This window comes from Callospermophilus lateralis, chromosome 14 (assembly GCF_048772815.1).
Source record: "Callospermophilus lateralis isolate mCalLat2 chromosome 14, mCalLat2.hap1, whole genome shotgun sequence".
Lineage (NCBI taxonomy): Eukaryota > Metazoa > Chordata > Mammalia > Rodentia > Sciuridae > Callospermophilus > Callospermophilus lateralis.
In genome coordinates, this window is record NC_135318.1 from 55,416,072 (window position 1) to 55,689,423 (window position 273,352).

General features: G+C 37.1%; 4 protein-coding genes across 7 annotated transcripts; 3 read left to right on the forward strand and 1 right to left on the reverse strand.

Annotated features, from left to right (window-relative positions):
- Positions 1 to 2,246: 2,246 nt before the first annotated feature.
- Plek (pleckstrin) lies at positions 2,247 to 31,473 on the forward strand. Its single transcript, XM_076833141.2, has 9 exons — positions 2,247 to 2,377; positions 15,480 to 15,635; positions 15,869 to 16,050; positions 18,285 to 18,376; positions 21,532 to 21,716; positions 23,288 to 23,392; positions 28,577 to 28,660; positions 29,480 to 29,549; positions 31,145 to 31,473. The coding sequence occupies exons 1-9, from the start codon at positions 2,336 to 2,338 to the stop codon at positions 31,279 to 31,281; spliced, it is 1,053 nt and encodes a 350-aa protein (XP_076689256.1). The 5' UTR covers positions 2,247 to 2,335; the 3' UTR covers positions 31,282 to 31,473.
- A 40,495-nt stretch (positions 31,474 to 71,968) lies between these two features.
- On the reverse strand, positions 71,969 to 74,765 carry Fbxo48 (F-box protein 48). Its single transcript, XM_076833951.1, has 3 exons — positions 74,704 to 74,765; positions 72,590 to 72,931; positions 71,969 to 72,130 (listed from the first exon to the last, which is right to left on the reverse strand). Exons 2-3 carry the CDS (start codon positions 72,893 to 72,895, stop codon positions 71,969 to 71,971), a joined length of 468 nt encoding a protein of 155 aa, XP_076690066.1. The 5' UTR covers positions 72,896 to 72,931; positions 74,704 to 74,765.
- Positions 74,766 to 74,908: 143 nt separating this feature from the next.
- Aplf (aprataxin and PNKP like factor) lies at positions 74,909 to 180,075 on the forward strand. 4 transcript variants are annotated; one of them, XM_076833059.1, is made up of 11 exons: positions 74,909 to 74,947; positions 75,147 to 75,331; positions 90,910 to 90,981; positions 106,387 to 106,559; positions 110,616 to 110,763; positions 111,081 to 111,213; positions 120,841 to 121,022; positions 134,486 to 134,841; positions 146,853 to 146,978; positions 167,719 to 167,765; positions 179,670 to 180,075. In XM_076833059.1, exons 2-11 carry the CDS (start codon positions 75,236 to 75,238, stop codon positions 179,858 to 179,860), a joined length of 1,524 nt encoding a protein of 507 aa, XP_076689174.1. In that variant the 5' UTR covers positions 74,909 to 74,947; positions 75,147 to 75,235; the 3' UTR covers positions 179,861 to 180,075. The 4 variants fall into 4 exon arrangements, with proteins under 4 accessions (XP_076689174.1, XP_076689175.1, XP_076689173.1 ...); XM_076833060.1 differs by lacking the exon at positions 74,909 to 74,947 and adding an exon at positions 74,973 to 74,997; XM_076833058.1 differs by lacking the exon at positions 74,909 to 74,947 and having other exon boundaries at positions 74,996 to 75,331.
- Positions 180,076 to 224,386: 44,311 nt separating this feature from the next.
- Positions 224,387 to 231,597, forward strand: Prokr1 (prokineticin receptor 1). The gene is made up of 2 exons (XM_076833928.2): positions 224,387 to 224,871; positions 230,901 to 231,597. The coding sequence occupies exons 1-2, from the start codon at positions 224,387 to 224,389 to the stop codon at positions 231,595 to 231,597; spliced, it is 1,182 nt and encodes a 393-aa protein (XP_076690043.1).
- The last annotated feature ends 41,755 nt before the right edge of the window (positions 231,598 to 273,352 follow it).

A 273,352-nucleotide genomic window follows, 5' to 3' on the forward strand; every position in this document is an offset into this window, starting at 1 on the left:
TTCAAGGACATCTGTTGGTTTTCCCCGTCTAGGGGCCTCTCACTCTTCTACTACTTCTGCATCTTCCTTTTATTTTGGGGGAAAACCCCTGCCCCCATGGTGCATGGCCTACTAGGGCCATCAGTCCACATGCTACCCCTTGAGATTCTGAGAGGGAAGCTTCAAGTTGAACCAGGCCACTCAGCGCCCTGACACCTGGAGATTGCCACAGGCCACAAAACCACCAGAATACTTTCACCTTGATGCCCCAAAGAGATGGGCTGTTGGTTTTTACTTTCTGGAATCCTGCAGTGCCCTGGTTCCTGTCCCTCCAGAGACCCAAGTCTTCACTTTTCCTTCATGTCTGTGAGCCATCCTATTCTCTTCCAGTAAATTCCTATGTGCCTTATAGAAGCCAACATTGGTTTTTGTCAATTACAGTCAAAGAACACTGACTGGTATAATAAGGAAAGGGAACTAGTTAGAAATCTAGTCCTATGATTACTTCCATAATCTCTGTTGAACTAATTATTGAAAAAGGCCAATTCTGGGATAATGGAAACTTGCCTTGAAGATGAGGGATAACTAACATTTATGGATACTTACTATGTTCCCAGACACTTCTGAAATTATGGGTATTGTTTCATTCAATCTTCAGAATGACCCCATTAGATAGGTGCTATCATCCCTATTTTATAGATGAGAAGACTGAGGCACAGAGTGATTAAATAACTTGCCCATCTTCAATGTTAGCTTTTCAAAAGCGCATTTGTTTTCTAGGGCTGCCATAACAAATCATCACATAGTGGGTGGTTGAAAACAGCATTATGTATTGTCTCAGGGTTCTGGAGGTTTCAATTCAGCAGAGCAATGTTCTCCATGACACTCAAAGAGAGAGCCGTTGCTTGCTTCTTCTAGCTTCTGGGGTTGCTGGCAATCATTGGCATTGCTTGAGTTTTAAATTCATCACTGTAACCCTGCCTCTATCATCACATGACTGTTTTCTCTCTGTGTGGCTCTTCTTTTCCTTTTCCAATATGAACAATCATATTGAATTAAGGGCCCCTCTGCTCCAGCATGACCTCATTTCAACTTAACTATTTACATCTACAGCCACCCTATTCCAAAAATGTCGCTTTCTGAAGTTCTTGAGGTTTCGACATCTTTTTTGGGGGAAGACACAATTCAATCCATAACCAAATTGTCTATAGGACTAGTTCGAAAAAGATTTCTGTAGTCAAGCAAGTTTGGGAAGCTCTTATGGCAATCATTGTGTGGTACTTGATGTTTAACTGGTTAATCTGAAAGATCATTCATCAAATTGGAACTATAATAAAGAGTTTCTCAAACATGTTTGATCGCAGACTTCTTTTTACAGGCCTGTTGTGGGGTGAGTGTCCACTGTGGGCACTGCTCTCATGCCTAGTGGGAGGCAGGGGCACCCTGGTGTGGTTCCTCTCTTCTGTTCTTGTTTCACCTCTTACCTGCTGAGTCATCTTGAGAAAACTGCTTTCTTTTTCCAAGCCTGAGTTTCCTTATTTCTAAGATAGGGGTAGCAATATACTTCCCCTCTGGGATTCTTTTTTTGGGGAGGGGGGTATTGGGGATTGAACTCAGGGGCACTTGACCACCGAGCTGCATCCCCAGCCCTATTTTGTATTTTATTTAGAGACAGGGTCTCAGTGATTTGCCTAGTACCTTTTGCTGAGGCTGGCTTTGAACTCACGATCCTCCTGCCTGCCTCCTGAGCCACTGGGATTACAGGTGTGCACCACCCTGCCTAGCTCCTATAGGGCTCCTAAGAAGACCAAATTAAATAAGATAGGCTGACAAACACCTGGTACAGGACCTGGGAGAGAAGTAGATGTTCACTTAACAGCAGGTACCTCAGTTATGCTAATCAGATGGCTCTGGATTTCTTGGTATTGTTATTAAACATTTTCAGGGTCTCAAGAACAATTCCTAAACAGGATAGTTTCTACCAATAAAGTTTTCTTGTTCATCTTCCTTTTCTTTTTATCATTTTTTTTTCTCTCTAGGAAAAAAATAAAAAAGATAATGCTTTTCTTTATGGTAATAAAAATTTATCTTGGCAAAGATTGCACCCAATTGTATTTTTAATGCTTCCAGTATGAGCAAAGCCTGGGTTGTTTGGCCCTATAGTTCCTTATTCTGCTCTTCCAGCCCACTGAGGGGAAGAGGATGTGATCATGCGATCACCAGCAGAAGGGAAATTGTGAAAGAGACCTCACTGTGAAAAAGACAGCCCACAACCACCGCCTGGGGTCTCAGAGGAAGGTGAGCTTCTGAGAGGACTTGTCCAAGAAGGGAACCGTCTGTCCTTCTATCCATCGGCATGGAACCGAAGCAGATCAGGGAGGGCTACCTTGTGAAAAAGGTAAGTAGAAGCACCACTTACAAGGCTGTCACTCAAGACAGGCTAGGGGAAGACTGGTGTCTAGCTTCGAACTCGACCCAATTCCTTTCCAGGAACGCGTTCTGCTGCACCTGTTGGGATGAAAACAGGAGCTCACTGCAGCACTGGGGAAGGCTGGGGTGGAGGAGTCAATAGGTATTCTACTGCCTTCTGTCTCTTAAAGGGAAATTGATCCAGCTCAGACTTTAGCATAGTTTAATCTTGGGGACCTGAGAATTCTGAGCAGCAGGATCTGGAAGGAGGGGCCTAGGTTAACTCCCTCACAATTTAGAATAAACTTTTTAAGAGTCACTCATGTGCGTCTGCCGAAAGAGCCAACTCTTCTACTACAGAGGTTACTCCGAGAGACTGTTTCTTTTTTTATTCAAATCTACCCTTAGGATATTTATTTGCTTGTTTTGGGGGGAGGGGTGATTAAAAATAAGTTGAAAAATGATATAGTAATTATAGTTTATTTCTTGGGCCATCTTCCTAAAATTGATGTCTAAAAAACCCATTATCTTTTAAAAATTGTACTGAAATCTCTTCACTCACAACTCTTAGTGAATTTGTTTAATAGGCCATCAAGGTGGCAGAAGCACAATTTTAAAGAGTAGGATATACAGATATACTTAAAAAATGCCTCGTCTCACTCGTTTGGTATCAGGAACACTAAATCTTGTTGAGGCCGTTCATCTTTCTTCTGATTCTGGCTGTGTGTTTTCTGAGTTGATGTGAAAAGCCCCCATGGTGAATTCACACATAGGGCTTATTGGCATCCTGTGGGCAACGCCTATACACACAAGCATGCTCACACTAACCCACGTGAAACCAGAGATTCAGAAGTGAACGGAATTTTAGTACATCCCTTCCGCTGCCATTCTGCTGAATGAACACGTAACAATGACCCTGTTTTAGGCTTTGTTTTACATGTTGGCCTAAAATGTTCTACTTCTAAGGGGACTGAACAGCATATATTGCTTCCTGCTCCCATTCTGAATTCAGTCTGAAACGGACCTGTAATCAGCTGGCCTCATCTCCTCATTTGCACAAGAGGAGACTGAGATCCATGGTCACATGGGTGTGACAGAGTTGGGACCAGAAACACACTCTGACTCCTGGCACTGACTCATGGCACTGAGCTCTGTTCAGAACCCCAGGATCTTGAAAAGCAAATTTAATCTAAGTGTTTGCAATGTATTTGTGTTGGGGAGTTATGAGTTGGTGCTGGAGGATAAATGTGCCCCTAGCTGGTATTGTCTCTGGCTAATTTGAAACATCCTTTGGAAGAGACACAGGTTTACACACAGAGGTGCATATAGTGTTCTTGTGATAGCAACTGGTGCTTCCTCTAAAATCAATAATAATCAATGTTGACTGATTTGCCTAATCCATTTGGGCTTCTTGAGAAAAGCAGGTGAATGGAAACATTTTCTGCATGGTTTTGTTTTCTGTTTGTTTGGTTTTTAGACAATGGAAAACATCTTGTAATGAAACTTGCTGTTATAAAGTTTGCATGCTTGTATTTAAACTTCTCTTAACTACAAAATATGTATTCACTCTATAATAACTGAGATTGTTTCATTAGGAAAGGAGGATAATAGAGTCAGGGTTATGAAGCATATGAACTTAAATTAGTAAATAACTTCTAATTAGTGAGAATCATTCTCTCAGATTATGGTCTGTAGATGCCCATTTAGAAAAGTGCCTAGAACATAGTAAAATTTCATACTGGTATTTTCACAATTTGTATCTTTAAAATTTTTGTTTTCAATTTACATCTTTCCTATGTTTTGCATTTTTTATGTGGGTGCCGCTTGAATACTCTCCATATAAATTTTCTAATTTGGCATTTTGTTTTTATTTTTAAAAAAATCTTATTTCAGGGCCTCATGCTCTACCACAAAGCTATGTCCTCTAACTTGACTTTTTTTGGGTGGGGTGCTTTAACACTGAGCCACAATCCCAGCCTCACCTTTTTTTTTTTGGTACCAAGGGTCTTAACTACTGAGCAATATCCCCAGCACTTTAAAAAAAAAAATTTCTTTTCTCTTTTTGAGACATGACCTCGCTATGTTACTGAGACTGGCCTTGAACTTTCGGTCCTCCTGACTCAGCCTCCTGCATATCTGGGATTACAGGAATGTACCACCATTTCTGGCTAATTTGACATTTTAAAGAAAAGTTTGGTTCATAAATATTCCCTTTGTCAGTTGTGGAACTAAACCTGGAGCCAGAGTTTCCCATAAGGTGTAAAAGTTCCTAATTTATTTAGATATTAAGTTTTTTCAGTATCTGGGTTGGTGGCCAAGTTAATCATGAAGAAAGAGCTATGAAAATCTTTCTCTGATGAGACTGTTAGGAGCCTTGACCGTGACTATTTGTGTTAAAACATGACAAGTAACAATAGCTGAATCTCTCTCTATTCTGAATCTCTCTCTATTCACCTTTTTCTCTTATGCACCTGGATAGTAATTAAGGACAACTTTATCTTTGGTCTTGTTTTATGAAATGCTTTCATTGGAGATATGATATTTTGGGTGGAAAAAATATAACATTCCTGCTCACAGAGGAATTTTGTCAAGTTAGAAATCTTGGTCTTGACAGCCAATGGGCTAGTAACTACAAAATGTTTCTGTTTTTCTTCTGTTGAGAGATAATATTTCACAATTTATGTTTCCTCTTTGGCCTCCTAAGATCTTAAATACATAATTTTCTTAAACTTATAATTATCTTGAACACATAATTCTGTCATTTTTCCAACCTTTTCATTCCAAACACCCAGATCTCCTTGCCTCAAAGTCTTGTCACTTTTTAAATTTTTTTTTCCAAGAAGCATTTATACTCAATTAGGTAGCAGCTGGCTGGTATACAAATGTGACCTCATTCAGTCTTTACCACTTTGTGATTCTCATCTTAGAGTTGAGAAAAATGAGGCTCAGGGAAAATAAGTGACTTGTTCCCTATCAAGCATTTGGTAAGAGGCTAACCTGGGATTCAGACCATCATCTCATGATGCCAGACAGGGTTCTGAAAGGCAGGCTATGCAAGCCGGCAAAAAAGAGGTCAGATGAACTCAGCAGAAGCAGTGTGGGGCCTGGACAAATTGTACTGTGGGCAAGACTGGGTTTAAGTAACCTCAGCCTCCTTTGCTCTCTGATTAGTTGTTTATTTTGCATGTGTTTGAATACATACTGCTGAAGGGAATATGTTCATATGCATGGCTTTAAAAAAGAGAAAGGAGCAAATGAATACAATGAGTAGACTAGACTCCTCCAAGTCATTTCCCTCATTCCTAGAGGTTTATGGAGCAGACCATGGTTTCCACGACAACCCTCCCAGCAACCAGTAGGTACAACAGGACTGATTCAGCGGCTTTGGGACTTGGATGTCCTGTGAGACTGGGAGAAAGCACAGGAATTAGGGTGTTGGGAAATAGAAGGATATGAGGCTGAGGCAGGAAAGAAAAGGGCTGCAGAAAACTGTGGGAGAAAGGGAGAATCTAGGACAAAAGAGAGAGGAGGAGAATCCTGGGTCCTCGCCCAGGAACGCTTTGCTACAGCTGGCTTGTCTTCTGGACAGATGAAATATCCCAGAGATTTGCAGCCATTGATTCGTCATCACGGTAATGACTAACACATGCAGTGTCTGCCAGGCAGCAGCAGGGACAGTTCTAAGCATCACATGCATCAGTCCCTTCATGTGACATACTTAGAACAACCCTACACAATGGGTACAATTATCCTGACTTTATAGATAAGGAAAGGCAGAGCCTCGCCCAAGATCCCCCAGATAAAAGTGGCACATCTGGTTTGGAACCCAGTAGTGTGGCCTCAGCTTTGCATAGAGCTGAGCTTAACCACTTTCTATCTGGCCATCTTGGGTTCATATTGCAGTGACTTTCTGTTCCAAAAGTACTCTTTGCTGTAATAGGAGGGACTCAGAAGAACCTCAAGCCAGAATAACTCCACCCTTGCCTACACCACTGTACTTGTTCCCCTCACCTCCCAGTACTGGGGATTGAACCTAGGTTCTATCACTGAGTCACATCCCCTGTCCTTTACACTTTTTAAAATAGGGTCTTGACAAGTTGCTGAGGCTGGCCTCAAATTTTTTTTTTAAACATTTATTTTTTTTAGAAGTAGTTGGACACAATACCTTTATTTTATTTATTTATTTTTATGTGGTGCTAAGGATCGAACCTAGGGCCTCGCACATGCTAGACAAGCACTCTACCACTGAGCCACAATCCCAGCCCCTGTCCTCAAATTTGTGATCCTCTCACCTCAACCTCCTGAGTCTCAGAGTCTGTAGGCATATATGATGGTGCCTGGATACATATTTTTCAAATCCCTGCTCCAAGCTAGTTATATCATCTCCTTTAACCTTTACAATGAGAAGTAGGTAATTTGTTATCTTCATTTTATAGATAAACACAAAAGTCCAGTTGCCCCAACTGTCAGCCATGGGTTGTAGCTTTTTTTTTTTTTTTTTTCTTCAGTTGCTGGGGATCAAACTTAGGGGTTATTACCTGCTAGGATAAAACTCTACCACTGAGTTCCACTTCTATCCCTTATTTTATTTAGAGTCAGGGTTTTGCTTAGTTGTCCAGGCTGGCCTTGAACTTGTGACTTTCCTGCCTCAGTCTCCTGAGTAGCTGGGGTCACAGGCATACAACACCCCTCAGCTGAGCTGTAGCTTCCTTCAGTGAAGCTGGACATACACAGGAATTAGATATTACTCTCTTCCCTGTTAAATTATAAACTGAGAACAGAGAGTGGATCTTGTTCATTTGTTATACCCAATACCAGGTGTGTCTGAAGCAGACTCTTTTATCATTAGTTGGATGCACTTGAAAGATATTTGCCTAAAATAGACTCACAGAGACCAAGGAATCAGGGTTCCATAGTATGGCAACTTTTTTTAAGTATTAAAAAAATAATTTCAGACAGGATGTTCATTTTTAGATGACATGTAAAATATGCTCCTAAGACTTATTGTTACTTTTTGCCTTGCTGGTGAGGCCCAAAGATTAGAAATAGGAATTATAGAAATAAAAAGATAAAAGGATATAGGGACAGCAGGCTCTTTGGGACAAATGCATAGAATCTCAGGGTAGAAAAGGATGTTAAATGTCCAATTGAACTTCTTCTCTGTAGCCTGCATTTCTTTTATTTTTCTATTAACAAGCATCTTGAATATTTCTTTTGTTAAGGAACTCACTAATTTAATTGTTTCCCTTTGAGTTGTGCATAAAACTGTATTTTGAAACCTCCATCTAGTGGAACTCCAGAATAAACTAAGTGTTTCACACCTTTAAAGACAATTCTCATCTGCTCTGCCTGTTCATAGACAGTTCCTTCAGCAATCTCCCAGGAGAGAAGGTGCCATCTTTGTATTCTGTTTTGAACTGGCTCCAATTTTATCTGAACCCAGGATAGTTCTCCAGGCACCTGATAAATATGGAATTAGAGGGAATAGGTAGTATTTAAAGAGTGCTCACTGTGTGCCACATATTGATTTCAGCATTTATGTGGATTGCTTTATTTAACCTCGCAACAACCCTGAGACATAGGTATTATTACTATCCTCGTTTGCCAGATGTAGAAATTTGCTTTAAAAAGTCACACTGCTAGAAAGTGCTGGGGTTGGGATTTGAGCAAGAGTCATCCAGTTCCAGGGCCCCTGGTCACTTCCTGGCTATGCCCACTTAAAGTTAGAATATTGCTTTCCTCTTTTAGATCCTATGCTATTTATACAACCCACAATGAGTGTAGTTTTTCTTTTTTTTTTTTTGACAGCCACATTAAACTGTTGAGTCATAGAGCTCTTCCCCGTCCCAAATGCCCTTTCCCCAAATCTTGGCCCATACATTTTACTTTAAAATATTTTTTAAAATCTTATTAAATAAAAGGACTGTGTCTTAATTTCAATTTGCATTTTTTGTTGCTGTTGAAGTCATCCATTTTTATTTTTGTTGGACTCACAGTAATTCTTCTTTTGAGAATTGCCTGTTTATATTATTTGCCCATTTGAAAACTGAGAGCATTTGTATATTTCTTATTGATTCTAGAATGTTTTAAAAAATACCTTAAGGTTCTCAACCTTTAATCATTTAGTTATATTGTAAATACCCAGGCATTAGCTTTTGCTTCCAGTTATTGCTTTATTTTTTAATGTACAGAGTTCATTTTTAAAATATGATCAGATGTCTCATTTTTTTTTTTTTTGATACCAGAGATTGAATTCAGGGGCACTCGACCACTGAGCCACATCCCCAACCCGATTTTGTATTTTATTTAGAGACAGGGTCTCACTGAGTTGCTTAGCACTTGGCTTTTGCTGAGACTGGCTTTGAACTTTCGATCCTCCTGCCTCAGCCTCCTGAGCCACTGGGATTACGGGCATTCGCCACTGAGCCTGGAAGATGTCTTATGCTTTTATGATTTCTTCTTTTGGTGTCATATAATGTCAGACTCTGATATACCAGTCCCATGATGATGAACATATATATTTACCAGGAAACTTTAAATCTGACTTAGCATCTAAAACTCACCATTGTGGGCATGTAATGGAATAGATTTTTGTTTGTAATGGAAGCAAACAGACATATGCTACACACACACACACACACACACACACACACACACACACGTGCGTACATGCAAACCATGCATACACAAACAAAATTGAACACCCTAATCCAAAAATAAAAAATCTTAAATGCTCTAAAACCTGAATCTTTTGAGCACTGGCTTGACACCACAAGTGGACAATTCCATACCATTTAACATGCACAAAATTATTTAATATATTGTATAAAATTACCCTTGGTTTTTTGTTTTGTTTTTGTTTTGTTTGGTACTAGGGATTGAACCCGAGGGTACTCTACCACTGAGCTACATCCCACCTCTTTTCATTTTTTAATTTGAGACAGGGTCTCACCAAATTACCCATACTGGCCTTGAACTTGCCATTCTCTTACCTTATCCTCCAGAGTTGCTGGAACCACAGGCATGTGCCACCATGCCTGATTACCTTTCCATAATGTGTGTGAGATAAAAATGAAACATAAAAATTTCATGCTTGGACTTGTGTTCCATTCCCAAGTTATATCATTATGTATATGCAGATATGCTAAAATCAGAAAAAAATCAAAATCTGAAACACATCTGGTTCCAAGCATCATTTTGGATAAGAAATATTCAACCTATATCTATCATATATCTGTCTATGTGTAATCTCCATTAAAGTGAAGTAGTTGGCTAAGTGTTATAAAAAAGAGATTGATCCAGATTTTAGAATTAGTTATCTAAGAACCAAAATGAAGATACCACCTGAGAGAAAGGGAAAGCACATAAAACTGGGAATCAAGAGAACTTGGTTCTAGTGACAGTTTCACATTAACTAGGCAGGTGTACAAGGCCTAGTCACCTAACAGGGGCCTCGGCTTTATCTCTATGGTAAAAGTGTTGATAGATGGTCCTAAATTCTTCTCTAGCTTGGTTAGACTATAATCACACTTCCAGGTTTGCTCTTGGGCGAGCACCAAGAAGGTTGAGGCCAGACAGGGAAAAATATAAGAATGGCCAATAAGATCTATTGTCAGGTTACCAGAGAATTCCATCATCCTAACCTACCTCACCACTATCAGGCCTGGAAGAGAGTACAAGCTTTATAAGTGGCCAGATTTCTCTTGATTTTTCAAGCATTAGGTTCCTCAATTTGCATAATGATCCCAAATCCCAAATGACACATCCCCCTAGGAGTTTGCTGACAGCCCCTAAAGCTATATTTGAATAAGGAAAACACACATTCACTTTGGACAGTTGTCTCTGGATGCTTTAATTGTCTGCAAAGGGAATGCAGTTCTGACAGATTTTTACCAATTTATTCCAATTCTAAGGTCAAAAGCCCTGAGTGATTATGGAAGGTATTATCCTAGATAGGCCTACAGTTGAATATTAAACTTAAGGTTTGAAAAGGATTTTAGCAGTCATCTAGTTGAAACTCTACTCTGAAAGTCTGTGGATACATCTTTCTTATTTCTAGTTATTTCAATTTTTATTGATCAGATTTGTCTATATATTTCAGTAAAATTATATTCCAAATTTTAATACATAGTAATGTCAAATGTTGTAAATTTATTTACTAACTTTCCCTAATTGTTTTAAAATATTCAAACCTATAGAAATTGAGAAAACTACTACCACTAACCATATACTTTTTACCTAGATTCATCCATTGGTAAGGAAAGGATGCATTTGCTTTTTCTTTTTTCCTTCTCGATATTTCTCTACAAATATACCCACATATAATTTTATGTCAAGAAATTTGAGAGTAATTTGCAAACATCATGCTAACTCACTCCACTACTTCAACACAAATCTAGTAAGAACAAGGATATTCTCCTATATAATCTCCTATGTAATCTTGAATGCCATTATTGCATCCAAGAAATTTAACCCTTCTACAATGCCATTGTAACTAACATAACTTTTTATATTCAACCAATTCCAAATGACTCAATAACATGCACAACTGCTTTTCATAACTTCATTATTCAATCAAGGGCCCCATGTTGCATGAATATGCAGTTTTTCCAGTGATCAAATGAGAAAGGTAACTAAAATAGAATAGTTCTCTTTCATAGGATCAACCTGGTCAGGTATGGAGGCGCTTGTCTATAACCCCAGTGATTCAGGAGGCTGAGGCAGGAAGATCACAAGTTAAAAGCCAGCCTGGGCAACTTAATGTTTGTTTGTTACATCCAATACCAGGTTGTGTCTGAAGCAGACTCTTTTATCATTAGTTGGATGATAAATCAAAATTAAAATTTGAAAGTGTTGGGTATGAAGCTCAGTGTTATAGCTCCTGGGTTCAATCCCCAGCACCACATAAAAAGCAACCTGAACATAGCCATATTACTATAATCATTGTGTATGCCCTTCATGGAATTAATTCTCAGGACCTGTATACAGCTAAACAGAACATTGCTTTTTAACTTGAAGGAAAACATATATACAAAAAAAACATGTAAGCTATGCCATAATTTTTACACACACACACACACACACACACACACACACACACACACACATAATGTACATCATACACAGAACAAGATGAGACATTGACAGTATCCCATAAAAATCATTGCTCTCCTTCCAACTCTATACTCCCATCATAGGTTACCATTAGTGTAACCTCTCACCAGTTATGCCTGATCTTGAACTTCACATAAATGGATTCATACTCTAAGTACATTTTTTGCCTGTTCTTTTTTCACTTGATATAACGTCTATGAAATTGAGCTGTGGTGTTGTAAGTACCAGTAGTTCACTTTTTTAAATCATTAAGTTGTATTCTGTTATGTGAATTCACTGTATTAATAATAAATTTATATGTTTTCACTGTACAGTTTACTTATCCATTCTCCTGTTGATGGCTATTTGAGTTATTCTCCATTTTTGGCTATTATGAATGATGTTGCCATGGATGCTATGTATATTCTAGTATCTAACCTTGTTGGCAGTATTGACTCATTTCTCTCAGATCTGTGACCAGGTGTGGAATTGCTGTTGCAAAGGGCACGTGTCTGTGTTTAGCTTTAGGGTAAAATTTCCAAATAGGATATAACATTTTGCATTTCTTCCAGCTATGTATAGAAATTTCAGTTATTGTTCTTTCTTGACAAGTCTTGCTCTTCTCTATCTTTATAAATGTTGGGTACTCTTGTGGATGTGTCGAGGTATCTCATCGTGGTTTGAATCCATGTTTCCCTGATAAATAATGATGATGAACACTTTTTCATATATCTTCTTTGATTTTATGCCTGTTTACCATTTTTTGGCCCGTGTAAAAATCATATTGTTTCTACTTTTCTTGTTGATTTTAAGGAGTTCTTTATGTTTTGAATATGAATCTAAGATGTAAAACAGGAAGGAATTTGATTAAAATTATTTATGTGTTGGCATTAGTGTCTGACCTTGTCCATTTTTTGAAAAGGGAAATAGTGTAGTGTTACTCTAGATTAATTATTCTTCCTGGGCAAAAAAGTGTATTTTGGTTAGGGGTGGGGGACAACTCTTTTAGAAGCCCAAACAAAGGAAATGTTTGGACAAGAAAAAGTAGTTATCTTCTTTGTATAGTCTTCCTTTTGGGCAACTAGACCTTTATATAGAAGCTCTTTGTATTTGAGATAAGCAGCAGGATCTGCTGGGAGCTGGATGATAATTTTAATTTGTGGTGGTCATGACAGGGTGATATTGTGGGTCAAGGAATAGAGGCAAAAGAATTTACTTTATTCCTTTTCCAAAGCCCTCCCCCAAATTAAACCAGAAAAAGATATTTTCTCAGACTAGTCAGAATGGTTAATTTGTTGCTAAAGGAGCAGTTGGCATTACTTCAAACTGAATCTTTGTAAGTATTAATTTTCCTGTGAGCCACATTGACTCTGATAGCATCACTCTTATTGTAGACTAATTCGCAAGTGATTTTCATAGAGCCTAGCCATGCCTGCACACAGGCTTTTGTCTGAGTTTCTTCTTGACATCCATATTTAGATAAAATCTGATTGAACCAAGGGATGGAAGCACTGCAGCACCTTAGGAGCTCTGTGAGCATGGACACAGCTGTTGGATCAAGATGCTTTTCCAGTTTGCCCAGATTCAGGCATATACTCCTATTTAGTTTAAGCTGGCACTTGAGATAGAATCTATTTACCTTCCTTGAGTTTAATTAAACACCATCAGCAGGCTTGGGAGCAGAAAGTAAACCACAGAAAGTCAGCCTGGAATGCGCATGAAGGAGAGTGGAGATCCAAATTGTACTCCCTTGGTCATGGCCCATTAGAGGCTTATAGGCTGATTATAGATGTGTGTGTGTGTGTGTGTGTGTGTGTGTGTGTGTGCGTGTATCTTAATTAAAAACTAATTCTATCCAGGCACAGTGGTGCATGCCTGTAATCCTAGCGGCTCAGGAGGCTGAGACAGGAGGATCTTGAGTTCAAAGCAAGTCTCAGAAACAGTGAAGTGCCAAGCAACTCAGTGAGACTTTGTCTCTAAATAAAAAAGAGGTGGGAGAGAAAGGGAGGGAGAATGGGAATTGCATGGAAGAGGGAAGGAGACCCCCTTCGTTATACAGAATACAGGTATGAGAATGTGAGGGAAAAAAAAAGGAGAAGAAGAAGAAGGGGTCACATTAGATTGGGTAGAGAGAAGTGATGGGAGGGGAGGGGAGGGGGGAATGGAAGGACAGCAGAATAGAATATATATTATTATTGCTGTGGGTATATACGTGACTGCATGACCAATGTAATTCTGCAATCTGTACATTCAGAAAAATGAGAAATTATATCCCATCTGATTCAAATGTATGATATGTCAAGATCACTGTACTGTCATGTGTAACTAATTAAAACAAATTTAAAAAACCCAAAGAAATAAAGAAAAAAAAATACAAGAAAGGGCTAGGAATGTGGCTCAGTAGTTAATTGGCCCTGAGTTCAATCCCATATCCACCCTTCCCGCCCCGCCCAAAAAAACCAATTCTAACAAAATGAAAGTCCCCTTCTCCAATGAAGGCTGCTTTCCTGAGCAACCTGATCATACAAATATGGATCACCTCCCTCTATATTGACCAAAGCTGTGCTATTTATTAAGTCCTACATGTGTCTGTAGAATAATTTCAGAAAACATCGTTATACTTTGTTTCTACTCTCGTGTTAATCATTTCTTCATATCTTCCTCATTTAGTCTTAAATACTCATTATCACATAATGTGATTTTAAACTACAACCATTCATGCCACAAAATATTTATTGAGGACCTGGTAATGTCATTCAGTGGTAGGTTCTTGACTTCCTGAAATTAACAGAGTTTGTTGGCAATTTTTAGCTGACAATGTTTTATATACTTTATGTTTTAAATGCACATATGAATACATATATACATATGTATGCATAATATATACATTGTATAATTCCTGTATATATGTAAGCATATATGTATTGTTCACATACATACATGTTTTATTCATTATGTAAACCTAATTAATACTTGCTAATATGATGTAAGAGAGAATTATTATCTTCTCTTTAAAAAAAACTGTGGCTCAGAAATTAAACACATTCCCCCTAGGATATGTACAACTAATAAACAGCACAAGGGTCAAATGCAGGTTTGAGGTCATTCTGTACTTTCAAGCACCCTAAATACACACATGCCATATGATGACCTAGGAGGCATGCAAGTCCAGGGACGACCCCAAACCTTAATCTACCAAAAAAGAAACCAAAGAGAGGTGACTTGTTTGCTCACAAATACATCCTCAAATCGACGTCAGCTTTCCCATTCATTATTCTACAGTGCACCTGGCTCAATGTTCCAGGGTCTTCCTCATTCACAAGATGATAGTGCTACCAGCTCATTACCACTGAGAGAGGATGAAAGAGTAGCTGTTTATTGTGCTAGAAACTCAAACAGGCATACAAACATGACCATCTTTTAAGATATTTAATAATACAACCTCCTGTTTATAACCACAGTTCAACTTAAAATGTCCTGTCCACATTATTTCCATTAATATGTGCTAGAGTCCTTTGAGGTAGTCATTGTCACCCCCATTTTAGTATTGGGAACTGAAGCTCAGAAAGGCTGCTCAAGTTTGAGTAGCAAGGACACAGCAGAGCTTGAACTGGGTCGTTTGATATTCAGCAATCACGGCAGCATGGTCTGGCCTTAAAAGTGGAGGCAGAATTGAGGTGGGACCAGATTTTATTTATAGCCATCTTCAGTGAATCAGATCAGGTGGCCTGAAGATCATATTTTGAAAAGCTCTAGGAAAATTGCTTCCTATATTTTGACTCTATAATTCTGATAAACACCCCCAGGAATTAAAATTTTCTCAAAATTAAAAACCTTTTGACAAAATACCAGTGGTTGTCATTTTTCTATTTTTTTTTCTCTTCTCAAAACAGGCAGTTAAAAACTGAAAAGTACATGAAGACAAAGAAATATGAGCTGTACTCAAAACTGTTTTCAAGGAACCCCGCCCATCTCAGATCTTTATGTTGTCCTTCTAGGGGAGCGTGTTTAACACCTGGAAAGCCATGTGGGTTGTATTGTTAGAAGATGGAATTGAATTCTACAAGAAGAAAAGTGACAACAGCCCCAAAGGGATGATCCCCCTGAAAGGAAGCACCCTGACGAGCTCTTGTCAGGACTTTGCCAAGAGGATGGTGAGTTGACATCCCGAGCTACAGATCTGGGTCAGGCACTGACCTTTAAGTCTGTGCATGGCCTGCAGTATAAGCAGTGCCCCCTGGACCAGCCTCATTCACTATCAACCACACTTCACCATGGCGTTTGGGTCTCTCTTGGGCGGAAAAGGTTTGGGGCAACTGTTCTCTTTAAGATGGGCCTCGGTGCCTTAAACATGGTCATTTCTAATGGGATGTGTTTTGATTTTCAGTTTGTGTTTAAGATTACTACGACCAAGCAGCAGGACCACTTCTTCCAGGCAAGCTTCCTGGAGGAGAGAGATGCTTGGGTTAAGGACATCAAGAGAGCCATTAAATGCATTGAAGGAGGCCAGAAGTTTGCAAGGAAATCCACAAGGAGGTCCATTCGTCTGCCAGAAACCATCGACTTAGGGTGATTTTCTGGGATTGCTTCTCTCTACCCTTCCTTTTTCTCTCTGCTTTCTGAGGGGAAGAGCACAACAGATCCTGCTCCAAGGCTTGCTTGGCCACCTCTGAAGTCTGTATCCACTCTGCCAAGCTGCACTGGCAATTGGTGGACCTAGATGTTTAACTGGGTCGGAGGCAAGAAGCTAATGGAATAGAAATGTATAATTTCCCTCACTGGGTAGCTTTGTGTATGTGGTGTATGTCTGTCGGGGTGGGGTAGGGAGAATGGATGACTCATCATTTCATTTATGAAGTAGCCATAATAAGTTATTTGTCTGGAAAGAAAGCATCAGGATCTCTAGGCAGCAAGGAAGAAGCAGGAATTAAGTATATAAGCAAGTGAGATTTCAAGTTTGAATTCATGCTTGATGAATGTCAGGAAGGGCCAGCCAGGGTGAACACCATCCTGCATGAAAGCCATTTGTTCCCTGCCCTGGTTTAATGGGCTGCGATACTGGCTAGCTTGGCATTGCAAGTGATAGTTATCATCTAAAGGGGGTCAGAGACCAACAGGAAAATATAGCCTCTTGGCAGAGATTGTGAATGGAGTTCTTTCCTGCATGCTTCATATCTTCTATGAGCACAGGAATCTCTTTCTTTCTTTCTGTTTTTTTCTTTTTCTTTTTTCTTTTCTTTTCTTTTTTTTTTTTTTTTTTTTTTTTTTTTTTGAGTACCAGGGATTGAACTCAGGGGCACTCGACCACGGAGCCACATCCCCAGCCCTATTTTGTATTTTGTTTAGAGACAGGGTCTCACTGAATTGCTTAGCACCTACCTCACTTTTCCTGAGGCTGGCTTTCAACTTGTGATTCTCCTGCCTCAGTGTCCTGAGCTGTTGGGATTACAGGCATGTGCCACCTCACCTGGCAGGAATATCTTTCTTTCTGGTAGTTTTGCTTTTAATTGAGCATACATTGAAACAGGAACCCTGTTGGGAGGAATATCAAGCTAGCTGCTTAAAATGTCCAACAAGAATTCTCTTTACAAGGGGTGGGTAAGAGATGGGACACATCTAAGAGGAGACACATCTGCATGATTAATACAAGACTCCTGTCACAGGAGTAATGTTTGGGCACTGAGCTTAGTAAGACTCAGCAGCTTCCCTCACCATGGGAGCTTTTTGATAAAGACCCAAGAGGAGACACCTAGCTTTGGCTGCAGCTGCTGGTTCGGGACATCAGGTGATCACATTCCTGAGTGATGTCAGGGAGGAAATGATGCTCAAACTACATGGAGCCACAATATACAAGAAAGTTGCCTATGTTGTGCCTTAGATTCTCCAATAAGGCTATTTTTGGTTTATTGTTCCAAAGACAAGAAAAGTGAGAACTTATATTTTGATTTATCTCATTATTTTTAGAATAAAAAATAAGCTTAGTGGGAATGTTTGGTTTCTTCAAGGCAATAGTCTACAAGATGGTCTCTTGAAGATCTTTAAATAATTGGGGGACTGTGTTAGCTTTCCATTACTATAACAGATACCTGAGATAATCAACTTACAAAGAAGAAAGGTTCAATTGAGCATACTCTGAAACAGGAACCCTATTGGCTTATAGTTTTGGAGGTTTCAGTCAATGGTAAGTTGGATCCATTTTGCTTTTAGGCCTTTGATGGTAGTGGCACATGAGGCAGGAGTGCATGGTAAAGCGAAACCATTCACCTCATTGTCGGGTTGTGAAAGAGAGAGAGTCTGGGGTACCACAGTTCCCTTTGAGGGCATATCCCCAATGACTGAAAGACCTCTCATGAGGACCCACCTCCTTAGTGTCCTCTACCTCTCAACAGGGCTAAGCTGGGAACTAAGCCTTTAACTCATGAGCCTTTTGGGGGGATATTCCAGGGATCTTAAAGATCTACAATGTGAGTGAAAAATTGGCCCTCGAAACCTTTAATCTTTGGAACCTAACTCAGGGCAATTTTCCACCTCAGGCACCAGGAATTAAATTTAAAAAGAGCTTAATGAATTTTAGAAACATTATGTATTTTTCTAGTGCATTTTGCTAAATGCTCTGCAGGCCACAGAATTATGTAAATATGAATATTTCTCTTACGGTCTGGTGGAGAGATAGGTTCAGGGGTTACTCAAAGTGGCAAGGGAAGCTTGTGCTCATGGCCAGCCTCTCCAGGGTGGCAACTCCCAGAGATAACCCACTATTCTGAAATGCTCCCTACTCACCATCTCTTTTGATCTCTTTGCAGTGCCTTACATTTGTCCATGAGAGACACTGAAAGGGGAATAAAAGAGCTGAATCTAGAAAAGGACAAGAAGGTTTTTAACCACTGTTTCACAGGTAAGAGGATGTGCATGCCTGAAATGGGGTGACAGGGGAGGGAATAGGGAGCTCTCCCTTTGCTGTCCCTCTGCTCTATGTGTCTGGTAGGGGCCTGGAGCATGAGGAATGAACAGTGTCACTAAATGCAGAGTGGTGAACATAAGAATTGACTTTCCCTCATGTGGAATCAGAAAGAAGGGTGAAGAAAACATCTTTGTACAAGATAATATTTCAGAAGTTCTAGCTGCATCAATTAAAGGATCTTTCTCCCCCAATAAATGGCATTATATAATTGTTAGCAATACATACTCAGTTAAATAAGATGCATATCTTATTATGATAAACAGGGGTGGAAACATATAATGTTAGAGTTAAGTGGTAATCTTAGGATGTCAGAGGCTGCACAGGGTAGGGTTTTAGGTGTCATGAACTTAGGTAGCATGATGTAGTGATTGAAACATGTTCATTGGAACCAGACTACCTTGGTTCAAATCCTCCTGGGTCTTTAACTTACTAGCTGTAAAAGCTCAGGCCAATAACTTAGTCTCTCTGTGCCTCACTTACCCTTAAAATGTGGGTGTCATAGCCTATGTACTTTATAGGCTTGCTGTTCTGTGTGTAGAACATTGTCTGACACACAGCAGGTGCTAGTGGGGCAAGCACTCTAGTGACTATTATGACTGAGGAGGTCACATGTCTGCCTAAGTGAGTTCAGAAGAGAGAAAGAGTTCAGAGGGTGTTGGGGGTAAATAGGAGGTGGTACCTAACTTTTACCCTGACATATGGGTATTATTCATGAGGAGGATGTCTGATGAGGAGGTTTGGCAAAGGACAATGAGAACAAAGTTATTGGGCAGAGATGCTCAATATGTGTCTAAGAAAAGTAATTGACTGGCCTGGTAGGACAGATAGTATTCATTATGGGGAGCAAATTGAGATATATAGTTTTGGACAAGATTTATCAGTTACCAGGCATGGGTTACTTATGATGACAAGAGGCATCAAAGGAAGTAAATTCTGAGAAAATATAAGAGATATTGAATCTGAGGTGTAAGATCAACAGATAATCTTTTTTTTTTTTTTTTTGGTACTGGGGATTGAACCCAGGGGCACTTAACCACTGAGTCACATTCCCAGCCCTTTTTAAAGATAATTTATTTAGAGACAGGGTCTCACTAAGTTGCTTAAGGGCCTTGCTAAATTGCTGAGGCTGCCTTTGAACTTGTGATCCTCCTGCCTCAGCCTCCCAAGCCACTGGGATTACATGCATGTGCCACTGTGCCCAGCTCAACAGATAATCTATGACAGTGGTCCAGGTCAGGGTCAGGAAGGAGAAGGGGAAGAATGTGAGCTGTAGTATCAGGGGAGTATTTCATAGGAATGAGTCTCAGGAAGTTCAGGCAGCAGCCCGTTAGCATCAGACAAGTAAAGGATGAGATTTGAGACCAAGATACCTAGCTGTGGTTGTTGGTGAGGGAAACTGACAAGAGCAAGACAGCGACCTAACTCTACAGGACTGTGGTCAGGTCTACAGAACAAAGGGCAAAGGCAACAGGAAGAGGTTCCAATGTAGATCTGGTCACAGGATCCAGCTGACACTCATGTCTTGTGTTTCTGTGCTCCTGAGTCCCAGGGTATTGGGCTACCACTTCTTACGTCTTTTCCATTGAAGGTCATGGTGGGTTCTAGAAATTTCCATGGGTAGAGGCTTCAGGGGAGTCAAGTAGTCTCAGCTGGGAGATGAAGACTGAGGCAGAGACTGGGACCCAGATGTGCTGATGTGTGATGAAGGACCTTGAATATCAGGTGACGGGGACACTAGAGTGAGCTTATCTTTCAGGCTTCAGCTCGCCTCGCTGAACAAGCATAAAATGTGAAGGCCCAGCGTTGGGCAACCTAGGCCTAAGGACACTTAAACTCTCTGAGTCTAAATTCTCTCATCCTTCAAATAAGGTCTGTAATTACTACCCTACCTCTTTTATAGGGTTGCTGCAGGGATTAAAAGCAGAGATTCAGTATTAATTGATCTATCCTTCTAGAAAAAGTGGACTAAACTTCTCATATATGAAATTCACAGAAGGCTTCCTTACCAAAAGCTCTCACTGCTGTTGCATGGGCGGCACACCCCACTGCCCTTGCTTGGATGACCCAGGCCTGGCAGGATTACATGGGCTCTGTCATTGTCATCTATAAAGAATGCACTGTTATGGATGCAGCTCTTTACTTTCACCTGTTAATAATCTAACCCTTGGGTCAATTTCATTTTATTCCCCTTGTTATCCTCTCTTGAGGCAAAAGTTTGATTAAATGACTTCTTGAAGGACCTGCAAGTTCCTGCAGAGGTGTGATGATAAACAAATAAGGTCATCAAATTTTAATTTAGGACACACATCCCATCATGATGATATTTGCTGCTTAAAAACTTGCAATGGCTCCTTAGTGCCAAATGACTTAACATGCCATCAAAGTTCTTCCCACTTATCTTGCATCTTCCTTCTCCTCCTCTCCTTTTGCCTGGTCTCACCACTCCTCCTCCTGCCCCTGCCCCCACTGCTGGGGCAGCTGCAGCTGGTGTGAATCTTCACACCCGCTGCTCGTCAGCCTGTGCTGAACCCTCTCAGCCCTGTCTTACATGTTTGCAAACACCTACTGCTTTTTTTAGGTCTCAGCCCAGTGTCAATTTCTCTATGAATATTTTCCCGGATAGTGCATGGCAGTCCCCTCCTCCTTCCCCTGCCCTTTCCACACCTTCAGATGTGACTCAGTAGATCTGCAGTATTGACTTGCTGGGTTCTAATACTTCTCATGCATCTCTCTCTTTTAGATTCCCTAAGTGAATCTGCCCAATACTCATCAGAGTACCTATTAGGTGCTCGATCTACTAGATGCTCAATAAATGTTAATTAATGAAAGAAATGAGTGGGCTCGGAAAAATGATGTCTTTGATGCAGATGTTGCTTCTTACACAGCATGTAGACATTTTAAAAAACTTCTTACATGATTCTTTTTGTTTTCAGGTCTCTATCCCACTAATTTTATTTTTTCCTTCTTGGAATAGCAGGGAGGATGAGACAGTTGGACATGCAGGTGTTCTGGAGCCAGTGCAAGAGTGATGGTCAGTGGCTTGCTCTTTGAGAAGGAGGATTAACATTCCCTCTATTGGTCCTCTCTAGGTAGCTGTGTCATTGACTGGTTGGTATCCAACAAATCTATTCGGAATCGCCAGGAAGGCCTCATGATTGCCTCATCACTGCTCAATGAAGGCTATCTGCAGCCTGCTGGAGACCTGTCCAAGAACGCAGCGGATGGGATTGCTGAGAACCCTTTCCTGGACAACCCGGATGCCTTCTACTACTTTGTAAGTGAGAAAAGCTATTCTTCCCATTGGGGGACTGCCCAGGGCAGAGTCTCTGTTGATTTCAGTTCTTAGCCACATATGCCAAAGAAAGTGCCCAGACCTACAGCGAGCTGTTAGCTGGGGTGGGGGGGAGGGTGAGGTCAACCGGGGAGAAAAAGGAACTACTCCAAGCCCCCAAGCCATGCAGCCTTGAGGCCCAGGAAGCTTCTACTACACCAGCAAGACCCAGACTTGACAGCTGTTCACTCCACAGCGCTGCCCCATCCCAGCGAAACAGTTTAAAGGAAATGGTGGACTACTTGAATAGTTTTCTTTAAACTGACTTTTTAAACTCTACTCTTTTCATTCTTATACTAAGCAGTAATTTACTTATATAAATTTATTAGGCTCTCCTACACAGCAAGCCCTTTCCTAGACAAAGGAGATAGAGCAGAAAAGAAAATGCAGGCACAGATGTACAAAAATCACAGAGCTGGTTGTATTTTTTTTTTCAAATATACATTAAAATAGGTGACTCTTCATACACAGTGTGTCTATGCATGTCACATCCTACACGTTGTGTACTACCCACGCCTAGTCTGCTTATTGCAGATTGGGAAATGCTGTATTACACAATGGGGACCCAGTCTTGGGCTGTGTGATAATTCTGGCAACCGTGGATTTCTGGGGAAATTTTTGTAGTTTTGTTTCTATTTTGGATCAGAATATAGAAGTTAGGAAACTACTTAAGAGAACCATCCTTCTTTCAAAAATGAAGTGAACATCCCAAATAGAGTTTCATTTCACTTTGGAGGAAGTTCCTCTGTCATTATTTTTTTTTCTTCAAACTTTTTATTATTTATAGCTATTTAAATGCAGGATCCTAAAAATACCCATCACAGTGACTGCTCTTCTGTATGATTTATCACTGAGCAATTTGTTACCGATTCCCTCTTGATCTGAGGAATTAGTGCTGGCCCCTTGCCCTTTGTTGTTCTTAAAGTTGGAGAAAGGGTTGAGTGGTAAAGGTCCTGAGGAAGATAGTGTTGTAAAGTGTTTTAATGTGAATCACCCTGGTTTCAAGGATGTGGCTATGAGGTCCCAGGAAAAGGAGGCTTCAAAGGAAGAAATACACAAGGTGAGGAAGATGGAGATAGACTTAGAATATAGTTTGGGAGGGGGGCTGGGTTGTAGCTCAGTGGTAGATTGCTTGCCTCCCACGCATGAGACCCTGGGTTCAAACCTCAGCACCACATAAAAAAAAATAAATAAAAATATTGTGTTCATCTACAACTAAAAATTTTTTTAAAAAAAGAATATAACTTATGGAATCTTAGAAAATGAAAGGATGTTGTCAAGATAACATTTAAGTGGAGCTGAGAAAGGAATGGCATGTAGAAGCAAGAAAATGGAGGAGAGGAGACTAGCTAACCAAGAACAGCCTTTAAAGTTCAGATGGGGATATGCCCAGTAGCTGGAAGGAAGAGGAGGAGCCTGTCTCACTAGCTGGAAGGGAGAGGGAGGTGGGCATGGTGCACAGAGCAATATGCCTAAAACTGGTGAAGTCACTTTGCTGATTGTTTTCCCAATAGCCAGACAGTGGGTTCTTCTGTGAAGAGAATTCCAGTGATGATGATGTGATTCTGAAAGAAGAATTCAGAGGGGTGATTATCAAGCAGGGATGTTTACTGAAGCAGGTGAGTGGCCTCCCCTATTTCCTCCTAGCCTTTCCCCTTAGCAATTTCCCCCAAAGTTTTCCCTAAACGACTCAATGGCATTTAGTTTATTTGACCAATACTGAACCAGAAAATGAAATCCAGAGAATAAAAGTGAGAGGATTAGCTAAGTCGATGATCAAATATTATCTTCCCAAACATTAGATTGGGAAGACTGAGGCAGGCAGGGCCCAAGAAGCCCCTACAATAGAAAAAGATCGCCTTTAACAATATCACAGGGAGAAAAAGTTTTAAGAAAATATTTCCCCTTTCATTCTGGAGGAAATAAATTGGCTAAGAGATGTCATCCAAAAGACAAAGATGTTTTATGCTAAAGTACTGCCATTTTGCCTCTCTTCTTCCTTTCAAAGTCACCAGGAGATAGGTATAGGCCACACCCAGGTAAGAACATCAGGCACTTTGTGGGCAAGGAGTACCATTCTAGATTGCGTGTAAGCATAGTGAAACCAAAAACTAGAACAAGCCCAAGGCCAGCTCCACAGAAACAGCAGGCAAAGGTCAAATCTAGTCTGAGGGCATGAACATAGCCCTGGGGGAAGTTATATGCAGTTACCAGGTGTCTACAAATATAGGACATCATCAATCTGGGAGGAAAGGACTGGGGTGAGCAGAATATCTCTAGTCAGTTTTTAGGGGCCAAGGCACATGATGCTATGAGGTAGGAGAATAGAAGGGCTGGGGGTGAACGAGGAAGCCAGAGCCAGCACTTAGCAGAGGGATAAGTAGCAGGAAGACATGGGAATATTCAGGGTGAAATGAACTGATACTAGCATAGGGTGGCAAAGAAGCCCAGGCCACTTCAGAGGACCAAAGTCTTGTCTTTCTGGCTGTACTGTGAGCTGTATTAATAGCACCATCCAGTTTCTTTATCCATTCATCTATTGAAGGGCACCTAGGTTGGTTCCACAGTTTGGCCTTTGTGAACTGGGCTGCTATAAACATTGAGGTGGCTGCGTCACTATAGTATGCTGTTTTTAAGTCCACTAAGGAGTGGGATAGTCAAATGGTGGCTCCATTCCAAGTTTTCTAAGGAATCTCCATACTGTTTTCCAGATAGGCTGCACCAATTTGCAGTCCCACCAGCAATATGTGAGTGTAGTACATATACACAATGGAATGTTACTCAGCATTAAGAGAGGATAAAATTATGGCATTTGTAGGTAAATGGGTGGAGTTAGAGAATATCATGCTAAGCAAAGTAAACCAATCCCCCAAAGACAAAGGCCGAATGTTTTCTAGGATAAGTGGATGCTAATCCATAATGCGGGGGGGGGGGCATAGGATGAGTGAAGGCCAAACTGTGGAGGGACCTGGAGGTAGGAAAAATGGTGGAATGAAACAGACATCATTACCTTAGGTACTCGTATGATTGTATGAATGTTATGACCATACTTTATGTATGACCAGAGAACTGAAAAATTGTGCTTCATTTGTGTACAATGAATTGAAGAGCTGTCTTGTATAACTAATGAGAATGAATGAATGAATGAATGAATGAATAATAAATAAATAAATAAATAAATGCAAGCACCACTCAGTATATAATAGAGAAAGCCTGGTTGATGTAAAGAAATTTCTGTGTACTACCTATAGGTTCCATGAGACTAAGAGATTTTACTTCATATTATAGTCCTTCGTGTTAGTGGTTAATGGAATGAACAAGGAGAAAAGAACCAATACAGAGTATATATTTTTATTTTAAAATATAAGTCTCATTGGCTTGTTGAGATTAGTTAATAAGGAGGATTTTGAATTATCCTGGGGAAGTGAAACATTAGTATTGAAAACTTGTCTTAGCTCCAAGTTTTAAAAGAACCAGGTCCTAAGAAATATACAGCAAGGATTTAGAAAGAACTCATGTCCTATTCTAATATCTTTTATGACAAGGTAAACAACTTGACTAGATTAAAGGAAAGGCAGTGGGGGCAGGGCCAATTTTACATAGGAAAGACTCAAGAGTTTGTCCCTCGTTGGCTTCCTCATTGATTCTAGAAAACATTCTTAGGTTCCAGGTTCTTTGATTTCAGATGCTGGAAGATGACTGTTAAGACAGGAGTAACTTGGAGGGAATTTCCTTTTTGAACCAAGGGCTTCTTATATGCTAGGCAAGCTTTCTACCACTGAGCTACATGGCCAGCCCCAGGACCTAATCTTGAGAGGAGTTCTTAGAAAGCTAAGCAAGAAGGTATATAAACATCTGGGCTGGACTGGAGCCATATCTAGGCGGAGCACTCAGTAGGAGATGGTCAAAAATTGGTTAAGGAATGGGTATCTGAATGTGTTTTGAAGATGATAGGGACTATGAGGAAATGGTGTGGGGTGGCAACTGTAGTAAACTTATATGTGTGGTTTTTTTTTTTACCTTTCTTTACCTAGCCTTTGATAGGTACAATTTAGTTGTAGCTAGCCCAGTTGATAAACAAATTTGACAGCTGAAGAGCTGTAAAAACTGTACCCTGGCTGATCAAACCAGTCTTTGGAATTTTGTGGCTTCCAAGTGATTCTGATGTGTAAGCCAGTGCTGAGAACCAATGAACTAGCCTTTTTAGTCTTAAAAGATAATTTATTCTATTTTCAAATACAACTATTTAAAATGTCATTCTATAAACTTCGTTTCTACTTAGAGAAAACAGGAATATGTGTGCATTCAGGAATTTGGTTCTTTTACACTATTCTTTCTTCCAAATTGTTTTTGGTGGGGGAGAGTAGGGAGAAAACCAAAGACCTCTTCTATTTGAATTGGCATTTTTCTTTAATGTTTCCAACCTCTTAGCCTCAGTGGTTAGTAACTGTGGTTCATGTCAGAATCACTTGAGGGAATTAAAAAAATTTTTTTTTAGTTCCTCAAAAAGTAAAGTACTTTTATATCCCTTGCTGGGAGCTAGCCAAGGCTAACCTGCCCACCAAGATTTTCATGAAAAAGGAACTGTGCTCCACACTTCAGAGGTGGGAAATAGCTTTGTCCAACTGGAAGACTGTGTCCCACTTTCACCTCAGAGGAAATAATTCTACTTTGCAAATGGAGAAAGTTTGAGGGTAAATTGTTGTGGATTAGATTCAGTATAATCCCTTCTTGTATAATTTCTTCTGTTAAAACAATGAATGAAATATGTAGTTGTTTAATTCCCAACCAGATTCTTTGAAGGAAAGGATGATGTGTTATACGTGCGTCTTGTTTCTGCTGTGAAGTTCAGTGTCCTTCTTGGTCCGTGATTGGCAGTAAACACTTGTGAAGTGAATTCAATTGAATATAATTAGATGACTTTGACAAGTTTAGCAATAATTCTTGGAAAGCTCAGGCCTGCGTACATTACTTAAAATCCCTCAGGAAACACTCCTAAAGTGAAAGATGACCAGACACCCCCAATTAACAGCAAACTCTGCAATATACCGCACTGATGTCAGTGAGGACTTCAAGGGAATGAGGTGACTAGTCAGGGAAGGCTGGTTTCACCTTCCTCTTTCCTGTTACCTTCCTCTTCCATCAGCTCATGACCTGGTGATCACTCAGTAATTTCGTAAGACAGCATGACAGATGTGTGTGCAGATGAAGAGGAAATGGTGTGGGGTGGCAACTGTAGTGTTTGCATCTCGTGGATGAGGTTAGTTAAGGGAAAGAGTAGAAATCCATACTTTTAGAAGCTGCTGCATTGCAAATGCCAATGATGATATAGCAGACAGAACTATTTCCTGCTCTTCCATGTGACTCTGTAGGGTTCCTGGCTCTATCCCTTCAGGCAAGTAAAAGATTCTTTGGAAATGAGGCGGTTTATTTATTTATTTTTTAAGGAGGCTCTGTCTGCTAAAACCACACATTATTCATTGTTTTGTACATCAGCAAAATGAAAAATGTTGGAAAATCCATCTATATATATATATATATATATATATATATATATATATGCCTGTTGATATGTGGTGCTTTAGATTATTCTTCATTTTGGGTACAGAGTATGTTATCTTCTAATTTAATACCATTTTAGGCTTCTGGAGGTATTTAAATCCTTTGAATTTTCTGTGGAAAAATCACAGAATCAGGTTGACTGTGATCATTAAACTTGCTCTTTAATGGCCATTACAAAGAGAGATGGAGCAGTTTCCATGTGCCAGACACTATGGTGGGCACTGGGGAACAAAGAGAAAGTTCCTGTTCTTAAAATTCACAGACTAGATGATGCCAAGGGTTTAGTTCTACTGAGGAAGACCAAGTTTTAATCTATTTTTATTATGTCTATTATAGCCAAATTCATTTCCATGGCTATTGCTGCTACCTAAAGTTAGTTCCTAATAATTTTATGTCTGGATTATTGAAATCATTCCCTAATGACCTCATTTTTACATTATTATCTTCTACCTGGCTTTCCTTTATTCTATCTAGCTGGTCCATTCTGTACTTTGTCACCATATTAATTTTCCCCAAATTGTAATCTTTTCCCTACTCAAAAGTCTTAGTAATCTTAGTAATCTCCCATCTTCCTTTTCAAAAGTCATTTTATTTTGACCAAGGTCTGTGACTTTTCCAGCTTTGCTTCTGCTACTCCTCATGCACAGTGCATCTTAGCCAGACTGGTCTCATTCATCAGCTTCTGCTCATGCCCTGTGCATTTCCACCCATTTTTTTGTGTTGTCAATTGCGCAGCAGTCAATAATCTTTATATCCATCTAAATCCTGTGTGTCCCAGGCCTTTATGAGGCTTTGCTTGACATCCAAAGCCCCTAATTACATATTCCTCACTTAATTCCTTTCAAATCCATTATCTATACAAATTATTTTAGTTTGGGCTTTGGTATTTTATATTTCCACATAGTTCATAAACTCTTTGAAGAGCAGGCCCACATCTTAAACTGCTAATATCCCTAACATAGCATATAGTACACAGCATCGCTTTACATGATAATGAAACTGCAAACCAAGCTTGGAAACAATCTAGTTCACCCATTTAATATAATAATAACAAGTTATTAATTGGCTTCAGTGCTATCCCCTGAGAATGTCCTGGGTCAGGGCCTTGTTCTCCTAAAGTTAATGTTTCATCTTCTTTTTTCTTTTATCCAATTCAGAAAAGACTTATGACCTAGGCACTGAACATATCGAGTGATGCTAGGAACTCATCATTTCTTTTCTTTTGTTGTTCCTGGATTTAGGGGCATAGGAGGAAAAACTGGAAAGTGAGAAAATTTGTTCTGCGAGAAGATCCTGCCTACCTTCACTACTATGACCCTGCTGGGGTGAGATTCTGTGGTCAATAAACCCATTCAAATGGAAACCTCCACTCCATTTATGGGCTGGGCTTCTTATTCTCTGTGTTGTTCATATTTCCATTTTCTTTTCACCCTCCCACTTTTTTTCACCCATCTTCCTTTACCTTTTCCTACCTGCTCACACTGCAACGATCTGAATCCCGATGCCTTAAAGGCCAGTATAAACTGAGGGATGGAATATAATATCACTGTATTTTAATTTATTTGGCTAGCTCAATGTAATTTTTTTGTTTGCCCTAATCTAATATTTTTGGGGAAACTCAATCAGTCCAACACTCTGCAAAAAAGTGATAATTCCTCTCTCAGGCCAACTTGGATGAATGCATTATTTAATTCCTGCAATTCAGGCTGTTGATTGTTGAAGAGAGCTTTTTCCTCAATAAAATGAGCCAACTCTGCAGAGTAAAAACCCATGTTAGGGTTGAGTCCTTGGTCTTTGTTTATGGTGCAGGGCTCTTTGATCTGCTCCTGGAGGGTGATACTACTGTGTCAGGTGCAGTTAACATGCATCTTTTCTTTAGAGGGGCATGGGGACCTCAGCATCTCCACTTATGCCACTTTCCTCCAGAGTTGAAGTCTAGCTTGACTTGCATATTCTCATGAAACCTCCCTGGCTCCATTGAAAGTGGAGAATGGAGGATCTGGAATGGATTTCCTTTAAGGTCCTTCTGCTATTATTTATTTTAATCTCCTAATACTTACCAGAGTGAGTCTATGAGAATTTTGCACCATTAAAATAAGATGTATCCATACAGTGTATGGATGAATGACTTCTCTTTCCTCTAGGGGGAAGATCCCCTGGGAGCAGTTCACTTGAGAGGTTGTGTGGTGACTTCAGTGGAGAGCAATACAGATGGTAAGAATGGATTTCTGTGAGAGATGTGTCTCCTTAAACTCTGTACTCCTGTACATCTGGTACCAACATAATCAATCAATCAATCAGGCATAAGCATGCATGAACTTGCTGTCTGAAAACCTTAGAGAAACCAAGAGCTATTCTTTTCCCTGAGCTGCCCCTGCTTTCCAGACCTGAGGAACTGGAGTGGCTTTGTGGATGTCTATAAGTCCTTGAGCAATGCTGAGAAAATACATCACTTCCAAATTGGCTTAGATAAAGAGCTTATTAGCACCTGATATGATGACATTCCTTAAAGGAAATATTTTACTTATCCAGATCAGGAAATTCCTCACAATAAAAGGAGCATTTGTGCAACAAGAATTGTGGTGAGTGGACGGAGCACCTGGGTTACTATTAGGTCTATGCTACTCATTCAGCCACATGACCCTCAGTGAACCACCCCACCATGGTGAATCTCAGTGCTTTCTCTCAAAACGAGGGGCTACACTTACAGGTACAAGCTTATGCTGGACATATAATTATGTGGCTGTACAGGTGCAAGCTTATGCTGGACATATAATTATGTGGCTGTGCATTGACTTCTGAGGTGCAATGGACAAATGGAATCACTGGGTGATGTGGTTTGGATAGCCCAACCCTGATTTTATTTTGCCATTTTGGGTTTACGATGTTATAAAGGTGACAGGAAAACCATATCAACAAAAGCCCAGATTTTTACTACCCTAGGTCTGCCATCTCTCTGCCACCTAGAGCGATGCTTTAGTTTTGGAGAGGATCATGTGGCTTTTTAATTTGGGATGGGTGTTTTAAGTGGCTCTAACTTAACCCTTGACAAAAATCAGTTCAAACTGTATGTAAAATATTGATGGTAGGATTGGTTTTGTTTTCATATGCATGTATAAACATATATGTATATACAAATGTGTATGCATATATATACATATGTGCGTGTATATATATATATACACACACACATATATATGAGACTATCAGCTCGTGATTTATATTATAACCAGAAAAAAATCAGTCATTAGATACCATTAGAAATTATTGCCAGGTGTGGTGGCACATGCCTGTAATCCCAGCAGTTTGGGAGGCTGAGACAGGAGGATGGCAAGTTCAAAGTCAACCTCAGCAATGATGAGGTGCTAAGCAGCTCAGTGAGACCCCGTCTCTAAATAAAATACAAAATCGGTCTGAGAATATGGCTCAGTGGTTGAGTCCCCTGAGTTCAATCCCTGGTCCTCCCCGCGCCTCCCCCCCCACCTCAAAAAAGAAATTATTTGTGAAATATTATTAGGTGAAAATTTTACTGACAAACTATGAAATAAAATGTTTCTCCTTGAGCATTTTACTTGTTTCTTACAAATATACACCTACATATAGGATCACACTATGTGCCCATCCATATGAATACAACATATATACTTATGTATAAATATACATAATCATACAATGTTTCTATGTTTGAAAACCACATACTTCCTCAGGATTTTTTTTAAAAAGTGTTTCATGACCTGTGAGCAGGAGGGCAGGTCAGGTGACTTTCTAGTGCTCGTGTGTGTGTGCTGCCATTTGCTCTCTCCTCACAGGCAGGAAGAGTGATGAAGAGAACCTTTTCGAGATCATCACGGCTGATGAAGTTCATTATTTCTTGCAAGCGGCCACCCCCAAGGAACGCACAGAGTGGATCAAAGCCATCCAGGTGGCCTCGCGGACTGGGAAATGAAGACATATCTGCAAGTCCTCATGCCCTCCAGAGAGAAACCCTTGTATAAGCTTGGTCCAGGACCTGTCCACTTCTGTGACAATTCTACTGGAAAGGGTCAGGGGTGGGAAGTTTTTGCCAGAATGTCGCTAGGCATGTGCTGCATAATGTTCACCTGCACTGCCTCTCTCCCTGCAGCCTCTGTCCCATTCCATGTCCTGGGTAGATTGTTTAACCTTTCCAGGCTTCAGGGCCTCTTTGGAAAAATGATGGAGGTAAACTAAGGTGTCTGAAGTCCTCCTTAGCTTAAAAAACAAAATAACAAAAACAAACAATAGAAATAACAACAAAAGCAATGCCCTGTGATTTTAATCCCCTTGAGAGTGAGAGTACTGCTAGCTATCCTGCTGGTGTCCTTCCTGGGCTGAGTCTTGGCCTCCGGTGGTCTTGAGATGAGCCAGAACCTGACAGCCCTTCCCTTCAAAACTGTTGCCAATTTGTACTGAGAGGACTAGGCGCTGACCTCTTCATTTTCTTTAGCTGCCTTCCACTTGTTTTTGCCTGTAAGAGCATGTCACAGAATGAAGGAGAGCACGCTTCTTTCTTCCTTCCCTTCCCCAACACTTCCTGAGAGCAGTGGTGGATTTTAGGATTAAGTCTTATATTGCTTTTTACCATTTGGGAGGTTTTATCTTCAGAGAGAAAAACCTGAGGTAGTCAGGAGCAGCTGAGGGTCCTTTCCAGGCCCTGAGGCCACACACAGCTCTATTCTACTCCCACTTGAGTCTGATCTGAAGGAGATCTCCTAGTGTTCCTTTCTGGAGCATTTCTCTACTACTTATTGTAATTAGAGGGGGCCCAAATATATGAATTTCTTTTGAGGATTAGTGGGGGAAAAAGGGCAGGTGGGTTCCCTGTATGAGTGAGGCCTGAGCAGCAGCCGGGCTAATGTGCCCCCATCTGTAGAGAGTGGAGGAGCTGGACCCCAGGCTAGCTGATTAGATAGTGGCATATAATTGTCATCTCTGAAAGGACTCAGACCCTCAGAGCTTGTGGTGGTGCCTGTCACCATTGTGTAGTGCCGTCAGTTCTCCAGTTCATGATTCCTGTGCTTGAGCCTTAAACACAAGCAGTAAGTAGCTGCTCTGATGGGCTCTGAGGGCTTCATGGCGCTGTCATTAGCCAGAGTGATCTGACCTAGGTCGAAATGGAAACCAGTTTAGTTTTTCATTCTGATCTCTAAATAGTTAATCTTCTCCCAAATTGAGAAAGATAGCTCCTACACAACCAGGTATGTATGTGAAGGTGTAGTTCATAGTTTTCCAACTCTAGGCTATTTTTAATTTTATGGCCCCAGGAAGAAAAGGCAAGTAGAAAATTCTTCATGATTTGATAAATTCCTCTTTTGCCTCCCCAATTCCCCTGCCTTATCCATGTGTTTGTGCACCTCTCCCAGATTGTTTTTATCAGTGGCCTAGAGGTGAAGGGCTATCTTTTTCTCTAATTCTTTAGCACCGTGTCATCATAGAATATGCACAATAGTTTTTTCTACTTTCAGTGTTAAACATATTTATTATTATGGAGTCAGCATTATGTTTTGAAATAAATCTGACTTTTGGGTGTGATGAGTCTGTTTTGCTTCTTATTAACCATTCTCCTTTTCTATAACTCATTTTCATTTACTGAGTAATAATAGCCATCTTTTAGCTCCAATATCATTTCCATGGTCTTATGGTTTTTAAAAAATTGTCAGTCTCTTGTTTTGGCAAGAATAGACCAAAGGTGAAGATAGGACTTAGAGAACAGAAAATACATGGACAGACTGTATCACTGATTTTTAACATATACCACCTTGATTATAATGTTCAGGCAAGCAAATGGATCCTCCAAGTATTTGCAAAAAAATTTTCCTTAATGGGAAAAAAGTTTCCAACTGAAGGGCTACTATGTATGGTTGAACTGGATGGTTTGGTCTAGGTGACTAATGCTCCCTAGGACTTGCATTACACAATTGTATATTTGTACACTGTGACCTGTGGGCATTCACAGCATCACTAAGTCTTCCTAACATAGGTATTGTTTCTTCCTGGTGGGAAGAAGGTGTCCCTTGACAAAGTGGACATATATAGAGAACAGATATAGATGATATGTCAGAACTTCTTTGATTTATAAAGCTCAGATCCTATTACATGCTACAATGGGCTAATCCACAAGGGTCTAAGCCCTGGTGTGATAGATAGTACCTTCAGTGACGTGGAAAAAGGAATGAACAAACTGTCAATTTCATTTGAAGAACATCTAAAGCCAGAAAGAAAAGGTGTCCAGCTTTGATTTGGGGTTCCAGTTTAGAATGATAAGAAAACAGATTGTTTAAGAATTTACTGTGGAAGGATTAAGAAAGGAGATGAAGACAGGTGTGGTGGCATATGCCTATTATTCCAGCAAATCTGGAGGCTAAGGCAGAAGGATTGCAAGTTCAAGGTTAGCCTGGGCAATTTAGTGAGACTCTGTTTTAAAAAAAAAAAAAAAATGGAGTGGGGGTTGGAGATGTAGCTAAGGGGCAAAGTACCCTGGAGTGGGGGGAAGGAGAAAGAAAGAAAAAGAAAAAAAAAGGGAGGATAATATCTTCTTGCTTTGTGTGACTGAGACTAAGTCAGAAAACAAAGTATCCAATTGGAAAAAATTAACACCCTTCAGAAGAAAAGAAGGAGACATGTTAGGTGAGGATCTTACACATAGGTATAGAACATACTAGTGATTTAAGAACAGATGCTGAGTTTCTCTTGTAAACACACACACACACACACACACACACACACACACACACACACACTCGTTTAAATTCTACCACAGAGAATGGCTTTCAAGAATAGAATGAGGAACTTGCTTAGATTAAGATAAACGGTTTTTTAGCCCTAGCTGGTAGCCATTAAAGAAAGTTAAGCAGAGAATCAACATCATTTCCTCTGGGTTTTGTGTGAAGCCTGATGTAGATATCCCTCAAAACCTGTAGGGTAAAAGGAAAATCACAAAAGTAATTTTTTATATTTTGGATTTTATGTTCTGAATAAAAAGCTTCAAAACTATGCCTGTATATTAAGAGATGTTGTGGAAGAAAGGGTAGTGAGAAAAGAAAGTTCTGAGAAAGTTAATTTAGTCTGCTTTAAAAAATAAACAGTGTGAAATTATAGCCCTCAGTGGTTTTTGGCCCAGTTTCAGAGCAAAGAGAAAATAAAATTTAGATGTCACTGGAGGCGAGAAAAGACGATGGGAGGAAACAACTTTTATGATACCACATTTGCTACTTAATTTAAGTTGTGGTAAGTTTCAAGCAGAGAATGCTCACAGATGTTTTTGGGAAGGTCCTTTGATATGGTGGGGAATCTGGTAGTCCTGGAGCTTGGAACCTGGGTTCAAATCCCTGGTCTATGACTGACTACATTTGCAACATCTCTAAATATCTCTTACTCTTAGCAAATCCTTGAGATGATCAACTTATATAGAAAAAAAGTTTTGGCTCATAGTTTTAGACATTTCAGTGTGTAATTAGTGGGCCCTGTTGCTTTGGGGCCTGTGATGAGGGAGCATATAATAGCAGGGAGCACATGGCAGAACATAGCTATTCACCTCATGGCTAGGAAGCAAAAAAAGAGGGAAAGGAGGGGGCTCTTTCAAGGTCACACTCCAATGACCAGAAGACCTCCCACTAGACCCTACCTCTTAAAGTTTCCACCACCTCCCGATAGAGACACACTGAGGACAAAGCATTTATCACATGGACTTTTGGGGGACATTCCCATGACAGCCATATACCATGTTGGCTGTCATCATCAACCATGTTTTCTGTTTTAGAGGTGTGTTCTTTGGTCATAAAGGTGTCCGTGCTTTACAGTTTTTTTGGTCTTTCCTAACAACTAGTTCAATGCTTATGCATAGGAGGTGCTCTATAAATAGCTAATAGAACAAAACAATTACTAGTTATAGTAAGTAGGTCTTGATATACCAACTGGAGCTTGGGAAGATTACTGCAGCTCTAATAGCAAACACTTTCTGTTTGCTATCACCATTCTAGGTAGTTTGCAAATAAGAATTCAGTGTTCAAAACAATCCTATGATATACCACATTATCCCTATTGAAAAATTGTGGCACAAAGGAAATTGTGGCACGGAAAGGTGAAATGGCAATTTGAAATTCAAGTTCACACAGCTAGGAATTTTCATAATCAGTGTTTTAGCCAAGTTTGGCTGGTCTCAAATTCACAATTCATGCTCTTAACCTTCTTGTTGAACTTCCTCTTCATAATACCAGAGTTTAATTAGAGCTGACTACAAGTGCCAGGAACTTTGCTACACACCACAGGATTTGATTTTCTTACTTAATTTGTATAACAATCAATGAGGAAGCTTTATCTGCATTTTGGAAATAAAGAAAACAAGGTTAATCAGCTTTCCTAAGAACCCTGAGCTAGTAGTTGAAGGAAATTCAAAACCTGGTCTGCCTGGCTTCTGGGTGTTCATTTAAGCATTTTGCTCTGTCATGGATGTACTTGGTTCTTACCACCTTTTCGCTATCTTGTTGCCTTGAGAAGCTACAGCTTACTGTGCCCACACCTCCTATCCTATCAGCTGCAACAACATTTCCTGTTACACCACAGGCCGTCATGACACTGGGTTTTAAGCTTTTCTTTGCTTAAAGGGAAACCTCTAGCATTAGATACAGCCAAGCAAGTAATTCTGCCCTGCTGATATTGGTTTTGAGGTTTCTGGGGATTGTATTCTCTATGATTATGTAACAAAACATTTTGGGGGTATGTATATTTGTGCACTTGTATATATACCTAAAACTTTTTTTAAAAATCCAATTCCACTGATGATAAGCACAGAGTACATGCACAGGAACAACCTATTGTATGATCAAAAATCATATTTTGCCAAAAATAAAAAAACAAAGAACATAATTTAAAAGGGGGGGAACTTTACCAAAGATATATAGATGGCAAATAAACACCTGAAAAGATGCTCAAAAATGGAAATGCAAATTAAAACTACAATGAGATTTCACCGCATATTTATTAGAATGTCCAAAATTATAAAGATTGACTGTGCCAATTGTCAATAAAGGTATGGGGATATAGAAACTCTCATATACTGTTGGTGGGAAAGTAAAATGGTACAACCACTTTGGAGAACAACTTGACAGTTACTTAAAAAGCCAGACATACACATGTACTCCACTTGCAGCTGTTATGTCCAAGAGAAATGAAAGCATATGTCCATACAAGACTCATACATGAATGTTCATCATAGCTTTATTTGTAATAGCCCAAACCAGGAAGTGACCCTAATATCCAACAAAAAGTCAGTAGAGAAACCAATTGTGTGTATTCATACAATAAAATATTAAGAAATAAAGTGAATCATTGTTATCTGTAATATGGATGAATCTCAAAATAACTATACTAAGTGGAAAAAGCCAGATATTAAAGAGTACATACTAGTTAATTCTATTCATATAAAATTTTAAAAATTATGCACTAATCTATGGTGACAGAAAACAGATGAGTGGATGCCTGAGGATGGGGAGGAGGGCCAAGAGGAATGTGTGGAAAAAATTACAAAGGAAAGAGGAGAGTTCTGAGAAGCATGCATTGGTTCATTTATCTGGATTCTGGCAATGGTTTCACAGGGAAAGAGGTATATCAAAACTTGCCACAGCATACACTTTAAATATATGCAATTTATTGTATGTCAGTTACACTTTGCAAGTAGGAGGCTATGTATCTGGTGTTTGGCAGACCCTAGTGCTTTGCAGTGTATCAGCCCTTGACTCTCTTTGCCAAGATCCCTGCTATGTTCTTGGGGAGCTGGTCCAGGAGTAGTCTGCAGGATTTAAAGCACCATCTCAAATGTCTAAGTGAGGTGAGCTGCATCTGAGAGTAAAATCTGTATTATCCCAAGATGTTTTAGGAATGTTATGTTTAGGTTAACTGAGATTTCTCATTGTTTGAATATTAAGCAGACATGTTCCTAAGATAAAATCTTCAGCTTGATAATCTCCCTAAAGTCTTAAGGCCAGGTTCCTGCCTTCTAAAGACCTGTCCCTTTAAAATCCCAATGACATTTTTCATAGAGCTAGAAAAAGCAATCATGAAATTCATTTGGAAAAATAAGGGATGAAGAATAGCCAAAGCAATCTTAAGCAAAAAGAGTGAAGCAGGAGGCATCACAACACCAGACCTTAAACTATACTACAGAGCCATAGTATGGCATAGTATGGCGTGGTATTGGCACCAAAACAGACATGTAGACTAATGGTACAGAATAGAAGATACAGAGACAGATTCACATAAATACAGTTATCTTACACTAGACAAAGGCTCCATAAACACTCATTGGAGAAAAGATAGCCTCTTCAACAAATGGTGCTGGGAAAACTGGAAGTCCATATATAGCAAAATGAAATTAAATGCCTATCTCTCACCATGCACAAAACTCAACTCAAATTGGATCAAAGACTTAGGCACTAGAACAGAAACCCTGCACCTAACAGAAGAAAAAGGAGGCCCAAATCTTCACCATGTCGCCTTAGGATCTGACTTCCTTAACAAGACTCCTAAAGCTCAAGAAGTAAAATCAAGAATCAATAAATGGAACAGCAAAGGAAACAGTCAAGAACACAAACAGAGAGCCCATGGAATGGGAGAAAATCTTTACCACAGGCACCTCAGATAGAGCATTAATCTCTAGGATATAAAAAAAACTCAAAAAACCCAACACCAAAAACCAAAACCAAAACCAAAACCAAAAAAACAAACACCCAAATAACCCAATCAATGAGTGGGCTAAGGAACTGAACAGATACTTCAAGGAAGAAGAAATACAATCGATCAACAAATATATGAGAAAAAAAAAGGTCAACATTTCCAGCAATTAGAGAAATGCAAATCAAAACCACTCTAAGATTTCATCTTGCTCCAGTCAGAATGGCAATTATCAAGAATATAAGCAACAATAAATGTTGGTGAGGATGTGGGGGAAAAGGGGAAAAGGTACACTCATGCACTTCTGGTGGCACTGTAAATTGGTGCAATAACTATGGAAAGTGGTATGAAGATTATTCAGGAAACTTGGAATGGAACCACCATTTGACCCAGCTCTCCTCTTCCTCGGCTTATACCCAAGGGACTTAAAATCAACATGCTATAGTGAAACAGCCACATCAATGTTTATAGCAGCTCAATCACAATAGCTAAAATATGGAACCAATCTAGATGCCCTTCAACAGAGAAATGTATAAAGAAAATGTAGTATATATACACAATCAAGTACACTACTCAGCCTTAAAGAAGAATGAAATTATGGCAATTGCAGGTAAATGGAGCTGGAGAATATAATGCTAAGTAAAATAAGCCAATCCCAAAGAACCAAAGGCCGAATGTTTTCTCTGATATGTGAATGCTAATTCACAATAAAGGGGTGGGGCTAGGAAAGAATAGAGGTACTTTGGACGAGGCAAAGGGGAGTGAAGGGAGGGAAAGGAGGTATGGAGGTGGAAAAGACAGTAGAATGAATCGAACATTATTATACTATGTTTATATATGATTACACGATCTGTGTGATTTTACATCATATACAATCAGAAGAATGAGAAGTTACACTCCATTTATGTATGATGTGTCAAAATGCATTCTATGTCACACATAACTAGTTAAAACAATAGCGAAGAAGACATTCACTCTTTGTCAGTGTTTCCCCAAAGTTGTTGTTTTCTTCTTGATTTTACCTATGACATTTTGATACATTAAATTTTGATACATTAACATTTTTGAGTCTGAAAAAAAAGAGCCATATGTAGCTGTCTGAGATTCTCTTTGTTGACTGAGGAGCTTGCTCTCTGGGAGACGATCTTTCTAATGGTATAGGGTGAACAGAGGAAATGAGAGAATGTGGGAGCAAGTGGGCTGCATCAGGGCAAAGTCAAGACACCACGAGGAAGTTATTTGCATCCTCAAGTCTCTCATGTTGGCCTGCATTGTTGTGGCTTGCCTCTTTATTTCAAAATCAGAATATGGACATAAGTTCCTATTACTTTTTAGAGTTCTGATTAGTTGGGTTTTGTTTAGTCTGAAGTTTTTTATAATTGGAGAAGTCCCCTCTGAATGACACAGGAAATAGACTCTGTGAGGTATGTAAATCCAGGCAGCTGAACAAGTTTGCCAAGAAAGGCTAGAATGATGTGCCGCTGGTGTGGGAGCTGGTGAGCTCACATGAAGATGAAGGTGTCTAGTTCCTCGGAACAAGGTATCTCTAACAGAAGACCAATTCCCTGAAATGAATAAGTCTAATGATTCTGGATTTTTCTACCCCTATTATGGAAGGAAATTCATAGCTCCTATAAGCAAATCAGTTGAATCTCTCTGAGCCTTGCACACACAACTATAATATAAAGATACTGACACCTACCTTGCACCAGTAACCTGAGATTAAATGAAATAATATAAGGAAGATGACAGACAATAGCATGGATGTTCAATGTATGGTAGTTCAACAAGGTAATAAAGTAAGATCATTCTTGTCTCTGATCTCCTGAAGCTCTCAAAAGGACCAGAACCAAAAGTAGCTGTCAAGTACACCCACATTAAAGCAATGTGAGACATGCTAAGGGGTGGCCAAAAACGAGTTCTGAGGTTTCTAGCTCTTCCCCCATCTGGAAGATCTAAAAAGACTGAAGAACTCAAAAGACCAGTAGAAAATTAGGGGGAAATTCTTTGGGTAAAACAATTGTAGTGTAGTAGACTTTTCCTTTCCCCTCCAAGGGCATGATGTAAGGGGTGGTTTCTTTTATCCCATGTAGACCAGAAGGGGCTCTAAGAAGCTTTTAACCTGTGTCTCTAGAATCTGTATAGCCCAGAGACTGGTGGCATGTCATGACCAGACTGAAAACAGAGGTTGTGGCTGACAGGTGTCCTGGAAGCAGAGGCAAGGAGAGTTGGCTATTCTGGAATCAGCCTGTGTGTCTACATTGTCAGGGCAAAGGATGCAGGAGTGAGTTTGGCAGCGTGGGCCACAAAGAAGTCTACCTGAACAGCAGGAGTATGATCTCCAAAAAGGGGATGACAAGGGATCCTCAGAGATTGAAGGATAAACCTCTAGTAAGGAAAACATAAAATTAAATTTATTACAAAGAAAAAAAAGAAAAGAAAATGTTGGCAAACCAGCCACAGAACACATATAACCTGACTCATGGGAACTATATCTTAATGTTCTTGGGGTGAGAGTGAGTGAACAATGACTTTGAAGATCCATGAGAGCACTCTGAAGAGGCAGCTTTGAACATTTGCAGGCCAAGAGGAGACCAGCACTGGGTTAGGTCCCTAGCAACTGCTACTTTCCTGCTCCTTGCCACTCCTCACCCGCCCCTTTCATTTCTGAAAGCACTAAAAAGAGGAATGGAGGCATGAGCAGGACACAGGAAGGCCCTTGCCACATCAGTCACCCTGACCACCACAGGCTTCTCAGGCCTTGCAGCCTAATGCATAGAAGACAGACTTCTCCACTCTAAATGAGGCTTGGAGCACTTTGGGAAAAGTTATATTTTAATTGCTGAGGTAAGATGGGTTTTTGACTTGAAGCAACTAAGAGGGCATTTTATTATCTAAAGGAGATTGGAAACTGTGATGAAATCTGCCTGAGAGTCCATGCTGGGGTGGGGAAAGGTTTAATAATAGAGAACTGATTTGAATGTGCTATGAGAAAAAAAAAAACATTAAATGCTTATTCTAGCTGTCTGCTATGAGTCTGGCTTGGTCAACATAGTGGTTATAGTGGCTATTCTTAGAACAGGAGATATTACTCATAAAGGCAAATGTGGCAGCCCTGAGGGCTGTCACTATGTATTCCCAGCTCTGTCTTCTGGGCACATGCTAGGGCTACACTTCTCAGCCCCTTGGATTTGGGTGTTGTCCTGTGACCAGTTCTGGGATGAGCATTTCAATGCTGGTATAGGACTCTGGAACTCTCTTTTCTCTACCAATGACAAGACCCATCCTGTAGTCTGAGTAGCCCCACGTAGCCACTGAGCTCTCAATTTAGTTATTCCAAATTGAGATGTGCTATAAGCATAGCCATATCAAATTTCAAAGACTTGGTACAAAAACGGCATCTAAAATCCCTCACAAATGATTTTGTATTTATTACTTGTTAAAAAATTATTTTGAATATAGTGGGTTAAATAAAATATCTTATTAAAATTTATTTCCACTACTTCTTTTGACTGTTTTAAATATGTCTATTAGAAAATTTAGAGTTATACACATGGCTCTCATTTGTGGTTGGCCTTATGTTTTTATTGGACAATGTAGTTCCCAGTAGTTATTTCTTTCTTGGACTGGTGGGTTCCTAAAGTATGGATATGGAAAGTGTGGAGCAGATCCCACGGCCAATCAACAATGGATGCAGAATGTGAGCAAGAAATGAAGGTTTTCTGTTTCATGTCATTGTGATTTGGGGTTGTTTGCTACTATTATATCACTAATACCCTCACTATCCTGATTTGTTCAGCTTGGAGGAGGAATGGCAGCAGAAGTGAACTTTCTAGCATATTCTCTGAAATCTCTATGAATGTCCTCATCTTCATGTCTGACCACTAGAAATAGAAGAATCTTCTAGGGTTTTCCTTGTTTTTCTTATTGGCTCTTTGTTTAGTAGTAATTCAGGAGGAGAATGGCAAATTCCGTATCACTCTGTGGATTTTTCTTTGATTATAAATTTCTCAATATACAAGGAAGATAACTTCTTGGTTGTCTTATCTGCGGGTTCCAAATAAAGTAACCTAAGACCAGAAGACTCTTGTTTCAGTTTGGTCATTGGCTTCCTGTCACAGTGAGTGATCTGGTTGGATACGCAGTGTACTTTTTCTGTTGGCCTCCTTGTCTGATTAGCCTTTCAGCATTGTAAGTTTCTAAGGATGTAAGGTTAACAGCAAATGTTAACTCCATCTGGGGAGATTCTGAGTCAAGAAATTTCCATCCTAATATTATATTTGAATTGGCTCATGTTTTCTTTGAGAACATTCACAGCTTTCTCTTGACTCTTAAGCCAATAGTGTTTCAAAAGGACAACAAACCACATTTGAAAGATACGAGGAATAGCAGCACATGACCTTCACTTTGCTGCTTGAGGCATTTGTTATGAACAGTTTTATAATTTTCAGACTCTATTTGAAAAATCTCTGGTGGGACAGTTATAGATGGGATGGTTGGGTTGTAGTCTCTGGTTTCATCTAAAGCTTGGCAACAGGAAAGTAGTACATTCTCCTATCACCATTAACCAGCTGGGTGATCTTGGACAAGTCTCTTGCTCTCTGGGTCTCTCCATTATTTATTCACACTAGGGCTTTATAAGCTCACTTCATGTTGTGGCAGTTGTTTGCAGCTGGGCATTCCTGAAAGAATAACAGCGGTCACTCTTGTTGTCATAACCCAAGTAAGAGATGATAAGGTTTCAATCTCAGCCACAAAGGTGAGACAGGTGGGAGTTAGGTTCAGTTGAAAGCTCCACAAATATTTAAAGAGGGTTCCTCAGATGTCAGCAACTGTGTTAAGATGGGAGATAAGTCAGCCTTACTCTATGCCCTCAAGGACCCCTCCTTCTTGGGGAGAGGAAAACTTCCAAGCTGAAGATTACAACATCCTGTGACTATTGAGTGCTGTGATGCATAAAAGAAGGAGAGATGGGCTGTTCAGATAAGAATTCTTCCTAGAATTGATGGATAAATAGGATATACCAGGCAAAAGAGCAGGAGACAGATCTGAAAGCTACTTAGGAAGAATAAACAAGACAGGAAAGGCACTAAGATGACTGCCAGTATATGACTTAGTGACCTGGAAGTAGTTCATTTCATTAATGAGTGTAAGAAATAAAAAAAGAATAGCCCAGTTGATGGAAGGAATGATGCATTTAGATAAGGAAATACTGAATTTAAAGTTCCAGTTGGGAATCGAGGAGTAAATACCTAATTACTACTAGGCAGCTAGGGATCTACAAGACTTGAGCAAAGGAGAAAGGCCAAAGCCAAGTTTTAAATTGAGGAGTTATGAGCATGTCTGTGGGTATTTGAAGATGTAAGATTGGATAAGAACATCCAGGGATGACAGGAAGTCAGGAAGGATCCATGTATTTATTCACTGACACATTCATTACTTACTGAGAGTCCACTATGTGGTGATTGAAGAAGGTGAGATCAACATGGTAAAGTGTACACTTCAAAGACAAACAGGCGTGTAGACTCTACTTTAAAGACACCTAATGGTTCAGAGAAGGAGATAAGTGGGCAATAACTAGATGAGATAGGAAACAAAGAACACAAAGAAAATTGCTGGAGTTGAAAACTTAGTTGGATTTCATCTACATTTAAAAAAACATTTTTTTTTTGCCAATGAGGGAAAATAACAAAAATTTCACTTGATTGTACCCATAACTTAATATTGTTAAATTATAATATTGTTAAAATTTATAGGAATTTCATCATATTTATTAATATAATAGTTTGAGTCTCCTCTCTATTGAATAATTCTTCTATTCTACAAGTGATAAATAATTATGCTTCAAAAGAAATTGATACAATGAACTTTAATTTTGAGTTAAGTGGTATTTATGTGCCCAAATTACCCAAACATGTCCTCTAGGACTTATATCTGCAGATAGAAATTAATGCCAGTGAATCATACAGATGAATACTGTAATGAGTTTATAGGTCCACCTCAAGAAAATTTAAAAATAGAAAATGGCCAGACATGGTGGCACACACCTTTAAACCTAGTGGCTTGGAGGCTGAGACAGAAGGATCACAAGTTCAAAGCCAGTATCAGAAGCTTAGTGAGGCCTAAGCAATTTAGTGAGACTCTGTCTCAAAATAAAAAAAACAAAAAGGTCTGAGGATGTGGGTGTGTGGTTGAGTGTCCCTGGGTTCAATCCCTGGTACTAAAAACAAAAACAAACAAACAAACAAAAGACTTAAGGAAGAGAATCTAGAGAACTGAACTGGCTTGGGGTTTTATTTATGCTAAGTAAATAACTAAAGATTTTGAGTTTTGCCCTTTCCTCTTGTAGGCAATGGAGAGCCATTTGTTAAAGGGAACAAGGTAGCTATCTTGGAGGAAGCTGGCTGAAGAGATGGGAAGATCAACTAGGGGACTATTGTGGTTCATCTGCATGGGAGGTAATACAAATGTCAACGGTAGAAATAAAGGTGAACAGTGAACTGTTTCATATGAAGAATCTACAGAGTAAATAAGATGGTGACTGAATAAGATGGTGAGAGTTAAGAAGTACTCTTGAACCATTGAGACAAGCAGTTCCTTAACAGAAAAAGAAAATCGGAATGAGATTGGGTTTGGGATATAAGTTTGAAAATAAGAAGAGAGTGAGGACGCAGGACAGGCTTAGACTCATGAACAAGGAAGTAAGAGCTGAAGTCCTAGGAGATGTGTTCATCAAAAGAGAATATGTAGAACTAAAAATCTGGTACAGCTCTCTGTCAGGACAATTGGGAGGACCCATAGATGGAAATCAGGATCAGGGAGAGGAGCCAGCAAAGGGTTGGTTGGTAGAAATATAATCAGGAGAAGAGTCTCAGAACCTGGGAAGAAGAGAGATTCTGCAAGAAAAGGGAAATGGTCAACAGTGTCAAATGCATAGAAATGAAGGAGGCTGAGACTTCAAAATGCTGTTGGGTTTGGTTGTGAAAGCATCATGGTGATCTTCAAGGCTTCAATTAAAGAAGATGGTAAGGGGAGAGGTCAGTGCACAGAAAGTGAGGAAGGGTGGGTAGGGAAGCAGAGGTTGTAGACTATTCATTCTCCATGTTTGTCATAGTGAATTATAGCATGAAGAATTGACTTGTGGCTTTCAGGAGTTGTAGGGTAACTCATTCATTTATTTGCTCAGTAGGCCCAGATTTATTAGAACCCACTGGTTACCTTTTCACTGCTTGGTAAATAAGGTAAGCAAGATCCCCACTACTATGAACCTTGCAATCTAATAGAGGAAAGATGGTTCTATAAACAGTGAAGCAATCTTAGATATTAAAAATGCTATGGTGAAAGTGAAACAGGGCACGAGATAAGCACATTCTAGATCCTGAGGCAAGACTGAGCGCTGAATGTTCCAGGAAGAAAAGAAGGCAAATGTGTCTAGTGCCTGGTAAAATGGGGAGAAAATGATGGGAGATATCAGAGAGGCTCAGGAGTGGGGTTTTATTCTAAGTGCAAGAGGGACCATGGGAGAGTTTTAAACAAAGAAGTCACATGATCAAATTCTCTTTGACTGCTTTGTGAAAAATGGAAGGCAAGAGTTGAAGCTGGAAATACAATGGGAAACTTCTAAAGAATGCATTCAAGAAATAATGTGTATGGTAAGAAGGGGGTCAATTTTGGGATATATTGGGATAGAATCCTCAATGGGATGAGCTAAATGATGTGGGAATGAGTCATAAGGCAAAAGACAAATGAATGTTGTCCTAGGTTTTGTTCCAAAGTGACTGGATAAATAGTGGAACTATTCACTGAGGTAGAAGACTGGGAAAGGTGCAGATGTGGGCTGTGATAGGAATAGGAGCCAGAGGTTTTGCTTTGCTTATCTATGACATGCTTAGCAAAGGCAGAGTAGAGGAGTGGTGAAAACCAAGTGAAAGATGCTTCTTCTAGTGGAGAACTGAACATTTATAGATTTTAGATTAATGGCAGGACTATGCTGAAGAGAAGATAAGAGAAAATGAGGAGTGCTTGGGAGGAGGTATAGAGGAATTGAATCAATGGCCCAGGCAGAAAGCTGACCATGGAGAGCAGCAGGGGGACACACTGATTTGAAAAAGGAAATAAAGACAGGTATAAAAATAGAGTTCTTTAGAAGTCAAGAGGAAGAAAGAGGATAGATATCCTCTGATATCTCCCCAAGAGATGAGGTCATCTGCTTAGGATGATTGGGGTGAGAGTAATTGTTTGGTGCTTGAGGAGAAAGGAATTTTGGAACAGACATTGTGGGAACTCAGTTGAGAGTAGAGAATAATGATCTCTATGCAGTACAAAGAGTAAGAAAAGCCCTTGATCTCTGTGTTAGTCTGTTTGTTGTTACCATAAATAAAATACTTGAGGAAGGCTACTTTGGAAGGAAAGAAGATTATTTAGCTCAAAGTTCTGGAGATTTAAGGGAATAGTACTAGTTCTGTTGAGGACCTCATGGCAGATCACCACGGCAAGATGAGTTTGAGAGGGAGGATCACGTGGCTAGGCAGGAAGCAAGAGAGATATTCAGGGGTCATGCTTATGATTTTATAATAGCTGGCTCTCTCAAGAGCTCTGGGGTCCCACAAGAACTACTTTAATCGTTTCTGAGAGCAGCACATCCAATGACTAAGGCCCCACCTCTTAAATGTTTCATACCATCTCCCCGAATCTTTGAGTACAATATCTAAACCACTGCAACCTCCTTCAGAAGTCCTTAGTGAAGAAAAGAGTGAGGAATTCATTGGGAATGACATCAGCGCCCAGGTGAATGTGAAGTCCCTAGTAGCAGGTTAAGAGTGTGTTGGAAGATTAGGTTAAGGGTATGTGCAACATCCAGGCAGGGAGTCTGGAGGAACCAGAAGGGCCTCAGCATATTGAATGGGGCTTAGGGGTGATGTTCCTAGGGAAGGCAGAATGCTAGGTGTGTTTGCTGCTGTGTAAACGGTATAGAAGTGCTGCTAAAATTGTCATCCACAAACCAGCAGCAGTAGCTGCTTCCCTGGGAGTCTGTTGGAAATGCAGAAGCAGGCTGGGGATATAACTCGGTGGTAGAGTGCTTGCCTAGTGGGCACTATGCCCTGGATTCAATCAATAGGACCTGGGTGGCAGGTGGGGGAGAAAAGAAATGTAGAGGCTGGGGTTCCCACCCAAATCTCAGTCAGACTGTGCATTTTAATCAGATGCCCTGATGATGTGCTATTTTGTGATATGCTGCTCTAGGGATTGAGGCTTTCAAAGTTTAAGTCCTTTTTGAAATAAGAACTGTATAGTTCTGCTGAAGAACAAATCTTGTGGAAATATTTGATAAATTTTACTTTCTAGTGTATCTTCATTTTTTTCTGATTAAAAAAATATCACTGTCAGTGTTTTAAAAGTGGAAGATAAAGACATGTATGAAGAAGAGACTAATTAATGTTTCACCACATTCTTAGGGTTTGCTACTAGAAGAACAGAACCATGATTGTGAGAGTCCTCAGAAGTTTAAACTCTACCAGGACATTGTCCCTGAAAAGCAATTTAGCCATAGAGTAACTCTTTCCTGCAGCCAGTTCCTTAACATATCTTCTGTTTATCAGCAAAATGGGTATTTAATAATAGTGCTTAGGGTTAATAAAAGGATGACATTTTATTCTTAAGTTATGTAAATGGATGACATTTACATTTCTTAAGTTATGTAAATAACTTAAGAAACTTCCTGGCACATAATGAATGGTCAAAAATTACTATGGTTATATATTAGGATTGTATCAAGGTAAGGAAGCTTTAAGCAAGGCAAACTTTTAATACAATATAACAGCTGTCCCTGCTCGTAGGTCTTTGGGCCACTTCAGGTATAGATTATTGTCTTGAAGGTGCGCACCAGCCAGGAGAGTTTAGGGGAAGAACACTGAAGTACTGCAGGGTCAAGATACAGCCCTGACTGGAAGTTGATGGTCAAGGAATGGAAGCCAAAGTCTAGGCAAAGGGGAACAAGACATGGAGACTTTGATGTGGATAATTAGAAGCAATAGGGCATAAGCCAGGTCCTGGGATGGAAGACAGTTCTCCTGGCACATGAATAGAGTGGCCACAATGGCAGAGATGGAGGCTATGCATTGTGCCAACAGCATTGACTCCCATTTTCCAAGGCTGATCTAACTACTGCCACCTTTGAATGTCCAACCTTTCAGCAATGAAGACCAATGCTGATCACCCAGAATGGCACCGTTCTTCAAGGAAACCAACCAACCTTTTGGCAAGTTGACTATATTCCACTCTGAAAAGGACAATGATTTCTTATCATAGGAATAGATGCTGATTCCAGGTATGGATTTCCCTTTCCTGTCCATAGAGTGCCAGCATCACCACCAATGGCTAACAGAGTGCTTACCTATAGACACAGATTCCACACAACACAGCATCCAATCACAGATACATTCCAGGCAGCAGGAGGAGATAGGAAGTGGACCTTCATTCTATGACTAATGTATCTCAATTATCTTTTCTCCTTTTTGAACCTCTCCTTACTCCTTCAACTACCAAGTTTTTAATAAATGTTGAAGCCATCCTTCTTTTTTCTGTCTCCACACTTTTGTGTTAAGATCTAAACCCCATAATTTCTTGCCTGAACTATTTCAAGAGCCTGGTTTTTCTGCCCCATGATTAGGCTGTAATCTACACACTTATTTAACTCTAAACTTCTCCACATGGGATGAAGAACACTTGTCTATTAAAAAAGAATCAATTCTGGATTCTCTTTTCATTTGATCCAAGTATTCAATATTCAGTAGTTCTGCCTGCTTCCTGGGATAATGTCCAATTGTGAGGGGTATGTGTGATGCTGGTGGAACATCACAGCAGGTGGGGAGAGGTTTTGGTCTGAACAGATATTTTAAGGAAACTTTTCTATATATATCAAACAATGTCCTTACATCTTACCCTTATATACTTTCTGTTAGTTAACTTTTTAAATTAATTCCAATGCTTCAGCTTTGGCTCAACTGAACCCAGAAGTCCTTTCTGCAATCAATATAATCTTTCATAAGTATTTCTAAAATGAACATTAAGAGATTATTACTATTACTATTACTATAATTTTTGAAGCTAGGTTCTGCCCATTTCTCTGCAGAGGCTAAAAGAGTGTAAGTGTAAAAATTGTATGGAATAAAAAGTACATCTGATCTCTTTCATATTACTATCTTAAATGGATTAATCACATTATCTTGGATGAAAAAACATACCCCAGAGAGTAATTACTATACAAGTAGCTACCATACAACACCATTTATGCAAAATTTAAAATCAGACAAAATTTATGAATGTTTACTAAAATCAGAAGTGGTTACTTTTAGGGGCTGTGATATTTGACATAATAAGAAACTTGTATTTGGTCTTCATTCTTGGTTTCTGGTACAGGGCTCCTAAAACCTTGAACCTTTTGAGTGACAGAGGTAAGAGGAGTGTCCTTCATTATTCATAGTACGCTCCTTTCAACCATACCTGAATTTATGCTACTGAGATGATTTTTGGAGGATGTGGGATGGTTATCTGAGGAACCAGTCATGTGGTTAGAGTTGGAACTTTCAGTTCTTCTCCATCTTCAAGAGTAGAGAAGCAGGAGATTGAGTTCACTCACCATTGGCTAATGCCTTCTTAAAAAATACTAAATGATGTGGTTTGGAGAACTTTCTGGTTGGGGATGCAAAGAGGTGGTAAGAGGGTGATACATGCAGAGAGGGTAGCCCCTTTCTCATATCTTCCCCTATGCATCTCTTTATTTGCCTGTTTTTGAGTGGTATCCTTTATAAACAAACAAACAAACAGGTAATTATAAGGACAGTGCTTTCCTGAGTTCTGCAAAACATTCCAGCAAATTATCAAACCTAAGGAGGAAATCATTGGAAAGTCATAGTCCATATCAAAGTCAAAGTCCATATCACAAATTGGAATTTGTAACTGGTGTCTTAAATGCCCCCAGCTTTGTAAGCATAGTGAGCCCTTAAATTACAGGATCTGCACTAACTTCGGAGAGCTGATGTTATAAATGAATTGTAGGATATCCAGTATATGTCTGAAGAATTGCTTAATGTGCAGGGAAGTCCTGAAGTATCAAGAGTGAGTGAATTTTTTTTTTTTCATTTTGGGGGTTGTAGAGCAGGAGCTGGGAATTTGCATGAGGGAATCTTATAGGATTCTAGAATGGTCTTTATGTATTAATATGTGAATACACTTAAAATTAGTGTATTTTTTTACATTTGCTTATATATATTCTCTATATAAAATTATCATATTGATTTCCTATTACTGTTATAACAAATTACCACAAATTTAATGGCTTAAAAGAACACATTTATTATCTTATAGTTCTGGAGGTTTTTTTTTTGGACAAAGGATTGAACCCAGGGCTTTGTACATGCTAGGCAATTATTCTACTACTGAGCTACATCCCCAGCCCAAGTCTGAAATGGTCTCAAGATGTGGACAGGTTGCATTTCTTAATGGACCTCTAGGGAAGAACCCATTTCTATACCTTTTTGAGCTTCTAGAGGCTGCCTACATTCTTTCCATTTCACAGTCAGAAATAGCCAGTTGAAAACATCTGTCTGGTCCTAAATCTTCTAACTCCTTTATCCCCACTTAAAAACACTTGTAATTAACAGTGGGCCCACCTGAATATCCAGGATAATCTCCCTATTTAAATCTACAAAGTAGGTACCCAAAAGTCCTTTCTCTGCTCTAGTAAAAAGAAAATCCTTTTATTTCTCCACTAATTTTACTTACTCATTTAATCTTTCAACAGCTTGTTATTGATTGCCTCCTCTCAGCAAGGTTGAGAAAACAAAAGAAAAGTGAATCACTAACAGGCTCACTTAATGACAGGGAGACATTCTGAGAAATCCATCTGTAAGTGACTTTGTCATTGTATGAACATTACACAGGGTACCTATACAAACTGAGATGGCTACAAGGTCACAAGGCAATATAATCTATGGGACTATTGTTATATATGAGGTCTATTGCTGACAAAAAATCATTATTTGGCAAACAACTATATGAGCTCTAAGCAAATCGACTTCCCTTCTGTTGTTCCCAAGCAAGTAAAAGACTAGGTTAGGTTTTCATTATAAGGAAGGCAAAAAAAAAAAAAAATAGAGCACATTCAAATTGTAACACTTTCTTGTTACTTGTACATTTTACCCACACTCATTTGATTATCATTATACATTCATGCATCTGTTCTAGTCATGCTCCCTCTAGACATGTTTTCTTAGGTCCTGCTGTTTTGTCAGAAATTGGAAAATACCTTCATGAACAATTCTCTCATTCTTTCCATCCCCTCTTCATTTACATTTGCCTATGAAATTCTTATTTTTGACAAATCAACAAAGTTACAAATGTCCCCTTGTTTGGCTTGGTTTATATTTTCCGAAGTCACACTGAAACAAAGGTGCCAGTGATGCTGTTCCAAAGTCCATGGTCTCTGTGCATATGGAATGCACATGTGAGGGTGTGTTGTTTATCTCCTCCAGGCCATCTGGCTACCTGCAGGATGGCCACAAATGCTACTTGGTCACGTGTACGCTCTTTCAAAGCCTAAGGGCTTTATAATACTGAAATGTCTAAAATCAATAAAAGAGTTAGTTTTAAAATGAAGCCAAAAATAAATGAGATATACAACTTTAGATGTGTGTGTGATTAACATAGACAAATTAAAATTTAAAATGGAAGAACATTTGTTTTATTTTTTGAGTAATGATGGGTCAAATCCAAGGCCTCATGCACGCAAGGGAAGTGCTCTACCATTGAGTCACATTTCCAACCCCCTAAAATGGAAGAAAACTTGAAGTATATAGGCATTATCATTAGCATGCAAAAAAATTTATACAGTACAAATATTTTAAATTCATTAAAGAAGAAGTTGGAAACTTCAGAAAGTTGTCACTGGAGAATCTTTAGAGAATAGGAAAAAAAAGGCAAGTATCTATGCTCCTGTTATAGTGAGTGCTAATTCTGGACTTGTTACAAAACTTAAATTGTAAGACAGAATATTTTGCAAAGATATAATATACACAAGTGCTTATCATAGAGTCACCAGGAATACTCTATCCTTAAAATTTTAAAAGTGGAAAATGCTATGGATGTATACTATAAACTAAATATGCCTCCAGTGCTTAATTCCGAGACAGTTCTACGCTCTGTTTATAGATTGGCTGCACAATTACTGGGATAGCAATTGAATGAATTAGTTGTGCAAAATGTTCAAGAGGCTTTTTGAAATGTTAATTTAAAAAAATCCAACTTGTTTTGTCATTAAAAAAAAAAAATCCTTGTGTTAGATAACTAGCAAAATTGAGCTAACGACCTGGTCTTATAATTGACATTTTAGTTTATCACAATTTAAATATATCCGCCTATGTGAGCATTCACAGGTAGTTACATAAACATGTTATGTAATCTACTTATTCCTAGTGAAATTGTGTCTCAGGGATACTCAACTGACAAATAATAATCTGACCTACTTTGCCACAGTGAAGTCAGATTCCAAAAATAGAAATCGTGGTATGAAGTATAAATGTGAAGCTAAGGACTAAATTTCAAAAAGTTCTCTGATTCCTAACTTCATGAAAATGAGCTTAGACTATTCTTTTCACCATCTAACTTGATAGTTTGGAAAAATTCCTATAAATAAAAGTACTATACTAAAGTACAACAAAATCATAAAAAAAAACCTTATGGCTATTTTGGAAGAGCAGAATTTTATAAATATCTTGGGTTGGTTAACCCAGATGTAAAAACCAATGTGCAAAGATCGTATCCATATTTGGAAACACCTATGTTCATAATCAGCTGTTTTCATTATGATCAAAAATAAATATCTATTCTACATAAAGCATTTAAAGCTAAATTATGTTGCAAACAATAACAAGAAATACAAGACCCGACAGTTACATATTAGCAAGAAAGAATGTGTGAGGGTTTTAGTTCCAAATTAAAGAAGTAGCAAATCAAAAAAGGAAATGCAATGTAACACTAAAGTGTTATTATGCCTTTACAAGTACAGATCACCTCCCTCAGCCTTGGGAGAGCTTTGAATCTGTTACGGAAGCTAGGTGAGAGTCAGAATAAGGTAATATTTCATTATTGACATTCTTTACACTGGCAACCAGACAATAGGTTTAAAATCCAGTTATGATAAGAGAGAGAGGGCCTATTATTTTTTAGGCCTGGAAACTCAGACCACAGAGCTACTATAAAGAAGATATTCCTTCTGCTGGGATGCCTGAGTGTTGGAGCTAGAGCACAGAGAAGGTGGGGGTGATTGAAACACACCTATTCAATTTCTGAGGTTGTGGGAGAGTCAGGAAGAAAGAATCAGGAGGGATAGGAGAGAAGAATTAGATAAAAGGAAGCAGAGTAAATTTTCTTGCTCATTTTGAGTTCATGAAGGAGGCTATATAGAGGCTCCCTGCCCATGTGAGATGAGCTGGCACAGCCAGGAAGAGAGTAGCTCTAATATAGCCTCCTAGCCTCTGTTTCATATTGGAAGCTAGAGGGTTTACCATCATGTCTACTAATGGTGGGAATAGATTGCCTCACAGCAGCGACTGGAGGGAGATTGCCTAGTTATGAAACTGCAGTGTCTTGGAAGAGATTTGGGTCCACAGCAAGCCATCACTAAGGATAGGCCTGATCAGCATGAGAGCTCTCTCCCATTCACCACTGCTGTGCCCCAGAGAAGAGGCCACACATACATCAGATGTAAGTCAGCAGCAGATGCCAGCAGAAAGTCCAGGGACAGATCAGTCAACTATGCTTCAGAAGGTAGCCTAAGACACTGTCGCCTAAGATAAAACTGTCAAACAACAGATGTTGCATGAGTTTTTCTGGCACAAAATCATGTGAGTCCTTCTGCCCCCAAGTGCCATTTTGAATGGGAGTAGGCAAGAAGGCAGTGGCAATACAAGAATTTTCCTCAAAGGCATGATATTTATAATGCTTTGTTACTGAATTTTATCAAAGGTTTGAAAGGAATTGAATATTAAATCTCCTTTTCTCTGCTAAAACCCAGAGGTTAGGCCTTAGGAAGAATGCCTGATAACTTATATCAACTAGCATTCCTTTCCTATGAATATTGAAGTTGCATAAGATAACCTATCATGGTATTCAGGATAATTATTGATATTTATATTTTTCAATTTATGTTTCAGTTCTTTTTCAAAATAAAATTTCCAAAGTTATACAAATGTATATGAGATTATATGCTTATGCCACAGTTCAGTAAAAATAAGGCAAATTTGGTATGTCTTTTATTAGGTAAATTTTCTTACAGTCAGCCCACTTCATTCCTCCTACAGTGCTGCCTTGACACCTGGAGGCATTTGGAGTTTATGCATTTCTGTATTTAAAGAATCAAATAACTCTTCAGGATACAGAGGAAGGAGAGAAAAGAAAAGTCACAAACTAAACTAATATACCTCTCAATTCTTGTACTTCTCACACGCATCCCATGTGGGATATGAAATTTGGGTTTCCTTTGTGTGAAATGTGCTAGCTGAGAAATACAGCAAAAAATCACACGACACAGAAATAATTTTGAAAAATGAGGGTGGGACGGCTCTGCGAACTTTAGGGGTCCTGCTTCCACACTGGAAGTAGAGAGAGAGCAGCCTGTGTTTTCTTTATTTATACAAGGGGGCTTCAAAGGATTTCAACGGAATGTTCTTTAGCCAAATAAGGTAGGAGGTGGACTGTCCAAGTCTAATGGGTAATGCCCAAGTTCGGAGCTACAGAGCAGCATCTCTAGCAGAGTGAAGACTGAGCTCATGTGTTTGTGTAATAAGCCACAAAATGACTTGTAATGCCAGACCACAATCTCCTTGGCTCCAAGGCTGAGTAGAGGTTATTCAGATAGCTCAGGGGTAGCCCTCCACAAACACCAAAAGGATGTTTTAAGTCATTAAAAAAAATGGACATGGATCTACTTAAAAAAATATGCAGAAGTAGTTTGTGAAAAATTTGTTTGCCTCATTCTGTGGGCGATTGTAGAAGGCTAAACAGGATACAGTTCTTCAAAAAATTAAGCTTGAGTGTTACTTTAAGGGTACTCCTTCTTCTTTCTTTTCTCTTCTTATTTCTTTCTTCTTTTTTTCAGTAAACTGGTGCCAGACCCAGTGCATATGACAAGCATGATGGCACCCCTGGGTGACACATTAGGGAAGGGGAAAAAGAAAAAAACAAGTAGATACACATAGCAAAATAATTGCAGAGTATAGAGGGTCCTCCCTATGAAGGCAAAGGGGTAGAAATGAGGAATAATAAGGGTTCCAGTGGGAAATCTGCTTGGATCTAGCAGGCAAGGAAAGCTTTGCTGAGGAAATGATACTTGAGCTAAGACTTGAAAGTAGATGATCCATTTGACCCAATTTTCTCAGGAACTTTCTTGGCTTTAAAACTCAAAGTCCTGCATCTCTGGAATCCTCATAGTCCCAGGCAAACCAAGATGGCTAGTCACCCTATTTGAAAGATTAGAAAGAGACAGCATTGCAAATGGAGGGCGGCTAGTACCCCAGAAAGAGAGGATGGCACATTCAAATGCTGTAAATGGGATAATTTGGCATAGTTGAATTCTCAGTCTAGAAGGATAGGATGAGCAAGGGGATGCAAGGACAAGATGAACCAAAAGACAAGCAGGGACCAAGTCACACAGTTGGAGGCTCCAATTAATTTGAGGTACACTGGAAAGCTATTGATGGGTTTTATGTAGGAGTGACATGATCTGATAATTTAAAAGATCTGTTGGTTTCTGGATAGAAAATGGATAGAAGGGTCAAGATTTGAAGCAAAGTTGGAATGACATGATAGTAACCCAAGAAAGTAGTGACATTTTTGAGAAGGGTGAAATGTAGGACACATTTTGGAGGTACAATGGACAGAAACTGCATGGCTATCTTGCATTGTCTAGTCTTGTGGACTACACAATTGACTACAATGGGGAAAACTGAAGGAAGAAGAGGTATTTTATGCCTAAATTTCGTCCTTCATGTAAACTAGTTATATATGAAAGGCCATTAGTTTTAGAACAATGTAACTCCTTGAAAAGAGACATTCATTCCAGTGCTATTTCAAACATGCTGCCTGCCTGCATAAGGAGAAAGCTCAGAGCCCTGGGAAGGGGTAGTCATTCTTGAGTCTCAGGCATAACCAGTTATGTCAATTAACATTTAGACAACCAGTGGACATTTCTTCTTTGAGAAAAACAGTGAAGGAGATGAATAATGTGCTAAGCAGAGTCATCAAGGCAAGGGCATAGATGAAAAAAAAACAAAAAACAAAAAAAACAAGGATCTAATGGACTTCAGCACAGCTATGCTACTTCTTGACACATAAATCCTGTCCACCATTATAGTGTGGGAGAAAAGAAGAAGGAGGTGGAAAATAAGAAGAAAATATTGTAAAAAGACACTGTGGACAAAAGAAAACATAATTTATAAGAAAAAATATGAACAGAAATTCAAAAGAATAAAAAGGGAACTGTAAATAATAGGAATTGAGATGAGAATGACTAAAAATTAAGTAATGGATTTGCTTAGAAATAGAAAATAAATAGGGACATGAACAAAAATTTAAAGAAACAGAGATTAAATTAAAAATTTGGGTTGAATTTAAAAGAAGGTAAAAAGGATACAATATGCAAGTCAAGAGCAGACAAAGTGAAAAGTAAAAACTCTAAAGCCCAACCTTAGAAAGCTAAAATCATCACAAAGCTAAGCTAAGCTGACGGATAAACATAGAGAACAAAAATAGAGAGGCGACAAAAGACTAAATAGGAAGTGCATAAAATTAAAATGTTAAAATTTGCTAAAATTTAACTCTAAATCCCCAAGCATTTATGGAATGAAGGTCTGGAAAGACAAGCTGCCATTATTTAAAAAGAAATAAAGCTGTCAAGCTAAATGGGTAACTAAAAGTGATCTCTGGGTTGGGCTCTCCCTTTGAGCTTCTTAGTGGCAAAGCTGGCCTGAAGTGCCAGGCTCTGAGATCTTTCATATGTCTTTTTAATGCCAGTAGCAGTCCTACTGGTTAGCAGCAAGGAATCATCCTGGAGCATCAATACTAACCAGAGTTGACACTGTTTCTATTGCCATATCTTTGTTTCTATTTGTCCCTGCATAAACCTGTGCAATACAGAAAATACCAGAGGGTAAATGATCGTTGAGTGTGAAAATATTGCTAATGACTTCTGCTAATTTAGTGACTAGAGATATACTCCAGGATGAGACTGGCAGGGAAGATAGCACAATCACTCAAAAGTATTTTCTTCTGGAACAGTGCTCTCCCTCTTCATTATGGAACACTCCTAAAGCCAAGCAAGATTAAAACAAAACAAACCTAATAACAACAAAAACAACCCTCTTGTGAGGCAGAATAGCTGAAACAATTTTAAAAAGAACAAATTTGGAAGACTCATCTTGCCCCATTTAAAACCTAAGACAGTGGAGTACTGACATAAGAATAGACATACAGATCAATGGAATAGATTTGAGAATCTAGAAATGAACCCCACACATCTATTGGTCAATTGAGTTTAATTTTTTATTTAATTTTTTTTTGTAATTATATATGGATAGCATGCTTTTATTCTGTTTACTTTTAGGTAGTACTGAGGATCAAACCCAGTGCCTCAAAATTGTGAGGGAAGTGCTCTGCCACTGAGCTATAGCCCCAGCCCTGATTAATTGGTTTTTGACAAGGATAGTAAGACCATTCAATGGGGAAAGAATCTTTTTTTCCAATAAGTTGTGTTTGGGACAAAAAAAATCCTATCTAACACCATATACAACAATTTCTTGGAATGAAATGAAATGAAATGTCCAGAACTGGCAAATCTATAGAACATCAGCAGTGAGTGAGGTGGTGGGACGGTGGGGCATGTGGAGATCGGGTATGATTGCTAATTCTCATGACAGTTCTAATAGTAGGATACGTTTGTTATCTTCATTTTACAGATGGAAATCTGAGGCACAGATAACTTAACCACATAGTTAATAGGGGGAAGTTGCAGAAATGCAATTCTTCTAAGGGTTATTGGGAGGAGAGCTTCTACATAGTAAGCACTCAACTCAGAGTTGCTATTATCACCTATGGCTATTAATCCTGAATGATGACTTTTGAACTACAAATATATGATTCTTTAGGCAGGGACAGGAAAGTAGAAACTAAAACTAAGAGTGAGATAAAATTATGTATTATAGTTGGGCACATTTTGCTTTCCATTTTGAGAAGTAGATATTAGTGTGTGTGTGTGTGTGTGTGTGTGTGTGTGTGTAAACTTACCTGTGATAACTTTTTTATTTTTATTTTTGTACTGGGCATCTAATGCAGGGGTGTTTTACCACTAAGTCACAACCCCAGTCCTTTTAATTTTTTTTTTTTTTTTTGAGGCAGGGTCTATCAAAATTGCTTAGGGCCTAAGTTGCTGAAGCTGACTTTGAATTTATGATCTTCCTGTCTCAGCCTCCTGAGTCTCTTGGATTATAGGTGTACGCCATCACGCCCAGAGATAAATATATTTTTAAATGAAATGGAATCTTGCACATGAATATTGATTACCTTGTTCAGTTCTCCCAAGGCCCTTGGCTTCTTCTGTCATATATATAAGTTCCAAAGGGAAAGAATAAAAACATAATTTTACAAGTGCTTCTACCTCTAGGTGAATTATTTTTATAATCCATATCATATATGAGATTATAATTTATTTACAATGTTGGTAAGTATGAGAAATTTCTTTGTACTTAAAGACTGTTAAACCAAAAACGCTTGATTCTAAGCCCTTAGAACCAATGATACCAAAGCTGACATCTGTTAAGTCAATGAAATTAACTCACCCTTACAGCCCAACTTCATAGAACTAAAAAATCAGTGGAGATAGTGGGCTGAAGTTTTAGGCACCCATGGAATACGAAATAATACCCCTGTGGAAAAATAACTGCACAGAAAAATGACAGATTTTTGTGTGTGTGTGTGTGGGGGGGGGGTATTAATTGTACCTTTGGAGATTAAAATAGAAAACTACTGGGTAGCTAGGCCAGGACTGAAGGGTGTAGTGGGATGAGAAATATCTTCATTGGGGTATTATGTCCCCTAGCATCTTAAATTTATAGCAATAGAGGCTGTTTTTCATTTTGGGGGGTCATAACCCTGTGTTCTCTTCAAAAAAAGACCCCACCCCATTATCAGTACAACCCTGCCATGTTGGATGGGCAAAACTGGTTTCAAGTATGTGATTTGGACAAATCTTGATTTCTGAAATTTTTCATCAGCAAACATGGCTGGAGGGAGGAACTCAAGTGCTTTCTTTGAATGGGTTTCAATAGAAATATTACTCCCTCTGCTGACAGGTGGTTAGCATTTACCACATCTCAAGGATGATGTGGAAAAAAGGGTCTTTCTCCTCCACCCACAAGCTATTTGACCTTGTTCAAGTTGCTTTACTTCTATGAATCTCCATTTTTGTATCTTTAAAACTTTAAAAACTACCTTTCAAAATGCCATTAAGACTATCTGATTTATAAACAAACACATAAAAGATATTTAATGGGAGATACTGTCATTGTAAATTATGGGGAAGAAAGCTAGCCTGTTTGTTAAGGTTATAAAATATGATATTCAGTATTATTTATTCTCTGAATTTGAGAAACTTGTGTGTGCACTGTGTTAACCAAGAATCTACTACTATGAAGCATGTAGTAATAATGTAATATTTGTAAAGTTATTGAGAATTCTCAAGAAATGTATAACTTAAGTCACAGATGCCCAAAAGCCTTTTTATAAAATTCAATACACATTCTTAATAAAAGTATTAGATAAAATAGAAGTTAATAAATATCCCCTTAATATGAAAGTTGAGAGGGGTGTACTTTTTAGGAAAAAATCTAGCATATCCAAGTCAATAAACAAACTACAAACAGGGAGAAATACAACTGCAACATATATCATAAAGAATCTCCTTAATTTACAAAGAACTCAAAATTGAGAAAAAAACAGAGACTCATACACACAAAACCCACAAGGGTTCCTTAAACATATTAACTTTATTCATGGCAAGAGAAACATGATGGGAAAGTTCATGTAACATCTGAAAAAGTTCATGGTAAATCACTGGGGAAAAACTAAGATTACAACTTCTTACTATCAGGTTGGTGTGCAATCAGAGCTTGAAAATACACTTTTCTGTGATCAATGGAGGGAATTTGAATTTGGCTGGATATTAGATGAAAGATAAATTTCTTTTTATGGTGTTATGGTAATAGGCAGTTGTTCATGTCCTTAAGAAATACATGCTTTGATATTCAGGGCTAAATTGCCAGGAGGTCTGTAACCCTTCTTTTAAATACTTCTACTCAAAGAAGTGTATAAGTGATGGTGGTGGTGGTGGTGTGTGTGTGCTTGTGTATGTGTGAAATGCAGATTACTAGTGGTTCTTTATGAGAGTGATTTTTTTCCCAAGGACAGTTGGCAAAGTCCAGAGATAATTTCGGTTGCTTTGGGAGGACGTGCTAATGGAAAGCAGTTGGGGTTGCTGCTTGACATTCTATAATGTTCAGAACAACCCCACAAACAAAGAATTATCCAGTCCAAAATGTCAGTAGGTGAAAGTTTAGAAGCTGGACATAGATAAGAATGAAGCCAATATGGCTAAAGTCAACAATTGTATATCAGGTGATTATACTGTCATGTTTTAAATAAAACATTTAGGGGAAAAGCAAGTGTAAAAAGAGTAAAAGGAGTCTAAGAGAAAGAAAAACTTCACTACAAAACAACAGGGAAAACAGTGATAAAAACAGTCTTTTTTTTTTTTTTTTTTTTTTTTAATTTTCTTCTTCTTTTTAAAACAGTGAGAATATTGAAATTGTGCCCAGTCTATTCCCTAGGTGGTGGCAACAACAACAACAACAACAACAACAACAACAAACAGCCACAGCATTAAGTTGAGAGATTTTCAAATGTAATTTTTAGAATGTTTCTTTTATAATTTTATGTATTTTCTACCAGGCTTCCACTGTGTAATGATCAGATTGTTTCATTTTTTCATATTAAAACTAAATCAAAATGAGCAAACTGGGAAACCATTAGCTGGTTCCTTCCCTGCAGGGCTCAGAAGACTTATAACTGAAAAATAGGCCTCAAAAATGGTTATTAAATTTTTTTTCCTTGACAAATTAATTTTTATTATAACCCAGTAAATCGGCATGGTTTGTAAAACTCTGGGTTTATCTTATTTTAGCATTCATCCTGACCCAACTGGGCAAGGACTAGAAGGTACTGGAAAATGCAGAATGAGTTTACTAAAAAAGTGGGGTTTATTTATGGTAGAAATGGATATAAAGATGCTGATCTCTTATCAGTAATGTGACTAGCAGGCCTTGCTTTGCTAATTGCCTTTTTAATCTTAGCCTCTGCTGTTTTTCAGTTCTTTTTCTTCCTTCCTCAGGATTATTTTATTGTGAAGAACAATAATAAAATAGATTGATATCTCTAAGTACTTTTCCACTGTATATTTCATCCCTAGTACTTCTTATTTTCCTGTAGCCTTCCACCTGTGAGTTTTGTGGGGCAGGTGGATACAAATAAACATGGAGTCAGAGCTCAGATTTGAATTTCTAAAGACTTAACCAAAACCCTAAAACCAAAACCAAACACACACACACACAAACAAAACAAAACATTCCACAAAAACAAAAAAACAAAAGCAGAGTAGAAACAGAAGAGTTCAGTCAGTCAGGCCACAAATACAAAGATCCCAGGCATTTGAAACAAGAAGAGGTTCTCCTTAATTGCAAATAATTCATATTAAATAATGTAGGGTATATATTTATTTAATTAATTATCAACAAATAGGAAATAGGAAAAAGATAAAATATGTCCAAAATCAGCATTCACACCCAGAGATTGAGATGTTTGCCAGATGAAAGAAGACAGTCATAGAAGAATAAAGGAGGGTTATCTGAGGCATCTCTGGAAGGGTCCAGTTAGAACCCCCCAGACACATTTGAGGATTTCATGGCAGACAGACTTCTGTTCCACATTTCTCCAGGAACTTGGGACAAGGAAGACCTATACCAATACATCAAACTGGAAATTGGGTATTTTGTGGTGTGTTTAGGCAGAATGGGTCTGAGGAGGGAAGGAATTACTTTACAAAGTCACTACTTGGTCAGCTCCCATCTTCTGTTCCCTGAGGAATGTGGAGTTGGTGGGGGTTGGGACACATTCTAAGATTTAATCTTGTCCCTGAAAAGAGCTCCTGCCATTTTTGTGTTAAATCAATGTCAGCACATCACTTGGTCTTTGGGGGTTAGGCTTGCCAGGTAAAATACAGATGCCCAGTTAAATGTGAATTTTGGATTTAAAAAAAGGAAAAAAATTTTAGTATAAATATGTCCTGTACAACATCTGGGACATACTCATATAGATAAAATGATTTCTGGCTGATCTGAAATTCCTGTATTTAATTGATAAACCTGTCCACCCTATTTGGAATTCTTCTCTCCTTTTTTTCCTTCATTTCCTAGCATTTAGGGAGAGCAAGAAGCTTAAGTCACAGCACACTATCAGGAGTGAGGGTGCTGTTTCCCATTCCAAATAGCCTTTCTGCACAGGCCTCTTTCCACTTTGGACAACAGTCTCTTCTCTCATTGTACTTTCTGTCTCTGTCATTTGCAGTCAGTTTTCAGCACAATTAGTGCTCAGGGAATGGCGGGGTCTTCCCACAGTTGTCTCTGGGCTACCGCAAATCTCTCTGATATTGCCATTGCTCGAAAGACCCTGCAGCATCCATGATTCGGCTCCTGGTTTAGTCGGTCAATCCCACAGCTTCTACTTTACCTTATTATTTGCCTGATTTCTCAGTTACTTCTATAGCCCTCTCATGAACCATGGGAACTTTTTGAGATACCCTCAGTGTCCCACTAAACTGAGGGAAATTTGAGAGCTACCTTTCTCTCTCCATGCCCTTTGGAACTCTAACATGAGTGTATCAAACCTTTATATTTGTTCCATAGTCTCTAAATCCTTTTTTCTTAAAATTGTTTTTTTTTTGTATGTGCTTTGGCCTAAGCATTTTTCTACTGTTCTATTTCTCAATTCACAAATGCTCTTTTTACAGTGTTCTAATCTGCTATCACACTTATATTATTTTGTTATTGTAGTTTTCAATTAGTTCCATTTAGTTCTTTTTAATTCTCTAGTTTTCTGGCAAAAGTCTCCGTTTTTAATCTACTTCATTTTTTCCTCCATTTGCATGGGCATACTAGTCATAGTTATTTTTAAATTGTGTATAGGCAATTTATAAACTCTACTATTCTTTTAAAAATTTTTTAAAATTTGTTTTAATTCGTTACACATGACAGTACATGATCTTGATATATCATACATTTGAATCAGATGGGGTATAATTTCTCATTTTTCGGAGTGTACAGGTTGCAGAATCACATTGGTCATACAGTCACATATATACATACAGCAATAATTATGTCTATTTTATTCTGCTGTCCTTCCTTTCCCCACTTCCCCTCCCCTCCCCTCCCATCACTTCGCTCTACCCAATCTAATGTGACACACTTATTTTTTTTTTCCTCACATCGTCATACATGTATTCTGTATAATGATGAGGGTCTCCTTCCATCTTCTGTGTAATTCCCCTTCTCCCTCCCTTTCCCTCCTACCCCTCTTCCCTATTTAGTGGTAATTTTCTTCTCATGCTCTTCCTCCCTACCCCGTTTTGAGTCACCCCTTTATATCAGAGAAGACATTCGGCATTTTAAACTCCACTATTCTTGAGACTTGGTTCTATGGTCTGGTTTTTGCTCATCTTATTTTTAATGACTCAGTACTGTATTTGCGCATGCCTGATATTTCTTATAAATTTAATATATACATTGCATATGGAAAACTAGAGACTCTAGGCCACATCATCTTCTTTGAGAGGATTCACCCTGTCCTCTGCTAGGCAGTGGGTTTTATTTACCCGAATCAAATCAGGGATCCAGTCAAATTGAGGATAGAGTCCTTTGAATGGAGTCCCCTAGGGGTTCTAACTGAAAACCTAGGTTGTTCACTAGATCCCTTGCCTCTACTGGGTTTTCAGTTGTAATCATTGTGTGTTCAGTATTATGAGACTGCAAAATCTCTATTTTGTTTCTCACAGGTTTAGCTCTTTAGCTTTCAATCCTGTAGAGACTGAGAACTTAGCAAATATCTTGGAGGAAACCAGTCATGTGTCAAGTAATGTCTACAAAGTACTTAGCACACAGATAGCCACAGGAGAGTATCTAGAAAGGGATTATTAAAAAAAGAAGCTGTGATTCTATGGACAAAAGTCTCTGAAGTGGAAAAATTTGGTTACTGCCTTAATCCAATGTCAGACTACCATCTCCTATAGTACAATTAGATGTTACATGCTTCTTAGGTGATGAAATAAGAAGTATATTACATTGCCTTTGTAGTCTAACTGCTAAATATATTTTACCTGAATCAAATCATGAAGAATCAGATGAATCAATTACAGAATATTCTATGAGATAATCAACTGTAGTTCTTAAAAGATTGTTAACATTTCGAAAAACAAAACCAAAGGCAGGAAGATGCTTCTGGTTAAAAGGGATTAATGAGACAAAAACAAAACAAAACAAACAATAAATCCAACCTCACCCAACCAAAACAAAATAAAAAACTCTACATACATATATAAATCTTGTTTGAATCTGTAAGACATTTTGAGGTCCACTGGTGAACTTAAAATGAACTCTAAATCATATAATATTGACACTAAAAACTTACAGATGTGTAAATGATACTACATATAGAAAACTATATTCAAGAGATGCATGCTGAAGTTTTTAGGGGTAAAATATTATCATGCCTACAATTTACTTTCAAATGTTTTAACAAAAGTAAATATTAAATAAAACAAATGTAGAAAAACGTTAGCAGGGCTGGGGATGTGGCTCAAGCGGTAGCACACTCGCCTGGCATGTGCGAGGCGCTGGGTTCGATCCTCAGCACCACATAAAAATAAATAAAAATGTTGTGTCCACCAAAAACTATAAAATAAATATTAAAGAATTCTTTCTCTCTCTCTGTCTTTAAAAAAAAAGAAACATGTTAGTAGCTGTTATATCTAGGTGGATATTGTTTGTCATATATTTTTACTTTTCTGTGGGTTTAAAATTTTTCAGAATAAAAACTTGTAGGAACATTCTTGACTTTTCCATTTGTTTTTCTTTCTCTTTCTTTTCCTTTTTTTTTCTTTTTGATACTGGAGACTGAACCCAGGGATGTTTTTCCATTGAGCTACATTCCCAGACCTTTTTATTTTTTATTTTGAGATAGGGCCTTGCTAAATTGCTGAGGCTGGCCTCAAACTTGTGATCCTCTGCCTTCCGCCTCCTCCAGAGTTGCTGGGGTTATAGGCAGGCCGCACCAGCTTGGCTTTTACATCTGAATTATTAGATACTCTAAGTTTTTACATTCATTCAGTAAACATTTATTGGGAACCTACTGTGTATTATATACTCTTACAGGTGCTGAGGAGTGGGAATGAACTAGATTTATAAGATCATTCTCTTTCAGGTTTCTTACCATAAAATAGACCATAAAAGATGACCCCCACATAATCATAGTGCTTTGCAGAGAGGAGGCACCCAATAAATTTTGGTTATTATAATTAATTAACTGTTGTTGATTTAATTTTATCCATTCCAGATAAAAATACATCATTTCCCATCTTATGTATTTTTCTCAAAATTCCCTGATGTTACTACTTATTTTTTGTTAATATTAGAGCATATGATGTCTTGGAGAAAAGATGATACAAAATCAAAGCAAAGATGAAATTAAAATGATTAGGAATGTTATATAATTCAAGTTAGGTTTTCAAATATGCAAGTATCCTAAGGTCTAAAGTTTATAAAGATTTTATTGATAATTATGTCCTGGTCTAAGATTGGGTCATAAATTAGAAGAAGTTTAAGAAAAGTTTCTAACCTAATGAAAGAGGTGGAAGACCTGTATAATGAAAACTACAGAACACTAAAGAAAGAAATCAAAGAAGACCTTAGAAGATGGAAAGATATACCTTGCTCTTGGATAGGCAGAATTAATGACCATACTACCAAAAGTACTATACAGATTTAATGCAATTCCAATCAAAATCCCAATGGCATTCCTCATAGAAATAGAAAAAGCAATAATGAAATTCATCTGGAAAAATAAGAGATCTAGAATAGCTAAAGCAATCCTTAGCAAGAACAGTGAAGCTGGTGGCATCACTATACCAGATCTTAAACTATACTATAGAGCAATAGTTAACAAAAACAGCATGGTATTGGCACTAAATAGACTGGTAGACCAATGGTACAGAATAGAGAATACAGAGACTAACCCCCATAATTACAGTTATCTTATATTAGACAAAGGCGCCAAAAACATACATTGGAGAAAAGATAGCCTCTTCAAGAAATGGTGCTAGGAAAACTGGAAATCCATATGCAACAAAATGAAATTAAACCCCTATTTCTCACCATGCACAAAACTCAAAATGGATCAAGGACCTAGGAATTAAACCAGAGACCCTGAAGAAAAAGTAGGGCCAAATCTCCATTATGTCGGATTAGGCCCATACTTCCTTAATAAGACTCCTATAGTGCAAGAAATAAAATTAAGATCAATAAATGGGATGAATTCAAACTAAAAAGCTTCTTCTCAGCAAAAGAAACAATCAATGAGGTGAATAGAGAGCCTACAGCTTGGGAGCAAATTTTTACCACTTGCACATCAAATAGAGCACTAATCTCTAGGGTATATAAAGAACTCAAAAAGCTAAACATCAAAAAACTCCAAATAATCCAATAAATAAACGGGCCAAGGAACTGAACAGACACTTCTCAGAAGATGATATATAATCAATCAAGTAATATATGAAAAAATGTTCAACATCTCTAGCAATTAGAGAAATGCAAATCAAAACTAAGATTTCATCTTGCTCTAGTCTGAATGGCAATTACCAAGAATATAAGCAACAATAAGTGTTGGTGAGGATGTGAGGGAAAAGGTACACTCATACATTGCTGGTGGACTGCAAATTGGTGCAGCCAATATGGAAAGCAGTATGGAGATTCCTTGGAAAACTGGGAACAGAACCATCATTTGATCCAGCTGTCCCACTCCTCGGCTTATACCCAAAGGACTTAAAAACAGCGTACTACAGGGACATAGCCACATTGATGTTTACAGCTGCACAATTCACAATGGCTAATGTGGAACCAGCCTAGATACCCTTCAGTAGATGGATGGATAAAGAAAATGTGGTATACACAATGGAATATTATTTAGCAATAAAAGAGAATAAAATCATGGCATTTGCAGGTAAGTGGATGAAGTTAGAGAATATACTGCTGAGTGAAGTTAGCCAATCCCCAAAAAAACAAATGCCAAATGGTTTCTCTGATATAAAGAGGCTGATTCATAGTGAGGTTGGAAGAGGGAGCATGGGAGGATTAGACGAACTCTAGATAGAGCAAAGGGGTGGGAGGAAAAGGGAGTGTGCATAGGGGTAGAAAATACGGTGGAATGATATGGACATCATTACCCTAAGTACATGTATGAAGACACAAATGGTGTGAATATACTTTGTGTACAGAGATATGAAAAACTGTGCTCCATATGTGTAATATGAATTGTAATGCATTCTGCTGTCATAACAAATTAGAATTAAAAAAATAAAATACTGGACTGGGGTTGTGGCTCAGTAGCAGAGCACTTGCCTCACACATGTGAGGCACTGGGTTCAATCAGCACCACATAAAAACAACAAAATAAAGATATTGTGTGCATGTATGACTAAAATAATATTAAAAAATACTAAATCTTTAACTGTAAAAATAAAAAAACACTCAAAATTCCTTAACAATCTTTCCAATAATCTTACTTCTTTTACACACTGGGTAAACTTAACACATGACTTTATCTATGAGTACAAGTGCACCTTCCTTGCATTCTGCTCCATCCACTCACATTCTCAGATGCCAGTGGCTTGCTCTGATAAATGCAGGGTTTAAGTCCATAACATACAATTAATCAACAAGTTCCAAAGTTTTCCTTTTGGTATAAACTGTGATCATAGCTTATAACTTATTATACGAATTGTTTTAATACAACAGTAGTATAAAAACCAAACTAAAGTTTATTCATTTAACTTGCAAAGTAATACATAAAATTGATTGAGGTGACCCAGTAACATAAAATAATAAGTGGTACTTTTGAGGCTCAGTTTATTTTCAAGTGTTTATTAAAAAAAAAAACACTTCTACTTTTCTCTTATATCTTTATAGAAGAGTAGAACACTTATTTCTTTGGTAGCATTAATATCAAACATCTCCTATGTCTTGAGCATTGTACTTGCAATTCAACGCAATCTTGTCCATTAACAATATAGTAAATTTGTTACTATAACAATGTAGATTTTAAATTACTTACAATAAATAATTTTATTATTATTTTGAATAGAATTAAAATAAATAAACTATAGAAATAATTTAACAAATCTATGGAGTACTACCATGTGGAATACAAAAGAATAAATTAAAAATGGTCCCTGCCATTAAGAAATTCACAGTCTAAAGACACAGAAAAAGAAAATATAAAATTTAGCATAGTATGACAGCTTTGAGTGTGGTATAAACAAAGAAGTACAGAAACCTTAAAAGGGTCACTTAATCCAGAATGGTAGTAGGTAGGATGGTTTCCAGGCTAAGGTGATGAGTTCTACAAAAGATTTTGCCAAGAAAAGAATTCATGGAGGATGAAAGGAAGAAGTTTATACATATATCAAACAGCCTGTGCAAAAGGCAGAAAATTGAGGGAATTTACATGTTCAGAGAACAACATAGCTTGATATCACTGAACCGAAAAGTTATAGGATGGAATAGTGGTGTGATAAGAGGCTAGATACAGGTCAGACCACATCATTAGAAACTGTACAAACTTTGCCAGGGAATTTTGACCTTTACCTGAATGCATTGAAGTGTTTAAGTTAGGTCATATGATAATTTGGGGACTTAGAAAGATTATACTGGTGAGGAAAGAACTGGAGGCAGGTACACCAGTTAAGAGGTTATTAAAGTAATCCCAACTTCAGATAAGGATCAGAATTAAATAATGAAGCAGAGATAAATATGCAGAAGGATTGAAATGCCTAGGTATTAGAATGATAATATCACTAAACCTTGACTTCTGCTTGAACATGGAGAATGTTGGAGAAGAGTAAAATATGATAACTACTGAACAAAGCCCATCATTCACTGAGGTCTGGGCTGAAGAACAATTATTTCTGTGAGAGAATGAGTTCTGATTCAGGTGTCTGGAGCCTACCGGGCAGATCTGATCTGTGTCCTGGGTGTGAACATCATCAGCACCAACATGGCCATGGTTGATGCTGGAGGAGTGGGTGGGATTAATCTAGAATGTTCCTTAAGAAACATCAACATGTAGTAAGTAGCAGAAAGAAAGTAAGTCTTTGAAAGAAACTCAAAAGACTGGTTAGAATAAGCAAAGAAAAAATCCAAGAGGTTCTAGCCCCAAACCTAGAAGTTATAAGAACTGAATGTTTATGGGTGTCACATATTTGAACAACCAAAATGCATTCAATGGATTCATCAATTAAGTCATTTGTAACTTGGATAACAACAGTTTTTGAGCAATGAATGACTGATGAGGAAGTAAGAGTCAAAGAAGTGTTTTCAGGACATAAAATTAGAAGCACTATGGACAAATCAAGGTTTGATATCTTAAAAACACAGACTTACGTAAACCACAAATATCATTCCCTAGACAAATAGACAAAGGAAATTACATCAGGTAGGGCTTTTAGTGCAAACGCCGAAACTCAATTTGTGTTAGTTTAGGTAAGCAGACAGGGAATGACTAAAACCAGGGTCCCAAATGCAAACAGACCTCTCCTGTAGCTGTTTCTCTTTCCTGTTGTCTCCATATTCTCTTATGATAATCTGTTTTTTTTTTGCGTGGCAGGGAACTGTTTCAACAGTAAAGAGGAAATGGATTTTCTCCTCTGACTCATGGAAGAGGATGGTTTGGGTCATGTTTCTATCCCTAGACTCACACAGAGGTAGGGGAGACAGGACACTGTAAATAACAGCATGGGGAAGAAGTGAGAAGGACAATTTCCCTAATTAGGGTGATCTCTATTAATAGAGGAAGGCAATAGATGGTGAAAGGGTTGGGCAAAGACAAGAGTTCACATCCATTACAAAAGATGATACTACTGTATATGTCCATATGCTATTGTACACAGATGCTATTCATAAAATGCTTTAAAGCTTTAATTTTTCCAATAATTTCAAAGTGCTTTTTTATTATCTCTTATTAAATAAAATTAGTAGGGTCTCTTCCTTTCCAATTACATTTTTGTTAAGAAGGCATGGGCAGAAGAGAACACTGCTGGGTCCAGGAATTATGCTCTATGAATAGCATAAGTTGTGGAGAAGACATATGAAGAGACAGGTTAGCAGTAGCAATCAAAGAATGATTGAACTAATATGCAAATATTACAGAGAGGTGGTCTTCAGTTCAATGAGGACAAACTGATATTGATCAGAGTTATCCTAGCATACAATAGGACGGTTCTGTCACATAGTGGGGATCCTATAAGAAGTATTTGAACTTGGGTTTGCTGACTGACAGGGTTTGAAGGAGGAAATTATTGTACAGCCCTGGAAACTGAACTGCCTGATTTTCAAGGCCTTTTCCAACTCTAAAAAGATAAGTGGAAGATTATCACTCATTTTCTGCTTGATCCAACAATGGCAATTTGTATAGAGTGTATAGGCTTCTTTCTTATAGTTGCCTACTGATTAAATTCTAGTTTTCTGGATTCTTATTTTTGTGCCATAGAGAACACTTAAAGAAGAAAACCCCATACCAACTAAAATGTTTTGTAAATACTTTTTAACATGGTGGTGACCTGATTCATAATGAACACTATGATGGAATATTATATCATCTGCTCTTGCGAAAAAGAGAAATAAAAGTTGAAATAAAGGTTCTTTGAAAGTTGTAAACTTTAACAAAGTCAAGTGTCAAGGATTCTTTAGGATAATTTTGATTTTCTTTTAAATATGGAGAAAACAAAAAGGAGCTGAAAGTCCTTTGTTTTTATACCAATGAATAATACACTAGATGGTGCTCTAAGGCCATCAGAAGTTTTACTAGACTATATTATATAGCAGTTCTGATGGTATTTGTGCTTGGAAACTTTTCACACATTTTCAGCCACTGAGAATAATCTCGGGTTTGTAGGAAAGTAATGGAAATCTTAATCTGATGAGCTTTAGCCCTAAAATCAGATTGATTTTAAACTAAACCACAGGTTTAACATTTAACAATTTGATAATTCAATTTGATTCCACTGGAATGGAAAATTTAAAGTTATTGAAATGTGAGTTTATTATTCATTTAAATATATTGCTATTATTTTCATGTAGTCCTCCCACGAGTTTATTTATGTCTATTGTTTAAGTTAGTTTTTTCAAGTTGCTTCCTAAATTTTTGAATTATCATTAAACAGAAAACATAAATACCAATCAAACTCTTTTCATTTAAAGTCTTACTAAATACCAACACAAGTACATTAAACAATACATTTGAAATCATTCTATCAATATATTATTTCTTACATAAAACAGTTCATGATTTTTTCACATTACAATAAAAGCAAAAAAATATTTTTTACTAAAGTGTAAAACAAAAATAAAGTTTTAATTTTAAATGTTAAATATTAAAAAGGTATATAAAAATATCAACAGAACTTTTATAAGTACAGACATTTTGAAATGTCAAAGTCACAAGATCTGACTGTAGTTTTTTTCTACTTATCTTTCCAGTTCTGCTTCTAGAATTTCTCCCCACGTATCTGCATCCATTGGGCACATAATTTTTTCTGGAAGGCTAATGGGAGAACGTATGTTGCTGTATCTGCCACTTAGCCATTCATGCTTTACTTTACTCTTCTGGTAATTCCTCAGTAGTATTACCTGAAAGGGGTAAACCATCGTCGTTCAAAAAAAATGTAGGAAGTGGTTGGTTAGTGAATTTGTTCAAACTAGAGAAGCTGACTCACAGGGCTGAGAATATTAGGTTCTTACATTGATATACACATGTTAATACATTCATGTATATGCACATGAATGTGTGCATGTGTTTATGTATATGTGTGTAGACAGAGACTGAGCCACAGAGTTTACTGGACGTTTTGGATAAGGGGACTGAAATGGCTAATAGGAAAGTTCCTGAATTTAGTATTTGAAAATATGAAAGGGTGAATGGGAGATAGTGTGGAGTCAGTGTATTTAGCAGAAAAATAATAATAACTCAACTTTAACTCATTTCCCAAAGTCCTCACACTCTGTACATTATTCTGCATATGTAATCCTACTATTTCCAAACCCACCACTGTGGTCCAAAGCACTGTGAACAGGAAAGGGTAAACTTACCCTCCAGGAATAACCACTTTCTAGGTCATCATCTATTTCTCTTTGGCACACAGTTCTTACAGTCAAGCAGTGGGGTTTCCATAAAGAGTCACTGTTTCTTATTGTGTAATTCCAGCTCCTACATGTCACAGAAGCTCTGCACAAACTCTGAATGTCCAGCTGACTGAAAATTTTAAAAGTGACTTCTAAAGGCAGCAGTTCAACAAAGTTATTTTGACTCTCGTTTATTGCCTTCTCAGCATCCACAGTATTCAATTCTATGTCAGAAACTCTCAAATTATTGTTTCTCTTGGAATTTTTCTGCATAGCGTGATGTTTTAATAAATTATCTTCATTTGTAACCTAAAAGGCAAAATTTAAACATATTCAGTCTCTTCAGATAAGACTACAAATCCTACTCAGAATGAGATACCTTTAGGGGTATGATTAAAGAATTTTAACTCTTCTTTACTTAAGCTTCTGAATCTGTAAAATAGGGCCAATGCTGCTTTTCATGTGGTTCACAAAGATTGACAGGGATAATTTATAAAATAGCCTCACATCTGAATTACACATGGGAGGCACTCAACATTTTGGTTACCTTCTTTATGGAATATTTTAAATAATGGGGTTGTTTCTAAATGTTTTGTTTTGTTTGTTTTTTGGTTTGTTGTTTTGTTCTCAAAGAACACTGTCCAAAAGGGAAATGATTCTCCTTGTCAGACCATATTTATTGAGTTTATAATTACTGAGAGAACACATTCAAGTGTTTACTAAAAGTACTTTTAAAAATGAGTATGAGTCAATTCTATCAAACCCAAGTAAGAATACTTGTTTGTAAGAACTGATGTCTTGCCATTAAGTTCTTCATCTATAATTTGTGACTTAATCATAAGAAAGATTCTTTTTAGTAATTCATATAAGAATTGTTTGTCTACTTGCACCTAGTGGGTAGGGGCTCAATTTGACACAAATACTAAAGGAAATGGACTAGAGAATGAGATCCTGGTCATAATGACACAAAGTCTCAAATATTTAATTCAAACTAGTGTTTTAGAGATGGCCTCTTAAAGATATCCTACTGGTATAGTTAATTATGAGCTAAGTATAATAGTATCTAAGGCATCAAGCAAGTGAGCAATAACTATAAACAATGTTTATAATTAGCTAGCTGGATTATGTGACTACAGATTTAAAGGTTCTGAAATCGCTATTCTTGAGCTACCTTCACATATAAAGACAGCTTGTATTTACTTAAAATCAGTTTAGAACGTTTTGAACTTCATTTTAAAATGGGCTTCAGGGTATAGTAGAAGGGGTTCAAGATACAACTGAATGCTTCTTTTAGCTCAACTAATAGCAATTGCCCTATTCAAGTGTGCTATACAGCAATGTTTCTGGACTTGCCCAGACCACAGTGGCTCCCATACTTTAGGTTTTTTATGATACAAATTACTTGTAGTGGTTAGAATTGTAACCCCTGTGTTCAGGAAAGGACTTCGTCTTGAGGTTTTGGGGAAGTAAGAAAACTGACAAAACAAGACGATGAGTCATGAGCAATGAATCTTCGCACATTCTCTCCTCCTACCATCCATACAAACCAAAGCCAAACCACCATGTTTTTGAAAAGAATCTCATATTAGGAAGATGTTACACTGCATTTAAATGTTCTCCAGAGGAATAAAACGCTTCCCCCCATCAGAAGAATTCCACTGGAGGAGGAGGAAGGTTTTTGAAATTGACAGTCCGGAGTGCCTTGACCAGGTTCCTCAAATCTCTCTATGAATCTTTCTTCAAGTTCAGTTTTGACTAGTTGCCTGGAAAACTACCTCTTTTCTGTCTTTCATGAATCAAGTTTTTCAGTTTGGAAGGACGTCGGGCTCAGACTAGCTCTCGGAGAGCCTCCATCCTTCTGGAACCTACGGTTTGGACCTCGGGTCTCATCCCAGTCACCCTCCTGTGTGCTCTGGGTGAGCTGCAGCTGCCCGAAACCCAAGAACACCTGGCACTGACAAATGAACAACTGTCAAAACTGTCACCTCGGTTCCAAGCCACTGAAGGAAGGCTGGGTTTGCGCATGGGTCGTGCCCCAGAGCGTGCAGGCCTATAGGTCCGCGAAGGGAAGACCCTCCTACCTACTGGGCCGCGGTGGATTCTCCTCCAGCAATTTAAATCCTCCGGGATTCGAATCCTTCCCCATCGTCCTTCACGTCCCGCCCACTCTAGCCCCGCCCTGCCGACTCAAATTCGCACAGGCGCAGAGGCGCGCGCATTGCCTCCTGGGATTGGTAGTTTTTCTATGTCGTGTCAGCTCTTGAACGAAGGCAAAGGAAGGCGCTAAGGACTACAAGGCCCGGCGTCCTCCAAACCCGGTGGGCGGTGAGAATGGATGGGGGTGTAGGAAAGCCGGGGTTTTTAAACAATAATTCGTAAGACCTAAAGGGGGAATCCCCGATTGCGTCACTCGTTCGGGTGGAGGGCGGGACTCCGGAAGTGGCGCTGGGGCCCCTGCCCCTCAAGGAGTGAGCTCTCCCGAGCTGAGTCTTTGCTCCCCCTCCCCTCCCCCTCTGTTTTCCAGCGGCCTAGGCATGCCCCGCGCGTGTCTGTGGAAGGCGGAAACGGCTGCAGGGGCCCGTGTTCTTGCGAAGGGACCTAACTAAGCCCGCCATGTCTGGGGGCTTCGAGCTGCAGCCGCTGGACGGCGGCCCCCGGGTGGCCCTGGCGCCCGGGGAGACGGTGATCGGTCGCGGGCCGCTGCTGGGAGTAAGTGTGGGCGGGGGCTTGGCGGACCTGGAGAGCCTTGTGAGGTTCTTGTTGGCTCTTGAGGCCTTAAGTCCTGGCTCCATTCCTCCCAAGTCCTGCCTGACTGGATTTTGGAAGTTTGAGGCAACATGTTTTTCAGTCAACTCACAAAAGCACGGACTGTATTAACCATCATTATCATTTTATCCAGGGGGTTGGCAAACTAGGACTGTGAGTTGTTGTATCGACCCATGAACTAAGAATAGTTTTTCAGTTTAAAAATGTGAAATTGGCGAATAGTTACTCCAAGGGTTGAGGATATTGTATCTTGGCTTGCAAAGCCTAAAATACTTACAGTAGAATCTGGCCCTAAAAAGGTTTGTCAACAGTGAAATTATCTCACCCGAGTTAATTTCTTTTCAGCTCTGGCTTTGTGGGTCTTTCTTTTATTATAATAACTTTTTTTTTTTAATTTTTTTTTTAGTAATCTCAATAGCTGATTCTTAAATAGTATGTGTAGTGTTCCAGCCATTGACCTACAGAAACTTTATTTTTAATTTTTTTTATTGATACTGGAGATTGAACCCAGCGGTGTGTAACCACTGAGCCACATCCCCAGCCCTTTTCTGTTTTTTTAATATTGAGACAGGGTCTCACTAAATTGCTTAGGGACTCACTAAGTTGCGGAAGCTGACTTTAAACTTGTGATCCTCCTGAGTCACTGGGATTACAGGATTGTGCCACCATGCCCGACTAGGAGACTTTATATATACCATTCGATTTAATCCTTTCAAGACCCTGTGAATCAGGTGGTTTTATTATCTTATTACGAAATTTGAACAATAAATTGGTTATTTAAAGGTGATACATATTGCCACTAAGATTTCTCTTTGTTACAATAAAGAGAAAAGCTTCAAATTACATTGTGGAATTCTATAAATGCCTTCCTGAGCATATATCTGACCCCTCCCCGCCCGCATCCAACACTTCTTGTGTATTGCCCAGTTTGTGTAGAGCATTTTGCAGACCTTAGTACTGCTAGGGCAAACAAAGCTAAGTGGGGCATGGGTCCCTGCCTTGTAGGAGTTCTCTCTTGTATTGATATGTGGCAGCCAATACCAGGAGTAAGGAATGTTGACTATTACCCTGGTTAACTTACAGTGTCTTAATGGACCATTGGTTACTTACAGCTCCTCTGGGAAAAAAAGGTTGTCTTGTGGAAGTTGGTTCCAACAGGGTGTGTGTGTGCTTGTGTGTGTGCATGTGTGTAATTGTAGTAAGGTTATTGAGTTCAGTACTATATATTTTTCCTGAGCAAGTAATTATTTAAATGTTACATAACACCTTGTTACTTTTCAACATAGTGTGTTAGCCTATTAAACATTTGAAGGTGGGACCTAGGAGTGTTTTTTGGCTTTGCTTGTTTCTTTTAAATATCAAGGTTAGAAACTCAATGTAGTATGTGCTTTTAGTAATCATACGTCTGGACTAACAAGTTTTTACCTTGCTTAAGGAGTTGTGTCACCAATACAGAGTACTGTGGGACTGGTTAAAAGATGGATGGATTTTTGGCTTGTGTTTTATAAATATGGCAGCAGGCTGCAGACCCTGGCACATTATAAGCCTTCAATACATGATCTCTTTATTTTTGTATCTCAGCTTCTTACTTTTTCTTGCCTTCAAAAAGAGTCCTAATGTGATACAGAATGTAAAAAGAATATCTTTGAATTTTGAAGTGAATTTGAACATTGTAAAGAAGCAGTGCTACCAATTACTAAAGCTTAAGTAGCACCATTTGTAATAATTATGTGTTAATTAGTTTTGCTGTTGTATTGATTAATAATTTGCTAAATTCAGAAAATAGTTGATAAGTATATTAGAAGGAGTATAGAAACAAAAAGAAGGTGAAATAAATCATTGCTGTCAAGAAATTTCTAGGTTAGAGGTATGATACATAAGCAGATAGGTAAGCGGGGTAAATCCTTAAGTGGGGACTGGAGCCAAGCATGCATTTTAAGTGAGTAAAGTGAGAAGAGTAAGAAAAGCAATATAGGAACAATAATAAATGATAACACCTTGCTCAGGGTTGAGGCCACAAAGAGAGGGATCTCATTGTAGTTCCTGCTTTTTTGTCCCAATCTGGTTATAGTGTGATATTGTTTTTACAGAGTAGGAAACCATCTGGATTTTAGATATTATCCCCCCTAATTTTAAAAAGATCACCTTTAATTAATTTTTTTCAAAATCAAACAGAATCAAACAGAATTATGTTACTCTGTACAGAGAAGTATAGAAGATGCTTGTGGTTAAGATGAAGGATCAGGGTAAGCTTCGTGAACTCAGTGACATACTGAGTTGGACTTTGAAGTGTTAGAACAGTTGTAATTTGGTGTGTAGCAAGTGGTGGTAGGGATGGAAGGGCCCATCAGCCTGACTGAATATATGAGTTAAAGCTCTAAGATTTGAAAGTGTATGGCATATTGGATAATTGAGTAAATACTGACTAGACTCTCAGTATGTCAATGATTCTGTTTAACAAACATTACTTTTTTAAAATATTAGTTTTAGAAAAGAACTTTTAAAAATTTTTTTAGTTGTAGGTGGACACGATATCTTTATTTCATTTTTATGTGGTGCTGTGAGGATTGAACCCAGTGCCTCGTGTGTACCAGTCCAGTGCACCCTACCACTGAGCCCCAGCCCCAGTTCTTAGAAAAGAACTTTTTATTGAATAGTTTTAGGTTCACAGCAAAACTGAATAAAAAGTACAGAATTCTCATATGGTCCCCCATCCTTTCCCTGCTATCAACAATCTCACACCAATGTAGTACATATTACAATTGTTCAATCTACAATGACACACCAGCATCTCCCAAAGTGCATAGTGTGCACTAGGATTTACTCTTGAGATTGTGTATTCGATGGGTTCTGACTAACGTGTAATGACATGTATTCATAATTGCAGTAATGAGTACAAGAGTTGCAGTGCCCTAAAAATCCTCTGTGTTTCTGCCTATTTATTCCTCCTTCCCCTGAACTCCTGGCATCCACTGAACTTTCTACTGCCTCTACTACAGTTTTGCTTTTTCTTGAATGTCATATTGTTAGAATTGTATAGTATGTAGCTTTTTCAGATTTCACTTAATTATATGTAGTTAAGTTTCCTCCATGTCTTTTTCAAAGCTTGATGACGCATTTCTTTTGAATGATGAATTATATTTTATTGTTTGAATGTATTACAGTTTATTCCTTCGCCTACCAAAGGACATCTTGGTTGCTTCTGAATTTTGCAATTAGGGATAAACCTGATATAAACATCCATGTAGAAGTTTTTGTATAGTCATGTTTTTAATTTATTTGGGTAGATACTAAAGAGCACAATTGCTAGATTATGTTCCTGGAGTGTATTAAGTTTTGTAAGGAATTGCTGAACTGTCTTTTTAAACTGGCTGTGTTGTTTGCATTCTTACCAGCAAAGAATGAGAGTTTCTATTGTTCCAGGTGTTTATGTTTTGGCCATTCTAACAGATGTATAAGGAATTCCTTTGCATAACATCAGTGACTCCAAATCTTCCCTTCCTGTTTCCTACTCACCTGGAATGTACTATCTGCTCACATGTCTCTATACTTTTGTATGAATTTCTTTCTCTGGAAATGTGATTTTGTAGATAGTGTCTTATGTCTGTATTTTTTAAAATTCTGAAGGTGATTCTGTTGCAAAGCTAGAGTTGAAAACTACTTCTAGACATGCTAAATAAAATGATTGACACAAATCTTTAAGAGGTCTCTGCTGAATTGAACTGAATAAGAAAAGTAATGTAACTTTTCAGAAGCATACATTTTCCTAAGCTCCACGTGGGGATTTAAATCCAATTTCATCTTCCTAAGCTCTACTTATGTTTTCACTTACTATCACAATGTATTAATGATGAGGATGATGTTCTTATACTTGTATGGCATTCACTATGCAGGTAGCATCGTAAGGTAAAGCAGGTTGGGTGAGTAAAAATTTAATGATATCAAGTCAGGCAGTTCTATTATATTGGCTAACAATTCAACAAGCTTGAAGTAGTGTATCTCAAAAAGCATTGGATTTTAGTTTTAAAAATCAAAATTATCCACATTTGGTCACTGTTGTGGATAAAATAATTGTTTATGAATTAGCCCGATAGACTGCCATTTACACCATTATTCTTATGGGAAAGTACGTTCACAAGTCCAAAGAATATTTCACATCTAGTATATTAGTAACCTTTCAAGAGAGCTTGTTAACACCTTTGAATCTTTTTATGGAAAGCTTCAGGCCAAAATTGAGTCCATTTCTTTAAACTTTCCCTATCTTAACATCTTAAGATGTTATCTTATATCGGGCTTTGGTACATTGTAAAAACAGTAATGTTAAACATAATCAACTAACTTGCTCTGCTGTGGAATAAGACCAACTTCTCATCAAATGTTATGGTAGAGTCTCAGTGGTAATGACTGAACTCTGGAGTGCATGCTGGGACTGACGCTGGGCAGCTTCATATATAAGAACATTGATTGGTATATAGAAAGATTTTTTTTGCAATAATTGGTCTGCATTCAATTTCAGTCTTAATTTTGCATTTTTATTGCTGGAGACACAATAAACACGAAAGTATTGAGAAAACATCTTATGAAAATTATGCCTAAAATAGATCCCATATTTCTCCCTTAGTTTATGAATTTTCCCATAATACTGGTTCAAATTCGATTTTAAATGATTTTTAGTTTACTATAAAAATTTGAATTTGCCTATTGTTAAATTTGTCTATTGTGGATAGATTAAACTTGATACCCTTAATTATAAAGTATTGTATAATATAATTTTTATTATCTTAGTCCTTAGTATATCATATGGTTCATACTGAAAAGAAACATATCTTGTCTATTTGGCTGTACTTATGTGTATAGGAACCATGCTAAATGGTAATGTTAGCTATTGGAATGGGCTTCTTTTGCTCAATTCAAGAAAGAAATAAAAAATGCAAAGTATAGCTTTTTTTGTACCAAGCTCATTTTGATGTTAACTAGCTCTTGGTATTAACACCTCCCTGCTCTTACTGTTACATACAGGCCCATCCTGGGGTTCTTTTGCTTAGCTTGAGACAGAAACCATGAAGAGGCAAACATGAACATAGCTTTGCTGGTGCTTATGCTCCATCACAAAGAAGACTGTGTCTCCAAACTGCTTGCTGAGAATATTAGCAGAAAAGTTTATATAGACAAAGAAAAAAGAAAAAAATACTGGCTTACACAAGCTAATAGCTGTTACACACAGTTACAGGATTTCTTTACACATCTAGTCAGTTCTTTGTTGGCTGCACCAGGGCTTGCACATGAACATGGCGATCAATGTGTGTGCCTTGGATTTGTCTGCACTTGCTTCTCAAAAGATGATATAGGTGTTTTCTACTGCTGCCCCAGGAAGATCAGATATTGGTCAAATTAAGGCATATTGTACATGTAGGGCTGCTGGAAAACTTTGGGAAGAAGTTAGCAGCTTGTGAACTTGGTCAATTGTGGAAACAATTCTTGGAGCTAGGGCTCTCCTTTCCCTGTCTCAGGAAATTGAAATCATGAAATATTTCTGCTTATGGTTTTTAGAAATTTTTCTAGGAAAACATTATAAGAAAAATGAACTGATGTTGGTTTTTTTGGTAAATATTATATTTATTTTCAGTAAATATTATATAAAATGAAATGAAAGTTACCATTGTGTTCTATTTCAGAATCTAGTAGTTTTCTGATTTTACTCCATCTAGGTTTGATTTTACTTTGAGAATTTTGAGATCAGTAGTTAAAACAGGTCAGAGATGTGATTCTGAATACTTAGGCATTTCTGTTAGTAGTATAAGAAAAATCTCCATTTTGTTTGACTTCATAAATGCTAAAAATAAATATTTGGCAACAACCAAATCACAATTCAATTTTTATGTTTTTATATTTTTATCTTTTCTTCTGGCACCATGTTTACATCTTATTAGATATCTAGATCATTATAACAGTTGTTAGAGTAATGTGTATTAATCACAATAGCTTTTGACTGCAAGTACCAGAGATGTGAGAAACAGAATTTAAGCAAACAAGATTGATTTTTCTTCTGTAATATATATGAGTGTATACGTACTTAAACAAAAATTTTTTTGTAGTTGTGTATGGACAGCATGCATTTATTTTATTTGTATGCGGTGCTGAGGATTGAACCCAGTGCCTCACACATGATTGGCAAGCACTCTGTCACTGAACTATAGCCACAGCGCTGCATACATGCTTTTATTTCTTTTGAACACAGTTGAAAGTACATTGCATACATGGTGGCACTTAATTGCTAATTACATCAACCTGTATCACTTAAGAATAAGGATATTTATAGATAACTATATATTGTAAGAATTTATTACTAAGCAGTACATTTTAATGTTTCATATTTAGTTCTGCCCAGTATTTCCAATAATATTCTTTTTAGCATTTCAAAAAATTCAAGATCCAGTTAAACAGTATGCCCTTTAATCTAGAATATTTCTTATTTCTCTTGCTTTTCTCCTTTTTAAAAATTTGTTCTTTTTAGTTATACATGACAATAGAATATATTTTGATATACGTACATGGAGTGTAACCATTCTTGTGGTTGTACATGATGTAGAGTTACACTGGTTGTGTATTTGTATATGTGAACATAAGAAAGTTGTATCTGATTCATTCTACTGTCTTTCCCATTCCAATTCCTCTTCCCTTCCCCCATTTCCCCCTATCCAATCTGGTGAACCTCCACTCCCAGCCTATTGTGAGCCGTCATCCACATAACAGAGAGAACATTCAGTGTTTGTTTTTTGGGGGGATTGACTTATTTCATTTAGCATGATAGTCTCCAGTTTACTGGCAGATGCTGTAATTACATTTTTTTTTTTTTATGGCTGAGTGATAGTCCATTGTGTACATGTACCAAATTTTCTTTATTCATTCATCTGTTGAAGGGTACCTAGGTTGGTTTCATAGCTTAACTATTGTGAATTGAGCTGCTATGAACACTGATGTGGCTGCATGACAATAGTATGCTGATTTTAAGTCCTTTGGGTATATGTCCAGGAGTTGGGTCAAATGGTGGTTCCATTCCAAGTTTTATGAGTAGTCCCCATACTGCTTTCCATAGTCGTTATACCATTTTTCAGTCTCACCAGCAATGTATGAGTGTACCTTTTCCCCCCACATCCTTGCCAACATTTATTGTTACTTGTATACTTGATAATTGCCATTCTCACTGGAACAAGATGAAATCTCAGTGTGGTTTTAATTTGCATTTCTCTAATTGCTAGTGATGTTGAATATTTTTTCACATATTTGTTGACCATTCCTATTTCTTCTTCTGTGAAGTATCCAGTTCCTTGCCTATTTATTGATTGTATTATTATTATTATTATTATTTTGCTACTAAGTTTTTAAAATTCTTTGTATATCCTGGAGATTAATGCTCTATCTGAGGTACAGGTGAAGGATTTTCTCCCATTCTGTAGTCTCTTGTTATGTTCTTGATTGTTTCCTTTGCTGTGAAGAAGTTTGAATCCATCCCATTTATTGACTCTTGATTTTAATTTTTGTGCTTTAGGAGTCTTGTTGAGGAATTTGGTACCTAAACCAACATGGTGGAGATTTGGGCCTACCTTTTCTTCTAGTAGGTGCAGGGTTTCTGTTCTAGTGCCTAAGTCCACTAGACTTGATCCACTCTTAAGTTGAATTTTGTGCAAGGTGAGAAATAGTGGTTTAATTTCATTTTGTTACATATGGATTTTTTCCAGCACCATTTGTTGAAGAGGCTATCTTTTCTCCAATGAATGTTTATGGTGCCTTTTTCTAGTATGAGATAACTGTATTTATGTGGGTTTGTGTCTGTGTCTTCTATTCTGTACCAGTAGTCTGCACGTTTGTTTTGGTGCTAATACCATGCTCTACTATGTCTCTGTTAGTATAGTTTAATTTCTGGTATTCTGATGCCTCCTGCTTTACTTTTCTTGCTAAGGATTGCTTTAGCTATTTTGGGTCTCTTATTTTTCCAAAGGAATTTCATGACTGCTTTTTCTACTTCTATGAAAAATGTCATCAGAAACTTAATAGGAATTGCATTAAATCTGTATAGCACTTTTGTTAGTATGGCCATTTTGATAATATTAATTCTGTCTATCCAAGAACATGGAAGATTTTGTCATCTTCTAATGTCTTCCTCAATTTCTTTCTTTAGTGTTCTGTAATTTTCATTGTAGAGGTCTTTTGCCTCTTTTGTTAGATTGATTCCCAAATATTTTATTTTCTTTGAGGCTATTGTGAATGGGATAGTTTTCAGTTGATTTATCACTGATATGCAATTTATTTATGAGTGTCAATCTTATATCCATAGACTTCGCTGAATTTATGTATGAGTTCCAGAAGTTTTCTGGTAGAGTTTTTGGGTCTTCTAAATTTAGAATCATGTCATCAGCAAAAAGGGATGGTTTAGAGTTCTTCTTTTCCTATTCATATCCCTTTAATTTCTTTCTTCTAATTGCTCTGGCTAGAGTTTCTAGGATTGAATAGAAGTGGTGAAAGAGGGCATCCCTGTCTTGTTCCAGTTTTTAGAGGGAATGTATTCAATTTTTCTCCATTTAGAATGATGTTGGCCTTGAGTTTATCATATACATCTTTTACAATGTTAAGGTATATTCCTGCTTTCCCTAGTTTTCTAGTGTTTTAACTGAATAGATGTGGATTTTGACAAATGCTTTTTTTTTGCATCTATTAGATAATAATGTGATTATTATCTTTAAAATCTATTGATGTGATGAATTATGTTTATTGATTTCCATATGTTGAACCAACCTTGCCTCCCTGAGATGAACCCCACTTGATTATGTTTAAATATGTTCTTGTATGTGATTTACCAGTATTTTATTAAGAATTTTTGCATCTATGTTCAGTAGAGATATTGGTCTGAAATTTTCTTTCCTTGGTGCATCCTGGTCTGGTTTTGGTATTAGAGTGATAATAGCTTTATAGAATGAGTTTGGCAGGTTTCTTTCCATTTATATTTTATGGAATAATTGGAGGAAGATTGGTGTTAGCTCTTCTTTGAAGGTCTAGTAGAACTCAATTGAGAGTCTGTCTGGTCCTGGATTTTTCTTTCTTGGTAAGCTTTTGATGGCATCTTCAATTTCATTGCTTAAAATTGATCTGTTTAAATTTTCTTTGTCTTCTTGATTCAATTTTGGTAGGTCATATGTGTCTAGAATTTGTCCATGTCTTCAAGATTTTCTATTTTATTAGAGTATAAATTTTCAAAATAGTTGGATTATCATCTGTATTTCAGTAGTGTCCCTTGTGATATTTCCTTTTGAAGGATATGGAAAATAGGCCCCAGGGAACTCCCCTTATCTGTAAGTGTTCCCCTGCCTACCCTTGTGTCATATGTATGGAGAGATATCTGTGGTAAATTGGAGCTTTTGTCATTGCAGTGTTATAAAATAGAAGCCTAGGCCTCAGCTAGAGGGAAGGAAGGAAGGGAAAATAGGGAAGGAGCACAGAAGGCACTTACACCTGATTTCCACCTATAGCTGAACCGGCCCCATGAAACTTTCCTTATAGCTGTTTGCCTGCCTGCGCTCCTGCCCTTCCCCGAATGAGCCTACCATCAAAATTCCTTCATCACCTGATCCTGCTAAACCCTATAAAACTCAGACCCTTGTTGTAACCATTTTCCCCTTGAAAATGAGGCCCTCCCTTGCTTAATAAAGCACCACTGATTCATAGAAGTCTGTCTTTGCCTCTTTTCTTTTGGTATTCTCTTTCATTTGCTTTCACCTTTTTTTTTTTTCATGAATTTTAGTAATTTGAGTCTTCTCTCTTTCTGTTTGTTAGGTTGGCTAAGGCTTATTAATTTTATTGATTTTTATTTCAAAGAAACCAACTTTCTGTTTTGTTGATTTTTTTGGATTGTTTCTTTTATTTCAATTTCATCTCTTTTAATTATTTCCTGTCTTCTGCTTTTCGTGTTGATTTCTTCTTTTTCTAGGGCTTTGAGAAGTACTATAAGATTATTTATTTGTTGACTTTCTATTCTTTTAATGAATGAGCTCAATGCAATGAAATTTCCTCTTAGAATTGCCTTCATAGTGTCCTAAAGATTTTGATATGTTGTATCGCTATTCTCATTTACCTCTAAGTCTTTTTTAATTTCATCCCTAATTTCTTCTGCTATCTATTTGTCATAAAATAGTATTTTATTTAGTCTCCAGTTAGAGTAGGTTCTATTTTTTATTTTATCATTGATTTCTAATTTCATTCCATTATGATCTGTTAGGATGCAAAGTATTATTATTTTTTGTATTTGATAAGAGTTTCTTTGTGGCCTAAGATATGGTCTGTTTTAGAGAAGGATCCATGTGCTGTTGAGAAAAAAGTGTATTCAGTCATTGGTGGATGAAATATTCTATATGTTTGTTAAGTCTAAATTATTAATTGTATTTTTTAGTTCTCTAGCTTCTTTATTTAGTTTTTGTTTGGAGGATCTATCCAGTGGTGAGAGAGGTGTAGTAAAGTCACCCAGTATTATTGTATTGTGATCTGTTTGCTTCATGAAATTGAGAAGGGTTTGTTTGATGTACATAGATGCTCTAGTGTTGGGGGCGTAATATTTACGATTGTTATGTCTATTTGATGTATAATACCCTCAAGCAGTATGAAATGTCCTTCTTTGTCTCTTCTGATTGACTTTGGCTTGGTGTCCACTTTATGTGATATGAGGATGGAAATCCCTGCTTGTTTATGAAATCTATGTGAATGATATGTTTTTTCCCATCCTTTTACCTTCAGTTTGTGGATGTCTTTGCATATGAGTCTCTTGGAGACAGCCTATTGTTGGGTCTCATTTTTTAATCCAGTCTGCCATTCTGTGTCTTTTGATTCATAAGTTTAGGTCATTTACATTCAATGTAATTGAGATACAATTAAAAAAATTTTTTTGTTGTAGTTGGACACAATACCTTTATTTATTTATTTAAAAATATTTTTTGTAGCTATAGATACAATATCTTAATTTTATTTATTTATCTTTATATGGTGCTGAGGATTGAACCCAGGGCCTCACATGTGCTAGTTTAAGTGCTGTACTACTGAGCTATAACCCTAGCTCCTTATTTATTTATTTTTATGTGGTGCTGAGGATCATGTGGCTTGCATGTGCTAGGCGAGTGCTCTATCGCTGAGCCACAACCCCAGTCCCCCCGAGATACAATTTTTATTCCTTGTCATTTTGATTTATTTCTAGTTTTTCATTTGAATTAGTTTTTCCTTTGATTGATTATTCTTCTAGTGTAGTTCTTCTCTTTGCTGGTTTTCACTTTTATTTTTTGTTTCTTCTTCATGAAGTATCTTAATGAGGCTGTTTTGTAGTGCAGATTTTCTAGTTCTGAATTCTTTTAACTTTTGTTTATCATGGAAGGTTTTTATTTCATTATCAATTCTGAAGCTTAATATTGCTGAGTATATTATATTTGGCTGGCATCCATTTTCTTTCTGAGCTTGTATATATTATTCCAAGACTTAATAGCTTTGGGGGTCTGGGCTGAGAGATCAGCTGACATCTGGATTTGTTTCCCTCTATATGTTACCTGTTGTTTTTCTATGGCAGTCTTTAAATTCTATCCTTATTCTGAATGTTATGCATTTTTATAATTAGTCTTGGTGTGGATCTGTTGTCATTTTGTATATTTGGGGTCCTGTAAGCCTCCTGTATTTTATTTTCCATTTTGTTCTTTAGGTTTGGGAAATTTTCTGATACTATTTCATTGAATAGATTGTGTAGTCCTTTTGTTTGTATCTCTGAGCCTTCATCGATTCCAATAAATCTTCTTTGTTTGGTACCAGGGATTAAACCCAGAGACATTTAGCCACTGAGCCACATCCCCAGCTCTTTTAAATATTTTATTTAGAGATATGGTCTCACTGAATTGCTTAGGGCCTCACTAAGTTGCTGGGGCTGGTTTGAACTCATGATCCTCCTACCTCAGCCTCCTGAGCTGCTGGGATTACAGGTGTGCATCGCTGCGCCTGGCTCTAATACATCTTAAATTTGTGCTTTTTAAGTTATCCCATATTTCTTGGAAGTTCTGTTCATGGTCTCTTAACATCTTTTGTCCATGGTCAACTTTGTTTTTATTGCCTAAAACTCAGTCTTCAAGTGATCTAGTCTGTTGTTGATGCTTTCAACTGAATTTTAAATTTAGTTTACTGATTCCTTTCTTTTTAGGATTTCTTCTTGGTTTTTCTTTTAAAATCTATCTCTTTATTGAAGTGATCTTTTACTTTCTATATTTTCTCTCTGATTCACTCTTTATATGGTCCTTTACTTCACAGATCAGTGATGTAATAAGTGTAACCACTTAGGTCTGGTGGTGTCTGTCAGATGTTACAGTAAAGATACAGTTTCTTTTTTAAGCAGTTTTACTGCTTACAAAAACAGGATGATGACCTGAGACTGGTAGTTAACATATAGTGATTTTTGTGTTCTATGATTTCTTCTACTTTATCTGACATTCTTTTATAAAGAAAAAGCTTTACTTCCCAGTCCCATGCCATTTCTTCAGTTTGTTAATGTGTCCTAATCTATTATTATCATTAGTCATTTTGATGGCTAAATTGTTCCAAATTTGTTCAGCGAGAGTCTTTTCACACTGCTGTGTCTGTCCTGTTGACATGTGCTCAAGGTCTATATTATACTTTCTTCTTTCCCCAGATATGGAATCAATCATTTTGCCAAAGAGTTCTGGTTTCTCTAAGTGGGGGATGGTATTTAAAAGTCAAGATCTGTGTAATTGGATGTATTCTTTCTTCCAGGAGTCCCCACTTCTTCCTGAGATGTTTCTCTTTCTGAGTTTGCTATATCTGGTTCAACATATGCCACCTTCTTTTTTGGGGTTCCCCAGTAGCTGGGCCTCTGAAATACTAGGTTTGAGATGTGTTTTCAGTATTCCCCACTTGAGATGTGACTTACTTTTTCTGGGAGAGATATTATCTATGTTCCTGGATCCCTAGTTCTCCACTTCCTTATCTCATTCTTCCTCCCAGTTGCCACCTGATTTTTTCTGCTACATCATAAGATCTGTAGCCTGATCTAGATTTGATATCTCTTTTTCCCTCTTAGATGTAAATTAAAGGATTTCCCAGTTATGCTTTAGATATGGAATACAATAGTGTTATTTGCTCTATTGATTTTTTTTTTTTTTTTACTTCTTGGATGGTGTGTGGTATGATTAGAGTTTAGGTGTCTATACTTATTCTACAGGAGCTAAAATGCCTCAATTTTAACTATTTTTATGCCTTCCTAAAATATGACATGTCTGGTTTTCAGCTGAAATTTTTAAGTGTGGTGATTTTTTGGTTAATCAGTAAGTAAACTTGGGTATACCTTCAGTGTATTTTGAAGTTTGTAATGACATTTGTTCCTACCCTAAATGGCCTCTAGCCATTGTACATTTGGGGGGGGGGGGAGGTACCAGGGATTGAACTCAGGGGCGCTTAACCACTGAGCCACATCCCTAGCCCTATTTTGTATTTTTTTAGAGACAGGATCTCACTGAGTTGCTTAGCGCCTTGCTAAATTGCTAATACTGGCTTTGAGCTCTCAATTCTCCTGCTTCCACCTCCTGAGCGCTGGGATTACACGCATATGCCACTGTGCCCGGCCTAGGATATTCTTTTGGAGTCCTTGGATTTCTTTGCTTTTTAATATTCTTTCTCTTTTCACTTGCAGACCAACATCAGACATTATTCTCCATTGTCAATGCTCTGACTCCTAAGCTTTATTTTATTATATGACATGAAAAGGGAATTAGGAATTTGGATGACATCTTTGGGTATGATATTAGAATAAACAGAATCAAATGGAAGCCTGAAGTTCTCTTGGAGCTTTATTTAGAGCCTGCATCTTCACAGTATATCTATTTGGTGATTAAGTAGCCATTATTTCCAGTTCTTTGCAATGTTCCAGTTTAGACAATAAACTGTGTAAATTGTTTTTAAAAATGAGATTTTATTTTATGTAATGATATTGAGGATATAAATAGTTTTATGTAATGATATTGAGGGTGAGTAGTTGCTTAATATCTCTGCCTTTCCATTTTCTCACCTATACAATGAAGATAATAATACCGTCTCCATAATTTTTGTGAACACTAAAAAAGATGATACATGATAAATATAGAATAGTGTCTTGGTCTTGATAAATAATTGCTATTATTTTTGGTATAGTAATGCATTGGATATGATGAGATCAAGGGATCTTTTAACTTATGTCCTCTTTTATTTGAAAGTTATATAGACTATTAGTTTATATCTACTTCTCTGAAATAGCCATTGGGGCTAATACTAGATATTTTTTAAATGGGCTACCTTTAATAAATTTTATTGTAGAAAGTATTTTAAAAATTAACTTTGGTTTTGTGGAAAATTCATTATGTGATACTCATTCTGTTGTGATACTTCGTTAATACTTGTATAAATCATAGCCTTAAGTATGGAATTGCTATCTGGTTTTGAAAAAATGAGTACTGATTCCTGGCATTTTCACATTTTGCAAGGTCTTGCAGAGATAATGGATTTAATTGTAATTATGTATTGTTGTAATAGTCTGCTTTTAAAGGTAATTTTGGTCCTGCTGTGGATAATGCCAGAGTTACAGTGCTAGATAGTAAGGTAACTAAGAGATGAGCAAGATAATTATGGTGTTAAGTGAAGTTGGGGTTTAAAATGTTTTAATTATGTATCAATCTCAAATAATAAAAAGAGTAGTCTTAATTATTGAGTTTACAGTGAAGTGAGAAAGATTATCATTTTTAAAGTTCAAACAATATTTGAACTTGAGTATGCAGAAATGATTATAAGCACATTTAGAACATTGTTGGATCTAAACAAGATATATATATATCTTGTTTAGATATATATATATATGCTTTTTTTAAAAAAAATGAAGATGTTAATTTCTTCTTCACTGTAAATACTTGGATTTTACTAGTCTCACTATTGCCTACCTGTTTTCTTAACTACTATGATGGCCCCAGATCTTAAATACAGGTCTGCCTAATCTGTATATTCCTGACCCCATAGCCTTTAATTATACCATTTACTAAACTGCCTCTTAAAATTTTTGTCATTATAACATAATATATATTTGTTGTATTTGAAATGATCCCTAATGAGTACATATTATATACATTTTGTTCTCATTTTATTAATTTTGTTGATAAGATTCCCTACTAGGTGACCATCATGAACAGAACTATCATGTAAAGTTCTGGGATCTTTTAGATTCCAAGCTGATCTTGGTCTCCATCATTTACTCTTCCGTGTCTTTGGGCAGGTCTCTTAATTTCTGACTTGTTTTGTTATCTGTTAAATGAGGATAATCATTTCAATTTAAAGTTTTTGGGTGAATGATATATTTCCTAGCTAGCCTACTGATTTCAGAAGCATTGCCAAGGGTTTTAATTGCTTAATTGTTTTGTGTTTTCTGAGGCATGTAGCTGTATTTGGACTTTTCATTTTTTCTCCTGTAGATAACTGACAAGAGAGTATCCAGAAGACATGCCATTCTTGAGGTAGTGGGTGGTCAGCTTCGAATCAAACCGGTAAATATGTCATTCACTATTTATTTTATAATTTTGTCCTTCACCCTTTCAGTGCCTGATTAGAAGTATTTATTTTCTGAGGTTACGGAAATAGGGAATTAATGTCAGAATATGTCCTTCTAATTGCCAGAAGTTCCTTGGGAGATTAAGATCTAAATTCTTAAACTATGATTTTTCTCATAGGACAAACCTACATTTTTATGGTTAGAATTTAATGAAAAAGTGACTGCCAGTTCATTTATATATTATGCTCTTGTTCATAACTGCATATTTCAAATAAGATTGTATAAGAAAGCCTGTAACTATGTAATGGTTGGTTTTTTGGGGTAGGAGTTGTATAGTCACAGGGTTGTATTTTAACAAATTTCTATACTTTATATAGAGTTGGATATTTCTAAAACTTTGAACTTATTCAACCTCAAGTTTTTGTTGTTGTTTGTTTGTTTGTTTTTTGCTGGGTCTTGAATTTAAGGCCTTTCTCGTGCTAGGCAAATGCTCCTCCTTTGAACTACATCCCTAGTCCCCTGAGATTTTAAAAATAATTTTTATTTGGAATTCCCTATTAAGGGTTCTAATTTTAATTATTTACTTTATAGTTTAAGCCCCAATGATTTGCAGGGTCAGCAATTCTGAGAGTATATTACGTGATTATTCTCTTTCATTTGTAGAATCTGTTGTGTAGGAGAATGAAGTATTATTTGTATGAGGGTCCATTTATTTTGGATGAGGTGTGCGATGATAAAATCATTATTATGGAATTTAATTAATTTATATTTTAAAACCAGTTTGTATTTTCATCTCTTATGTACAACTGCTTGTTGTTTCACTAGGTATTTCTTTTTACACAAGTGTTACTTTCTTTTATTCTTGTATTGAACTGTTTCTAAATTTGAAAAGTATCTTTTTTTAAATTAGAGCATTGTAGCTATATATAGTATTGGGGGTACATTGTGACAAAATCATATATGCATGGAATTTGATTTACCTCATTTCAGTACCTGTTCTCTACCTTTCCCTCCTCTCTTCCCTCTCCTCATTCTCCTTTTTCTACTCTATTGATCTTCCTTTCCCTTATTTATTTTTTATTGGTGCTTTCTACATATACATAAAGGTGAAATTCCCTGTGATATGTTTATATATGCATATGATGTGATTTTGTTAAATTAATTCCTCATTTTCTCCCCTTTTCCATCTGTCCTCCCTCCCTCTTGATCCTCCTTCTACCCCACTGATCTTATCTATATCTTTATGATACTCAACCCTCCCACCTTCCCTTATCTTGCCCTCACTTCCACATATGAGAGAAAATATCCAATCCTTGATTTTCTGAATCTGGCTTATTTCATTTAGCATTATGCTCTTCATTTCCTTCCATTTACTGGCAAATGCTATAATGACATTCTTTATGGCTGACTAAAACTTGATTGTGTCTGTGTGTGTGTGTGTGTGTGTGTGTGTGTGTATGTATCACATTTTCTTAATCCATGCATCTATTGATGGACATCTGATTCTTTAATTTGGCTAATATGAATTGTGCTGCTATAAACATGGAAGTGTATGTATCACAGTAGTATGCTGATATTAGATCTTTTGGATAAAAACCATTAAGAAGGATAGTCATATGGTGGTTCCATTCCTAGTTTTTAAAGAAATCTCCATACTACTATCCAGAGTAGTTGTACTGATTTGTAGTTCCACCAACAATGTACGAGTGAACTTTTACCCAAATTCTTGCCAGCATTTATTAAAATTTTTAGTCTTGATAATTGTCATTTAGATTTGCATTTCCCTAATTGCTAGAGATGTCGAACGTTTTTTCATATATTTGTTGGCCATTTGTGTTTCGTCTTCTGAGAAGTGTCTGTTAGTTCTTTTGACCATTTATTGATTGGGTTATTTATGTTTTTGGCATTGATTTTTTTGAGTTCTTTATATATTCTGGATATTAATCCCTGGTTAGAGGACTAGCTGGTAAAGCTCTTTCTGTAGAGTCTCTTAAACTCTCAGTCATTACTTTTGCTGTATAGAATCTTTTTAATTTGATGGCATCCCACTTATTGATTCTTTTTTTTTTTTTTCTTGAGTCTTAGGAGACTTGTTAAGGAAGTCACTTCACGCACCAGTGTGGTGAAATGTTGACCCTATGTTTTATTCTAGCAGTTGCAAAGTTTTGGTCCAATTTCTAAGACTTTGATCCATTTTAATTTTTGTTCAGGGTGAGAGATAATGATCTAATTTCTTCTTCTACATATTGATATCCAGTTTTCCCAGCACCATTTGTTAAGAAGGTTCTTTTCTGCAACATATATTTTTGGCACCTTTGTCAAGTATCAGATGGCTGTAAATATGAGGGTTTGTCTCTGCATCTTCTGTTCTATTCCATTGGTTTTCATATCTATTTTGATCCAATATCATGTTTGTTTGTTTTTTTCTGTAGTTCTGTAGTATAATTCAAGGTCAGGTATTGTGATGCCTCCTGCATGGCTCTTCTTGCTGAGGACTGCTTTGGCTATTATGGATTGTATTATTCCAAATGAATTTTAGTACTTTTTTTTCTAGTTCTGTGAAGAATGTCATTGGTATTTTGATGGGGATTACATTAAATCAATTGCTTTTATTAGAATGGCCATTTTTATAACATTAATTCTGCCTATCCAAGAACATGGGATTTCTTTGCATCTTCTAAGTTGTCTTCAATTTCCTTCTTCTGTGTTCTATGATTTTCATTATAGAGATCGTTCACCTGCTTGGTTAGATTAATTCCCAAGTATTTTATTTTATTTTTTTGAAGTTATTGTGAATGGAGTGGTTTCCCTGGTTTCTTTCTCAGTGGAATCACTATTGGAATATAGGAAAACTATTGATTTATAAGTATTGATCTTGTATTCTGCTACTTTGCTGAACTCATTTATCAGATATAGAAATCTTCTGGTAGAGGTTTTGGGTCTTCTGTATATATGAGATTAAGTCATCAGCAAACACAGATAGTTTGAATTCTTCTTTTCCTGTTTGTATCCCTTTAATTTACTTCTCTTGCTTGGTTGCTGTGGCTAGAGTTTAAAGAGCTAAATAGAGTAGAAATGGTGGGAATGGATATCTTTGTCTTGTTCCTGATTTTAAAGGAAAGCTTTCAGTTTTTCTGTGTTCACTATAATGTTGACTTTGAGTTTGTCATGTATAACCTTCATAATGCTGAGGTAAGTTTCTTTTATCCCTAGTTTCTTTAGTGTTTTTAACATGAATGAAGCCTGGATTTTTATCAAGGGCCTTTTCTGCATCTATTGAGATAATCATATGTTTCTTGTCCTCCATTTTATTTAAGTGGTGAGTTACATTTATTTATTTGCATATTTTGAACCAACCTTGCATCCCTAGGATGAAACCTATTCGATCATTCTATATTTCCTGTATTCCTTCCCTTAGTCAGCTTTATTAACAACAAAAAACTTTAAGCAGGGCAGTTCGTTACAAGGATGTTAGAAATTGGGGACTGGAAAACAACACAGTTTAAAAAAAAAATCAATAATGTCCCCAATTCCCGGAAATGTCATATATAGTTCTTACTACAGCACTTATTCTGCATTAAATAATATTAATTAAGTACTACTATGTTGTAGGTATTATGCTAAATACTAGGAATCATATATATAGGTATATTATCTTCTCCGTGGGTTTTTGAGTGTGGTTTGTTAATATTTTATTAAGAATTTTTAGAGAGAGGTGATGGGAGGGGAGCGGGGGGGAGGGGGGATAGAAAGGGCAGCAGAATACAACAGATACTAGTATTGCTGTATGTATAAACGTGGCTGTATAACTAATATGATCCTGCAATCTGTACATGTGGAAAAATAAGAATTCACACTCCATTTGAATCAAATGTATGATATGTCAAGATCATTGTATTGTCTTGAGCAACTAATAAAAAAAAGATTTTTTTGTGTCTGTGATCATCAGGAGTATTGGTCTGTAGTTTTCTTCCTTGATGTGACTTTTGTCTGATTTTGACATCAGGATTATACTGGATTCATAGAATATGTTTGGGTGTGTTTCCTCCTTTTCAACTTCATGGATTAATTTGAGAAAGATTGATGTTAGTTCTTCTTTAAAGGTCTGTTAGAAGTCAGCTGAGAATTTATCTGGTTCTGGACTTTTTTTTGGTGGAAGACTTTTAATTGCTGTTTTAATTTCATTACTCAATATTGATTTGTTTAGGGTTTCTATATCTTCCTTTTCAATTTGAGTAGGTTGTATACGTCTAAAAATTTGTCAGTGTCTTCTAGACTGAAAAGTATCTTTTTAATTCTTATACTGGGAAAATGTTTGAATAGAGCTGAATTTACCCTATCTTAACCTGAGTACATAATTTTAAAAAAGTTATATCTCATTCTACATTGTCTTAGTATTTCAGAAAAAGCATTAATATTTGTAGTCAGTATCCCTTGATAGCTCCATTAATCACCATCAATTATTCATCCCTTGATTCCTGTTCAGCTATCTATCTTAGATGAAACTTTCTGGATAATAAGCTCCTTTATGATAGGAATTCTGACTAATCTTTGGATTCCTAATATTTAGCATAATATCTATTTAGCATAATACTTACCACATAGTGCTGCAGTCTGGCTGGGCACAAATCACGAGCCACTTGAAGATTCAAGCAGGAACGAACTTTATTTTTAGAACCCACGAGCGTGCCGCCCACATGAACTCTCCAGAAACTCCCTGAGAGCTCCACCAGAACTTCGGGGGCTTTGTGAGCACTCAACCGAACTCAACCTGCGAACTCCACCTGCGAACTCCAACCACGCGAACTCTCTAGGACCTCCTCGAGAGTCCAACCGGAACTCAACCAACCCACGCAAACTCTCTAGGAACTCCATGAGAGCTCAAAAATAGCGGACACTGGAGGCAGCAGGAACTGCTTCTTCTGGCAAAATGCCAGGCACCATCTTGACCTAGCTGTGGCTCTCAATGTCACCCCCCTTTTGTTTAATGAAACAAGTATGTGGCTTAGGGACTGTGCCTGTCTTAGGTTGTCTAATACTACATATGGTCTTCAGCCGTCATCGGATGAGCTGACCTCAAGGCATCTGCCTCCTGTCTTAGGTTGGTACCATTGCAATTGGATCTTACCCGTCATTGACTACCGACCCAGCATTTAGCCACACTTGTGGATAGTGGTTTTTACACAAACACCATGAACAACCTGCTACAAGCAGAAAGGGGAGGATATAAAACGCCACAACACCAAGCCAATTGACGGCCCCTTTTGGAAAAATTGTACCACCGATGACATCATCAGCAAAGATACCCTGGCACTACTACAATTCACCGCACCAACAGATAGTTCACAATGCATACAAGTGATACATATAGTCCAGGCAAGTTCTGCAAGCAGTTCAAAGCAGAGGAATCCATCAATATGTCCTTTTCCTCCCAAAGTAAATTGACTCCTTGATTGAGCCTCACTTGTTGAGTTACATTATTCATTGATGCATCAGTTTATACAGTTTGTTGTGATAGCTATCGCAGAAGCTGTAGTTTGATTTTATCTTTGTCTTCACCAGCACTGGGATGAAGATAAGAATTCTGGCAGTGATGGCTAAAAAAAATTATGTAACATTCCAGCAGGCACTAAAAAAAAAGCAATTTTCTAAACAATTTAGTATCCTGAATAGAATTAGATATAATGAAAAGGAAAGGTGAAAGTAAACAAACAGATCTGTTAACCTCCTTTTTTTGTTCACATTTTAAAACAATCCTCAATAGCTGTTTACCCAATTTAAATTAAACCATTTAAATCACGTGAATAATAAAAAAAAATATTTGGATCCATTTTTTCATGAGCACTCCTCATATATGATATATGGACATACGCACATACAGACATGCGACACAAAACACAAGTGTGCACGCATAACACAATACATACATACATACAATAGTAAAGACCTTGTAGCTTTTTACAGGTGAAATCCCCATTGCAGTGCTCAGAAACTCCACAGTCAAAAAATAAAACTGATCAGAAAAACATTAACCTAGGTCTGTATGAGCTCAAAAAACAAAACAAAACTTCATGATGTGGGAAAGGGAAATAATAAAATAGATATTGAAAAAACCATCTGGTTACCACCTGGGTTTTTACTCTTCTTTTGATATCCCATCCTTTTTCCTGTAACTTGCATATGTGTCTGAAGGTATTCCCGTTAGCAAGCCCCAAGGTTTCTTACATTTGAAATAGGCCTTAATGGTGTTCCTTATTCATTAGCCTCCAGGTGTGGGAGAACCACTGTCGCATATGTAAGGATAGCCAAAACTGGAGTTCTGGATATCAGCTGTTATGGATTTAAGCCAAATCATCTTCTTTTTGGTCTGTAGAAATCGCTTTAGTTAGTCTCTCTGGAATCCAAATCGGCTGCTGTTCTCCCTGTGGAAACACAAACAGACCCCCGACTCCAGAGAGTCACTGGGTCAGGACCTTTCCATTGTCCTTTTAGAATATCCTTCCAAAGTACCTTGGGCTTATGTACATTTTTTGGACACATGTGCTTTTTCGCAGCACTAAGCCCTGATGAATCCAAATTTAAAAAGTTTAGAGTAAAAAGGGTTATTTTAAGTTTATCTTTGGGGGATATATACCCCTTCCCAATTCCCTCTTTTTGCTTTAATAAGTACATTTTAATAGTTTGATGAGCTCTTTCAACTATGCCTTGTCCCTGTGGATTATATGGGATTCCTGTTATATGAGTAATGCCAAATGATGAGCAAAATTGTTTAAAAGAGGTAGAAGTATAGCCAGGGCCATTATATGTTTTTAACTGTTTTGGAACACCCACAGTGGCAAAATTTTGTAAGCAATGAGCTATAATATCTTTAGTTTTATCTTCGGCATGAAGGGAGCCCATCAAAAATCCGGAAGAAGTATCAACTGTAACATGCAAATATTTTAATTTTCCAAATTCTGGCAAGTGTGTGACGTCCATCTGCCAAATATGGTTAGGTATCAGTCCTCTAGGATTGACTCCAAGATTAACTTGTGGTAAAAAGGTCACACAATTTTGACATTGTTTTATTATTTGTCTAGCTTATTCCTTAGTTATTTTAAAACACTTTTAAAAAGTATTTGCATTGACATGGAAGGATTTATGAAAATTTGTAGCTTCTTCTAGTGTAGAAAAAAATATGTATGTCATGTGTAGTTTTATCTGCTAAATCATTGCCCAAACTAAGGGCTCCAGGCAATCCTGATATGTGCCCTGATATGTTCTATAAAGAATGGATCTTTTCTGTCCCAGATTAGACTTTGTATAGTGGAAAACAAAGAGAAAACAGTAGAGGAAGGGGAAATCCTACCAGCATCTTCAAGGGATACTATAGCATTAACTAAATACTGACTATCGGAAAATAAATTAAAATACAGAAAACATCACAAAAGCTTGTAATACTGCATTAAGCTCTACCTTTTGAGCCGATTGTTTGGGTACTAAAAATGTAAAAGTTTGATCAGGGGTAACTACTGCTGCTGTACCATTATTTGACCCATCAGTGAATATATTTGGAGCATTCATGATAGGTGTTTTTCTTGTCACTTTTGGAAAAACTACAGGATGAGAAGACTAAAAAGACAACAAAGGATTAGATGATAAGTGGTTATCAAATGAAACATTAGATTTGCACATGATTATTGCCGAAGTGTTTAACTCATTAGCTAGCTCATCAATTTGATCCATTGTATATGGAGTAATAATTTTATTGGGAGAAATCCCAAACACTCCCTTTGCTGCTTTTATTCCTTTGAGTATTAATTGTCCTACAGCCTCAGGATACCTAGTAAGAATAGTGTTAGGAGAATAAGATAAATGTATCCTTAATAATGGACCTTCTTGCCAAAATACTCCTGTAGGAATATTTTTTGTTGGTAGTACAATAAATAATAAAGGCAAACTTATATCAATTCTATCCAAATGCATATTTTCCATATATGTTTCAATGATTTTTAATGTCTTTCTTGCTTCAGGCGTTAATATGCGGGGTGAATTTGGATCTGATGGACCTTTTAGGATATCAAAAAAAGGTCCCAACTCTCCTGTTGGTATGCCTAGATAAGGCCTTATCCAATTTATGTCTCCTAATAACTTTTGAAAGTCGTTAAGTGATTTGAGTTGATCTACTCATATTTGAAGTTTTGGTGGACGAACCATGGTCGAGGATAATAGAACTCCTAAATAATTAATTGGAAAATTTAATTGTACTTTATCTATTGCTATCTCTAGATTATAATTTTTTAATAAATTTGTAAGTGTGGCATAACATTCTAGCAACGTGTTTTTATCTTTGTGTGCCAATAATACATCATCCATATAGTGAAATATTTGTAGTCCTGGATTTTGATTTCTAAGTGGCTGGATTGCTTTGTTAACATAAATTTGACACATAGTTGGGCTGTTAGCCATCCCTTGAGGGAGTACTTTCCATTCATATCTCTGATCGGGACCTTCATGATTCAGTGCAGGGATAGTAAATGCAAAACGTGGACTATCCTCAGGATGAATTGGAATTGGAAAAAAACAACCTTCAATATCTATAACTAAAACATATCAGGTTTTTGGCAAAGCAGACAATTGGAGAATCCCCGATTGAGCAGGTCCCATAATAACCATCTCATTATTAATGGCTCTTAAATCTTGCAATAATCTCCATTTACCAGATTTCTTGGGAGTGTTATGGGGAGATATGGAAGGTTGTATATGTCCCTCCACTAATTGTTGTTTGACCAGGTCATGGGCAGTTTGTATCTTTTCTTTAGTCAGGGGCCACTGAGGAACCCATACTGGCCTTTCTGATTTCCTAGTAATTTTTATTGTCTCAGTGATCCCTCCTGAAAACCCAATCCATGTCTATCTGTTTTTTGATCTATTTGTATTGGTGCCACTATGCCTTGTCCTTGTTCTCCTAATCTTTTTTCTTTCTTAAAACCTTGTCTAGCCATAATAGTGGGTGCATTTGAATTGATGTTATTTGTTAATGTTAGACCTAATTGATCTTGAACAACTCGTCCCCATAAATTTATAGGAAGATGATTCAATACATATAGCTGTATAGTTCCTTCACATCCTTCAGGATCTTTCCAATCTAATACCATCACACTTCTATGGGGATTAGTTGCCACTCCTAGGCCTCGAAGCGTTTGAGTGGCTTGTTGTAATGGCCAATGTTTGGGCCATTCTTAAGGAGAGATAATGCTAAGGTCTGCACCTGTATCCAGTAGCCCATTAAATTCATGTCCTTGAATATTTAGTTTTAGCATTGGGCGAGAATCTAAATTTAAAGAAAGCATAGCCCAATCTAAACCTGTGGAGCCTAATCCCCTGGAACCTCTTTCTATAGTACGACTGGAAAATTTATCATGTAGGCTGGGTATTATTAATAACTGTGCTATTCTATCTCCTGGTGAAATTACTGATATACCCCCTTGGAAAACTGACTATAATTTTTATTTCACCTTCATAATCGGGATCAATTACCCCAGGACTTATCATAAGTCCTTTTAGGGTAGAAGAACTGCGTCCCAATAATAAGCCTACTGTTCCTTGGGGAAGAGGCCCTTTTGCCCCCGTGGGAATGATTTGAACTCCCATCTCTGGAGTTAGTACTGCTCTGGCAGAGGTCCAGATGTCCAATCCTGTGCTCCCTCAGGTTTGTCTAGTGAAAATGTTTGAATAGAGCTGAATTTACCCTATCTTAACCTGAGTACATAATTTTAAAAAAGTTATATCTCATTCTGCATTGTCTTAGTATTTCAGAAAAAGCGTAAATATTTGTACTCAGTATCACTTGATAGCTCCATTAATTACCATCAATTATTCATCCCTTGATTCCTGTTCAGCTATCTTAGATGAAACTTTCTGGATAATAAGCTCCTTTACGATAGGACTTCTGACTAATCTTTGGATTCCTAATATTTAGCATAATACCTATTTATAATTCCTAATATTTAGCATAATACCTACCACCTAGTAGTACTTGATTAATATTATTTAATGCATAATAAATGCTGTAGTAAGAACTATGTATGACATTTCTGGGAGTTGGGGACATTATAGATGTTTTAAAAAGTGTTTTGTTTTCCAATCCCGAATTTCTAACATCCTTGTAATGAACTGCCCTGCTTAAAATAAAGTTGTTTGTTGTTAATAAAGCCCACTAAGGGAAGGAATATAGGAATTTCTTAATTTATATTTTGCCTTTTCTGATAGAATTTATTATTAGTTTAGATTTACTTTTTTCAAAATAGCAATTATGGCTAATAATACAGCTGCTTCTCAAGTGAAAGATCCATATCTTAATGCTGACTTTCTACATGGTTTAGATTCACTCTTGTATAATTCATGTTAATGAAAGGAAGTTTTTATACTGAGTACTTTTTTGGATAGGTATTATGTCTTTAAAAAGTTATTATGGAACATTTATAACATAAAAGTATAAACATTTATAACATAAAAGTATAAAGAATAGTGATGCCAACTTACCAAACATTGGAAGACATAAAAAAATATTCATTTTTAAGAAAATATACAAGTTTAGTACTAGAATTTGAGTGCTGTTTTAGAAAAAAATATTAAGTTTTGAATTGTTTTTCAAGAATTTTGTATTCACTTTATTTTACTTGAAGGAAATTTGCATTTTAGCTTTGGCAATGTACTTATAGATCCTTTGTTGTATGTAATGCTTAATATAATATTAATTTGGTTTCAGTAAAATATCACCCTGAAATAGATTATTTATTTTTATAGCTAACCTTGCAAAGTGCAATATAGAGAAATTTTAGGAAGTCTAAAACTGACTAATTGTTAATAGAAGTTTTAAGATCTTACAAATAATGAAAACAAGATGAACAAGCCACTAATCCTTTATTCATTTTATCTGTGTTATATCTTATTTATTCTCTGTTCCCTAATCAGTCATAAATACTTTGACCATATAAGGCATATTATATATGCAACTGTAATAAAATGTTGAAGGATGTTTTAGTTAAAACTTTGTAGGGGCTGGGGCTGTGGCTCAGCGGTAGTGCACTTGCCTGGCATCTGTGAGGCACTGGGTTTAATTTTCAGCACCTCATATAAATAAATAAATAAAATAAGGATCTATCAACAATAAAAAAAAAAACACTTTGTAAATTCATAATAGCTAAACTGTGGGACCAACCTAGATGCCCTTCAGGAGATGAACATGGCATATATACACAATGAAATATTACTCAATAAAAGAGAATAAAATCATAGCATTTGTAAGTAAATGGATGGCGTTGGAGAAGATAATGCTAAGTGGAGTTGGCCAATACCAAAAAACCAAATGCCGAACGTTTTCTCTGATATAAGGTGACTGACTTATAGTTGGGTATGGAGGGGGGGAATGGGAGGAATAGACGAACTCTAGATAGGGCAGTGGGGTGGGAGGGCAAGAAAGGGATAGGGAGTTAGCAAGGATGATGGAATGTGATGGACATCATTATCCAAAGTACATGTATGAAGACACGAGAGCATACTTTATATACAACCAGAGATATGAAAAATTGTGCTCTATATGTGTAACAAGAATTGTGATGCATTCCACTATCATTTATTTAAAAAAAAGTTGTATAACTGAATATGGCAGATATTTTTTATTATGATGATACATTCTATATGTTGTATGAATATATGTTTAAATGATAAAATGCATTTTTACTTTCCTTTAATTTGAATGTCCAACTCCTCTACCAAATAAGAAATAGTTTTGACAATGCTGTTGCATGCAATAAAGGCAATTACTAGTTCAAACTTTTAAATTGGATGAATTTCTCCTTTTTTTTCCCCTGTGGTATTTCTCCTTTAAAATTTTTTTTGGCTTTCCAGCAGTTCTTGGAAATAGTGCATGAGATGATGTTAGCTCATGAGGAGATGATATTAGCTTTTTTTAAATGTCATTTAAATTTAATCTGCTGTCTAATATCAGCAGGGAGAAAATGCATTATAAAGGCAAACTGATGGTGTTCTCTGTAAATTATTGTATTACCAGTGGTTAGTATATTTTCAGGGTGAATTCATAGCTGTCAGTGTTTTATTTAATTTTAATAAAATCTTACTCATTTTGATTCTTGAATAGCTTAGGCAGTAGTTCTATAACTGTATATAAATTACAATTTTTTTTTTGCCTTTTGATGTTGATCCTCAGAACATATGTTTTTAGGTGATTGTGTTTTTTCTTTCACAAAATTCCTGAGTCATGATTGTTTTTCTCCCTAGTTCTGAATATACTGTAAAATATTTGTAAAATTCTGTACTAGCTTTTCCTTAATTCATATTGTTAAAAAAATAGACTTTCTAAATTAAAGGGAAAAAAAGCACTGAAAATAATAGAGCCTCTTTTTTGAGCAGTCTTTCTTTAATATTTAATGATAACTCCAAGATAAAGCTATAGAAAATTGATTTATATTTTAGTTCCATTTCTACAGGGTTAATGTATCCTTTGTAGCACTTTGTAAGTTATAGCATTATCTATTTAAATTTGCATTTATAATTTCTCAGATATGCTAAAAGGCATGCACCAACAATATCTCTCATATAGATAACTTGTATATTTTATTCACAGTGGGCTTGGGTTTGCTAATATTTTGTCTGCCCTTGTCTGCTTTTAGGATCAAAGTTAAATTCTTCTTACTGAAGGAATTGGGGATCCATTCATCTCTTTGGGCTTCAGGAAGAATTTGAAAATTCAGTGAAATCTTTAAATCTACTCGGTTCTGGTTTGGAGAGGGGTTGGAAAGCTTTTTTTCCCTTTGGTATTTATTTTTAGTTATAGTTGGACCCAATACTTTTATTTTATTATTTATTTTGATGTGGTTCTCAGGATCAAACCTGAGGCCTCATATGTGCTTGGTGAGTGCTCTACCACTGAGCCCTAGCCCCAGCCCAAGATTTTTATTTAATTTTGGTGGTGTTGGTGGTCAAACCCACGAACTCACCCATGCTAGATAAGTTCTTCATCTCTGATCTGTATCCACAACCCTAATTTTTGTGTTTTTAAAGTATTATAGATCCAATTCAATCTACTTTTCCTTTCATAATGAAATACTTTAAAATAACCCAGGCATACACACAAATGTACTTTTATTATTTTTAGTCAGTTTAAGATTCAACTTCAGCCTTACTAATTTATTGGCATAAAGTGTTTACAGTATTATTTTAAGTTTTGTCTTATATGTATTTATGTCGTTGTTTTTATTCCAGGCTTTTTTTGTGTGTATATGTGTTTTTCTTTTTCCTGTTTGGTTATTAATATTGTTAAATATTTGCCTACTTTATAACTTTTTAAAAACTGCCTTTTGGACCTCATGTTTGATGCCATTTTAGTTGGATTATAAATAGTTTGACAGATTTTTTTTTTTATCTGACTCTCAGTGAGTATTATGGATTTAGGTTTAAGTTAAAGGATCAGACATTATACTTTTTTGGAATATTATTTTTCCTCTTAATTCTGGGATCTCTAATTTAAGAGAAAGGAAATGATGATCATAGAACATTGGTTCATTTTCTTCATGGGATTTACTAACTGCCTAATGGTTAATTACCTATATTTTAAAAATAAAATGCTTTTAGCTGAGGAATATATTCAAACTTAATATTTCTTTGTCTTCAGGTTTGTGATAACTTTGTAAAGAAATATAGTTTCCTTTCTTAAGTGTTTGCCTTTTCTACTCCTACAACTTTATGCCTTTGTGTTTAATATCCTATTCTTTGTATGCATAGGACTTTGTTAATATTTAATGTTATTAGAGATTCATCTGAATTTTTATAATAGTTATGACTAAGATCATGGTTGTTTATAATAAGAAAGAAGCTCACTTAAAGAAGACGCAGGTTTCAAACAGAAGCTATATACATTCCTGCTCAGACTCCTGCCTTTTTCATGAACCTAGAGTTGCTAACTCTGCTGACCATAGTATTCTAAAGGAAAGGGAGCTTCACTTAATAGGGTGAGGAGTAAACAGGGAATAATTCCCAAGTCCAGCAGTGTATATAAGCTCAGAAACTGCTAATGTACCCTGTGCTTGTTACACCCCAAAACTCTATCTGCCATGAGGCAGAGGACCACTTCAACAGAAATTAGGCATGACTATTAACATAGTGAAAGGTTCTTAAATATTAAGTTTAAATTATATCTTGATTGTTAACAAATCAGCCACTCTGACTCTTTAGGAATACAGTGTTGCATGAAATACAGTGCATCTTATGCAGTCTTGTGTACATTTTTGTAAAAATGACTCTTATAATAAAGTGACTCAATGAAATAATGGCCTCCCAAATTGGTATTGCCTCTGTTTTAATTTTTTACCTCTATCTTTTATCTCCAAGTTTTATTTTACTGTTTCTTATAACACAGATTTAAAGGGTAAAAATGTATCTAATAGCAGATATACATAGGAATGGCATGTGACCAAATTCTCATGAAACTAAGTTGTCAGAATTAGGTAGATTATATTCATCTAACTTCAGTTATATCTATATTTTTGTTGTTTTTAAGCATATGTCCAATCCCAGGGTGGTAATTACTTTTCTCTACTGGAGATTGTTGATGTCTCCATAAAAAGTCTCATTTAAATTGATGAAGTTACTCTGTATAAAATTCTATCAAAATCAAAGATCTGTATTACTTTAGATTGCTTTGTCCAACACTAAAACTTATTTAAAAACCCAATGAAATTGTTGGCATAAAGCTATCTGACCTATGGAAATGGCCCAGTTAAACTTGACTGTAGTTGAGATTTTAAAAGTGCCTTTCAACATATTTTTTGTTGTTGTTGAGTCAACTCTCATTTTTGTTAACATGGAGATAATCAGTGGCAAAAATAATTTAAAATAGTAGATTATGTAATGGTTTTAACTGAGATATATTTACTACTTGTGATTTAAATATGGATGATAATCTTTATAATTGCAGTTCATTCAAACAAAATAAGATTCCTTTTCAAGGGAACTAGAAAGAAAACTGTATTGTTTGCTTGAGAGATTTGATAAAAATTTCCCTTTGCATAGTTTCTCGTTTCTAAATTGAATTAAGATGTTCATGTTTCTTGTCCCAATGTCCAATTGTCTCTGCTAAGAAAAACAGAAGATGTTTCTAATCAGTTAATTCATAACTTTGCTTTTTTATTTGATTTGTGGAGTAGTGGGAGGTAGTCTTTTTCTTACTTATGTAAAAATAATTATCATGGAACTTATGAGAGCCAAGTTTATTAAACTTTTAAGTATAAATTGATATGAAGTTGTTTTGATATCAAAATTCTCGATCACTTCATATTTAGTTGTATTTCTATTGTAGTTTCAAGTTACAAAATCTCTGTATTCTTTTTTTCTTTGATAGATACATACAAATCCATGTTTTTATCAGTCTTCTGAGAAAAGCCAACCCTTACCAATGAAGACAAATCTATGGCGCTGGTTGAATCCTGGAGATAGTTTTTCTTTGTTAGTTGACAAGTACATTTTTCGTGTTTTTGCTACACAATCGGAAACAGACATGGAATGCACATTGCGGTAAGACTGCGTGGTGAGATGAGAGTAATAATAGTTGTAATTCTCAGTTATTGCAGAAGCCATTCTATGCTCTGATTTAGAACTATAGTAGCTACATAATTTTGTGTGTGTGTGTGTGTGTGTGTGTGTGTGTGTGTGTGTATGCATGTGCATTTCTAGAAAACATTTGACTTTAGAAACTGAGGAACTCATTATACCTCAATAATGATTAATCTCATATGTGGTATCTTTCACCTTTATAATCAGAATGTATTTTCCATTCAGTAGTAACCAGGATAGTTAATTTGAAATTGACTATATTTTCCTTGTTTTTTTTTTTTTTAGCTTTCTAAAGTTTATTAATGTATTAACCTTTTAGACATAGTTGTATCTGTTTTTATAAAAATAACAGAAAATACAGAATAGGGAAATGAGGTATTAGAATAAACATACTGAAAGGGTAAAATTTCTAAGCCGCAAAGCCTGAGTTAAAATGTAAAAGACTGAGCATTGTAAAGTTTTTTAAGCTACAAGGCTTGGGTTAGAAAGTAAAAGACCAAGTATTGTTAAGTTCCCCTGCTACCCCCAAAACCTGTAATCCCTGTAGCTGTTAGGACAATACCCGAATTGCCCAGTAAATATTTCCACTGACTCCCAGGTTGCCTAATAACTTGGGACTCTGTGTAGTATGTCACGTAGGCATTGCAGGACCTAAACCAATCAGTTTGAATGTGTACCCCGCTTAGGAGTGACCAATCACCCCCATCCAATCTGTTCCCGCCAACGAATGTACTAATCATGTCTCAGAGTTGTTGTTCAATTTTCCTGCGCCTCATGATGATTTGTTCTGATGTATGCAAAGCCCCCACCCTCCCCAAAAAGTGTACTTAAGCACTGCTTGACCTCTGCTCTGGGCTCTGGGCTACTCTCCCTTCTTGAGTGAGCCTGCCTGGAGCCTCAGCGCGCTGAATCGGATCCTCAATAAACTCCCTCTTGCTTATTGCATAAAGTCAGTCTCTTGGTGGTCTCTTCCTCCGATGCTTCTCGGGACCCTTACAATACTGATAATCTGGTATAAAGTTAAAATTCAAACACTTGTGTTTTTGAGCCAGTCATTGGAAGATTATTTGATTTTATTTTAGCTTCTATGAGCTAAACTTTATAAGCTAAACTTGTATAAGCTAAACTTAGACCTGTAGAAGTAAATGGACAAAATTATACAGAGTATATTCTTTAATTGCAATCTTAACTCAGAAATCAATAAGATATATAAAAATCTTCACATATTTTAAAATTTGCATATTTCTAAATAATTCCTGATTAAAGAAATAAGTCACAAAGGAAATCATAAAACATTTTGAACAGTGATAACTGGAAACAGTGTAAAAACTTGTGAGATGCAGCTTAGTTCTTAGACAAAAAAGATATAAAACTTATACTTTAAAAAGATAGAAGGAGCAAATTAATCCCAAAGTAAGTAGAAAAAAAAGGAACTATACAAGATTGAAAGTCAATGCAATAGAAAATAGACAAAAAGAAGACCACCAAAATCATAAGTGAGTTATTTAAAAAATTAATAAAATTGGTAAACTCTTAGTAGGGCTTACTAAGAAAAAAAAGTGAGAAAACACAAATTATCAATATCAGGAATAGAAGAGTATCATTATTAATACTGTAGACCTTAAAAAAAAAGCAAAGAAATATTCAAAACTATGTCAATAAACTTGGCCATTTAAATGAATTGATATATTTCTTGAAAAATAAAACTTACCAAAATGGATACAGGAAGGAAAAAAATTCTGATAAATCCTAGACCATTAAAAAAATTAAATTGTTAATTTAAGGATTTCCCACAAGGAATATCAACAGCAAATTCTGTTAAACTTACAAGGAAGAAACAATGACAATATTACATCTTCCCCCGCCCCCCCCCAAAAATAGTTTACACACTTCCTAACTTGCTTTTTGGAGGTTCCCTAATTCTCATGCCAAAAACAAACAAGACTTTACAAAGAAATAAAGCAAGAACTAAAGGCCAACATTTCTCATAACAAAATATTTACAAACCAAATCCAGAAATAAGTAAAAAGAATGATACACTATGACCTAAATACAAGAGCTAACACTATATAAGTCCTAGGAAAAACATAGATATAAATCTTTGCAGCCTTGGTGTCTTAGATATAATACCAAAAAGCACAAGCTTGTAAGGAAAAAGTAGATAATTGGACTTCATCATATTTAAAAACTTCTATTTCTAAGGACACCATCAAGAAAGTAAAAGGCACCAAATGAATGAGAGGAAATAACTGTAAATCATGTCTCACAATTTATTTATACTCAGAATAGCTAATTTTTTTTTATAATTCAACAACACAAAGACAACCCAATATAAAAATGCATATCTGATTTGAACAGTATTTTTAAATAAGAACATGAAAAGATGTTCAATATCATGAGTTATAGGGTAATTCAATTAAAACCACAGTGAGATACTACTTCATATCTACTAGGAAGGCCTTACTCAAAAAGATATTAACAAATGTTAAGAATGTGGAAAAACTAGGAACTCATATATTGTGATGGGATTGCAAAATGGTACATCTTCCTTGGAACATATTTTTGATAGTTCCTCAGCATTTTAAACACAGAATAACCTGTTCTAGGTTTGTAACTAAAAGAATTGAAAACAAGTCTATTCAAAGACTTTACATGGATGTTCATAGCAACATTATGCATAATAATCAAAAAGTGGGTAAAAACCCACATGTCTGTCAGCTGTTGAATTGATTTCAAATGCAGAATATTCATAGAGTGGAATATTGTTTCTGCCATTAAATATGATTCCTGTCATTGAATATGATTCCTGCCATTGAAATTCAAGTCTGTCCAGTGGTGCATGCCTGTAATCCCAGCAACTCGGGAGGCTGAGGCAGGAGGATCACAAGTTCAAAGCCAGTCTCAGCAAATTAGTGAGGCCCTGTCTCAAAATAAAAAATTAAAAAAAAAAAAAAGGGCTGTGGATGTGATGTGACTCAGTGTTAAGTGCCCCTGGATTCAATCATCCCTGGTACCAAAAAAAAAAAAAAAAAAAAGCAACTCTGCTTTTAAAGATTATTCTTTTTGAAAGAAATACTAAAACAAACAAAACAAGCCAATTATTAACTGGATTCTTCTCAGCTAGACACATTTATAAAATCTTCCATCTTCATTTTTTTGGAGTTCACATTTATTGGTGCATAGTTTACATGCAGAATTGACTCTTTTAAAATGTACAAGTCAGTGAACTTTGGCAAATATATATAGTCATGTTAAGTACCACTGCAAAAAGATAACACTCTTGTTCTCCCAAAAGGTCCATTATGCTTCTTGATAGTCCTTTCACTCTACCTCCAGTCCCTGTCAACTGCTGATATGATTTGTGTACATGTAGCTTTATTTTATGATATCCTTTAAATTGAAGCATACAATATGCTTTTTTAATAATAATTCAACAACTGTGGATGATTCTAATACACTTTGCAGAGAATATGAATTAAGTAGTTCAGTGAGTATGTTCCCCAGGTGACTGTGGATACTCCTGTGTAAGGACATTTAGCTTCTAGTTGTACTATAAGTTTGAGGAGATTTCACAGGTGGTGATACTGGCCAGAATTCTGGTAGCAGTTGTGTAAACCTGAACTCAAGATTTTATTAATTATTTTTCAAGGAACCTATCTAGCTTAGCTGGTGGTCTTGCAGTTTACATTATCTCTGTAGATACAGGGTGGTGATCTTAACTTTTCTCTGGGAAAATACAAAGAAAAAATCAATAGCTCTTAAGCCTGGAGAGAGATGATTGGCACACATTTCATAAATCACTATGGTTTTAAGGCCCATGATTTGGAAAGAATAATTTATTTCATGGCAATATGGATGACAGAAGATAAAGAACATATTCTATGTATTTTATTCTATTGTATTATAATCATTTTTTTAAATTTTTGCTAAATTTGAGAAAAGGAGCACAACAATGACATGGTCTCTGGCAGAAGTGTTTTAAATGATTAATAAACAAATTTCTATTTTATTTTATAGAAACAGCCAAATGCTTGAGGAAGATAATATATTGAATGAAGCACCAAAATCTCCTGTGACTAGTTTGCCTGATAAGACAACTGGCACCTCACAGCTAGAAAGAAGAACAGAACTAGGCAAGACCCAGACTACTATCACTAAGAGTGTGGTAAGAAATTTCAAATAGCATCACTCATAATATGTTCTTTAAGTTATTTTGAGGAGACAAAAGACAACTAAAATTAGGCTTATTCTAACAGTCTTACTAGCATTGATTTGTTTTGCTGTTATATTAAGCTTTAGAGAATATCACACTATAATGACGTTTCTACTGATAGATATGATGAATTTCTGGAAGAAATTTAATGCAATCCACAGTTGTAGATGAATATTTTTATGGTAGTGTTTTTGCAAAGTAAATAATTTTACAAACTCTTAATGATGCATGATTGTCTTTAGGAGTTAATGGAATAGGTGTCTTTTTAGTCTTTCCTAGGTGAATGTAGAGACTTCAGTAAGCAACAGTCAAACCCTGCCCAGAGGAAAAGAGTTCTTCCAGCTTGGATGTTAGCAGAGAATTTAAGTGATCAAAACCTTTCAGCATCTGTCATCAGTGGAGGTAGGTTTTTGTTTCTGCTAATGCTGACTTTAAGGAAAATATCAAACATATTTAGAAAGTTTTTCTGAACAAATAGAGTAGTGGTTGTGTCAGTATAGCTTAACCTAAGAATCTTTTAGGTGTACATAGACTCTAATTTAAAACACAAGATATTATCTTATGCCATGTATCAAATATTATCCTAATGATTATTTATATTTCATCTAACAAGCAGTATTATGTGCCAGATTTAGGATATTAACATAGATTTTCAAATTAACTTATTGGTGTCACATCTAAGATAAAATGTGAATACAATAAAAAGTATTTAAAATTAGTGTCATTAATTTTTTTTTTTGTACCAGAGATTGAACCCAGTGTTGCTTAACCGCTGATCCACATTCCCAGCCTGTTTTTTATTTTTTATTTTGAGACAGGGTTTTGCTAAGTTGTTCAGGGCTTTGCGAAGAGACTGGCTTTGAATTTGTGATCCTCTGCCTCAGCCTCCCAAATTTCTGAGATTACATTAATTGAATTTTTAAAAAGCCAAATGCACAATGTCTTTGCCAGGAGATTTTAAAAAGGTGTGACCTCTCTTGTAGTATAGCTCATTGTCAAGGTAGGTATCACAATAATGTATGTTTTCTGCTGAGTATTCCCATTGCTCCAGTTCTGTCTGTTTACCAGGAAATGCTGTAAAGTCATTATTCTTCATGGCTGAGTAATACTCCATCATGTGAATATACCACATTTTCTTTATCCATTCATCTGTTGAAGGACACCTAGGTTGACTCCATAACTTGGCTGTTGTGAATTGAGCTGCTATAAACGTTGATGTGGCTGCATCACTGAAGTATGCTGATTTTAAATCTTTTGGATTTATACTGAAGAGTGAGATAGCCAGGTCATATGGTGGTTCCATTCAAGTTTTCTGAAAACCTGACTCAGTACAAAATGAAAACATGGGGCCTGTTCAACTGTTTTGGGGCTGGGTAGACTTAATGGTAGACTATATAGCCAAGTTTGATCTCCAGACCACAAAAAGAAAAAAAGGATTTATTTTCTTTTTATTGTTGCATAATAATTAAACATAGTAGTGGGATTTGTGGTTACATAGTTATACACGCACATAATACAATGGTATAGTTTGGTTAACGTCATTTCTCAGTAGTTCTCATTTCTCTCCACTTCTCCATGATCCCCTTTCTCTGTCATGTGGGCTCTCTTCTATTTTCATAAGATTCCTGCCCTACCTCAATATATGTGCACTTTTTTTTTTTTTTTTACCCTTCTTTCTCTCTAGCTTCACATATGAGAAAAAACATTTGACCCTTGACTTTTTGAGTCTGGCTTATTTCACTTAGCATGATTTACTCCAGTTCCATTCATTTCCCATAAATGACATACTTTCATTTTTCTTTATAGCTGAATAAAATTCTATTGTGCTTCATGACCCTAAGTTACTTAGAGAGATCCTGTGTTTAAATAAAAAAATTTAAAAAGGCTGGGGATCATCCCCAGTATCTCAGTGGTTAAGTGCCCTTAGATTTAATCCCTGGTATAAAAAAAATTCTATTGTGCATATATTCTTTATCTATTCTTCTGGTGATAGCTATTGTGCTGCTGTAAATATGGGTATGTATGGGTCACTATAGTATATTGACTTTAGGATAAGTACCAAGCAGCAGTATAGCTAGGTCACATGATGGTTCCATTCCTAGTCTTTGAAGAACATCCATACTGTTTCCAAGTGTTTGTACTGATTTACAATCATCTTTTATAATGTCTTGACCATATTTCTAATAACTACATTAAAGTGTGTGTCTTTGTGCAACTTTTTGGTTATCTCAGTGTCGCAGTCCGGCTGCAGCAAAATAACCGGGGGGTTACGAACAACTTGTGTACATTGATACAGCAGGAGTGGGAGCCGTTTATTGTAGGACCGGAGGGGTATATATACATTACACACAGCTTATCTTAATTAACATAAACTAGATACAGCAGTCAACCAATAAGGAATCTCCACACTCAATGGCTCGCTGGCATTACTTCACAAACCACTCCCTCTGCAAAATGCCAGGTGCCATCTTGACTTGTTTACAGACTCTAACATCTCAGGTTAATTTTCTATTGACTGCTTTTTAAATATTATATGGATCATATTTTTTTGTATATTCTGTAGCTAGTGATTTTCTGTTGGATATTGGTGATATGAATGATAGATTATCAAGGCTCTTGATTTCATTATGTTTTCCTAAGGAAGTAGTTCTAATAGGCAGTTAACTTGAATGGATTCAGATCTTAGTCTCTTGTTTCCCCTGATGTGGACAGCAACTATAGTCTCTCTACTTAGTTCTTTTGGTTTCCAACTGTGACTTTTTCCCTGGATTCCTGGGGTTTCTTCCATGAACATTATAGTATAATAGTCAGCAAAGGATTTGGGTCATTTTTATTTGTAGAATTTTGTTCTTCCTGTTGCCACCACTGCTGCTGCCTCCTCCTCCTCCTCCTCCCTCCTCTTCTTTCTCTCTCCTTCCATCTACTCCTTTCCCTCCTCCTTTGCCCTAGGGATTGAACCCATGGTACTGAGCTACATCTTGTCCTTGTTATTTTATTTTGAAACAGGGTCACATCCAGTCCTTGTTAATTTATTTCGAGGCAGTGTCTTGCGGGGTTGCTGAGACTGGCCTTGAACTTGCAATCCTCCTGCCTCAGCCTGCTGGGATTTTGGAGATGCACCATGCCCCTTCTGGGCTCCCTTTCTTCTGAGATTTTATTCCTCACTTTCTGTCTTTTCTACTAACCTCAAACCAGACTGAAGCTTTCTACATTACTTGTGAATTGGGAAATACCTTCAGGAAAACAGAAATTCATAAGCCTCAAAAGTTGTAGTTAATTTTTCAAAGTTAGATTCTTCTCTGCCTGTCTTTTTGTTCACTATCCAATGCCTTCATATAGTTGTTCCTTTTAATATTTTTGTCCTGAATTTATAATGTTTTATTTGATTTGATTAGTTCAATTAAGATATTCTGTCAATTTTATTTTGAACATTATCTTTTATAAATTATAGTAGAAGTGAGTACCTTTTTAAAGAGGGAATATTACTGTCCTTAATGATTCTCATATTCAGTAGAGAATTCTTTGAAAAATTTTGATCAAATGTACAATGTACAGAATATACCTTCTTCAATGCTAGTTGGATTAGAGTAGGATCATAAGAGTAGGTTATACATTGTATGTTGAAGGATATGTGGTTTAATCTGAAGAATTCTCAAAACTAAATCAAAGAGTTTTCTGATAAAGAGTTTTATTTTAATATAATGGTTATTATCCCCTCCATAGTCATTTTATGTGGAAAATATTTTTATCAGTAACATTACTTATTAAACATGACCCTCACTTTGTAGAAAGGAAAATGAGGGTTGGTAGTGGGAAGGAGCGGGTACTTTCCCTCAGTAGACCAATTTTTCTCCAATAGAAAGAGTAAGTTTTCTTAACCAAAAGTTATATCAACGCAAACTACCTTCCTGAGTACAAATCTTTTTATTTCAGAGTTGTTTGTACTATAATTGCTTTTATGTTATCACTTTTAGATTGCTTATAATAGTTCAAAATATTTTTTGCTTCAAATAACCAGCTATTATATTAACTTTCATTTGACAGATACACCATATAAAATATGAATTGCCTTTTTGGGCACTTCACCTTGAAAATACAAATGACAGTTATCTGACATTGATCAGGACTGGAATATTACATGGCACACAATGCACCAAAATGCTAAAGCTTCAAAATAAGATCTGAAAGTTTTTGGATTCAGGCCTATCTTCATATAAACTTAAATTTTGGTAAAAATACATACAAGAGCAAAGTTAGGTTCCTTAATACCTTTAATGGAGTTAAAAAGTATACAAATTTAGAAGAGGAAAAATTAAGAAGTATAAAACAGTTGTGTACTTGAATTCTGATAATTAAAAATTAATATAATTAATCATTTCTATTGCATAGCTTTTAAAATTGTTTTATTCAACTAAGTAACTAATGACCTGCATCAATAAACCATTGCTAGATATTTAAAAAATCATCTTCCAGGACATCTTTTAGGCTCATTAATATGTGTGCAACTTCTGTCTTTTGTACCTGTAGTACTGTTCCATGGACATTGACATTTACTTAGATTGTGTAAAACCAACTTGATATTTTGAAATCTTTTGAACACTTAGGATCAGGACAGCTAATGTTAACTGATGATTAATGACTTATCCAAGATCAAGTAATAAATGCCAGAGCTGTAACTGAGACCTAGCTCTTTCTGACTGTAAAGCCCATGTTCTAAACATGTCACTGTATAGCCACTTACGTTTACTTTCTGAATGTCCTGGTTTGGTTTGTTTATTTTTGATATGTTTTTTAACTCTTGGTTAGTATTGATTCTGATAGACACTCATGCTATTCTTAGGTTGTTTTTACTTTTTTTCATGAATAACTTCAATTTTTTTGAAAAAAAAATTTGGCATAGAAATAATGGTGCATTTTTCATGTGTTAATATAATTAATGTTTGTGGGCAGCCAATCTGAATGATTTTGCATTCTCTTTCCCTGAGCTGGAGAGGCTCTGTCACTACATCTCGTAGTGACCTGGACATTGCCCCGGTCCCGGAGATTGAGGACGTGTCTTCACACATAGGCGTGTTGCTCCATGGATAGAGCCATGCTCACCTGTTCCTTTGTGATATTACCCCTTTATTCTGTTTGGGTTAGAATGTTCCATGAAAACGCCCTGTGTGTATTTCCTTCTCTTGCTCTGCTTTTGAGTGTGGCCTTCCTAGATATCAGTCAACCTGCTGATAGCAGATATCTCAAAGCTAGACTCACCCCCTGAAACCTGACCTCTTGTCTCATTTGAATGGCTTCTCCTCAGTAAAAGGGTTCAGTACACGCTTGCTTGCTGTCTTTCTTTCTGTGGACCCTTAAGGTCAGAGGAGCCATCACAGGACACCCAAAGAAAAGGTATCTCTGTTTCTTCTGTCTCTTGTATGGTTATTTTGCACAGCCCAGTTCTCCTGGAGTGACCTTGAGTGTTTTTGTCACTAGGAACGCGACAAATGTTGTTGGTAGATTTCTTAGTATTATATCATGTCTATGTTTCCAGAGTAAATTCAACCTTGTCATGATGGCTTCTTATTTTTATACTCTGTTAGATTAAATTTGCTAATATCTGGTATAGGACATCTCTATATTTATAAATACATCAGTATTTTTCTTCATGCTATAAATGGCAAATTTTAACATTAGAGTCATGTCAGCTTTGTATAAAATGAATTAAGTTTTTTTTTTTGTATTTTTGTAGGGGCACTTTGAATACCTTTTCCTTGGAATTCCCCTATATTGCTATCTGGGCTGGATACCTGCTTTTAGTAATTGTTAGTTATGACATAGGAATAGAAGTTGGACCACTAGAAAGAATGAAACACTCAGAGACAAATCAAAATAGATACATTTAATATAAAAATCATCTGCTAAAACTGGTGAGGAAGGGATACATTAATCAATAAATGCTTGGGGGAAATATCTATTTGGGACAAAGTAATATTAGATCCCTACTTATACCATATTCAGAGATAGAGTCTATTGAATTAATAATGTCAACATAAAACTTAAAATTGTTAATGTATTTGATGTAAATATGGGAAATATTTTTAATAGTTCTGAAGACTTTCAGAAGATGATAGGGAACCTAGAACCATAAAGGAAAAATTGACAGATTTTCCTAGATAAATATTTTAAAAATATTTGCATGCAAAAACTTACTCAGAGGCATATAATGGACTGGTAAACAATATACTGGGAGATATTACCTGTCATACTTAGAAAAGATTGAAGATTAAAAAAATTGTCTATAATAAAAAATATTATATTCAATAGAAATTTTGCATATTGTATGTGATGTATTACAGAATAATAAATACTAATTGTTAATAAACATATGACTCTACTATTAGGTAAGTATAAAAAGAAACATACAATTGTAATTTCTTATTTATTAACTCATCAAAATCTATTGCTGGCAGAATGGGTATTATGGAACATTGTTGATAAAAGTGTAAATTAGTATAGACTTTTAACATCATCTGCCAGTATCTCTTTCAGTTTTTAATGTACCACACATTTTGACCCAGAAGTTGTAGTTCTAGGAATTTATATTACAAAAAGAACAGCACTTATACTTTTAGTCCTATATGTGTTTATATATTTGTATTTTTAAATATATTTGCTTAAACTTAGAAAAAAAGTTGAGAAGACTACTAATTACTAACAGGTTGTTATAACTGGTTTCTCTGGAGGGTAAGAGTGGATGGAAGTTTTTTTGGTACTGGGGATTGAACCTAGAGTCACTTAATCACTGAGCCACAACCCCAACCCTTTTTTTTTTTTTTTTTTTGAGATGGGGTCTTGTGAAGTTGTTCAGAGTCTTGCTAAGTTGCTGAGTCTAGCCTCAAACTTCCATCTTCCTGCCTCAGTCTCCTAAGTCACTGGAATTACAGGCGTGCACACTGTGCCCATCTCAGAAGAGATGTATTTTAATGGCATATATGCATCTAGTTGAGCTATCACTCATATAGCTCATAAGTATAATTAGTAACAGTTAAAAATAACTTCATTAATAGTTAATTTCTTTTATATTTCTGTCATTCAAATGAACTTATCCTGGACATAGAGTAGTATTTGCTTTACCAAATTGTTATACAATTGCTATAACCCAATTAAGCTATTTGTTTTATATACTCTTTTTGAAGAACATTTTTAACAATATTAAAATAACTCCTTCCCATATAAAAAGAAATTAGCTTTTGTTCTTAAAGAAATATTTATAATAGAGAATTTAGAATTTTAAATAACTGGCTATTTTAAATAGGTATATTTAATTTTAGAATTTTATGTACATGTGTAGCATGTGGAATGTGGTCCACTATCATTTTGGTAGAAAGTGTGTCTTAATTTACATTTGATAGTTCTCAGTATAGTAAGCAAAACTGCTATACTATTATTAGTTTATTTGGTTTTATGAATTCATAACTGCTGTTGCATATGTTGCACCAAGCTGTATAGTTCTATTAAATCTCATTCCTGATAGTTTCCTAAAATGCTAGGAAATGCTTCCTAATTTAGATTCATGATGAATATTTAAGTAATTTAGGCAAAGTTTAGTATTGACTAGTTTATGCATATGTTTTATTTAATAAATACAGTAGTTTCCCCCTTATCTGCAGGAGATTTATTCTGAGACCCCCAGTGGATACCTATAACCATTGATAGTACCAAAATCTATATGCTGTATTTCTTCCTATCCATCCACATCTATGATAAAGTTTAATTTCAAAGTTAGGCATGGTAAGAGATTAGCAATAATAAGTAATAATAAAATAGAACAATTTTGGTAATATACTATAATAATATAATAGTTATGTGAATATGATCTCTTTTTTATTCCTCTGAAAATATCTTTTATTATTAGGCAAGTTGATCCATAGTTATAATCCCCACAACTCAGGAGTCTGAAATAAAGATTGCATGTTTAAAGCCAGCCTTAGAAATTTTGTGAGACCTTGTCTCAAAGTAAAAATTTAAAAAAGAGATAGGAGTGTCCTCAGTAATTAGAATGCCTCTGGGTTCAATCCATAGTACTTAAAAGAAAAAAAAAATGTTTTGAACTTTAACCTTTTCACTTAAAGAACACATTTTATGTCTTATCTTTGGCATATCTGAGTTGCCAACATTATTATGCTTGTGCTTTAGGGCCATTATTAAGCAAAATAAGGGTTAATTTAATGTAAACACTGAGATACCACAACAATTGATCTGATAACCAGGACAGCTATTAAGTGACTAACAGTATACAGTGTGATGTTGCTGGACAAAAGAATGATTTATGTTCAGGTGGGAGAGTGCTGGAAGATACAAGATTTCATTATGCTACTCAGAATGGCATGCAATTTAAAATTTATGAATTGTTTATTTCTGGAAGTTTTCATGGGTGACATAGGTAAGTGAAACAGGAGAGTGAAACTATGGTTAAAGGGGGACTACTGTACATTATCTTTATAATGATTCAATTCATATTCCTATTTGATAATATGAACAGCATTCCATTGCCCTTTTTTCCCTGAATTCAAGGAATATTATTTCAGGCCACTTCAATATCCTTCAGAATAATGCTAAGCAAACTATAGGCCATTTTTTTTGCGAATAAAGTTTTATTGGAACACAACCATGATCATCCACATATGTCTTGTATGTGGCTGTTCTTTTGTTTCAAAAGTAAAGTAAAGTAGTTGTGACATACACTGTATGGCCTACAAAAGTTAAACTGCATTTTCTAGCTTTTTCCAGAATATAGAATAATGATTAAAGATCAAATATATCAGAATACCTATATTCTGGATCTCCAGGGAATTTTGGGGCAAATTCTGTTCATATTCACAATTCACTTAGTCAAAAATATTTATTGAGCACCAGCTTTGTACTAGGCCATTTGTAGGTACTGGAGACTCAAGGAAGAAATAAATAATTAACAAGGTGCATAAAGTCTTTTCCCTTTTGAAGGTATCATTCTATTATAAAGGAGACAATTACCCATGAAATTTTCTGGAGGGCCATATTGGGGATTGAACTCAGGGGCAAATCATCTTTCTTTTTTTTTTTTTTTTAAGAGAAAAAGAGAGACAGAATTTTTTTTAATATTTATTTTTTAGTTTTCGGCGGACACAATATCTTTGTTTGTATGTGGTGCTGAGGATCAAACCAGGCCGCACGCATGCGTGCTACCGCTTGAGCCACATCCCCAGCCCTATTTTGTGTTTTATTTAGAGACAGGGTCTCACTGAGTTGCTTAGTCCTCACTTTTGCTGAGGCTGGCTTTGAACTTATGATCCTTCTGTCTCAGCCTCCCAAGTCTCTGGGATTACAGGTGTGCACCATTGTGCCTGGCCGGCCATGAATATTTTTCTCTTAAAAACAAGTAGGTCTTTTTGATTTTGTATTAGATCATTTATGACATTTAAATAAAATATACTCACTTAGGCTTACCAACTATATTGAAATTACATAGGATAAGATGTCCATTGTTATTGAGTCTTAATATCTTCCTTGACAAAGTCTGTAGAGGTCATTCTCCTTTTGGGTTATTTTGGTTTCTTATCTCTGTTTAGGATAAATTGTATTCTTCACTGTGGATGTTAAATATTTAGTAAGCATATGTAAGGTTCATTGAGTTGCTCTATGCAGGTTTTCTTTTAGAGAAATTCAGTTCTGCAATGAAAAATATATATAACTAACATGTGTCAGGTGCTTTAGTAGATAGTTTACATATCAACACATTTACTTCTTCTGAAAACTCTGTGATTTATTAGAATTGCCTCTTTGCAGAGGAAAACAAAGTTCAGAGATAGAGGTAAGGTGAAACAGTTAAGGCACGGAGCTGCCTCTGGCACCTTGGCCTTGTGATTTGCAAATAAGTTTTTTTTTAAATTGGCTTTACTGTAAATGGGACTTTAATTTTATTTGCTCTTTTATTCTCTTTTTTTGTATGGAATATTGACATGTGAAATATGGAATATAATTTTCTTTGTCTTTATGTATGTGTGTAAGATAATAATATAATCCAAGAATGTGGAAAAGAAGGAATCTCCAAAGATAAAACCCAAGTAAACATGACCCAGCAAAGAAAGCGAGTAATTTCATCAGGAAATTCAGAAAGTATATCAGCAGAAGATGATGCAGGAAAAAAGTGCAAAAATGCTGATCAAGAAGAGTCTGTCATTTCATCCAAGGTGATTTTTTAAAAATGTATTATTTGACTATTTACTTTCTTATGCCTCTTAGTGGAGCCCCTTTTCCTTCTGGAAAAATGTATCCAGTCCCTATGGACTCAACTTTGCTTACTTATAGAGTCAAGTTTTATAAGTGAAAGCAAAATATATTATGGCTCATATATATTTGACATAAAAACTTATTAAAATTAAACTTTTCTTAGATAAACTTTGAGCCTTCACACATTCTACTCTTTGACCTCTGAACATATCAATTACCTTTGCCTTTTTTTTCAGAAGAGAAATTATTTTATTCAAAAGAACATCTACGGTATATATGTTTTACTTTGCTTATTCCAAGTCATAAAGTTTGATAACCATGAGAAAAACTTTATATCTTTTAAATTGATAAAGAATACTAAGCAAACCAAGATATTCGAGGTATTTTTGAAATTTTGATGACATCAAGGGAGTATTACAGACAAGTCCCAGAAAGAACTGAGCTCTGCTTGGCTAATTGTTCTTCCTCCTTTAAGGGTTCTGCAGGAGATTTACCTCTCCTTTATGCAGAGCTTTCTGGTATAGCTGGGCCAAAGAACATGACTGAGACTGAAGGCCTGAGTAGGGCCTTTCCAGAGCCCACCTGCATCTCTGCCCACTTTCTTTCAGCTGGTCCTGTAGAAATGGCTACATTGCAGAACAGGTGAGAGAGTGAAAAATGAGAGAAAACAATAGGTTGGGCTCACCTGTCTAGTCAGATGGAGGGCAGTTGCCAATTATTAAGAACTCAGAGAACAGTTTTGGTGAGGCCTTCAGAGCAGAAGTGGGATTGTTTACTTGGGAAAAAATGAATTATATTCTCTTAAAGAAAAATAGAAAGAAGGGATAGAAATCACCTCCCCCCTGCCAGTCCTTGTTCCTAAGATTCTTACTCATTTGTTCCGTGTGGTCTGTTTATTAGAATGTTAGTATTTTAATGTGCCCTCAAAGTTGAAAGCTACTGATAAACCACCATTCGGCATCACAGAGGAAACTGAGTCCCAAGATCACATTGCTAGAAACCCCAACTCTCAAATAGATCCTTTCATTTGGGATACAATGGATTTTTCTCCTATATAGATTAGATTGTGTGAAAGGGTTTGTGACTGTAATCACTGTGCTTCATGAATTAGTTCATATTTTTCACTTTGCTCTGAAGTAGTTCACATTTTTCATCAGTTCTTGTGTCTTTCTGAAACTCTTAACCAGTTATGTAATTGTCTATTTTAGAAGTGAAAATTAGAGTTCTTGAATTGATTAATGAAAAGAAAGGTTGCTATGGTTTGAATGTTTTTGTCCCCTCCAAAAATTTATGTTGAAACTTAATCCACAGTGCAACAGTTTTGGGGGTGGGTTTGCTCATGAGGTCCTTACCCTCATGAATGAATTAAAAATGCTGTAACAGGGGTTGGGTTTATGGCTCAGTGGTATATTGCTCGCCTAGCACAGGTGGGGTGCTGGGTTCAATCCTCAGCACCACATAAAAATAAAATAAAGTTATTGTGTCCAACTACAACTAAAACAAAAAAATATTTTTAAAATGCTATAACAAGGGTTTTTAAGAGTGGGTTTACCCTTTTTGCTTTTCCGTTACCTCAGAAGAAAACATTTGTTCTCTTTTGCCCTTCTATCTTCTACCCTATAAGGAGACTTCATCTTGGGCTTCCCAGACCCTAGAACTGGGAGAGAATAACTTTATTTTTTTATAAATTACTGCAGTATTCTGTTACAACAGCACAAAACAGATGAAAATAATGGTATTTTTTTAAAACATAATTTTACATAAATCATGAACTTTGTCAGAAGTAATACTAGGAAGCCTGATCCAGTTTAAAGCAAAATAGAATTGTAAGGTGTATCTGCTCTTTTTTGCTGTGAAATAAGCAACCCCAACACTTAGTGGCTCACTACAACAAAGATTTATTATTTCTTATAATTCCATGAGTTGGCTGGGTCAATTTGGACAATTTTTCTGTGGCATATTTTTAATGTCTGCTGGGCTACATTTTAACTAGGAGCTATGCTGAAGCTGGAGCATATGAGATGGCTCCAGGAACATCAGTGGTGCCTCATCAAGGGTGATGGATAACTAGGAACTGGCTGGGTCTCCCACCTTCCACTTACCGTTAATTAGTCTAGACTGAACATCTTTATTGACAGCTGGATACTAAGAAGGTCAAAGAAGCTGCCAGATCTTTTAAGATGTAGAGCTAGAACTGTTACTGTGCCATTTCTACCACATTCTTTTCATCAGAATAAGTCACCAGGTCCCAGGTAGATGGGATAGCTGGTAGAAGAGCAAAAGAAATTTAAATATAAGTTGAGAATCCCTAACCTAAAAATCCAAAATCTGAAATACCTTGAAATTTGAAACTTTTTTGCACTATAAAGAGCTCAAAAAGTTATGGATTTTTAAGTATTTCAGATTTGGGGTTTTCAGATTAGGGATGCTCAACCCAATAAAATCTACTCAAATATTCCCAAATCCAAAAAATTGAAATCTAAAACATTCTGGTCCTAAACATTTTGGTTAAGGGATACTCAACCTGTAGTAGGCGGGAAACTACTTTTCTTAGAAGTTTGATATAATGGATGGCAGCAATGTGAGGTGGGAACTTTTGCAGAGGGAGGGAGGACCTTGAAATGTTTTCATCCACAGAAATAACCCTTTTAGCTCTTTAGAGGAGAGTTTAAAAGAGAACAAGTTGAAAGTCTCAGAGAGGGAAGAGATTATGGCATTAAAACAGTCAGGAAATAAAGAGAATTAGAGGCAGGGCAGTGACTAAAAGGATAGTGAAGTGGCATTGGATTAGAAAAATATTTATGAAAGCAAAACTGCAGAACTTGTTGCTTAGATTTGGGGAAAGTACAGGAATAAAGGACTTCTAAATTTTTGGCAAGGATTAATGGATATGTTCTGTTGTCAGAAACTGGTAGAGAATACAGACAGGATTTCAGCTTTGGCATTTTGAGTTGAAGCGCATAGAATAATTGAGGCGGAAATGTTGAGCTAATGTTAGAATATATGAATTTGAAGCTTAGGAATGAGGTTATGGCCAGGAAGTTGGTTTTTTTCAGACATTAACATGTGTATACTAATGGAATCGATGTAGGACTTACAAGGCAACTAACTGGCACAGACATTCGTGCCAAGGAAAGCTTAGAAACAACAACAAATTATCTCATTGAATTCATTCTAGAAGGAAGTTCTTTTTCCTGTTCTTTGTAGTATATTAAACTTCAGATGGTTGAGGGACAGGAGAGGACTTCTTGGGCAATTTAATAGACTATTTTAATAGCTTTAACAGTACATTCCAGCCACCTGTAAGCACCAATATTGCCTTCTACCAGCTTCATGCTCTTTGTTCTCTGAAGTTTTAAACATGTATTTTCAGATTGTAGGGGATCTGGCCATTCTACCACGAATCTCCAGCTTTCTATACTTAATCCTTCACATTTGCATCAATTCTTAATAAATTAGCAATGTGAAATGCTTAGAAAAAAATGGAGCTCTCTGTTTTCCTCCTACCCTTCATATAGAGAGCCTTCCATCTTTTCTGTTCCCTCATTCACCAGTTGCTTTAGCTCATGACCTTTTAATTGGCATAGTACAGATTTATATCTCAGCAAACTTACAGAATACTTCAGGTAATGGATTTTGGGATCATTTATAAATAATTGAAACAATGTTAAATTCTTGAATGCCAAGGTTCTACTGTATATCAATATTTCATGGAGTTCCATAAAGAGCATTATGAATTCTAACTTTTGTACCTCTTAAAATATATTTGAGAATTCCTGATCCATAGTACTGCTATTCCTTTCTTTTTTAGAGAGTAAATTGGCATGTCAATTAAACATATTCCTTGTGAGGCCTTAGGTTTTTTAAATACAACAAATTCTTCTTTATATTTAATGAAATTAGAGAGTGTTGAACTATAATGCTATAGATTTCATTTCTTGTATTTCATTTTCTTTGGATTTTCAGGGTTTTTTTAATTTCTTGCAGACATCACAATAAAGGAGTGCATTACATTCATAATTTTTTTGCATTGCAATTCTTAATACACCTTTATACCACAATTTATCAAATCTCTATTTGTATATAAGGTATGTTGACACCAAATTCACATCTTCGTACATTAATTTGTATAATGATGACCATCTCCTTCCACTATCCTTGCTATTCCCATACTCCCTCCCTTTCCCTTCCACCCCTGTTCCCTAATGGGGTTGGGAGAAAGAGCAAAGGAGGAAGATTACCTCTGGATTTTCAGTTTTTATGTAGCAAAATACTATATGCTTTTTGTTAAAAGCAGATTTGGAAGCATGTGGATTAAACACTTTGATTTGCCTTATCCTTGGACCTACTTTATGTATTCGTTTTATGTATTCATTCAAGCTTTACATATTATTGGCATAAGTAAATACACATATAAATACATGGGAAGTTTTTTTTAAGCTAAAGAGTATTATAGTAGGGTTTTCGGAAGATGGCGGCGAAGGGAGTGCAGCACCCCCGTGTACCGCGTCACTGAGCAGGAAAATGACAAGGTAGAATGGCTAAAAGCTAGCTTGTTAGGAATTTCCAGCAAAATTGGGGTGCTCCGAAACCTAGAGGAAGGATTTCCATCACATAAGGACCAGCTACTGGGGCTCAAACGCGAGAGATTTGTCCGCACGGAGGGTCACGCTGCGTATTCAGCAAATCGCCCCGCGACCAGAGTCTGCAGCGCTCGCTGGGAAACGATGATGAGATAACAAACAAAGATACAGTGCTACGGATTCTGTAGGCTCCCGCCAGCTGTGCAAATACTGTACTCAGAGCTGAATTCTGGGCTTGAGATGGGGAAGGAAGCCATCCAATTCGGTTCTCAACATCGGTCTGACCACAGAGGAAGCCAGCGGCCACCATCTTGGAGAGCTGACGTCATCATCTCTGTTTTTGACTGATCACAGCTCTTTCAGCTATAGAACAGCTGGGAAAACTTAAGGGCCCCTCCCAGCTCTCCTGTGAGCGCGATAGCCAGACCGAGGGAATCAGGAGTGGCGCGGGAGCCGCAGCACCGCGGGACTCCCAGCTACCGCTCCCACCAGTGCTGACAACTGAGATCTCTTGCACCAGATACCGGGGGCGTGGCTACCAGAAGGTAAGCAAATTCACTGGGGGTTCTCAGCCCCAAGCTCTACAAACTTAGGGTCTGAGGGAGGCAAACACGGACAGTGTGCCCAGGCGCTAATGAAAACAGGGCTCCCAGGAGCATCAGACCTGGCGTGTAGCCAGTATTGTGGTGAGTGTCACAGGTGAGCAGGGCCTGGCTCGAGGAAACACAAGAGAAGGCCCTAGACACTCAGGATTGGAGACCCGCCCAGTCTGGGAGGAAGAGCTGTACAGTGACTGGTTCCCACCTATTGAGAGGAGAAGCTTGACCCAGTGGGCACAGCTCCACCTACTGGAAGAGAAGTAAATCGAACTCTATGACTGCATTTGTTATTACTATTATTATTATTATTGTTGTTGTTGTTGTTATTTTTTTTTAATTTGGTTTTTTTTTTCTCTTTTCTTTCATTTTCATTTTCTTTTTTGTGGTTGCTGTTCTTTAATTTTTTTATGTTATGTTTTTAATTTTTTTAACCTTTTTAAATATTTATGATTATTTTTTTTTAAATTTTAACTTTCATTTTTTTATTATCATTATTATCTTTTTTAAAAAATTTCTTTCTTCCCCTATTTTCTATTTTTTTTGTCCTTTCATCTCTTTACAATTTTCTTATTCCCCCTTTTTTGAGTTCTACTTGCCTACCCTCATTCTCTTTAGTGACTTCTTCCCTTCCCTTCTAATATCTTTCCTCCCAAGCATCAAATAAATTTATAAGAGTCAACAGTAACTCAGCAATCAAACAGAAAAAGAAGTAATATGAGCAGCATAAAAAAACAAGGAAGAAAGGGAGTACAAACAATGAAGGACAGCCTAAATATTCAGGAGGACCTAGAGTCACCAGAAAAATGGTCATATAAAGAACTCAAAGAACACCTTAGACAGATGGAATGGAACCTTAAAGAGGATACGAGACAGCAAATTCAAACAGGGAAAGAACACATTGAAAATGAATTACATAAACAGATAAAAGAAGAAGTAAAGCATCTTTATCAGGAGATAGAGATTATTAAAAAAAATCAAACAGTAATTCTAGAAATGAAGGAAACGATAAACCAAATTAGAAACTCAATTGAGAGTATTACTAACAGAGTGGAGCAAGTAGAAGCCAGAACGTCAGATAATGAAGACAAAATATATCATCTTGAAAAGAGTCTAGCCAACTCAGAAAGGCTGGTAGAAAATCATGAGAAAAACATCCAAGAGATATGGGATAACATTAAAAAACCAAACATACGAGTCATCGGGATAGAGGAAGGTACAGAGAATCGAACCAAGGGAATGAATAACCTTCTGAATGAAATAATAACAGAAAACTTTCCAGAAATAAAAAAGGAAACGGATATACAAATTGTAGATGCATACAGAACACCGAGCACACAAAATCACAGTAGACCAACGCCAAGACACATTGTTATGAAGATAGCCAATATACAGAACAAAGAGAAAATATTAAAAGCTACAAGAGAAAGGAGGCAGATTACATTCAGGGGTAAACCAATAAGGTTAACAACAGATTTTTCATCACAGATGCTGAAAGCGAGAAGATCCTGAAATAACATATTTCAAACACTGAAAGACAATGGATGCCAACCAAGAATTCTGTATCCAGCAAAATTAAGCTTCAGGTACGATAACGAAATAAAAATCTTTCATGATAAACAAAAGCTAAAAGAATTTGCAGCCAGAAAACCAGCATTGCAAAGCGTCTTGAGCAAAACACTACACAAGGAAGAAATGAAAAACGACAACCAAAACCATCAGTGGGAAGAGCCTCGGTAATGACAGAGGACAGCGGGTAAAGCTAATCATGGAGAAACAAACTAAATTAAAAAAAAAAAAAGATAATTAAACATGGCTGGCAGTACAAACCATATATCAATAGTAATTCTAAACGTTAATGGCTTAAACTCACCAATAAAGCGACATAGGCTGGTAACATGGATTAAAAAAACAAATCCAACAATATGTTGCCTCCAGGAGACACATCTGATTGGAAAAGACATACACAGACTGAAGGTGAAAGGGTGGGAAAAAATATACCACGCACACGGTCCTCGGAAGCAAGCAGGGGTGGCCATCCTCATATGGAATAAAATCAACTTCAAGACTAAGTTAATCAAAAGGGATAAGGAAGGACATTATATACTGTTAAAAGGAACCATTCACCAACAAGACATAACAATTATCAATATTTATGCACCAAATAATGGTGCTGCAACGTTCATAAAACAAATTCTCCTCAAGTTCAAGAATCAAATAGACCACAACACAATAATTATGGGTGACTTCAACACACCTCTCTCACCATTGGACAAATCCTCCAAACAAAAGTTGAATAAAGAGAGTATAGAGCTTAATATCTCAATCATTGACCTAGACTTAACTGACATATATAGAATATATCAACCATCATCAAGTGGATATACTTTTTTCTCAGCAGCACATGGATCCTTCTCAAAAATAGACCATATATTATGCCATAGGGCAACACTCAGTAAATATAAAGGGGTGGAGATAATACCATGTATTTTATCTGATCATAATGGAATGAAACTGGAAATCAATGATAAAAGAAGGAAGGAAAAATCCTACATCACATGGAAAATGAACAATATGTTACTGAATGATCAATGGGTTACAGAAGACATAAAGGAGGAAATCAAAAAATTCTTAGAGATAAATGAAAATACAGATACAACACATAGGAATCTATGGGACACAATGAAAGCAGTTTTAAGAGGGAAATTCATCGCCTGGAGGTCATTCCTCAAAAAAAGGAAAAACCAACAAATAAATGAGCTCACACTTCATCTCAAAGCCCTAGAAAAGGAAGAGCAAAACAATAGCAAATGTAGCAGAAGGCAAGAAATAATTAAAATCAGAGCGGAAATCAACGAAATTGAAACAAAAGAAACTATTGAAAAAATTGACAAAACTAAAAGTTGGTTCTTCGAAAAAATAAATAAGATCGACAGACCCTTAGCCATGCTAACGAAGAGAAGAAGAGAGAGAACTCAAATTACTAACATATGGGATGAAAAAGGCAAGATCACAACAGATGCTACAGAAATACAGAAGACAATTAGAAATTATTTTGAAAACCTATATTCCAATAAAATAGAAGAGAGTGAAGACATCGATAAATTTCTTAAATCCTATGATTTGCCCAGACTAAGTCAGGAGGATACACACAATTTGAACAGACCATATCAATGGATGAGATTGAAGAAGCAATCAAAAGATTACCAACCAAGAAAAGCCCAGGACCGGATGGGTATACAGCGGAGTTTTACAAAACCTTTAAAGAAGAATTAATACCAATACTTTTCAAGTTATTTCAGGAAATAGAAAAAGAGGGAGCTTTGCCAAATTCATTCTATGAGGCCAACATCACCCTGATTCCAAAACCAGACAAAGACACCTCAAAGAAAGAAAACTACAGACCAATATCTCTGATGAACCTAGATGCAAAAATCCTCAATAAAATTCTGGCGAATCGGATACAAAGGCACATCAAAAAAATTGTGCACCATGATCAAGTAGGATTCATCCCTGGGATGCAAGGATGGTTCAATATACGGAAGTCAATAAATGTTATTCACCACATAAATAGACTTAAAGATAAGAACCATATGATCATCTCGATAGACGCAGAAAAAGCATTCGACAAAGTACAGCATCCCTTTATGTTCAAAACATTAGAAAAACTAGGGATAACAGGAACTTTCCTCGACATTGTAAAAGCTATCTATGCTAAGCCTCAGGCTAGCATCATTCTGAATGGAGAAAAATTGAAGGCATTCCCTCTAAAATCAGGAACAAGACAGGGATGCCCTCTATCACCACTTCTATTCAATATAGTTCTTGAAACACTGGCCAGAGCAATTAGACAGACGAAAGAAATTAAAGGCATAAAAATAGGAAAAGAAGAACTTAAATTATCACTGTTTGCGGATGACATGATTCTATACCTAGAAGACCCAAAAGGGTCTACAAAAAAACTACTAGAACTAATAAATGAATTCAGCAAAGTGGCAGGATATAAAATCAACACACATAAATCAAAGGCATTTCTGTATATCAGCGACAAAACTTCTGAATCGGAAATGAGGAAAAACACTCCATTCACAATGTCCTCAAAAAAAATAAAATACTTGGGAATCAACCTAACAAAGAGGTGAAAGACTTATACAATGAAAACTACAGAACCCTAAAGAGAGAAATAGAAGAAGGTCTTAGAAGATGGAAAAATATACCCTGTTCATGGATAGGCAGAACTAACATCATCAAAATGGCGATATTACCAAAAGTTCTCTATAGATTTAATGCAATGCCAATCAAAATCCCAATGGCATTTCTTGTAGAAATAGAGAAAGCAGTCAGGAAATTCATATGGAAAAATAAAAGACCCAGAATAGCAAAAGCAATTCTAAGCAGGAAGTGTGAATCAGGCTGTATAGCGATACCAGATTTCAAACTATATTACAGAGCAATTGTAACAAAAACAACATGGTACTGGTACCAAAACAGGCAGGTGGACCAATGGTACAGAATAGAGGACACAGAGACTAATCCACAAAGCTACAACTATCTTATATTTGATAAAGGAGCTAAAAGCATGCAATGGAGGAAGGATAGCATCTTCAACAAATGGTGTTGGGAAAACTGGAAATCCATATGCAACAAAATGAAACTGAATCCCCTCCTCTCGCCATGCACAAAAGTTAACTCAAAGTGGATCAAGGAATTAGATATCAAATCAGAGACTCTGCGTCTGATAGAAGAAAAAGTTGGCTCCGATCTACATATTGTGGGGTCGGGCTCCAAATTCCTTAATAGGACACCCATAGCACAAGAGTTAATAACAAGAATCAACAAATGGGACTTACTTAAACTGAAAAGTTTTTTCTCAGCAAGAGAAACAATAAGAGAGGTAAATAGGGAGCCTACATCATGGGAACAAATTTTTACTCCTCACACTTCAGATAGAGCTCTAATATCCAGAGTATACAAAGAACTCAAAAAATTAGACAATAATATAACAAATAACCCAATCAATAAATGGGCCAAGGACCTGAACAGACACTTCTCTGAGGAGGACATGCAATCAATCAACAAGTACATGAAAAAATGCTCACCATCTCTAGCAGTCAGAGAAATGCAAATCAAAACCACCCTAAGATACCATCTCACTCTAGTAAGATTGGCAGCCATTATGAAGTCAAACAACAACAAGTGCTGGCGAGGATGTGGGGAAAAGGGTACTCTGGTACATTGCTGGTGGGACTGCAAACTGATGCTGCCAATTTGGAAAGCAGTATGGAGATTCCTGGGAAAGCTGGGAATGGAACCACCATTTGACCCAGCCATTGCCCTTCTCGGTCTATTCCCTGAAGACCTTAAAAGAGCATACTACAGAGATACTGCCACATCGATGTTCATAGCAGCACAATTCACAATTGCTAGACTGTGGAACCAACCCAGATGCCCTTCAATAGATGAATGGATAAAAAAATTGTGGCATTTATACACCATGGAGTATTACGCAGCACTAAAAATGACAAAATCATGGAATTTGCAGGGAAATGGATGGCATTAGAGCAGATTATGCTTAGTGAAGCTAGCCAATCCCTAAAAAACAAATACCAAATGTCTTCTTTGATATAATGAGAGCAACTAAGAACAGAGCACAGAGGAAGAGCAGGAAGAAAAGATTAACATTAATCAGAGACATGAGGTGGGAGGGAAAGGGAGAGAAAAGGGAATTTGCATGGAAATGGAGGGAGACCCTCAATGTTATACAAAATTACATATAAGAAGTTGTGAGGGGAAGGGGAAAATAAACAAGGAGGGAAATGAATTACAGTAGATGGGGTAGAGAGAGAAGATGGGAGGGTTAGGGGAGGGGAGGGAGGATAGTAGAGGATAGGAAAGGTAGCAGAATACAACAGTTACTAATAGGGCACTATGTAAAAATGTGGATGTGTAACCGATGTGATTCTGCAATCTGTATTTGGGGTAAAAATGGGAGTTCATAATCCACTTGAATCTAATATATGTAATATGAGATGTCAAGAGCTTTGTAATATTTTGAACAACCAATAAAAAAAAAAGAATATTCACATTGCTGTGCAATCAACCATCACCACCATCTGCCTCTAGAAAAGTCTTGTTTTTGAAATAAAGTTTTTGTGGATAAAATTTTTAAAAAAGTATTATAGTATACATATTGCTCTTGTTTAGTTAAAAACATCTTTAAATATGTCATTATTACTTTAATGTCCCATTCTATCCCCAGGCTTTACACAAAGAGAACCAAGATGCCAGAACCTTTTAAGGTCTAGGATAGTGCAGTGTTTGTGGGGAGAATTTACCTCCTTCCTTTCTAAAAGGCACTGTAAGATAATTAGTTATGGAGTTTAGAAATTCCAGCAGGAATGAGAGACTGACATTTTATTGGATATCTGCTTAGGTAATGGAATTGCTGATCTATCCCATGGCTGAAGGGGGAAAAAGAAAATTGGAAAGAGCTGGCCAAGTGTGGGGAGGTACGTCAGGATTGCCCCATTCCCGTCCTAGAGTTTCAGTTGCTGGTACGTTCCAGATGGTCCTGTAGTAGTGGTATGAGACTGGGATGGAGCAGCTTAGAAGCAATGTATGTTGTTAGAGATGTGACATGAATGCTACCAGCCAAGGCTAAGCTACAAGAGCTAGACAAATGATCGCTTTCCCCGTGGGTTATCTATTACTATACAGAACCACAGTAAGATCTAGGTTAGTTCCATTTGCAAGGTGAATAGTATTAAGTAGTATTTTGAAATTTATTGTATTTATTTGAAATATATGCCATATTTCTTAAAAAAGAAAGAAAAATATTAAGACACTTAAGTAAATTCTTCAGAAGAAGTCATATCAATAATAACTTAAGAAATTTTAACTATTGGATTCTAAGTAATATCAAACCAGCTTTTTCTATCTGGCAGTAATATATATGAGTTCCTTACTTATATATGGAGATGAGCATTTATGTGTAACTGTTATGTAGTCATCACATCGTATGAATGGTTACCAGGATGGCTTGTATGTATCTGAGCAATGCTTCTACTTCACAGGAAGGATAAGTTATTAAGAGATATTTAACAAGATAAGACTAGGATTATTCTTTGTGCTAGTGGTAAGTATAAATTTAAAAGCTTCTACAGTACTAATGAAAATGTTTATTTATTTCAAAACATCTTTAAATTGGTTAAACTTTTATATGGAAATGCTTTTTTTCTGAATTTGTCATTGCATACCTTCTTGCAGATTTTTTTTTTGATTGTGTGAGCTAGGAACAGTTTTACCATTCAGCTACAGAAAAACCATAATTATATTTAGAGGGTAGAAATAAAGTATTTCCGTAATTTTATAAGATAATAAGGACAGTATATGGGAACAGAATGACACATGTTTGAACAGACATTTAAGAGCTGTTTTTGAGAGATTATATTCAAATGAAATTAAATATCTTTATGTTTCATTTGTATTTTTCTGATTATTTTTCATTGAACGTCTGACATAATTATAAAGGTTTAGTGCAACTTTAAATTTATTTTCTAATAGTTGCAAATTGTTTTAAAGTTGCTAAACTAGAGATGTTGTGGAGGAGATTTGTCCTATCCTTGGTTCTTATGTCTTTGCTGAGAATTCAGAAACACACACACAAAACTTAGAAGTATGAAACAGCTTTAAAAGTCTCCACTTCCCAGATCCACCTACTATTGGATTGACAGTTATTTGTCTCATATTTTGCTTTCCCAGGGACTCAGGGTCTTGTGACAGTCACAAGTTCTATTTTTTTTCTGGTCAGCATTGTTTGTGTATCTTGTTTAAGATATTTCAGCAATTTGGCCCTTTTGAGCAAACATGTCCTTACCCCTGGTTTTTACCCCCTGAGTACATCTATCTTCCTCCTCTTATAAAAGGAGTAGTTTAGAGAGCTGAGATCAGGCCAGGGTCTGGGAAGGCTATCTTGTCAGACCTTGAGGTGCCACTGATGCAGGACTGTTGATTTACTGATTTGTTCTTCACTAAGTATTTCTTAAATCCCTGGCCCACTGCTCATGTCAAACTGCTACCTAACAGAGAAAGAAAATAGTGATTTTTTTTTAAGTAACTTTAAAATGTGAATCTTGAAAGTTTTAAAATTTTACAGATTACATGGATATTGTAGTTTCATGCTTCTGTGCTTAAATTTCTTTCAAAAACATTTCACTTATTTCAGATTTTTTTATTTTTTAATAGGAAATGCCAGAATCATTTTCTACAGTTACTCTGAGTAGTACAGATATAAATACTATGAAGACAAATACACAGAGAAATGAAATTCCAGTAGAGGAGCTTGGTAATGTTTCTGAACATAAAATCATAACTAAAGGAACACCAAATAAAGAGGACAAGGCAGTGAGCTATTCTGAAAGTTATCCGAGTGTTCCAGGCAAGTCATCCTGCGGTGAATCTCAAGGATCTCATCCCGAGTCTACCTCTGATTCCTTCAGTCCTGAAACTTTGCATTCAAAAACAAGTGATTCAGTTCCAGGAGGTTCCGAAGAAAACAAAGTCAAGAGAACATCCTGCATGTATGGGGCAAACTGCTACAGGTAAAATGAAATTAGAGGTAGAATATAATTTCAGTATTTTAACAGTACGTAGCTATATAGATATATGCTGTAGTATATCAAAAACCTAATAATACCCATTAGCCTAAAGTTAGGAGCTTTTCTACTGGTTTGCACTTTCTCTATATGCATTCTAGCAAATCCTGCCAGAAGCTCTTAAGATACAATGGGTCATTGAATGTTTTATATGTAGACATGCTGACTAATGCAGGAATCTGAATACTGGCGAATCCAGACTTGAAAATGGAATCACCCAGACTTAAATACCTGCCTATTTAATGTCTTAATATTCTAGAGATGGCTTCATAAATAGTTGTTGGGTATAGTCTATTATGATAATTTTTAATTATGTTTAGGCCTTGTATTGTGTATTTTTATTTATTTATTTTGGTACTATGGATTGAACCTAGGGCTAGATAAGCACTCTATCCATTGACCTAACACTCCCAGTCTTCTAAAACAACTGAATATATATTTCCTAGGTTAATTGATTGTTCCTGTATTTATATCACTTAATCACATTGTACTGTATTTTCTAACTTCATATTTTGTGAATTCAAATTATAAAATCTTAGTTTTAGACTGTAGTTTCATCTGAAATGTTTATAGTAGCACGTAAATAATTGTACAGTTAAATTTCAAAAGAATTTCTTTGAGTGCCAACTTGTCAAACTAAATATCATAGCAGTTCATTCCAGTAGAGTTTGTTGTCTTCTATGCAGATAGTATATTTACCCCATATATTCTGGTATTTTTACGTTTGTATTATTTCTTTTTAAAATTAGCATTCAAATAATTGTATTTTTCAATGTCAACAGTTCTAAGTTTTGCATTTATATACAATTTTGTCTATTTGCAGTGGCCTTATTGTATATCTAGAATGTAATATTAAAACTTATAGAGTACATAAGCCTGATCTTGCTCTGGGTTTTGAAGAATCCCATTTTGAATTTGTATTAGTTCCTTAGGCCTGCCATAACAAAATGCCACAGACTTAGTGACTTAAACAACAGAAATTTATATCTCAGAGTTCTGGAGACTAGAAGGCCTAAACCAAGGTGTTTGCAAATTTGGTTTTTTCTGAGACCTCTTCCCTTGGCTTAGAGATGGCCATTTTCTCATTTAGCCTTTTCACAGTACTGATACCTCTTTGGTGTTTCTTCCTCACTTCATAAAGATACCATTTATATTGGATTAGGGCCCTACTCTTATGACCTCATTTAACCTTAATTATCTCTTTCATAACCCTATCTACAAATACAGTCACATGGGGGACTAGGACTTAAACACAGGAATTTTGAGGGGCACACAATTCAGTCCAGAAGATGTATTCAGCACTATCATTGTCTTTGTTAAAAGGTGATTGAATGTTTTATCAAGACCATAATTCACTTATTCACATTTGATAATGATACAAGTTAGTTTTAAGTCTTACCTTTAGTTATTTCATTTTTCACTAATTTTGATATGTATATATAATTAATATGTAAAAATATTTAACATTCAAACCTTGAAAATAAAATGTTTATAATAGGGGAGAAAATGACATATATTGAGTTTTTGCTATATATGTGCATTGTAGAAATCAATTAAATGCAGCTATCTTTAGCTGCACGGATACTGCTTTGTTTCATACAATGTCTCTCTCTAGGACAATTGAATAATCTTCCTAAGTCTCCTTGCTTTCCCTCAAGATTATAAGAATAGAGTATACTGAATAGAATACTATTCTTAAATGTTAGTTTTACTCAATCCCTTGATGTCATGTTGTTGACTCCCAAATCTGTATCTCCCAAATAGATTTCTTTACTGAATTTTATTCCAGGAATATACCACTTACATCTGCAGGAACTTCAAATCCAGCATTTCTAAAACAATTAAATCTTATTTCAATCCTTTGAGAAACAAAACAACAACAGTAACATTTAACTTTATAGGAACTGTTGCTTCCAAAAAATCTTCTTTGAAGACTTTATTCCTTTGGGGTCATATAGTTTTTCTGTTTAATATCATGTGTTCCATGAATACATTACTTTTAAAAAATCAACCATAAATTGAGTTGTCTGTTATTAGCATATATGAAATTTATGTCTTAAGTATAATTTATAGCTTTTATCTATATAAACTCACATAAATCATTTAAGGTGATAGTATGTAACAATATTTTTACCTCTGGTAAATGTGAAGTAATCTTGTTGAAGACCAAACTTCCCATGAGACCAACTGGAAAAGCTAAACAGTAACATTTGAAACATCAGAGGCAGCCAAGACTTCGAGTCTCCTATTCTCCTTGTGAAAGCTGCCAAATTTTTAATGTTTCAGACTGAGGGTTGAGGGGCCAAGCAGAGTTTTGGGCAGTCTCTTGGGACAACAGTAATGGAGTTCAAGGTTTGCCAAGCAGGAGGGACCATGAATGTGGAAGCATAAATGTATTTCCTGGGAAGGAAAATATGAGTATAAGTATAAATGAATATTGACTATATAAAGAAATAATAATTTTTAAGATGTACAAAATATATTGAAGTGAATATAGCACTAAAGTGGTTGATGATTAAAGCAAGTAAAAGCATTCATAGCTTTGTAATAGCTCGTAAATTATAAGAGTAATAATTTGTATTAGATATAAGTTAAAAGTTAAATTTATAAATAACAATTATTTTTTAAAATTTATTTTTTAACAACATTATTTATTTAAAATTAATAAGAAATTTCTGAGTAATCATCCAAAAAGTACTTATATAATTAGAGGCTAATGAAAACAGAGAAATGAACTCATTTAAAAATGTGATTAACTAGAAGAAAGCAAGAAAGGAGAAAAAAGGAAACAGTTGGATAAATGGAGAAAATAGTAAGATGGTAGAGTTAATGTTATCAGTTATTAGGAATTATACGCTCACTTAATAGAGAAAGATTGTCACCCTGGATAAAAAGAAAAAAAAATTCTTTAATATATTTGTAAGATTCATACTTTAAATATAAGGACACATAAAAGTCAAAATTTTAAAGACAGAGAAACATAAACCCTTAAACTCTAAAGAAGATCTTGTGTATGCATTACTAATAAAAGATAAAGTAAGAACTAGGCTTGGCAGCACACGCTGTAATCCCAGAAGCTCGGGAGGCTAAGGCAGGAGGATCATGAGTTCAAAACCAGCCTCAGCAAGTTAGTGAAGTCCTAAGTAACTCAAATGGCTTGGAGATGTGGCTCAGTGGTTAAGTGCCTCTGAGTTCAATTCCCAGTACACACACAAAAAAAAGTAAAAATTAAGGCAAGACATTACTGAAGATATCAAAGTTATTATGGTTTGAATATCTCCTAGAATTTTTGTGTTAGAAAATTAGTCCCCAGTGTGGCAGTGTTAGGAGGTGAGGCATAGGGGGAGGTATTTGGATCATGGGAATAAAACTGTCATGAATAGATTAATGTCTTTATTACATGAATGAATTTTTGCTCTCATGGCATTGCAAGAGTGAGTTGTTATAAAACAGTGTTTTATTACATACTCACTTGCTTTTCCCTACCATGTTATGATGCAGAATGAAGTCCTTATGAGATGCAGCCCCTCAATCTAGAACTTCTTAGCCTCCAGAACAATGAGCTATATAAACTTTTCTTTATAAATTACCCAGTCTTAGGTAGTCTGGTATAATAACAGAAAATTAAAATAGAGAAGCCATTCATGTTGATAAAATAGTCTTTAATATGAAAATACTAAATTGTTATGCACCTAATACTGCAACTTGAAAACATACAGAGCAGAAGTTAAAAGGAGAAATACATTTACAATTATAATAGAAGATTTTATTATTTTTGTTAGCCATAAGTCAATCAAATAAAATAATTAGACTATAGATTTGTACAAAACAGTGGACAACCTTGCTTTAGGTATTTACTACACTGAAAAACTGATAAAAGTACTTTTGGAACACTTCCCAAAGTAAACCATCTCTTAGGACATTAAAAAAATTTTTTAAAGGATTAAAATTGAACAAAAATAAGGGTATTTCTGAGTACAGTGTAACTAAGCTAAAAAATCAACAAAGTAGAATGAGAAAATTCCCTAGTATTTGGAAATTAAGATATTTGCTTCTAAATGAAAAACCACATGATGTTAGAAAATATATTAACTAAATTATGCTACAACTGTGACTTATGAAAACTTTTATAATGTGCTTAAATCTGGATTAGAGGAAAATTGATTATCTTAGATGCATATATGAGAAAATAAGAAAGACCGTCAGTGAACTGAACTTTTACCTTAGAAAAGGAATAACAAATTTAAAGAAAGTAGAAAGAAGAAAATAATAAAGGTAGAGAAGAAAATGATGAAAAAAATAAACATATAAAATAGAGAAGCCAAAGGTTTCTTTTTTGAAATAACTAATAGCATTATTAACTCTCAGAATGACTGAAAAAGAGGAGACAAGTAGGGAGTAGGAGGAAGTGGGGATAGTGCAGAAGTGGAGGCCAAATTACTAATACTGTGAAGGAAATAGGGGCTTCACTGAAAATCTTATAGACATTGAAAAAATAATGAGTGAATATTACAAACAACTTTATGCCAGACAATTTAAAATTTGAAAGAAATGAACAAATTCTTGTGATGGGGACTCTTAGCCAAATGAATACAAGTAAAAATATGAAATCAACATAGTCCTATATCCATTGAAAATTAAATCTATAATTATATACTTTGATAAGGAAAGGTATGGCCCCAGAGTACATTACTGGTGAATTACATTAATCATTTAAAGAAAATGGTAATTATTATATAATATTTTCAGAGAATATATAGAAAGAAATCTCCCAATTCAATTTTTTGAAGCTATCATAACTTGATAGTAAAATCCAATGAGAATATAGAGTAAAAATCTTAAACAAAATAACAGCAAATTGATTCTTGCTATATATTAAAAGAATACTCTGTCACTACAAAGAGTTATTTCAAATTCAGACTTGTGCAAAGTTGATTTGATATTTAAGAATCAACTAATGTAATTCACCATATTAATAGGTTGTATTTGTTTGCTAAGACTGTCATAACAAAATACCACAGACTCAGTGGCTTAAGCAATAGAAATTTATATTTCATTTCGTTCTGGAGGCTTGAAGGCCTCAGTCAAGCTGTTGGCAAATTTGTTTATTCCTGAAATCTCCAAAATTTGATTTACCCTGAGATCTCTCTCCTTGGAGATGGCTGTTTTCTCAGTGTGTCCTCATGTGGCTTTTTATCTGTATTAGTGCTTTCCAGGTGTCTCCTGCTTATTTTATAAAGAGTACCAGTTATATTGGATTAGGGCTTCATCCTTTTGACCTTATTTAACTATTTCTTTAAAGGCCCTATCTCCAAATATAGTCATATTAGGGATTAAGGCTTTGATATATGAATTTTTTGTTTTGGTACCAGGGATTGAACTCAGGAGCACTCAACCACTGAGCCACATCTCCACCCCTATTTTGTATTTTATTTAAAGACAGAATCTCACTGAGTTCCTTAGCACCTCACTGTTCCTGAGGCTGGCTTTGACTCATGATCCTCCTGCTTCAGCCTCCTGAGCTGTGGGATTACAGGCATGTGCCACCGTTCCCGGCTTTGATATATGAATTTTGAAGAGACATAATTTAGTCTTTAGCACAAGTTAAAGGAGAAAAATCATAGTGATCATCTCAATACAGAAAAATCATTTCATAAAATTTGTCATCCCATTTGTGAAAAAATTTTTAGCAACATAGGAATAAAAGATATTTTCATTTTAATAAGGAACATCATACTTTTGGGTGAAATATAAAAGTCTTTTTTCATGATGGTGAAAACTAAACAAGTATGCCTGTCATCACTACTTTATTCAACATTATAATAGAAATCATAGCCAGTACAATAAGGCATGAAAAAGAAATAGATAATATGATTGGAAAGGAAGCAATCAACCTATAATTATTTACAGATGACATGACCATCTAACTTGAAAATTCAGAATAAACTTCATATTCTTTGTATTAATAAATGAATTTAGCATAATCATTAGATTCATAATTCAAAAATAAATATATTTCTGTATCCCAGCAACAACTGTTAGGACTTTTAAAACTAGAAGATTTGTGACAGTATTAAAACCTTAACTAGCCAGGACTAAATTTAACAGAAGATGCAAAATACATGTGGTGATTATATTAAGAAATTAAATAAGGAGTGTATTATGCACATAAATAAGAAGAATCAATATTATGAAGATATACATTTTATCAAAATTTATAAGTTAAAGGCATTCATCAAAATCTTAGTAAAGTGTGCGTGTGTGTGTGTGTGTGTGTGTATGTGTGTATAAACATGTGTGCACAGGGTGTGTAAGTTGACAAACTGATTTTATAGTGGAATAGCAAAGGACCTAGAATACTGAATAAAATCCTCAAGCGCAAACATGAGTGACGAAATGTTACCAAATAATGAGTCTTATTATAAAACTGTAATATTGGTATAAGTTTAGATAAATAGTACAAAAGAATGCTGGGTCTCAAACCAAACCTATATGGCTAACTTTATGATAAAGGTGCCACTGCCAGTCCATGCATTAAGCATGAACTTTTGATCAGTGGTGTTTGGCAATTGGCTATCCATGAAAAATAATAGTCTTAATATTTCCCCATACCTATCAATCCCCAAAAAAATTTCAGGTGGATTTATTATTTTTTTTAAATGTAAAATATATAACAATAAAGTTAGCAGAAGATAACATAGTGGAATACATTCATGGTATGGGCAAAGTTTCCTTAGCTTGATTAAAATATGGTCATAATCAAGTAATTCAGGTGACCAATTGGATTATGTTAAAGTTACCATTTTCAGTAAATCAGAATATAATATTAAAAGAGTGAACAGGCAGGCCACTAAGAAGTTATATGTATATCAAGGGACTTATGTAAAAAATAATTAACTAGCAAGCAATAAGAAAATGATTGCACATACCTGTGATCTCAGAGTCTTGAGAGGCTGAGGCAGGAGATCACAAGCTTGAGGCCAGCGTCAGCACTAAATAACAAGGTCCTAAGCAACTTAGCAAGACCCCATCTCGAAATAAAAAATAAAAAGAGATTAGGATGTAGCTCAGTAGTAAGGTCCTCTTGGGTTCAATCCTCACCCAGTACCACCCTGCTCAAAAAAAGAAAATGATTACCAGTTCAGGAAAAAAAAAAAAAAAAAAGGAGCAGAAGGTACTTTGCAAAAAAGAATATCTAAATGGCCAATAAGCATATAAGAGGATTTTAAAGCTCATCAGTCATTGGGGGAACATATATTAAAACATAATAGTGCAGATCAGTATTGTTAAACTTTTTAGAAGACCAGACAGTAAATATTTTCAACTTCTCCATCCATATGGTTTCTGTTGCAACTACTCATGTCTGTTGTTGTAGTGCACAAGCAAGCAACTGTAATAGCAAAGACAGTGCTGATGTCACTACTACCCAAAGTTATCTGTAGATTTAATGCAATCCCTATCAAAATCCCAGTCATATTTTTTTCACAAATAGAAAAATGAATCCTAATATTTGTATAGACTCTCAAGGGATTGTGAATAGTCAAAAGAGTCTTGGGGGGAAAAAATTGGAGTTCTCACACTGCTCTTAGAAAAAAATGGAGAAAGTTCATATCATTGGATTTGATAAGATTTCCTGGATATGACACTAAAGCACAGATGATAAAACTAGAAGTAGATAAATAAGACTACGTCAAAAACTTAAACTTCTATGCATCAAAATATATAATCAACAAGATAAAAAGACAATGTGGAATGCTTGAAAATGATGAGATTGAAGCAGTAATAAAAGCCTTCCAACAAAGAAAAGCCCAGGTCTATGTGGATTTGCAGCTGAATTCTGCCACACCTTTAAAGAATTATTGCCAATGCTCCTCAGATTATTTCATGAAATAGAAAGGAAAGAAATGCTTAAAAACTCATCATATAAAGCCTATATAAGTCATCCTATAAAGCCAGTATCACCCTTATACTAAAACCCCACTGGGACACTTCACGGAAAGAAAACTATAGACCATATCCTTGATGAACATGGATGCAAAAATTCTTAATAAAATATATGTAACCAAGAGGTGAAAGCCTTCTGCAAGGAAAATTGAAATGATATAAATTGAATGATGAAATAAAAAAAAGACACCAGAATTAATATTGTTAGCATGGTCATACTACCAGAAGTAATCTACAAATTCAGTGCAACCCTCATCAAAATACCAGTGATAGTCTCAGAACTAGAAAAAAACAGTTATAAAATTCATATGGAACAACAAAAGACCTAGAATAGCCAAAGCAATTCTGAGCAAAAAAGAGTAACTGGAGGCATTACAATATTTGACTTCAAATTATACTACAGACCATAGTAACAAAACAGCTTGATACTAGCATAAAAATAAGATCCATGGAACAGAATAGAAGATACAGAGACCAACCTACACAACAAAAGTCATCTGGTTCTTGACAACGTTACCAAAAACTTAAATAGGAGAGAATACAACCACTTTAACAAAATATAGCCTTTTTAATAACCTCCTTAACAAACCCGTTCATATGTAAAAGATTGAAACTAGATTCTTATCTCTTACCCTATACAAAAGGCAATGTAAAAATGGATCATGACCTAGGAATAATATCAGAAACTGCAACTGCTAAAACAGGTGAAACACTTTCAACTATAGATGTAAGCTACAACTTCCTCAATAGGACTCCTATAGCTCTGGAAATAATACCAAGAATCAGTAAGTGGAATGACATCAAGCTAGAAAGCTTCTGCATAGCAACGGAAACAACAGCATGAAGAGAGAATCTACAGAATGGAAGAAAATGTTTGCCAGATACTCTTCAAACAGAAGATTCATATCTGGTATATATAAAGAATTACCTCCCCCATAAAACAAAAACAAAAAGACCTCATTTGATAAATTGGCAAATGAACTAAACAGACACTTCTCAAAAGAAGTCATATAAATGACCAATAATTATATGAAAAATTTTCAACATCTCAAGCCAGCAGAGAAATGCAAATCAAAACTATACTGAGATTCTCTCTCCAGTCAGAAAAGCAGTTATCAAGAACACAAGTAACAATAAATACTGGTGAGGATGTAGGGAAAAAGTAACCCTTTATATACTATTTGTGGGAATGTAATTAATACAGTCAGTATGGAATCAATAGGTATGATTTGAAAAATCTAAAATGGAACTCCTACAATGGTCCAGCTATACCATGCCTTGGTATTTATCCAAAACAATTAAAGGCAACACGCTTTAGAGATACATGCATTTACATGTTTATAGCAGCACAATTCACAGTAGCCAAATTATGGAACCAGCTTAGGTGTCCATCAGCAGGTGAATGGATAAATAAAATGTAATATGTATCCACACTGTAGTTTTATTCAGCCATAAAAAAGAGTGAAATTATATGATTTGCAGGAAAATGGATAGAAGTAGAGAGCATTATGTTAAGCAAAACAAGCTAGACTCGGAAAGATAAGTGCTGTATGTTTTCTCTCATATGTGGAAACTAGCAAGAAAAAACGGGAAAAAAAGAAAAAGGAAAAAGGAATTCATGAAAATAAAAGGAGGGAGATCTTTAGGGTAGAGGAAGGAAGTCAGGGGACGGGAGGAAGGAAGAGCCGGGGAAGTTACTAGAATGGAATTAGTCAAATTATGTTATATGAATGAATTAATATGCCACATTCTGTATAATTAATATACACCATCGAGGAAAGGAAAATATATGCTTACAAGTAGAAAGGGTTAACATCCAGAATGCATAATGAACTCATATAACTTGAAACAAAAAATAACCCAATTAAAAAATGAGGAAAGGTCTTGAGTGAACATCACTTAACACCTATTAGGGCAGCCACTATCAAAAACAACAAAGGAGAAAATAATAAATGTAGGTAAGGATATGGAGAATTTGGAACCCTTGTATACCATTGGTGGGATTATTAAAGAGTGCAACCACTATGGAAAACAAGTGAATTTCCTCAAAAAAATTAAAAATAGAAATATCATATGACAGAGCATTCTACTTCTAGGTATATATTCCAAACAATTGAAAACAGGATCTCAAAGAATTGTCTGCACACCTGTATTGATAGCATTCATAATGGCCAAGAGGTGGAAGGAGCACAAATGTCTGTGAGTGGATGAACAGGTAAACAAAATGTGGTGTCGACACACAGTAGAGTATTCAGCCTTAAAATGGAGGGAAATTCTGACATATGCTCCAGCATGGATGAACTTTCAGAATATTATGCTAAGTGAAATAAATCAGTCACAAAAAAGACACATACTGTATGATTCAACTGATATGAAATATCTAGAGTAGTCATACTCATAAAAATTAATTAGAATGGTGGTTACTGAGGTCTGGGGTTAGGGAAAATGGGGAGCTGTTTTTTAATGGATATAAATTTTTAGTTTTGCAAGATGAAAACTTGGGGGGATTGACTGCATATAATGTGGATATAATGAAGTGTATACTTAGAATGGTTAAGATGGTAAATTTTATACTTTTTTTAGTAAAAATTTAAAAGGCAGCAGGCCATATTTAGTCTGCTTTCCATAGTTTGTCAATTTATGCTATAAATTATGCATTCAGACAAAAAAACAAAACAAAAAACTGAGAACAAATGTTGGTGAGGTTGTTGAAAACCTAGAACTCTAATAAATATTGGTGGAAGTGAAAATTGATACAATCATTTTAGAAATTTGGCAACATTTATCAAATCTGAGCAAAAATATACACTATCATCGCTCCTAACTATATGTTCAGGAAAATTCATTCTGTCTGCACCAAAAGGCTTATTTCAGAATACTTATTGCAGTCTTGTTTATATAAGTTAGTAGATTAAATTAACCCAAAAGTTCATCAAGAGTAAAATGGATAAACTAACAGCTTTATAAATGGAATAATACTTAGTAGTGAAAACGCCTTCTAATTTTAATAATATGCTTTAATCATACAAATATATAAAAGTTAGGCTATGTATTTCTTATTATGTACATACTGTGTATTTCCATTTAAATTCAAAATCAAATAACATTGGTCTATTGCTTTATAATATCACTATTCAAAGTATGATCCAGAAACCCATGGAAGTCCCCCAGAACACCTTTGGGAAGTATGTTACAGCTGTTTTAATAGTAGTACCAAAACTTTTTTTGCGTGTGTTCTTTTTCACTGCCCTTCTCTCACAAGTATACCATAGACTTTGTCAGAGGCCATATAATGTGTTTTATTGTTAATGATTAAATGCGGAAAAGAACAGGAGAAATCAGATGCCTTATTTTAAGACAGATGTTACATTTCTACAAAATTTTTTTCCTTAAGAATTATTTGTGTTAAGATGTGTTATTTGTGATAATTTGTAGAGGGTTTGTTACTGTTATTTTAAAATAAATGTATTTTCTCATTTTTATTTCAAATAGGGTAAATAACTCACATAAACATGAGCTCTCTCATATTTTAATAAATTTATTAAAGAGATCTGAGTTAGAAAAATGCTTTTAGAAGACAAGATAGTTAACCTTTGTGTGGTAAAATTGGTTTGATGATTGAAAGGGGACTTTGTAGAATGTTGGTAATATTCTGTTTTTTTAGCAGAAGGTACATAGATGTGTTCACTTTGTTAAGTCTTTAAATGCTGTATATGCTTATGATATTTGTATACTTACTAATACATATGTATGCAATATGTTTGCAAATTGTCCTTTAATATTCATGATTTTTCACATGATCCCAGAAATTTATGTGTTTCTATGAGAGTTTTGAACTGACTACATGGCATCAACATAAAATTGATGTCATCTATGTTTATGCCATTGGTTAGCAAGTTGGTTCCTGTTCTGGAATAATGAGATGTTTATTGCTTGATTTCCCGCTATATCCACTAAAAAATCTTCAATATCCTATTAATTTTTTTCTGATAGTATATTTGTTACCCTCATAGGAAGAATCCTGTCCATTTTCAACACTTCAGCCACCCTGGTGATAGTGATTATGGAGGTGTACAAATCATAGATCAAGATGAAACTGATGACCGGCCTGAATGCCCCTATGGAGCATCTTGTTATAGGTATGTAAATTGAAATGCTTGGCTCTGTTTCCTCACTCTGTAAACTCTCTTATTTATTCAGGACAAACTGAGCAGCCTCTCAAGCCTTCAACTTTTAGTTTTTGAACTTCTATACATTATAGATTTTCATTTTGTTAATAGATAGGATTAGAATTATGTTTCTTTTTAGATTATTCTAAATAGTTATTAACCTTATACATACCTGAAAAATTCCTTCATTTCTAACTTTCTAAAATGCAAATCAGATAATTTAAAAGCTCTCTTTGTACCTCCTACCTCACTCCTGTTTTCTGGAGTTGAATCCAGGGTGTCATGTGCTAAGCATGTAGCAAGTGTTCTACCACTGAGCTATACCCTTCAGGCCCTTTCCCTGCTGTCTTAACTTCTACCACTCCACCATCCTTGCCAACACACAAAACTCAATTGGAAAAGAAGAGTGAGAGTACCTGTCTTCTGTGCTTCTATAGCATCTTGGATCATATAGAGTAGAACTCATTTCTTAGATTATGCTTCTTCTGTTTTTTTTTTTTTAAAAAACAAAAGATTGATGTGATTTTTTTATACCTTTATTATTGTATTTATTTATTTATTTATTCATTTTATGTGGTGCTGAGGATTGAACCCAGCGCTTTGCACATGCTATGCAAGTGCTCTACCGCTGAGCCCCAGCCCCAGTCCCTGGATTGTGCTTCTTTCCCAGAATGTCTCCCAGGTATCTTGAGAGCAAAGACCCTTATGCTTGGTATCTTGCAACTTTGTTCAATGAATGAGGGAACTTGAATTGAACCAAACTTCCACAGAAAGAAGTAGTGATTCCAATACAAGAGACCTTTAATGCCAGACAGTCATCTTTTATAGATAAATTTGAATATAGATTATTGAATTACTGGACATCCAGAAGTTGTTCCAATTTTGGTGATTGTGCTTTTTCAGTAAGATGTCAAAACAGGCTTCTGAGTCTGGAAAGAATAATCAAAAGATTTACACTTTATTATATGAAAAATAAGTTCTCCCTTCCAGCAAAAACAATATCCTGCAAAGAGTAAGGGGATCTTATGATCAACCTTGCCAAGAAAGTTAAAATTTCGGAGAGATGAACAAATTCCTAGAAGAACAAAACTTAAGAAACAGACATAAGAAAAAAAGGAAATTGAAATAATCCTATTGCATTAAAGAAACAATATGTAATTAAAATCCTTCCAAAGAAGTGATATATCCATGTGGCTTTAAAGGCAAATTCTACCAAATGTTTAAAGAAGAAAGTCAAGTTTTTACATAAACTATTCCAAAACAAGACAAAAGACTATATTCCCCAGCTCATCTTAAGAGTTGCTACCAAAACCCAGTAAGAATAGTAAAAGAAGGACACATTACTTTTGAATGTAGCTCTAAGTATTCTAAAAAAATTGAGTCAAGCATTAAATTAAAAAGAAAATTTAATACAACCAAATTGAATTTGTCTTAGGAATAAATGTTTCATTTCACATTTAAAAATAATGTAATTTGCCATTGTCATTAAAATAAGTAGAAAAGTTATATGGTGATCCCAGTAATTATGTGATTTAAAAAAAAATTCTGAAAAAATTCAGCATTCATTGGTGATCAAAATTCACTACAAAATGGGACAAAAGGGAACATCTTTAATATAATGAATATCTACAAAAAAATTATAGCAAATATCATACTTAAAAGTAAAATATTAAAAATTTATTTTCTGAAATAAAAAATATGACCAAAAAATGCCTATTTTTATTACTTTAATTCATCATTGTCCTGGAAATTCAAAGCAGTGTAGTAAGACAGGAAAAGAAAAGTAGGTAAGAATTAGAAAGGAAGAAAAACACTGATGTTCACAGATGGTATTATTGTAGACATAGGAAATACAAAATTGCCTACTGATGAGTTATAAATATTAATAATGGTTTAGGAAGGCTTTTGGATACAGAGAGCAATATTCAAAATCAATTTTATTTCTATTTACCAATGCCAACCAGTTAGAAAATAAAAAAATTTAAAGGTAAAATTTATGTGAACATCAAAAAATATTAAGTTCTTAGGAATAAATATAATACAAAGTTGAAAACCTCTTAGGAGAAAACTATAACACTTCAATGAGAAAAAAATTTCAGAAATACCCAAGCAATTATAAAGATGAAAGTGTCAGTATTGTTAAGATAAAAGTTTTCCTCAAATTGATTTCTATGCAGATTCATTCAAAATCACAGTGCTCTTTGTGTAAAAATGTATAATGTGATTCTAAAACTTTTACAGTTGTGTACAGGAATGAAAAATAGCTACGACAATCTTAAATAATGAAGAACAGTGGCAGGACTTGTTATACCTTATGGTGATTAAAACAGTGCAATGTGGGCACAAAGATGAAGTAATAAGACTGGAACAAAGAGAAACAAAGCAATGGAACTTTAAGTATTGAGGGAATTATTTCATGATATAGTTAATATATTTGCATTTTTTGTTCCAAATGGTTTTTCACAGCTCATGTCATAATTTATGATCCTACATTGATGTGACTTTTCATTTTTAAAGAATTTTTTGTAATAGAGAATTTTTATATGCACATAAATATAGAGAATGTAGAATAAATTCCAATGAATCTTTCACACATTTTCAATAATTGGCGAACTGAAACTGGCTATTATTATTTCACTTCCCCTTACACATTACTTGCTAACTCCTGCCGTTATATTATTTTGAAGCAAATCTCTTGAGCTCATGTTTTTATTCCATTTTATCCATAGGTGTCTTTGCATATATCTCTAAAAACATATAGCACCATTATTAAGTAAATCTTTAAAATCATTTAATATCCTATCTAATATCTAAATTCCTTTATTAACATTTTAATATTTTAAAACTTTGTTTCTTTGAATAAGTGTCCAGTTAAGGTCCATATATGATAACAGTGACCATGTAATTGAATAGGTTCAGTGTTTTCCCCTTGTAATCTATTTTTAAAGAAAGCTAGTCATTTTTCTTAGGAGTATCCCCTAGTTTAGATTTTAATTATTGTATTAAAAGGATAACATCATGTTCCCCCTGTATTTGCTAATAACTTGTAGTTAGAGCTGGAGGTTTAACTAGATATCTGTTCTAAAACATGAAAATTGCTTGGCCCAATGCTCTAATTAATTGCTCTAATTGCTCTCTTAGTCTCCAAAATGATTTTACCTTAAAGTCCACATTGTCTGATATTTACAAGTGCTTTGGGACTGCTCTAACATTTAATTATTATTATTTTATTGATTTATGATTTAATTCTATGTCATTATATTATGTATTCTTTTGAATTTAAGTCTTTAGAAATTTATTAAGATTCATTTAGGCCTAGCATATAGCCTATCTTTGTTGAATATACTATGGGCATTTAAATGTATATTCTGCAATTACTGAAAGTAAGATTCCATAAATGTCAGTTTGGTCAAATGGTTCTAGTTTTCTTCAGATTCTTTATATTCTTGCTGATTTCTTTTTGCGGGGGTGCGGGGTACGCAGATGTTTTGATAGTTACTAAGAGAGGAATGTTAAAATTTGTCCTCATTGGAAAAGCCATAAAAATGGAAAATTAACTCAGAGCTGTTTCTCTCGGCTACAAGTTGACTTTTCAGTTTCTAGCTGTTTCTCTCGGCTACAAATTGACTTTTCAGTTTCTACCTGTTTTGGTAGCCAAACACTGTCTTCTAATTATTATTTTTTACATATTTTTTCAGAGTGTAATCGTTACCTATGAGAGTGTTGGTCTGATAGAGCCTTCCCTTTCATAACTGGAAATGGATCTCCTGTTTTGTCTGTTTTGCACAGCTTTCATTGGTTATTTTTTTGTGATAACTTTTTTCATTCTGTTACTTTCATTTTGTGTCCTTAATATTTAAAGCACATCTCTTATAAATAGTATGTAGTTGGCTCATTGGTTTTTATTTTTAATTCAGTCTAATAGTCTTTTTTAGATGGAGTATTTAGTCCAATTACATTTAATATAATTACTGTTTTTTAATTCAATTATTTATTCTAATTTGTTATACATGATGGCAGAATGCAATTCATTTCATATATTACACATATAGAGCACAATTTTTCAAGTCACTGATTGTACACAAAGTATTTTCACACCACTCATGTCTTTATACATGTACTTAGGGTAATGATGTCTAACTCATTCCACCATCATTCCTACCCCTTTGCCCTCTCCCTTCCCCTCCCTCCAACTCCCTCTCCTTTATCCTATCTAAAGTTCCTCTATTCCTCCAATGTTTCCCCCATCGCCATTTGAGTCAGCATCCTCATATCAAAGAAAACACTTGGCCTTTGGTTTTTTGGGATTGGCTTACTTCACTTAGCATTATATTCTCCAACCCCATCCATTTACCTGCAAATGCCATGATTTTATTCTCTTTTAATGCTGAGTAATGTTCCATTGTGTATATATACACCAAAGTTTCCCTATTCATTCATCTACTGAAAGGCATCTGGGTTGGTTCCACAATTTAGCTATTGTGAATTGTGCTGCTATAAACATTGATGTGGCTGTGTCCCTGGAGTATGCTGTTTTTAAGTCCTTTGGGTATAAGCCAAGGAGTGGAATAGCTGGGTCAAATGTTGATTCCATTCCCAGGTTTCCAAGGAATCTCCATACTGCCTTTCATAGTTATTGCACCAATTTTCAGTCCCACCAGCAATGTAAAAGTGTGCCTTTTTCCCCACATCCTCGTCAACACTTATTATTGTTTGTATTCTTGATAGCTGCCATTCTGACTGGAGTGAGATGAATGAAATCTTAAGAGTAGTTTTGATCTGCATTTGCTAGAGATGCTGTACATTTTTTTATATGCTTGTTGATTGATTGCAATTACTGATATTTTTGAGTATATTTTTTTCTTTTTTGCTATTTGTTGTCTGTTTGTCCCATATATTCTGTGTTCCTTTATTCTTCTTTGCCCAACTGCTTTTGAGTTAACTATGTTTTTAATATTTTTTAGTTGTAGATGGACACAATATCTTTATTTATTTTCTTATGTATGTATTCATTTATTTTTATGTAGTGCTGAGAATTTACCACTGAGCTACTGACCTAGCCCTTGAATTATCCATTTTTATTCCAGTTTTTTTCCCACTGTTGACTTTTTAGTTTTTTTTTTCTTTTTTAGCATTAACATAAGATTTCAATAGATATCCATGATTTATTATTCTATCTTACTACTGATATTTTAACCATTTCCCAGAGTGTGATAATCTTTTGTCACTTTAATTCATTTATTTACTCTTCTGCTTTTTTTCATTATTGTCATCATATATTTTTATATCTATACATTAACTCAAAAGACTGGTTTTTTTTAATTAATTAAGTAAGTAAGTAAGTAAGTACCAGGGATTGAACACAGTGGAGCTTAACTACTGAGCCACATCCCCAGCCCATTTCTTATTTTTTTCAAATTTTGAGACATGGTCTTGCTAAGTTGCTCAGGACCTCACTAAGTTGCTGAGGCTGGCTTTAAACTTGAATCCTCCTGCCACAGCCTCCTGAGCTGCTGGGATTACAGGTATGTGCCACCATGCCTGGATTTTTAATATTTTCAGCTGCAGATGGACACAATAACTTTGTTTATTTTTTTATGTGGTACTGCAGATTGAACCCAGTGCCTCATGTGTGCTAGGCAAGTGCTCCACCCCTAAGCCACAACCCTAGCCCTCTGCTATTATTTTAAGTATCAACATTCTTTTATATTTAGTTACATATTTATCCTTTTGTATTCCCCTATTTCTCCTTGGTTCTTTCATCTGTAATTATTTTATTTTAATCTTAAGAATTCCTTTGTTATTTCTTAGAGTAGCAATCTAATGGTATTTTTTAAATTTATATATATCTGAAATTTTTCTTATTTTGGTTCCTTTTTAAGGCTCTTTCATTTAGGTATATAGAATATTAGCTTTGCAAAAATTTTTTTTTATCACTTTGAAGATATCATTCCATTGATTCTTGCATCCATAGGTTTAGTTAAAAGTTATTTGTCTCTCATTGTTGTTCCTTTGAAATTAATGTGGCTTTCTTTTTGGTCACTTTTAAGCCTTGTATGTTTGTTTTTTTGTTTCCAAAAACCTAATTAGTATGTGCCTCCCATATATTTCTCCTTGTATTCTTCCTATTTGGAGTTCCCTTAGTTTTTTTCCACATTAATGTTTTCATTAGTTTGGGAAGATTTCATAGCTGTTATAGATATTGGTTCTGCCTCATATAATAATTTTATTTTATATCATTGCTAAACTGAACCAATGCCATATTATGATCAATTTACTATTCACCAATCTTTTGTGTATTTTATTAGCCATATACTATTTAGAGATAGAAAATAAACCTACTGTATCAAAGTGATACAATGCTCTAAGTTAGTTTGCACATTTTCATGTAAGTGCACACCAGCTTTTTCCTACAACCACAAAAGAAAAATATTGCAATTTCACAAATTATAAAATAAGTAGCAGCCGCAACAACAAATTATTATGTTTAGAAAAGTAGAAAAACATATTCCAAAAGTAGAGTTGTGATAAGGCTATTTTCCATGGTCCATGGTGGATGACACATTTGAAAGGGAACTGAAATCATTTTGTGTGGCGTGTTTGTTTATTCCATTTTAACTTTATTTTTTGCTTCCTAGTTTTATGAGTCAGTTCCTGAAAAGTGTGCAAGTCAGTTTCTCATTTTGATATATATGTGTATTAGATATGATATTCCACGTTAAATAATCTAATCTTTTTACTGCATGTCAATTAACTAAATTTTTATGATATTTTATCATATTTCCAACTATTATAATTTTAAGGGCCAAAATTTTGTCACTGTAGAGCAAATATGTAAACACAAAACAGTACATGCATGGGTATATTCCATTTTTTAGCTATTCCATTTCATGAGAACAACAGAGAAAAATAAATATGGATCAGATATATAAATTCATATTTTAGTAAAAATATAGATTTCCATAGTTTGGTTTTTAGAAAAGGATATGTAATATTATGTTTTATTTTATTTTATACTACAAGTATTATTAACATTTTCTCTGACTTATGATATTTTTGAAATTTTACAAAATTATATTCCACTTGAAAATATCAGTTGGAAACACTAGAGAGGTGTTGTCATTTTAAGTATCTTGTTCATTTAACTAATTTATTTTTGCACTGTACTCTGCTATTTGGCAGAAAACTTAGTTTATTGGATTTGATTACTTTAAGGCACTTGTCTGAATTAGAACATTAGATACATAATGTCCAGCATAATCCAGTGATCACTGTCTCTGCCTGTGACTCATTCACTTCCTTTGGTGAGTAATAGGATTTTATGCAGATTGTTATTTCTATTCTTACTTGCTAAATTAAGACCTAAACTTAGCATACATACATGCAAAAATGAGTGAAATCCATGTTACACCAACTTAGTTTAAGAATGTGAAGTTAAACTGTGTAGCAGTTGCCTAAGATTAACAGATTTTAGGCTGACATGTATTTTGCAAATGAAAATGTTGGTGTCTTGATCTTTTTCAGAAGTTAGTGCCCTCGTTTTGTTAAAATTTTAATGTTCTTTAAGAGGGATGTCTAAGAGAGGTATGTCGATCATCAACCCTAAGTGCTCTTAGGTAATACTGAATCTTCAACATAGCCTGTATAGTGTGAAAGAACACAGTGTTTTGCTACAAACATAGTTCATTTATTCAGAACATATATTTAATAGAAAGAAAATTGACATTTTTTGTTATTTGATGATCCAGTTTCATAACTATGATGCAAAGAGTTCTTTATTTTTTATTTTTAGGTGGACACAATATTTTATTTTTATTTGGTACTGAGGATCGAACTCAATGCCTGCATGTGTGCTAGGCAAGCACTCTACCACTGAGCCACAACACCAGGCCAATACAAAGTTTTATATTATTTTCTTTTTAATTTTTGGAAAGTGTTACAAGTTGATGCAGTATTGCCTTAATTGATCATATACAGATATATTTATCTCAAATTACAAGATAATATTTTTAGAAGCCTAATAAAAAGAATATGTGTATTTAATATAAATCTAGGTCATATTATTAAAGCAAAAATAACTAGATCTTTGTAAGGAGACGCTAGTCGTCAGGTAGTTGAGAATACCCAGAATTCATCTGTATGAAGCTGCCATGGTTTGGGTGCGGCCCTAGGATTCAGTATTGGAAATTTACCAGTCAAAATCATATATTAATGGTATTTGCGAGTGGGCCTTTAGGAAGTAATTAGGACTTTGATAAGGTCATTAGGGTGAAGCCTCCATGGTACCTGAAGTGACCTTATAAGAAGAGGAAGAGAGATTCCAACCTGTCTAAGATTTCCTAGCCTCCAGAACCATGAGATAAATAAACCTCTATTCTTTTCAAGAAACCTACTCTGTGATATTCAGTTATAGCAGCATAAAATGGACTAAGAGGTCATCACATTATTTATAGATAAGAATAATCAATGTTAGTGGGACCTTATTCCACCTTATAGATTTTACTTATAGAAGAAATAACCTCTTGTATCATTTTCATGCATGCAGTTCTTTAGTCATGTGTAAGAATATGATCCTCAAAATATTTAGGCTAACTATTAATCACTTGGTATACAGTTTTACAAAAGACTTGGCTGTCATATTTTTTTAAACTTCACTTAGAAATCACAGTAACAACATAAATTATATTCATGTAGCCTTGATAAGACACACTGGAATGTCTTCTGTGTTTTGTTTTGTTTTTCTCATTTATTTAAATATGCATTCATTTTCATAAAAATAAATTTATTTTTCTTTGTTATATTTAGTGTTACATATATATGAGAATTTTCAGTTCTTTTGTAACACATGGTAAATTGTAGTGATTTTCTCAGTTAGCAAATTGAATGCTTTCTATTATTTCATCCTACTTTACTCTTTCAATATTTAACAACAGACTATATTTGTTAATTATTTTCTTCAAAATTTTAAGACCTAGATATTAGATAATATGGAATTTGTGTTTTTGCTTCAGGTTTTAAAATAAGTGTTGAATTTTAAAGATCAAGATAAATTATTTTTTTTGGATAAAATAAAAATATAGTGTGACTGTTTGTTAAATATTGAGCATAAAGGTGTGCTAGTCACTATTCTAGAACATGATGTAAAACCATTCTTTACATTCATTTAAAAATAATAGTATTGCTGGGTGTGATGGTGCATTTCTGTAATTTCAGCAACTTAGAAGACTGAGGCAAGAGGATCGCAAGTTCAAAGCTAGCCTCAGCAACTTAGCAAGACCCTAAACAACTTAGTAAGACCCTGTCTCAAAAGAAAAAGGGCTGGGCCTGGGGATGTAGCTCAGTGGTTAAGCACCTCTGGGTTCATTCCTGATACCAAAAAAAAAAAAAAAAAAAAATCATTGTAAGTTATCAATGTTTGGAAAGTAAATGAAAATAAAAATTAGTATTCTGTTATACCATTATGTAGTTAAACTTTAGGTAGCTCTATGATGGAGAAAGAATGAGTTTTTAATCAGCTGACTTAGGTTCTAGTATTGGCTATGCTAATTTTCCAGCATAACTTTGCATAAGTCATTTGATATACATGGGTTTCAATTCCTCATTAAAATATGAAAAACACAGATTGGATTGCTTATACTCTGGAGTCCTCTCAATATATTTATATTCATGAAGTCACTAAGTTATGTTCGTGGCTTCTCAAATTTAGCCTTCTTTGCTGTCTCTTCTACTTCCTTATTCATAGATACCACAGAGCTTAGTTTTTAGATTTCTTGCCCTTTCCAGGGGAAAGTTTTTGGATTTCTCAGTTTTTAGATTTCTTCCCCTTTCCATTCTATTCTTACTTCCTAGGTGAGTTAATTCATCAATTTAATGACTCTAGATTGATGTGTTTAAATGCTTTCATCTGGTTGCATCTGAAATAGGACTGTTAATTTTTATTGTGAAACTCTTTTTTTTAAAGTGTTTCTCATCTCTGTAGATGAATCCACCATTTACATGATGTTCAGGCCTACAACTAAAAGGCACTCTTGATTTTTCTCTTTATTTCATATTATGCATTCAATACAGCCCTATAAAATACACTGGGCTCTGATCACTTCTTATTTCCTCAACCACTACCACCTCACATAACAACTGTTTACCTGAAAGACTGAGTAGCTTCCTAACTGATATCCTTATTTTTTCTCTTTCCCTTCTGTAGTTCATTTTCCCCATAGCAACTAGAGTAATTCTTTACATGTAAGTGCTATCATATTGTTTTTTCACTCAAAACCTTCCAATGGTTTCACATAATGAACTCTTTATAAGTTCTTCACTGACTTCATTTCCTCCTTACTCATTTCCCTTGAGCCATAGGAATTTCTGGGTGCTTTTCCAAATACCCTATCTTGTTTCCACTGAAGGGCCTTATCTAATATGAACACATTTACTGTTTCTTTTTGCTAGAGTGTTCTTCCTTCAGATATGCATTTGATTTACCTCTTTGGAAAAGCCTTCTCTGATTTCTCTACCTAAAAACCTATCCCACATCTCCATGCTCATTTAATCTCTGTACCCTTTGCTTTATTTTTCTTAATAGCAATCACTTCCTGAAATTATAAATATGTATTTAGCTATCTTATGCCCTAGCACATAAACCCAATGAAATTAGAGATTGCTTGTTCACTACTGACTGTGCCTCTGCAACCTACAACAATACTTGGCACATAGTAGGTATTTAATGAATTTTTTGACAGAATAAATGAAATGGATAGTTGTAGAGTCTCTGTTATTCTTACGTAAACATTGTTCATAGGACATCATCAAGAAATATTAGAAAGGGTCAAATTTTCCATTTTTCTTATAGTTATGAAGATTTATAAGTGTCATAATGGAAAAATTTATACGACACTTTGTTCTTATGTTTTAAGTATATTATTACCTAAACTTTTTGTTGTTGATGAACCTATGTTTTGAAAACCTGAATAATGTTTTAGGAAGTATATATTTTAAAATAAAATAATTTTATGTTTAAAACTCAAAAGATTATTGATAATAATTAACATCAATAAAAATTATTTTGGAACATGCTGGATTACAGAAAATGACATTTGTGAAAGAATCTCTTGTTTTTTATCAATGAATTTTGATTAATTCCTTTTATTGTTAAGAAAAAGATCTGGGTGGAGTTTGTCATTGCCCTCAAAAGTTATTTTGAAGTTTATATATCCACAAAGAACTTCATTTACCACTAGCCATGACCCAGAAATATATGAAAAAAACATTTTGTCTTATTTTGAAACAACCAATTTTTTTTAATGGAATATGCATAATTAAATATTAGAAATTACTGTATAAATGAATTAAATATGATTGGGGAAATACACATCATAGAAGGAAAAATTCAGCCATTTGGTATTAATTGCCAATTACCTTTACAAACACATAGAATTTCCACCTATTGGAAATCTTAAAGTGAAATTGATTTTTATGTCATTAATAGCAACTATGTATAAAATGCTTAATAGCTTACAAATGTGTATGCATTACTTCAGCTTGGAACAACCCTCGGAACAACCCCAAGTAAGGTAGCTGGTGTTGTCCAGGCTTTTCAAGTGAAGAAAAAACTTGTGAGCCATACAACCAGTAAATGGCATTGTTTGAATTCAGGCTTCACTCTTCTCTGATTCTGAAACCTGACCCGCTTCTATGTCATGATGCTAATGATCTAAAGTTAAAAACCCCAATGAAAACAAATTCAAAACACAGTGCTATTTCTGTTAATGATTTGTGATAGACTCTTAGCATTCCTAGTTGACAAGTGATTGATTGACTACAGGTAAATGTTTTATAGTGCAGAACAATCTGTGTCTCAGGAATCTGATTGCAGTGGACTCTAATTAAAATGATTGTCAGATTTTCATTGTTTTCTGAGAAAGTAATATGAATTTTTAAGTCTTTTTATTTATTTATGAATTGTTTATGGCAGGAAATTCTAACATTTTTGTCTTAGGTTTATGTAAAAAGATTCAATGAGCACGTTGACTATTAATTTTATAAGAGTGAATGCAAAGCGATTTCAGCACATCAACAATGTTTTCAATCTAATGAGAATAGGCATTCTCTGGGATAAGATATATAGAAAAACTGACATTCAGAGGGTTAGTTTCTGAAAACATTGTGATCCATGGAGTAGAATTAACTGAAAAAACATAAGTATTAGCATTTACTTTAAAAGGTTCATTTTCAGTTCAGAAATTATTAGAAACTATTTTGTACTCCAACTGGGAAGAATTTATTCTGTTTATATTATAAAAGATTCTTTCAAGTGCTTTAAACAGCCATTTTTCTTTAGAAGTAGTAGAAGTAGGAAAAACACGTCTTTTTTCTCTATATAATAAGAAAAATGTAGCAGATGACATAATCTTATATATAGAAAATCCTAAAGATTTCATTTAAAAAAAACCATTAGAACTAATAAACAAATTCAGTAAATTTGCAGGATATAAAAATCAGCCTACAAAAATCAGTAGCATTTGTATACACTAACAGTAGTATCTCATTTACAAGAGCTACAAAAAAAAAAAAAACCCACTTTAGGAACAAATTTAACCAAGGAGGTGAAAAATGTACACTGAAAACTATAAAACATTAATGAGAAAATTGAAGAAAACACAAATGCAAATGGAAATGCATTTTGTATTCATGAATCAGAAGAAGTAACATTGTTAAAATGACCATGTTACCCAGAGCTATGTACTGATTCAGACATTCTGCACAGAAAACAGAGAAAACAGTTCTAAAGTTAATATGGAATCAAAGCAAACCCCATATAGATAAACAGTAAACAGTCTTGAGCAAAATGAACAAATCTGGAGGTTTCATATTCCCTGACTTCAAAATATACTACAAAGCTATAGTAATTAATGGCCATATTACCAAAAGCTATCTATAGACCATATATGATCCTATCAAAATACCAGTGACATTCTTCTCTGAACTTGAAAAATAGTCCTAAAATTCATTTTGAATAAGGAAAGATCCTTGTCTCAAATTATACTACAGAGCTTTTATAACAAATACAGGATGGTATTGGCATAAAAACAGACATGAAAACCAGTGGAAGGAAACAGAAGACACAGAGACAAATCCACATAGATACAGCCATCTGATCCTAGACAAAGTGTCAAAAATATACTTTGGAGAAAAGACAGCCTTTTGAATAGATAGTGCTGGGAAAACTATATAACCACATGTAGAAGAATGAAACTGGCTTTTCTCTCTCACCCTGCACAAAAATCGACTCAAAAGTAGATCAGAGACCTAGGAATTAGATCAGAGGCACTGCAACTGCTAAGAGAAACCAGGGTCATCACACCAACAAATTGACACAAGAACGGACTTCCTTAAGAAGATGTAGTAGAATGAAATAGACATTATTATTACTGTGTGTATATATGTGACTGCATGACCAATATGATTCTGCAACCTCTATACTCAGAAAAATGAGAAATTATATCCCATCTGATTCAAATGTATGATATGTCAAGGTCATTGTACTGTCATGTGTAAAAAAAGAAGAAGAAGAAGGCTGAAATTATATCATTTGCTGGTAAATTGGAAAATACTCTACCAAGAGAAATAAACCAAACTTCCATAGTTAAAGGTCAAATGTTTTCTTGTTTGTGAAAGCTAGAGAAAAATAGGAATTTTTTAAAGGGAGGGATCTTACTAAAATAGAATGGAGAACAGTGAAGTAAAGGGAGGGAATTGCGGGAGGAATGGGAAGGGAAAGAACTACAGGATGAAATTGACCACATTATGCTATGTGGATATATGAATATATCACAATTAATTTCACTTTTGTGTATAACTATAATTTTGAAAAATAATAAATAAAAGGAAGATCATTAGAGTAGAATAAAGAGAGGGGAGAGAAGAGGGAAAGGAAAGGGAAAGCACTGGGGATTGCAATGGAGCAAATTATGTTTTTTGCATTTATGAATATGTCAAAATAAAACCTATTATTTATAACTATAGTGCACTAGTAAAAACATAAAAACAGCATGATACTGGCATAAAAATAGACCAGTGGCACAGAACAGAAAGTTCAGAAGTAAATCCATACTTTACTGCCAGCTGACATTTAAGAAAAACATCAAGAACACAATAAATGGTGGCGGGAAAATTGGATATCCACATGCAGCAGTGTTAAATTAGGCCCTCATCTCACACCATGAACAAAAAACTTAACTAAAAGTGGATTAAAGACCAAAATGTAAGAGAAGTTGTGTTTCATTTGTGTACAATGAGTTGAAATGCATTCTGCTATCATGTATAACTAATTGGAACAACAACAACAAAATACAAAAATATAAGACTCAAAAGTATAAAACTACTAGAGGATAAAGTAAAAAACTCTAAAGATATTGGTCTGACCAATGTATATTGGTTATTATCTTCAAAGCACAGTCAATGAAAGCAAAAGTGGATGAATGGATGAATTACATCAAACTAAAAAGTTTAAGAACAGCAAAAGAAATAACCAACAAAATGAAGAGCTAACCTAGAAAAAGGGAGAGAATGTTTACAAATCATACATAAGGGGTTACTATTCAAATTATGTAAGTTACTCAATAAAAAGAAAACTGATAGCATAAGTTAAAAATTTTAAAATATTCCAGGCAAAGAACCTGAATAGATAAAAATCTCAAAGGAAGACAGAGAAGCGGCTAACAAGTGTATGAAAAATGTTCAACATCATTAATAATCAAGAAAATGCAAATTAAAACTACAATGAGATATTACCTCACACTTGTTACAATAGCTATTAAAATATGTAAAAATAGGGTTTGATCCTCAGCACCACATAAAAAATAGAAAGATATTGTGTCCATATACAACTAAAATATATATTTTTAAAAAATATGTAAAAATAAGTGAGGTTGGGCAAGGATGTGGAGAAGAAGAAACTCTTTCCTGTTGTTAGTGGGAATGTAAATTAGTATAGTCATTATGGAAAACAATATGGAAGTTCCTAAAAAATTGAAAATAGAGTTTCCATATGATCCGGCAATCCTCCTACAGAGTATATAGTATATATATGAAATCATTAAAGAGGTAATGTTCACTCCTGTGTTCATTGCAGCATTATTCACAATAGCCAAGATAGGGTATCTGTTAGAATGTCTATCATAGATGAGTGGATAATGTTACATGTATGCAATGGTATACTAGTTAGCCTTAAAAAAGAAAGAAATCTGTCAGTACAGATGAATCTGGAGGACAGAATGCTAAGTGAAATAAGTCAGGATGAGAAAGAAAAATACTTCCAGGATCTCAGTAACATATGGAATCTAAAAAGTCTTAACTCTGAGGAATAGACAGTAGAATGGTGGTTACCAGGTGCAAAAGGGAGTTGGGTTGGGGAGATACTAACCAAAAGGTACAAAGTTTCATCCATTTGAAGCAAATGTAAAACAGGGTAAATTCAAGACATCTATTGCATAATATTGTGAGTATAGTTAATAACAATGTACTGTATATTTGGAAATCTCAGAGAGTCAATTTTACCTGGTCTACCACACAAAATGTGAAGAATGTTAGGTAGAACATTTGTTAATTAGTTCAATTTAGCCCTTCCATAATGTATATATGTTTCAAAACATCATATATAAAATTTTGACAAAAAAATAATTTAGAAAATAGAAAAACAAATATTACATCATTTTGAAAATTCTTATGAAAGTTAATCAAAATGTTTTTGAAGGCAAAAAGTTGATTATATTTTAGTATGTAGATGAATCTATGAAAAGCATAGTTGAAAATACCTTGTAAAAGATAGTATTATGGGAACTATGAAAGGTATTAAAATGTAAGAAAAATCAGCAACTCATTTGACAGGTTATCAAAATAATACACATATATCACATGCATATAAGGTATGTATATAAAGTATATATTATAAAATTTCATAATAGATTTTCTGTTCTTCCATTTTGGAATATGCAACTGTAAAAACTGTTTTCTTCATTCATTTTTTTTCCTAAATGGCTGGACTTCTTTTAGGTAATATGTAAGGTTAGAGTATTTAGATAGAATTTGTGAGTGCAACTGTGAGTGTGTTCCAAGAGAATAGAAAATGGAGAGCCATCTGCTGAAACTCTAAATTGTACCCTCCCCTGTTTTCTGATACCATATCTTTGCTTTCCCTTTTTAAAAAGTTAATGTGACTTTTAAACATTCTAGTTTTACAACATATTTCAGCAATCTTTTAACCCTCATTCAGTGAATAATCTGTACTTGAGTCTCAATGTTAAATTTTTTGGTTCCAGTTCTTCACTTGTAAGAGCCAGAGGTTTAGTCATTTGAGAGTGTCTATAATATCTTTATTTTATTTATTTATTTTTATGTGGTGCTGAGGATCAAACCCAATGCCTCAGGCATGTGAGGCAAGTGCTCTACCACTGAGCTACAACCCCAGATCCCAATTATCTTTTTTCTAAATTAAAGATGAATACTTTTGGTATTAATATCTTCGCTTTTTTGTTCTTCCTTCCCTGATGCCCAGTATTAACTGTACTTAAAAAAACACTGAATTTAATAAGTCAGTGACTTGCACCAGCATGTACAGAAAGGAAAGATCTTCCTACAAATCATCACACAGCTTTGTTTATTTGCAGCTCTTTTCACATCTAAGTTGTCCAGAGACATCTAAGTTGTCCAGTTCATTTTTCTCAAGTTTGAATTTCTTTTCATCAAAGGTCAGATTTAGGTTAATTATCCCAACCTCACAATCTTACATAAAATCTTTTTTTCCATTTCTCAAAACTGTTGAGTTATGACCCTAATTAATTACAGTTGTAGTCTTGCATTGTTTAATGTTCACATTGTAGGAAAAGTTATTTTAACAAGAAAAGATACTATCAGTAAGGAAAGTCACTGTCACCTAACAAGGCCTGGCTTATAATAATTACTCTGAATATTTCTTGAAACTAATAAGGAATGAGTTGATAGCTAAGATCAATTATTTACCACCTTCTAAACTCTTAGACTGTAAACTTACTATGTTATGGAATCTCACAACAGCTTTGTATGGGTGCAAGTTCTATTGTTATCTTCTGTTTTACAAATGGGGAAACTGCAGCTTAGCCTGTAAGGTGGTGGTTGACCCAGAATTCTAATTTGATCTTTCTGATTTTGATCTCTACCCTCTTTTAGTCATTACCCTCCCTCTTTGAATAACAGCATTTCTATAGAATTTTTACTTTTTTTTTTTTTTTGAGGGTCACTCTGAAAAGAAGATAATGTTTTGTGAGTTTTTTTGGTTAATTTTAAATTTATCTTGGCAGGGAAGAGCTCATTTTTTAAAATTAAATATGTATTGTTCAGTGTGATAAGCACATGTGGCTATTATATTTAATTGTACATTAATAAGAATAAAATTTAAAATTCAGTTTTTTGGCTCTATTACCCACATTTCAAGTGCTCAACAGCTGCATGTACTCAGTGTGCAGATAGCATAGACAGAGAAACTGCCCCTCATCACAGAAAGTTCTATTAGAGAGTATTGTGAAGATTTTCATCTTTCATTTGCAACTCTTGAAAGTAGTAGTATTTATAGAACACAGGTTCCATGTTACTATAGCTTTTAAGCAATAACTCTGTTTTTTGGGGTTTTATCAGTTCCTTTAAAGTTATGTTTTTATAGTTACTTCCTATTATCTAAAAAGTTATGATGAGGATTTGAAGCAAATGTCATATTTGAAGCAAATGTAAGTACTAGGCACTGCTGGAAATAAGACACAACAATAAAGTGGATGGTTCTCAGACTGACTAGAATTAATTAATTAATTAATTTATTTATTTATTTTTATTTATTTATTCATTCGTTCATTTATTTATTTGCTTACTTATTTTTATATATGACAGCAGAATTCATTACAATTCTTATTACACATATAGAGCACAATTTTTCATATCTCTGGTTGTATACAAAGTATATTCATACAAAGTATATTCACAATTTGTGCCTTCATACCTATACTTTGGATAATAATGATCATCACATTCCATCATCATTTATAACTCCATGACCCCTTCCTTACCCTCCCACCCCTCTGCCCTATCTAGAGTTCGTCTATTTTTCCCATGCTCCCTCTCTCCCTTATCTCATTATGAATCAGCCTCCTTATATCAAAGAAAACATTCAGCATTTGGTTTTTTGGGATTGGCTAACTTCACTTAGCATTATCTTCTTTAACTCCATCCATTTACCTGCAAATGCCATGATTTTATTCTCTTTTATTGCTGTGTGTATGTATATATATATATATATATATATATATATATATATATGCCACACTTTTTTTATCCATTCATCTATTGAAGGACATTTTGGTTGGTTCCACAGTTTAGCTGTTGTGAATTATACTGCTATAAACATTGATATGGCTGTGTCCCTGTAGTATGCTGTTTTTAAGTCCTTTGGATATAAGCCAAGGAATGGGATAGCTGGGTCAAATGGTGGTTTAATTCCCAATTTTCCAAGAAATCTCCATACTGCTTTCCATATTGGCTGTACCAATTTTCAGACCCACCAGCAGTGTATGAATGTACTTTTTTCCCCACATCCTTGCTAACACTTATTGTTGTTTGTCTTCATAATAACTGCCATTCTGACTGGAGTGAGATGAAATCTTAGAGTGGTTTTGATTTGCATTTCTCTAATTGCTAGTGATGGTGAACACTTTTTGCATATATTCGTTGATTGATTGTATATCCTTGTATATGGTCCTTGGCCCATTTATTGATTGGGTTATTTGGGTTTTTGTTTTGTTTTTGTGTTTAGCTTTTTGAGTTCTTTATATACCCTAGCGATTAGTGCTCAATCTGATGTGTGAGGGGTAAAGATTTGCTCCCAAGATATAGGTGCTCTATTCACCTCACAGATTGTTTCTTTTGTTGAGAAGAAGCTTTTTAGATTGAGTCCATCCCATTTTTTTATTCTTGATTTTAATTCTTGTGCCACAGGAGTCTTATTAAGGAAGTTGGGGCCTAATCCGACATGATAGAGATTTGGATCTACTTTTTCTTCTATTGGACCACAGGGTCTCTGTTTTAATTCCTAAATCCTTGATCTACTTTGAGTTGAGTTCTCTGCATAGTGAGAGTTAGGGGTTTAATTTCATTTTGTTGCATATGGATTTCCAGTTTTCCCAGCACCACTTGTTGAAGAGGCTATCTTTTCTCCAATGTATGATGCCTTTGTCTAATATAAGATAGCTATAATTATGTGGGTTAGTCTCTGTGTCCTCTATTCACCTGATTATAACACAAGTTTTTTTAATCCAGTTCATAATTTGCCTGGACCTCTATCTTCTTATGGTCATTACTAAAGTTGGAAAGTATAGCCTCTAGGCAAGAACTTTATCTCATTGGGCTCACATTCATTGTACATCTACTACCTGGCCATTTTTATCCATTGAACTATATATGGAAATATGAAGTTGAGTGGGAGGACTTACGGAAAAGTTTAAATCCTTACGTAACCTAAGTTCTTTAGCTTTTTAAAAATTGCTTTATTTTCTAATGGAAAAAACTTTAATGAAGAACAAGGATTATTTAGTCTGAGAAAGAAGGCCTAAGGCTGAACTTATTACTTGTTTCCTAAAAGATATCATAAGAGGTACTTCCCATCTTCTCATTTTTCAATTAAAAAAATGCTTATCAAATGTCTGTTTTGCCCCTGGGTCCCAGACTCTGTCTCCTCAAGGATAAGAATGTATAACTTGCTATATATCTTAACTTCAGTGACAGCTTAAATCCAGAATACAAGGAAAATTTCATCCAGTACTTAAAGAATTAATAAGCAAATGAAAATTCATCATGTAAAAATAATTATTTCTGTTACAGATATATTAGAAAGTTTTATATCATGTATCTATTGCTAGTATACATGATCCTCCTTTTTGTCACCTCAGGAAGGAGTACCACCCATCAAATGTATTATGATTAACATCTGCTTTGGATTTTTGCTGGCAAAGTTTTACATTATCTGGAAAATATCTTATACACACAGGGTGCCAAATATTTGTTTAACTAATAATAGAAGAAATGGGTCATAGATACATATAATTTTAAAATGATGTTCCATTAGTAGTTTATGTTTGGCTTTAGAATATGTAATATGAATTTATCAACAAAATTGACTTTCTTTTTTTTTCCTTATAACAAACAATTGGCATTCTTTCAAGAGTCATTAGTTAAATGGTTTTTTCCTTAGGACTCAAGGAGAGCCTTACTAGTGTCTTTCTAGACAATATGTGCATGTGTATTTATCTAAATACATTCAGATATTTGTGTCATATATTTTACTATTTTACATTATATTGTTGTGTGTGTGGTAATGACATTTCAGAAATACAATATGTTATGTCTTATAAACATGACATACTATGTTTTGACTCATCCTGTCTTTCTAGAGTATAAGTTCCTGAAATATGAACTTCATCTTTGTATACCTATGCATATCTTTGCATAACTCTTGTCTTTGCATTTAGAAATGTGCCTGGCATGGAATAGGTACTTAGTAAATACTGTAATTAAAAAGAATGTTTTTCAATAAGAAGGCTTTTGGCCTAATTTTTTCTGTAAGTTACTTAGTATTCTAGTTTAAATAGTTTTATTAGTTTTTAGTAAAACTAGATCTTATTTTTTCTTTTTTTTTCAGGAAGAATCCCCAGCACAAGATAGAATATAGACATAGTACTCTTACAGGTAAGTAATTTTACTTCAGGGAACTCAAAATGAAATCATTGGATGATTCTCCTCTTAAATCTAGATGCAGTTTTTAGGTATTATAAAAATTTATCTTTGCTTTTGTGAATGTGTTGAATTGCTGATTTTAACATATATATAAAAAGTTGTGAACCTTTTAAAGAGCAAATGTTTTCCCCAATCATTGTCTAACAACATATAATTTTCCTTGTATCTGTTAGGATTCTTTTGTTTACTAAGTACCTGAAAACAAAATTTCAAGCTGACCTAAGAGATAATGAAAACTCATTGACTCCTATAAATAAAAAGTGCTAAGGTAAAACTGGATTTAGACAAGATTTTTTGCTTTGGCTCATTATAATGTCCATAATATCCCTAAGGACCCAGTTTCCTTCCCTCGTCTGTCTAGAAGAGTATTATCATCCTAAAGCATTCTGTCCCACCTCAAGGTCTGTAATACACTCTATTCAGCTGGTCCAGTAAGCACCTGTGTTAACATTTGAGGAGAATGAGAATGAATGATCCTAACTCTCATAGGGGGAAAAGTGAAATGCACTCTTTTTACTGGATTCAGTCATATTCTTACCCTTGAACCAAGCACTATGGCCTCTGCTTAGTTTAAACCAGGGTAGAGTCACCTTCTTCAGAACCCAGGGATCCCCAAGAGAAATTGAAGCTTTGGGGAGGAACGAAGGAGAGGGCACAGACATCAAATATCCATCTGTTTAGTTTACATTTTTTACCTTCTGTTTGTCCTATTTCTCAACTCTACTATTTTTCCCTTTAAAAAATTCTGCTTTCTTTATATTATTTATAGACTAGTTCATCAAACAATATTTCTGCCCACAAAGGAAAAAATAAAGTATATATTATGGATGCTAGGCTTGCCTGCACTTGTACAAGCATATACAAAACTAACTTGTAGCAAAGTAAGGAAAGTAATTTCACAGTAAAAGAATTCCATTTAGTATTTCTAATTGTAACACTTCAGTACTTCAGATATAATTATACTCCCTTTATCTCAGCTAACAGAAACTAGGGGTTATATGTTATGCTTTCTTTATTAAGCTGTATATAATGATGTACTTATGGTAAACAAAGTAGCTCTTTTCAAGTAAGAATGTAATAACATTTTATTAGAGGTATATTAACAAGTCATGGCATCGTCTCCTGACATTTGTATGTTTATAGAAATAGGATGTATTTACTTAAGTTATCGTATGCATCATATAGCATAAAGTATCCAAATTTGTTATGCTTTCTACTATTTTGGTTACTTGTAGTAAACTTATGCTGAAAGATTTAATGGAAAATATAGAAATAAATAATTCATAAGTCTTAAATAACATTATATTATTATAATTACATTTTATTATTATTTATTTTTAGTTATATATGGATGTATAGATATATATGGTTTATATATGTATATATAGGTATATATGTATATATACACATCTATGTATCTATATATAGTATGTGTGTTTAGCCTGCAGCCAGCACAGGCTTCATAAATGAAGGTTCACCTACATGAGAAATCCGAAGGGAGTTTTGAATTAAAGAGACAGGCTCTATTACCTTTAAACCATCTCCAGGATGGCCTCTCCTACCTCCAGTCTCCAGCTACCTATTAGAGTAGCGAGGTTTACTGAAGAGGCTAGTGAGAGAGAGAGAGAATACACCAGGGAGTGGACCTTTATTGGGGAACAAAAAATTCTGGGGAAAATCCCATCCAAAGAAGATTAAGGGGGGCAGTGTCCCAAAGTCAGGTGCGATGATTGGGTCTTCAGGGTAGTGGCCAGACACGCCTCCACACAGACAAGCCCTCGGACCTGAGAAAAGCTCTGGACACAAGGATATGCCTCTCGTCCAGCCAGGGAGGTAACTCAAATTACATGCAAGGATGGCCTCCCACATGTGTGTATGTATATTATATACACATACATCTATATATCCATACATATAAGTATATATCATAATACTGTTTGGGGCATCTAGTGGGAAGTTTGGAATATATCCCTCATAGTTAAGGGAGGACTGATTAATGTACTTTCAGGAGTCACTATGCACCAATACATTCAGAACATCTCTTCCCCTTTTAAACTTATAAATTGAGAATCTGGAGTATTTCAAATATTAATTAAATTTGGGGGTGATTTTTTTTCATCTCCCAAATCCATAGTTTTAAAATTACCCAAGATCTGAATCTCATATATATGTTAATTCATTTACTCTTATACTATCTTATTATTTGTTATCTGTTTTCTATTTGTGCAAGGTCACAGAGATATGAGAACTAGTTTATAACTATGAGAAGTAGCTCTGGCTCTCAGTGTTTGTTGTGAGGTACTCTGAAATCTTGGAGGAAATGAAAGGAACACTCTATGATGGGGCTTATCAAGGTAGACTTGAAGTTGATTTTCAAAATGGTAGGATTTCAGTTATCTTTGTTTCTTGACTTTGTGGTGAGTGGGTGTAGTACAACCCAGAGAAAGTGAATAACAGTCAAGGACAATAAAAAGAAATGTGTTCAGAAGCAACAGGTAGTTTTAATTGATGAAGACTCCCAGTAATCACTATGGCTGATACAAAAGGGTATATCATGACCAGATTATAGAGGCTCTTTAAAGCCAAAGATGTGGTCACTTTGGCAAATAATGGTGAGCCAGTATTTTGTGAAAATCAAGCTGGTAATGAACAGCAGTCTGAATTATATTCAGGAAATCTTCTGGAGATTAATGAAGTCTTCAAGTAAGGGACCAGAAAGAGGGTGGCCATCATGAGAGTGGAAAGATGGAATTGGATATGAGAGAGGTATTGAAGGAAGAATCAATAGGATTTGCCAATGGATGAACCATGGTATTGGTCTGGGATGAGGTAAAGGAAATAGAGATGACTCTAGATTATAATCATATAATTATAATACTATCAGGAGACTGGAGATGACATTTACACATAATAGAGATTAGGAAGAAAAACTGGGTAGGTTTTTGTTTTGTTTTCAAATTACACATGTTGAATTTGATGTAGGTGCATCATAACTATATAACAAGATAATAAGACTTACATGGTACCCACATAAGATTATCATATTAAACTTTTACTATTTAATCTCTGATTTGTAACACTCCTAAAACACTTCAATCTATAAAGTTTTTCTATTCCAGTAACAGTTTATTTAGTTCAATGTTATAATTTTATAAGTTTGTTGTCATCTGTTGTTTCTTGTATATCTAATTGGCTTAATATTTTACCAACTTTCAACACATTTTCAGAGTGCTTTTGGCATAAGACACTGAATGCAAGAGTAAACAGTGCCAGGAAACTTTTATTTAATACATTCCCAGCTACCTTACCTGTTGACAGTATTTAAAATAAATTATCATCAGTGTCTTATCACCTGATCTTTGCAGTCATTTTCCTGGCCTTTGTTATTTTGGGGGATACATTATTCTAAGCAGTTGTTACCATTCATGGATGAAAATGTAGAATATTCTAGGATAACTACTTTAATATTTCTATAGTTCTGCAATGGTATACATATGTGTTTATATATACATTCTTTTTCTTCCTGAGAAATTGAAACCTGACGATCTACAAAAGAAAAATATTAAGGAAAGTTAGTGGAATTTAAAGAGATTTTATAAACTGACTCTTAGTTTGGGGAAAGCTTAAAGAAAATCAGAAGGTCTGATGCAATGGTATTTAAAGAAGAAATAAACTTTATGTATAATAAAGTATATCAGAAGTATAGAAAATGATTTCCCAAAATAAGAATACCTACTAGTAGCTAGATTGATGCATTAAAAAAAAGTCTTGGTCTGGACCTGTAGTTCAGTGCTAGAGCATTTGCCTAGAATGTACAAGGTGCTGTATTCAATTCCACCCCTCCAAAAAAAATGTTTTCATAATAAACAGAAACATTATTAAAAATATTATTATAGTACATAGTGAATTTTCATCTTTAGGGATATTGGGTCAAATTATTTCTGTACCTAAAGAAAATCGATCCTAAGATTTATAAGAAAGAAAAGGAAAATAAAGCTTTAAGAATCAAGTTGTTAAAAAAAAAAAAGGATCAAGTTGTTAATCTGCCATGAAGCAGTTGCCATCTTTTATTCTAATATTAGAAAGTTATTTGGAAAAATCAGCAAAGTAAAAATGTTCACTCCAGCATTTCTTTCATCATGGAGCTAACATGGCCTGCTCTTTGCTAACACTACAGACTTAGTTCTTGAAATGAGAATTGACAGTGAAATTTAAATAGTAAAGGAAATATTGAAAACAAAATTCAAATTGTTATATTACAAATTCCTGTGCAGAAGTAGAAAAATCAGAAATTATCATATATTAATATGAAAACATAGTTAATATCATGCTGTTTATTACTTTTTAAAGACTTTTTTCTTTAAAAGAACTTTTTCTATATTTGTTTGTTTGTCATCAGGTAGTCAAGTTTTAAAAAACCAACAGAAAGTTATTTCTTTTGTTTTGCATTCAAATAGCCAAGCTGCCAGTCCATCTTCACATTTTATATTCACTGATTTGTGAATATAAATAGAAGATTATAGAGAAAGTGAATTTTCCTACTTTGGCCTTAAAATTACAATTTTGGAATCAGAAATGGTCTTTGAGATCATTTAATAATTTTCTTCATAGATTTAAAAGGTAAATTCCATTAGGTTAAGTGACTTGTTCATTGTCATTGCCTTTAAAAAAATTTAGTTATAGATGGACACAATACCATTATTTTATTTATTTTTATGTGGTGCTGAGGATTGAATCCCATGCTTTACACATGCTAGGCAAGTGCTCCACCACTGAGTCACAACCCCTGCCCTGTCATTGTCTTTTATATGACACTGATATTTGCATGTCTATCCTCAAGTCTAATCCTCTTTCTTTCAAGCCATGCTATTTTTTTCAAAGTGATCTTTCATTGCCTGTATTTGTACTCTAATGTCTTCTTTGAGATCCCAAAACATTTTAATCATGTATATCCTGAAATTTTTCACTGTCATTTTTTCTGCTGTAGCTGTCAATTCTTCTAATGTGTTGTCTTGAATTGTTTGTGGTACTTTCTTCCCTTGGTCTTTTCATGTTGCTCGCATTTCTTTCTTTCCAGCTCTGTGGGACTGGTGTGTTATTGTTTTTACCCTATAAATTTGTAGTGCTCTTGTATGGTTCCAAGATCCCTCCTTTGTGGGGAAAGACAATGTTAATAGATCCCAATATCAACAATACATCACCTATGAACAAATTATTGTTATTAAGACATTTATAGTTAGTCTCAATGTCCAGAAATGTTGGATTCAATTATTATTTAAAATATAATCAGTAGTTTCATAAAATGTGTACAGTTTCTGATGGCGGACAGTGAACTGGGGGTCAGGTATAGGACAATATGCTAAGGGGGAAAGATGTGAGGGTATAGGATTAATATAACTTAGGAAATTTGGAAGAGAACTCTAATGAAGAGGGTTAGTAGCAGGAGAATAGACAGGAGGTAATTTAGGATAGACAAGTACATGGGAGAACCGCAGAGTACATAAAAACAAACACAAATATGTATTTAGAAAATTACAAGATGTAAAAATAGTAAAATTTGGAGGTTAAGAGAAGAAGGGAAAAAAAAAGGAAAGAAAGAAAAAAAAGAGAGAAAAGGGGGGGCTTATGCAATTCCTCTATATTATATTATTCTGGTGACTCAGTTCTCAGAGTTCTAATTCATGTAAATAAAGTTCTTGGATTCGCATAAGTTGTGGTTGTGAGGACCAGGGGATAGAAGGGTAGAGGAGAAAGAAAAGGGATAAGAAGGGGGAAAAAATACTCTTAGAATTCTGTTTCTTTCCTGCTTCTCTTCCAGTAGGTGGAGTTGTCTAAGTTTGATCAGTTTCATTCCACAGTTCCTCCATTTTCCTGTCTCTCCTCTCCACCCCCAATCCCTTTACTTTACTGATCTTTCTTCTTCTATTCTATAGGATTTTGTATCCCCCTTATTGCCCCTACTTCAGTCTAACTTCTGCATATGAGAGAAATCATTTGACCTTGACTTTCTGAGTCTGGCTTATTTCACTTAACATGATGTTCTCCAGATCCATTCATTCATTAGCAAATGCCACAATTCATTCTTCTTTATGACTGAGTAAAACTTCATTGTGTATATGTGTGTGTGTATGTAAAATATATATATATATATTTTACACACACACAATCTGTTTGTCTGTCTATGGGCTTCTGGGTTGGTTCCATAACTTGGCTGTTGAGAATTGTGCTACTATAAATGCTTCTATAAATACTGATGTGGCTATACTCCTATAGTATGCAGATATCAGTTCTTTTGGATAAATAGTAAGAAGTGGGATAGCAGGATCATATGGTAGTTTCCATTCCTAGTTTTTTAAATTTTTTTTAAGGACTCTCCATACTGCTTTCCAGAGTGATTATACTAATTTGCATTCTAAGTAATATATGAGTGGACCTTCTCTCTCACATCCTCACCAGCATTTATTATATTTGTATTAATGATTATTGCTATTCTGACTGAAGTAAGATGAAATCTCAATATAGTTTTGATTTGCATTTTCCTGATTGCTAGAGATATTGAATATTTTTTTTCAAATATTTGTTGGCCATTTGTATTTCTTCTTTTGAGAAGTGTCTCTTCAGTTCTTTCACCCATTTATTGATTAGGTTATTTGTCAAGCCATGGTATTTTTTAGAAAATATTTTTTTAGTTATCAGTGGACCTTTGTTTTATTTATTTATATGTGGTGTTGAGAATCCTCACACATGCTAGGCAATTGCTCAACCACTGCACCCCAAACCCAGCCCACAAACCATCACATTTTTAAGACATTTTTGTTGGGTAAGAGGATGGGCAATCAAATAAGAATAACAATAAAGAAACCTATAAGCCTACTAGATAAAAAGCAAGAAAAACAAATAAAAGGAACACATTTCTTCCAGGCTCAACTTGCTTTGGAAGAAACAAGCTCACTTCTGATTTTTCTGATATACTCAACAATTATATTTCAAATAAACAAAGTGTGTTACAAGAAAATGCTGTAGGCTGTTAATTTTTTCAAAAGTACATTATGCTGTTTAATTTTGTGTACGTCTACTGGAAATAATGACTATAAAAACAAAACTACAAAAAGTTATATTGTTATTGATTTTAAAAAATTAAACAGGTCTCCTGTTTTTATTTTTGTGCTTACATAAGTTTTTCATGAACAACAATGTAATACTGTGTAATACTGTATTACATCTCTATGTAATACGGGTGTGGTAGTTCAGGATTCTTCTATGATGTGACTCCTCAAGACTCAGCTGTCTTGTTCTCTAACTAAGAAGCTTTCTTTGATCTATAGCAAGTTTTATGGAAACTTTACTAGTTACATCACTTTAAATTCAGATGCCTACATTCCATGCTCTATGTTTCAGCTTGCACAGTTAGAAAATGTATTCACAGAGGTTTTTCCCCCCTGATTTCAGTGTTTTCTATACTCCTTTTGCATAAAAACATTCATTTTTATGTTAAAGGCAGATGTTTTACTCGTGGTTAGGTGCTAGTCATATTATTTCTGAGCTGCTTCCTAAAATGATTCCTTTTATTCAGGAAATCATATAATTATTTATATCAACAAGTTCATTGAATCAGTGTATTTCCTAAGGACAGAAACTGACATTTCTCTGAAAATATCTTCAAAGATTACCAAAACAAAGAAACAAATATAATAAACCTTCCCATCTGAATGGCATTTGCATTGTATAATATCTTAAATTTTTGATTGAGTCTACTACTAAAATCTATTGATTATCTCCACATAGGAAATCACATGTCATCATTTAAAACCATGCTAAGTATTGTCTGTATGATACCACTAATAAAGGGCATATTGCTGAATTCCAGAACAGCCTTTGCCCTTATGTTATGACTTTGCCTTTTCTGGTGCTTCATTTGAAGCACCAAGTACCTATTCTTCTTCTAAAATACAGTAAATGAAATTTGACTACCAGCCACAGTGAGTTCCATGAGTAATGGTTTGTTAATATTCTGGAGTTCCTCTTAAAGTAACATGAATGTGTAGACATAAAAAAAACAAAACAAGTGTAAATGATAGATAAAAATAAATTTTGAGTAAATAAATGAAATTTTTCTGATTAATAAGCCTCACTGCTTCAACAAATGAGTCTGCTTAATAAATTGCTGAAGATTTTCAATGTTCATTGAGGCTTAAAATGAACTCATTTAGCCAGTCTCTTCCATAATTCATTACATTGACAGGCAGGCTAGTGATTAAAAGTAAGAAGAATTCTGTAGAACTAATAATGTTAAGTAGTCAGTTTGCAAATAGTTCATTTATCCATTCACATTTTCAATAAATACATGTTAAGTGGCATTATAGAATCTGAGGATTCAACAGAAACTAAAGCCTGCCCCTGTAGGATTTTACAAAGTGAACAGTGTACATATAAACAATTGCATGATGTTACATGGTGATTGAAAGACACCGCATTACGAATGAAAGACATCACACGACACAAATCACCGGAGAGGTTCCACTTTATTACAAAAGGCTGTGGGCTTATATAGATCTAAGAAGAGGTGGCAGGGCTTAGGTAAATGACGGGTCACCCGTTTATTGGTAAGTTCTTCCAGATGTCAGTTCCGGAACCCAAGAAGTTAATTCTTATTGGGGCTAAGGTTTCCCACCAGCGGGATTTGAATATTGGGAAAGGGAGAGGCAGGAAGAGAAGCCCCTCAGGCGCCATGTTGGGGTTTTGGGGGTGTGGCTGCCGTTATATGTTTTCCCAACAGTGATAACTGCTAAGAAGAAAAAAATAAATCTGTGTAAAGAGAATGAATAGCAAAGAAACGTGGTGATACTATTTCAGACAGGATGATAAAAGAAGCAGACTCTGATATTTTGACATTAAGCAAAGTCCTGAAAGAGGGAGCAAGGCAGGTAATTATGTGAAGTTTGCCAGGAAATGGGAATAGCAAGTTTCAAAGCCCTAGTGATGATCATGTTTGGACTCTTCTAGGAAAAGCAAAGAATAGATGAAAATGTAACAAAGAGAGTATACTATGAAGAATGGCATGAAATGAGATTAGAAAAGCCAGTAGTGAGCTAGCCAGTTATGTAGTGTCTTAGAAACCAAAATCTACAAGTCGGAACTTCAGACTTTATTCAGAGTGATATACAAAGCTGTTGGAAAGTTTTCTGGCTTCCCTGTGGAAAATAAACTAGAATGGAAGCCAGAAAGCCAATTAGGAGGATATTGCATTCAGGAAGAAAATAACAGTATTTGAAACAGCGTGTTACTATACAGTGGATCTACTTCGAAGGTAGAGCCAACATGTTCTCTCAACATACTGGAGCTGCGTTTTCAGTGATGAGTATATTCAAGATGACTTGAGCTGGAAGGTAGAAGGGTTAGAGGAGTCATGTATGCAACACTGATAAGACAGTGACCAGATTTGGGTGTGGTGACTCAAGAATTGGGTTCTGCAGCTGTTATGTACCAAGTGTCTGTTAATTATCCCGTTGAACATAACATATATATAGTCAGAAAAATTTATGGACTTAGGACCTAAGACTGGATGGAGTCATCTAAATAGTAGGTTAAAGAAGAGGTCCCAACCTGAAACATGGGCACTCTAGGAAGAGCCAGCAAAAGAGACTGAGAAGGAGTAGCCAGCAAGATAAAAGGATAACTTGAAATTTGTTTTAGGCTTATATTGATTTTTTTTTTAAATCTTCTAAGGTAGTTTCAGAACCTGAAGGGAAACAGCTTACTGGGATATCATTAGCACATTACTGTGTGATAAGTAGATTTCCATCCTACTTAAAAAAAAGTTATATATATAGGTACTTCTCAGAGGAAATTGGACAAGAACATAGATTAGTGTTCTTTTCTCCTCACTTTATTCCCCAACTTCCAACTACCTTGGAGTCCCAAGTATTTCTTCAGTGTATATTATCTCTTTTAAAAATGAAGGAATGAGATTAGCTAGACATAAAATATTCTCTCAATATGTTTACCAGGAAGTATTTATATATACAAATATAAGATTTTCCTTAAGTAACTGATATGTCATATAGTATAATATATTATGCCAGGAAGTGTTTATATGTACAAATATACCATAAGATTTTCCTTACGTAACTGATATGTCATATAGTATAATATATTATGCTAGTAAGAACAGAACAAGTTATCATATAGCCTTTTTAGCTTTGGCTGCAAAGAAATTTGGAGAGAAATTTGATGCTTGATATATAACAATGTTAAATATTGAGGTTGGCTTTTTGTATACTGTTTTTTTATGTTCTTTATTTCTTTTATTTGCATTTTATTATTATGTTATTATTGTTACTGATATAAGCTATCCCAGATCTTCTCTGGAATGAGTAGTGATATTAAGAAAAATGTAAACTCAATGGGCTATCAGAGTTGAAAGATAGATATATTATTGTTTTGCAATTAATCTCATTTCCCCATCAAATTAAGTTTTAAATCCATATTGCATGCAAATATTTTAGGAAGACCAAAACATATACAAAAGCATAGACATTAATATTTTTGAAATACTGTTTAATTTAAAGCATCATGACATTATTTTAAAAAGTAAGGAATTATCAGGCAAAAAGTAAAGGGAAGTCAAGAATTTAGAGAAGTAAGTAAGCCTGAAGTCACTTTTCCCTTGAAAGCACTAGGTAATCCCAGAAAATTAACTTTCCTTTCAGTAGTCTTTCAGGGTAGAGAAGGAGACAGAAAACACAAACTCTTCATCCATATATAAGTTGGGGAGTCTGACAGGAGATCTTCTTCTATAGCAGTCTGGAATCCAAGATCTCAGAGTGAAGGTGAAGACACATTGGAACAATCTGAAGAGAATTCAAATATGGCAGGACTTTTCTGAGTTGTCCAGCAGACTTTAGTATTTTTAACCTATATATTTGCTGTTCATCAGGGATTGTCCTCTACACTGAGATTTCCAGATGAAATCTTCCTAGTTGTTTCTTGGATGTTCCACATTAACCTAGAGTCTGCCACTACCCTGCTCTCAACCAACTCTGCTGCTCACTATCGAAAGAATATAAAGAGTTGGATAAGGGATAAATGAATCTGGAGACAAGAATTTTCTAGTATTGTAATATTATTTAGAAATCTGAAAATTTTAGTGGCTGTTACCATAGCAATCCTAGCCTTTATTAAAACATGAACTCTAAGAATATTTTAGATCTATAAAATTAACTTTCCAATATACCTAACTTGTATCTTTTCATTTCATTATAGCCCTGATGTGTCAAATCAGATTTTGCTGTGTTTGCTCTGATAACAAACACTCCCAAATTTCAGTGTATCACAAAAATAAATAGGTGTATTTGTCCTTCATTGTGCAGCTGCAAGTTGGCTATGTCTCTGTCCCATGTGTGTTCTCATCCTGGAATTCAGAGTAAAGGATTAGCCCTGATTAGGGATATGGCATTCATGTGGCAGAGGGAAAAATGACAATGACAGAACCACAGAAGAACTCCTAAAGCTTCTGTTTCCACTCATGTTTCTTTGGCCAGGTCAGTGGAGAATAGGGAAGTCAGTGGAGGATGAGGATCCCAGGAAGGGGCAGTGAGTAACTGGGAAGGTAGGATTGCATGACCATAATCATGGTTTTTTAAGAAACCATTATTTTGACTCATGGGCCATTTTAGTTCCAGGAACCTCAAAATAGGAAAAGTTAGAAAAATAAATAAAAAATGGTCATTTTAATGTGCTTTCTTAAAATGTGTAGTCGTTAGCTATGTATTAATAAAATAGAAGCAGAAAAATATTTTATCTCTAATCCCAGGTTGAATGGCAATTGATGTGTTATATATCAATACTCTGTTTTAGATGAAGATAATGATGATGTTGGACAACCCAATGAGTCTGACCTGAATGACAGCTTTATAGATGATGAAGAAGAAGAATATGAGCCAACAGATGAAGATTCTGACTGGGAACCAGGGAAGGAAGACCAAGAGAAGGAAGATGTGGAAGAACTTTTGAAGGAAGCAAAAAAGTTTATGAAAAGAAAAAAATAACTCTTTTATGCAATAATATAGGGCTCAATTTCAGGAACGAAGGAGGTACTAGAGTGATCATTATTTTCTTTCTTTTGATAGCTACAACTTTTGCTATTGACTTTTTGCAAGTAAAATATTGAAATGTCAGCCATTAAGATAGTAGGTGGAATTTATTTTGTTGCCTTACTTAAGCACTTACTAGTAGAAAGCAGATAGAGGTTAAAGAGGAATCATATTTTCCCTGTACTTTGTATATTGATAATAAAAAGTAAAAGCCTTGGTTGTACAAAACTTTCCTCTTTTTTCTTTTTTTTTTTCAGTCACTGTCTTTGTAGATTATTATGCAAGTATAACCAGGCAAATTACTTGATGGTTGAGAAAGCATGTGTCTTTCATTGTATTGAAGTGATTCTTCAAGCAAAACCAAGCAAAGCCATCACATAATGGCTACTATTTTTCTAGTACTCTAGATGTGAGCTTTGTGATTTCATTTAGTAGTTGTATCTTTTGTAACTTGGTGAAATTATTACCAACTGGATACTGAAATAGATTCATCTAAGCTATAGAAGAAAAATGTTCACTTTGCAGGGAATGTATGTTATTTTGTGTCACACAGCTGTAATTTACTGCAGGTCTGAATTTGACAATTTTTCAAACTAAAGTCCTACCTGATTATGTTAACTCTCATGGTTCTGCCTTTGCATTAAGAATATGAATATTTTCATATTCTTTTTTAATATTTATTTTTGATATCTTTATTTATTTTTTTGTGGTGCTGAGGATCTAACCTAGGGCCTCACACATGCTAGGTGAGTGCTTTACCACTGAGCCACAACCCCAGCCACATTTTCACATTCTTTTAACCATAAATTTCTTAAATGATATTAGTTCTTTTGAGCTCAGAGCTCAGATGAAAGTAGCATGTTGTTTGCCAGTGTTTAAGTTTCTGCCTTCTTATATCAAACAAGGCACCTCTTATACTTCAGTTTGATGAAGTATATCTCTATTTATATTTTAAAACTACTTTTTACCCAGAAATACTCTTCATTTTAAGTGACTCAGAATTTTTAAAATATAATGTAGAATTTTTAACAATAGTTGGATGTGTGTACCCAGGGCAGAAGGCATATTATTGAAATCATAAATCACTAAACCAAAAGCATCCATATGAAACACTAGTGTTATCTACTCTAAAGGAACTTCAAGATTTGTCTTAAAAGAGCTAAACAGATTTATTTTCAAATATCTCTCCAAGTAATTGCACAGTATTAAAATTCACTTAAACCACAGCAAGGATAAGATATTTCTCTAGACTATTACATATTATTCTATTATTATTTGGGAACTTTTTTTTTCCTCTGCTAATATCTCTTTAGTCTTGGGGGCTTGACAAACATGAATAAAATCTTTGACATTATTCTTATCCTGGCACTGACTAAATCCTTAAGGGGTTCTTTATTTCACTCCTCAGTATATACCCAAAGATTGAAAGCATGTCCATATAAGAACTACACACAATGTCCATAGGAGCATTATTCTTAATATGTAAAAAGAAGCAATACCAAAATGTCCATCATCTGATGAATTGATAAACAAATGTGGTATTTCTGTGCAATAGAATATTATTTGGCCCTAAGAAGGAATGGCATACTGATACATGCTACAGCATAGAAAAACCTTAAAAATATTATGTTAAGTAAGAAACTAGACCCAAAAGGCCACATATTATATAAACTCATTTATATGAAATGTCCAAAATAGGCAAATTCATACAGAGAGAGAGAGTAACAGGTGCTAAGGACCTGGATAGTGGGAAGGAGAGAGAGATTGCTAATGGGCCTAAGGTTTCTTTTTGAGTGATAAAAATGTTCTAAAATTAGATAGAGGTGATAATAACACAACTCTACAAACATACTAAAAACTAATGAATTATATATACACTTTCAACGGGTGAATGTTATAGAGTATTATATATCTCAGTAACCCTAGTATTTAAAAACAATGCAAAGAGTAACATCAGTTTTTGTTTTTTACATTTTGTTTTATTTATATATGACAGCGGAATGCATTACAATTCTTATTACACTTATAGAGCACAATATTTCATGTCTCTGGTTGTATACTTAGTATATTCACACCAATTCGTGTCTACGTACCTGTACTTCGGATAATAATGATCATCACATTCTACCATCATTAATAACCCCATGCCCCCTCAGTCTTTTAAAAATAAAAAAGCATTTAAAGTCAAAAGATATTCTTAATATAGTAGGGTAATATAATATTTCCTGCTAGTTGCTTTTTTTGTTGGTTTAGTTTGGTTTGGTTTGTTACTGGGAATTGAACCCAGGGTTACTGGGTCACATCCTCAGCTCTTTTTTTTTTTTTTTTTTTTTTAATTTTGAGACAGGGTCTCATTAAATTGTTGAGGCTGGCCTCAAACTTTGAATCCTCCTACTTCAGCCTCCTAAGCTACTGGGATTACAAACTTGTGCCACCACACTGGGTGGTAGTTGCTTTTTAAGATAGTTTGATGCAGCTTTAAAAATCATCCTAAGGACACTTTATTTTTGTATATGCGTGTGTGTGTGTGTGTGTGTGTGTGTGTAAAACAATTAATTACAATGTAATGAATATTTGCCACTTTTAATTAGGCAGTGTTTAAAATCTATGATTTCTAGAATAGAGAAGAAAATTGCTGACATTAGGCTGTCAGTGGTTCAAACATCAACATTAACAAAACCTGCATTCCTTAATTAATTGCTATTTTAAACTGCAGATAAGAACTAGTTCTCCCTATAATGGTGTGTCCATGGAATTTAAATTATATCCCAGCTTTCTTCATTATAGTAGAAATTATGACTTATACATTTCTTATCTGTATGCTTAATTCTAAAAGCAAATATTTTTTGGTTAATCTTTTGAGAGGAGGGTTTCCTAGTATCTTGGGAAACTGGAGAAATGAAAATATTCTCTTCTTGTTTGTTTTATTTATTATTTTTAGAGACATGAAGATTCAGGAGGAATACTTGGGTATTAACTCTGCTTTTTCCCAGGTTGAGAATAGTCTTATTGATACCCAGTTTGTTTCTAAAACTGTAGGATCCTAGTGGTTGTAAAGATTCATTGTAATTAAAGCAGATGGATTGTAAGTATGATTCTTCCAGAATGGTGATGTCAAATTGAGAATAGAGGGATAGTGGCTTTCTTGCAATTAATATGTACAAAGTTCAGTGTCACTGATATTCCCTATGGAGGGCGAAGTTGCACACTGTCCTGCTGTATCCATCCCTGCTCTGTGAGGTCACCTCATTCCCAATAAGTTGCCCTTGTTGGCTAGGAGTCTATAATGGTGTGTGTGTAGTCTCTTTATACTCCTTCATTGATGCCTTCTACCAGTCTGCAAAACTAACCTACAAAGCTATACCTCTATAAAGCACATGGAAAAAAAGAAATAATTGTTACTGATGTTATTATTTGCCATCCTGTGTACACAAAAAATTATTATCATAGTCAACCACAGTTGTACCCTTGTGTTCTAGACCCTGTCTTAGGTACTGGCAATTCAAAGAACATAGAGTTTCTGTTTTCAATATGCTTGCAATTTATTTGGGGTAATAGGATATTTAGTCATCTCCTTTAAGAATTTGTCCAAATATCTAATGGCCACCTGGGCCACCCCATTTAACATTTCAGCTTTCCCTACCCGCAACATTTCTAGTCCCCTAACCCATCTTTGTTTTTCCCATTACATTCATTTCTTAATGTACTGTGTAATTTGTCTATGTTTATTTTTCTTTCTTCCTGCTTTAGATTGTAAACAAATGGATTTTTGTTCATTTCTTTCACTGCTAATCCCTAATGCCAAGAATAATGCCTTGAACATAATTGGTGTTCAATAAATATTTTTTAAATGGATATATGATTACTTGAACATTCAGAATCATAACAAAAAGAATATTGTATCATGGGCAGTGCAGAGTTTTCAGGATGAAATGGTAGGAATAAAAAGGTATTGTTGGCAATAACTCCAGAGAAGTTCAGATATCAATGAAAGCAGCAGAGGTTTGTTTTGGAGTGCACTGTCAGTGTAATGAGAATACCAGACATGTTTTATGGGCAGGAAGAAGGAATTTGTATAGAGGCAAACTCAAAAAGCTGTGAATATGAAGGAATGGATATTTGTACTTCTGTTAACACTATTTAATTTAACTAAAAGTATTATAACAGTGATTCTCAACTTTGCTGTTCATTGGAAGGTCCTGTGAAACTCTTTATAAATACTGGACTTCATCATAAACTTACTGGTTCAGGATAGGGCACTAGTGTTAGTATTGAATAGACCCTATTTTAGTTAGCCTTTTGGCTTCTGTGACTAAAAGACCCCACCAGATCAATTTTAGAGGAGGAAAAGTTTATTTGGGGGCTCATGGTTTCAGAGGTCTCAATCCATAGACAGCAGCCTCCATTCCTGGAGGCTCAAAGTGAGGCAGGACATCAAGACGTAAGACTAGCAGAAGGAAGCAGCTCACATAAAGATCAGAAAGAGAGAGAGAGAGACTTCACTTGCCAGATACAAAATATATACCCCATAGTCTCGCCCCCATTGAACCATTTCCTCTTGCCACACCTTACCCGTCTCCAATTACCACTCTGTTAATTCCATGAGGGATTAATTTGCTGATTAGGTTAAAGCCATAACCCAATAATTTCTCCTCCAAACCTTCTTGCATTGTCTCATGTAAGCTATTGGAGGCACCCCACATCCAAACCATAACAGACCCCCACACTGGATGATAGGATGCTGTCGAAGAAGAGCTTTTGGAGAGCAGTAGTGTGAGCCGACTTTCACGGATCCAATGACCAAGTCAGTCCAGCCCTAATGATGAGAATAAAGCACATTTGGAGGCATCTCGAAAGAAAATTAATCATTCCAAAGTTTGAGATTAGTTTTTGAGACTTTCACTTTTCATGATGCATAAAAGATGGAAAGCCATGAATAGAAGTAGTTAATACTTGGGGCTGAGGCTGTGGCTCAGTGGTAGAACGCTGGCACTGGGTTCAATTCTCAGCACTGCATATAAATAAATAAAAGTTTATCAACAATTAAAAAAAAAACAAAGTAGCCAATGCTCTTTGAAACCATAAAATTGTTAGTACAAGACTTCTACCACTCCATCATAATTATTTTTGAGATTCTGAATTTCATTAAGTATAAGTTTAGCAGTTCACACTGGTGCCAGCTGCACCATCAGAGAGCTTCCTCAGACGATGTGCCATGGGGAGCCCACAAATGAATATCTCCTATTGTGTAATGAAATTAGAAATGAACTGCCACGGACAGGAAAAATAAATCTAACCAATGGAAAACTTTAATCTAGCATTCTGAATAGGTTAAAACAATGAGGTTGAAATTGTAAATTATTTAGGAATAAGAAACGAGCAGCATTATGTTAACTAAAAAGTAAGAAGAAGATTAAAAATAAATGAACTGAGCATTTTGCTCAAAACACTGGACAAAAGTGACAAACCCAAGGAAAGTAGAGAAGAATTAACATGAGAAATAGAAAGGTGGTCCATTTTCAGAATATAGTATTTGGCTTTAATTGGAACCCATTGTAGCCATTTTAACCATAGTCCTTCCCTGTGCTCACCCCAGTTTTAAAAATCAGCTAATTGTGTCGATGTAACCCCAGCCCTTCCACTCAGGACAATGGGGACCCCTGCACTAGGGATAACAGCAGATGGACTGCAGCTCAGGGGCGCTTGCTAGCCAAGTTAGATAGCACTCCCTTCTGACAGGAGTAAAGCTTGCTTACCCACCCACTTCTGAGCACGTGTTTGATTTCTTGGAGCACCTCGGTATTTCTACATTAATAAAATAAAATCTTGAGATAATAGACTAAAATTAGAAAGCAGCAGACTTGATCAATAAGACAAAAAATAGAGTTGTCTTTGAAATGCTCAAATAATTATTAGCAAAAAAGGGACAAATACTAGAAATGACAAGGGTTAAAACTACAAATATGGATGTTTTAAAATTCTGTAAAAGGATATGTACACCTTTATGTCAGTAAATTTATAAATCTTAATGAATACATGACTTACTAAAAAATATAATTTACTAAAATTTACTTTAAAAGATTTTTAAATCTAAATAGATCTATAGCTACAGGGAAATGGAAAGTATTCAAAGGTTCTACTCCTAATATAGTGCTAGATCCTGGGTTTTGCAAATGAATTCTACCAAATTTTTACTCAGTAAATCACTCTCCTGTTAGAACTACTATAGTTGTAGGAAAACATAGCAACTCCCCAATTCTTTAGCTGAAGACAGCATTGAAAAACTTACTTAATCTCAGTATGAATGAACATAGGTATAAAAATTCTAAATAATTTCTCAGTTGACTCCAGCAAAGCTTGTAGACTCCTGATCTAAAAGGATTTGTGCTGAGAGTGCAAAGTTACTTCAATATCAGTAAATCTATTAACGCAGTTCATCATTAGCAAATTAAAAAAATGGCATGCTCTCACAAGAGGCCAGATAAGTTACTGATAACTCAATTTTGTTCCCTTTGAAAAACAAATAAAAAGAAAGCTCATGGTAAGCTAGCAGTGGAATAGTACTTATTTGCCTTGATGAAAGAATACATTTTAGTTTTCAGAATCTAAGCAAATGTCTGAGTTAATAGGGAAACCTTGGTAGCGTTCCTAAGAGAAACAAGATTGTCCACTATCACCTCCACTTTTTGTGTTCTGGGGAGTCTTCCTTAGGAAATAGAAATGAAAAGAAATGATAATTTTATGTACTCTATGCAACATTGCTACTTAGAAAACAAACAAAAATCCTAAAAAGTTATTAAAACAAGTTTTGTTTTGTTTTGTTTTTTTTTAAGGAAAGTAACTAAATACAATATCACCAAAACTTGACACCTTCCCTGTACACCAGCAGTAACTAGTCAGAAACATAAGAAATAAGCACCTTATCTGGAAGATCAACAAAAAACCAAATGCCTAGTAATGAACCTGACACAATTGTGCAAGACCTAAACAATTAAAGTATTGAAACTGAACCCACACGAAGGACTGACATAAATGAAGATGAACACATTTCTCGATAGGAAAATGCAGTGTTGAAAAATTTAAATTTTCCCTAAGTTAATCTATCCATTTAGTTGCAGTATCACTCAAAATTTCAAATAGATTTTTTTTTATGGTTTTAGACTCTGATTCTAAAGTCACTTTTTAAGGAAAAAAGTTAGGCAAATTAATAATTTTTGAACAAGAACAATGGGAAGATTTGCTTACCCTGTCAAATGTTTATATCTAAATAGTAGAGCTATATGCACTTTTTTAAAATAGAGGTGTTGGTTCAACGAAAGACAAATGGATGAATAAAACAGAATAGAAACTCTGAAAACAGATCCAGGGGTGTTGTTTGTGTGTGTGGGGGGGGGGTTGATTTATGAGAAAAATGCAATTTTTAACTCAAGAGGGAATTTTTGAAAAATGATGACTTTTTGGCTTCAGATTCTCAGAAAAATAAAATTCAGGTAGGTTAAAAAACAAACCTGCAGAAAAATATTAGAAGGAATTGTAAAACAATCTTTAATGTTGAGGAAAGCTCTTTTAAGTGAAAAAATCATATTTTAAAATCTATAAAGAAAATAATAGACATATTTCAGTCATAAAAATTAGGAAACCTTTGTTTCAATTCTGAAGCAATAGAATGAGAGAAAATATTTGCCGCACGGGTAGTATATACATATTAAAAAAAACCTTACAAATGATGCAAAAGAAAAATGGACAAGAGACATGATAGATGATATCAACAGTTTGCCAATGTGTATATGAAAACATATTCAGCCCTTCCAGTAGTTCAAATGATGAAATAGTTCTTGACCATCAGATTTTCAAACCTAAAGTATTTATAATTTTCAGTGATAACAAGGAAGTACTAATTGGTCAGTTCTTTCGGGAAGGCAATTTAGCCATACCTATTAACATTGAAGTACTTGACTCAGCTGTTCCTATTTTAGAAAACTGTTTGAGGCCAGCCTCAGCAACTTAGACCCTGACTCAAAATAAAAAGGATTTGGGGTATGGCATAGTGTTAAAACACCCCTGGATTAAATTCTCAGTACCAAAAATAAACAAACAAACAAATAAATAAAAGAATACACCAGGAAATCCAGCTCTTTATCTGTAGCAAGAGACAAAAGGAAAACAAGTAAGCAAACAAAAGACAAAAAAGAAACAACCTGAATATCTGTCAATAGGGAAGTGGTTATAAATTAAATAGTGTCCATACTATGGAATATTATGCCACCATTAAAAAAATTAGAGGCTAGAGTTGTGACTCAGTGGTAGAGTTCTTGCCTAGCACGTGTGGGGCACTGGGTTCGATCCTCAGCACCACATAAAATAAATAAGTAAAATAAAGGTATTGTGTCCATTTAAACTAAAAAAAGGTTGACTTATGTACTAATACAGAAATATCTCCAAGAAATGGTGTTTGGTTTTTTTAAGGACATCATTGAATAATAAGCCCAGTGCAATTCTATGCAGAAATGAATTATATTTGCCTATGAGTAGAAAAAATGACCAAGATGGTACATAGATAGCTGTTACAGTACTTAAGAATGAGAGTGGATATAAGGAGGGAAAGGTTGTAGGGATGGACTATCAACTTCAATCTACATATTAATATATTGAATCTTATAACACTGAATTCAAGTGCCATTTGCCTTAGAAAGATGTGTGTATTCATATATAATACATGTGTGTGTATATATGTACATGTATATTGCTGGGGATACCAACTGAGTCTGGGAGTGAGAGAGACCGCATGCAGTCTCAGGATGAAGCTTATATTATTTCTGATGCTACAGTAACATTTCTATCAACAAAACTATTTTGGTGACCAGGAGTCATCTTCCTAAGCTGGCCCATGGGATTTTATCAAAACATAAATTAAAACAAAAACTATTTTACTGGTTAAATCATGAGAGATCTTACAGATTCAAGGCATGCTCCATGTCATGTGTCTTAAGCAATGAATGTCCTAGTCCAAATCTGATGGCAGAACTTCTCCAGGACACTCCACATTCCAGGCACTTAACAATACAACCCTGTAAGACAATTTTGGGTGGGTGGGAGGTTTATACAGACTGGAGGTGGAGGAATATCATAAGTGAAATATGAGCCAGCTTAGTGATGAATTCTCACCCTTTATCCCTAAAGGAATCTCACCTTCTGGGATCTCCTGATGTTCTGGGTCCACTGTGAACAATGAATGACCTGGATTCTCCTGTACCTTAGTGCTTGGATTCTTCTTCTTGTCTGAATCCTTAGGTCAGCAGATGAATACCAGCATGTTTTCTATTCTACATATTATAGCATGGAAAGGTAAAGAACCAGGAGGCTAAGAAAATGCAGGTCAAAGAACTTGAGTTATTATGTCTCCAAACAACCCCATCCTGCCCCAGTGCATAAGTGGGGAACATGGAATATTCCCTAATTGCGTTAATGCTAATTTAATGAAAGGATATCATTAGAATTCATCTCTTTGACTTTAAAACAGAAATCTGATATTCCAAAACTGAAATTAAGCAAACTGTGTGCTCAGCACCCTCAGTTACATGCTGGAGAAATTTACATTCTTTTGACAGCGTTGACAGGAGATAATATCATGTTACGTGGTAGGTCTCATTAATAGCTGCCCAATCAATCTGTCTGGTTTTCTTCTTAGATACAGCACTTGTTATTTCTAAATAATGGTTGACATCCCAAGATGGTGCTAGTAATACCCATGCCTAAATATTAACCAGGCCACCTTATTTTTTAAAATGGTCCTTTCTTGACTTGGCAGGTTTAGTGATCTATGAAATAAACCATTGTTTGGGATTAGCAGTCAATATTTATGTAAACATTTCCAATCCAAAGATGTAAGTTTATTTTTACCAAACTTTTTTTTTTTAAACTGGCATGCTGACTATTGCCCCCTAAGGTGATAAAAATCATCAGCACTCTAAGAAATTTTGTTTTAACAAAATAAAAGAAGTATCTATTTGTCCTATCAGAATGAATGTAAAGTTAATGTAATTTCCTGCCTCGGTACTCTACACATCACCATGCCAATGATGGCTGCTGTTGGTTTGTTTTAAAGAACTTTTGAAGCCTCCCTGGGAGAGCCAGCCCTTCAGGGAAGCTGCCCCACTCCTTGAATCTGCCTGAGAACAACAATGCACAGGAGAGGACCTCAACATGGCGACATGATGTGACCTTTCTGGTCCCAGCAACTGGCCCCTGATTACAGCCAAACCAATAATGCCCTTTCCAGGGAATTTGTAGTGGGTGAGGAGAGAAACAAGGAGTCAGAACTGGAACACTTTTACACTTCAGACTGTGGAAAAGCAGGTTCTAGAACTTCTATTGTGGAGTCTGTGGAGCTGACTCAGTTCCTTGGGTGATGAACGCTTCCTTTCTTTTTTCTTATTTTCCTTAGCTAGGAATGAGTGTCTGTTGCATACAGCAAATGGAGGGGACTTATAATTATTACATCGAAGCATAAATTATGATTAAGCTATATAACCAATACTATGACGATTATTTGAGAAAATTTTTGTCACAAATTGTTAATGATCTTTCTTTTCCTGTTCTTTCTCCAAAACTTAGTAATAGAGGACGAAGACTGAAGTAGAACTGCTGAAGAGTTAACTTATAGTGTTGTCTGTTTAAACGCCTGACATAATACTGTAACATGACATTCTGGTACTTTGCCGAGTAGTGAGTCTCATAGTTTATTCACTTATACAGGTGCTTTGTCAGTGCTCCCTGAGCTCCAGTATGTACAGGGTTTCTCAAAAGAAAGTTTCCTTGGCTCTTCAGACCCCAGTGTGCAACTCGTTGCAACAACATATATGTTTATTATTAGAGATTTATACATAGCTTTAAGCTACATCAGTTGGGAGGGAAGTTTCAGGTTAAGTAAGCAAAGTAGGTAAAGAGGAACTGGGTATTTGGAGTTCTAGGTGTTAAGAGGACAGATCAGCCTGAGCCTGTTGAATTCATTCATTCATTTTTCAGTATAGGAAGTTCTCTGTGCTTTTGTGAATTGTTGAGCTCTAAATACTAATACTATGAAGTTGTACTGACCTCTTTAACTACTATATTCATTCATTTATTCATTCATTCAATAGCTACTTACTGATCTCCCTTTAAGTGCCAATCTCAATTTGAGGCACTGGAGTGACAAAAATCCTGGCCATCTCAGAGCTGTCTCTCTAGTGTATGCACTTGCTCTGTAACGTGACACGCCTTGGTTGTTCTAAACTGGATCTAAAGTTGTGTTTGTGGGAGGGCAGACAGTTGTTTTTCTGCTGCCTGGCAACTCCTGTATTTCAGCCTTGCCACATATATAAATGCATTAACTAACCTCTTGGGAACTGAACCCAGACTCAGAACACCAAATTTGGGCTTTCTCAGAGCAAACAGCTCAGAAGGAGAAATGAAGTTTCCAAGCAGTGGAGATAAATTAGCCATAGAAGAGAAGGTCAATATTCTCTTTGAGCAGGTGCCAGCTCTTGTCATACCATATTTCTTCACCTTCCACAGCCTGATAATGCCTGGAACTGAACTTGGGGGTCTCCTCCGAACTATGGATGCTAGAAAAGACACCACTAGTTCCTCCTTGTTAAGATATATTTCTTTTAAAATAGCTAATGGCAAATGTCTCACACTCATATTTCTTCTTTTATCCTCCCCAACTTTAAACAAGTTCAAGGAAAGAACTCAATCCTTCTTTTTTTTTTTTTTTTTTTTAACTTTTTTGCAGTGCTGGGGGTCCAACCCAAGACCTGGCACATGTTAGCAGTGCTCTACCACTGAGCTACACCCCCAGCCCCAAGATCTCAATTTTTATGGGAATCTGCTCTCCCTCTCTGGAAGAACAAATTGAGGACTGGAAACCAGATGATTCAGGCAAAACTAAGCTCATGCTGAGAGTTCCAGTAAGAATACAGCAAACTCAAAACCTTAGCCACAACAGTGGCTACAGAACAGTGAAGTGCAATTTACCATAAAATGCCTGTGGAAATGGCATTTCATTTCATGGTGTAGTGCTTCGTGACCTTCGTCTTTGCTGACTACAACTTTGCAAATAGGCAAATATGTAAATACAAACCAGTCTCTTCCTCTGCCTACATGCATCCTGTCACTCTTTGTGGGCTATTGTAGATTCATATCTGGCCACATTTCATTAAGGACCCAAGGCAGCTTACGGAAATACATAAGGTGGGAAACAGACGACAAAGGAAATGTAAAAGCAGGATAGAAAGCTGAAGCCAGGGTCAAGGTAATTCACAGGAATGCATAGAATAAAGAAGAGAATGGACTGGGATAAGATTGGATACGGCCAGATGGATGTTCCTGTCATCTGTGTGAGACAAGCATGGATGACACATGGCCATGAGGTTCTTTGGGTAACAGAATCTCCCAGGTGGCCACCAGGAGGTAGAGATTGTCTTCTCTTTTAAGTGTCCAGACTACTGAAAGTGGGGTTCTGTGCCTGGTCTAGAAAAGAAATTAGGAAATTGGTGGGGAGGAGGGAGGGAAGGGAGCAGGAGATTGCTTGGGTATCAGAAGTTGTCATTTCTCTCCTAAACTATCCTCAGTGGATTTCCATAGTCAACAGCAGTCTTTCCCAAATGGATTTTTGATTCTTTAGGAGGTTTATAGATGACGCTCAAAAAAGCAATACAATGATGAAATCAATTTGAGAAATGGCCAATGTAAATCAAGCTCTCACTTTGAGACATCATTGTCTAGCATAAGCAAAATTTCATGGTGAATCTTTAAAATTGGATTTATTGTATATACTGTGTCTAAAACTTATATAACCTTGCTTTCTCCTCCCAAAAAGACTTGTTGAGTAGCTAGAACCGTGCCAAAAGTATTCTTGGCACTGAGGATGAAGAGATGAATAAGACAATGCTCTTTCCTTGATGGAGGTTACAGTTTAGGGGGATGGCAGTTTGGATCTACAGTTTGGATCTGGAGAGTCCCCCAAAGGCCATGTGTTAAAGGGTTGGTCCCCAGCCTGTGGTGCTATGGGGAGGTGGTAGAACCTAGTGAGAGGTGGGGTCTGGTGAAGGGTTTTATGTCATTCGGGTTTGACCTCAAAGGGGACTGTGGGGTCCCAGTCTCTTCCTCTCTCTTTTGGCTTCCTAGCCACCATGAAGTGAGCAGCTTGTGTCCCATTGCGCTCCAACCACGGGCTCAAAATCAATGGGGCCACACAACCATGAACTGGAATCTTCAAATCTGTGAGCCAAAATAAATCTTTTCTCCTCACCAGCTGATCGATCAGGTATTTGTTACACTAATCAAAAGTGGAGTAGCACAATAAGCCAACAAAACAGAGACTATGTTAGTTGCAATAAATGCTATGAAGATAAAGCAGAGGAAGAGAGAGAAGCAGAATGGAGGGAGGGGGCCAGTGGTGGTGACTATTTAAGACGAGTGGTCAAAGAAGGCTCCCTGAGGAGTGATATTTGATTAGAGACCAGAGTAAAATAAGGCAAGGGCCGTATGAAGATGTAGTGGAAGAGGATCAGGCACGAAGACCAGGGATGGGAAGGAGTGGGAAGGAATGAGAAACTTAGTTGGTTTGTTGTGTACCTGTTCAATAGAGAAATATAAGATACCAGGTGAAAAATGAGTAATCTGGAATCTTAGATTCTGGTGGTGACTAAGCCTACAGGGTCGAGAGTATAAAGCCTGATGGATGGTGTCAGCTCTAATTGCCATCGGTCTGTGGGTAACTGAGGTTGTATTGTCCTGTAGAAGAGGAAGAGGGAGTATTACCAGGGGCACTCACAGTTCTGTGAAGCTCCCTTATTTCTGGTTGAGGGTGCTGTCCCCAGAGGGAAAGGACCGGTCATGCTGGAAGTGTCATTAAGAGTCTAGTTTTCTTGAGGGAGAGGGCTGTGTTTTCTTTTTCTCACATAGTACTTAGCCCAGTGCTACATACAAAGACACAGCTTATTCTCTGTGTTTGTTCCAGTGAATTGAATTTACATCTTGTGATTTCTGAGAAATGAATACTCTAGAAGAAAAAGTGAGACTCTAGCCAACAAAATCCAAGTCCATATCAGCTGTCAGACAGATCAATTCATAATATAGGAGAAATTTAAACATTTCTATCATCATCGTTAATAGCACCCAAATTATAAATGTTAAACTTCAAAAGGAAATAATGAAGAACTTGTATGCATATTAATGATTATGTATTATACATTCTGGAATGTAGATAACAGGGAGATAGTAAAATACAAAATTAGGCTTTTATGGGTGTTAAGTATGCATTTGAGTCTTAGTTTCCATTCCTATCATTTTTATATGATTCAATCTAATAAAGTAATTTCTTCTCTGTGCTCATCATTGTACTGAAAAAAAATGAAAAACCATTGAAAATTGTAATTAATCATGCCCTTTAAGTAATGTAGTTTCTCAAATTGATGACAAGTTGGCTAACATCCCTGAAATTCTCTGTGCAGCTCTTGGTCAGACATATAACCTCAGAAAGGATTTGTTTCATCATTATGACTGAAAAATAATTTATTGGATGAAAGTAGTAAAAGATTCATTATCGTTTAATTTTATTGCCGGAAGACGCCTTTACTGAGGAGTGATGTTGACTGTAAAAGCATGTTGACTGTAACTGGAGTCAGTGATGTTATGGCCTCATGTATCAAGTGCCATCAAAAAATACCGAAGAATATTTATCATTTAAATTTTTTCTTCATTTCTGTTAAGGTCTTTGTTCTTTGTAAATCTTTAGGAAACTATGATGTATCAAAGAATGCTGAAATATTATGATATGCTTACAGTTTCACATCAGAGAAAACAGACAAGCAGAACAAACACAAAAACCACCCCCAAATCACCACCATCTTCAATTCATCACTAGTAATTCCCTTTTGGGGTACGCTATTTCCATTCTGCAATTGATAAATTAAAAATTAGCAATGTTAAGTGAGTTTACCAAAGCAACAGAGAGAAAATAGTAGAAGTGGTGGTTCTAAGAGGGAATGGTTGGGGCTGGGGATGTGGCTCAAGCGGTAGCGCGCTCGCCTGGCATGCGTGCGGCCCGGGTTTGATCCTCAGCACCACATACAAACAAAGATGTTGTGTCTGCCGAAAACTAAAAAATAAATATTAAAAATTCTCTCTCTCTCTCTCTCTTAAAAAAAAAAAAAAAAAAAAGAGGGCATGGTTGGTGACTTAGGCCTCTTTCTCATTTGCTCTATAGCAATAGTTCAAGTGCCCCCATCTAATCTGCCAAAATTGACCATTCCCTGTAAACTGCTTTTAACTTTTGAAGCTACCCATAATTAGTAGTGATGGGTTCATACATAGAACCAGTCTTCCTGCCTGAACCAGCCCGCCTCATGCCTAAACATATAAATAAAATGAAAAGCCATAAGGTTCAATTCTTATCATATGCTTTGCTTTTCTTCAGTGCCCCACTTTAGAATATAGACAGATAATGACAGATCAGTACAATTATTGGTCCTACTGAAATCCATCATCTTAGTGATCTAAGGTCTTGTTTGCTAGATTTTCTACTTAAAAGCCCAAGACACAATAAAGGAATAAAATAGATGCCAAATTGGCATTATTCTTTTGGTGATAAATGAAGTGTTTCTGAAAGAGGAGATCCTGATTAGAGATGTAAGGATCCCAAGCTGCTAATTGCAGTTGCCTTTGAATGTCTTCCTGTCTCTGTCATTGGCAGTGACTGACAGCTGGCTTAATAATAGAATTCAAGCACTGTTTGCTTTTCATGACCTTTACTGAGAAACGAATTTTCGAGCTCTGGACATGAATAGAGCATTTTAATTTGGGAAGAATAATGTGTTTGCATCATTCCCAGCAGCCCGTGGATCTGATTACCTGTGTTATTTCTGCAGTCCACTTCAGAGTGGACTTCTGGAGGATGGCTGATAGTTGAAGCCATTTCATAATTAATCTCCAGCTTTGTCTCACCACACACACGTCACCCCAAAGAGGGCATATTTGGTTTTGGTTGAATTAATGTGGGCTCTAGCAGACCACTGCTTTCGTGTGCCTCCAAAACCTGTTTATTTTGATCACTTAAATTTTTTCTTCATATTCTGTTAAGGTCTTTGTTCATGCTGGTTGATATGAACAAGTTAAGTTTTTCAAGAGTAGCCATGATTTTACCCTTCCTCGCCCTAGGCTTTTCCTTTCCTCGGTACTCTCCCCTGCCCTCTACTGGTGAAGATCTTGTAGTGCAGCAGCACTGAGCTACCAAACCCCACTGACCTTTGGGTTTACTTCTGTAAAACGGGCCTAGCAAACTGGCCACCTACAGTTGTTGAAAGGAAGAGCAGCAAAGATGTATGTAATGTGCCCAGCATGTACTGGGTAGGCACATGTAACTGCTGCGGTTATTTCTTATGTATCCAAAGTCCTCTCTATGGTCCTGATATGTGCTCTTTGCAGATCACCCCCCACCCTTTGTTTTTAATCCCCAAACACTTTCTCAAATACTTCATAGAGAATTAGTTTTCTGAGAGAAAATTTCCCCTCCTCATCAGGATCAGTTTGGTTGTTGCAGAACATGCTGGGTTGTTTCTTTCTGGTTGACATCTACCTTGGAACTTCTCCAGTGGTCTTAGGTCATTAGGTGCATGCAGCCTTTAAAGACCTCAGGGGCTATTGGAGGCAGCATCTGTAAACAAAGTCTACAGGCTTCAGAAGCCTATGTTCATGAGTTCGGGATGGCCAAAGATGAACAGCCAGGGGGACTACATAAATTAGCACAACACTGGGACATTTCTGAAAGTGAATACTAATTTTTTTTAGAATTCAGTGATTTTTTTTGCTTTTACTTTTTATTTGTTCTTTTTGGATATACATGACAGTGGAATGTATTTTGACATATCATACATACATGGCATGTAACTTATTCTAATTAGGATCCCATTTTTGAGGTTGTGTATGGTGTGGAGTTTCACTGGTTGTGTATTTATGTATGTACACAGGAAAGTTATGTCCAATTTATTCTACTGTCTTTCCTATTCCCTCCCCCTTCCCTTCATTCCCCTTTGTCTAATCCAATGAACTTCTATTCTTCCCTCCCCAGCTTTAAAAATAACCAGTGAATTAGTTTTATTGTATTTACTGACCTACAAAATTGATTTATTCAAATAATTTTTTGAAAATGAATTCTTTTTAGAAACTTAAACATATGAGTATACAATTAATCAAATTAAGATTTTGTTATAAGTTATTTAAGTATTAAAAAATTGCATAAGTACAATATTTATTCAAAGTACATATTCCTGTAGTTTAGTCAATGTCATAGCCATATCTGCCTCTTATTCTGTGACATCAATATTTTACTGAAGAATATGGCTTTTCAGTATGGTCTTATTTTAATTTTTTTTTCATTAAATTACCTGAAGTGTTCAAAGTTGCGTTGTTTAGGTAATAAATTTGAAATTATTTGACTTCATTTTTCTCTTCTCTGCAGAACATAACATTGTTAGTAGAGAAATACTTTTGTCTTAGATTCTGAGGTACCCACTAAGTAAGATTAGAGAAAATTCTGCTAAATGGAGACTATTCCCAAGTCTATTTTGTTTAGCATTAATATGGAACAATGTGTCGACACAAATATTTTCAGAGGTACTGTCTTTTATCTCTATTCAGAGTATTCCCAAGGATTTTTACAAAATAGACTCATTAAAAAATGTTCAGTAAAGAGTTTTAGATGTTATAAAGTCTTAGGTCTACTCAATTTCATTTCTTTCCAGTGTAGGATATAAAGGTACCAAATTACAAATAGCAACTCCATCAAAAAATTCTACTCTGAGGAACCGGAAAGCCATAAGACATATAGAAAGCAATAAAATGGCAACATAAGTTCTTCCCTACCCATAGCTACATTAAATGTAAGTAGATTAAACTACTTCCTAATCAAGATTCACTTTAGATCCAAGGACATACAAAGACTAAAAGTGAATGAATGAGGGCTGGGGCTGGGACTCAGTGGTTGAGTGCTTGCCTCATACATGTGAGGCACGGGGTTTGCTCCTCAGCACCATGTAAAAAATAAATGAATAAATAAAGATACTGTTTCCATTTAAAGCTAAATTTTTTTTTTTTTTAAAAAAGTGAATGATTGAAAAAAGATATTCCATGCAAATAGTAACAAAAAGAGCACAGGAGTGGTTATACTAATATCAGACAAAATGGATATTAAGTCAAGGACTATTATAAGAGATAAAGGATGATATTATATAGTGATTAAAACATTAATTCATCAAGAATATTAATAATTATACATGTATATGTACCAAACATGAATGCTACTAAATAATAAAACAAACATTAACAGAATCAAAGGGAGAAACTGATCTACAAAAATGAGAGGTTACTTATACCCCCTTCAATAATCAATAGAACAACCTGATAGAAATCAATAAACAAACTAAGGACACAAATACCATCAATGATCAACTAGACCTAGCAGACATAGACGGAACATCCACCCAACAAGAGTAAAATGTGCATTATTCTCAGGTACATGTGGAACATTCTTCAGGATAGACCATATATTGGGCCACAAAATAAGTCAATAAATTTAGGAAAATTGAAAGGGGACATAATAGATGAGGATGGTGGGAACATGAGGTTAAGAGAATAATTCTATAAAATGAGGCCCTTGTTCTGACTTCCCACATGCTTTCTTTGCCAAAAAGCCTGGCCTGAGGGAACAGGAAATGTCACATTCCTCAACAAACGGAGGCAGGGGGCAGAAGGCAGAAGGCCTGGCACTCCCTGCAGATAATGAGTGGTGGGGTGGAGAGAGGATGGTGGCTGGTTATCACTGGGTTGCTGATAGTTAACCTCCAGGATCACACTTCCCAGCTCAAGGGGTGGAAATTCCCAACACAAGTGATTCCCCTCTGTGGTCCTGCTCCTTCCTGTCCTTAGGCACCCAGAGAAGAAAGAGAAGGTGGGGGATTCTGTGGGGAGTCTACAAAAGAGCAAGACACACCAACTCCTGAGGGTACCCAGGTTTGGGCCCCCTTCTCCCTGGAGAAATCTCTGTCCCTGTCTGAAGTAACACTTGCTTTTTACTCTTGCCTCAGTGGTTCTCCAGTGTTTAATCTTCAACACCAGGGGATCTGTTTCTGATCTTCAAGAACAATATCAAAACCATACAATTTAGCATAAAAAAATGGAAAACCCCCCACAAATATATGGAAAAAGAAAACACAAGGGAAATTAGAAAATACCTTAAGACCAATGAAACCAAAACACAACATACCAAAAGTTATGCAGCAAAAGCAGTATTCAGAGGGAAATTTATAGCTATTAACACATTACAAGACAAGATTTAAATCAGCAAACTAACTTTACACCTTATAGAACTAGAAATGGAAGAGAGTAAGCATAAAGCTAGCAAAAAGAAAAGGAGATAATAAGATTAGAGCAAGATAATAAGAGAATAAAAAACACCAAGAATCAACAAAGCAAGAGTTGATTCTTTGGAAAATGCAATAAAATTTACAAAACTTTAACTCGATTATAAAAAAGAGAAGACTCAAAAAAACTAAAATTAGAAATGAAACAGGTGTGCTGTTGCAGCCAGTGTTACAGGAATAAAAAGGATTATAAAATAATACCCTGACAGTGTATATCAACAAGTTTTGTAACCTACTGGTGAAGCCAGATTTAAAGATAGGTAGTTAGTGTAGTTAGGTACATGGGTCTAATATCGAGTAAGATGAAGATGGAGCCCATCCCAAGGAAATATTATTGAAGCAGCTCCCAGCAAACATGGAAACACTAATCCAAAAACTCTTCCTGCCCAGATTACTCCTTCAACCCACCTGTCCCCTACCCCTCAGGCCTTCTCACCTACATTCCATCCCTGCAAGATAACAGAACAAAGGACAGGAATGTGACAGGAATGTGGGAAATGCTGAAAGAAGACCTTAGCTATAAAAGAGGAAAGACCTCCCCCCTTCCATGGATTCCATCTCTTGGGTCCCCTTCTTCCTCCAGGGGAGAAGTCTTTTCTGCTGTCCTTTAATAAAGCTTCTACATTCCACTCTAAACTTGCCTCGGCGTGCTTCTCTGGTGTTATACTTCAGCATCAGGGAAGTAAGGACTCCTCACTGGTAAACAGCAGTAACACTGGGAATGGATAAATTCCTAGAAACACAAACCTATCAAGACTGAACCTGAAAATTCTGCATAAGCATAATTAGCACAAAGATTGAGCCATATCAAAACTTCCCCATTAACAAAAGCCAGGACTTGATGACTTTACTGGTGAATTCTACCAAACATTTAAAGAAGAATTAATACCAATCTTCCTCAGAAATCTTTCCAAAAATCAAAGAGGAGGGAAATTTTCAAACTCATCGTGACACCAAAGACACACAAAGATGCTACAAGAAAAGGAAACTTTCATATTCGATATCTGCAGTGAAGACTGATGAAGAAAAAGCATCTGAGAAAACTTAACAGTCTATCATGAACATTCAATAAATGAGGAACAGAAAGAAATTACCTCACATCATAATGCCCACCTGTGAAAAACACAGTTACCATCATACTCAATGATGAAAACCTGAAATCTTTTCCTCTAAGATCAGGAACAAGACAAGAATGCAAGATTTTACCACTTCTATACAACCGAACACTGAAAGCTACAGTAAGAGTAATCAGAAAAATAAAATGCAGAAAAACTGGAAAGAAAGAATTATCTCTGTTTGCAGATAACATGATCTTATATGTAAAAATCCCTAAAGATGCTACCAAAAAAAAAAAAAAAAAAAAACCCAAACAAAACAAAACAAAAACCCTTTTGGAAATACTAATGAAGTCAGTAAAGCTGCAAGATAAAAATTGAACACACAAAAATAAATTGTATTTCTATACACTAACATCAAATAACCTGAGAAGGAAATTAAGAAAATAATTCTGATTACCATAACATCCAAAAGAATAAATTTAAATAATGAATAAAAATATAAACACTGCTAAAAGAAATTAAAGAGAATAAAAATAAGCAAAAAGACATTTTGTCTTCATGAATTGGAAGACAACATGCCAATACTACCGAAAAGGATCTACAGATTTAATGTAATCCCTATCAAAATTCCATTGACATTTTTTGAAGAAATAGAAGATGTATCCTAACATTCATACAGAATTTCAAGAGATCCTGAGTAGATAGAACAGTCTTGAAACAGAACAAACTTGGAGGTATTACACTTCCTGATCTCAAAACTTACCACAAAACTACAGTATTCAAAACAGTGGAACTGAGAACATAGCTCAGTGGCAAAGTGCTTGTCTTGCATGTGAAAGGCCCTGGGTTCAATTCCTGGTACCTTAAACAGACAAACAAACAAAAAACAGTATAGTGCTGGCATAAAGACAGACATTTGGACCTATAATAGAGAGCCCAGAAATAAACCTTCATCTATATGGTCAAATAATTTTCCATGACAGTGACAAGACAATCCAATGGGGGAAGGACCTATTGTTGTTCTTGTTGTTGCTTTCCAACAAATGGTACTGGGAAAATTAGATTTCCTAATGCAAAAGAATTCAGTGTAATTCTTATGTCATATTAAAAAGTTACCTTAAAATACGCCAAGACCTAAGGCTGGGTATGTAGCTCAGTTGGTAGAGTGCTTGCCTCGCACATACAAGGCCCTAGGTTCAAGCCTCAGCAATGCTCATGCCCCCCCCCCCCAAAAAAAAACCAAGACCTAAACATAGATCTAAAAATTACAAAAGTATTAGAAGAAAACATAGGGAAAAACTTCATGACCTTGAATTTGACAAAGCTTTCTTGGATATGACATCAAAGCACAGACAACAAAAGTAAAAATAAATAAATAAGACTACATCAAAATTTCAAACTTTTACACATTAAAGGATGTAATCAAAGAAAAAAAGGCAACTTACAAAATGATAGAAAGTATTTGAAAATATTTGTATATTGTCTATTTGATAAGAGACTAATACTGAATATACAATCATCTTTAAACTGTTATACCCTAGTAAGCAAAAGTCACATGAGCTGATTCAGAAATGTGGTAAGGACTTGAATAGAAATTTCCCCCAAAGAAGATATATGAATAAACCTGTAATCCCAGGTACTTAGGAGTGAAGACAGGAGGATTGCAAGTTGGAGGCTAGCCTGAGAAATTTACTGACACCCTCAACTACTTTGTGAGACCCTGTCTCAAAATAAACATAAAAAGGACTGGGATTATGGCTCAGTGGTAAAGTACCTCTGGGTTCAATCCCTTGTACTAAAAGTAGATAGATAGATAGATAGATAGATAGATAATAGGCAACACTTATAAAAAGATGTTCAACATTACCAGTCAGGGAAAAAAAATCAAAATCACAATCACAGGTATTAAGGTGACCAACATCAAAAACAAAATGTAAAAAATAAGTGTTTGTGAGGATGTGGAAAAAATTGGAAGCTTGTTTCCCTTTGTGGGTATTAAATAGTGTGCAGACATTATGACAGTTCCCCCCAAAATTAAAAACAGAATTACTACATGATTCACCAATGCCACTTCTGGGTATATAGTCGGAAAGTATGATCTCAAATATTGATAGTAATCTCAAATAGATATTTATATACTCAGGTTCATGGCGGCACTATTCACAATAGCCAAAAGGTAGAAGAAGCAACCACATCCACAGACAGATGATTGAATAACAACCCAATCCATACATCTATTCAATATAGAGAATTACCCAGCCTTAATAAAGGAGATTTTAACACAAAATTTTGACATGGATGAAACTTGAAGACATTATCCTCAGTGAAATAAACTAGTCACAAAAGACAAATGTTGTTTGATTCCACTTCTATGAAGTAGCTAGAGGAGTCAAATTCACAGAGGCAGAAAATAGAATAATGGTTCCAGGGAGTGGGATGGGGGAAATGGAGAATTGTTTAATGGGTATGAAGTTCCAATTTTGCAAGCTGAAGATGTTCTGGAGATCAATTGCTAAACAATGTGAATATAGTTAACATTATTGAACTTCACAGTTAAAATGCTCAAGATAATAAATTTTATGTTATATGTTTTACCACATTTTGTTAAAAAAATTCTTTTCACAAGTGGAGATATTCCAAAGCACTATCAGAGTTTAAAATCATTTGATTTTTTCAGTCCCTCTAGCTTTTATAGGAATAAGTGTCAAAGCTTCTGTTTAGAAGTTTTGCTTTCAATAATTGCTATTTTTTTAAAGCTTCAAATTTTAAGTTGCTTTGTTGTTACAGTCATTGAATCCTTTAATTGAAGATTTAAAATTGTTTATGCTCAAAAAGCAAACAAAATTTAGAGGAACTATACAATTTTAATACAATTAGAAGAGACACTGATTGACAAAACTGTTCTCCAAAAGCACAAACATTTCTAAATCTGACAACAGAAAGCATGAAACAAGTGATTTTTATCTCCAACATTCAACAACGTATTACTTGAATGGCAATAGCTACAATGTCAAATGCTTCCCTTTGTTAGAATCAGCTACCAAAAACTTAATTATGCCTCTGAGTGCTGAGAAAAGGATCAAATCTTTTTTTGCAATCAGCTCAATTGACTTTCAATAAGAATTATTTGATAATTTTTCTTTTATAAGTAGAGTCAATACATTAATAACTATCACTTCATTTATTTGCACACATCAAAAAGTGGTGAATTAAGGTAGAGTTTAACTCAAAAGGATGGCTATTTAGCCTAAATCACAAGTCACATGTTATGGGCATAGCTTAGTGGCACAGCGCTTGTGTGGCAGGCATGAGACCTTGGGTTAGATCCCAGCACTAAACAACAGCCGAAGAGTCATAGGCCATGGAGTGATACATAAACACATCGTCTAGAGCTAGACGTGAGAAATTGGGCATAGCCTTCTTAAAATAACTTCTCATAGTAGGTCCTGGTGCTTTTATAGCAGACTGTTATCATCTTATTTTCATGTGGTCAGTGAGGTCACTATGGCCCCCCCAGTGGACAATTTTTTTTTTTTTAAAGAGAGAGTGAGAGAGGAGAGAGAGAGAGAGAATTTTTAATATTTATTTTTTAGTTATCGGCGGATACAACATCTTTGTTTGTATGTGGTGCTGAGGATGCAACCCGGGCCGCACGCATGCCAGGAGAGTGCACTACCGCTTGAGCCACATCCCCAGCCCCCCAGTGGACAATTATTATCAAATTCTCTAGGTTGCTTGAAGCATCTTGCAGGCCACAGCATGGGCCATGGCACAAATGGCCAGTTTCCCCAACAGCCAGCAGAGACACCACCAACAAAGACTTTTTCTACCCTTGCCCACAGACATGTGAATCTGGGATCCCTGGTTCTAAAATTTTTTTTTTTCCTCATCTAGCCTTGTGTCTGATCCTTGGCTTTCTCTAGGCAATTTCAAATATCTTTTATATGTACCCACTTACTTTCTCAACCACCTGTGACAAGCAAACTGCTGCTTCCCTTCCTCCAGCAGAAGTGGAAAGTACAACTAATAAAAGGCAGCAAAGGACTTTGAACCTAGATTGGCCTGATAAGATTCATGATCTGTCCAAGGCTCCATGCTTTCTCCTCTTATAACTAAGCCATGATGGGAACACAGATGATGGATGATAATAAGCTCTGTTGGTTGAGAGCTGCCAGGTCCTATAGTAAGCATTTTAGGATCTGAAGCTCTTCAAAGTTTACAAGTTTCTGTTTCAAGCTGCAAAGCTTCCATAATTTTTATACAGCAATTGACAATTAATACCTATAAACATTCCTTCAACCAACCCCTCAAACCCATAGCTGCCTAAAAACCTCCATGGTTCAAGAACAGATTGGATCTGTGACGCTCCTTGACCCTGCTGGGCTGTACTGGATTTGACTCCAGGTCTGCTCCCTGGGTCTTCCCATTTACGGACCAAGCAGCCATTTCTTAAACATGTTGTTCTCAAGCAGAAGACAGGAACTCAAAAGGTTGAGCCAAACCATCTAAGTGGTCACAAAGAATATACTTACTCGCTTTCCATTGACCAAGGTGAGTCAGGTGACCAAGCCCAAAGTCCACTAAGGTGAGACATGGGACCAGGCCCAAAGAGGGTAGTGGAGTCAGGAAAGCATTCTCTACCTACAGACAAGTGTGAACACAGAATTATTAACAAATAATACAATCTACTCACTGACCCTGAGCTTGAAAGAAGAGTGTGTGGTGTGTTTGTGTGTGTGTGTGTGTGGGGGGTGTTTACAAGACACATACACATTGAGTGAATAATTAATCACATTTAAAATAGTCAAAATCTAGCAAAAAACAATTTTGCTATTTTGTATATTAGATAAACAAATCTCTATTTCAGAAATCTCTTTTTCTGAAATACCTTCCCAATTTCTGTCTCCCTATTCCTCCCCTTAAGACTACCATTGTCTAACATGGGACTTTAAATATAAGTCATCCCACAGGGGATACCATTGTTTCCGGGACTTCCCACTTTCCTTTTCAAGGATGCCAAAATCTGTGGATGCTCAACTCCCTTATATAAGATGGCATAGTATTTGCATATAACTTATGCATATCCTCCCCTACAATTTAAATCATCTCCAGATTACTTATAATATCTAGTACAAGGTAAATGTGATATAAATAGTTGGCATACAATATTTTTTAGAAAATAATGGTTAGAGAAATATCTATACACTCAGTTTATAAAATACTTTTGATCCACAGTTGGTTGAATCCACCGATGGCATAACCCGTGGTTATGGAGAGCCAATTATATTAAATAGTCAATAAATGTTAATATGTTAATTTTTATTATTGATTTAACTTTTCTTCTTGAGGTGATTTTTTTTTTAATGTAGTCCTTCAGATAGCAGGCAGTCAAAAGAGGGAGTGAGTTGAATTGAAGACAGGAAAAAAGAACAGGAGTTTGAAGGTAGTTGTTGATAAAAAATATCTTTATCAGGCCACCTTTCCTGATTCAAGGGATCACAAAAAAGAAAAGAAAAGAACACCTTTACTGAGATTTCCTCACAACTTTAAGAGCTAATAACAGCCCCAGATTAATTAAGGCTTATATTTTTTATTCAATACATTTTGAGCTCAATTAATCTTGCTACTTTTATTCTTCTTGTTTTTTTTTTTTTTTTTTTTTTTTGGAAATTAAAGAAAAACTTAACATATTTTATTCTTTTCCTAACCAGTTCTTCCTGGAGATGAATCCCAGGCATGTGTATAAGGAAAATGTTTCTCAGCTGATTCTGTTGCACAATTCTTATTTATAAACTATGTTAATACAGGTAACAAAACAAAACCTCAAGAAGACTCAACATTCTCCCCAAACAAAACTGAGAGCTGGGAGGCCAGTCCTGTATCATCTTCTGTTCTTCAAATCCTTGCTTTATTTACCTCACCAAAACAGGATGGGCATGTTTCTAGTATGAAAAACTTAAGTTTGAATTCTGGCCCTGCTGTTTACTGTGTGTGACTATGGGAACTTTTTTTTTTTTTTTTTGTACTAGGGATTGAATCCAGGGACACTTAACCACTGAGCCACATCCCCAGCCCTTTCTCTGTTTAAGAGACAGGGTCTTGCTGAGTTGGTTAGGGCCTCACCAAGTTGCTAAGGCTGGCTTTGAATTCATGATCCTCCTGTCTTAGCCTCCTAAGTTACTGGGGGGACTTTATGCTTTTTATTTTTAATTGTAAAATGGAGCTGATGAGAGGACGCACCTCATAAAGTGCTTGTGATGATTACATGGATGATGTGTGCATAGCGTCAGTATATATGGGGAAGTGATCAATGAAAGTCTGCTCTCTTCCATGGGAGGGAAAAGTTCTGGACCCAGTGTCTCTTCTTTTGGCTCCATGGAGGAAAAGAACCCTGGAGAAGAACCTGCACTCTTACTCTTGGGAGTCAGGCTTCTTCAGACCCAGAAATAACTTGTACACCTCTGGCAAAGCCACTGTGCACAGGGAAGTCTTGCCCGTGTTTGATCCTGGCTTGATGAGGACCATTTAATGTAAATGTTTTTAGAATCTGATACGTCTATAAAGTTGAGAGTGTGGCGCTGAATAAATAAGAATATAGGGGATTTTTCTTTGAGTTTACTAAATACTCTTGCTAAAGCCTTTTCAACTAATAATTCAAATTGCTAAACTTTGGGCCTCACTCCTTTCCATGACCCCAAAATGTAGGTAATAAGGGTGGAGGACTCATGAATGGACTTAGTGCCTTTATAGGAAGAACACAAGGGGGACTGCTGTTGAGGTCAGTAGTAGAGCGCTTGCCTAGCAGGTGGGAGGCCCAGGTGGGTTCAATCCTCAGCTCTGCATATAAGTAAATAAATAAAATAAAGGTATAAAAAATATTAGACTTACACACACACACACACACACACACACACACACACATACACGAGTCATACATAGTAAAGGCAGGACCAGAATTCAAACTCATGTTTAAATTCAAACTACCACCTGAGGATACTGCAAGAAGAAAGCAGTCTGCAACTGAAGAAGTAAGTCCTCACCAGTGGCCAAATTAGCCACATCTTTATTTAGGACTTTCAAACCTCCAAAATTGTGAGAAACAAAACGTTTGTTGTTTAAGCCACCTGATTTATCTTAATTTGCTATGGCAGTCGATAGTAGCAAAGATAGGGCCCCACCTGCAATCCCTTACATAAGTCTAATGACATTCTCAAAGTTTGGCCCCCAAATACCAAAACACTGGAGGTTAAGTATTCAACATATGGATTTGTGGGTGGACATGAACATTCAGTGCATAACAGTCATTCCTCATCTCCCCTACAACCAGTCCCTGGCAACCCTCATTTTGTTTTTTGTCTCTATATGTATTTATCCTTGCTTGCCATTTAATTTGAAAAGAAGCCCAGAATTAGTTGCATTTTATTTCTGCATAATATTATCAAGGCTTATACACATTATAGCAGGTGTCAGCAGTTTATTCCTTTTTATCTGAATTATATTCCACTGTATTGGATATACCATATTTTTTGCCCAGTCATCTTAAGTTGATACACAGTTGCATATTTATGGCAATTTGAATAATGCTGCTATGAAATTCATGTACAAGTTCATGAATGGAAATATATTTTCAATTATCTTGGGTATATATGGAGGAAAGCAAGTTCTGTGTCATGTCACTCTGTTGAACTTTTGGAGGAACTGCCAGACTATTTTCTACAGTGACTGCACCATTTTACATTCTCACCACAAGGCATGATGAAGGTTACGATTTCTCCACATCCTCACCTATAATTATTATTTTCTGTTTCTTCTCTCTTTTTTTTAATTATAGCTATCCTAATGTATAGGAAGTGGTATCTCATGGAGATTTTGATTTGTATTTTCCTGTGACTAATGGCATTAAGCATCTTTTCCTGTTGACTCTTTATATATCTTCTTTGGAGAAATGTCTGTTCAAATCAATCATTTATTTTTAAATTGAGTTATTTGTCTTTCTGTTGTGGAAGACTTCTTTATTTTATTTATTTATTTAAATATATAGTTTATTTATTTATTTTATTTAGTTATCGGCAGGCACAATATCTTTGTTTGTATGTGGTACTGAGGATCGAACATGGGCCGCACGCATGCCAGGTGAGCGCGCTACCGATTGAGCCACATCCCCAGCCCCGGAAGACTTCTTTATATATTTTAGATATTAGACCCTTAGCAAAAATGTGATTTGCAAATATTTCCTTCCATTCTGTTGGATGTTGTTTTTTTTTTTTTCATTTTCTCGATATACCTTAACACCTTAGATGCACAAAGCTTTTATTTTGATAAAGTCCAATCTAGTTTTGTTGTTGTTGTTGTTGTTGCCTTGTATTTTCGATGTCATCTAAGAAAACCTTGTCTAATCCAAACTCACAAAGATTTAAACCTATGTTTCCTTCTAAGAGCTTTATAATTTTAGCTCTTATATTTAGGTCTTTTGAATCATTTTTAGTTAATTTTAAAATGCATTATTAATAGTCCAAATTAACTCTTCTGTATGTAAATATCAGGTTGTTCTAGTATGACTTATTGACAAGACTATTCTTCTAACTAAAAGTGTCAGTACCCTTGTCAAAGTCCAACTGACCACAGTGTATGGGCTTATTTTTGGACTCTTTGTTCCATTGATTATATCTATCCTATGCCAATTCCACACTGTCTTGATGATCATTGATTTATAGTAAACTTGTAAATCAAGTGGGTAAGGAAATTGAAGCTCAGAAATGTGAAATAGCATTTTCAAGGCTACACAGAGAGTTAGTAGAAGAGCCAGAGCCAGATCTATTTTTAGTTCATTTTCTGCTTCTTTACCATGTCAGTCAAATAGAATTGAAAACAGATCCAAATAATTTTACCATTAGTGTGAGTTGCTTATTTCCTGTTATTGAGTCCAAGTATAATCTAGTCACACAATCTTACAACTGAGACATTTTAGATGAGTACTTATTGTTTCATTCATGAATACATTATTGTTTCACTGAGTTAAAGCAAAAGGTTTGGGGACGATGGTCAGCATCAAAGATATATTGTTTCGTAAAGAACGGGAGGATGCGTTAACAGTGGAATGGAGGGGTTGAACCAATGGTATGGTGTTCTGTGTTGGGGAAGGGTAGTTTGGTTGTGACCTTCATTAATAAAGGGAAGAGAGATAAGGAAAAAATTGTCAAGAAAATTATAAATTGTCAAAGTTGAAAATGCTACATATAGAGGCCAGAGAGCAGAGCAGACATAACAAGGGACACATACTCTCTAGAGTGACCCACTTGTTTTGGAGAACGTTAGTTAATGTGATTTGCCAAGGATTAAAACATCTCTTCCAGGGAAGTGCAAGAGATCAACAGAACCTTCACATAATGTGCAGCAAATTCAGGCAGATCCAGAACCTGAAATGAATCTAAAAAGGAAAAATATGTGAATTGGCCAGGCACAGTGGTGCACACCTGTAATCCCAGCAATTTGGGAGGCCGAGGCAAGAGGATCTGGAGTTCAAAGCCAGCCCCAGCAACTTAGCAAGGCCCTAAGCAACTCAGCAAGACCCTGTCTCTAATATGATACAAAAAAGGGGTTGGGAATGTGGCTCAGTTGGTTAAGTGCCCCTGGGTTCAATTTCTGGTAACCGTCCCCACCCCCCCCAAAAAAAGTGAACTGAAATTAGTGTGTCGCCACCCACCCCTTCTTGTGAATCAAGCCCAGTAGCAAATCTGAGTACCACCCAAGATGATGGGAGGGGCAAGCTTTCAGTAGGGAAAAGCCACAGGTCCCAGAAGGAAGTCCCCAAATCACTTGCATATCTGGCAGGAAATGGCAGATGTTATGTAAAGAAGCCAGCCCAGGTTCATTACATAACATGACTGATGCTCCCATCAACTGTGTGGAGGTAACTCATACTGCTGTATGTCAATCATACGAGGAGACAACTGCAGAGCAGATGGAGTGGTTGGAAGTAAGCAGTCTTGCTCAGACCTCCAGTGCAGTGGCCACTAGCACTGATGGTAGCATCCACATGGATACCCCAGGCAGGCGGAACACCAGGCCCTCTGCACAAAGGCTGCTACTACTCCCCCAAAAGAATATCCTGAAACTTGCACATCAGATCAAGATTGGACAAAAAGCCCAGGTGATGATGTTGACCAAGAGATCAGGCAAGCAGCAGGCTTCCCACATCACACAGATCTCCCAGAAGAAGAACCAGAAATCTGCCAAACCCTCTTTCAGTTATAAAAGAACTTGAGTGACACTATTGGAAGTTTGGGGAAGTGGAGCAGAATGGGAACTTGTAGCAACCAAATGACATTTCTAGTGACATGGACCAGGGTAGAAAGGATGTAGGCACAAAGGTGGCTGGATTCAGTGAGAGCATGGTCATAGTGTCAAAAGTGGTCTTTCCACCTTCTCCCAGGCCTCTTATCCAGTGGCAGGTCTATGGTCTCAAAGCCCAGAGAGATCATCTCATAGGTTAGGAACAAATTGGGCAGTGCATAAATCTCTACCCTTGATTCCAGAAGGAATCACATCATGTTAGAACTGGAAGAGAATTTCAAAGTTCTAACAAAGCTGAATCCTGGACAGAGAAGGTAAGCAACCCCTACACCATCTCACAGATAGCTGGGAATAGAATAGAAATGTGAACCCCGTACTCTAGGCTTCCAGCCTGGTGCTGGATCCTCCTCACCACCCAAATGAGTGTAGAATTGTGGAATGTGAAGTTCAATGCAGATATTCATCAACTGGCATGCTGAATTGATATGCAAAGACTTTAAGGGCCAAGGATTGAGCTAGTAGACAGAATCTGGGCCATTGCTAGTGCTTAGTAAACATTTGTACAAATTAGAAAAAAAAAAATGCTTTTTCTCCTGGGTGCTCTTAGGCCACAGAAAGCCTATCAGTTTGGCCTGAGGCACCTGATCCTAGCTTCAGCCCTTGTGTGCCTTCCTGTCTGGATGTTTTGTGCAGCTCACTGATCAGCTCTGCAGAATAGGGTGAAGTTTCAGGGAAGCTCAAGCATACAGTTGTCTAGTACAGGGAGTTTCCTACTAGCAGGAATTGGCCAATTTTCAGTTTTCTGTGGTTCTAGAAGGGCCAGTCCACACCCCAAATGCTTCTCACACTCACCATCTGCTTTCTACAATTCTACTATAGAGGGTCGATTCTGAGGCTCATTGCTTTATTGCCATAATAAATTGCAAATATCCTTTGTGAAATGACTAGTAATAGCTAGCATTAGAGAAGTGAAGTGTGGAGGAAGTTTATAGTAGTGAAAACTGGAAACAACATAAATATCTATCCATAGGTCTGTACATTGAAATTGTGGTATGTCTACACAGTGGAACATAATTCAGCCACTAAAAAAGGGTGAGTCAAATCTTTTATATGTATACACATGTATACACACAAATGGCATAAAAAGGTAAACCACATGGATATGTGGATAAAGCAAACTACAGAACAAAACATAAGTTAGATTTTTGTTCAATAAAAATATGTACATAGGGGCTGGGCTCAGTGGTAAGAGTGCTCGCCTAGCATGTATGAGGCACTGGGTTTGATCCTCAGCACCACATAAAAATAAATAAATTAAATAAAGGCATCATGTCCACCTACTTTTAAAAAAAGTATGTACATAAATTCTGTATGATCTCCCTGATTTTTTCATGTCATTAGATCGAAGTACAAAATGAGTTCATATTATTTTTACTATCAAGAGTAAATGCCAATGAACCTACATGTTAACCCCTTAGGAGAATTTCTTTCTTATTTTCCCACTACCTCCCAGAAAAAAATCCATGATTTCCAAAGACACTTTTGTATCCCAAGTCTGGTTTGCTCACATGTAGCTAATGGAGTCAAAACTCAAATATACCTCCTTGAACCTGGACGACACCACATCTGCTATGTGACCTGTTTTCTCCAGAATGTGTAGTTGAGCTCTGAGCTTAAACCATGAAACCCAGAGACTCTCACCAGAAGCCTTTCTTCTTTGCTCTTGTTTCCAACACCACAATGCATTTCTGCCTGATAATACATGCAAAGGGCCAGCTCCAGTTGTTTTTCTGGCTAGAGATGGAACTGAGGATGCTTCCTGACATCAGGGCTCCAACACATGACCAAGACTTTTGTTACTGCCTCCACCATCATCCACAGGTTGAGTCATGCCACCATCTTCCTCTCCAGGCCCAGGCAGTTCAGTTCTGCCCCTATATGTTCCATATAGCCTCTCCAGGCCTCCAGTCACATAGCCAAAGAAGGTCTTCCCTCTTGCAGACCCAAGACTCACCCATTTCCTGCCTGTCTGGGTATGACAGAGACTCATAATTACCACTGTCTTGTCCTAATGGACTTCAACGGATCATCTCCGCAGGGAAAATAATCTGAGCTTGGACTCTTCCCAAGGCACGTATTGTTCCATCTTCTTCCTGGTCTCTTTGGTACACGTATATAAAGACTCTAACAAGCCATGCTCACCATTAGGATGTTATACTAATGCTCTTGCATTGAGGTAGATATTTTAAACATTGTCACTTTATAGTCTATCTTCTGAATTGGTTAAAATATGCATTAATGTGTGCAAATATCACATTAACTAGTTCTGTATAGGTTGTTGTTGTTATACTGGGGATTGAATCCAGGCACGTTTTGCCACTGAACTATATCCCCAGTACTTTTTTTATTTTGAGACAGAGTCTCATTAAGTTGCTGAGGGTCTCTCTCATTGGCTGAAGATGGCCTTGAACTTGCAATCCTCCTACCTAATCCTCCCCGGTTGCTGGGATTACAGGCATATACCGCCACACTTGACTGTATAAGTTTGTTTCAAGACACGCCACGTTTAAGAAAATATCTATACCCAACTGCTAATAGGGATAGGGATAAAGGTAGGTGTGAGATTCTTTGTTTTTTTATACTTTGTATGATTAGAATTTATTTTTGTACAACATGTAATTTTTGTTATTACAGACAATATTTTTAAAAATTGAAAATATATGCTTGGTGTACTATGCCTCATTAAACATTGTGTGTGTGTGTGTGTGTGTGTGTGTATAAAAATCCTTGTTTCTAAGGATAATATTTGCAGGCACAGGTGAGCAGAAGCTCTGGACACATCTGAGAAACAGTCAGGTGACCTTATCAACAGAAAAAACTCTGGTAAAGAGGCCATGGAGTCAACGACAAGGTGCTCCTCTATGCAAAGGCATTTCTGTCTTGGTAGCTTCAACTCTTTTGAAACACCCACTTGCTAAATGGAGGCTTCCACTCTACTTGACCCACTTTGTAGACAGTCCTAGTCTTTTTATCTCAATATTTCTTGTCCTTACATGTTTCCCAATTGCTCTTTAATTACTTGTTAATTAACTTTGAAATTGGTTTCATTGAATCAACTCTATCATCACTTCCTGGCTTTTGGCCAGTGATAAAAGTGCTTCTGTGTTGTCCGATTCTAAAAATAAAAAAAAAAAAAAGCCAATTAAGACTTTTGAAAATAGTGTTTCTGGAACATTTTCATGTACAACTCTCCCCACTTCCCTACATACAAATATACGCACTTACACACGCATACACACATAAACACACACCGCTTGAAAATCATCTGAATAGTAGGCAGTTTTGTAACTTCCAAACCAGGCAAAAGATTCATGACATATTTTAAACTAAAATTTCCCTAAGTGTAATTTGAGTTCAACCTCGTCCGGTGTATTTCTCTGTAAGTACAGGGAGCAGTTGGTCAGCACAGAGCTCTGATGCTTGATGTGACTTTGAATGATGCCACCTTTCTGGCCTGGCGCCTTTGGCTGTTCTGCTGGTGGCAGCTGAAACAAATGTCAGACAGACCGACCTAAAATCCAGAGAGGGAAATGGTTGAGTGGAATCCACTGAATCAGTGTATATTTATTATAAAGCAATTTTGGACAGAATGCAGTAAAGACTGAGAGAATCTGAGGAGGAAGTTCAGGCCAAGATATTTCCAATGTTAGACTGTTTATTTGAATTCTTAAACTACTAATCCAACTTCCATTTTTACAGTTTATGTTTTTGGCTAATTTAATAGACAAAATGGTTCCGTATTGTTTGTAGATGTCATATTTTGGGTTACTGGTGAGGAAAGCATTTTTGAATACGTTTTTATTGTTATCTTCATTTCTCCTCAATTGCCTATTTGTGTATTTGCCTGTTTTATTTTGTGACACTAGTATTTTCCTTAGTAAAATGCAATAGCACTTCATATGTTAGGGATCTTGCCCTTTTGTTTGCAATATTCAATATAAATATTTTTCCTGGTTTGACATTTAATGTCAAACATCTAATTTTGTTTATGATTTTTCTTACTTTCAAATGCTTAAACTTTTTAAAATATTTATTTCTTTTAGTTGGACACAATGCCTTTATTTTTATTTATTTATTTTTATGTGGTGCTGAGAATCAAACCCAAGGCCTTGCATACACCAGGCGAGTGCTCTACCACTGAGCCACAACATCAGCCCCACAAATGCTTAATCTTTAATGTAGAAAAATTTTTCAATCTTCTCTTTTGGGATATCATATACTCCTTTGTTTTTTCAGTAAAAACCTCTACTAAATTTTCACCAATGTTCTTTTCAGTTTTTAACTTTAAACTTTTTATACTTCCATAATGTAGTGTGAGAGAAAGACTTAAATAAATGTTTTTCCCTAATAGTTGAGTCTCCTGCTCATTGATTTTTAAATTACTTCACCCTTTTCTACTTTATGATATTTAAAGCATTACACAAATAATACAGGTTCATTTTAAAATCAGAAAATGCAAATAAATGAGCCGAAGGGAAAAACACTTGCATTTTCTTTCCATTCTGAGCAGAGTGTTAGCAGTTTACTTTTGCCCCTGCAGACGTTTTCTTCTGTGGATGTAGCAGCATACATTTCCTCTCCAAATGGAATCATGCTGCAATACAGTTTTGTTAACCTAATTTTTTTCCATTCAGTAATAGATCATTTTTCCTTGTCAATCAATGTACTTTTATAGCATCACATCCTAAATAACTTTTTAGAAATATACTATACATTCAGAAAAGCACACATTCTGTAAACATAAAGCTGCATAATTTTTTGCCAACCAAAGATACTCATGTTAGCAGCTACCAGATCAAGAGACAGAATGTGACTAGTACCCCAAAGTGCTCCCAAATGATTCTTTTTGATCACCTCCCTCACTGTCCTTTGATCCTGATTTCTAACAGCTATAGATTTACTTCACAGCCTCCCACTTTTTAATAGCTACGTAGTATTCTGTCACACATACACGTGTCAGAACATATTTGTTACAGGCTAAATTGTGTTCCTGTAAAAGACATCTTGAAACTCTAAGCCCTGTTATTTGTGATTATAACCTGACCTGGAAATAGGATATTTGCAGATGTGATCAGGTTACGATAAGGTGTAGAGTGGATTCTGATCTGCTATGACTGGTGGCATTGTAAAAAGAAGACACCATGTGAAGACACCACACACAGAGGAAGGCCATGTAATGACAGAGGCCAGGACTGGAATGATGTAGCCCTGAGCCAAGAAATACCACGGGTGAATGGAAGGTGGAAGACCAGGAAGTATTCCACCGAGTATCTCAGAGGACTCAGAAGGAGCATGCCTTTCATGATACCCTAACTTTGGACTTCGGCTTCCAAAATTTCTGTTGTTTGTGATACTTTGTTTTGGCTGCCCTAGAAAAATAACACAAGAACTCAATTTGGAATAATTTTTTTCCTAACATTTTATTATCCCTTGTAGGGTTTTGTGTAAATAGTCCTTTAATATTTTTTCCTCAAAACTATAAATCTGAATCAAAAGTATTAGTGGACAATATTAGTAAGACAGTGGATATGAATCACCAAACTGCTTTCCTTGAGGTGCTCTGGATGTAGGTGTTACAGGCTGCTTGCTTTGTAATGCATTCTCAGGTAACTCCAGCGTCCCCAGCCTGTAACAACAATGGGCCCACATAAAGATAGAACTGCCTCCTACCACTACCTACCTAATGCAAAACCTCCCAGACTCTTATCTCTGGGAGCCTGTAGGGGCTTATATTTGAGATTTTGAATATTCCTCTCATATTCCCCTCCTGCCCAATATCTCAACACATCCTCTTAAAAGATGTTTGGGGGCTGCTTCCTATAGGATGGCTCCAGATCAGTGGAAAGGGTGGCTTGAGAAGCTGTAGATTAGGTGTTAGGGCACTGCTGCCTTACATGTGGCCCTGGTTGCATTAAAAGCAGCCTACATCATTCTAACAAGAGGAGAAGGCCTTTCTTCTTGACTGTGCACTGGAGTCCGATAGCGGTATTACCTGTGTTCTCCTATCTCCAGAAGTCCTGCCACCTATTTAGCCTTGTCACAATAGAACTAAGTCAGAAAGGCTTGACTCTGAGGCAAATACCATGGGGTAATGGGTGGTCTGTCCCTGTCCTTCCCTCTCCCTTTCACTCTCCCCATATAAAATATTCCAGAGGGTGACTGCACCAAGTCTGTAGGCGTTATGCCTACGCACGTCCCAGTGGGTGCCCTTGTGCCCAAGCTCATTATCTTCTCACTGTCTTCTTAAACCTTCATAATATTTTGATATTAATGGGACATTAATGTTCTTATTACTTTTTCAAAAAATCATTCTACACTATTTCCTATTTGTGCTTCCAAATAGGAAAAACTATTCATATGTATTGAATCGTTTTTCTCACTTCCAAAATAATTTTATTAAGAATTGGTTTAGGGCAATAATAAGGCAGTTAGCTGGGTGTGATGGCACACACCTATAATCCCAGCGGCTGGGGAGGCTGAGTTAGGGGGATCTTGAGTTCAAAGCCAGTCTCAGCAAAAATGAGGTGTTCAGCAACTCAGTGAGACCCTGTCTCTAAATAAAATACAAAATAGGGCTGGGGATGTGGCTCAGTGGTTGAGTGTCCCTGAGTTCAATCCCCAGCACCTACCCCACCCCACAAAAAAGCCAGTTAAGAATAATGAAAGAGTTACAATTTTTGTTTAGGCTCTTTTTCAGAAACAGGGCATGTCTGTGTACCTATCCAAATGCTCCTTCATATCCCCTCCAGCAGGCCTTAGGGGATGGCAGAGGGCAGCCCAAGCAACCTGCTGAGTGGGCTTTGGGAAGCTAGTCAAACATGGCTGGCTCGGATGCTGGAGAGGTAATTGGAACAGGAGGCAGGATGAGCTCTGAGCCAGTTCTGGCATCTTCCAGGAATCCTTGATTTTTTCATGGCACTGGATGAGGGTGTGCTGAGAGAACAAGTTTGATGAAAGCAGAATATAAGCTGATTTAGTAAATTTTCCAGACAGGCGAAATTGTGACTGGGCCCTGGAGCCAAGGATCATGGAGAAAAGGTCAGAATGAGAACAGGTAGATAGTGTTGTGAATATAGCTGGCCAGGGAAGTGGGTAGAGGGATGAGCTAAACATCAGGAGACTGGGACTTGAATATGGGCTCTGAAATCAGCTGGCTCTGTATATCGGGTGAATGGCTTTCCCTTTTGACCATCTGTTAGCTCCTTTCTCAATGAATAGTACTCACCAAACGAACTTGAAGGTCCTCCTAGAGCCAGATTTAGATGTGGTTATTCCTTATATCACAGGAGTTGCATGGTTGACAAAAGCCCTAAGATGTTCAAAACTTCTATGTCTAAACCCAAAGGGATATAACTATGGGATAAAATAAATAAATGAGAATTATTCTTGGAATTATACCTGTGAATGGAATAGGAAAGGAAAAAAATAAATAAAAGCATCCAAGAACATTATTTGGGAGTAGGTGGACATCTCCAAAGAAAGTGCTTCCTCAAAAGGTTCTTTGGATCTTGTTTGTCAAGACTCCTGAGGAGGCAGATTTTCTAAGATACTGTGGATCATTGTAGGCAAGATGAGCCAAGGTACTTTTGCCCTTCATGGCAGTGAACTAATCACAGGCCAATTTTTCAGTTGTTGGTGTCCTCGGGGCTTTACATTTTGGGGAATAATTATCAATGGAGTTCCACAGTTTGTTTTTTTTTAACTCATTTCCTTTTCATCCATTAAAAAATTAGTTTTGAGTTACAGTTATTTCTTTAAGCCAAGGTAGACCTAGTTTAGTTCTGTCACAGAGACAGACTATCAAAATTCTAAATGGATTCTGCTTGGATACTCAGAGAGTCTCAGCTGAAGAGAGGGCTGGGAAAGAAAGCAGAAAATAACATACAGGCTCCCAAACCCTTCAAAGGAACCCCATTAGGACCTGCAGCACATAGAGCCTGCCAGACCACACCGACTCCCAATATTACATTTCCCCTAAACGAGTCCAATGAATCATCCCAATTATGTCCTTATGTCCTCCTGACTTATTTACCATGGCATATCCATTTATCCAGAAGTCATCCACAGCCTGTCCAGCCTCAGGTCAGACAGAAATGTCTCCATTGTGGCTACCCTCTTTATTGGCCTCAACTACCATTTCCTACCAGGACTGTGAAGGGGAAAGGGGAAATCTGGAGTTCTACTTGGTACCAGCCTCCAAGATGTCTTCCATGTTAGTCACAGTGGCTCTCACCTCCTGATGTTCATGCATTTGTGTGGTCCCCCTTCCCTACTTCCCTTTACTAGGGTTTGTCTGATGGTGTAACACATATGGTAGAAGTGGGAGAGGTCAGATGCCATGCTGTGAGGTCACTCCAGTAGACCCACCTGATGAGGCCCCACAATAACCACATGAGTGAACTCAAGGGCACATTTCTCTCTCTGTTAATCCTTCAAATGAGAATGCAGCCCTGGATGACAGCTTGATTCCAATCTCATGGCAGGCCTTGGGCCAGGAATCACCTGGCTCAGCCTCTTTGACATTCCTACCCCTCAGAAACTGGGAGATAATACATGTTTGCTTTAACTGCTGGGTATGGATAATTTGATAAGCAGCGATAAATAAATAGTGAAATTGTGTTTTTTTTGTTTTGTTTTGTTTTGTTTTTTTACTTCTAGGAAAAGATAAACAGAGTCAAGAAAACATATGCTATGTCTACACTGACAAATCAATGTCTACCTGGTGCCAGACTCTGGTCTATATCACCATATTCTCAAACCCATTTGGCAGTAAGAATGACCTGGGGTGTTGGCTAAACCTACAGATTTCTAAGCCCCATTCCTAGGTTTACAGTCAGACCCAGGAATTAGTAAGATCTACTAGCACCCCAGATAATTTTTATCACCAGGAAAGTTTGACAAACAAGTGCAGAATATGATGCAAAACTGAAGGTGATCTAGCCCTTCCTCAGGGGACAGTACAATATGGAGAACAAATTGATACACAAAAGTTCATTTAAAGAAAAATTCTAAGTGATAAGGAAGAAATAAAAATAAGTAGGAGAAATAAGGCATATTTCCCACAAGAAATGGCATGTAAGCAGGGTCTCTTAGATTGGTTAGGATCTCACAGAGCAAGATAGGGAAAGAATCAGTTATAGTAATAGCTGGCATTTCTCAGAAACCTGGCTAAAAGCCAAACATTGAGCTAAGCACTTTACCTGCCTTACTTTGTTTAATAATCACAACAAGTTTATGATGTAGGAGCTATTGTCAACCCTAATTTACAAATGAAGAAAGTGGGCTTTGGTTACCACACCGCCCAAGATCACACAGGTCATGTGTGTAGAGCTAGACAGAAAGCAGGCGGGTGACTCTGAATCCCAAGCTCTTTACCACTTTCCTGTTCCATGTCTCAGGAAACTTGAGATTCAGACTTGAAAGTGGTATGAGATATATATATATATATATATATATATATATATATATATATATATATATATTTTATTTTTTTTTTTTTTTTTTTTTTTTTTTTTGCAAATGACAGGAGTTTCGCAGGAATGTTAGAACTTGTCCAGAGTCGGATGCAGGCCACAGGAAGATACTGCATGAACTATAGAAATCTGGTTGTGATTTCTTAATGCAAGCACAACTCATCCATTTTATTAGTAAGAAAATGGAACCCCAGAGAGGTTATGTGACTTGCCTAAAATCACACAGTTCAACAGTGGCAAAGTGAAATAACGGTTCAGATCCTAGGCAGCATCTTTTTCATTATGGACAGCTGGAGGCCAATCATGGATAGACACTGGATGTGTGCCTTGCTAAAGAGATCTGAGCTGTTCTAAGGGACAGGTATTTTTTTTCAAAATACACATAAAACTCACCAATTTATACTTTTTCATCATCTCAAACATTAAATCTAAACCTATTAAACAAACCCCATCGTGCCTCCCTGCAGCCTCTGGAAACCACCATACTTACTTTCTGACTCTGAATTTGTCTGATCTAGATGTGGAATCATAGTCTTTTGGTGACTGGCTTATTCACTTAACATAATGTCCTTAAGGTGCACCCATGTTACAACATATATCAGAATTTCCTTCCTTTTTGAGGCTGAATTTCATTGCATATTTACATTTACATATATCACATTTTGTTTGCCCATTTGTCCACTTCTATTGCTTCCATGATTTGGCTATTGTGAATAATATTGATAATGTACAAATACCTCATACATTTTTTTAAGATATACACCCAAAAGTAGAAATGCTGAATCATATGGTAAGTCTATTCTTTAAAATTTTGAGGAAACACTATACTATTTTCCAAAGTGATCACATTATTTAATATTCCCACCAGTGGTACACTAGAATTCTGATTTCTCCACATCCTCACCAACATTGTTATATTTCACTCCTTTTAAAGGCTTCTATTACTCTACCGTATGTATACATCATGCATTTTGTTTAAACGTTCATCAGTTGGACATTTGGGTTGTTTCCACCTTTGGACCATTGTGAATAGTGAACATTGGTGCACACACATCTGAATTCCTGCTTTCAATTTTTTTCTAGTTGTATCCCTTGGTGTGGAATCGCTGATCATATGGAAATTCTATGTTCAAGGTTTTGAGAAATCTATAGGATTTTGAAGGAGATCCGTGATCTGGAAGTCAGTTCTGGTCCTCCCAACCGTCTTCTGAGCAGACCTCCCTGGGGGACGGGGGAGACCTTTCCTTTCTCCCTGGTGCTTTGCTCTCTAGAAAGTAGATCTCAGGCAGCTGACGATGAAGATGACCCTGGCGCTCCGCTGGGCTCCCTGGAGAGGATGAGGTTTGGGCCAGTCCTCGCATGTCCCGTGAGGGTCATGTTGTGGGCAGCAGGGGAGGCTCCTCCCGGTCCTTTGAAAGCTCCAGGCTCAGCCGGGGCCCTGTCCGCCCGCCCACTCTGGTGGCGGCGCTGGGTGGTTCGGTCAGGTGAAGCGGCGTGGAGCCGGGTGCCCTGGGGCGGGCACACCCCCGAGAGGCTGGGCGCAGAGCCCTGATCGGAGCGTGGCGCCCTCCTTCCCGCCCGAGGCGGCCGTTCCGGAGGCTGAGCCCGGGGAACGCACCGCCCGCCCGGGCTGGCTCCCTCCAGCGCGTCCCCGCCGCGAGCTGTCGCCTCTGCGTCCCGGACACAACGGCCGAAGGACGACCCCCGGCTCTCAAGCCCCGCGTGTGCCCGAGCGACCCCCGCGTGTGCCCGAGCGACCCCCGACGTACCCCTACTTCGAGAGGGGACCCTGCCACCTCCCGTAGCCTGGCGCCCTGGCCCGGAGCTCACCTTTCGGAGCCCCCGCCGCCCCGCGACCACCGGAGGCGGGGACAGCGAGTGCGGGGCGGGTTCCAGAGGGGGTGGCCTCGCTGCGGCTCTCCCAGTCTGCCGCGCTAGAGACTGTGCTACTCCCTCCCTATCCGGGAGAGATCCTCCAGAGGAGAAGGAGAGAGGGGACTTGTCCCCGCCAGCGGGTCTCTGAAAGCCGGTACGGTCCCTGGCCCTAGAATGAAGAAACCTGACCCTCGTCCGCTGGGCGCCGAGATGCCGCAGGTACTGAGCGCGCCCTCCGGGGAGATGCTCCAAAGACCCCAAGTGGTACCAGCCCGCAGAGGCCGGCGTAGTGGGGGAGATGAAGCCAGAGCTTTTGAATGGGGTGGGGACTTTTCCAGGGACTAGACTGCATTCGTTTCTTCGGGGAGCCAATCTGTCCCCTCTTTCTTTCTTTAGGCATAGCCACCTAAGCTCCTAGGAGAAAGTTGGGAGCAGGAGAGAGTTTATCAGCAAGTGCTGCAAAGGGACGCTTCCAGCGATCCCGAGGACAGCAGAGGGTGGGAACTGGGGTCCTCCTTGAGGGCTGAGAATACAGGGGAAAGGATCCCTGAGCAATTTCTCTTCCAGTCCTTAATCTCCTAATGCCTTAGTCTCCCTCCCCTTTAGAAGTTTCTGCTATTCTTTGTTCTAAATCCTGACTTTGAGCCTTCCTGGTAGGTGATTGTAGGGTACCTCTCCGGAGGTGGAATGCCTCAAAGACACACAGAGCTTGCAAGCGGTGAGATGTGTCCCAGGGTATTACAGCCCTGCCTTCCTGGCTTCCAAGCCTGACTCCTTTGGCTTTTCATCTCTGGGTTCTGCCTCACACCTGACAGAGACAGAGAGCAGGGATGAGATGGACTGAAGTGATAACTCAGAGAAAAGGCCAACTCAGGGTGAAGAACAGGGAGCGGGAGGCAGCAGTGGGTCCAAACTTCCTTGAGGTGCAGAGGGAATTTCACCCTCCATAAAGACTTGCTCCAGATGTCTTGTCTTTTTTGAGGAATAAGGCAGCAGGATTTTGGGGGGTTCTTCTTTATGTCCCCCCTTTCCAGGAGTTTAGATTTGCTATTCTTCTCCCTCCTGTCCTCCTGAGCTTTAGGATGCTCTCCAAACCTAGCCCTTCTCTTACATCCAGCTCCCTGGCCTGATGTCTTTGGCTGTGGAAGGGACTGCCCGAAGAAGGGACAGGGAACTCTGGCTTCCTCTCTTTCCCCATCCCAACCCCGGTATGTGATGTGGGGTCTCTGCAGCAGGATTTCCCTCCCCATATTTGCAGCTGGCTGGGAGGCCTGAGTGCTCAATAGTAATTCCTTGCAGTTCTGGGGTGTAACACTCTCCCTCTCCAGGGAGCTCCATGCTTTACAGACGATATTGATCTCCTGCCTGGAGGATGTTGAAACTCTGAGTGTTTAAGCTATTTACCTCAGGACTCGCAACCAGCCAAGGGAGGAATTTGTTTTCAGGTTCTCTTTATAACTCACTCATTTAGTGACAGGCTGTGACTTCCACCCTGCAAGCTACTGCCTGGGGACAGGTCTGGAGAAACATGGTATCCAGCTTCTAGGGTCACAACAGATTTTGATGTGGGAACAGGAAGCCCAGGGAGGAGAGAGCTCTGTGATTTTTACAGCTGTGTTTTGCCAGAAGAACAGCTCAGAAGAGCTGACGGGGTTGTCTCAGAGTGTTCACTCTTCAATGGCATACAGAGGAGTTTCTTTTGAGCCACTGGAAAGGAACTGTGGTTACCACACAGGACTATTGTTCAGGCTTTCAGGATAGTGAGTGGACTTTGGAATAGGTCACTTCTATTCCAATCAGCTGCCCCATACTTCCAACTTTGGTCCTTGAGAAAGAAGGCATCATTTTTTTTTTTTTTTTGAGTGGAATGGAAATAAATGGAAGCACAGCCTCATTATCTCTACAGCGATCCAGCATTCTCTAATTGAGTGAAGATGTGGTTTTCATTCATTTGTTTTCTCTCACTGGTTCCTTTATTTCCACTCCATCACCCTATCTATGTTCACTCGGAGCAGGTGGCTAATGGGTCTGCTTAGGTTACAGAATGATTTTAAATCCAGCCAGGTTCACTTCAACATGCAGCCAACTATTTGTATGTCTTTCAAAGGCTTAGAATGGAGCTCGGATACTGCACCCCAAGGATGCTGGCAGGGACACTGACTCATTAAGGGAGAGCAGAGCATCAGCAGAGAGAGGGGACATCAGCCTGCAGATATTTCTCCGGAATTCCCAGCAGTATCACTCAGAGCTCCGCAGGAACAGATGGAGATCACTACGGGGGTCGTGGATGGGAATGTCACCAACTCCTCCACCAGTTTCCTCTCTGTACTCAACCCCTATGGAGCCCACACTGCTTCCTTTCCATTCAACTTCAGCTATGGTGACTATGACATGCCCTTGGATGAGGATGAGGATGTGACGAACTCCCGGACTTTCTTTGCTGCCAAGATTGTCATTGGCATGGCCCTGGTGGGCATCATGCTGGTCTGTGGCATTGGCAACTTCATCTTTATTGCCGCCTTAGCCCGCTCTAAGAAGCTGCGTAACCTCACTAACCTGCTCATCGCCAACCTGGCCATCTCTGACTTCCTGGTGGCTGTTGTCTGCTGCCCCTTTGAGATGGACTACTATGTGGTGCGCCAGCTCTCCTGGGAACATGGCCATGTCCTGTGTGCCTCTGTCAACTACTTACGCACTGTCTCTCTCTATGTCTCCACCAATGCCCTTCTCGCCATTGCCATTGACAGGTGAGTACAGGGTAGTTGGGGGCAACAAAGTTAATCAGGGAAGAGGGGCCATTGGAATGATCCCTTCCTTTATTGCAGTTGCAGGCATGAGACACTCAAAAGTTTCCCCATTGACTGGACAGTTGGAAGATTTCCAGTTTTCCAGCTTTGGTGAGACAGGAGGCAGAGTTGGGCACCTTGGAGCTGGGCAGTAAGAAGGCATCTGGTCTGCCTGCTGTGGACCTGCTCCTAGATGTTGTACCTGTTCAAGGTTAAGAGTAGCCATAAGAGATGTTCAGGGACAAGTTTAAGTTCCAAATAATTATTTAAATATCTTAGGAGAAGTTTCTATCTCCTCAAGACTTCCTCTTCTAACACACGACCTCCTAGCACTAATTGATGGCTCATTGATTGAGGGAATTGTTTGGAAAAGAAACAAGGCAACCTATGCTTCCTTATTTTGTTTGTTGTGGTTACATGAATGGCTTTGTGCCTTCAAACGCATTTGCATGCAGCACGGCAAGAGACCCGTTTTTAGAACTGGTAAATAAAATCAATAAGAGCAATCTCCGCAAACCTTTCTTATATTTAGTTGTTTCATTGGTATAAACTTGTGCTAAATGGGCCACAGTGGTCCTTGTTTCCTGGGGAGGTCTTTGCAAGCTCCTCTGCCCACTTTGACTTTCATTACAAAGCACCTTGTTACATCTAAGACAGTAACCCTGAGGGTCAAATCAAGACTCTGTGTACTTGGAGCTGAACAATCTGCCTCCCTTTATATCCAGAGAACCTAAAGCACCCACGCTTGTCCTGTCCCATTGCCTCAGGGCTCCGGGGTGTTCTATCTGCCTCTCACAGTTCAGGCACCCCAGATCAGTGATCAAGCGAGAAGCACAGCTAATACAGCATGCTTTCTGAAGCTAGGGACAAGGTAATCAAAGTGGAATAACCTGGAAAAAGTCTGTTCTTAAGGAAAGAGACTACAGAGGAGCCTGGCTTTAAAACCACTGAGTGGGCAGCCACTGGAAGAAGGTCAGGGAGTTAGTAGCTGAAATGGCTTTTGGTCTGTCACCTGGAGCAGGTGCTTGGAGGTATCATTCTTTCCGATGGCAGCCTCACCTTGGTCATGGTCTTCCACACAAGTGGCAGAGCCCCACCACATTTATCCACTTAGGTAAGGTCTCTACAGCAGGAGGGTAGCGATCAAGCACAGTATTCACCTCCTAAGTTTCCTTTCAGAGCTACTGAGGAAGAGCTCCAGGAACTTGACTTCTAACCTTTTCTGAAAATGGAAACTGTTCCCTTTACTTCTAAAGACAAAGAATATGAGGTTGTTTCCTGAACTTTCATGCTAGCAAGACATATTTGCCCCCGGGTTTCTCTGAGCTACAAAAAGGAGTGTAAGTAGGTACCTGCTGTGGAGTGGGGCCTTGTTCCCGGGGTGAGATCCATCTCACCACGGAAGGCCCACTTGTCATCAGATCTGACAACCATAGGAGTCTTCATGGGGGAAAGAAGTTAGGATAAACTGAAGGCCCTGGGTTATCTTTAACATGTGGAGGTATTATCTTTGTCAGTCAATCAACCTCAATCCACTGAACTCCTCCAAGCTCATATCCTAATTTCATACCAAACTCAGCTTGTCTGAAATACTGTGAGCATCTCTCTTGCACCGTGAGTTGACATAATACAGATTAGATGTAATAAGAAAGAGGAATTGAAGAGCATACTTTGCACTGATCGAACTGCTATTGTTCAGAGTGGGGTTGTGATTGGAAACCTGCATCCAGACATTGGTGGAAAACAAGGTGTTTTGACACTGCCATCCAAGGCCTGGCCTGACTGACCAGCTGCCTAAGGCATTAAGTTTTTTTAATTGATATTTTTTTATTTTTGCTTCAAATTATGTTTTTGTAAAAATGCTGCTATCATGTAATTTAAATTTTGTGGCCTAGGAATCACTGATTTTTGTCTGTTCCTTTGTGATGTTCAAAATCCTATGAGTAATCTTCAGGTTTAATTTGGTTAGCTTAAGGCAACTAAATTCTTATCTTGGTGTAACACATAGCTTGACAGTTGTAAAAATGCCTTTATTTTTGTTGAATGGAATTTCTGTAGGAATAGTGTTAGCCGTTACTCTGGGTTTGAATTCCTGCTGTACCACCTATTTGTTGTAAGGCCTTGGTTTTTTGACCGATATCTCCCTCAGTTTTCTCATCTACAAAATGGGGACAATAAGAAAATCTAATGTATTGCATTTCTTTGAGGATTAAATGGAGTAATCTCTGTAATTGCTTGGGACAATGTTTAAGATAGAGTAAGCATTAAATGAAGAGTATATCAGATAATTCTTATATTAATCTCCTTTCAAAGAAACAAGAACAACAAAATTAGGTAAATTAATGAATATTTTCAATTGGCTAACCTTTTTGGTCTTCACTGAAACAATTGTTTCCATGTGTTTTACACAAAATAATAATATAAGAATTTTAAAATATGTAGCTCTCAAGATATGGCAGAACAGAACTATGTATTTTCTACATGTTTGGATTTCTGTTTTAACTTTTTGTGTTTTTTTTTTTGGTACCAGGGATTGAACCCAGGGTGCTTAACTACTGAGCCACACACCCAGCCCTATTTAATATTTTATTTAGACACAGGGCTTCCTTGATTTGATTAGAGCCTCACTAAATTTCTGAGGCTGGCTTTCAACTCTTGATCCTCCTGCCTCAGCCTCCCAAGTTGCTGGGATTACAGGTGTGTGCCATTGCACCTGGCTCTGTTTCTACTCTCAATTCTGTTGTTCAAACTAGAAGGCTCTTTTATCCTTGTCCCTCTGTTCTCCAACATTCTTTCAACTTCCAGGTCCTGGTAAAACTTACTCCTGCCCCCTACCATGTTCATGTAGTTTGGGCCATCCTAGTCTCACCTTGGCCTTCCTGACTTCAGTGTCTCTTGACTCTGCCTGGCTGTCAGCCCCTCCATTCATAATCCATCCTAAACATTCATTCCCTCATGCAGGCATTCATTCAAACAATGCATTTTTCTACAGTGATTGCCACATGACAAGTATGATTCCAAGGATTGAGGATATGATAAAAAAAAAAGTTTGCTGTCATGGAGTTTATGTCCAAGAGACACAAGGGATGGAGAGAAATGACTGTTATAGGCAAAGCCTTAGGAAGCACAGATGCCCCCGGGACCATTCATCAGCTGGGGACAGCTACCCCAGGAAGCAGGTGGTATACTCTGCCCATCCCATGACCAGGCCAGTAGCTGCTGCAACCATTACCATGGCTGCATGGGGTTGAGTCCAGGGGACAGAAAGGGAGCCAAGTCTTGTGCTTGATCACCCTGCCCACTATCTCACAGACTACTTCCTGGGCATTACTTTGTCCAACAGGCTTTATTCCTTATTCTCCTGGAACTGTTGGCTTTGGGTGGATCTGGACCAAAGCCATTGAGGTTGGAGATGCAGAGGGCAAGCAAGGCCATCCTCATACGTTGAGAAAAGTAGTTGTCAATTATCTGACTGCTTCCTGGAACATCAGTGGGTAAAACTCAAGCATGATGGAGGGAAAGGTGAAGGGCTGCTGAGCTGCTGGGAAGGTGGAGGAAAGGACACTGTTTGTTCTTATTGAAAAGTAAAGGGACAAATGGCATATTGAAGAGGCCTCCAGATTTGTAGCAATATATGGGTCATGGCTCTTGTCAGTTTCTAGCTGTGTGGCTTTTAGCAAGTTATTTCACTTCCTCAAGCCTTAGCTTACTCATCTATAAAATGGGTATCTTTGCTCTCTTACCCTTCTAATAGGGTTGGGCTTGCCTGATGAAATGTAGATTTGAAAAGTCTCTATAAATTGTAAACTTCTTATCAAAAGAAGCAAGAATTATTAATACTACAGTCATTTCTGACCTTCACCCAGCCAAGGCTGATGGGAATCCCTCAAACCCTTTTCTGCAACTTGCCAGGTGGTAAGTGTATGAGGAATGTCCTTTGCACAGCATATGACACTGACCCTAGGGATGGATTTGGGATGATGTCAGAGACAGTCAGGATAAAATAACTCTGAAGGTTAGTTTTGAAGTGAAGGATTGGGTTCAGTAAAGTAGAAAGTTGTAGGGGACTTGCAAAAGCAAAATTCACCAAGAACATTGCTGTGTATACAGAATAACTCTGAAAATAAAAGTAATTTTAAGGTACTAATAGTTTCTTGTATATTAATAGCTTATTGTTGTTTATATGCAGTAGCTCATTGGAACCTCACGATATCAGGGTGATATCTCCATTTTACAGATGAGAAAATTAAACCAACAGTGCTATGAAAAAAGACTGAAATTGATATAGCAAGTTGCAGCAAATCTGGGACTAGATTCTTGGTCTTTTGAGGTTCTAGATGGGGTTCTGGCTTGCGTATTCATTAAAAAAACATTGAATTTGATTCATCATAAAGAGTTAGGAAGCTACTATTGGGAGAAGAAACAGAAAAAAATCATATTGTGAACAAATACGAAGATAGAAATTTTCTGTGACAACCAGCAGAACCCTGTGAGGTAAATAGAAAGCAAATGCACCAATGAGAGTAAAAGCTCCACACTCAGTTTTCATGACAAATCCAAGCACATTTGATGTTCCTGTAATATTGGGAGCATTGTGGCCTTTGATGAAAGGCCCCACACATGTGCAACGGTAAAAATGTTGCCAAAATTCTGTGGTTATTTTCATTCCATTTTCAGTACTAAGGAGCTGGCTAAAGTGCTGGGGGTGGATGCCGGTGACCAGGGCAGCCAGTTGGGTGTCCAGCGGGTAGACTCAACCTATCCAGCATCATTTAACATCTTCTGGGAGCTGGAAGAGAGCAGGCATCTCACTCCAGTGACGTCTCAAATATACTCAATGGCTTTGGCTGCCTATGTCATGTGGGGAGGGATGGAAGTAACGGTACTGCAATCAGAGGAAAAATTTTTTTAAAAAATAAAGTTCTCTTTAGTTTACAATCCCAAGAAACATGACCTCAAAGGGTTCGGTTTCAAAGGAAACAGAACTGGTTTGGCCTTCCTTCAATCCCCTGTCACATTTGCACTCCATTCTACCTGGGATAAGCTGTGGACACATGAGAACATGTTTATTTCCAGCATTGATTTGTCCTTCCCTCCCACTTCACTTCCCATTTTTCTCCTTCTCCAACGTCCACTCCCTACCAGGCACAGAAAGCCTTCCAGGAAACCAGAGCTCTTTGCAGAAGTGTGTGCACCCTCTGGAAAGGCTACTGTCATACCACACAAATGACTAACGGCCCCCAGAAAGTGCTCTCTCCTTCCTGGACCATTGTGGTAACTGCAATGTGGGTTCTTTTGGAAAGAACAAAAAGCAATATCTTTTATTGTCTGATGATTTGTGGTTAAAAAAAAAATACATTCGTGTATATTCTCAATTGATTTTCACATCAACCCTGTGAGGTAGGGTTAAATGTTTTCTATCAAGGGTCTTGTGTAGATGACCTTGAGAAGTCACTCATCTCTCAATAGACTCCATTTTCCATGTGGAAAATGAGATAAATGGCAATGTGCATTTCCTCCACCCCTGCAGGCAGAGCAATATATATATATATATTTAAAATGTGGAATGAAGACAAAGCTTAGCTTGCTGCTTCTACTGGAAAGGGTGAGTTCTCCCAGCAACTCTTTGGAGTTATCAGGCCTATTGTCTCTTAACCTCTTGATAATTTGGATGCATGTCCTGAAAACCGGAAGGACCTGGGAATAGTGCCAGACTAGAAAATTGTGGCCATTTTTTTTCATTATATACCAAGTTTAAAACGTCTTCCAGGAACGAGTATACATTATCACATCTAATCTTTAAAAACAAATACTTTTGCAGGAAAGGAAACTGAGGTTAAGAGATTAAACAAAACCGACTTGAGGCTGCCCAGCTAATTAGAGGTGGAGCAAGGGCTTGCTATCGAGTCTGCCTTTCCCCTGCAAAAAATTAAATGGTACCCCAGCATTGGCTTCTCACAGGGCATGACTCTGTTTGTGTTTTGCCCCAGGTATCTGGCCATTGTTCACCCACTGAGACCACGGATGAAGTGTCAAACAGCCACCGGCCTGATTGCCTTGGTGTGGACAGTGTCCATCCTCGTGGCCATCCCGTCTGCGTATTTCACCACGGAGACTGTCCTCATCATTGTCAAGAGCCAGGAGAAGATCTTCTGTGGCCAGATCTGGCCGGTGGACCAGCAGCTCTACTACAAGTCCTACTTCCTCTTCATCTTCGGCATCGAGTTCGTGGGCCCGGTGGTCATCATGGCCCTGTGCTATGCCAGGGTCTCGCGGGAGCTCTGGTTCAAGGCGGTCCCCGGGTTCCAGACAGAGCAGATCCGCAAGCGGCTGCGCTGCCGTCGGAAGACCGTGCTGGTTCTCATGGGCATCCTCACCGCCTACGTGCTGTGCTGGGCGCCCTTCTACGGCTTCACCATCGTGCGTGACTTCTTCCCGGCCGTGTTTGTGAAGGAGAAGCACTATCTCACCGCCTTCTACATCGTGGAGTGCATCGCCATGAGCAACAGCATAATCAACACCCTGTGCTTCGTGACCGTCAAGAACAACACCATCAAGTACTTCAAGAAGATCATGCTGCTCCACTGGAAGGCTTCCTACAATGGAAGTAAGTCGAGCGCTGACCTTGATCTCAAAACCATGGGGATGCCTGCCACTGAAGAGGTGGACTGCATCAGACTGAAATAACCCAAAGGACCTTGCCAAAGTTTAAACCCAAGACAGGATCTTTGGGTCACGGAGCAGTGTGCTTGGAGGTACACATGGACCACAGACTCTGGGTTTTCTGCAGGGGACAAATTGAATGTGTCATGAGGACACTGTGTTCAGGGAGCTCAGGATTTCTAAAACTGATGTGACAAGAGACTGTCATTCGTAGTCGACATTCATTAAATGCCTAATCTGTGTGATGAGTAGGCACTGGTGAAAACTAATATGTTGATGATATTTCGTTGACAAAATGAAATAGGGATTAAACCAAGGAAAATGTGGTATAGACTCTGGAATAAAGAGGGAGCTGGAGCGGGTATCTAGGAGCACAGTACATGTGTGGACAGCATGAAGATCTCTCCAGGTCACTGCAGCTGCTCATCATGTACTGGTCGAGCTCACCTCTAAGAGTACTCTTAGGCTTGAGTTCACTCTTAACATTTTCAAGGCTGGGGAAAGAATGCAATGGAGGGTCCCATCTCATCTCATCCCTGGTTCAGACCCTCACTGGGAGCAGCCATGCATGCCTGCACATAGGAACCTGAGGATTCATGGCCAAGTTCATGCAAACTCTCCCTTCTCCTGCCACACAATGCCTCATGTATGGATCTGCATAGACATAGGCTTATCATCAAGAGGATGGACATGAGGAAGAAGCCACAAGACCCTGGACACCATTTGGACAGTGAATTGTAGAGTTTTGAATCTTTGGGGCAAGTCTGGAGAAGGGAAGCCTGGGCTCAGGGTGGGAGTCGCTCCATGGACTATTCACCCCTGGGTGAAGGGAAATACAGAGGGAAGAATCAAAACAGGACTTCTAAAAGCATTTGGGGCTCAGGGCAGGGGCTTCAGTTCTTTGGGTATTAGGATATTGCATCGTTGGCTCTCAGTTATTCTGGCATAAACCTATTTAGGCTTCTCATTCAACCCTTACCTTCTTTCTTATGTATCCATGCCTGTCCAGCACAGAAGCTTTGAAAGTTGACACAACACTCATGGATGTGGCCAACAACCTATGTGAGAAAATGCTTCCAACCATACAAAAACACCGAGAAAAAAACAAAAAAAGAATAATAATTCTGGGTAATGTGCTTGGACAAAGAAAACCCTGTTATATTGCCATCTCCTTCTTTCAGTATTCTTTCTGTGAATTATTCCCCTACTTTTTTTTTTTTTTTTAAAGCAGAGCCTCATGCATTCTGTTCCTAAAAGCATGGTACAAGCACAGGTGTGGGACTTGGAAGCAAAAACTTGAAGGGAATGGTGATGGGCCTCCAGGCAGGAGCTGGGCGCAGGGTGTTGGAAACTCCAAAATCAAAGCATCTTCATGGTTCTGGAAGTAATGACCATCTTCCCCTGTGTGTTCCCAGTCAGCATGAATCTGTGTGATATAGTAATGTTTCTCCATCTGCCTTTATTCTCATGAATGTGTAGACCTACAGAGTGGACGTGTCTTGTCTTTCTTGTTGAATTCTAGAGCAGAACATTTTTGAGGCTGGGATTCCTGGGTCATGTTTTCTCTCCAAGTATGGTCAACTCTTTGTTTTAGGCAGCAAAGTTTATTTTTTCTTTATTTCCAGGGAAAACACATCTCAAAGACCTACACATTCTCATTCATCACTCAACCAAATTAACCTACAGTTTAGTTAGAATTTTCTAAGAAAATAAAAATTAATTAAATTATTAGCCTAAACCAAGCACCCATTGGAAAGAAAATCTTATTTTTCTAATAGAATCACATATTACATTCCAAAAATCACTACTTAGCTTTTGGATTAAAAAAATAATAAGATGATGCAATTTATGGACATTATGGTTACCATGACTTTTAAGAATACTAAACAAGAGTTGACTATATTAAATAGGAAGGTTTTTTCTTTAAAAAAAATTACATGACAATAAAATTCCTTTCTGCTTTTCAGCCTAAAAATGTATCAAATTTTTCAGTCATTTAACTGTCTGTGATATTTCTGGGTATTAGTGTCTGCTTGTGATTTTATAGTGAATGAAAATGTTTTGAACAACCAATTAAAAAAAAAGGAAAAAAAAAGAAAAAAAAACCAAATGATATGAACAACTAGGAACACATAGATATGTATATAAATAATTGATATACATTGAGTTCTTAAGTGGGAAACTTCAATATTATGAAGACACCAATTCTTCCCAAAATAATTCATACATTTAATATAATTATAATTAAAATACCAGTAGAAAAAAAAACTGTTACTATTCAGTGAAATAAAAATAGATGTATATATATGATGATTGACTATACTGTTCCTGTAATTTCTCTCTCCTGCCATTCTTTTTCCTAGCTGTGGTAGAATGGTCTTTGAGTGAATATCGAGTCAATTCCATGATCATATGAGCTGAGAGAACAGTGCTACCTCATGCTCTTATAGCCTACAAACTTCCCCTTGCCATCCTGAAGAGATTGAACTGATTTAATGTATCCGCTTCCGTTAATTCTGCTCTGGTAAAAATATGAATGCTTTTTAGCATCTAGGTGCCAAGACTTGAAATCTGAGGACCAGTTGATGCTGATTATGTAAGCTAGAGGAACAGGCTCCGTGCCCACACACGCAAAGTGAACAAGAGAGGAACATACGATACCTGCTGTGTTCAGATTCATCAAACTGGTTACTCAGCTGATGGCTTCTTCAGAAAATGGTGGTGAGCCCAGCAAGGTGACATGTAGGATTATGTATTTCTTTTCAGTTCTCGAAATATTTTAATGTGCAAAGACATACTCACATGGTCCTAAACAGAAGCATAAAGACTTGATTTTGTAAAATTAAACGATTTTCATAGCTAAAAGTAAAAGATAAGGGCAGATTTACAGTAAAAGCTTTTGCCTGCTTAGTGCCTATTTTCAAAACAGTTTCTTAAAGACACTAAAACAAGGCAATGCGGTGGTCACTACAGCAAGCTCTGAAGCGTGACACAAGTTCCATGCTCGTTATGGAAAATAATGCTAAGGAATTGGCGAGACCGCCAAGAAATTATAAATAGGAGTCCTGTTTCTTGAAAAATAAGATAAATTTTGGGATGCATCCACATAGAAGGAGTCCAATTCTCCTTCCTAGAGTGTAAGGGAGAATATCAAATTCAAAACATTTGTTTCATGGTCAATGAAACTGAACTCCAGAATGGGGAAGAGAGATGTTCAGGGTCACACAGCTGGTCACCGTGAGAGCCAGAGATAGAGCCCAAGGCTCCTGAAGCTTAGTGCAGGATTCTTCTACATGCCTGCCTATCATTTCATGCAGAGCATCAAAATCTTAGAAAGGAAGGATCCTTGCCAAGAATCCTTGAGGTGACTGTTCCACCCCCATCTGGCCGTCTCTGGAGACCCTTAAGCAGTTTAGCAGAGACATTCCTGGCTCCTTTGCAAGCCAGGTTTAGCTCATTCTACCCCTGGGAACTCAGCACAGACATGGAGGATGGGAGGGTTTAGGGGAAAGAAAAATGCTTAGATGTGTTCATAGCTGCTCTTTCTTTAAGATACCTAGTTGGGGGTCCCTAGGAATATCAAAGAAAGATACAAAGCAGCTGTGTGCCTTGGGGAGCAGAGGGAAGGGATGAAGAAGCCATGCTTGGTGGCATGTCTAGACTGGCAGGCAGGCCCTATGTGCCAGGGTTCAGAGGCTTCAGATGCCAAGTTACCTCCTGCCCCTGCCATTGAGGATGAGTGAGGCAGGGGAGGTTTTTGGATGATGTAGAACTTCAAATGGACAAGTGAGAACTAGAAGCAAAAACAAGCCTTCACATAGGAAAAGAAACGTTTCTTTTTTGTGCTCCTGGAATCTGGAGTTGCTTTTCACCAAGGAAAGATTTCTTATACAATGATGGATTGTTGTCCCTGGAGAGGTGACCCAAACCCCAAAACACACAACTAAATAAGGGTTATCCGAGCCTCATCTGAGAGTGGGTTTTGCTAAGAGGAGAGATGGATGGGGGGAGAGAGAGAAACTGGCCTTAGGAAGCAGACCTGTATGATGGGGTGAGGGAAGCATCCATCTCCAGAGGGAAACAAGAGAAGGGGTGTACAGAGGAGGTTACTCAAAACAAGAGTGGCTGCAGGATCATCGGGCTGAGCTGTATATGTCATAGGACTCCTCTGTCTAAGTCTTCACCCAGCCTCCTAGCCTTTTATACAGAAGAGAAGAGGAGGTCGAGTCTCAATGCAGAGTGGTTTTTTGAGGTCACGCAGACATTGAATGGTGGGCAGAGATCTGAAGCTAGGCAGCTTGACTCCAGAGGTTGTCACTCTGCTACAGCCTTTAAGTGATTTTTCTGGGCCTTCCTTGAACCTTTTTTTTTTTTTTTTGGTATCAAGGATTGAAACTAGGGGTGCTCTACCATGGAGCCTCTTCCCCAACCCTTTTTATTTATTAATTCTGAAACATGGTTTTGCTAAGTTGCTTAGGGTCTTGCTAAGTTCCTACAGCTGACCTCCAATTTGCAATCCTCCTGCCTAAGCCTCTGAAGTTGCTGGAATTACAGGCATGCACCATCCTGCCTAGCCCTCCTTGGACTTTCTAGCAAACTAAATACATATTCCAATCAATAAATGGTAAGTCAGCTCCTAAATTAACCATATTTTCTCCAAACCAGTATAGCACAACTCCCTCTTTCTCTTTTTCTTTTTTGGGAAGTTTTATTTGCCCTCAATACATGCCCCTAGTGCAGATGTCCTTAACCTCTGAGTTCCTCAGGTTTTTTTTTTTTTTTTTTTTTTTTTGGCATTTACTGATGTTTCTAGCCCCTTTTTAAAACAATATTTTCAAATTTATACAATAAAATACATAGAGCCACAAAAGAAATCAATTGTATTGAAATTCAGTTATTAAAATATTTTGAAAGCTTGTGATAAAATTACATAAATATTTATTTATATTATATCTCTTTATAGTACATCTTTAATGCCTTAAGTAAGATTCAACATCAAGGCTATTAGCTACCATAGTTTTTTTTTTTTTTTTTTTTTTTTTGCTGGGGTGGGGAGGTTCTGGGGATTGAACTCAGGGGCATTTGACCATTAAGCCACATCCCCAGCCCTATTTTATATTTTATTTAGAGACAGGCTCTCACTGAGTTGCTTAGTGCCTTGCTTTTTCTGAGGTTGGCTTTGAACTCGTGATTCTCCTTCCTCAGCCTCCCAAGGGCTAGGGTTACAGGCGTGTGCCACTGTGCCCAGCTACTACCATGATTTTGAGGTAACAGTGAATGTGAATGATACCTTGAAATTGTTCACCAAACTGTAATGTGATGTGATTCCTCTGGGCAATGGTCTCAGGGACTGCTAGTCCTAGAGTGGTTGTTGCCTACTTTATAATGGCAGAAAATCCTAGAGTTCAGTTATGGGTTAGTGAGAAGAATGATACTTTTTTCTCTCCCATCCAAGTTCATGTCCTTCTGAACTGCTTCAGACCACCTGCCTCAGAGAGAGGCCCAGACAAGCACACTGGTGTGGGTGTTGCTAGAGATGGAGACTACAGGAAGGAGAAGGCACACAGATTTAAGTGGAATTAAATTGAAAGATCTTCATGGCACACTTTTCTTTGAGGAAACCTCAGTGAGCCTATGGTTCCCCAACTTTCTATTCCCGTGCCCTCTTTCTGATCTACGTGGCAAAGACTCATCTGAGCAGCCCGGAAAACTCTTCTTGTAACAAGGATTCCAGAACTCTCTCACATAGGTATTTAACAGCTTGTAGGTTATGAAACAGCTCTCTCTCTCTCTTTTTAAACAGGTCCCTATAGGAATTTTGTGACTTATTTATGGAGGTCATAACTTATAAATCTATAGATTCTGGTTTTGAGTAATATAAGGGGTAAGCATATCCTGCTAAAAGAATTCAGCAGATGAGGATTCTTCTCATATCAAACCATGATTCTGTTCTAGAAGATCCAGTGATCAATTTGCGAGATTAGACTGGGTCACCTACCTTCTTACCTTGAGAGAATTCCTCTGCTAATAAGGATAGAAGTGGATTGCAGACTAGCTGCCTTAACACTGTCCTTCCTTCAGTAATTGGAATCCTTGGAAGGGAGGAGAAATTGAAAGGATAAAATTTATAGAAAAGATTAGTATAACCATTTGAGAAATAGAAGATGAAAAAGAAACCAGGAGTGGGAAGGCAGGCAGAATATTAAAAAAAAAAAAAAAAAAGAATGAATTTAGAGTGCCTGGGAAATTTAGCTTTCTTCCACTACTCAGTATCCTCTTTTTCTTAGTGAAAGAATCATGTTTTTAGTTCAGAGTAAAGATTTTGTTTCCCAGGCTCCTTTTCCGCTAAGGATGTTCCTATGACCACGTATCTACTGGTAAAACCTAAGAGGAAACTTAAGAAAGCATGTTCCTTTACTTCCCCACCGAGAAGAGAAGTTCCTTTCTCTTTATCTTCTAAAATCCTGTAGTTTGAGATAAAAGATGTATTGGTAGGAGCTCTAGCAGCCATCTTGGATAATGAAAATAAGTTTTGCACCATAGTGATGGTAGACAAGAGGGTGGAAAGGAAAATGAGCCACTCTGTGATATCCAAACCAACACTGGACCGACTGTCTCTGGACTTCTCCTAAGTGAGATAAAAACAAATTTCCATTTTGTTTAAATCACTTTTTGAGGAGTTCTTTTTCTAGATGCCATTCTAGGGAAAATGTCTTAATTAAATGTTAAGGCTCAGACACCGTTAGTTCTAACTACACTTTGTCTTTCACACAATTTTCAACCAGAGTTACATTGTCACACCACATGAGTGGGATATCAGTGTTCTCCAGAATATTAGTACCTTAATAAAAATCCAATCTGAACAATTGTATATTAATTGTTACTACACCTATGAGGAGTGTGTATGTATATATGTGTATGAATGTGTGTGTGTGTGTGTGTGTGTGTGTGTGTATTTTAACCTGATCTCCAGGTGCATCTCCTTATCTCCTTTATCATGGGAATGCTTTTCTTTTGAAGGATAGAGATTACCTAACTGTTATTTTTTGGCTTTTGTAATATGGGATCTAATAATGTACTATACTATAAAACTATATTATTAATTCTAGTTAATCAAATGCTTTGTACTGTAATGAGTAATTTACAAGCATGATTTTATTTAATCCTCATAACCCTATGAGATTGGTGGTAATGGTGTGCCTGAAGGTAACTTGTCTAGTAAGTGGTTACCTTAGAGTTCCAAACCAGGTCGTTTTGATTTTAGAACATGAGGTTACTAGGATATAGTGTTTGTAAATTTCTAGTTTTTCTTCCACTTTTTATTTAAAGACACAAGGCCAAGGAATGGAAAGGATACCTTTGAATGACATCAAGTTGGAAACACCCTTCTGGTCTTTCTTTTATTCTATCAGTGTACAGAGGGGTATTTGAGGATGAAGGTCCCATGGTGGAAATTCAATCTAAGTACACAATTTTTTTCTGTTTGTTTTTTCTCTTGTCTCAAAGGCTAAAAGGCAGTAGGTAAGACAGATGGTTCCAGGGAGCTGTCAGCTGCCACATACCAATAATTAGAAAAGACCCCAAACTGGTCACCTAAATGGGAGTTCAGAGGCTCTGAATAGTAGAGAAGTGTGCACCTGAGGCTGTTTCAGACTGAAACGTTTCCGGAATGCTAAAATGGTTTGTAGGGAATACTTGTTGCAACCCAGAGTCAGAGCAGTTACAATATGAAGCATTAAAATTATTCCTATGGTTTTTTGGACCTTTTTATTTAGGAAGTGAGCCAACCAAAGACTTCCATGAATTTCTAGGAAGAACATTTTGAACCTCAAAAAATAGTAAACAATCTTGCTGGACAAAAAAAGAATTGACTACTGGATGTGGTGACATATGGCCATAATCCCAGCGAATCAGGAGGCTGAGACAGTAGGATGGCAAGATCAAGGCCAGCCTAATCAACTTAGCAAGAACCTCCACATCTTAGTGAGAACCTGTCTCAAAAAATAAAAAGGGCTGTGACTGTGGGTGCAATCCCCAGTAGCAAAAGAAAAAAAAAATAGTGACAATAAGTCCATTTTGTAGTTGAAGAGCATTGAAAAGTTGGGGACAGAGAAGGTGCTCTTCTTTGGCATATACACAGCAACCTGTGAAATCCCTGAATTAAAAGAGGCATTTGAATGTTAGTGTCATTAGTTTTAGGATTTACCAAGAAAAATATGTTTAAAAATTCAAAATAGCAGTTTGCAAAACAAACTGTCCCTCATTCCAAGTGGTCCTTCCAACATTTAAAAGAACTTTTGACCACAAGGAGAAGGTTGGGTCTTCAGATAAAATGTTTTCACAAGTCAATCAGTGTTTACATGACAACGCATCACCAAACCAGGTAGGTACACCATCGCCATTCCCACCTCATGCTCAATAAACGCTAGTGATACCACATTTGTTTACGTCCCACCTGCCCAACACATGGCAGACCTATCAATGCATGATCCTCCTTCCAAGTATTACTGGCCTCCCCCATGAAAATCTAGGTTTAACAGATATCTTCTTGGTCCTTGTTATCACTGAGACAGGCTGCTCATTTTCTCAGGCTCCAACAACTGTTACTGGATTCCGTGGGCTGTGCCCCTCAACAGCTGACCTGGATGTTAGGGGTTTTTCTGCCTCTTTCAAAGTCTCCCAATGCAGGGAGAGAGGGAAAAAAAAAATCCTCCTTCTTTCAGTCTAAGACCACACTGCATGCATTTGTTTTGGCAGAATTCCCGAATCTTTTCCACATTTGTAGTAGTTTGCTAATCTTTCTTGAAACTTGAACATATTCAATCTTTAATGAGTAGGAAGTCCATTCAGGTAGACTTGTGCCCAGGAAGCCTAAACTTTCATCTAACATGAGATAAGGAACAGCTGGCCCTAATGAGGGACCTTGGTAATATGAGCTTCAGTGAGTAAAATATACACTTATCTACTCAAAATAAACCTGTTTTTAGGAATTATTCACAGTCCAATTTGGGGTATATCTGTGATGGGGGGAAAGGTTTCCTTCTGCAAGGAAACAGTATCACCAAGGATCTAACCAATTACAATAAGAAAGTCAAATCAATCTTTTTTGGGGGGTGGGGTACTGGGGATTGAATTTAGGAGCACTCGACCACTGAGCCACATCCCCTGCTTTATTTTGTATTTTATTTAGAGACAGGGTCTCACTGAGTTGCTTAGTGCCGTGTTTTTTTGCCAAGGCTGGCTTTGAACTCACGATCCTCCTGCCTCAGGCTTCAGAACCTCTAGGATTACAGGCATGCACCCTACACCTGGCCTCAAATCAATCTTGATCTGAAAAATCGGCATTCAAGTCATAGTATTTTCCCCATGAACAATGAACAGTTAGTGGGTATTATCTACATATATACACACATGTACATACATGCATACACATAAATAGAATTTACTTTATATTTTATGATGGGGTCATAACAGAGCCCCTCTCAACTCCCCTAATTTCCTGATAAATTATTGTTCTGAAACTGAATTTCCTCGTGCTGAGAGTGGAAACTAAGGAAATGGCCCTAAAGTTTGGGCAGGTGCCAGCAAGGGTTGAAAAACTGGAATTGTAACATATTTTCTGGCTAGCACAGCATGGCAAAATGTATATATGAGGATTTCTTAGTATTTGTTCCTATAAATTGGAATGTTCCTATAGGACAAGGAGATAAATTAGCTACCTACCCTGTTTTGGCGAAACTAAGATTAAATTAAATCTTCCTTTTTTTTTTTTTTTATATTGTTTTCTCTTATTTCTGTTGTGGGTGGATGACTCAATTCAATCTGTTGGAAGCAGCAGGGTCTGTGACTTAGGGTTAGCAGAATCAATAATGGCCTTAGGATATCTAGTTCCTAACACCTGGAACCTGTGGATCTTGCCTTCATGGATATGATTAAGTCAAGGATATTGAGGTCCTGAGTTGGGAAGATGATCCAGTGGACCTGCAGGTATATAGAAGGGCTCCTGAAGGTAGAAGGCAGGGCTAGATTTGGTGACAGAGAGGAGGTGGTGATATTGATAGGGGACAGACAGACATGAGTGGTGGGAACATGAGGCTACGGAAATGGATCTACAGACTGGACCCACTGTACTGACCCCCACGTGCTTTCACTTTTGAGGAGCACCTCTTCCTGGCGTAAGTTGACAAGGTATGTTACTCTTCTCAGAAAATCACCTGTTATCTGCGAGAGAAATGTAGACCCTGAAATGCCAGTTTTAGGGGATGACTTTTGTGACCCTTATTGCAGACCAGATTCTGCAACTCAGGGAGAGAAGAATAATTCCCTCCCAACAATAAAATCAGTAAGAACAGGTTCCAATCAGAGCTGGTCAGTATGGTCCAAAGTAATCTGGAGTTGTCATGGCAGTGGGGACTTAAAAGTCTGACATCATTGTATTTTCAGTCAAAAGTCAAGAAGTGAACCTGAGCGGGACTTTCTAGAAACTTCTCTGGAACCCACCCCCACCCCCCAATAAAACTGGAGTGTTCCTTTTCTGTCTGACAGGACCCACTCCCTTGAGAGTGTCTTCCTTTTCCCTTTTTAAATCTCTTCTAATAAACAAATGCCTGTAACTCCGAGTAACATGTTGAAATCTTTCTGGCCTGTTTGCAAAAACTGGGCAGAAGGAAGGCCTTCACTGATGCTTCAGTTTCCTGGAAGGCCCCAGCAGAGATTGGAGTGGTACACTTTGAAAATGTAGAAAGTGGTCAAAAACCAAGGCCATCCTTGGTTCTCCTCTCGGAGCCTTCTGAGGGAACCAGCCCAGCCAACATCTTGACTTCAGTCCTGTGAAGCTGTACGTCAGATCTCCACAAGTATCCAAAGACTCCAAACTTTCCTTAGGATTGCTATCTTGGAGCCCACTTGGGAGACTTTAAGTTTCTAAGTCCCCCCCCCCCTCCCGCCCACATCTGCTTGCAGAATCAGCTGGTAGGCTTTGCTACCTCTCAGTTCCTGGCTTTTGACTCTGGCCTCCTGCTGTTGCTGGATTGCAGTTGGATTCCAATTGCCAACATTGCACTGTCATGCTGAAGACACCTGCCAAGTCCTTCCTTGGGGGACAAGGCATTGTGGGGAGTGAGGTTATGATTTGTGGTAAGATGAGATATTTGGATTACCACTGGATTTCTCCTTGTTCTCTTGACATCCCCCATGACAATGAAGATGTTCCAGAAGAGCTGACAGTCTAAATGTTCCTTTCAGAAAAAACTTCCTTCATGGGTTAAAGAAAACCTATACTCAGAACTTGGAGCTGAGAGAAATCCGAATAGTTTTGAAAAAAACAGATCAGAATTGCTGGGTGCTTCCTTCCCCAAAGCATTCTCTTTAAGCCCTTGGTCAGGAATTATTTTCCTGGAGAATTTAGCTCATTTGGAACTAAGCATGCTGTCTCCTGTTGGGTTGCCCCAGAGGGAGAATTATATTCATGCAAACACCAAGCAGGGGCACCTGCTGGCTTGTTGACATGCTTAGTCAATACAATGCTGTGTTGTGCCCTTTCTGTGCTTTAAGCTCTGCCAGAACAGAGATATCTCTGGGGCTCAGAGAAGAAATGTCAGAGCATACCATTAAGACCAGATATTATATTTGTCAATATTCCTATCTGGATCTATGGGTATAACAAAAATCAAACCAATTTCTTTTGTTTTTTGCAAACTTTTACTTTTATTATTTCACAGATTAAAAATTTGGGAATTCTATTAAAACAGTCATTGCAACTGGTATTATTGGTTTTACCATCCAACATTACTCATTCACTATTTCTTTAACAACTATTTATTTAATGCTTACTATGTATTAGGACCACGTAGGTGTTGGGAATTCAATAATGAATAAGATAAGTTAGTCTTCATGAAACTTATGTTTAGTTCAATCAATCAAACACAAAAACCGAACACATTCATAAACATATAACTTCTGCTAGTGATAATCACTATGAAGAAAGAAGAGAAGAATAAATTGCTAGGAAGTGACAATTGAAGGAAAGAGATAGAGAGGAGTTGGAGATGGTTTAGATGGAGAGGTCAGGAGCAGCTTGGTTTCAGGAGGTTGAGATGAAGAAGCCAGCCCTGCAAAGACCTGGGAGATCTTTCTAAACAGTGGAACTTACTAGAGCCCTGGAGGCAGGCGATGCTTGGTGAAATGAAGGACAGCAAGAGGCTAGTATACCTGGAGTAAGGAGAAAATGGGCATGAGAGGAGGCTGCACCACAGGTCACCCAGGACCTCACAGGCCATGGTGAAGAGTATGAAATTTTTTCCTCTACATATAAAAGAAATGGATTGGAGCATTTAAATCAAGGAATTGACTTGGCTATAAATAATCGCTTAAAACTAAGCATTTTTGCAATGAGGATAGTCAGGGAGTGTGGGAGAATGGACCAAGTTTGGAAGCTGGGAGAATGGTTAGGAAACTGACTTGTTTAGTGCCGGAAGACTTCCATCCCATTGAGTTTTCCATTTATGTTTCCCTATTTTTAATTGCAATGAGTCCTTAAGTTTACTGAATATTCCATTTTCACAGCATTTTTTCTTGTTTCTTAGATGTGATTTCTTCTTTTACCTTATTACAACTTTTTGATATACTGAGTTCTCCAAATTGTCTCTATGGTAAGCATGTATGTTTTATTTAATTATTTATTATTTTTTCAAAGCTGAGCAGTTAAAATCATAGTCTCAAGGTAGATTGCCTGGTGGCCAAATGCTCTTCCCAGTTTTTCACCCTGAGTCTTATGGCCTCAGGAGACCTGATCTGATAAAGCTGAACAGATTTGTGTGTGTGAGTGTGTGTGTGTGTGTGTGTGTGTGTGTGTGTGTGTGATCTTAATGTGCAAGAGCAAATAGCCTACTCTGACATCCAGTAGGCCACTGCAGCCCTAGAGAGCTCATAATGTTGTGATTTTTCATCTTCTCCAGATCCTCATCCAAGAAGCTGTCATCTCTACTGGGAGAACATTTAGACTTTTTAATTTTCCCTCACAGGAGGCTAACATCTGATGGAGGCTCCGCCTTCTAATAAATTAATTCTCACATGGTGAAATTCCTGTGAATTTTTGAGTAACACGATGGATAGTTCTTCTTGGGAAAACCTCAACTAAACTATGAGATTACAAAGTAGTGTGATGATGATGAAATAGATAAAGCAATCATGAAATTCATATGGAAAAATAAAAGAGCCAGAATAGCAAAAGCAATTCTAAGCAGGAAGTGTGAATCAGGAGGTGTAGCGATACCAGATTTCAAACTGTACTACAAAGCAATAGTAACAAAAACAGCATGGTACTGGTACCAAAACAGGCGGGTGGACCAATGGTATAGAATAGAGGACACAGAAACCAATCCACAAAATTACAACTATCTTATATTCGATAAAGGGGCTAAAAGCATGCAATGGAGGAAAGATAGCATCTTCAACAAATGGTGCTGGGAAAACTGGAAATCCATATGCAATAAAATGAAACTGAATCCCCTCCTCTCACCATGCACAAAAGTTAACTCAAAATGGATCAAGGACCTTGATATCAAATCAGAGACTATGCGTCTGATAGATGAAAAGGTTGGCTCCGATCTACATATTGTGGGGTCGGGCTCCAAATTCCTTAATAGGACACCCATAGCACAAGAGCTAAAAACAAGAATCAACAAATGGGACTTACTTAAACTAAAAAGTTTTTTCTCAGCAAGAGAAACAATAAGAGAGGTAAATAGGGAGCCTACATCATGGGAACAAATTTTTACTCCTCACACTTCAGATAGAGCCCTAATATCCAGAGTATACAAAGAACTCAAAAAATTAAACAATAAGAAAACAAATAACCCAATCAACAAATGGGCCAAAGACCTGAACAGACACTTCTCAGAGGAGGACATACAATCAATCAACAAGTACATGAAAAAATGCTCACCATCTCTAGCAGTCAGAGAAATGCAAATCAAAACCACCCTAAGATACCATCTCACTCCAGTAAGATTGGCAGCCATTATGAAGTCGAACAATAACAAGTGCTGGCGAGGATGTGGGGAAAAGGGTACTCTTATACATTGCTGGTGGGACTGCAAAATGGTGAGGCCAATATGGAAAGCAGTATGGAGATTCCTGGGAAAGCTGGGAATGGAACCACCATTTGACCCAGCTATTGCCCTTCTCGGACTATTCCCTGAAGACCTCAAAAGAGCGTACTACAGGGATACTGCCACATCGATGTTCATAGCAGCACAATTCACAATAGCTAGACTGTGGAACCAACCCCGATGCCCCTCAATAGATGAATGGATAAAAAAAAAATGTGGCATTTATACACAATGGAGTACTACGCAGCACTAAGAAATGACAAAATCATGGAATTTGCAGGGAAATGGATGGCACTAGAGCAGATTATGCTAAGTGAAGCTAGCCAATCCCCAAAAAACAAATGCCAAATGTCTTCTTTGATATAATGAGAGCAACCAAGAACAGAGCAGGGAGGAAGAGCAGGAGGAAAAAGATTAACATTAAGCAGAGTCATGAAGTGGGAGGGAAAGGGAGAGAAAAGGGAAATTGCTTGGAAATGGAAGGAGACCCTCATTGTTATACAAAATTACATATAAGAGTTTGTGAGGGGAATGGGAAAAAAATAAGGAGAGAAATGAATTACAGTAGATGGGGTAGAGAGAGAAGATGGGAGGGGAGGGGAGGGGGAATAGTAGAGGATAGGAAAGGTAGCAGAATACAACAGTTACTATTATGGTATTATGTAAAAATGTGGATGTGTAACCGATGTGATTCTGAAATCTTTGTAATGTTTTGAATAACCAATAAAAAAATAAAAAATTAAAAAAAAAAACAAAAACAAAGTAGTGTGATGAAATATACGGGATGAGTTGGAGGAAATGACATCAAATGACAACCTAAGGACGAACAGGATCAAGAAACGCCAATTAAGAGGAAAAGATGGATGCTATTGTGGGACAGATCAAGAGAAAGTATTGGAGAGGTTTTATCTTCCTTAAGCTTTTATGATATTTAGTTGTGAATATCTTAACTATGAAAGAGAAAGAAATGTCTGCAATAGTATGTGTCAGAAGCTTAACTCTTGATTTTGCGGTAATTCAAAACAATAGATGGCTACAAAGCTTGACCCTAGTTAATCCTGATAGGTGATAAACGTAAGAAAACAACTCTCTACTGGACCAGCCCCTCCATTTCAGCAATTTTTATTGAGACTCCTTAAACTCGGATTCTACCCTTGTTAGCCAGTCTAGTATGGATACTTCCAGTTAAAAACACTTCCGTTAAACAGCATTTCTGTGGAACTTTTCAGGCCATATTCAAGACCATATTCAAGCTGAAAGAAAAGATTACTTAATCAAAAGATTCTGTTTCATAGAAAAGGAGGTTTTGCCCTAGGAATTTGCTTAACATTGCGGAAATAATTGGTAGTTAGACTTTTAGAAAAATTTTGTTCCCTTCAGACAAGGTTGCAATGGAGGGTCAAAGTCCTTAATTCATGCAATCTTTCAACAAATATTTACTACAAGCCTACTGTTTGGCAGACAATGCTCTAACCCCTTGAGATCTAGGGTAAATAATCACACAAAGCTTTACTTTATCATAGAGTTTATATTCTGGTGGGGGTAGGGACCTTTTCTTTCTAAATACATATTTGAAGAAATGCATGCATTCATGAATGGCTATTTATACATAGCTTCCAATATAACTGAAACAAACAAGTAAATGAATATATAATGTAGAACATGAAGAAAAACAAAAATCAGAAAAACAAACATCAATCAGGAATAATAATTATTTTAGGTTGACGGTCAGGGAAATTTTCTTTGAAAAGGTGACACATGAATAGGCATCTTAATATTACAGTGCAGCCAGGTGCATACCTGTAATCCCAGAGACTCAGGAGGTTGAGACAGGAGGATCACAAGTTCAAAGCCAGCCTCAGAAACTTATTGAGGCATTGTCTCAAAGTAAAAACTAAAAAGGGCTTGGAGTATGGCTCAGTGGTTAAGCACACCTGGGTTCAAACTCCAGGACTTGTACACATTTCTGACAAGCTTTTGAATTCAGAATATTTAAAGAATCCCTGAAAATTAACAACAAAAATAAAATTGGAGATTTAAAAAAATAAAATATACTGAAAGCTAATTCCCACCAACTGGAATGTTTAAAATTGAAAAGCAACAACAACAACAACAACAACAAAATAGTGGCAATACTACACATTAATAAGAATGTGGAGACTGCAACTCTCACACATTGCTAGGAGAAATACAGAACTCCTCTCATTAAATGCTGACTTCTGTGTTTCTTCTTTATGATTTCCAATGAAAATGATCCTCCCTAAATGCGTCCAACATCCCATTCAGGTCCCTGAACATGTATGAGCACCACCCTGTGCATGTGTGTTTTGTCCTTACCCCACCACACACAGGAAAGTGCATCTTAGTTTCTGTGCATAGGCTGGAAAAATCTGAAACTTCCTTTAACACATAATTAAATTTATGGTAGCAAATATGAAGTAAAGTTCAATGTGACTACATTACCCTTCACTATTTAGTCTATCTTCTTTCTTTCAATCTATATTGTAATATCTTTCTGTACCTGCAGAAACTAGTTAGTATTTTAGTTCCTGGACTACAGTGAGGCATAATAATTGGGCTTGGTCACTTTCATGTAAAACTCACATAAATGGTAGGAAATAAATTAGTTAGACAAAGTTATATATACTCAATATTATATATGCTATATAATAATATATATCACTCATTTATTCCAAAGCATTTTTGAGTTCTTATTTTTTTTTTTTTTACTTATTTCATAAAAACCCAGGCTTTTGGAAGAAAGATCACATATCCATTTATCTCTTAGCTACTGGGCAGAACAGAAATCACTAATTAGGAGAAATGTGTTTTATATAAAATTTTATACACAAATTCAACATTGTAACTGCAGTGGAAATTATCATCTCATTCTAATTAAGGAAACAAGTAATTTTGGCGGAAATATGTCTGGTTTGAAAATTAAGTGCTTATCAATAACATTCCCAGGAAGCCATTTCTCCCCAAAGAGTTGTTTGCTTTATTTACTGCATCCCCTGCTGACTTCAAAGTTTAGGAATTTTAGATTATAGAAATTCCTTTATCCTAAAAGAGTTGCAATGCCCTTCTTCAACAGGAAAGGAACTGAGAAATTACCTTGTCCAATCCCCTCATTTTATGAAGTCTTATGCAAAGACCACAAAGATGATAGAGATTTGGGATAAAAAATCTGGTCTTTGAATCTCTTGGTCATTGTTCTTTACTAGAAGATAAATCATGGGTGTGGCTTATTGTGAGGATTGTGTGGGGAAAGAGTGTCAGTTCTGGGCAGAGTAGACTAATCTCAGAACTTTCTAGAGGCCCTGTTCCTGGGAAAACAAGCTGGGCGTCTTCTTCCCACCTGCCATCCACCACAGCCTCCTTGTGCAGGTTTACGTCAGGCAGATGGCCACTGGGGACTAAGCGCTCTAGAGAAAATACAGTTCAGAAACTCCTTTCATAGGAGAGGAAATGAAGCCAGAGGGGTTAGGCATCTCCATCTTCCTCCTGTTGAAAGGGGCAAACAGTCTCAGAAGCTTGGCTCTGTTGCAATTGGTGTTGAATATTGCATTTAATCGTGGTCCCTGGGCTGTGGGCCTTATTGTCATGAGCCTCTTTGTTTTGCTGACTGATAAAGCAGAAAAACAGAGAAGTAGTGTAGTGTGATGAAAAAGTGCCCGCAGGAAATGAGTGCCATTACCACCCATGGCTCCCAGCTTCTCTTTGTAAGGCTTCTCTGGAAATCTTGCTCTGCTGGTCTCATTTTGAGTAGTTTTGCAGGGCTTCATTTAAATCATGCTTACTTGCATTAAATTTCATGATGAAGAAGTGACTCCTCAACTGGACTAGAACAAAGCCTGTGGTTACTTTGTGCCTCTGCACTGTCTCCATTGTCTGGGGTCTGAACCTATCCCGGTGGGAGTGAGGCTAGAGTGAGAGGGGAACAGGTCATGGTTCAGATGAAATAATGTAGTATGTGCCCCAAACACAGACAGCATTCAGGGGTGGTCAGCTCCCGGAATTGTTGCAATATTCTTAGGGAATAAAATACAGCATATCCTTTGGTTCAAAGGTGACATAAAATCTTATAGTGAATAATCAATTTCATGAGTTAATGTTTTAGTTTGATCTTTACACTTGCTATTTAACCCATCAAGTTCCAAGTTTTCAATTCTTTGAATATTTCCACAACACAGGGGTATTAAAATAGGTTCATATTTGTTGTTCAATTTGAGTTTTTATAGGAGTTTTACGTCTGGGGCAATGAAACAAAATGGGTTAAAATCTGAATAGTGCATGTTAACCCCAAAGAGAAACTTGATCATTTGTAAGTGTGTTTAGGAGTAGAACTTGTCTGGACTTTTGTCTACAATGAAAAAGCCTTTGTGGTCTTGTATCCCAGCACACAGCACTTACTGGCTGAATGTCAAGAAAATGTGCTTCTCTCCTGCAGATGGAGGGGTGATGAAGTGCTGGGCAGGGGACTATGTTTTCCCAGGACTGGGCTCCAGGTTCTGCTTTGCAGGGAAAGGTTTACTCATCGCACTGAGACCCCAAGGATTAGAGTGTTTGGGGAGAGAATTCAGTTCTCCAATGTCACAGGTTTTTGCATTTGGAGAGGGTCTCTAATCAATTCAGGTGCTCAGCTGGGTAGGAAGCTTTTCAGGAAGTGCACTGCTAAGGGAAATGTTACCTTTGCGTGGGGATTGTGAAACTTTAGCAAGGCTCTAACCACTGGGAATAAATTAATACGTTGACTTCCTGCCAACAGCTGGGGCAGGAGGGCTATACTCTCAATTTTCACAGGAAACTAGTCTGGAAAATTCCTATCCAGGTGGGGATGATTGCTTTGGGCAGTTAGATAAATAATACTACCAAATTTGAGGGGCAGAAAGCAAAATGATAAAAGAGGTTAGAGTCTCCCTGGGGTCATCAGTATGGATGAGTCAGGCCACTCAAGGACTTGGACAACTTGCTCTGCAATTTCATGTTAGTTCTTATACTTCTAAGAATTCTCTTGCTCTTGCTTAAGGCTTTCATCGACATGGTCTTTTCTGGTAGAAAGAGCCTGCTCAAGTGGCTCTAATAGAGTCCATGGACATCTGTCACTGTCAACATCAGAAAATTCTACCCTAAGCTTTTATTGTTTTTCTTTTTTCATTCTGGAAAATGGACCATTGTTGACATGGTATTTTCCTTTGATCATATGACCCTCCCTACCTTCTTTATCCCTCTGCTATTCCTCTCCCTAAGGGTTGTTTTTAATCACTATGAGGTCTAGTGTGTTAGAGAATGGGAGAAATGTTAGCTAGAGAATTTATGCCCAAATTGAAGAAAAAAAAAAAACAATAAATCTAGGAATGAGATAGTGAGTTAAAAGAACCTGGTAGGGTGGGTTTCAGGAAGTTTTAAGTTGAGAGTTGAGGATGGGAGGGAGAACTTTCCCAGGGAGTAACTTCCATTCAATATGGAAGATACTGAGAAGAAAGACTGAGAAAAAGATGCTTAAGATATCTCACTATAGGTTTAGAAGGTAGATCCATGAACCCTATTCACATTACCTTGAATTGTTTCTCATGGCTCTGATTGCCTGACAGTTTTTCTTTAAATCAGGAGACATTAATTTAGAGTTTGGGCCATGGGGTGGAGGCAGTTATATTCATGTTCTTCAAACAGTGAAAACATAGTGAAGCCATCTTTGCACCATATGTAGAAAACCTGCCTGCAGAGAGAAGCAGCGTTTCTTCCAATAAACCATTTTAAGTGTGGCTGGTGCCAGTGTGTACTGACTTCACCTCATTCCCCAAACTTATTTTCTTGGGATGTGGGTAAATTATTTATTTTTGTTGCTCCCCTCCGCTGCAGGAACACTATCCTCAATTCTTGCTGATAATGCTGAATGTATAAGGGTGCAGTGCCTTTCCAGGAACTACTCTCTATCATTGCTTCTGATATCCCCTCTCCTGGTCATGCTCCAAAGATGGCTGGAAGCATAGTTATTTACTCAGCTCCTAAAGTTGGTTGTCTTCCAGCGGCCTGTCCAGCTGCTGTTCAGATCAAAGAAAAAAGAAGGTAGAATGGAGTATATGGAATAGTACAGGGATGTGCACTATGGAGTGTAACACTGAGTCCACGCTGTTACATGACAGAGACAGCACATATAGAGCCATTGGCAGAAAATCCCAAGAGGATTTTCTGAGGATTTTACAAGAATCATCAGGAAGGCTTGAAGACTTTGGATTTCAAGGTTATGGAATTGGGGATTTTAAATTAACTTTGCATATATTCCCTGGAAAACTGATATTGGATTTTCATTTAAAATTAGATTTTTTTTTCAGGACATGCTTGGAGATAAAGCTTTAGAATTCAAGTATCCCTGAAGGAGATGATTCATTGGCATAAAAGCACACTAAAGTATAAAGATCTGATGTCATTCAAAAGTACACGTAGGAGGGGAATAGGAAGCTGAAGTAGAAGAAGAGAGAAAGAGAAGAGCTACTGGTATGGGAGGGAACGTGGGAAGAAGGAGGATGTATCTACACTGGGCTAATTAAAATGGCCACATGTATAAGAAGAAGTGGTATAATCAAATGACAAACAAGCATTCATTTTTCTGTATTGTTGTAAAAATTGTCAATTTAATGTAGAAAATTCAAAAGGGTCTCAAATTCTGTTCCCAAATCTCAGCGGCATGAAATAATATCTACACATCACTTTTTAAAAATACCTTTAAAAATCAGGTATGAGAACCTGATATTTTGTGATTACAGTACATAATTCAGAAGTCGAATTTTCACTTTTAAGTGTCTTTGATGTTTATTTTTTCATTGTTAATATGAGATCCATCAAAAATGAACATGTTTTTGTTGTTACAATGTTTTAAATTTTCTCTTCAGCTTCACTACATTGCTTCCAAAAAAATGATTTCTTAGTTGAATTATTTGACCTTTTCTGTTCTTGAGATTGGACACATGCCTCTTCACCATCTCACCACTCCTGAGGATAAAACCTTATAAATGTCAATTAAAATGCAGTGATTCCAATTGCATATGAACATCCAAAGCTGCTTTGCATTTTTCTAAGTTCCTTTGGGAAAAAGCACCTCTGCTAATGAAAAACACATTTTCAGTATGGAAATTGCAACTGAAGGTGCAGCCTCCTGTGAAGAGTTCAGACATATTTGGTTAATTGATGAAGAGATTTGGTAGATTGCTGATTGTGCTGGGGACAGAAGAATCTTCTGACTGGTGCTACAGCCTCTATTTGCACATCTTGCTGGGGTTCAGACAAAAGTGGGTATTTCTTGTAAACTGGTGGGATGGCCTGAAAAAAACCTGCAATGGGAGGTCATAGCTTGAAGGAAGAAGAAGCCTCACATAAGGAATTTGAACCAGTACTAAAGATGCAGTTCCCTGTGGAAGAGGAACATAATGGCTATTGCTGAAATCTACCCTTTGCTTAGATGCCCAAATGACTTGGGGGAAGGGAAAGGATTGAAGAAAAAACAGGAAATTCAAGCAATCCTGCTTTGGGACCCCTCATCCAGCATACAACACAACATGAAGGGAACCATTCTCTTTTGATGGTTCTTTAGAACAATGCACAGTTTGGTGCCCCATGCCTACTACTTGCAGCAGAGCAGCCCGGCACAGCAGTACTGGATGAGCTGCACTGAGCAGGGGCAGAATCTGTTTTGCAGAGTGATGGTGACCACAAGTCAGGAAACTACTGCACAGTGGAGATTTGAAGCAAAACCCTGGTGCTCAGCCAATGGCAGTGCTCATTAAGCCATGCAGACATGTGAGAGTGAGATTTCCCCATGCACACAGCCCATGGGGACAACCAGAAATACATGGGGTAGAGTAACAGTGTAGGCAGATCAGAGCCAGGTTATTTGTTTTCTATATATCATTTAACTTCAATTAATAATATAATGCTTAGAGCTAAAATGTGAAGTATAAATGACATTAAAATTATTTAGAATTTTAATATTATTATTATTAGAATTGAAATATGTGTTTTGGGATATTGTTTACCGACTTTCATTTTAGGTAGCAGGTCAACTTGATTGAAGTCCATGGAATCCAGGATCTAATAATGATAAAAGATGATCTTTGGCCAAGATCAGGGATATAGCCTAAAGTCTTGTAACCATTCTTGTTCTTTCTTTTTAAGTGTATATAGTGCCCTGGCCAGTGAGAACCCATCTCTTAGTTGCTGAGCTGACAAATAAAGGTCTCTTGTCTTGCCAGGAATAGGTTTGATTTACAGACCTCAGGACTATGGGTGTGGTGTGCTACACAGGACATTTAGCACGGTGCCCTGTCTTCCTTGCCTTCGTGCACAATGCATAACTGTAAGCAGGTCAAATGTTGTGATCCTTCTGCTACTGGTAGCTGTGTGGTTGTGGCTTACCACAAAGAGAATGCAATGACACTAGCAAAACCCTTAAGAAAACATGAGAAAACCCAGGATCAGAAAGCAACAAGGCCTTTGGAAACTCAGATGCTGAACATCTCTCTGAATTGCTACCACTGGCACCTGAGAATCTCTTAGGAGGACAGGAATTGTGAAGAAAGGGTAATGGGATTAAGTGAATTGAAGTTCTAGCCTTAAGAAGCAAGGTTATAGAGGCTGCCATGGTTTAGATGTGAGGTGTCCCACAAAAGCTCATGTATGAGATAGTACAAGAATTTTCAGAGGATTATGAGAGGTGTGACATAATCTGTGGATTAATTCACTGATATGGATTAACTGGGTAGTAACTGTAGATAGGTAGGGTGTGGCTGGAGGAAGTAGATTACTGAGGGTGTGACTTTGGGGCTTATATTTTTTCCTGGTGAGCAGAACTCTCTCTGCTTCCTGGTTGCTGTGTCTAGAGCTACTTTCCTCTGCCACCCTTCTGCCATGATGTTCTGCCTCATCTTGGGCCCAGAGCTATGGAGTTGACTGACCATGGACTGAGCCTCTGAAACTGTAAACCTAAATAAACTTTTCCTTCTCAAAATTGTTCTTATCAGGTATTTTGGTCACAGTGATGAACAGCTGACTAAATGTAGGCATTTACATGACCAAGCATATTGAGGCAGGTTAGCAGTTAGCTATTCTCCCCATTAGCTATTTCCCCCCAGAACCTCCCCTGCAAAAGGGGTCTAAGTTTAAATTGGTAATGGGAATTTGCATTAAACATAAAACACAACTTCAGGACTTGTGGGAAGTAGAGTCTTTCAGAATAAACATGCCTGGATCTCTTTATATCTTTGTAGGATGAAAATCTGTATTTTAATGCAGATTCAACATTGGAAAAGCTCCACTTCCATTTTTGTCTTTTGGAACGCTGGGCTCCTTGAGAAACTAAAGTCTGTTTTTCCTAGTTGTTATAAATCTGGCTTCCCTATCACCTCAAGTTTGGCAGGAAGTTGGTCCTCCAATGCATGCAAAACCCAGTAGGAGGAAGGAGGACAAATGATTTTTTGAAAGTCCAGCAGAGGGAGCTAAGAAACAAGATTTTTTTCCCCCCTTGCTAAATATTTTCAATAGTAATGGATATGGAAAAAGAGAAAACATTTCTCTCCCAGGTTATAATTTGAAACAGATTAAACCAAGATCTGAATATCCTTAATAATTTGGCAAGTGAATGTGCCTTTTTATCAGTCCCACTTTGCCTCCCTGAGCCAGCCTTAGGTTACTTGTCCCTCAGGGTTAGGAGAACAAATGAAACACAGACCAGCCAATGTGGACATCTGCCCTCTGACCCTTCTTGGAGTGGAGACAAAGAAAGAGAGTCCAGTTGAGTTTGGATTATAAGACTAAATGGTTAATATATTTCCCACCCCCCTAATAAGTTAAAGAATGACTTTCCCTAAGGTAATAAAGTTATCCTTTCTGAAAGATGCTTTATTGAGGAATATTATGACAAGCCCTTCCAGCTGATCCATACAGGAAACAGTCAGTTACCTAAGACAGAATAGCATGAGGTTAATTTTTATGTTAGGCAAATGGGTCAAATAGATAATTTGGAAATGAATAGGAGAATTGGCCATAGAAAGGAAGGGAAAATAATAATGCAACCCAGTGTTACAATTGTGAAGAGAAATGTAAGTGCCTTAAAAAAAAGACACAAACTTGAATTCCAAAAGAACATTAAAAGAAAAGAAATTGATGAACAGAATCCATTAAGTTCCCGAGCAAATGGAATAATAACAATAATTTTGTGCTAATGGCAGAACTTCTGATTATTTCCTGAGTATTAAAGGGGAATGATGACCAGAATCTAATGGAACATAAGTATCATTTGAATCAGTTTCTATTCTTCAGATGATGAATGAAATAATGATTATGGGGTGAATTACGCTAAAAATAACAGTAGAGTTTTTATTTATTTACTCAGAGAGTGCTCTGCAATGGATCAGATTTGGCTTTTCTGGAGTCTTGCACAGATAAACTCCAGCCTAGGAGCTCTCGGAGTTGTTCCATCTAAAGGACATGGTCAGCTTCTGGTCTACAGCCCCTTCCAGACCAGGTGGCTCTGGAATCTGATGGATCAACCCCACCCAAGCGTGCTTCTAGAAAGATGTCTCTGTAGCAGGTGGAGTGACCACTCCTTCTTGGGAGGTCGGAGCACGCAGTCCTCTGACGATTTCAACAGACTGAAATGTTTGCTCCCTGATGTAAACTTGTTGGCCTTTTCTAGTTCTTCTATCACTAGGAGTCAGCTGGGGACTGACTTGCCTCTTGAGATATAGGTGAAAACGTTCAACTATCTAATAACTGGGACTGTGAAGAGTAAACAACAAGATCTCGGCTCTCTCTTTAGGGCTGACAAACTTTAGGTACTTGTTAAGCTTTCTCAGCCTCCTTGGCTTTCTGTTTCCTCCTGTGTCATCTGGGTTCATCTGATCTTGCCCTCGAAACTTGGCCTCTTTGGTTTCCATCGCAAAAAAAAAAAAAAAAAAAAAAAAAAAATTCACACAGAATAGAGCACCCTCCCTCTCAAAGGCACCCATTCTCTCTCCTTCCCTTTTCTGCTCTCTGCAAGATTTCCTGAAGAAGTCCAGTGGTTTTTCCCTTTATTTGCTGGACACTCAGTTCATTTTTCTTGGACCTTGGTCAACACCAAGGTCCTTCACGAAGGTCTATGGTGCTGGTGATGGTAGCTTGGGGAGGAGTGGAGGTGATCTGCTCCTCTAGGCCCTTCTCAAAGTATCTTTTTCAATGGGGGAAGACTGCCTTCCTAAGCTAAATTTTGGTGCAAGTCATAAGTCAATATTTTGTGAACCTCATGATGATTTTTAACTCAATTATTGGTACCTTTGAAAGAAAAGCTCCTTCCACATACATTAAGTTTCATTCACAACATTGATCTGGAGACACAGATAAGCCTGGTTGAAGAAAGGAAGATGAGAAAATTCTTTAGTAGAAAAGCACTCAGTTCAAAAGTATTTTTAGAAAAGCAATCATAGAGTTGAAAAAAAAATCCCTTCAGATGTGCATACAACAATAATAAAATGTCTGACCACTTTTCCTATCTCCCCCTCTTCTCCCAGCCACTCCACAGAGGTGGTCACTTTTGAACATTTCTGCTTTCAGTTCTTCTGATGGTTACAATCATAACTTCCCCGCCTGAGAGGGATGACTAAGCTCTGAGCATGACAGCGGGACATGTGCACCGGAAGGCTTAACTTGAAACTTGTGGGCAGGAAGTCAGCACTCTGAAAATGCATAGAGACCATGGGCCCTTTCTCTGTCCTTGCCTCCTCAAATCCGTTTCTCCATCCAGCACCATCAGCAGCACTTGAGAACTCAGTTAAAACTGCAAATCCTCCGGCCCTACCCCAGGCTTTCTCAAGTGGCACCTCTGGAAGTAGTACCCAGCAATCTGTGGTGTTTTTACAAGTTCCCCACAGGATTTTGTTGTGTGCTCAAGTCTGAGAAACAAGGCTCCAAGACAACTGCCCCCTCCCCCATACCTTTTCCCTTGCCAGGGATGGGTTTAGGGCTGGGCATGTGACCCCTGTTCTGGCAAATGAGGTGGCGGAAGCTTTGTTTTAGGGAGCTCCTGGGTAAAGAGTTCTTGCTCTTGGAAGAGATGTGTGGGAATAACAGGAGCACTGCTCAGTCCTTCCTCTGTGTGTTTTCCAATCTCGATGACAGGGTGGACCTGCTGGGGCTATCTTGGGGCAATGGTGTGAGCTGACACACAGAGCAGGGTGGAGCTGGGAGTGCAAAGACTCTGGAGGTTCACTGAAATCTCAGAGCCCCCAAACTGTCATGCTGGAGTCCTCCCCCTTGGACTTCCTGTTGTGTGATATGTGTGTCTGTAAGCTAAAAACAACTAAAATCCAACTCAGGATTTAGCAGTCAAGTACTTACTCTGAAACTCTTGCTCCTCCCAGACATAAGGATAAGTGGCTTGCAAAGGCCAGCTCTCTGACTCTTCGTTGGTGCATAAAGATCAATATTAAGCGAATAGCTAAGGGGAAATAGGAGAACGAACCTACTCAGGGTTTACTCCTTAGGTCTCTGTTGAGTTTTTTTTCTACCTGCCATTTCTGAGTCCAGGGCCTTTCCAGGCTCCTTGCTCTGTTGCAGCCTTCTCTGGGCCCTAGTCTGAGTGGTTGTTTCTTCTGTTAATGTTTATCCCTTTGTGTAATTCCACCCGTCCACTGGTTTCCAGAAATTATGAAAATCCTTGGCATGCTGATACTCTCCCATCCCCTTCATTCTTCCTTGAGCTTCTTTACTTCCATTTAGATGGGACCTGGGAGGGATGGGGGCATAAAGAGAAAGGAGTGTGTTTGGTTTTCCAAATTGAATCAGAAGGGCTGAATAGTTTGTTTTTATTGAGTGTTAGTATTCACTGTTCCTTGTAACCCATTTCCAAAGGAGGAGGAAAGATGTTCAGTGAACATCCATGGAACCCTTGTAGGACATACTCTGATGCTGTGGAAGGGATTTGTAACTCTTATGTGTTATGTAAAACCCTCCAAGACAGACAGGACCATTGGCAGGTGTCAGCTTGACAGGGGAGAGACTCTCAGGCTCCTGAGTTGCCCTCGGTTATCTTTATCCTCCCCTGGAGCTTAGGTGGACATCTTTCTCTCTAAAGGTAACTTAGAAAATGTGGAGTATGGGTCCCTTTGCCTTCATAATTTTGTGAAAACAAGGTTTCCATTGTCTAGCACAAACAGATTAAGAATGTGTCTGTGTGTGTGTGTGTGTGTGTGTGTGTGTGTGTGTGTAGTTCTATTCAAACCCTCATTCACATGATGTTATCTTTAGGTAGCACTTGCATTGGTGAGAAACCACTGTGGGGTCTCTAGGGCCATCTCAAATAGGCATCCTTATTCTCCTTCATAGAGTTCTCTGGCCCAAACTTCCTTCAATCTGATATGATTTTCCACAGCCAATCTTTCTTTGTATTTCTTGATCCTCGCCATACAATACACACAGACCCCTTCCCCCATCAGAACATGACAGTCTTCTTTGTGTTTAGCAGTATTTCTTGATGTTTCTGGTATAGTTAAACACATGTTGAACCATAGGTCCTCTGCTATATCTAACCAGGAGTCCCTTTCATGAAGAACGAGTTATCACCATCTGGCCCAGGGCCAAGATGACTTTTTATTGACTCTAGAACTGAGTCAATTCACTGCTTTCCTTTTGGGCTTTAGACCCTTCCTCTACAACAGACCAGAGTTTAATCACAGTCCAACAGGCCTGGGGTGCTGAGGCTTGACAGGGACATTAGGTATAGTGTTGGAAATGTGAAGTCAAAGATGTGAAATGTAGATAAGCACACCTTGACCACATGGGAATGAGGATGATTGCTTGACTTCTTTTTACATTTTAACTTACAAAGTAGATGCATATTCCTATGTCTTTTCTTGCATAAATTTTATTCACTAGACAAAGGTGGTTTCCTTACAATGGAAGTGAAACTGAGATGTATTGTTAAGGCATTCTAAGTACAGAGGTTTTTTTTTTTTTTTTTTAATGATTTCCCCTTCCACTTACCCTCGGGTGAATTGACATATTTTAGAATTATATGTAATTATTCTGTCTTACCAAAGTCATTAGCTTAGTTTTGGTTGAAGAGCTCTGTATTCTTCTTTGCACTTATCTCTCATTGGTTTCATCTGCTTCATATACTAAGAATGCTATTATTATTAGAACAGTAAGTGAGGATCCTATTGCCTTGGGATGTATTCACTAGGGAAAACAATACAACTGAGTCAATCTATACAATTTACCTGGTGGAAATAGAAGTGAATGGCCTGCTACTAGCTGTGAGTACTACTCAACACTATCAAGGAGTTGGACAAAGGACTGTAGAGAATTTGGAATTTAGTTAAGGGAAGATTCATTGAAGGGGATCTCTTCAGTGCTATTTAAATGTGTTCCCTCAGAGCGGTCCTCCAGAGCCTGGCTGTTCAAAGTGTGATCTGAGGACCAGCAGCACTATATCATTTAGGAGTGTGTTAGAAATGCTGAGTCTTAGGCCTTACTACAGGTTTCTTAAATCAGAATCTTCATTTTAAAAAGATCCCAAGGGATTCCAATGCACAAAGACTGGTGTAGGGTCTGCCTTACAGCCTCAGTTCTTCTCACTCCATGCATTCCCCTTTGAAAGACTGGCCTACTTTTGAACTTGGTACAAAATAGTTGTGTCATATATATATGATAATCTTGTTCTGAAAAAATAGAGATGATGATTTTGTTGGAAATTGCCTTCAAAGCCAATTCAGGGTCCACTCAAGTAAATGGATTTTATAATCTCTGTATGAGTTTTCTTTTTCTGCTATCACAAAACTCAGCGACTTAAGAAAACAGATTTTTTTCCCAGATAGTTCTGGAGGAAAATTGTCCCAAATTGGTCTCAGTAGCCCAGTCAAGGTGTCAGCAGTAATGGTTACTTATGGAGAATCTGAGGGGAGAATCTGTTTACTTACTTTTTCAGCTTCTATAGGCTGTCTGCATTCTCTGCCTGTGGCCCTTCCTTGTATTCCTCTGACCTCTCCCTCTGGACTCACATCTCTGTAGTCCATCTTCTCCTGCCTGCCTCCCACAGGACCCTTGTGATTATAATTAAGGCTCAACTAGATAATCCAAGGATGGGGTTCCCATCTCAAGATCCTTGACTTAACCACATCTGCAAAGCCACTTTACTGTGCTGTGAAATACTATTTGGTCTCTGCCCTGGTTATTAATTTGACCCTCTTAAGACCCTTGTAATTTCCTAAGGGGCAGGGAACTAGGGGCATCTTTGGTTCCGATATTTGGCATTGGCTCTGGTTCCTGACAGTGTTCTTTAATTTCTTGGAAGTTCCTGGGTCATAGGAGTGTCTTTTGTTCTAATGAGGCAATTCTAGAAGGGCTCCTGGGTAACTTCAGGATGTGGCCTGGTCACCAGAAAGATCATGCCATGATTAGAAGCTTGGAACCCAAACCTCAGCCCTCATCCTCTGGCGAGGGTAGAGGAGCTAGAAATTGAGTTAATAATCAACCATATCTACATGGTGAACCATTAAAAAAAAAAAATCCTTCAGGTACGGGGTTCTGAGAGCTTCCAGGTTGGTGAGTAATATGCATGTGACAGGAGGGTGATGCACCCCAACCTTGTATGGACAGAAGTTCCTGCACTTGGGACCCTTTCAGACCTCACCCTGTATATTTCTTCGTCTGGCTGCTTATCTTTATCATTCAGCAGATCCTTTATTATACAATGAACCAGGAAACATAGTGTTTTCCTGAGTTCTGTGACTCATTCTAACACATTATGGAACCTGAGGAGGGGATCATGGGAACTCTGATTTATAGCTGGCCAATCAGAAGTACAGGCGACAACCTTGGAGTTGAGATTGGTGTCTGAAGTGGAGTCAATTTTGTGGAAGTGAGCCCTTAACCTGTTGGATTGTTGCCAACTCCAGGTAGATAATGTCAGAATGGAATTAAATTGTAGGACACACAGTTAGCATGGGAGAACTGGTAGGTATGGGAGAAAAACTCCCATTTACCAGAAGTAAAGTGAAGTATTAAGAATATATACTGAAAAAGAGGTTTTTGTTTTTTTCCTACACACATATAAAAGAACACATTCTCAAGTTCTAGAAATGGATATGAAGTTCATAGATGTCTTTAGGGGCATTATCGATTATGTACAGTCTATTGTCAGATACTGTTTTAAGGTGATTTAACAATTATCTTTACTATTTAATACCGGTGTGCTATAAACCATGTACTTCACACATACACATTCCTAATTCCTACAATAGATTTTCTCATTCTGTCCTTGTATATTAGAAGTCTGGATTTCAGAAATCACAGGGCCAGGTGTGGTGTAGCAAAGCTATAACTCCAGTGACTTAGGAGACTGGGGAAGGACTGCAACTTCAAGGCCAGGTTGGGCAATTTAGTGAGACTTTGTCTCAAAAATATAAAGGGCTGGGGTGGAGCTCAGAGATACAGTGCTTATTACCTAGAATGTGTGAGGCCCTGGGTGGTTCAAGAGAGAGAGAAGAGAAGAGAGAGAGAGAAAGAAAGAAAAAACAACCACAAATTAGAATAGAGCAGGGATCAGCACCCAGAGCCCAGGGCTGCATGCTACTGAACTTCTACCTAACTCATGTTAGTATCATAATCACCTGCCTTACTCCCCAAACAGCAAGAGTGACATCTGACTGTCCAAGGATTGTCTAGTGACCTATATTCACTGATCTAAAGTCTGTGTGTATTTTGAGAAGGAGCCTTGAAATGTGATGCAAAGACTAAATGAATGGTTTTCGTAAAAATCTTTAGCAGCTTCCTGTGCTCTATCAGCTGACTGATGGGGGCCCTTTTCTAGAAATCACACACCCAGACAGGGACAATCCCCACCTTTAAAATCACAGGACTCAGGTATTAATGCTGCCTCTTGGTAGTTCTTTAGGCCTGAGAGATGTCATCCTAAAGAACTTCCATGACACACTGTGGCTCTGACCTTACTCGTTGTGCTTTTTTTTTTTTCTTCCCTTTTTAAATTTTTTGTTACAGTGGAGCAGAGAAATGAAGCCGGGACAGAGCAGAAATCACACACATGGAGACATTTCAAATAGTCTTTTAAAAAATAATATCTCCTATTCTTACTCTGAAAGCTTCATTCTGTGCAAAGATCAAACTCTTCTTAATTATGTGGCTCTAACCACTTTGTTATTGGTATCCTCAGAAAAGGGCAAGTTCTTCGTCCATAAAGACCACAGTCAGCTTTGAGTCTTTTCCTGCCTCACAGATTCAAAAGTTATTATATCGAGATGAGCAAAATCTATGGGATTTGAAAACTTTGTGACAATTTTCTGATACACCTCTCCCATCCCAGATGTTTTGGAACATTTGAAGGTGACCCCAATAGACTTTTCTGCTTGACCAATATTATCGTTCAAAACTGAAATAAGTTTTTACAGAAATCCAGCCATGCTCACTTACGGCACCCCCAGACTTCAGGGCCTTTTTTTGTGAATTAACCTCCACTTTGTTTTCCTGCCTCTTGTTCATGTATCTGATCAGCTCATGTAACTTCTTGGCTCAACTTTAATGCCAACTCTAGATTAACATTAGGGATACTTAACATTAGAGATAGTTTCAAACGGAAATGAACACAAGTTTACTTGAATTGGCTACTTCAAATTTCACAAGATTTTTTGCATATCAGATAAGGCACGATGATTCCTTTTATGAAACTGGACAAAAACTCACCTCTTCTTGTTACCATCAGAATTTACACTCGGAAAAATAATTCCTTTTTTATATTGAATTTTATACTTTATTTCAAGGCTCATATTCTATATTTGATATTTTAAGGATTGCTTCGTATATTTTTAGAGTTTGCAACAACTCATGGACACAATATGGATTTCCGACCTGATCTTTAGATAAATTCTCACTCTATTGCCTGCCTTTCTGTAAAACGAGGGCATGATGTGAGTCATGAGGGAGAAACGAAATGGCTATGAAAGCCAAAAGATCATCTTTGCCAATGTGTGGACCTGGTTTAAAGTTGTACCCCATCCCCCACCCCCAGTCCTCCCTTCCCCCAGCAGGTCTGGGTGTTCTTCGTGTAATTACTCAGTGAGAACCTTGAGTTTCATATCAGCTGTGGAATCAGCTGCCTTTGTCACTTCCTGTTCTGGCAGTGCCCTGCTGAGCATCTCGTGATCCCAGGACAGTAAGCTGGCTGGTGCTGAGCACTGCAGGTTTGTCTTAGAAAAGTAGCTCTCAGGCTGGGGCATTGGATTTCCTCCCCGTGAAACCCCAGTTGTCAGATCCAAGTTGCCTTGGATCTCATTCCCTTCTCTGTGTCAGGGTAATGACTCTCTCCTTTCCTACCCACCCCTCCCCAGCTCACCACTTCCTCTCACCCAATAAGTCCAAGCTAAACAAGTTGGGTGTGTCATTGTTTGCCCACGTGCTGGCCCACTGGGCAGGCAAGGAGGGGCCTTAAACCGAACCAATGGTTTTTGTGGTCCAAAATTAGCCACCACCTCCAGCCTTGCAACCCTGCAGTGCTTTGTGGGCCGAGAGCGCCCTTCCTTTCTCCTTTACTTGCCTCTCTGCATCTGGCCCAAGTTGGCTTTGCAGCTGGATAGAACTTTTACCCAAGGAAAAGCAGGTTTCCTCTGTTCCCCAAGTTGGAGCAGGGATAGCACACTTCCACTTGGTAGCCATCCAGCTTCCTTTCTTAGTACACCACATAAAATGAAGCTTGAAGGCACTTTGGGACTTCTACTTTCATCAATGGAAATTATTTTCTTGTCTATCATGTATGAAAAACTTGTAACATGTCAGGCACCATATGAGGTACTTTTCATTGATGACCTCACTTGATCTCATCAGCTTTAGGAGATAGATATAATTTGCCTATGAGAAAAGCAAAGCTTAGAAAGGCTAATCAACATGCCCATGGTCACACAGATAGGAGGCCAAGGAAGTACACTTTGAACCCAGGGAGTCTGGCTCAAGGCCTCTCCACTCTTTAATGCCTTCTTGTCCCCTAGCTCAGGTTCCTGAACTCTCCAACCTTCCATTACACTTATGGGCTCATGGATGCCCATGGATAGCTTTGTAAAGCATTGTGCAAACATGAGCAACTGACACTTGATTAGCTATCCTTAGACAGAAGATCCATAGTCACTCTCCAAGAAGACTCCCTGCTCCCCAAGCTACTGAGAGGCATGCTTGGTCTGGATTCATCTGGAAACACAAGATCTTGTGCTCTAGCAGAGGCATACCAGCTCCTGTATACTCTCTCTTCTTATGACACAATGGTGAAAAATCTGAGCTTAAGAGAACCAACAGCAGCCCGAGTATACTGTGGCTGCTGGTGAGGGAGGGAGAATGGTCATCCACAGTGAGGAACATCTGGTGGACTTACCCACGTGGGGCTCCTTGAGCTGCTGGCCTAGGTCTATAGTCCTACTCAGAAAGCAGCTGCAAAACAAAAAGCCATTACCTGGAGGGACTTTGAAAATGATAGGAATGAGCTTCATGTATTGGAATCCTTGCCACTATTGGTAATAGATGAGACTGAGAAAGAGGGGGACAGATAAAAACCTAGGATAGTTATTGGAGGGATGATAACCATCCAGAACAGGGTCAAGGATGAAGAAGGGCTTCTTGCCCTGGGGCTCCCTCTAGGGATTAGTGGCAAGTCCGATGGATTCAGAGGACTTGGGAGAAAGGGCACTGAATCTTAGCATCTTGACTGCTGATATCCATCTTTGGGGTGCTGGTATGAGGTGAGTGCTTGCACACTGCCAACAAGCAGGGCTTCCCTGAGGGATTCCTGTGCTACATGGAGACTCTTGGACCCTTGAGAGTGGAGAGCATGGGATAGAAAATGTTGTCCTTCCACTCCTGTGTTCATCTGTCTTGCTTGGCCAGTTCATCCTGTAAATTGCTCTAACCTTCTCTCCTGGGGGTTAGGGCTCCTAGCTGCACCCTCTGCTACAAGGCCTTGGAGACTGGGGAGACGGGGGGAGACTAGTCAGTCTAGGATAGAGACACATTAGATCTATGAACATACCTTGGGTGGTTTGACAAGCACATTGCTTGGTCCTGCAAGATCACATATAGTGGAAAGATAAGGCTCCCAGATCTCCACAGAGCTTATTGCTCCAAAGAAGAGAGTTAAGCCCACTTTGGCAGGAGGAGTAGAAATCCTAATTCATTGAGTATGAACATATTCAACACCGGGAAGTGAGAGGGGTGGGGGTAAATAATCTCTCCCTAATTAAGATATAACAGGGAAAGATCTTAATCTACGAGCCACTAGGGCCAGAAAGCAGAACTGCACAGCTAGCTGGGCAGCACCATCGGATGAGGCCTCAGGAACTATCTGGGCAGCCTAGAAGGATGGCTTCCTGTCTTCCAGTGGGTGAACTATAGCCCTTTCTGAACTCAACTTCACACTGTGTTAAGGACCAGACACTGCTCTCCAACTTCCCAAACACCTATCCTCTAAACTTACACCACATCAGAGCCTATAATGTTTATTTTGTTTGCTTGATTTTTGAGGAGGAGAGGAGGTCTCACTATGTTGCCCATGCTTGTTGTTAGACTTAAGGACTCATGTGACCCTCCTGCCTCAGCCCCCTGAGTAGCTGGGTGTGGGAGGCCAAACTAGCACGTGACCATGTCTGTCTCCCCTTCTGATTGGTGAGGCGTCATGGGTCACTCTGTGGTCTGGTTGCCTAGGGAACCCAGACTATAGCCCCGATCTTTAGGGTGTGAGGGACTCTGTCTTCATGCAGGGGAGTGCCTTCCCACATCCCCAGGGATCCAATTACCTCACCTGTCCTTGTAACCCTGGCCCCCTTGACTTTCATTGGATGGAAATTTCTAGGAATTTAGAGTCCCCCTAATAAAAGTCCACTCCAAAATGTGCTTGCTCTCTTGCCAGTCTCTCGTGTGAGTCCTCGCTCTCCAGTTTGGGGAGCTTGAGGCTGAGGGCAGAGGAGCCGTCCTGGAGCTTGATTTAAAGGTAAATTGTGTGTCTGTGATTTATTCTGATGCCTTGGAAATTTTCCTTGAGTGACTTTTAGTTAGCTGTCCACACGGGTCATAGGCGGCAGCTGGGACTACAGGAACCATGCCCAGCTTGAACCAATGTTTGCTTCTCTTGAGCAAAACCTTTCTCTTTCTAGCCTCTTTCTACATAAAGGAGAAGAAGGGTGTGCAGCTGACCCAGCTGGGGAGGCCCACAGTGGCCGACCTCTGCAGGATGCTCAGAATGTGGGATTTCAGGCTCCTGTTCTCCCTGTAGATTGTTACCAATTGCATTTCCCAATGTTCTTCCAGAACCCTATGTGTGTGTGTGTGTGTGTGTGTGTTTTACTGGGGAATTGAACCCAGGGGGCACTTTACCACTGAGCTACATCCCTAGCCCCTGTTATTTTATTTTGATACGGGGTCTTGCTGAAGTGCTGAGAGTCTAAGTTGCCTGGGTCGGCCTCAAACTTGTGATCTTCCAGCCTCCATCTCCCAAATTGCTAGGATTACAGGCATATGCTACCATGCTAAGACTTTCTAAACCACTTTGTGTGACCAAAATGATTGAAGGCCGAGGAAATAAGTCTTTTATATCATCTAAACTATCCGCCATTTCATGGATCTCAGTCATCAATACAAAACTCATATCCAACTCTCTATTGAACCAGGCTCATCTGAATGGTTACTGGGCATCTTTAACTTAATATGTGCTGATCTCTACCCTTTCACCAGCCTGCTCTCCACTGTCCTTCTCATCTCAGCAGATGGGATCTCCATTTTTCCATTTTCTCAGACAATAATCTGTAATTTACTTTGATTTCTCCCTTTCTTTGACATCCCTCAACCAATCTGTTGGTTAAATTGACAAAACTGATTCAGGATACACTTGGAATCTAAATACTTCTCACCACTTCCCTGGGCTACCACAGGAACACTTCCTAGTTCATATGGTATTGCTTTTGTAAAATTTAGAAGAACATCATTCCCACATCTTCATGGTTGGACAGAGCCTTTGTGCAGAGAATGTTCCTTTGGGTAGATGCAGCTCCACATTTAGGCTCTGGGCTGGTGCCTGATATGGTGGCTGGGTTCCAGCCCCATCGACCCATGAGTGTGGTGTTTTGAACAGTGTAACAACTGCACAACCATGAGGGGTGTGTTGGAGGATCCACACTGGTTCAGACCGTGACTTCAGCCTTTGATGTCTCTGCTTCTGTCTTTGCCTTCCAAATTCTCTTTTCAACGCAGAAGCCGTAGTGATCTTTAAAAACATGAATTAAATCACTCCTCCACAAAAACCTCATTGCAAGTAAAAGCCAATGTCCTATAAATCCCTGCACAGTGAGTCTCATCTTACCTCCTGACTCTGTCTCCAATAATCTTCCCTTTCTTCCCTGTGTTTATGAGCTAGGCTCGTTCCCACCTCTGATGGAGCCCTGGGCTCTTTTACTTGACCTCCTCTCTGCTGAAAGTTTCTTCCATGTATGTTTAGCTGACTCATTCTCACTTCTTCAGTTCTTTACTCAAATGTCACTTCTTCTATGGAGACTTTGCTATCCAACTATCTAAAACTATACGCTCACTCCTTTTCTCCTCTAACCTAAAGCTTCTTGCCTCTTCCCAGAGCACTTCTTCTTTTTCTCAAAGCATTTTCTCCCATCTAACCTATTACTCTTACTTCTTTCACTTATTGTCTGTCTCTTCTCACTAGAATAAGCTCCATGGAAGCAGGCATTTGAGCCTGGCTTGCTGTTGGGCGCATTCTATTATGCAGGTGCACAATTTCTTTGGTATGTGTTGCATGGATAAGTGGCAGGAAGCAGAGTGGGCCTGTCTCATTGAATTACATGAAATTGTTTTGCAGGTCAAAAGTTATCAAATATTGTTAGCTTCTTGTGACTAAATCTAATATAGTGTCACCCATAATAATGGCCAAAAGGAGGTGTTATGTGAAGGATATTTCTTCCCAATTTGCTCTGGGTGCTTCCACTTAAAGACATCAGTTCTCTTTATAACCCCTGCGTAATAAATTCCCCATTGAAATAGACATTTGTCTCCATAACCCCATGATCCACAGATTAACTTTCTTCCAGGTAAAATTAAATGCTCAGCAGAAACAATGACTGTCTTGGTTTTCAGACCTCCAGGTTTAATTTTTTTTTGGCTATAGGATAGTTCAAACAGTAAAAGTTAATAGACCATCAAACTATAAACAGACATCGGGTCCAATGCTGGGGATCCTGCCAGAGGCGAGGCCAGACAAGAGACGGAACTCCTCCCACTCAGCTCCCACTCAGTGCTCAGAGGTGGAGGAACAAGGCTCTGGTCTGAGCCCAGGAGCCCAAACCTGGTTTACTGAGCTCACACAGAGAGTCCAGAGGACAGGAATCTCTTCCTCCACCAAGTAATGTTTTTCAATGAACCTAAGGAAAAGAGAATAAAACCTAGAATGTGTATCTTGTAAATCCACCCTTAGAAATAGACTATTAAAATCCAAATGAAAAAGATCTTTACTTTTGGTGTCCCCACATTCCAAGGTACATACACTGAGGAATCCATCATTCAAGATAGCAAGATGCAGCCATTAGCACTTAGTATTAGCTCCTGGTTGAGTGTCCCTACGACATGGGGGCCCATGTCCAGACACCTGCAGGAGTCAGATGGGAAATATAAACTAGGGCTGACACATCCACCGAGAAATATGTTCAATCCCAATGTGCTTAATGTCAGGCTAATTTCTTCTCCCTGCTTTTGAAAGAGATGTGGGTAGAAAAAAGGGAGGGAGAGGGGAATTGCATGGATGGTGGAAGGAGAACCTCATCAGTATACAAAATACATGTATGAAGATGTGAATTTGGTGTCAACATATCTTGTATAGAGATATGATAAATTGTGGTATAAAGGTGTATTAAAAATTGTGATGCAAATAATAATAATAATAATAAAGCTCATGTAAAATAAATAAATAAAAATTAAAAAAAAATAAATAAATGTAAAAAAATGAAAAAATTAATCTTTTATTCTTATGTCTGTTGTAAGGAACAATAATACAAGTGTGGCTACAATGATAACGGGCATGGCCTCACCAGAGAGTAAGGTTTTGGCTCAACTCAGTGCACTTGACACGTTTGAAAGAGTCAGTCTGTGCTCTCTGCTCATCAGACCAACCATTGCAGTATCTCAATGGGTATGTTCACGGAATCCTTGTTTTTACTTAATAATGGCCCAAAAGCATAAGAGTAATGATACTGGCAGTTTTATCACAGCATATCATTGCAATTGTTCTATTTTATTATTTTTGATTTCTTACCATGACTAATTTATTAATTAAACTGTATCATAGGCATGTATATATAGGAAAAAATAACATTGTATATATAGGGCTTGGGACTATCTGAAGTTTCAGGTGTCCACTTGGAGGTCTTGAACATTTTTTTGTGTGTGGATAAAGGAAGACTGTGGTATATTAAATGGTAACAACAATTTTCATTTTCTTTATACTTCTTTAAAAATTCTACAAAGATCATGGAATTCTCTTCTCGTATAAATAACAATGAAAGGAATGTTCAAAATGTTCTGTCACCTCAGAGTAGAGTCCAGTCCTTCTGCAGTTGGCTCAGACTCTGGCCCCAGTGGCCCCTGAAGCCCCTGGCCATCTCCCACAGTAGCCACTTCCCTAATTGGACGTCATGTTTTAACAGCTATCTGTCATTTTGTTGCCTACAGTGTCCTCTTCCTGATTCTCCACCTTGCTTCTTGATGACTCTCTCATGGATCACATTTCCTGGGAAGCCACCCCTGACCATCCAGGCAGAGCTACCCATTTCCTGCTCCCACCCTATGCATGCACCACTTTTGAACCTTGCACAGTACATCATTACATCTACACTTCTCTCTCATGAGTCATTTGAGGATGAGGCCAGATTCCCAACCATCCTTGTTTACTCAGCATCCAGCGGAGTCCTGGATGGATGTTTATGGAGGGAGCAAATGAATGAATGAATGAGTCCATCTGAGTTCTAGGCTTACAGGGTTTCAGGAGATTTGAACTTGGGGACCCCATGAGTCCCTGAGTGCAACGGTCTCCAAACCCAGCCCACCCCCTTCTCCAAAGAGTAACTCAACTCCCTGCCCTCAACATTGATTCTCACTCTTCTTGTGTGTGTCCTGTCTCTGTGACTGGACTCTCTCCAGTGACCAGAGTCAGGATCATGGTCTCTCTCTCTCTCTCTCTCTTTTTTTTTTTCATAATAATTTCTCAGGGGTTAGCAATTCTGTCATGTAAATGGTGCTTGTGTATTTTCCCTTTTTTCTGTGCCCACTACTGCTGACCTCTCTCACACACACAGTCAGATATCTCCCATACTGTCCTAACCCTTACCCTGCTAAAAGTCCTCATCGATCTCTAGTTCCCCGCAGGTAAAGTCAAATTCTTTACCAAAGCTCACTGGGCCTTGTGTGATGCCATCCCGACCAGCCCCAGCCTATGTTTCCAACTCCATCTCTCCTCCCTCTTATTCCATTTGTCCTTCTTAGGAGCAATCCAAAAAGTTTTTTCTTGGCTCTGTGCCTCCTGTATGCTGTTTGCTGTGTCTGGAACTCATGTCTCCCTAACTCATTCAGCAAACCATTTTTTTTTTTTTTTTTTTTTGGTACCAGAATTGAACCAGAGGCACTTAACCACTGAGTTATATCCCCATCCTTTAAATTTTTTTAAATTTTGAGACAGTGTCTCTCTAAGTTGCTCAGGTTCTCGCTAATTGCTTAGGCTGGCTTCCTTCTTCAGCCTCCCAAGCTGCTGGGATTACAGGCATGTGCCACCACACGCAGCAAACCTTATTTTGAAATCCACTTCTTCCCAGAAGCCTCTCCTCCTTCTCCTAGTCCCAATATGCCCCTTTCCATATCGCCTCCATAGCTCCCTACACTTCTTCCAATACAACAGCACTTCTCATGCTATATTTAATAGTTAACTTAATTGTTCTTCTCCTTCAACAAACTGTTAGCTGCACATGGTAGTGTGAGGGAAAGAGGGATGAAGGAGGGAGGCAGAAACCAGTTCTGCTTATTTGTGAACTTTTCTCCAATATCCAGCAAATATTTAATACTTAATAAATGGTTAGCATTAATATGCAAATAAATGGATGAATTTTGCTTTTGTTATTGTGGATGCTAATTTCAACTTTAGGACCAGACACAGGCTCTTCTTTCCAGGAAAGTCAGAAAAGGGGAGCAGTAAGAGGACAGATAGCAGCCTTCTACCCCACCCAGGGAGCTGACACCCCAAGGCGGCTCTGCTGGGGAAAGGCTGCGTACCGGGCCTTTCCAGGGCCACTTTTCCTTTCTGAGTATGCGCGATGCACAGCTAACTTCCCCCATGGGTCATGAGTTTTTCCAAGACTCACAGGACGCCACTCTAAAGAGTAAAGGAAGTTCCCTGTGTGTTTGTAAATGCCACCTTCAGAATATTTTCAGAGTTCTTAAGTTAAAGATCCCTGGACTGGAACTTTGGTTGATGTCAAGTTCCCATGAGATGTTATTGGACTAGGACTCAGCTGACCACCTCCTTTCCCCCTTGCTCAGTTAGGTCAAGATAAAGAACATTGGTGTTTGAGTCAGGCAAGCAGTAGAGCAAGATTGGAGGCTTCAAAGTCCTTGACTGGCAGAGTTAAGGTCAGAAGAGTCTAGCACTGCTGGGGAGCTGAGGGCAGCTGCGTATACTGAGTTGGTGAGATGGATCGAAGCCTTGATCTGCAAGCATTCCTGCCCTTTCTTTCTACCCCTTAGCACTTGTGCACACTTCCTGCCTCAGTGACTTTGAACTTGGCCATGTGACTTGTGTTGGCTAATGGAATGCAAGCAGACAGGATGGAAGCAGAGGCTTGAAATACACTTGCGTGGTTCTTCAGTCTTGTGTTTCTTTCATTTCCAATGGAAGAATGTGCCCCACGTCACCACGGCTCCTTCAGCCTGGTCTCTAGATATGTTTTCAACAAGTTTAGCTTGAGAACGCTATTAGAGAGCAAAGCAGAGATTTAGAGTTCAGAGGGTGATCTGGGCTGGAAATATACATGCAGTGATTGTAGATACATGGTGTCTAAAGTCTTGTGATAGACCAACTCACTTAGGTGTGAGTAGGGATGGAAAAGAAGTCCACTGATGGAGTCTTGGTTTCTACCAGTATTTAGAAATCAGGGAATCAGCAAGGACTCAGGAGAGCAGCCAGAGGGCAGGCAGATAATCAGGCCAGTCATAGCTCCCAGGAGCCACGTGGAAAGAGGGTTCAGATCTGAAGACAGTGGTCAACACTACTGACAGGTCACTGAGATGAGGATGGAGAACTGACCTCAGGGATTAGTGACAGAAAAGTCACCAGTGTCTTTGATGAGAAGATATACTGCGGAGTATTGGGACAACCACATCACCAGGGAGAATTAGAAGAACGTAAAAAGGAAAGACATTTGCAAATGTTGACAACTCTTACCAAAGCTTTGCTCAGAAATGAAGGAGAGAAATAGGGCTACAGTCAAAGAAGTGGCATTAAGAGATTTTGGAAAAGATGGGATAAAATGAATAAGTTGAATACTGCTGGGAAAGATCCAGGAAAGAGAGGAACATGAGGGTGCAGTAGGGCTGGGGAAGCCATCGGA

Excerpts from the sequence above, each read along its gene's own strand:
- Plek (XM_076833141.2), top strand. The coding sequence starts at position 2,336 with ATGGAACCGAAGCAGATCAGGGAGGGCTACCTTGTGAAAAAG. Across the intron at positions 28,661-29,479 it reads ACTACTATGACCCTGCTGGG|GGGGAAGATCCCCTGGGAGC; the intron begins GTGAGATTCTGT and ends TCTTTCCTCTAG. Across the intron at positions 29,550-31,144 it reads AGTGGAGAGCAATACAGATG|GCAGGAAGAGTGATGAAGAG; the intron begins GTAAGAATGGAT and ends CTCTCCTCACAG.
- Fbxo48 (XM_076833951.1), bottom strand. The coding sequence starts at position 72,895 with ATGCAGAAAAATTCCAAGAGAAACAATAATTTGAGAGTTTCTGACATA. Across the intron at positions 72,131-72,589 it reads AAAGTGGTTATTCCTGGAGG|GTAATACTACTGAGGAATTA; the intron begins GTAAGTTTACCC and ends TACCCCTTTCAG.
- Aplf (XM_076833059.1), top strand. The coding sequence starts at position 75,236 with ATGTCTGGGGGCTTCGAGCTGCAGCCGCTGGACGGCGGCCCCCGGGTG. Across the intron at positions 90,982-106,386 it reads GTCAGCTTCGAATCAAACCG|ATACATACAAATCCATGTTT; the intron begins GTAAATATGTCA and ends TTTCTTTGATAG. Across the intron at positions 121,023-134,485 it reads AGTCTGTCATTTCATCCAAG|GAAATGCCAGAATCATTTTC; the intron begins GTGATTTTTTAA and ends ATTTTTTAATAG.
- Prokr1 (XM_076833928.2), top strand. The coding sequence starts at position 224,387 with ATGGAGATCACTACGGGGGTCGTGGATGGGAATGTCACCAACTCCTCC. Across the intron at positions 224,872-230,900 it reads CTCGCCATTGCCATTGACAG|GTATCTGGCCATTGTTCACC; the intron begins GTGAGTACAGGG and ends GTTTTGCCCCAG.